Raw genomic sequence first — 288,358 nt, 5'->3', positions numbered from 1 at the left:
ATGTGTGTGTAAAGACAGGTGTCCCAATACTTTTAACAATATAGTGTAATATTCAAATCATCAAAATCATGAAGGTTCATACACAGATGAGAATAAAGTGTTATAAGGGCAAAAAAGGAAATTCATTCATATATAGATGTAAAGGTGTAAACATGTGCATTCATCAATAATAATATTCAATAAAGTGCCAGGTGAGATATACAGATTGAATATTTTCGATGAAAGCGCCAGTTATTCTGTGCAAAGCATAAAAATACTCAAATAATAATCATTCAAAATAACAAATCTTCAAATGTAGCATAAAATTGGTAAATCATATAGACAGAGGAATCCCAATTCCAGAAGTGCACCAAGTAATCCCTTGACCGTGCTCCACCATAGATAATGATGAATGGACGCTTACCAGATGAAGAGACCCCAAACGAGGTCTAGCCACGCATTAGTGGGCAACACCCCCCACTGTGGGTATGTAGGTAGCACTCCCTTCACAGGACCCGTATTATAGATGTGTCATCCAAAGATCACCGATAATGCGGCCTCGTAGTTGTAGTCATTCACAAATAAAATGAATACATCATGCATTCAGAAATGATCACCCGGCTTCCCGGCGGGCACGCTGGCATCACTGCTATATCCTCCAACCCAGGGTTGTGAAGGAAGGGTTACCTGCATACCTACAGTGCTGGGGGGTGTTGCCCACTAATGTGTGGCTAGACCTCATTCGGGGTCTCCTCATCTGGTAAGCCTCCATTCATTATTATATATGGTGGAGCACAGACAAGGGATCACCGTGAGAACTTTTGGACGGTAATTAAGCCGGTGTGGAGCACCTGTGTCACCACCAGTATTTGGATTTGGGATTCCTCTGTCTATATCATTCACCAATTTTATGCCACATTTGAAGATTTGGCACTTTGAACATTATTTGAGTTTTTTTTTCTTTGCACAGAATAATTGGCACTTTGACCACTTCACGCAAAGTCACGTACCTGCACATCATTTTGTTGAAGTGGTTGTACCGGGATGATATGCAGCTGCAGGCTCTTCACCCTTTTTACCATTATTTAGAGCGAGCGGTCGGCTATCTATTGATAACAACCGATGCGGCTCAGCCGTTATCACAAGGTGCGGTGAAGGGACAGCCTCCCGCCTCCTTCCGCTGCTCTGCCCGGGTCTCCTATTCCACCAGGAGGCCTGAGCGACCAACCGCAAATCCGCTGATCGGGTCTCCGATTTACTTGGCTGCAAATGGTGGCGATTTAAAAAAAAAAAATGACAGTATTCAGTGACGCAAATGTTGGCGTTTTGAATACTTTTAAGTGAAAAGGAGGAATTTGGTGTCTTTTAAAATTACCAAAACTGCAGTTTGGTTCGGGTACAATTATCTAAATTAGACTTCAGCATCAGTCTGACTGGACTGTGAGATGTTCAGCCTGGCGACAAGGGGCACTGTCTCTTCTGGCAGGCATGGATCTATGGTCTGGTTAGGTGCTTAAGTTACCCTCTCTCTGAGCCAGCCCAGTGGGAGGGGCTCTCTCGCTGTGCTTTCTGGGAGAGGGTACTTAAGATATGGACGTCACATGGTTTGGGGTTCCGGTCCAGAATGATGTACGGACTTCATGGTCCTGGTCCTCCTGACCAGCCCCCAGGAAGACTATGGCCTGGGGTGCCGATCCACCTGACTTTGATGTCTCGGGGCTGGCTATCCCGAGGCAAGGAAACAAAAAGAAGGATTCTGAGGTGGTTGGGTGCCGTCTCCGGTTCGGGAGAGACCCAGTGTACTTCAAGCATTCCAGGGGAGGACTCTTCAGAAGAAGACCATGTACGGGTTGGTTTCTTAGTAAGAGCCTGGAAGGGCTGAAGTAACCGAGAGAACACGGTCTTGTGGATATCGCCAAGCTGGCTGAAAGATCCAGATATCGTACAAGTGTTTTCAAGCTAAAGTTTCCCTACGTGTTCTACAACAACGTCTGTGGCAGAGACATTATCTTGTACGTTCTACAACAACGTCTATGGCAGAGACTTGTTCCTGAGGAAGCACCTTGTTGTCTGCTAGGCCTTGTGAGAGAGGGACTGTCCAACCTGAGTGATCATCCAGTTGGGAGTGGCTATTCTCTGGATTCAGTCAAAGTAAGCAAGTTCTTCAACATTTTGACTTTGACACTAATGCCCCGTACACACGACCAGACTTTTCAACATCAAAAGTCTGACGGAATGATTCCGGCAGACTATTCGAACGTGTGTGGGCTGCAGGGGACTTTTGATTTGCAAAAGTCTGACAGACTTTAGAAATGGAACATGTTTCCAATTTTTCCGCCAGAACTCTGCCGGACCCAGAAATCTGCTCGTGTGTGTGCTAGTCTGACGGACTAAAACCGACGCTAGGGTAGCTATTGGCTACTGGCTATGAACTTCCTTATTCTAGTCCAGTCATACGTCATCACGTTCGAATCCGTCGGACTTTGGTGTGATTGTGTGTGGCCAAGTCCGTTCATTCGGAAAGTCCGTCAGAACTCCGTCAAAAGTCTGCCGGACTTAAGTCCTGTCGTGAGTACGCGGCATAAGAGTACTTTGAATTTCCTTTCCAACCCTCTGATCCCAATTTAAGAGACTGTTCATTGTCTACGTTTTGCAAATAAAATCCATTCAATTGGATCTGTTGTCGGTCTCTCAAGTTACTGGGCCATTATCATGGGACACCCCTAGACGTACAACGAGGAGAGCAGAAGGTAACGGTAAGCCCAAATCTAACCAGCAGCACCTTCGGGGGTTGGGGCTACAACTGTCACATGGGATGTTTACATTCCTTGTGACAGCAATAAAAGTGATCAGATTATTATTTTTTTTTTAAAGGGACAATATTAAATAAAATAAATAAGAATAAAAAAAAATGTAAAGCGCCCCATCCCCGTGTTCTCAGACACCAAAGAAAATGGATATATAAATGTTAGCGGTCTTCAAATCACACATGTGAGGTATCGCTGCGATCGGTAGAGTGACAGAAATAATTCTCATAAAAGACCTCCTCTGTAACTCTAAATGGGTAACCATTAAAACTTTTCAAGCGGCACATATAGAGATTTTTACGTAGCGTCGTTTGTCGCCATTCCAGGAGCGGGCTCAGTTTAAAAGTGTAATATGTTGGGTATCTATTTACTATGCGTAACATCATCTTTCACATTATGCAAAAAAATAATTGGTCTAGCGTTACTGTTTTCTTTTATTTTAATTGAGTGACGTGTATTTTTTTCCAAACAAAATGTGTTTGAAAGACATGAAATACCGTGTGACAAAAAATATTACAACGACCTCCATGTTATTCTCTATGGTCTTTGCAAAAAAAGATATATAATGTTTGGGGGTTCTAAGTAATTTTCTAGTAAACAAAAAAAATGATTTTAACTTGTAAACAACAAAGGTCAAATATATGCTTGGTCCAGAAGTGGTTAATTGAAAATATTCAATCTGTATACCTCACCTGGCACTTTATTGAATATTATTATGGATGAATGCACATGTTTACACCTTTACATGTATATATGGATGAGTTTCCTTTTCTGAACTTATAGCACTTTTTTCTCATCAGTGTATGAGCACTATATGATTCTGATTATTTGAATACAGATACTCGTCATTTAACGACCATTCGGACTAACGACCAGCTCTCCCCACTCTAACATCACATATATACATCATTGTATTGTACAGCACAGAATTTTCCTGTTTGTTCTGTACTTATGAAAATTAAAACAACGTCATTGAGCTGCAGTTTTATGTTTAGACCTTTTTTTCACAATACAGTACAGTACAGTAGTTAATAAGTAGTTAAGAATACTAATAATTCCTCGTTTAACAACCAATTCATTTAACATCTAATTGATCATTAGAACAGAACCTGGTCGTTAAGTGAGGAGTACCTGTATATGCCTGTTTGAGTATATTCACAGGCAACACCATTTTATTTTTTGATGGTTATGTTTTAGTATCGGGATGTACAATGCAGCGAGTGCAGCTGTTTATTAATTTTAATCACTGATTTTACATCACAACACACAGCGCAGATTATTTTCGTTGTTTAGTAGTATTTGTATATTGGTGGCATAAAGACTTGAGTCTGATAATGAGAAATATAAAACAACAGTAGAAACATTTTCAAACTTTCATAAAATATTACAGTAAAAATGAAGATAAACTGTTATATTTTCTCTTTGTTGGGTTATACAGAGAGAGCAAAGATGATAAAACAAAACTTACAGATCACAAAAAGAATACATTCTATATGAGCCAAACACATCAAAAATGGCACTGAACGAAGCTGTCAGATGCAAGCTCTTCAAGTGAGCAGAAATTAATCCTCCAATAATGAAATCTCCCTCCTGGTAATATTTATACTCAAATACTGGCTTTATCATATTCATTCTACAACCAGGCACTGAGCTCCGGGTCGGTACTACTCCATAGTAGGTGATGGAAAAGAGGATTATCAGCAGATAACAGGCACAGAACACTGGGGAACAATTCATGTCACACATCTTCTCAGTCACCGGCAGCTCTGCTCAGAAAGAGACGCAATCACCGGAGCTTTATACACACCGACTGCAACTGATTTACACTACAGAACACAGAAAGGAATATTATAAAAGTAACTTCCATCTGAAAATATAAAATATGTATTATAAAGTGTAACTGAGCTAATAAAGATGGTTTATTCTTTTATTTCATATTCAGCACACTTTTAGTTGTTCAGAATTATATTTCTTAATTTCCAAAATATACTTCCTAAAAAATATATATTTTTCAGAGTGTGGCCTGACCGAAGACCCAAATGGCCACTTAGACCGGGAGCTCCGGCCAACAGAGGGATTGTCTTCTACTCCAGCCGAGACTCAGCCAGGCATACATATGTAGGAATCATCCCGCAGCAGCTGGGGGTACCAGGGCATGAAGCTTAGCCACCAGAATCCAGAGATCTTCCCCACCCAGCCCTCTAACATGGTGGCATCCTCTGTAACTTCCACATATGCAGACCGTACACAGAGCTAGCATACAGCTGTGCCAGCTAGAGGCATACCTCCTCCATCGTACCTTGCCTCCAAGCACTCTCCTAGCCTGAGGGACCTGCACAGCATGGCGAATGACATAAAGAACACCCTATCTCAGCAGCTATTGTGGACCTCGGCCTTGATATACAAGCCATAGCAGATAGGGTACATTAAGTTTTTATGATGACCATACACCAGGAAGCTCACATACATAAGCTCTTTACTGTCCAGGATGCTCATACCCTGCAAATGTCATAGACATCTAGAAGACCTGGATAACTGTGGGCATTGCAACAATCTGCGAGTCCTAGAAACAGTGGAACAAGATCAACTGCAGCAAGCTATCATGGCCTTCTTCAGTAATCTTTTAGACCAGGGGTCTCAAACTGGCGGCCCTCCAACTGTTGCGAAACTACAATTCCCATGAGGCATTGCAAGGCTGACAGTTACAAACATAACTCCCACAGGCAAAGGCATGATGGGACTTGTAGTTTTGCAACAGCTGGAGGGCCACCAGTTTGAGACCCCTGCTTTAGACAGACTGTGCTGCTTGACCAGCTTTCACTTAAAAGAAGATATCCTCAGGAAGGCACGTAATCAGATCCAACACTCTTATGAGAATGCTGACATCAAGATCTACCTGAATTTGTCCCCCATTACTTTGCAACACCAATACGATCTCTGGCCCCTGCTGGATATTCTACAGATTTGAAGAATCCATTACACATGGAAATTACCCTTTGGCCTTTCTGCCTCTTTAGCAGGCTGCACAGCCCTCTTGAGAGTGCTGGAGGACCTTTCACATTTCTGCAAATGCCTTGACATTCCTCTAAACCAGGTTCAATAGGTACAGTGAATTCTACTCAGTCCCATTCACAAGATCTCTTTGTCTTGATGACCAGGTGGATGTGCAATTCCCCAAACAACAATGCTGTAGGTCTTCTCACCCCAGCTCACCACCCCCAGATCCACACAGAGTATACCAGGGTCAAAGTCCTACTGCTTCTACAGTCCACCAGTCACCAAGAAAGGACTCTTAAGACTCTCAAATACAGGAGGAATCTGAGAACAGTTAGGTTTGTCTAACTCTGGGACACACGTTTTCTGCTATATTGCTAACCCTTCTTTTATTTGTTGATGATTTTAATGAATTATTTGATGAAGTCAAGTTTCTTATACTTCCTCGGCCTCTAATTCCCTTACTGTTGTGTCTCATAGATGTATTCTGTTGCAGGAGGGCTTTTTACTGGGCATTCAATCTCCTTACTGTTGCTATAACTTTATCTTTTTACCTAACTGTCAGATTCCTAGATTACCCACTTGCATACTTGGCACTTTTACCCCCTTCCTACCCAGAGTTGAGCCCTCCGGGGGCCAGTCTGGAGTTACTTGATCACTGCATGGTAGGCCGCAGTCCTCTCTCTCAGCAGCAGAGAAGTGGTCACACAATCAGACCCAGGGAAGAGAGAGCATGGGTGGATCTGCCAGGCTTTTTGTAATCCCAGAGGTTCATTCATGTTGCAGTATGATCTATGGGATGTGTAGTCCAAGGGTAATATCACAACATGCAAATAGCTAATCCAAAAGACTACTAATACCACAATCCTTCCTGTTTGACTCACTGATATGATGACAATTACTAGGAACACTGGAATAGATGGAGAATACAGGGGGTTGTCTCCATAGTAAAGTAACAGTAATCCACTGTTGTTACATCCTCCTCCAACTTAAAAGTCTTTGGTCCCCGAAGATAGAACACAACCTGTGAAATCACTTTATTGTACCACAAGAAAGTAAACAGTTATTTTACAAACCAAAAGCTGTAACAGTCAACAATTGACCTAGAAAAGGGTTTTCTAACAATAAACTATATACATTATCAGGCAGGGTAATATCATTTTGGTGGCAGGCCAGTAGTAAATTAGTGGCCCACCCAGTAGTGTCAGGAGGCGGATCAAGGTCATTCTCTATCAAAGGTTCAATAAAGGAGGCAAGTGCTTGACTAGAACATTGAGCGGTAGTAATAAGTTCATCAGAATTTTCCCCAAAGGTATCATAATTAAGTCTTTTAGGAGGGCGGATCTTCTGTCTCAACTTAGAATAGATACTTTCCAATGGCTCCGGCTCACGATTTGTTCCCCAAAAACGACATCTGGTTTTTGGCTCAGGTTCTGGCTCTTCCAGTAGGGTCGTCCTCAGATGCAGGAACCTATAGCCAATCAAGGGTTAGTTCTTCCTCATCACTCTCCTCCTCTTGAGGTATGGGTTCACTACCCCAACAAATCCTCGATCTTAGAGTAGAAGACTGATTATCGGTTTCTAGTTTCTGAGCAAGGAGGTGGGAGTACTTAGATAGCTTCAGATATAGGCAAAAAAGTCCAATCTTTCCTTCAGGGAAGATCTGAAACACGAGAAGCCCAAGTAAGCGTTTGCAAATAATATAGGGCTGTGAGCGCTATTGCTCAGCCAGCTTATGCTTTGCCGCCACCCCTAGGTTGTGCAACAGTACCTGATCTCCAGGTTGCAGGTCTTGAACCCTTGCTTTAAGATCAAAGTTTTTCTTGTTTCTCTGTTCCCTGGCAGTAGATGCTTCCTTAGCTTTCTCATAAGCAGTCTTTTAGTTTTTTCAAACTCTGCCGATGTACCCTCGGTAAGAGATGTGTTCCAAAAGCCAGATCCACAGCAAGAGAGCTTCCCTTCCAAACATCAACCAATAAGGGGAGTGCTCAGTACAGTAGAGTCATTCACTGTGCTATTGTAAACATGAACCACTGCAGTGATGTAGCAATGCTGTTTTTTCTCCAAAAGGAAGGGTTCCTAGCATGTTCAACAGAGTACGGAAAAAATGCTCAGGTTGTGGGTCCCTTTGAGGATAGTAAAGTGTGGTTCTTGATTTTTTTTTTTTTTTTTTCCATTTAAAATTTTTATTAGAAATATATAATGGTTACAGTAACAGAGCACGTAACGTGCGTGCAAAAACAGTACAGTCCAGTACATAGCATATATCGAAACAAAGCACTCTCATTATGCATCCAACTACATCTTGTTTTTTGTGGTTGAGTTTCTGGAACAGAACCAACTCACACAGTTGGAAGGTTGAACATTCTGCTATCATGTATAATGCATCCTTTCCCTTTCCATCCAATCAGCTGTCATAAGTATCTTTGACATGCCTCGCTGGAATAGGCTCAAGTAGAAAATCCTCTGTCATGTCTAGTCAGTAAGATGGAGTTCCGTCTTAAAGTAAATCAGTCATCACGTGTGCAATTGTTTGTGGGCAAGTTGTTAGACCGTCCGAATTATTATAGTCTACTGGAAGTGAGAAATGAGTGGTTGTGTATGAAAGGAGGGTTATCTGCGTAGGTAAAAAAAAGGAAGGGAGGGAGGGGGGAGGTAAAGGGAAGGGGGGGGGGGTAAAAAGAAAGAAGAGATGTAGAGGAGGGAAGGATATAAAGGATATGATTGCCTCTCCGGCCTCCGCCGTTCATGGCACTTGGGCCCAGCCTGTCTGGGTCTCTGCATTTCTTGCATTGCGGAGGGAACAGTGTAGTTCCGAGTCTGTCCTAGACTAGGAGGAGGAGGGATATTGTCTACGTGGTCACCCAAATGTAGCGTGCGGGTGTCAGTATACTAATCCTCAATATGGCACTATTTTCGCTACTTAATTTGTGGATCTCAGGATCAACTTGTAACTCTCTGAGTTTTTAAAGTCGTTCCATTGTCCCCATGTTCTGGCAAACTTATGTGGGATATCTTTCGCAATGTGGATTAGTTCTTCCATTTCTGCTATCTTTTCGATACGTTTAAACCACTCTGAAATAGAAGGGATATCCTGGGATCCCCAGTGAGCTGGTACGCATAATTTGGCTGTGTTAAGCATGTGCAGAGACAGTGATTTTTTGTAAACTAGAGCAGGTATATCGGAGTGGTGGAGTAGAAAGATCGCAGGCGAGTAGTCTAGCTGGGCACTCGTGACTTGGGATATGGTGTTGTGAACTAGCATCCAAAAGGTCTGTATTCTAGGGCATGACCACCAGACATGAAGGAATGTGCCTATTTCAATGTTGCATCTCCAGCACCTGTCTGTGATCTCTTTGTTGTATTTGTTAATCAGTGCTGGTGTCCTGTACCACCTTGAGATTGTCTTATAGTTGTTTTCCTGTGTTGTGACGTTGAGTGATGCTTTGTGAGCAAGTATGAATATCTTCTCCCAGTTTTCCTCTGTTAAATCTACCTGCAAGTCCCTCTCCCAAGCCCTGCATGCTGTCCCCTCTTTCGGTGAGATCGAGGAAAAAAGAAGTGAGTATGTGTTTGAGATTACATGCTGTTGCGGTGTGGTTTGGGAGCAAAGACTCTCAAATGGGGTGAGTGAGCATCCGAGTGAATTGTCTGTTTGTTTGTTTTCTGGAGGAAGTGTCGAATTTGGAAGTAAACCCAATAGGGGAGGGGATCTGCTTCGGGGGTCTTGGGTATTGCATCGCACTCTAATAATTCACCTCTTTGGAAAAATTGATGGGCTTGTAAGTCAGTAAACGGCCATCTATTCCTGAGAAAGTGGGTAGACATTCCCGGTTGAAAGTCCGGGTTCAGCCTTACCGGGGTGAGAGGTCCCGGGTTTGAGGAGATCTTACCCCCTTTGACTGCTTCTCGGAAACTGGATAACGTTGCACTGATAAGTGGGTGTTCTTTCAGTGTCTTTGGGATACAGTGCGGGGCTATCCAAGGGGTGCTTTTGATTTGGAGCTCCGTTAGGGAGTCTTCTAGTTTCACCCAGTCTTTAGTGTTATCGTGAGCCGCCCAATCCACTACTCTACACAGGTGGCTGGCCTGTGCGTATTTTGTGAGGTCTGGTAGACCGATGCCCCCCTTTGGTTTTGGTTTAGTAAGTTGAGAATAACTAATTCTGGGGCGTTTGTGATTCCAGAGAAATTTTTGGGTCAACCTCCTCATTACTTGGAAAAAGGAACGAGGAAGTTTGATGGGTATTGTTTGGAATAAGTATAGAACGCGAGGAAGGACATTCATTTGCAATATAGCTGCACGACCAAACCATGAGAAATGTGATTTGTCCCAATTGCGTAAGTCTGATGCAATTGCCTGAGTAAGCGAGCCGAAGTTCTTCGCATAAAGGTCGGACAGGTGTGAAGGGAGCTGTATCCCTAGGTACTTAATTGAATCGTGTTTCCAGATGAATGGGAAGTTATTTTGGCATAGTGTGACGACATCTTGCGGGAGGGATATATTAAGGGCATGGGATTTGGAAAGATTGATTTTTAAATTAGAAATATGATGGAATAGGTCGAATTCTTTCAGTAGATTGGGAATTGAGGTTAGGGGGTGTCTGAGGAACAGCAATATGTCGTCCGCAAAAGCCGCTAACTTGTATGAGTGGTCAGCGATGGGTTTCCCTTTGATGTTGTCGTTCGCCCTTATGCTATTTAGGAGGGGCTCAAGCGTGAGGATGAACAGTATAGGGGATAGGGGGCACCCCTGTCTCGTTCCGTTTCGGATGGGGAAGGCGTCTGACAGGTGGCCGTTGACTCTAATTCTCGCCGTTGGAGAGGAGTATAAAGATAAGATGTAGTTCAACATGTGAGTAGGAATACCCAGGTGACGTAATGTCATTTCCAGATAGTCCCAGGCCAGCCTGTCAAATGCCTTCTCCGCGTCCAAGGAAAGGAAAAAGCCTTTCATCTTGTTAGAGGATAGCCAGTGGTGAATGTTAATTGCCTTGATAGTGTTGTCTCTGGCCTCACGACCAGGGACAAATCCTACTTGGCCCTTCTCAATCCATGAGGGTAGGAAGGGGAGGAGGCGGTTAGCTAGAATTTTTGAGAATAGCTTCAGGTCTACATTTAGTAGCGAGATTGGCCTATAATTTGTGACTGAGGTGGCATCTTTACCTTCCTTGTGTATGACCGTTATGTGTGCTGCAAGCGTGTCAGTGGGTGGGGTGGGAGAGATGGCTAGTGAATTGAGGGCTGCCATAAGCGGGGCATTGAGTATATCAGAGAAAGTACTATAATATGGGGCTGACAGACCATCTGGGCCAGGGCTTTTGCCCGGTTTCAGTTGTTTGATTGCCCTTTTCAGTTCCTCCTCTGTTATATATCTGTTGAGATCACTGGCTGTCTCATCAGATATAGGAGAACGGCCGAATTTTCGTAAAAATTTCTTAATTAAGGCTTCTCTACCGTTGTTTCCTGATAGGGTGTCTTGTTGCCCAGAGATATGATAGAGCTTCCTATAGTATTTTTCAAATTGGGCCGCTATATCTACAGTCGACGTGTGGGAAACACCCGTATGATCCTTTATGGTGTGTACTATGGTGTTGGATTTCTTTGAATGGATAGCCCTAGCCAATAGCCTCCCGCTTTTATTTCCTTGCTCATAGAAGAGTTTCTGGGTCAAGATAAATTTGCGTCTGGTTTTGCAGTTAAGGAGTTCAAGGAGTTGTTTTCTAGTGTCCGTGAGGGCCATAAGAGTTTCCTGGGCATGCGATTGCTTATGTGCGTGCTCTAGTCTTTTAATTTTACTAATCAGGTCATTAATAGTCCCTGTGTGAGCTTTTTTCCGAATAGCTTTGAGAGTCATAAACTCGCCCCTGATCACACATTTATGTGCTTCCCAGATCGTAAAGGGGGAGAGATCCGGATCAGTGTCTTCTCTGAAGTAGTTGGTAAGGCTAGTTTTAATGTAATTTATGTCAGTCTCAGAGGACAGCAGGGTGGGGTCCAAGCGCCATATTTTAGTAATCGTTTTCGTTTGTGGGAGAGTCAGGGTAGTTGTGATCGGGTTGTGGTCCGAGTGTATCAGAGGTTCAATAGTTTCTGACTGTAAGAGTGGTAAGTCTTTTTGAGAGAGGAAAATATAATCCAAGCGTGAGTATTTAGTATGGGGGGCCGAGAAGAAAGTGAAATCCTTCTCGCTCGGATGTGCTATGCGCCATGAGTCGTGGAGACAAAGATCTTGCAACAGGGATTTAATCTTACTCAGAGATCTATATGGTAACGATGAGGTGCCTGAGGAAGAGTCTAACAGAGGCTGGAGTGCAACATTGAAATCTCCTCCCAGAATAGTAATACCCACCTGGAATCCCGTTAAAAGTTCTGTTATTGCGCGAAAGAAGCTAACCTGGGCTGTGTTTGGACTATAAATGTTCGCTAGTGTGCACCTATGGCCATTAATAAGACCTTTTATAAAAATGTATCTGCCTTCCGGGTCTGTCAGGGAATCTTCTAGCTGCCAATGAATGTTTCTGGACAAGAGAATGGACACCCCCTTCGTCTTGGCCAGTGGGTTCGTGGCATGGAAGGCAGTGGGAAATCTGTGGTTGGACAATTTAGGAATTTTTTTCGAGTGGAAGTGCGTTTCCTGAAGAAACGCCACATCCGATTTCAGTTTCGATAGCATGTTCAGGATTTGGGACCTTTTTCCGGGATATTTAGACCCTTAACATTCTGAGAGACTACCTTCAGTGTTACATCGTGGGTGTAGGAGCTATTAGTAGGCATGTTCGTGTAGTTTAGCTAAAGTGGTGTATGTGTGGAAAGAGCACGCTCTGACCTCCGTTGCGTGCAGGGTCGAGACTCCCAAGTTCTATGAGCGTGTATGGCCCTTTTCCGGTTGACAGACTATGGAAGTCTCCGTTAAAGAACCATGGTTCACACTCCGGCAAAAGCCGGAGAGGCAATGAAAAGGAATGTGGACTAGGTTATCTACAGGTAAAGGGAGGGGGGGTGGGGGGGGATGTCAGAAGGAAGGATCGGAGAGAAGGGAAAGAGGAATGGGGTGGTATGGGTTACTATACGACGCCGGGGGTGTGTAGACCTGCTACCTTACCCAAATGTACCTTGGCGTCCGCTTTAAGTCAACGAAAAGAAATTCTTTGTCGTTTTGTGGAGGAGTGGAAAGTCGTCCGATATGTGTTCTTGCGATGTCCAGTCAGTGTCGAGACCATGTGAAACATTTCACTTTCAAGAGCTAATTGCTTACTGTAGTAGGGGGAAAACAGAGAGTGAGAGAGAGTAGAGAGGAGAGGTTTGTTAAATATTTAGAGAGATTGACATATGGTAGGCCATGTATAAAACAAAAGAAACTTAGGCCAAACTGTAACAACATAGCACAAAATAAGAACTGGTAAGCTGCAAATACACGTTGCTAAGCATTGTGAAGATGCTAAGTGTAAAGATAATACTCAGTATAACCCATTTCGTCTAGAAAATAAGAAACAAATGGAGGAAGCGAGAGTGGTAGAGGGACGGGAGGAGGGTAGCGAGGTGTCTAATAAGCCTCCATTCCGGGTCACCCTAAGGCAGCAGGGATCCCGAGATTATCGAAGGAGTAGGTAACAGCAAGGTACACCGTTCCACCTTGGAGGAACGGAGTACTGGCATAGCGGAAAAGAGGCCAGTGCCTCACTAATGGGCCAGGCAACTTCCACAAAGGCATGACTGCCCTTCAAGACTCCAAGACAACAAAATGCGTCGAGGAGGCAAAGTTGTGAGGCAGTGACCTCAGGATCCAGACCTCTCCTCTCTATATATCAAGGCGACCCTCCTCCCGCACTCCTTCTCTCGACAAGCAAACATTAACAGAAATGATGAGGGAACCCTATTCATCAAGGAGGAGAACCCCTTGCGCACGTAAACAACCCCCCAAAACTGTTGGAAACAAACAATGCCCCAATTACATTCTGTCATTGTTCAGGAACGGGCTAAGGGGACATCTCTGGTCCCTAGAGGCGGCTCTGACTGAAACAAAAAAAAAAAACGTAGAGCCTCTGACCTGTGTGTCCATGCACCATCAATCAGAATCTGCTGCTGTATGCCAACAAGTTCGCAGGAGAGGTAGAGAGTCTGCCCTGGTTTGCATCAGCAGCAGTAACCGTCTCTCTCCGTCCAAAATGAACGGGCCATTTATACATTACCGTAGGCGGTTACCACTTAGTCAATCATCCTGTGAAGTCGAATGGCAGGTAGTGGGTGTCCGTGTTGCCCGTCCTGTGTTGAAAGTCCTGAGGAGGACATGGGGCCATTGGGTAAGAGCACAAGGGGTTGTTTTACGGAATTTCGCTGTTGAAGAAGCCAGGGGGGTGGTATGCATTGTTAACGGTGGTGGGTGGCATTCACAATGATTGGAACACGTTAGCTAAGTGCCCAGGCGGGCTCATGGAATGTGGAGTTGTTCAGGAGCTGTCCGGCCGTGCACGCCTGTGTGCAGGGAAGGATGTCGGGCTGAGATGTGGTCTTTCCCTACGCTCCCTCTGAGGCGGCGGTCTTGGGGAAGCGGATCTTCGTCTCCGAATTTGAAAATAATCTCTTTCTGGGATGGTATCCATGGAATTTGATCGCTGCATTCGCGGGGTACGGAACGCTTTATACCAGTCCGGTGAGTCAATCAGGGGTATTTGGAGCGTAGAGCAAAACTCTCTGAGATCTTCTGGGACCCTGAGATGTGCTGTGCGTCCCGCCGCTGTGGCTGATAGGCAAAATTGGTGACGCCAGCGGTATTGAATTTCCTTGCAGCGTAGGACCTCCAATAGAGGTCCCTTCTGTGCTGCAGGGTAATTGGGGAAAGGTCTTGGAAAAGCTTAATTTCTGCACCTTGAAAGATCAGGTTGCGCCTGTCCCTGGCCCTTTTCAGGATGTCTTCTTTCAATTTAAAGTTTACCACACAGCAGATTACATCCCTCGGGGGGTCTGAATCTCTACCCCTTGGTCTAAGGGCTCTATGCAGTCTTTCAAAATCAATCGGGGTCTCTGGAGGTCTCCCCAATAGGTCATTAAAGATATGGGTGGTGGCTTGGGTAATGTGCGGTTGTTCAATCGACTCAGGTATGCCCCTTACCCTGATGTTGTGGCGGCGTCCGCGATTGTCCAAGTCCTCCATGTGTCTGTGGAGTTCTCTGATGTGTGTAGTGTGCACCTGGGAGGCCTGCTGTAGGTGGTGGATGGCGGTATCATGGCGGGTTGCGGCCTCCTCTAATTCCGACGTGCGTATATGCATGGCTTGGACGTCCCTCCTCAGGTCAGCAATTACAGATGTGAGGGACTCTTTAATGTCATTAGCCACTGACCTGAGATCCGCCATCGTAATCGTGCATGCTGCGGGCGGGCTGTCCTGTCTCTGGGAGCCTCTCCTCTCTGAGGGACTTCTGCTGGGCGATCGTTCGTCCGAGTAGGCCGCAGACGGAGCCCCGGCCTCGCGTGAGTGCGCTCTAAACATATCCGGGATATTGCGCCCGGCGCCGGTTTCGGGTCCCCTCGGGGAACGGGAGCAGGATTGGGAGTTCTTCCCCTTCTGCTTCCCCATGTTTGCGGTGCTAATACCCTCGGCTAGCCTTCAATCTGGGTCTCTGGCTGCTGGAGCTCTGCAGTTAGGCGGCCATTCCGGATCGGCGCCAAGCCACGCCCCCCCTTGATTTTTTTTTTTTATTCAAATATTCACACAATCTTTGGATTAGCTTGTTCTCAAAGTCCCGACCTTGATCGGAATTTAAAAGCTGAGGCAGCCCATAAGGGATGAAGAAATTCTCCACTAGGGTCTTTGCTACAGTACTAGTTTGCTGGTCCCTGTTTGGGAAAGACTTAGCATAACGAGTAAAATGATCTGTCACAACCAAGACATTACTATGATCAGGTCAGGTTCCAAACACAAGAAATCAATGTTCATCAATTCTACTGGTCCCTGACTCTGTAGATGGCCCATTGGGGCTGTCCTGCCTTGTAAAGTCTTTATTTGAATGCACTAGATGCAAGAGTAACAGAAGCTTTCTACTTCGGTCCTCATGGACAGCCAATAAAAGCAGTCCCTAACCAGCTTGAGGGTTCTACCTGGACCTAAATGGCCATGGTCATCATGGAGAGCAGCCAACACTACTAGTCAGTATTTCTCAGGTAGGACTAGTCGGCGAACACCCTCTGGTTCCCCAGATGGGCCTTTTCGGTATCTTCCAACCGCATTTGTTCCCATTCTTTATGTACTAATTTAGCTCCCTCAATGGAACTATTAAACAGCATCTGAGGATCCCGAACTGACAAAGACTTTTTTATAAGGTTGCCCATTGGTTCTTCACATTAATCTCTTTTCACATCATCTCTAGTCATTTGAGGCAGTTCTTGACTATGCACTTGTGTAAAATGACAGTAGTATCTTGGTACTCCAGTGTGAGTATCCCCAACAGCTTCGGCCCCAGTTGCCCTCTTATGCCAATTGCCTATTCTCTACTCCTTGGCATACAGCGAGTACTCCCTCTAGAGGGAAAAAAATACAGCCAGTATCAGTGACATAAGGTCTTCGGGAATATCTTTTATTTATATTTATTAATAAACAAGTGGGATTTAAGTGTACTTCTGTCTCAGTCTGGTTCATGGTTTCTGACACCCACCCCTGGCCGGTATTTTTTAAACTGAATCGAAACTCAGACAAGGTGGCCAACCACCGATGTCCAGTGGCAACGGCAATTTGGCAGTAGACATCAATTAAGTCAGAGGATTATTATCAATTTTCACCATGAATGTGGCTCCATATAGGTAGTCTCGTAACTTGTGTAACACAGCCCACTTAAGAGCCAGGAACTGTAACTTGTTCACCGGATAATTCTGAGGGGAGTGAAGCTGAGACTCACATAGGCCACTGGGCGAAACATTCCTGCTGATTCCTGATATAACATTCCCCCTAGCCCAACTCTGCTAGCATCCACATGTAGTTTGTAAGATTTGGAGAGATCAGCATTAGCCAAAATGGGCGCATCAATAAGGCCCCCCTTCAAACGTTCAAAAGCCTTTTCACACTTCATTGTCCATTGCTCTCGAATAGACTCACAAGGCTTCCTTGAACCCCTGGCAAGGGTCTTCTGCAAGTTCTCATCTGTCTGCTTTTGCAATAAATCATTTAGATGTTTTGCAATCTGTGGAAAGTTATTTCCAAACCTTCTATAGTAGGAGCAGAACCCCAAATATGACCTCAATTCAGTGACAGTGCTTGGTCCAGGCCAGGAGGTAACAGCTTCCAACTTCTGAGGGTTCATGGCTACTCCCTCAGCTGAGACTACATGTCCAAGATAGGTGACTGAAGTCTGATAGAATTGACACTTCTCTAACGACAACTTGAGCCCTTCAGTGTGTAATCATTGAAAGACTTTCTCCAATTGAGCTTCATGCTCCTCCAATGTCTTGCCAAAAACAATGATGTCATCCAAGTATACAAGCACCTCTATCAAATTCATGTCACCCAATGAGTTCTCCATCAATCTCTGAAAGGTGGCGGGGGCCCCTGTTAACCCCTGTCGCATGTGGTCAAATTCAAAGAATCCTAAAGGACTGATAAAGGCTGTCTTCTCTCGGTCATCTGGATGCATGGGTATCTGATAGTATCCACTCTTCAGATCCAGAACACTGAACCATTTATCTCCTGATAGGCATTGCAGGGCCTCTTCTATTCGAGAAGTTGGATACTGATCTGGGATAGTCCTCCGATTCAAACTTCTGTAGTCAATACACATCCAGAGGAATCCATTTTTCTTTTGCAATACCACAATAGGGAATGCATAAGGGCTCCTGGATTCTCTAATAACCTCTGACTTCTTCAATTCTGCCAACTGTTCCTGAAGGTCTTTCAGGTCATACAGAGGGATTCATCTAGCTCTTTCTCTGAAAGGCTTGTCTTCACTCAGCCAACTTCGATGTTGGGCACTCTTGGAGCAACCCACATTGAAGTAATCTTTGGAGAACATCTTGTCCCATCAATCTAGCTGAGCTTTGATCCTCTCTTCTCACATGGACAGTGGTCTTTCTCCCATTTTCCCTCCGGAATAAGTTGTCCCCCATCACTGGGGTGGTGGCACTCACTTTTCCCATCATCATACAAGGCTTCAGGCAGATTGGATAGCTGGGAAGAGAGAGCGTTAGGCGGATCTGTCAGGCCTTTTATAGTCCCTCCCTGTGGTCTGTTCATGTTGCAGAAGGCTCTCTGGGATGTGTAGTCCAAGGGTAATATCACAACATGTGAATAGCTAATCCAAAAGACTACTAGTCCCACAATCATTCCTGTTTGGCTCACTGATATGATGACAATTACTAGCCAAACCATTTGAATGGACAAGAAAAGTACAGGGCAAAGCCTTAAGTATTCCCCAACTGTGCCCACCGGGCATATAAGTGAACCAGGAATCAGCAGCAACGCAACGTGCACCCCTTTTCTGGCCTGATCCATCTTGGATCGACAGATGAACAGCTGGGCAGAAACACCATTGCAGGAGACAGTGATAGGCTGGTGGCCATCCGGCTGCCGAGTCTCCCTTTAATTACCCCTCAAGGCCTGTCTCACCAAAATGTTTTTGGTGAAATCGGGCATGCCCCATAATTTAAACCAGAAGGCCAAGGTGGCTAAATTCTGGTTCATGGCAGCAATCAATATGCCAGCCGAAAAACAGAGACAAACCAAATAAATCACCAGATGGCTGACTTCAGAACTATACCTGTCAACCCCTGCCCGTTGAAGCAGACCCCCCCCCCCCCCCCATTCCCACCAGACCTTATTGTTGAAAGACCATCTCAAGCTTTGGATCAAATCGGAGGCAATACCAATGCAATCTGCCACAGCCAAAGAGAACAAGGGGTTCTGTGATGCTCCACGGCAGGTGCCAACTCCTGGAACGTTTCCAACTGAAAGCGGGAGAGAGCGTCAGCCACCGTGTTCTCCACTCCGGGAATATGCGAAGATAAACATTTTGTTGAAGACAACACAAAACCAAATATTGCAACAGATGTACCATCAGAGGTGAGGACCCAGACAGAGAGTTGATGACCTGCAACACCCCCAAGTTGTCGCAAGTGAAGGCAAACCTTTTTGTTGTTAAGTAGTTCACCCCAGAGTGACATGGCCACCACCACTGGAAAAAGTTCCATCAGCAATTTTTTTTAAGAATCCCGTCTCCCTCCATTCTGCGTGCTAGCGTTCTGCACTCTACCGACACCCCAGGAATGCACCGTAACCCGTGGATCCCGCTGCATCTGTGAACAGCTTAAGATCATAGTTGCTGACCGGCCCCTCTATCAGGATGGACCGACCATTGAAATTGCCAAAAATGTATGCCAAACCCTCAGGTCGGCTTTGTGTTCCCTATTCAGCCAAATGAAATGCCTAGGCGAAGTGATCCCAGCAGTGGCAGCAGACGGCCGTCGACAAAAGACTCATTGGCATGATAAAGCAAGCAAAATGATGCTTTTCAAGGAGCAACTGTAGCACTCGGAGCTGAATCTTGTGTTTACTAGAGGTCAGACGGACCTCCTCTTTCAGAGCATATCATTTGTTGTCTGGCAGACGACACTCCATTGCCCGAGAATCAATCTCTATACCCAGTTACTTGATAACTTCCATGGGGCCTTCGGTCTTACCTGAGGAAGGGAGCAAGAGATTGAAAAATCCTCTGTGAAACCTGCCTGTAACAGCCGAGCTGACGGCCGATCTGCATATCTATTTGGGAAGGGGGACATCGTGTCTATTCTCACCGGAGTCCACCGTTTTTCCTGCAGCATCGGTGGGACAAGCCTTGATGTCTTTAAAGCAACGTGACAGAGGGTAAGCCTCCAGTGAGAGTGGCGCATGTTTCCCATGTTTATAACAGTCCAAGAGCAAAATTACATTTCTAAAGGAAAAAAAGTCATTTAAAAGTACTAGTGCTAGAGCCGGCTATTAATGAATTGTCGGGTCTCTACAATAAACATAAAAGTCATTGAAAATAACTGCCTGGGATTCCCCTACAGTGCATTACCAGGCCCTTTGGGTCTGGTATGAATATTAAGGGGGAACCCAGACTAAAATGTAAAAAAAATGGTGTGTGGGTCCCCCCAAATTCCATACCAGGTCCTTCAGGTCTGGTATGGATATTAAGGGGAACCCTGCGCCAATTTTTTTTTTTAAATGGTGTGAGGATCAAAATCCATACCAGACCCTGCCCCCCTCTGACATCATATGGAAAGCCATAAGGAAGGCTCCGTGAAGTCCCCGTGTGTCAGAGGGGGCGGGGTCATCGGAACAGAACGTCACACATCGGGAACCTCCCATGGATGCGGATCGTCCGGAGAACAAAGCTGGAAAGAAGAAGCCGGAGGAAGATGCGGACGAGAAGACTGACGGAAGAAAGCAGAGGATCGGAGGAAGAAGCAAAGGAAGAAGCAGGGGAAGAACAAGATGGAGAAAGAAAACCCAAATTCGAACCAGAAGAAGATGGAAGAAGAAGCGGGGAAAGAAGAAGACATTAATAAAGAAATTGTCAAAAACCATCTCTCATTTTTGACACTTTTTTTGTGAAATGGTAGGGGTACATTTGTACCCCATTACCAATTCACATGGGGGTGGGATCTGGGGGCCCCCTTGTTAAAGGGGGCTTCCAGATTCTGATAAGCCCCCCGCCCACATACCCCCACAACCACTGGGCAAGGGTAGTGGGAACGTGGCCCTTGTCCCCATCAACATGGGGACATCCTCCCCATGTTGAGGGCATGAGGCCTGGTACGGTTCAGGAGGGGGGCACTCTCTTGTCCCCCTCTTTTCCTATGGCCTGCCAGGTTGTGTGCTCGGATAAGGGTCTGGTATGGATTTTTAGGGGGACCCCACGCCATTTAAAAAAATAAATAAATTGGCGTGAGCTTCCCCTTCCCCAAACACTTTCAATGACAATACCATGCATGTAACCCTTTAAAATGATCACTTTTGATCATTCATGTTCGTGTCCCATAGTCTTTAACAGTGTTCGCGTGCTAGAACTAATTTTTTTTGCCTGTTCGCATGTTCTGCTTCAAACCGAACAGGGGGTGTTCGGCCCATCCTTAATCTCCACTGGACAGCTCACCCACAGATCAGGAGGAATCCTGGCATCCCTCCAGAGACTGGACTGGCAAAGATATGCCGCCCGTGTAAGGCACCGGCTGCTCGCAGTCTCTTCTGCGCCTCTGTCCCCCAGGATGGCTGTGCCCGACCGTGACTGTGTGGCATCTCTTTACCCCCCTGCTGGTGGGAGGAGCCCTGCTATTCTGACCCACAGTGGTTGCCCTCAGACCTCAACAGGATCCGGTGTGATGGGGTCTCCAGCCGCTCCACTCGACTGGCCGTGACCCATAATGTGACTCCTCCCCTGCTGAGCCGCCATTCCCAGCGCTATTCCCACCAGGAATAGGGCCGCACCCACATGGGTCTCCTTTCTCCCCAGGACGGGGGGATGGGTAGGGCTGCGACCCCATCCCTCCAAGCTCCGCCCCGATGGAGATTCCGCCCAGCACCCGTGCCTGCTCTAGCCAGGGGAGGCTGAGCCAGCTGGGCTGGAGGGTGTGAGGCCAGGCTCCCTGCATGGCGCTGGTCTTGGGGGGAGTGTGAGGGGCTGAAGCACTCCAGGGCGTGCCCGCCGAGCATGTCCAACCTGTGTGCTGGTCAGAGCTGTATCGATCGTCCCCTGAACGGATGAGATCTGGCTCTGTAGCCAATCGGTCCCCATCAGCTCTGACATAGATCGGAGTTGTTCCACCAGGCACTGGGAATCAGCCATCAGGAGCGCAGAGGAAGACACAACACTTCACAACGTTTCTCCTCCTTGTGTGTGCTGGCCGGATGTTCGGTCACCCCTGACCTCACTCACTCAGCTTGTAGTACCTCCCCCTTCCTTGCTCCCCACAGCCTCTAGCTTCCTGCATAAACTTTTTACCCCCACTAGCCCTTTTCCCCTGTGCACCTATTCATGCAGTCCTGTACTTCTTTTTTATTTTTTTTTTGCCTCGGGCTGTGCTTTCTGCTGAGCAAAGGGTAAACAAAAGATTACCTGTAGTTTTAGTAGTGCAGTTGTCCACAGAGGAGAGAATTGGTCATAGCAGCAGGCAGGGACGTGGTCAGTGACAGCAAGGCAGAGCTATTGTCCATAGTCAGTATAGGCAGCAGGCAGAGATAATGTCCATAGTCAGTATAGGCAGCAGGCAGAGCTATTGTCCATAGTCAGTATAGGCACCAGGCAGAGATACTGTCCATAGTCAGTACAGGCAGCAGGCAGAGCTATTGTCCATAGTCAGTACAGGCAGCAGGCAGAGCTATTGTCCATAGTCAGTATAGGCAGCAGGCAGAACTATTGTCCATAGTCAGTATAGGCAGCAGGCAGAACTATTTTCCATAGTCAGTATAGGCAGCAGGCAGAGCTATTGTCCATAGTCAGTATAGGCAGCAGGCAGAACTATTTTCCATAGTCAGTAAAGGCAGCAGGCAGAACTATTGTCCATAGTCAGTATAGGCGGCAGGCAGATCTATTGTCCATAGTCAGTATAGGCAGCACAGGCAGAACTATTGTCAATAGTCAGTATAGGCAGCAGGCAGAACTATTGTCCATAGTCAGTATAGGCGGCAGGCAGATCTATTGTCCATAGTCAGTATAGGCAGCAGGCAGAACTATTGTCCATAGTCAGTATAGGCAGCAGGCAGAACTATTGTCCATAGTCATTATAGGCAGCAGGCAGAGCTATTGTCCATAGTCAGTATAGGCAGCAGGCAGAGCTATTGTCCATAGTCAGTATAGGCAGCAGGCAGAACTATTGTCCATAGTCATTATAGGCAGCAGGCAGAGCTATTGTCCATAGTCAGTATAGGCAGCAGGCAGAGCTATTGTCCATAGTCAGTATAGGCAGCAGGCAGAACTATTGTCCATAGTCAGTATAGGCAGCAGGCAGAGCTATTGTCCATAGTCAGTATAGGCAGCAGGCAGAGCTATTGTCCATAGTCAGTACAGGCAGCAGGCAGAGATACTGTCAGCACAGCCAAAGCATTGGTCCAGGCAGAAGACAGTGATGTGGTCAGCAACAGCCAAAGGATTTGTCCAAGCAGAGACATGGCTGGCACAGCCAAAATATTGGCCCTTATAGTAGGCAGAAACATGGTCCAGTTGTGGTCAGTGCATGCGACAGGCAGAGGTATGATGGCAGTAAGTCGGCAGCAGGCAGAAATATAAAGTTTAGGGCCTCGGTCAGGTAAGACCTGGGCACAGGTGTAGAGACTTCTTCCACCCAAATCTCTGGTCTCCAGACCCTAGTCTGGGAATTACAAAACTCTGAGAAAAACAAAAATGTTTTATTTTCTATCCAGAAAAAAACTATTCTGGAGCCCCTCACATATGTAAGACCCAAGTGTTATTATGAATCCCGCTACTACAGTAGCAGAGCAAAAGATCAGTCCAAGCGGCAGGCAAAAAACACATTTTATTATCAGGCTGAGGTCAGTTCACATGAAAGAAATGTGGTGGATAAACAGTCGGGAGGATGATTGAAGCACTGGGAACTCTGTAGCTGGGCAGGAGCACCTCTAACAGGGGATACAAAAGTGGGTACATTAAAAGCAATGAACCAATAGGCGAGGGACAGGGGCCAGGGCCGTCTTACTGAGCGGGCACCCCTGGGCACTGCCCATGGGCCCTAGGTTCACCTGGGGCCCCATCAGAGCCAGACAAATAGAAGAAACAGTGGGGCAAGGGAGTCAGGCTTAGCGGGCACAGGCAGTCTGGTGAGCGGGGCAGCCATCAGGGGGGTACAGCCCATACACTAAGGGCTTGAGCATCTAGCAGGGCTTGAGCGTCTAGAAGGGCCCGGCTCTCTGGCGGGGATGGGAGAAGGCAGGGGCGGGTGCAGGAGAGCTCTGTGGCTGTGCTGGATTTTGGACTGTGTGAGAGTGTCATTGAGCTGACATCGGGCTCTTTGCTGCCCCCTCTGGTAAATTTCGGCATGTGCATCCCTCGTGTGTCCTGCACAAGAGCTGGGACAAGGAACACCACCTAACAAGTAATGCACCGTACACACGATTGGACTTTCTGACAACAAAACCGTGGATTTTTTTCTGAAGGATGTTGGCTCAAACTTGTCTTGCATACACACGGTGACACAAATGTTGGCCAACAATTCTGAACATGGGAACGTGGTGACGTACAAGACGTACCACTAGCTGAGAAAAAAGGAAGTTCAATAGCCAGTGCAGCTCCTTCTGCTTGATTCTGAGCATGCATTAACTTTTTTGCGACGGACTTGTGTACACACGATCGGACTTTATGACAACAAAGTTCTGTTGGCGGAAAATTTGAGAACCTGCTAGCCAACATTTGTTGGCGGAAAGTCTGACAGTAAATGTTTGATGGAGCGTGCACATGGTCGGACTTTCCGACAACAAGCTCACATCCAACATTTCCCATCGGGAAATCCGACCGTATGTACGTGGCATTAGGGCTGTTCTACAAGTAAGGGGGTTGTGTGTTTGTGTACATGTGTGTGTGTGCCTGTGTGTGTCTATGTACATGTGTGTGTGTCTATGTTCATCTGTACACCTGTGTACATTTGTGTGTGTGTGTGCCTGTGTACACGTGTCTGTCTGTGTACATGTGTGTGTGTGTGTGTCTGTGTACATGTTTGTGTGTGTGTGCCTGTGTACATGTGTGTGTGTCTGTGTACATGTGTGTGTCTGTGTATATCTGTGTGTGTCTATGTACATCTGTGCGCCTGAGTACGAGTGTACATGAGTGTGTGTCTGTGTACATGTGTGTGTGTGTGTATGTACATCTGTGCACCTCTGTACGTGTGTGTATGTGTGTGTACATGTGTGTGTGCCTGTGTGTGTGTCTGTTTACATGTGTGTGTCTATGTACATCTGTATGCCTGTGTACATGTGTGTGTGCGCGCGCCTGTGTACAGTGTACATTTGTGTGTGTCTGTGTACATGTGTGTGTGTGTGTGTGCATATATGTGTGTGCGTCTATGTACATCTGTATGCCTGTGTACATGTGTGTGTGTGTGTCTGTGTACATGTGAACGTGTGTGTGTCATATATACACATGTGAGGGGGCTGAGAACGTACAAGTGTGAGGTGTGTAAATTAGGCAGGCTTGTAGGGGCCCCATAGCATTACTTTGCCCAGGGGCCCATGATGTTATTAAGATGGCCCTTACAGGGGATAGTCCTTACAGGATGGAGTGGTCCATTAGTTCTGGGTAATACCAACAGGGGGGGACAAACCCCTTGTCGCATACTTAGGCAGCCCGCTGGAGAGTAGAAGAGACTCTGTATATGTGGAGAGAGGAGCAGTGCCAATCTAAGTGTAGCAATGATACAATTGTCTTTTATTGAAGGTAATACACTCACTGGGTGGTGGATAAGTATAGGCACATCAATGGTTAGCAGCCATATTGGGTGCAGAGATCGGTGACTGCAGCTGGGAAGCGTGGTGTCATCACTCCCGGCGGTGACGGTGGTTTCCAGAGTCTCGGGATAGATGGAGGAGGCACAGAAGGAAGCCGTCATGATGTCATCTGGTGTCGGTGTGACGCAGTCTTTTAGGCCGTGTTAGGGGGGACACTGGGGACACTTTGTCTTTCGGCTGCTTCTGTGGGTGGAATGGCGCTCAAGAAGTCTGATAACAGCATCAGAGTGAAGGTTTTGCCGGAAGATGAGGGATGTGACGGGTTCTTCTATGAATTTGGGTAAGGCGGGGGGTCTTTCTGTGGATTTGGTGAAGGTGACATTATAAATGCCGAAATTAATAAGATAAATTGTAAATTTTTCTACCAGCCATATAGGGCTGTAGCATTTGATCATTGAAACCTCCCCTCCCCCCCTCCTATGTAAAGATTATAATCTTGGATGCATACAGGCTTTTGAATGGGACCGTGTCTTCCGGGTGTCATTGTGGACGGTGGACAGGATGTAGACATAGTTACATAGTAGGTGAGGGTGAAAAAAGACACAAGTCCATCAAGTCCAACCCATGTGTGTGATTATATGTCAGTATTACATTGTATATCTCTGTATGTTGTGGTCATTCAGGTGATTATCTAATAGTTTTTTGATGCCCCCCGCTGAGACCACTGCCTGTGGAAGGGAATTCCACATCCTTGCCGCTCTTACAGTAAAGAACTCTCTACGTAGTTTAAGGTTAAACCTCTTTTCTTCTGATTTTAATGAGTGTCCACGAGTCTTGTTATATACACAAAAGGAGATTGTGCCAAAAAACAACCACAACAATATATATATATATATATATATGAAAATGTGCAACACGATTATCAGTGTTAGTGAATAGATGTGTTATGCCGCGTACACACGACCGGACTTTTTCACAGCAAAGGTCTGACGGAACAAATCCGTCGGACAATTCGATGGTGTGTGGGCTCCATCAGACCTTTGCTTGCCAAAAGCCCGACGGACTTTAGAAACAGAACATGTTTTACATTTTCCCACCAGAACTCTGCCGGACCCAGTTCCCAGCGGGAAACCCATTCTTCTGTATGCTGGTCCGTCGGACCAAATATGATGCAAGGGCAGCTACAGCACCTGCCCACGAGAATGTTTCCAGTGCGATCCTATGGACAGGGTGCTGGACATCTGGCCCTGGCTGCAATAGGAAAAACACATTTTATTATCGCAGAGAGTGTGAGAGGGAATGATCTCCAAGGGCATTCCAGGCCCTTAGGTCTGGTATGGATTTTAAGGGAAACCCCCATACACCGAAAAAAGGTGTGGGGGTCCCCCCAAGGTCCATACCAGACCCTTATCCGAGCACGCAGTCAGGAAAGGGGGTGGGGACAAGCGAGCACCCCCTCAGCCGTACCAGGCCACATGCCCTCAACATGGGGGTGGGTGCTTTGATGAAGGGGCGCCCCCCACCTCAAAGCATGTTGATGAGGACAAGGGCCTCTTCCTGACAACCCTGGCCATTGGTTTTGAGGTCTGTGGGCGGGGGGCCCTCAGATCCCGGCCCCCCACCCTATGTGAATAAGTATGGGGTACATCGTACCCCTACCCATTCACCTGGGGGAAAAAGTATCAATAAAAAAACACACTACACAGGTTTTTAAAGTCATTTATTAGGCTGCTCCGGGGGTCTTCTTCCGACTTCGTCAGAATGGCTCCCCTGAGCAAATCGCCGTAGCTGCACGGTGGGCGCTTTAAGAGGTATAGGGCACGCCCGCTGGGTCACTGAGGAGCCAATGCGTGTGCCCGGCGTACGCTCGTGACAGAGGAGGAACAAGGCTCTGTGTGTGTAAACACATAGATTCACGTCCTGTCAGGGGAGAGGAGACAGATCGTATGTTCCTAGTATATAGGAAAACCGATCGGTCTCCTCCCCCAGTCAGTCCCCTCCCCCCACAGTTAGAACACACAGTGAGGGAACACATTTAACCCCTTGATAGCCCCCCTAGTGTTAACCCCTTCCCTGCCAGGGACATTTATACAGTAATCAGTGACTATTTATGGCTCTGATCGCTGTATAATTGTCAATGGTTTCAAAAAAGTGTCAACAGTGTCCAAACTGCATTGACTGCAATGTCGCAGTTACGATAAAAATCGCAGCTCAACGCCATTACTAGTAAAAAAAAAATTAAAAAGCCATAAATCAATAACCTATTTTGTAGACGCTATAACTTGCGCAAACCAATCAATATACGCTTATTGTGATTTTTTTTACTAAAAATATGTAGAAGAATACGTATCGGCCTAAACTGAGGGAAAAAAGTGTTTTTATTTTTTTTAAATTTGAATATTTATTATAGAAAAAAGTAAAAAAATATTGTTTTTTTTCAAAATGTACGCTCTTTTTTTGTTTATAGCACAAAAAATAAAAAACGCAGAGGTGATCAAATACCACCAAAAGAAATCTCTATTTGTGGGAAAAAAAGGACGTCAATTTTGTTTGGGTACAACGTCGCACGAACGCCAAATTGTCAGTTAAAGCGACGTATCACTAAAAATGGCCAGATCAAGAAGGGGGTAAATCTTTCCCAGGCTGAAGTGGTTAAGACTCTCCCACTGGCCATGTCCATTGTCCTCCATGGTGCACTATGTATGACGCAGGTCATCATCTCCCTGGTAGTGCCCCCAGTGCAGTATTTTGCCCAGGTGCCCATGATGCTGTTATGGTGGCACTGCCCATGAGAGGCTCCTGGTGCCTTTACTGGGTCACCAGCTCTAAGTCTCCTGCCACTCTGCATGTCGCCGAGCTTGGTGCCCCTCCCCTTCACATTGGGTATGCCAACATTTATGTTGCATAAAAAAGATGGCTGCCTGGGGGCCCTATTATCTTCTATTGCCCGGGGGCCCCCAGGAGTTGTCAGTCCACCCCTGGTCTGGAGGGTTCAATATTGAATTGGCCCCACCCTTTGCAGCTATAACAGCTTCAGCTCTTCCAGGAAGGCCGTCCAACAAGGTTTAGGAGGGTGTCTATGGGAATGTTTGACCATTCTTCCAGAAGCACATTTGTGAAGTCAGGCTCTGATGTTGGATGAGAAGGCCTGGCTCGCAGTCTACACTCTAATTCATCCCAAAGGTGTTCTATCGGGTTGAGATCAAGACTCTGTGTTGGCCAATCAAGTTCCTCCGTCCCAAACTCATCCATGTCTTGCTTTGTGCACTGATGTGCAGTCATGTTGGAACAGGAAGGGGCCGTCCCCAAACTGTTCCCACAAAGTTGGGAGCATAAAAATTGTCCAAAATGTCTTGGTATGCCGACACCTTAAGTGTTCCCTTCACTGGAACTAAGGCCAAGTCCAAACCCTGAAAAACAACCCCCACACCATAATCCCCCCTCCACCAAATGATTTGGACCAGTGCACAAATCAAGGTCCATAAAGACATGGATGAGCAAGTTTGAGGTGGAAGAACTTTACTGGCCTGAACTGAGTCCTGACCTCAACCCCGTAGAATACCTTTGGGATGAATTAGAGTGGAGACTGCGAGCCAGGCCTGACCTCACAAATGCGCTTCTGGAAGAATGGTCAAACACTCCCATAGACGCCCTCCATACCTTGTGGACGGCCTTCCCAGAAGAGTTACATAGTTAGTAAGGTTGAATAAAGACACCAGTCCATCCAGTTCAACCTGAGTGAGTGTCTACAATTGTCCCTATCCCCGTACATTGCACACTCACACCAGTCCCTACCCTCAAGGAGCCCACAATCCAAGGTCCCCATTCATGTACTAGGGGCCAATTTTGGACAGAAACCAATTAATCTACCCGCATGTAGTTGAAGCTGTTATAGCTGCAAAGGGCGGGACCAACTCAATATTGAACCCTCCGGACTAAGACTGGGATGTCATTAAAGGCCGGTGTCCCAATACATTTGGTAATATAGGTGTATATAGAAGTGATATTTCTACTGCCTCTGTAAATTTATGCTGGAGTTGGGCTTTAAGTTTGGCTATTTTTTTTAATGAATTGCAATAAAATAAAATCCTTTTGCAAGGCAATATTAACAAAAAAAGTTTATTTTTTTGTTTTTTGTCCTCCAAACAAGTATTTGTATTACTTTTATTACAAAGTTATTGGTGAATGAGAAGGGTGATAGAGAAATGTGAGCATTGCTCGGGGCCATAGGAGGTGTACAGGGGGGGGACTGCAGAGGATAAGAAGATAATAGCAACAAAACTTCCATATATATTACATCACATTTCACACATCACAAGTCCGTTATTTACTTTATGTATTGTATTTATTATTATTATTATTATTATTATTATTATTATTATTATTATTATTATTATCATTATTATTATTATATTTTTATTATTATTATTATTATTATTATTATTATTATTATTATTATCATTGGTATTTTTATTATTATTTTATTGAACAGAACATTTTATCTTTGATTATCATATATAGTTTCTTAACATTTTACATACTAATAACAATTATATTATTTTTTAATTTTTGTATCTACAATATATTCAGAATATATATATATAAAAAAACAAAAAAAAAAAAAACTTTATATTGATTATTTCTCTGGGCATTGCTGATACTGGAAAGCGTTTCTTTAGAAAATTATTATTATATTATTGTATTTCTTGTGTGTTATACAGTAATATCTTTATTCTCGGTGTTGTGTTGGATTCCCCTGATAGGTGATATTCCGGAGGCCGGTCACCATATGCTGCTGATATTTCTAACATTGCAGAGAATAGTAAATCCGGAGACATCGATCTCCATTATTAGAGCGATTGTAAACCTTCTGTGTGCCGTTCTCCCAGGACTACCGACACCTGAGCTGAGCGCCCCCTAGAGACCCCACAAGACTGGCACATAATTACAGTGGTGGGACCGCTCCATTCACAATACAACAAAACAAGAACTAAGTCACCAAAGAACAAAATGTGATATTTTACTGGATGAAAGTTTCTGCCGGATTCCCCAGGAAACAGACGCCGAATTTACTCCTCACTATTCCAATACAAACTCCCATCATACAAGTCTTACTATGTCTCCTTCACTTCACCTATTCATTCACCACCTAGTTTATGTGAATAGGAATTAGATACAAATAATAATAATAATAATAATAATAATAATAATAATAATAATATTAACATTAACAATAATAATAATAATAATAATAATAATAATAATAATAATAATAATAATATTATTATTATTATTAATAATAATAATAATAATAATAATAATAATAATAATAATAATATAAACATTAATAATAATAATAATATTTTTTATAACTAGAATTATTAAATAATTGTAAAGTTATATTCAATGTGTACATTGTGCTCTTAGTTTGCTGTTGGTGTTGAACATACAAATATTGCTGCTTTTGTGTCTTTTGCCCCTATAAGGTGCAGTACATAATGCAGATTCGAGGAGCAGGGTATTGTGTTTTATGAGGGGAAGCCTTCCCTGCCATCAGACCACATTGATCAGTATTGATAAGTGTCTCCTCCATCCAACATAACAGGTTCAACACATTCAATACTTTCCTCCTTCAATCCTCTTACCCGGAGGAAGTTGCCAAACTCCTCTCTGAGGCTCATCTCTCTACCTGTCTCCTGGACTCTCTCCCCTCACAACTACGACATCCCCTTTCCTGTTCTTTCCCACTCTTTGTAACTCACATCTTCAATCTCTCCCCCTTTCTTACCTCGCTCAAACATGCAATGGTAACCCCCATACTTTGGAAAACCCTCACTGGACCCCACCTGTTTGAATAACTTAAGACCCCCTCTCTGCTCCTGGTGCCTCCAAGCTTCTTGAATGCCTTGTCCACAGCCAAATAAGTTGCTGCCTCAATGACAACTACCTTCTCGACACCCTACAGTCTGGCTTCCACCCACAACATTCCACTGAAACCGATCTACTAAAACTCATGAAATACCTACTAACTGCTAAAACCAACGGATGTTACTCCATACTCATACCCTTAGACCTTTCTGCTGCCTTTGACACAGTCGACCACCCACTCAATAAACTCTACTTGCTTAGCCTCCACGACTCTGCTCTTTCCTGGTTCTCCTTCTATCTATCTCAGCGTACCTTCATAGTCACCTGCAACTCTATCTCCTTCAATCCTCTTTCTGTTGGGGTACCAGGCTCTGTCAATGGACCCCTCCTATTCAACATTGAATCCCCTTACCTGGGCCAGTTGATGAATCCTCTTCCCTGAAGTCTCCCACAGCTTCCAATTCCACCTCTACACCAACGAAACCCAAATCTATTTTTATACTCCCCAGCTCACCACCTTGATCTCCTCACGTATAATACATTTACTGAGCGACAAATCAGTACGAATGTCGTGCTAAAACTGATCTTGTAATTTCCCCCCTCCCCAATCCTCCCCTCATGACTTTACTATTAGGATCAACAGCAAAACCATTGGTCCCTCCACACATGCCAGGGTGCTGGGTGTAATCCTAGACTCTAGCTTCTCTTTTTGGCCCCACATCCAACCACTGGCTAAATCTTGCCACTGGGGATGAGCTTTGAGTTCGATTCAAACTCATGTTCGACTCGAACATTGTCTGTTCGACGAACAGTAAACAATTTGGGGTGTTTGCGGCAAATTCAAAAAGCCACGGAACACCCTGTAAAAGTCTATGAGAGAAATCTAAAGTGTCAATTTTAAAGGTTTATATGCAAGTTATTGTCATAAAAAGTGTTTGGGGACCTGGGCCCTGCCCCAGGGGACATGTATCAATGCAAAAAAAAGTTTTAAAAATAGACATTGTTTTGGGAGCAGTGATTTTAATAATGCTTAAAGTGAAACAATAAAAGTGTAATATTCCTTTAAATTTTGTACCTGGGGGTGTGTATAGTATGCCTGTAAAGGGGCTCTTGTTTCCCATTCTTGAACTGTCCCTGCACAAAGTGTCATTTCTGCAGGAAAAAAAAGTGATTTAAAATCACTCGCAGCTATAATGAATTGTCGGCTCCCCGTAATACAGAGAACAGTCATTGAAAAAAAATGCGTGGGGTTCCCCAATTCAATTATCAGGCCCTTCAGGTCTGGTATGAATATTAAGGGGAACCCTGCATCAAATATAAAAAAAATGATGTGGGGTTCCCCCCAAATATCCATACCAGACCCTTTATCCAAGCACGCAACCTGGCAGGCCGCAGAAAAAGATGGGGGGACGAGAGAGCGCCTCCCCTCCTGAACTGTACCTGAACCATTCCAGGTCACATGCCCTCAACATTGGGAGGATGTTTTGAGGGTCTGTGACCCCTCAAAGCACCATGTCCCCATGTTGATAGGAACAAGGGCCTCATCCCCACAACCCTGGCCAGTGGTTGTGGGGGACTGCGGGTGGGAGGTTTATCAGAATCTGGAAGCCCCCTTTAACAAGGGGACCCCCAGATCCCAGCCCTCCCTGTTTGAAATGGTAAGGGGGTACAAAAGTACCCCTACCATTTCATAAAGAAAGTGTAAAAGAATAAAAAAAAACACACACACACACCATTGGGAAAAGTCCTTTATTAAAAATAAAAAAATAAATAAAAGATTCCAGAGGTGTTAATCCACTCTTGCTATACAGCGATGGGTGATCTCTTCTCCGGGGTCCAACGATGGGTGATCTCTCCCGATGGTCCAGTGCAGTGCATCCTGTCTCCACAGAGACATTGCCTGAATCCCAGCAGACTGACGCGTCTTAGCTGAGGAGGACTGGACCACCCATCACCTGACCCCACCCCCCTCTGACGTAAGGGGAAAGCCGGGCTTCACCAGTGACATGCGGGTGACCCCGCCCCCCTCTGATGTAATGCAGGTTTCCATTTTTTTTATTTGGCGTGGAGTTTTCCCTGAAGGCTCTGGTATGGATTTTTGGGGGAACATTTTTTTACACTTTCTTTATGAAATGGTAGGGGTACTTTTGTACCCCCTTATAATTTCAAACAGGGGGGTTTGGGATCTGGGGGTCCCCTTGTTAAAGGGGGCTTCCAAATTCTGATGAGCCTCCCCCCGCAGACCCCCACAACCACCAGCCAGGGTTGTGGGGATGAGGCCCTTGTTCCCATCAACATGGGGACATGGTGCTTTGTGGGGTCACAGACCCCCAAAACATCCTCCCAATGTTGAGGACATGTGACCTGGTATGGTTCAGGAGGGGAGTCGCTCTCTCATCACCCCTCTTTTTCTGCTGCCTGCCAGGTTGCATGCTTGGATAAAGGGTCTGGTATGGATATTTGGGGGGAACCCCACGTAATTGTTTTATATTTGATGCAGGGTTCCCCTTAATATCCATACCAGACCTGAAGGGCCTGGTAATTGAATTTGAGGGAACCCCACGCTTTTTTTTTTTTCAATGACTGTTCTCTGTATTACAGGGAGCCGACAATTCATTATAGCCGTGAGTGATTTTAAATGACTTTTTTTCCTGCAGAAATTACACTTTGTGCAGGGACAGTTCTAAGCACAGGAAACATGCGCCCCTTCACAGGCATACTATACACACCCCCCCAGGTAGGAAATTTAAAGGAATATTACACTTTTATTGTTTCACTTTAAGCATTATTAAAATCACCGCTCCCAAAAAATTGCCTTTTTAAAAAAAATTGCATTGATCCATGTCCCCTGGGGCAGGACCCGGGTCCCCAAACACTTTTTATGATAATAACTTGCATATTAGCCTTTAAAATTAGCACTTTTGATTTTGAAAGTTCAAGTCCCATAGACTTTAATAGGGTTCTAAAGTTCACACGAAGTTTAGGTCTGTTCGCAGGTTCTGGTGCGAACCGAACAGGGGGGGTGTTCAGCTCATCCTTACTTGCCACCTTTAAGTGGTGTAAACTTGATTTATGAAATTTGAGCTGGGCACATATATCTGCAGTGTTTTCTCATCTCTCTTCAAAGCACTACTTATCAGCATGAAAACTTCTGACAAGTTCTCCGTCAACTGAAATAAATCCAGTCTCAAATTAGTGTCAGGGAAGTTACTATAAATAGATTACCAGAGATCTTGCTGTGTCACAGCACAGCTCTGAAAGTCTCTGTCTATGTGGAGTGGGGGTGTGTGCTTTTCCTCCAATCAGCTGAAGACAGCAGATATACAAGTAAAACTTATGTAGGGAGATTTGATTAATCTCTGTGTATCATAGTTACATAGTAGGTGAAGTTGAAAAAAGACACAAGTCCATCAAGTCCAACCTATGTGTGTGATTATATGTCAGTATTACATTGTATATCCCTGTATTGCTGTCGTTCAAGTGATTATCTAATAGTTTTTTTAAACTTTCGATGCCCCCTGCTGACACCACCGCCTGTGGAAGGAAATTCCCCATCCTTGCTGCTCTTAAGGTTAAACCTCTTTTCCACTAATTTTAATGAGTGGCCACAAGTCTTGTTAAACTCCCGGTACGGTATTTATAAATTGAAATCATATTCCCTCTCAAGCGTCTCTTCTCCATAGAGAATAAGTTCAGTGCATGCAACCTTTCCCCATAACTAGGGACGAGCTTTCTGTTCAAGTCGAACATGAGTTTGATTCGAACATCAGCTGTTTGATTGTTCGACAAAGATCGAACATTATGGGGCATTTGCGCCAAATTCAAGTGGCGAGTCATGCCCCATAATGCATCATTGCAGTGCATTGCTGGCTGAAGATTGGCCAAGCATGCACTATGACCCGCATGCTTTGGCCAATCACAGCACTGTCACCAAACAGAGCCATAATTGGCCAAAGACAGGGTACCTTTGGACAATAATGGCTCAGGGGGTTAAGTCCATGCCCCACACTATATAGGGCCACCTGCACGTCGGCCTTGTGTAGTGTGTTGCTCGCGGAGAGAGAGTGAAAGATTGTTTCATTTAATTTACTTTTGAGCAGGTAGTTGATTCAGTTACCTGCAGTGTATTTAGTATATATATATATATATATATATATATATATATATATATATATATAAACACTGTACCCTGTGAAGCTAGATCTGACTGCAGGCCATTCCTGGTGTCCGTATTAACATACACTTTCAGGCCATCAGGCAGGCCAGGCAGGTTATTCAGTGATCCGCAATGCATTTTATATATATATATATATACATATATATATATATATATATATATATATATATATATATATATATATATATATATATATATATATATATATATACAGTCTCCAACATGTATATATATCCACTGCATTCCAGTCTAGCCAAGCCTATATCTGACTGCAGGCCATTGATTGTGTACGTTCTCAAATACACTTTGAGACAGGCAGATGATTCAGTGATCTATATTGCATAAAGATATATATACAGTCTCCTACATATATATCCACTGCATTCTATTCTAGCCAAGCCTATATCTGACTGCAGGCCATTGCTGGAGTCATTGTTCTAGTAAAATTCAGGTGGTGTTTTGCTAATTACATTTTACAGCATGTCTGGAAGGCCACCAAGGAAAGGCAGACGCTCATAGGCCACTAAAAGAGGGCAAGCCGGCTCTGTGCCTAAAGCCAACAGTGCTGGTCGTGGATATGGTGCATTCTCAGCACGTGGCCGTCGGGCACGCTTGTCCTTTTTTTCTTCAACTGGCCATGTTGATCCACAACATGCAGAAGAGTTGTTAGAGTGGATAACTAAGCCGTCCTAGGCCTTTTCATCCTCTATCACCCAGTAGGGATGAGCCGAACACCCCCCGGTTCATTTTGTATCCAGAACATGCGAACGGACCGAAAGTTTGCGTGAACATTCAAACACCATTAAAGTCTATGAGACTCGAATGTGAGAAATCAAAAATGCTAATTTTAAAGGCTAATATACAAGTTATTGTCGTAAATAGTGTTTGGGGACCCGGGTCCCGCCCCAGGGGACATGCATCAATGCAAAAGAGAGTTTTAAAAACTGATGTTTTTTCGGGAGCAGTGATTTTAATGATGCTTAAAGTGAAAAAATAAAAGTGAAATATTCCTTTAAATATCATACCTGGGGGTGTGTATAGTATGCCTGTAAAGTGGCACATTTTTCCAGTGATTAGAACAGTTTGAGAGCAAAATCACATTTCTAAAGGAATAAAAGTCATTTAAAACTGCTTGCGGCTGTAATGTAATGTTGGGTCCCGGCAATATGAATGAAAATTATTGAGAAAAATGGCTTGGTCCCCCCCAGCCCATTACCAGGCCCTCCTCCAGCCCATTAGCAGGCCCTTTGGGTCTTGTATGGATATTAAGGGGAACCCTGCACCTAAATCTTTGTTTTGCTGCCTGTTCCCCTGTTCAGAAGATTTCCCCTCACTTTATGTCCCAATGACAATTGGATTTGGAAAATTCTGGGTTATTAGGGAAACAGGGATTGGTGATAAAATATCAGTGAAGACACCTTTTTCCCATATTAACTCATAGATGAGAGAATTCCCTTCCTAGGGGTAGATTTCCTCTCACTTTCTGTTGTCTCCCTCTGTTTGTAAGTAGGGTGGGTTCACACTGTCCCTTGCGAATTTGAGCCGTTGCAATCTGTCAAATTCACAAGTCACTCTAATAATATTGTATTCTATCAGTCCTGTGCACATCACTGTGTTGCAAATTTAACCTGCGTGAAAAAAAGGTCCTGTGTGAGTTTTATGCATGTACGATGTGATGTGAATTCAGACCCATAGCTCCCTCAATTGAATTCACAATACAAATGCAATAAGTCATTCACAGCACTGTGATATGTTTTCTAGCTTCCCCCACCAGCTCCTCCCATCCATTTTCCCTCACAGCCCCACCCTTCCCCTCACCAAGCCACTTCCTGTTTCTCTCCATGAGCTGTGGTGATCAGTGACTGACTCCTACTAAAATGGAAAGCAGGCGCATAAAGACTGGCATAGAAAATGAGGATCTCATCAGGCTGGTCCAACAAAGGCAGTACCTCTGGAACAGCCGGGACCCACGTCACAAAGACACTGGGAAGAATAACTCAGGATGGCAGGAGATTGTCAAGATCCTGTTTCCAGAGTGGGACAGCACGACACCTAATGTCCAGAAAGACCTGCGTAGGTATAACTGTCCCAATGCACTTTGGGCTTAGCTTGATTCTAAATAGGTTTAGGGTCAGTGTACAGATTATGTTTCAGATTAGGGTTAGAGTTCAGATTAGGTTTAAGGTTCAGAATAGGGTTATGGTTCATATTAGGGTTAAGATTATGGTTAAGGTTTAGATTAGGGTTCAGATTAGGTTTAGGGTTCAGATTAGGGTTCAGATTAGGGTTAGGGTTCAGATAAAGGGTTCAGATTAGGGTCCATATAAGGGTTCAGATTAGGATTAGGGTTCAGATTAGGGTTCAGATTAAGGTTAAGATTAGGGTTCAGATTAGGGTTATGGTTCAGATTATGGTTCAGATTAGGGTTAGGAATGCTAACCCTAACTGGAATGGAAACACTAACCCGAAGTGGAATAGGGACTCTAACCATAATCCTAACCCTAATTGGAATGCTACCCTAACCCTAACAGGAATGAGAACCCTAACCCTAACTGTAATTGAAATCCTAACCCTAACCATAATCCTAACCCTAATTTGAATGCCAACCCTAACCCTAACAGGAATGGGAACACTAACCCTAACTGGAATGCTAATCCTAAACCTAATAGGAATGGGAACTCTAACCCTAACTGGAATGGGAATCCTAACCAGAATCCTAACCTTAATTGGAATGCTAACCCTAACCCTAACAGGAATGTGAACCCTAACCCTAACAGGAATGGAATCCCTGAACCAAACTGGAATGGGAACCCTAACCCTAACCAGAATCCTAACCCTAATTGGAATGCTAACCCTAAACCTAACAGGAATGGGAACCCTAACCCTAACTGGAATGGGAACCCTAACCAGAATCCTAACCTTAATTGGAATGCTAACCCTAACCCTAACAGGAATGCGAACCCTAACAGGAATGGAATCCCTGAACCAAACTGGAATGGGAACCCTAACCAGAATCCTAACCCTAATTGGAATGCTAACCCTAAACCTAACAGGAATGGGAACCCTAACCATAATCCTAACCCTAATTGGAATGCTAACCCTAACAGGAATGGGAACCCTAACTGGAATTAAAAACCCTAACCCTAACTGGAATGGGAACCCTAACCCTAACCAGAACCCTAACCCTAATTGGAATGCTAACCCTAACCCTAACAGGAATTGGAACCCTAACCCAAAGAGCAATAGGAACCCTAACCCTAACCAGAATGCTAACCCTAACTGGAATGGGAACCCTAACTTAAATGCTAACCCTAAATCTAATAGGAATGGGAACCCTAACCCTAACTGGAATATGAACCCTAACCAGAATCCTAACCCTAATAGGAATGCTAACCCTAACAGGAATGGGAACCCTAACAATAACTGGAATTGAAACCCTAACCCTAACCATAATGCTAACCCTAACTGGAATGCTAACCCTAATCTAATAGGAATGTGAGCTCTAACCCTAAGTGGAATGGGAACCTTAACCAAAGCAGAATCCTAACCCTACTTGGAATGCTAACCGTAACCCTAATAGGAATGTGAACCCTAACAGGAATGGGAACCCTAAACCTAACTGGTTTCAACCTAACTAGAATGGGAACCCTAACCATAATCCTAACCCTAATTGGAATGCTAACCCTAACCCTAATTGGAATTCTAACCCTAACTGGAATGGGAACCCTAACCCTAATTGGAATGGGAACCCTAACCAGAATCATAACCCTAATTGGAATGCTAACCCTAACAGGAATGGGAACCCTAACCCTAACTGGAATGGGAACCCTAACCCTAACTAAAATACTAACCCTAAACCTAATAGGAATGGGAACCCTAACCAGAATCCTAACCCTATTTGGAATGCTAACCCTAACAGGAATGGAAACCGTAACCCTAACTGGAATGGGAACCCTATACCTAACTGGAATGGGAACCCTAACCTTAACTGGAATGCTAACACTAAACCTAATAGGAATGGGATCCCTAAACCTAGCAGGAATGGGAACCCTAACTGGAATGGGAACCCTAACCATAATCCTAACCCTAATTGGAATGCTAACCCTTACCCTAACTGGAATGGGAACCCTAACCATAATCCTAAACCTAATTGGAATGCTAACGCTAACCCCAACAGAAATTGGAACTCTAACCCTAATTAGAATGCTAACCCTAACCCTAACAGGAATGGGAACAATAACCCTAACTGGAATGTGAACCCTAACCCTAACTGTAATATGAACCCAACCAGAATCCTAACCCTAATTGGAATGCTAACCCTAACAGGAAGGGGAACCCTGACCCTAACTGGTATGGGAAGCCTAACTGGAATGCAAACCCTAAACCTTATAGGAATGGGAACCCTAAACCTAGCAGGAATGGGAGCCCTAACCCTAACCATAATCCTAACTCTAATTGTAATGCTAACCCTCACCCTAACTGGAATGGAACCCTAAACCTAACTGGAATGGGAACCCTAAACATAATCCTAAACCTAATTGGAATGCTGACCCTAACCCTGACAGCAATGGGAACGCTAACCCTAACCATAATCCTAACTCTAATTGGAATGCTACCCCTCATCCTAACTGGAATGGGAACCCTATCCCTAACTGGAATGGGAACCCTAACCTTAACTTGAATGCTAATCCTAAACCTAATAGGAATGGGAACTCTAACCCTAACTGGAATGGGAACCCTAACCAGAATCCTAAACCTAATTGGAATGCTAACCCTAACCCTAACAGCAATGGGAACGCTAACCCTAACCATAATCCTAACTCTAATTGGAATGCTACCCCTCACCCTAACTGGAATGGGAACCCTATCCCTAACTGGAATGGGAACCCTAACCTTAACTTGAATGCTAATCCTAAACCTAATAGGAATGGGAACCCTATCCCTAACTGGAATGGGAACCCTAACCTTAACTTGAATGCTAATCCTAAACCTAATAGGAATGGGAACTCTAACTCTAACAGGAATGGGAACCCTAACTGGAATGGGAACCCTAACTCTAACTTTAATGTGAACCCTATACAGAATCCTAACCCTAATTGGAATGCTAACCCTAAACCTAATAATAATGCTAACCCTAAACTTAATAGGAATGGGAACCCTAAACCTAACTGGAATGGGAACCCTAACCCTAACTGAAATGCTAACCCTAAACCTAATAGGAATGCTAACCCTAAACCTAATAGGAATGGGAACCCTAAACCTAACAGGAATGGAAACCCTAACCCTAACCAGAATCCTAACCCTAATTGGAATGCTAACCCTAACCCTAACTGGAATGGGAACCTAACCCTTACTGGAATGGGAACCCTAACCCTAACTGAAATGCTTACCCTAAACCTAATAGGAATGTGAACCCTAACCCTAACTTGAATGTGAACCCTATTCAGAATCCTAACCCTAATTGTAATGCTAACCCTAATAGGAATGGGAACCCTGAACCTAACAGGAATGGGAACCCTAACCCTAACCATAATCCTAACCCTAATTGGAATGCTAACCCTAACCCTAACTGGAATGGGAACCTAACCCTAACTGGAATGGGAAAACTAACCTTATCTGGAATGCTAACCCTGAACCTAATAGGAACCCTAACCTAAACTGGAATGTGAACCCTAACCCTAACCAGAATCCAATCCCTATTTGGAATGCTAACCCTAACCCCAACTGGAATGGCAACCCTAACCCTAACTGGAATGCTAACCCTAACCCTAACTGGAATGGGAACCCTAACCCTAACCAGAATCCTAACCCTATTTGGAATGCTAACCCTAACCCTAACTGGAATGGGAACCCTAACCTTAACTGGAATGCTAATCCTAAACCTAATAGGAATGGGAACTCTAATGCCGCGTACACATGGACGGACTGTATGGCCTACTTAGTCCGCCGAAACACATTTCAGCGGACAGTCCACTTGTGTGTGGGCTTCAGCGGACTTTTTCAGCATGCAGTCCGGCGTACTCGCATTTCGGCGGACAATCCGGCCGTGTGTATGTCAGTCCGCCGTACTTTTGAAATGAGCAGACTTTTCCCATGCGGAGAAAAGTCCGCTCCTTTCGAGCAGGTCTCCAGGTAGGCGGGGCCCACGAAGGAGACGTCGCTGGCCCAGCCGCCTGGTATGGACTTAAAGGGGAACCCCCACGCCGAAAAAAATCGGCGTGGGGGTCCCCCCAAGTCCACAACAGACCCTTGTCCGAGCATGCTACCCGGCCGGCCAGGAAAGGGGGGCGAGCGAGCGACCCCCCTCCTGAGCCGTACCAGGCCACGTGCCCTCAACATGGGGGGTACCTTGTCCCCATGTTGATGAGGACAAGGGCCTCTTCCCGACAACCCTGGCCGTTGGTTGTCAGGGTCTGCGGGCGGGGGCTTATCGGAATCCGGGAGCCCCCTTTAATAAGGGGGCCCCCGGATACCGGCCCCCCACCCTATGTGAATGAGTATGGGGTTCTTCTTCTTCTTCTTCTCCTTCTTCTCCAGGAGATGTTGACTCGATGATCTCTCCGGCCACAATGCCAGGGCCGCGCTGCACGGCCACTTATATAGGGACAAGGGGCGGTGTCACATGGCTTTATGTCACATGGGTTGGTGTCACATGGTGACCCCGCCCCCTTACGATGTCATAGTCCCCATGTGACATCAACCCATGTGACCAACCCATGTGACATAAAGCCATGTGACACCGCCCCATTGTCCCTATATAAGTGGCAGCGCAGCGCGGCCCTGGCATTGTGGCCGGAGAGAGCGTTGAGTCAACATCTCCTGGAGAAGAAGGAGAAGAAGAAGAAGAACGGAAGGCGGCGGCGGCGACAGAAGACCGGGCCACCACCTGTAAAAGAGCTATAAGAAGGCGCGGTGGCCCGGCAGAAGAACCGAAGAGGGGGACAAGACCCCCGAAGTCGGGAGAAGAGGCCGGCGGCGAGTAAGAAAGCCGGACTCCTCCGCTAGCAGAAGAGCTACAAGAAGATAGCGGAGGAGTCCGGCGAGAAGACCCCCGAAGACAGAAGACCCACGGAGCTGTGCAATAAAGTATGTGTTTTTTTTGTACTTTTATTTTACAGGTGAATGTGTAGGGGTACATTGTACCCCATACTCATTCACATAGGGTGGGGGGCCGGTATCCGAGGGCCCCCTTATTAAAGGGGGCTCCCGGATTCCGATAAGCCCCCTGCCTGCAGACTCCGACAACCAACGGCCAGGGTTGTCGGGAAGAGGCCCTTGTCCTCATAAACATGGGGACAAGGTGCTTTGGGGTGGGGGGGCCGCACGCCCCCCCTTCCCCAAGGCACCCCCCCATGTTGAGGGCACGTGGCCTGGTACGGCTCAGGAGGGGGGGGCGCTCGCTTGCCCCCCTTTCCTGGCCGGCCGGGTAGCGTGCTCGGACAAGGGTCTGTTGTGGACTTGGGGGGGACCCCACGCCAATTTTTTTCGGCGTTGGGGTTACCCTTTAAGTCCATACCAGGCGGCGAGGTCAGCGATGTCTCCTTCGTGGGCCCTGCCTACCTCGAGACGCACTCGAAATGAGCGGACTTTCCTCCACGTGTGTGGGCGAGTCCGTTCATTTCAAAAGTAGGGCAGATAGTACGGCGGACTTAGTACGCCGTATTAGTCCGCTCAAAAAGTGGTGTGTGTGGGCAAGTAGCCCGTTCGGAAAGTCTGACGGACAGTCTGGCGTACTTTTCCGCCAGACTAAGTACGTCATATAGTCTGCTCGTGTGTACGCGGCATAACCCTAACTGGAATGGAAACCCTAAACCTAACCATAATCCTAATCCTATTTGGAATGCTAACCCTAACCCTAACAGGAATGGGAATCCTAACTGGAATGGGAACCCTAACCCTAACTGGAATGCTGACCCTTAACCTAATGGGAATGGGAACTCTAACCCTAACTGGAATGGGAACCCTAACCCTAACCAGAATCCTAACCCTTATTGGAATGCTAACCCTAACCCTAACTGGAAAGTGATCCCAAACCCTAACTGGAATGATAACACTAACCCTAATTGGAATGCTAACCCTAACAGAATGAGAACCCTAACCCTAACTGGAATGGGAACTCTAACCCTAACTGGAATGCTAACCCTAAACCTAACAGGAATGGGAACCCTAACCCTAACAGGAATGGGATCCCTAACTGGAATGGGAACCCTAACCCTAACTGGAATGTGAACCTTAACCCTAACCAGAGTCCAATCCCTAATTGGAATTCTAACTTAAATGTGAACCTTATTCAGAATCCTAACCCTAATTGGAATGCTCACCCTAACAGAAATGGGAACCCTAACCCTAACTGGAGTGGGAACCCTAACCCTAACTGGAATGCTAACCCTAAACCTAATAGGAATGGGAACCCCAAACCTAATAGGAATGGGAACCATAACCGCACCTGGAATGTGAACCCTAACCAGAATCCTAACCTAATTGGAATGCTAACCCTAACAGGAATGGGAACCCTAGCCCTAACTGGAATGGGGACCCTAACCCTAACCGGAATGCTAACCCTAAACCTAATAGGAATGGGAGCCCTAAATCTAACTGGAATGGGAACCCTAACCCTAACCAGAATCCTAACCCTTATTGGAATGCTAACCCTAACCCTAACTGGAATGTGATCCCAAACCCTAACTGGAATGATAACACTAAACCTAATAGGTATGGGAACCCTAACCCTAACCATAATCCTGACTCTAATTGGAATGCTAACCCTAACAGAATGAGAACCCTAACCCTAACAGGAATGGGAACTCTAACCCTAACTGGAATGCTAACCCTAAACCTAACAGGAATGGGAACCCTAACCCTAACAGGAATGGGATCCCTAACTGGAATGGGAACCCTAACCCTAACCAGAATCCTAACCCTAATTGGAAGGCTAACCCTAAACCTAACAGGAATGGGAACCCTAACCAGAATCCTAACCTTAATTGGAATGCTAACCCTAACCCTAACAGGAATGGGAACCCTAACAGGAATGGAATCCCTGAACCAAACTGGAATGGGAACCCTAACCAGAATCCTAACCCTAATTGGAATGCTAACCCTAACAGGAATGGGAACCCTAACCCTAACTGGAATTAAAAACCCTAACCCTAACTGGAATGGGAACCCTAACCCTAACCAGAATCCTAACCCTTATTGGAATGCTAACCCTAACCCTAACAGGAATTGGAACCCTAACCCTAACAGCAATAGGAACCTTAACCCTAACTGGAATGCTAACCCTAACCCTAACCAGAATGCTAACCCTAACTGGAATGGGAACCCTAACTGAAATGCTAACCCTAAATCTAATAGGAATGGGAACCCTAATCCTAACTGGAATATGAACCCTAACCAGAATCCTAACCCTAATAGGAATGCTAACCCTAACAAGAATGGGAACCCTAACAATAACTGGAATTGAAACCCTAACCATAATGCTAACCCTAACTGGAATGCTAACCCTAATCTAACAGGAATGGGAGCTCTAACCCTAAGTGGAATGGGAACCTTAACCAAAGCAGAATCCTAACCCTACTTGGAATGCTAACCGTAACCCTAATAGGATTGTGAACCCTAACAGGAATGGGAACCCTAAACCTAACTGGTTTCAACCTAACTAGAATGGGAACCCTAACCATAATCCTAACCTTAATTGGAATGCTAACCCTAACCCTAATTGGAATTCTAACCCTAACTGGAATGGGAATCCTAACCCTAACTGGAATGGGAACCCTAACCCTAACTGACAGACTAACCCTAAACCTTATAGGAATGGGAATCCTAACCCTATTTGGAATGCTAACCCTAACAGGATTGGAAACTGTAACCCTAACTGGAATGGGAACCCTATACCTAACTGGAATGGGAACCCTAACCTTAACTGGAATGCTAACACTAAACCTAATAGGAATGGGAACCCTAAACCTAGCAGGAATGGGAACCCTAACTGGAATGGGAACCCTAACCATAATCCTAACCCTAATTGGAATGCTAACCCTTACCCTAACTGGAATGGGAACCCTAACCATAATCCTAAACCTAATTGGAATGCTAACGCTAACCCCAACAGAAATTGGAACTCTAACCCTTATTAGAATGCTAACCCTAATCTAACAGGAATGGGAACAATAACCATAACTGGAATATGAACCCTAACCATAATCCTAACCCTAATTTGAATGCTAACCCAAACCCTAACAGGAATGGGAACCCTAACCCTAACTGGAATGTGAACCCTAACCCTAACTGTAATATGAACCCAACCAGAATCCTAACCCTAATTGGAATGCTAACCCTAACAGGAAGGGGAACCCTAACCCTAACTGGTATGGGAAGCCTAACTGGAATGCAAACCCTAAACCTTATAGGAATGGGAACCCTAAACCTAGCAGGAATGGGAGCCCTAACCCTAACCATAATCCTAACTCTAATTGTAATGCTAACCCTCACCCTAACTGGAATGGGAACCCTAACCATAATCCTAAACCTAATTGGAATGCTAACCCTAACCCTAACAGCAATGGGAACGCTAACCCTAACCATAAACCTAACTCTAATTGGAATGCTACCCCTCACCCTAACTGGAATGGGAACCCTATCCCTAACTGGAATGGGAACCCTAACCTTAACTTGAATGCTAATCCTAAACCTAATAGGAATGGGAACCCTATCCCTAACTGGAATGGGAACCCTAACCTTAACTTGAATGCTAATCCTAAACCTAATAGGAATGGGAACTCTAACTCTAACAGGAATGGGAACCCTAACTGGAATGGGAACCCTAACTCTAACTTTAATGTGAACCCTATTCAGAATCCTAACCCTAATTGTAATGCTAACCCTAATAGGAATGGGAACCCTAACTGGAATGGGAACCCTAACCCTAACTGGAATGCTGACCCTAAACCTAATAGGAATGCTAACCCTAAACCTAATAGGAATGGGAACCCTAAACCTAACAGGAATCGGATCCCTAACCCTAACCATAATCCTAACCCTAATTGGAATGCTAACCCTAACCCTAACTGGAATGGGAACCTAACCCTAACAGGAATGGAAACCGTAACCCTAACTGGAATGGGAACCCTATACCTAACTGGAATGGGAACCCTAACCTTAACTGGAATGCTAACACTAAACCTAATAGGAATGGGAACCCTAAACCTAGCAGGAATGGGAACCCTAACTGGAATGGGAACCCTAACCATAATCCTAACCCTAATTGGAATGCTAACCCTTACCCTAACTGGAATGGGAACCCTAACCATAATCCTAAACCTAATTGGAATGCTAACGCTAACCCCAACAGAAATTGGAACTCTAACCCTAATTAGAATGCTAACCCTAACCCTAACAGGAATGGGAACAATAAACCTAACTGGAATATGAACCCTAACCATAATCCTAACCCTAATTTGAATGCTAACCCAAACCCTAACAGGAATGGGAACCCTAACCCTAACTGTAATATGAACCCAACCAGAATCCTAACCCTAATTGGAATGCTAACCCTAACAGGAAAGGGAACCCTAACCCTAACTGGTATGGGAAGCCTAACTGGAATGCAAACCCTAAACCTTATAGGAATGGGAACCCTAAACCTAGCAGGAATGGGAGCCCTAACCCTAACCATAATCCTAACTCTAATTGTAATGCTAACCCTCACCCTAACTGGAATGGAACCCTAAACCTAACTGGAATGGGAACCCTAAACATAATCCTAAACCTAATTGGAATGCTGACCCTAACCCTAACAGCAAAGGGAACGCTAACCCTAACCATAATCCTAACTCTAATTGGAATGCTACCCCTCACCCTAACTGGAATGGGAACCCTATCCCTAACTGGAATGGGAACCCTAACCTTAACTTGAATGCTAATCCTAAACCTAATAGGAATGGGAACCCTATCCCTAACTGGAATGGGAACCCTAACCTTAACTTGAATGCTAATCCTAAACCTAATAGGAATGGGAACTCTAACTCTAACAGGAATGGGAACCCTAACTGGAATGGGAACCCTAACTCTAACTTTAATGTGAACCCTATTCAGAATCCTAACCCTAATTGTAATGCTAACCCTAATAGGAATGGGAACCCTAACTGGAATGGGAACCCTAACCCTAACTGGAATGCTAACCCTAACTGGAATGCTAACCCTAAACCTAACAGGAATGGGAACCCTAACCCTAACAGGAATGGGATCCCTAACTGGAATGGGAACCCTAACCCTAACTGGAATGTGAACCATAACCCTAACTGGAATGCTAACCCTAAACCTAATAGGAATGGGAACCCTAACCTAAAATGGAATGTGAACCTTAACCCTAACCAGAGTCCAATCCCTAATTGGAATGCTAACCCTAACCCTAACTTGAATGTGAACCTTATTCAGAATCCTAACCCTAATTGGAATGCTCACCCTAACAGAAATGGGAACCCTAACCCTAACTGGAGTGGGAACCCTAACCCTAACTGGAATGCTAACCCTAAACCTAATAGGAATGGGAACCCCAAACCTAATAGGAATGGGAACCATAACTGCACCTGGAATGTGAACCCTAACTGGAATATGAACCCTAACCAGAATCCTAACCCTAATTGGAATGCTAACCCTAACAGGAATGGGAACCCTAGCCCTAACTGGAATGGGGACCCTAAACCTAATAGGAATGGGAACCCTAAATCTAACTGAAATGGGAACCCAAAACCTAACTATAATCCTAACCCTAATTGGAATGCTAACTCTAACCCTAACCGGAATGGGAACCCTAACCCTAACTGGAATGAGAACCCTAACTGGAATGCTAACCCTAAACCTAATAGGAATGATAAATCTAACCGTAACTGGAATGGTAACCCTAATCAGAATCCTAACCCTAATTGCAATGCTAACCCTAACCCTAACAGGAATGTGAACCCTAACTGGAATGGGAACCCTAGCCCTAACTGGAATGCTAACCCTAATCAGAATGGGAACCCTAACCCTAACCAGAATCCTAACCCTAACTGGAATGGGAACCCTAATTGGAATGCAAACCCTACCCCTAACAGGAATGGAAACCCTAACCCTGACTGGCATATGAACCCTAACCAGAATCCTAACCCTAATTAGAATTCTAACCCTAACAGGAATGGGAATACTAACACTAACTGGAATGGGAACCCTAACCATAATCCTAACCCTAATTGGAATGCTTACTCTAACAGGAATGGGAACCCTAACCCTAACTGGAATGGGCACCCTAACTGGAATGCTAACCCTAAACCTAATAGGAATGGGAACTCTAACCATAACTGGAATGGGAACCCTAACCCTAACCATAATCCTAAGCCTAAATGGAATGCTAACCCTAACCCTAACTGGAATGGGAACCTAACCCTAACTGGAATGGGAACCCTAACCCTAACTGAAATGCTTACCCTAAACCTAATAGGAATGTGAACCCTAACCCTAACTTGAATGTGAACCCTATTCAGAATCCTAACCCTAATTGGAATGCTAACCCTAACAGGAATGGGAACCCTAACCCAAATAGGAATTGGAACCCTAACCCTAACTGGAATGTGAAACCTAAACCTAACTGGAATGCTAACCCTAAACCTAATAGGAATGGAAACCCTAACCTAAACTGGATTGTGAACCCTAACCCTAACCAGAATCCTATCCCTAATTGAAATGCTAACCCTAACCCTAACAACAAAGTGAACCCTAACCCTAACTGGAATGGGAACTCTAACCCTATCTTGAATGATAACCCTAACCCTAACCAGAACCCTAACCTTAACCCTAACCGGAAAGGGGTACAATTGGAGTAAGTATTAGGGTTAGTGTTTGGATTAAGGATAGGGTTTTATTAGGTTTAGGCTTGGGATTAGAGTTAGGCTTAGATATCGTGTAACATTTGGCTTATGTTTGGAATTAGGGTTAGGGTTGTTGTTAAGGTTTTGAACTGCAGGTAGGGTTATTTCTCTCTCTCCAATACATTATGTAGCGTTGAGATTAGGGTTGGGATTAGGGTTCAGATTTGGGTAATCTGTAGTGTTGTGTTTACATAAGATCCATATGTACACAAATACGCACACTCACACTATGTAAAATAATGACAAGACACACATGTTAACTGTAGCAAATGTAATCGTTTATTTTAACAAATGAAATCTACCACCATGTAATATGTTCAACAGAGTGCAGTGTTTTATATTTTTTAGCCTCAATTGCATCTAGCTGCCATGATAGCTGCCCATTTTCTGACATAAAATACTCAGTCCTGGCGAACATTTTGCCCACAGTAGTTTCCATAGGTTCTTATCCAGGTTGGCTCTTCAAGCTCATGCATCAGTATGTCATCAGATAGGCAGCCATCTCTAGCTCTGACAAAATTGCACAATACACAGGCTGCTCGCACTGCACCAATTGCATGATCCGTGCTCAGGCAGATGGGAGAGTGCAGGAAACGCCACTTATTAGCAAGTATGCCAAAAGCACACTGCACTACACATCTTGCCCTGGTCAATCGATAACTGAACACCCTCTTTTTAACTGTAAGTCTCCTTCTGGCTTATGGCCGTAGAAGTCACTCAGAGATGGGAAATGCTTCATCTCCTACAAACACATAAGGCTCCAGCGGTTCAGTAGTTCCGGGAAGTGCTTGACTATCTGGAAGGTTTAATGTGTTCTCACGAAGCATCTTGCCAAAGGATGAATTAAAAAATTAAAAACTGTGATTTCCCCCCTGTCAGACAATACAATAACACACCACCAATGCCCCCCTCCAATTCAGAATTCACCAGACCAACCAATATACCTATGGTACAGATTTTAAGTCAATCACGGAGCGGCAACTACTATGCCACCCAAAATCATCAAGTGGTCTCTAAAATGCCTCGAATGGAACCCACTTTACCTCATTATAAGTCCCATTATGGCACCCAAACCAGGCCCCAAACTTACGTGAGTGCTCCAATAACAAATTATTCGGAGGTTCCTGGGCCGATTCCTTACAACATGACAAACATTTTAGAAAAGGGTTCACAGAGTTTTTATAATCTGTGGATAAAATACTGTTGTACTTTTTGGTTGGTTATTTATGTTAATATTTCGTTACCAATGTTATATCTTATTTTTGATGTTTTTTTTCCATAAGTTATTGTTAGTAGACTGTTTGAAAGACTATTTTGGATTAATTTGATTTGTCTTAAAAAATAAATGAAAAATAACTTAACAGTGGTTTCCTTTTTACTCTAATATTATAAACTATATCTGTAATATGACATATAATATCCAAAATTAAGTTACCTTAAGGTGACCAGTAATCTCTGTGCTGGTTCAACACTCATCCTGAAGTTGGTATTCTGGTGTTCTAAATAGCTGTTGGTCAGCCGTAGCAATTCATCAAAGCTGATAAAGTTACATATGCAAAAAAGGGTTGTGAGTACATAAATGCTGGAAGATTAATCATATAAAAAAATAGAGTGAAAGGGATGATAGATAGGATATATGTAAATAATGTATTGGGGAGAGAGAAATAACCCTAACTGCAATTCCAAACCTTAACACCAACCCTAACCCTAATCCTAACCAGAACCCTAATGTTACCCTAACTCTAATCCCAAGCCTAACCCTATTGATACCCTAATCCAAACACTAACCCTAATCCCTACTCCAACTGTAACCCTATCCGGTTAGGGTTCCGGTTGGGTTAGCATTCAAGCTAGGGTTAGGATTCCAGTTAGGTTTAGCATTCCAGTTAGGCTTAGGGTTCCCATTGCAGTTAGAGTTAGGGTTAGCATTCCAGTTAGGGTTCCCATTTCAGTTAGGGTTAGGGTTCCCATTGATGTTAGGGTTCCCATTCCAGTTAGGGGTAGGGTTAGCATTCCAGTTAGGGTTAGGGTTCCCATTCCTGTTATTGTTAGGGTTCCCATTCCAGTTAGGGTTAGGGTTCCCATTTCAGTTAGGGTTAGGGTTAGCATTCAGGGTTAGGGTTAGCATTCCAGTTAGGGTTAGGGCTCTGGTTAGGGTTAGGTTTAGCATTCCAGTTAGGGTTAAGATTCCAGTTAGGGTTAGGGTTCTGGTTAGGATTAGGGTTAGCATTCCAGTTAGGCTTAGGGTTCCCATTCCAGTTAGGGTTAAGGTTAGCATTCCAGTTAGGGTTAGGATTCCAGTTAGGGTTAGGGTTCTGGTTAGGATTAGGGTTAGCATTCCAGTTAGAGTTAGGGTTCCCATTCCAGTTAGGGTTAGGATTCCAGTTACGGTTAGAGTTGGCATTCCAGTTAGGGTTGGGATTCTGGTTAGGGTTGGCATTTCAGTTAGGGTTAGGGTTAGCATTCCAGTTAGTGTTAGGGTTCACATTCCAGTTAGGGTTAGAGTTAGCATCCCTGAACCCTAATCCTAATCTGAACCCTAATATGAACCCTAATATGAACCCCAATCCTAATCTGAACCCTAATCTGAACCCTAACCCTAATCTGAACCCTAATCTGAACCCTAACCCTATTTTGAACCTTATTCTGGACCCTAACCCTTATCATAATCTGAACCCTAACCCTAATCTGAACCCTAATCTGGACACTAACCCTAATCCTAACCCTATCCCTAATATGAACCCTAAACTGAACCCTAATCTGAACCCTAATCTGAACTCTAACCCTAATCTGAACCCTAACACTAATCTGAACCTTAATCCTAATCTGAACCCTAACCCTAATCTGAACCCTAATCTTAATCTGAACCCTAATCTGAACCCTAATCTGGACCCTAACCCTAATCTGAACCTTAATCTGAACCCTAATCCTAAAATGAACCCTAATCTGAACCCTAATCCTAATCTGTACCCTAATCTGAACCCTAACCTGGACCCTAATCCTAATCTGAACCCTAATCTGAACCATAACCCTAATCTGAACCCTTCCAGTTATTGATCAGATTAGGGTTAGTGTTAGGGTTAGGGTTAGCATTCCTGTTAAGGTTAGGGTTAGGATTCTGGTTAGGGTTAGTGTTTTGGTTAGGGATAGTGGGGGAGGGAAACAGAGGGGAGGTAGGTAGGTTGGTAGAAGGAATTTTATCCCCCTGCTCACAGACATATGGGTGTAGTTTAAAAAAACTAGTCATTATGCGCACGTAGATCATTGTAGATGAGATGGAACTGGCCTGTCTCCTCCCTATTTGCAATTACAGGGTGAACCCAGAATCGTCGACGTGTCAGCATCATCCTCCTCCTCCACCTGTCTTTTTTCTTTAACATGACAGCAGCAGTAGCAGATACTACTGCTGCCATAAATAAAGGTAATGACTGCTGATACATGCTGACACACTACACAAACACTCTTCTCCACTCTTCTGCACACACTACACAAAAACCAGGAAGAGAACAGGAAGTGACACAGCTCTTTTTTATGTCAGCATAATTACTTGACACTATTGGACAGTCATATAATCACATTCCACTCCCACTTCCTTTCCCAATTCGCAATGTATTTTGTAATTCGCATGATATTCGCACTAAATTCGCAAGGACACATGAAGAATTCACAAGGCAAATTTTTAAATGCAATTGCGGTAAATTTGTGGTAAATTCGCAATGCAGCAGTGTGAACCCAGCCTCAGTCAGATTTTTAGAAAGTAGTGGACCGCTTGAATATACTATATGGCCTGCCCTATATATTCTGCATAAATTTGTGCCTTAGTTGTTGGTGGTATCAGAACACTGTAAGCCCTCACAGTTACTCTTGGTGGGTTCTGGAACGGGCCCTGTTGTGAAATATTATATCAAGAATTGTAATCACACGCCCCTGTTAAACAGAGACAGAAAAATTGGGCTTTAGGCACTGGTGCTGGTGCCACAAAACTGCAATCCCTCACAGATACTCTAGTTGAGAGCAGGAACGAGCCCTGCTGCAAAAAATTACAGCTAAAAATTGTAATTACATGCCGCTGTTAAACAGAGGCAGAAGAAAAATTGGGTTTTAGGCACTGGTGCCCAGAACCAAAAATGTTCTTAGAAGCTATCAGCATGAACATTGAGGAGGAATAGGATAGTCACTCAGCATAACAGGATAGTCACTTAGCATCAGCATAGGCAGTCTTCAAGGGATCTCACATTCATAAAAAAATAATCTGTTACATCAGCATCAGGTGCATGGTAGCTGGTGATCCAAGAATGATTCATTTTTATGAAGGAAAGCCGATCAACTGAGTCTGTGGACAGGCGCACTCTGTGATCGGTTACAAAGCCTCCAGCAGCACGGAATGTGTTTAGATAGAACACTGGATGCAGGACAGGACAGTAGCTCAATTGCATACTGTGCAAGCTCTGGCCAGTGATCCATCCTCAAGACCCAGTAACCCAATGGAATGTTGGTTGAAAATGTCTCCAAGTCTGATCTTGCCCCAAGGTATTCCTGCACCATGTAAATCAGACGCTGGTGATGGTTGCTGGAATTGATCAGACCTTGGGGCTGCGGATTAAAAAATTGTCTGAACGCATCAGTCAGATGGCCACCTTTTCCACCCTTGCTTCTGTGACTGACCGAAGCCTCAGCAACATGTTGTCCTGAAGGACCAGGAAATTGCAACCTCCCAGGCTCTGGAAATGCATTGCACAAACCTTTCTGCAAGGCCTCCTGAAGATGTTTCATCCTCTGCTTCCTCTGCGAAGGCTAGATAAATTCCGCAACCTTACCTTTGTAACGTGGATCAAGAAGGGTTGCCAGCCAGTACTGATCCCTCTCCTTGAAACCACAAATCCAAGGGTACTTTTGCAGGCTTTGCAGGATCAGGGAGGCCATGCAGTGTAGGTTAGCTGAGGCATTCGGTCCGGAGTCCTCTGGGTCACTAAGGATGACATGATCCACAGTCACCTCCTCCCAGCCACGTACAAGTCCATGGGTTTCTGGGGACTGAAAATTATCCCTTGAAGACTGCTGCTGATGCTGAGTGTCAGGCTCCACCTCCATGCTGACCAAATCCTCCTATTCCTCTTCCTGTGTGATAGGTGGGCCTGCAGGAATACTGTCTGGATAAAGGGGCCTTGAGAGGTAAGGAAGTCCTCCTATTCCTCTGTTCTGCCTCAAGTGCCCCATACATTATTCCACGCAACATGTGCTCCAACAGGAAGACAAGAGGGAAAGTATCACTGATGCATGCACTGTCACTGCTCACCATCCTCATGGCCTCCTCAAATGGTGACAGGACAGTGCATGCATCCTTGATCATTAGCCACTGGTGTGGTGAAAAGAAGCCAAGCTCCCCTGACACTATCCTGGTGCCATACTCGCACAGGTACTCATTGATGGCCCTCTGCTGCATGTGCAGCCATTACAGCATTGCCAATGTTGAGTTCCACCTGGTGGGCATGTCACAGATGAGGCGATTCTTGGGCAGGTTGCATTCTTTTTGAAGTTCAGCCAGCCGAGCATTGGCATTATATGACCGGTGGAAATGCCCACAGACTTTCCTGGCCTGCCTCAGGAGATCCTGTAAGCCCAGGGACCTGCACAAGAAGTGCTGCACCACCAAATTAAGGACATGAGCCAAACATGAGTCTGCCCTTGCAGAGCTGCCAGAATTTCTGTCCCAGTGTGGCTCCTGTCCCCTAAGCAGACCAACTCCAGCACCACGTGGCATCTTTTTGCCTGAGTGCTTGCATAGCCCCTAGAACGCCTATGGAGCACCGCTGGTTTCTGAGGAAAAATCTGCACAGGAAGAGGCCATAGAGGAAGAAGAAGAGGAGGGGTGGAGTAGAGAGGTTTGGCAGAATCACCACTACCAGCATTTTGGAGGCATGGTGGTCGGAAAAAGCTCCAACATTACTGCACCCTGCCCTGCATCCTTCCCAGCTGCCAGCAGGGTTACCCAGTGAGCTGTGAAAGAAAGGTAATGTCCCTGTCTATGCCTGCTGGACCATGAGTCAGCGGTAATATGCACCTTCCACAAATTCTGGAACAGGGCAGAGTCTACTAGAGTCTACCAGCTGAAAAGGCAGCAGTTGGAGTGCTAGCAATTTAATCAAACAAACATTCAGCCTCTGAGCATGTGGATGGCTGGGGCCAAATTTATTTTGACAGTTTAGCAACTGGGGTAGGGGAATAGCAGATTGCCCGCAATTGCTTGAAACACCTAATTCTACACCTTAATTTCTCTCAGTGCAAGTCTCTAAGAGGACTGAAGGTATAGTGGGATTGGAGATCCCAGCTGATGAGGAGCAAGGAGACGTCTGCCTTGTTTTTTGGTGTGGGTCTTTTAAGTACTGTTGCCAATGGAATACATAGGAGCTTGACATATGTCTGGTCAAGCATGTGGTGCCCAAGTGGCTGCTGTTTTGGCCACACTTGATACGCTTCAGACATATGTTGCAAACAGCAACGGTGCGATCTGTTACACGCATCTCAAAAAAGGCCCACACCAATGAACTTTTGAAAAAACGTGGAATCAGCAGCTCCCTGTACCTGCTGTGCTCTGCTGTGTGATGTAGTCAGTTGGTTGTCCTTAAGCTGGCCCCTGGAGGGCATCCTGCCTTGTTGGAGATGTGCTGCCTCCTCCTCTCTTATATCAGGCACCCACATAGAGTCAGTGACCTCATCATCCCCTCCGTTCTCGCCACTGCAGCAAACCTGGCAGTATGCTGCAGCTTGGGGAACAGGACTGCCAGTTTCTTGTCCTTCTTGGGCACTCCCTACTCAACCTGGGTACCATCATCCAAGCCTTCAAAACTCTGCGCATCCTCCTGCAGCATGTACCCCACACTGTGGTCAAACAGTTTGGGGGACTCCTCGTGACATGATGGTGGTGACTGATGCCATTGAGCTGATGGAATAGGCTGCCTTGGCAGCCAAACTTGTCTTAGCCTGGGGAACAGAGGATGAGGAGGATGAGGACGGGTTTGTGATCCACTGTATCAACTCTTCTGCATGTTGTGGCTCCACATGGCCAGCTGTCGAAAAAAGGACAAGCATGCCCTGCAGTCACGTGCTGAGGATGCCCCGTGTCTATAACCAGCACTGTTGGCTGTAGACACAGAGCCTGCTTGCCCTCTTTTAGTGGCCTGTGAGCGCCTGCCTTTCCTTGGTGGCCCTTCAGACATGCTGCAAAAATGGATTAGTAAAACACCACCTGAAGTTTACTAGAAAAATTACACCAGGAATGGCTTGCAGTCTGGTATAGGCTTGGCTAGACTAGAATGCAGTGGATATATGTAGGAGACTGGTTATATATATTTTATGCACTGCAGATCACTGAATTGCCTGCCTGAAAGTGTCATTGAAAACGTACACCAGGAATGGCCTGTAGTCAGGTATAGGCTTGGCTAGACTAGTATGCAGTGAATATATATATATATATATATATATATATATATATATATATATATATATATATATATATTTATATATATCTTTATACACTGCAGATCACTGAATCACCTTTCTGGCCTGCCTGCCTGAAAGTGTCTTTGAATAGGTACATCAGGAATGGCCTATAGACTGGTATAGGCTTGGCTAGACTAGAATGCAGTGAACATATCTGTAGGAGACAGTATATATATTTTATGCACTGCAGATCACTGAATCACTTGCCTGCCTGCCTGCCTGCCTGAAAGTGTATTTGAAAACGTACACCAGGAACTACCTGCAGTCGGATATAGGCTTGGCTAGATTGATTAGAATGCAGTGGATATGCATATGTTGGAGACTGTATATATATTTAATGCACTGCAGATCACCAAATCACTTGCCTGCCTGAAAGTGTATTTTAAAAACATACACCAGCAATGGCCAGCAGTCAGATATAGGCTTGGCTAGACTGGAATGCAGTGGATATATATATATATATAGGTTGGAGACTGTATATATATATATATATATATATATATATATATATATATATATATATTATGAACTGCAGATCACTGAATCACCTGCCTTCCTGCCTGTCTGACTGAAAGTGTATTTGAAAACGTACACCAGGAATTACTTGCAGTCAGATATGGGCTTGGCTAGACTAGAATGCATTGGATATATATATATGTAGGAGACTATATATATATTTTATGCAATGCAGATCACTGCATCGCCTGCCTGCCTGAAAATTTATTTGAAAATGTACACCAGGAACTACCTGCAGTCAGATATAGGCTTGGCTAGACTAGAATGCAGTGGCTATATATATATATATATATATATATATATATTGGAGACTGTATATATATATATATATATATATATATATATATATATATATATTTAATGCACTGTACATCACTTAATCACTTGCCTGCCCGAAAGTATATTTGAAAACATACGCCAGAAATGGCCTGCTGTCAGATATAGATGTGGCTAGACTGGAATGCAGTGGATATATGTATATGTGGGAGACTGTATATATATTTTTTGCACTGCAGATCACTGAATCGCCTGCCTGCCTGAAAGTGTATTTGAAAACGTACACCAGGAACTACCTGCAGTCATATTTAGGCTTGGCTAGACTAGCATGTAGTGGATATATATGTAGGAGACAGTATATGCATTTTATGAACTGCAGATCACTGAATAACCTGCCTGGCCTAACTGCCTGAAACTGTATTTGATTATGTACACCAGGAACAGTCCGCAGTGAGATCTAGCTAAACTGGATACAGTATATATATATATATATATATATATATATATATATATATATACATACAAAGCCGGGATGTATATTTATACGAAATACATTGCAGCTAACTGAATAAACTGCCTGCCTGAAATATATTAGAAACAGTACACCAGGAACGGTCTGCAGTGAGATCTAGCTAAACTGGATACAGTGGATATATATAAATACGCTGCAGCTAACTGAATCAACTGACTGCCTGAAGTATATTAGAAACAGTACAGCAGGGACTGTCAAACCGAACTGGGGGTTGTTCAAAGTAAAAATGACAGGAGACAGTTTTGGACAGTTTTGGACAAAACCTTTATTTAAAAAAAATAAATAAAAGTGTCCCACAATGTCTATTCATCTTTAATCACAGCACCAACTGTCGTGAGAAAAAAAAAACTCAAAACAGAAAAACTGCCTCCATGGGAAGCTTCCCGTCCACTGCAGGCTCTTCGCAATGACAGCTGTTATATAGCTGAGGGTGGGGCCACCCGGTGACATAAATGGTTGCCCCCGCCCCTCTGATGACACATGATGTCAGAAGGGGGCGAGGCCACTCAGTTACATCAGCAGGTGGCCCCGCCCTTGCCTATATAATAGCTGTCATAGCAAAAATACGGCAGTCGTGGGGACGCCTCCCATGGAGACAGAGTTTTTCTTCTTTTTTTTCCTCAGGGCCATCGGTGCTGTGATTGAAGATGAATGGACATTGCGGGACACTTTTTTAATTTATTTTTTTATTAATAAAGGAATTGTCAAACTGTCTCCTGTCATTTTTAATTTTTTGACACTTTTTTTGGGTAAATGAGTAGGAGTACAATATACTCGATACCCATTCACATAGCAGGGGGCGGGATCTTGGGGTCCCCTTGTTAAACAGGGCTTCCAGATTCCAGTTAGCCCCCCCTGGCCGCAGACCCCCACAACCATTGGAGAAGGGTTGTGAGGATGAGGCCCTTTTCCCTATCAGCATGGGGACAAGGTACTTTGGGGGATCCATGTTGAGGGCATTTGGCCTGGTATGGTTCACTTTCACATCCTCCCCCTTTTCCTGCGTGCTCGGATAAGGGTCTGGTATGGATTTTGGGGATCCCACACTACTTTTTTTAATTTTGGCGTAGGGTTCCCCTTAATAATCATACTAGACCCAAAGGGTCTGGTAATGGACTGGGGGCGAACCCATGATGTTTTCTTTAGCAATTTTTATCTATATTGACGGGATCCGACAATACATTACACCCGCAAGCAATTTTATTTCCCTTTAGAATTTTTTTTTTGCTGTGGTACTGTTGAGAACATGGAAAAGATGCGCTACTTTACAGGCAGACTAAGGAGGCAAAATATTTAAAGGAATATTTCATTTTTACTGTTTCACTTTACCCATTAATAAAATCATTGCTCCCAAAAAAACGTCAGTTTTTAAATACTGTTTTTGCATTGATATATATCCCCTGGGTGCAGGACCCGGGTCCCCAAACATTTTTTATGGCAATAACTTGCATATAAGCCTTTAAAATTAGCACTTTTGATTTTTCACATTCATCTAGTTCAGTGATGGCGAACCTCGTCACCCCAGATGTTTTGGAACTACATTTCCCATGATGCTCATGCACTCTGCAGTATAGTTGAGCATCATGGAAAATGTAGTTCCAAAACATCTGGGGTGCCAAGGTTCTCCATCACTGATCTAGTTCAACAACGAAAAAAAAATAATATCATACAATCCCCTATACCCAATTCTATATCCACAATTGATTCAGAGGAAGGCAAAAAAAACAACAGAGCATGATCTAATTTGCTAAAGGAGGGGAAAAAATTCCTTCCTGATCCTCCAAGAGGCAATCAGATTTTCCCCGGATCAACTTTACCTATAAATGTCAGTGCCCAGTTATATTCTGTACACTTAGGAAATAATCCAGGGCTGTCTTAAAGCAATCCACTAAACAGGCCAGAACCACCTCTGCAGGGAGTCTATTCCACATTTTCACAGCTCATAGCCCCCGTACACACGGTCGGAGAATCTGTCAGAATGTGTCCTATCGGACCGTGTTGTCGGATAATCCGACTGTGTGTGGTATGCATCGGACTGTTTCCGTCGGAATATCCGTCGGACCAAATTTTCCAACTTGTTGAAAATATTTTCCGACAAACTGGTCCGATAGGACATACTCCGATCATGTGTAGAGAATTCCGATCGGACAAAGTGCCACGCATGCTCAGATCAAATTCCTACATCAAAGCTATTGGCTACTAGCCTGAACGTAGTCCCATCGTAACGAAATTACATCATCACGTTCTGAAAGATCGGATTTTTCGACAACTTTGTCCGACCGTGTGTATGCAACAGTTTTGGACACAATCCGACGGACAAAATCGACGGATTTGGTTGGCAGAATGTCCGACCGTGTGTACGGGGGCTTACTGTGACGAAACCTTTCTGTATTTGGAGATTAAATCTCTTTTCCTCTAGATGTAAAGAGTGCCCCCTTGTCCTCTTTGTTGACTGTAAAGTGAATAACTCGACACCAAGTTCACTATATGGACCCCTTACATATTTGTACATGGTGATCATATCCCCCCTTAATATCCTCTTATCAAGAGTGAATAAATTCAGTTCCTCTAATCTTTTCTCATAGCTGAGCACCCCCATGCCTCTTATCAGTTTGGTTGCCCTTCTCTGCACTTTTTCCAGATATCCTTTTTGAGAACTGGTGCTCAAAACTGAACTGCATATTCCATATGAGGTCTTACTAATGATTTGAACAGGGGCAAAATGCTATCTCTCTCTCTCTGGAGTCCATACCTCTCTTAATACAAGAAAGGACTTTGCCCGCTTTGGAAACCCCAGCTTGGCATTACATGCTATTATTGAGCTTATGATCTATCAAAACCCCCAGATCCTTCTCCACTATGGATCCCCCAGTTGTACTCCCCCTAAAATGTATGATGCATGCATATTCTTAGCCCCCAAGTGCAGAACTTTACATTTCTCAACATTAAACCTCATCTACCACATAGTCGCCCAATTAGACAGAGCATTGAGGTTGGCTTGTAAATTGGAGACATCCTGTAAGGACGTTATTCCACTACATAGCTTGGTGTCATCTGCAAAGACGGAAATGTTACTTTTGATCCCAGACCCAATATCATTTATAGAGATAGTAAAAAGTAAGGGTCCCAGCACTGAACCTTGGGGTACACCACTGATAACCTTAGACCATTCAGAGTAAGAATCATTAATCATGACTCTCTGAATTTTGTCTTTTAGCCAGTTTTCTATCCATTTACAAACTGATATTTCCAAACCTGTAGACTTTACCTTACACATGAGCCGTGTGTGCGGGACTGTATCGACTGCTTTCGCAAAATCCAAGTATACCACGTCCACCGCCACCCCTCTGTCCAAGTATACCACGGCCACCGCCACCCCTCTGTCCAAGTATACCACATCCACCGCCACCCCTCTGTCCAAGTATACCATGTCCACCACCACCCCTCTGTCCAAGTATGTTGCTGACATTCAGCGACGACATAATCTGCCGGTCAGATGTCTTATTTGCGATTGCCCGACGCGATGGAACTCAACCTTCTATATGCTTGATAGGCTGCTCCAGCAGAAACGGGCAGTTAATGTCTACCTGTATGAACTCTGTGGCAGAAAAGGTTCTGGGGAGCTGGTGTTTTTTTCACCGCGCCAGTGGCTGCTCATGCGCGACACATGCAGACTTCTGTGGATATTTCATGAGATCACCAAACTGGTCAGTCGCAGCCATGGCCCCATCAGTGACATGGTACCTTATGCCTTCTTTATGGAGCTTGCATTGTGTCATGTCATTGATCAAGCCATGGAGGAGCAGGAGCAGGAAGTCGCAATGCTGGATGAATTCCCAGGAGGGGCTACTCTATCTGAGACAAGTCAACAACAGGAATCTGAAGAGGAGACAGAGGAGGATGGTGCCGGGGCAGATGAGGAGGAGCAAGAAGAGCATGCTTTAAACCTTTCTGGGATCCCTGTTGTTGTGCGTAGATGGGGAGAGGAAAACGAGGAGGATGACATTATCCTGGATGATGAGCAGGAGCCAGGCCACCACACCGGTTCCAGTTTAGTGCAAATGGGGGCCTTCATGCTCCAGTGTTTTAATAGGGACCCCCATATAAAAAGCATAAGGGGCAAGGGCCAGTACTGGGTGACAACGTACTTAGACCCTGGTACAAACACAAAATGGTGGAAATGTTACCACCATCACAGAGGGCTGTCAGAATGGAGCACTTCCAGGCCTTGCTTCGAGAAATGCTGCATTCTGCTTTTGCATGCACTGGCAGAGGAGGAATTCCCACTCCCAGAGAAAGAGTTGCGGGTACCAATCCAACAGCGCCTGCAAAAAGAGGATGGTTTGAAGATGTGTTGGTGACTTTGCATATGAGGTCATTCTTTCAGCCGACCCATCGACAGGTGTCATCCGGATCCAGCATCAGGGAATGCCTAGACCGACAGGTGTCTGACTACATCAGGTTAACGGCCGGTGTGGAGGCTCTGAGGAGTGATGAACCCCTGGACTACCGAGTGGGCAGGCTTGACCTCTGGCCAGAGCTTGCCCAATTTTCAATGGAACTGTTGGCTTGCCCCTCGTCCAGTGTCCTGTCCGAAAGGACATTCAGCGCAGCAGGGGGGATCGTGACCGAAAAGTGCACTCGCCTAGCTCACAAACGGAAACCTGCGTTACATCAGAGGGGGCAGGGTCATCCATACGTCATTGGGGAACCCCTGGCTTCCCTCACTAGCGCCAGGGGGGTGGGGTCAGGCAACGGGTGTCCCCGCCCTCCTAATATAAGAAACGTCAGTGCTGGGATCCCTGCAGTGTCTCCTCAGTGGAGACAGAAGACGGATGCATGGATGGACTGCGCTGGACTGAAATCACCCATCGCTGGATCAGATCAGCCATCGCCGCACCCTGGAGAGATGATCATCCATCGCTGGATAGCAAGAGTGGATTACCACCGCTGGAATCTTTTTTTTTTTTTTTTTTTTAAAGGAATTTTTTAAAAGTGTGTTTGTCTTATTTAACCATTTTTTACACTTTCTTTGTGAAATGATAGGGGTAATTTTGTACCCCCTTACCATTTCAAACAGGGGGGGCTGGGATCTGGGGGTACCCTTGTTAAAGGGTGCTTCCAGATTATGATAAGCCCCCTGCCCGCAGACCCCACAACCACCTGCCAGGGTTGCGGGGATGAGGCCCTTGTCCCCATCAACATGGGGACACGGTGCTTTGAGGGGTCGCAGACCCCCAAAGCATTCTCCCAATGTTGAGGGCATGTGGCCTGGTATGGTTCAGGAGGGGGGGGCACTCTCTCGTCCCCCCTCTTTTCCTGCAGCCTGTCAGGTTGTGTGCTCGGATAAAGGGTCTGGTATGGATTTTTAGGGGGACCCCACGTCAATTTTTTTTAATTTGACGCAGGGTTCCCCTTAATATCCATACCAGACCTGAAGGGTCTGGTAATTGAATTTAGGGGAACCCCATGCTTTTTTTTTTATCGGTGAATAAATTGTCGGCTCCGTAATACAGAGAACACTCATTTGAGTGTTCTCTGCATTACGGCAGCCAACAATTCAAAGTGATTTTAAAATACTTTTTTCCTTCCAAAATGACACTTTGTGCAGGGACAGTTCTAAGCACGGGAAACATGCGCCCCTTCACAGCCATACTATAGACACCCCCCAGGTTTGAAATTTAAAGGAATATTACACTTTTATTATTTCACTTTAATCATTATTAAAATCACTGCTCCTGAAAAAATACCCTTGGGGACCCAGGTCCCCAAACACTTTTTAGGACATTAACTTGCATATTAGCCTTTAAAATTAGCACTTTAGATTTTGAACGGTCGAGTCCCATAGACTTTAATAGGGTTCTAAAGTTCACACGAAGTTTAGGTCTGTTCCCACGTTCTGGTGCAAACCGAACAGGGGGGTGTTTCGACTCATCCTTAATCAGGATCTGGTAAGGTGTGAGGTCGGAGTGTTGTCTCTGCAGCATTGTATGGGGAAGCGGAATACTCCCTTGTTGTAGCAGTTTACAAGGAAATTTATACAAGGAGAAAGATTTTTTTTTTTTTAATTAGGTTCTATGAAGAAAATATGCTTTAAAATGAAGTCAACCTATCACTTAAAATGTGAACTTGGAAGTGCCCTGTGCCACCTTCTCATCATAAGGCATTCTGGGTAAGTTGCTCCTTCCTTTCCGGCTGACGAGCTATCAGCTTAAGCCAGAATGGGTGCCTAAAAGTACATGCAAGTGCTATGGAGGAAGAAGCAGTCAGCTATGATGCGATTTCTCCTGCATGTCCGCTGCTGCAGTATCGCCAACCGTCTTCTCTCCATCGCGCACCACATCCTACTCTCACAGACAAAGCTCGTAGAATAGGCTACAAGGCCAAGCAAGGGTATGTCGTCTACCATGTCAGAGTTTGCAGTGGTGGATGTAAGAACACCGTGCCCAAGGGTGCAACCTATGGTAAACCTGTGCACCATGGTGCTAATCAGATCAAGTTTGCAGGCAGCCTGTAGTCTGTTGCTGAGGAGTGTGCTGTCCATCACCGTGAAGGACTAAAGCCCCGTACACACGAGAGGACTTATGTCCGACAGACTTCCAAAGGAGTTCCGTCGGAGTTCTGCTGGAATTCCGACGGAGTTCTGACAGACTTTTCGGCCGAACGGACTTGGCCACACACGATCACACTAAACTCCGACGGATTCGAACGTGATGACGTACGACCCGACTCGAATAAGGAAGTTCATAGCCAGTAGCCAATAGCTGCCCTAGCGTCGGTTTTAGTCCGTCGGAGTAGCATACGCACAAGCGGATTTTTCGAAGGGGACCGGGTCCGGCGGAGTTCCGTCTGGAAAATTTGAAGCATGTTCCATATTCTAAAGTCCTTCGGACTTTGGTGAGTCAAAAGTCCGTTGCAGCTCACACACGATCGGATAGTCTGACGGACTCAGTCCTTCGGACTTTGGATGTTGAAAAGTCCGCTCGTGTGTACGCGGCATTAGAGTCATTAACTCCTATGGAGTTGGTGAAGACTAAACTTATAAGTTCTTTGAGATCGTTCTCATTGACAATTTCCACAAGGCCATCAAATGCAATCCAGGTACCCAATGGATCACAAAAAGCTGTGCACAGACACAGGGAGACGGGTGGGCTGACATCCACTGGCAAAAAGAGTCATGGTCTTGGCAAAGGTCACAAGTTCCATCTTACCATTTGTGGCTCTCGTTGTGCTGCCTGGAGAAGACACAACTCTTCAGCTCCACCGTTACCACTAACTGGGATCATACTTGTAAATTTGACATTAAAATAAAGTTGTTTTTGGACAAAAAAAAAATGTACATGCTTCCATCAACTTTAATATTAAAAATTATTTTTGAAGGCACCAACAAATGTATTTATTAATATAGCTGGACACATCTACATACAATATAATTAAAGTGACCCCAACACTAAAATAATAATATTACAATCAGCCTATAAAAGAACGTGTTTAATATTTATCCTCTGGGAAGGCGGTGGGTGAAATCTGTGATGGTGATAGGTATCTCGGGTATCTGACACTTTAGGATGTTTTGGATGGTTTGTCCCCCTCTGGTCACTGTGGTTTCTCCTCACTAAGTGACTACATTGTTCTGTAGTGATGGAACGGCTGGTGGGAAGAACCACTACACCCAGCAGGGAACAAGGTTTCCAATAAACCCAAAGTGTCTGATACCAGCGGTGTCCAGAGCAAAAATAAAACTCACCATCCTCCGGAGAGGTAAGTATCAAATATTTATATATAACAGTGTCCATTCTCAATACATTAGCAAAATACTAAGATTAACAAAAATAGAGATAATGCTCTAACCACGTGTAACCCAGTGTTGCTCCATACTTATTAGTGGATAAATGTTTTTGTATTCAGGTCAGGTCTGAACAGAATTATATAACATTTTGGGAAAAATATACAACCAAGAAGTCCAGAACTTGAGGCTATTAGAGCAAAAACCTCCACAGCCACCATGTATTTCCCTCTGGTGCTCAGATAGGCCGGGATCATGGCGATCCAGACACTGCAGAACACCAGCATGCTGAAGGTGATGAACTTGGCCTCATTAAAACTGTCTGGTAATGTCCTGGCTAAGAAAGCGATAATAAAACTCACAGCTGCCAGAAGCCCCATATATCCCAGGACAGAGTAGAAGCCGATAACTGAACCCTCATTACACTGAATGATGACCTTCCCCTGATAAGAGTGAGTGTCCCGATCCTGGAAGGGAGGAGAAATAGACAACCAAGTGACACAGATTAAGACTTGAACCAGTGATAAGACACAAATGATAAAAGTCGGTAGTTTGGCTCCCATCCATTTCCTCCAGGGGCTCCCAGGTTTGGTGGCTTTAAAAGCAATACACACCATGATACTTTTGGCAAGTAGAGAAGAGACGGCAACTGAGAAGATGACACCAAAAGAGGAGACACGGAGCATGCAGGTCACATCTACTGGATGGCCGAGGAACAAGAAGACACAGAGGAAGCTCAGCATGATGGAGACCAGGAGAAGATAGCTCAGGTTCCGGTTATTGGCTTTAACAATGGGGGTGCCCTGGTAATGTATAAATATCCCCAATATTAAACCAGTCAGAAGACAACAGAGGATGGAGACAGCCGAAAATACTACAACATCAGTGTAGGAGAGAAATTCCACCAGTCTTGGAACACACCGATCCTTCTTCTCATTTGGCCATTCTTCATCAGGACATTTCATGCAGTTTTCACTGTCTGCAAGAAGAACAATACAAACACAATGAACAGAGATAGCAATGGGGATTCCATCAGAGCATTGTGGGAGAGATAAACAAAATATCTATCGATCGACTGAATTCCTATAGGTAGAGACTGCCTATTGGCAAGTGGAAGAAAAGTTGTCGTTGCCATAAGGACATGGTAAAGAATATAAAAAGGAATGCATGCAACGGGGTGTATTTACTAAAACTGGTGCACTTAAAATATTTTACAGCTGTACATGGTAGCCAATCAGCTTCTAACTTCAGCATTGACAATTAAACCTCAAAGCTGATTGGTTTCTAAGCAGAGCTGCACCAGATTTCGCACTCTCCAGCTTTAGTAAATAAACCCCAATGTGTTAAAACCACTTGCCGACCGATTCCTGTACATATACATCGGCACTTTGAAGATGGATATCTCGGTAATGGCAGCAGTTGCTGTCACAACCGAGGTATCCATCTTTGGAGCTGGCAATTCTGTTTACTATAATGGTGGTTTCTGCAGCAGATTCGCCGCAAGATCACCCTTATCGGCGGTGGGAGAGAAGCCACCCCCCTTTCCCGCCGCTCTCCCGCATCCTTGGACCACTTACCGGAGCTGTCGGCAGTGGCGGAGGCGATCGGGACCTGTCCCTGGCTGGGTATGGAGACAAGTGAGGCTAAGATGGCCCCCCACCCGTCTCCATACCATAGCAGGGCGGATGCAACATCAAAACGTCTTTTCCGCCCATACATCTTAAAGGGACATTTTTCTGTTGTCATTTTTTTAAATGGCAACATTTTTTTAATTTATTTTTTTGCATTTAGGCCCCTTTCACAATGAGGCACTTCTAAACTGCCAGTAAAACATTTGGGCGCTTTTGAAGAGCTTTCCATTAATTTCAATGGAGGGGGGCATTTTTTCACCTCCCTGCCAGCCCACTGCCCCAGTGGGAAAGCATTCATTGATTTTAATGGAAATAGATTTTCGTGAGCTTTTCAGGTGCTGTTTATAACGTGAAATTGCCTGAAAAGCGCCTCAGTGTGAAAGGGGTCTTAAGTCCAAATATGAGATGTGAGGACTCTTTGGCCCCAGATCTCATATATAAGAGGACCTGTCATGCTTTTTTCTATTACAAGGGATGTTTACATTCCTTGTAATAGGGATAAAAGTGACCGTTTTTTTTTTAAACAGTGTAAAAAGAAATAAAAATCAAACAAAAAAAAAGAAAAAAAAACGTGCAAAAAAGGTATCGCCACAATCGGTAGAGCGAGAGCAATAATTCTAGCCCTAGACCTCCTCTGCAACTCAAAACATGCAACCTGTAGAATTTTTTAAATCTCGCCTATGGAGATTTTTAAGGGTAAAAGTTTGATGCCATTCCACGAGCGGGCGCAATTTTGAAGTGTGAGGCCGCGTACACACGCGGGGACTGTTCGCCCAACTTTGTCCGCTGAACAGTGCTTGGGCGGACAGTCCGCTCGTGTGTGGGCTTTCAGCGGACAGTTTCAGCGGACAGTTTGACGAACAAGGTTTTTCGGAATTTCCGAAAAACTGTCCGCTGAAACCTTGTTTCAGCGAACAGTCCGCTCGTGTGTAGGCTTGTTCGTCAAACAAAGTTGCGCGCATGCCCAGAAAGGATTTTCACGCCGAAAGTTATAATGCAGTGTATAGGACGTCGTATTTTTCGTCACGTCGTACGTGCCGTTCACGTCATCGCGCACAGTTTCAGCAAACTGTTCGTCCGTCGTGTGTGGCCATGTCCGTCCATGCTAATTTTGAGCGGACTGTTTGCCGAAACTGTTTGACGGACAAAGTTGGGCGAACAGTCCCCGCGTGTGTACGCGGCCTGACATGTTGGGGATCAATTTACTTGGCATAACATCATCTTTCACAATATAAAAAAAATTGAGCTTACTTTATTGTTGTCTTATTTTTTATTCAAAAAAGTGAATTTTTTTGAAAAAAGTGCGCTTGTAAGACCGCTGCACAAATACGGTATGACAAAAAGTATTGCAATGACAGCCATTTTATTCTCTAGGGCAATGATGGCGAACCTTGGCACCCCAGATGTTTTGGAACTACATTTCCCATGATGCTCAAGTACACTGCAGAGTGCATGAGCAGAAATGGAGTTTCAAAACATCTGGGTGCCAAGGTTCTCCATCACTGCTCCAGGGTGTTATTAAAAAAATGTATAATGTTTGGGGGTTCTCCTTAATCTTTAGCAAAAAAATGTGTTTTTAACTTGTAAACACCAAGTGTGAAAATAAGGCCTGGTCTTTAAGTGGTTAAGGGCAGCAAAGTGATGATAATGGGGGAGTTTCAATTTCAATTGTCTGAAAACCCTGAAAATGAACTTCTCTTATTTGCGTCCATGGAGTGATTAGTCTCTATGTTGTGGAGAACAGGATGGGGGAGGGTTTGAGTCATTTTTTTTTTAAACAGAAATTATTGTTATCGAAGTACCAACAAATCAACAGAAAAGAGAAAACCATAGGTACATAGTACAAGTGTTCAAGGGAACAGACATACATTGTATACTGACATAGGGATGAAAATCCCAAACATAGTCGCTAATATTCATTGACATCTATGAGGGGGGGAGGGCAGAAGAAGGGGAGAGTAAAGGAATGGGAGGAAAGAGAGGAAGGGATTAGGAAAGGAGGAGGTAGTAAGGAAGGAGCAAGGTGGTGGGGGGGTAAGGGGAGGGAACCAAAGAAGGGAACCAACACAACAATTATCAAATACCCAACATAGGGAATAAGTATTTAACATTAGCAGCTTAAAAAGGCTAGAGCCATTAGTCTGCCCCTGTACCCCAAGAATCAATCCAGGCAGACCAAATTTGATCAAACTTCCTAGGGTACTTTCGGTTAAGGAAGGTAAGCTTGTACTGATTCACAGTAGAGCACCAGGAAGTGGCCGTTGGAGGCTGAGAGGACTTCCAGCATAGGAGTATCTACCTGCATGCTTAAATTGAAGTATAGCAAACAAAAAGTTTCAGATATCTACTCATATGAGAGTCATTAAAAACATTTAACAAGAAAACTTTGGGGTCCAGTCCGAGAGTCAAACCACACGCGGAGTTACCATCAGACACCACCGGCGTCCAGAACAACTGTAAGGATGCACGAGACCATACCATAGGAAGAAACTAGGCCTCCGAGGCCTGAAACTGTGGACAAGCCAAAGAAACAGATGGATAAATGGTTGGTAGGTGCTGGGGGGGTATAATAAACCCTATGCAGGAATTTGAGTTAGGTAAATCTATCCCTGGCTAAGAACATAGTGGTGATATACTGTAAGATTCATCCTCCTCCAAAGTAGGGATATTAGCGTGCCCTCTGAAATATAATCGACTCTCTTTGGCTACATAAGCCATAGACAAGCGTAGTTAGGGAGCAGAAAGCGATATATCCATCACACTGGAGGTCAACATCCTCTCTATAGGGTCAGACTCTAGAGTCATGCATAAGCTGCAGGTACCTAAAAAAACATCCAGTTAGGTAAGTGATAAGCTGCCTTAGGTTCAGGGAATGACCTCAGATGACCCTACTATACTATATGTTGAAGACCCACTACCCCTAGAGGCCCATACACTAAGATCCGGAATGTGCGGGAGGGATGGGTTACCCCACAGAGGGATATGAGGGGAGAAGGACTCCGGGCTATGATATGTGGCCCACGCTTTATACCAGACCATGACAGTGGTGCATGTGACGGATCCTATCCCACACTCCGCTGAGTGCTTCTGTCAGTAATACCACTTCCTCCAGTCTGACCATCAGAGAGATATATTATTATAGCTGCATTGAATACAAGTCTAGCCGAAAATAGCTTGTAGAATCTTGAATGATTTATTGGACAGAATACAGCCTTTTTATACATGTTTAACACAAGGGGTTAGATAACGAGGTAGGGCTGGCTCATGGATACTCCCCCTCCCCCCTAGCAACAACTTAAAAGACAATTATATAATTAACATGTCAATTAACACAGCACTTAAAGGGGCGTTCCGGCCAACATTTTTTTTTTTAAAGTCAGAAGCTACAAACACTGTAGCTGCTGACTTTTAATAAGGACACTTACCTGTCCAGTGAGCCCACGATGTCGACAGCCCAAGGCCGATCCGTCCATCGGATCGGCTGTCGGCGCCTCCATCTTAGACCCCTTTCACACCAGGGCATTTTGCAGGCGCTATAGCGTTAGAAATAGCGCCTACAAAATGCCCTAAAGAAGCTGTACCATTGTTTGTAGTGTGAAAGCCCCGAGGGCTTTCACACTACAGCGGTGCGCTGGCAGGACGTCAGAAAAAAGTCCTGCCAGCAGCTTCTTTGGAGTGGTGAAGGAGCGGTGTGTTTACCGCTCCTCCACCGCTGCTCCCCATTGAAATCAATGGGGCAGCGCTGTAATCCCGCCAGCAAAACACCGCTATTGCGGCGTATTTCCAGCGGTTTTAACTCTTTCGCAGCCGCCAGCGGGGGGTAAAAGCACCCTGCTAGTGGCCGAAATGTGCCGCAAATCTGGCGGTAAAACGCCGCTAAAAATAGCGGCGTTTTACCGCCCACGCTATCAGCGGTGTGGTGTGAAAGGGGTCTTAACGAAGGGAAACAAGCCGTGGAACCTTGCGACTTCACTGCCTGTTTCCTACTGCGCATGTGGGAGTCACGCGGCGCTTTGTGAATGGCCCCGTTGTTTTACACATGTCCATACACATGTCCCAGAAAGCAACACGGCTGCTCGCCAAAGAGGGGGAAGCGCCGCGGAATAGGAAGAGGCAGATTAGGAAGATTGCCTAGCAACAGCGGTTTCAGGTAAGTTAAACATTTTTATTTTTTTTTACTTTCAAAATATTTTATTTTCAATAAAATAAAAACAATGGAAAACAGAATTGAAATAACAATGCATACACTTATTCCTACACTACAGCATTTGACAAGTGCAGAATGCATTTAGGAGGTGTATAAGGACATAGGTTAGACCCACTGAGTGGTCCAACTACAAAAAACCCTTGTGATGCTCCTGTTTTTGGAGGACCCACTGAGGGGAACATGAGGATACTCTGGGCACCCCTTAGGAGGATCATGCTGTGCCCATGGAATATCTCCAAAATACCTCCCCAGGAGAGTCTGGTTGGAGGTTTCCGACAACCAAGGCTGCCGGGATTTAATCTTCGGAGCTGAGGCCTATAGCCCCTTCTAGATGGGGGATTGTTATAGAGTCTTCTCTGAGGCGGATGTACCATAGGTGCCCTCGGTGTGAGGAGAAGGTGTTAAGAGTATGGTGTGAGAGGAGAGGAGAGGAGTATCAGAAAGCAGGAGAAGGGGGGGTGAGGCAGAGAAAAGAAGGAAAAAGCCAAACAGCAGAGCGGGAGCGGTGGTGCTTCGTTAGACTTGTTTTCCAGCTATAAGAGATATGCCCATATATTTGGCCCAGAGTTCCCAGGTTGCTTCAAACTCCTTGGTTTTGTCTAATAGGATGCTTGTGAGTTTTTCTTGGAACATAATCCATGAGATTTTTCTTTTGGTGGCAGGGAGAGAAACCTATGGTTGTTTCCATGCCTTAGCTATTGTCAGCGTCACACCTAGTAAAATGAAGTGTATTAGTTTGCGTGTGGCTTTAGAAGTCCTGGGAAGATTAGCATTCAGAAGAGCAACTGTCTGGGTTTTTGGAATCAGGTGATTTTTAACTCTTTAGATCAAGGCAAACAACCTGTTCCAGAATGACCTTATTCTGGGGCATTCCCACCATGTGTGAGCCATAGTGCCTGAAAGTTGGCACCCTCTGAAGCATTGAGGGTTAGCTGTAGGGTACATGGAGGCCAACTTAGCTGGAGTGAGGGACCATCTGGTCATCACTTTTAAATTGGATTAGATCAGAGATGTATTTTGTATCCCTTTAAAGGCTCTAGAAAAGGACGTCTGCCATTTTTCCAAGGTCCAGTTTATTTGCAGGTCATCCTCCCAAGACGTCATGTAAGGGGCTTTAGTGGGCATTTGGGCAAGCGACTGGTAGACAATGGAGATTCCACCCCTCTGTTCCGTGGACTGTCTGCACCAGATTTCATATGGAGTGAATCGGGGGGGGGGGGGTGGTTTAGATTTCCAGACTTTATGAAGGAAGTGTTATATTTGCTGAAATCTGAAGTGTTCAGAGAATGGGATTTCCAGCTGTTACCTGCAGAATTTCATGGTGATTGGTCCTGTGGCGGTAAAAAACTGTCCTATCCAGTAGGGCCCCTTTCCCAACCACCATTTAAACTCTTTAATGTCTTGGCCTGGGATGAAGTTTGGCTTATTAAAGATATGGGAAAGGGGTTGACATTCAGAGACCAAGGAGGGATTCATTCTCATCTTGTCTCAAAGAGACAGAGATTGGGAGAGAATGGGCAAGAGAATTGGGGTTCTTTCCCTGGGTGAGACCCCTAAGAGGAAATCAAGAGTATACAAGGAAGCCACCTGTCTTTCTATTTGAATCCAATCCGGCTTTTCGGTTTTGGAGTGCACGTTTGAGAGTTGAGAGATTCTGGCTGCTTGGTAGTACCAAAACAGCCGAGGCAGTCCCAGACCCCCCTTAGTCCTGAGTCTGTATAGAGTATTTTTTGGCAGTATGTGGCCTGACCCTCTTCAAATAAATGTGTTTACTTTTTGTTGAAAAGATTTCAAATGGTCTTTTCTTATATTAATCGGTAAGGCTCTGAAGAGGTACAGCAGTCTGGGAAGGAGTGTCATCTTTATGGCGTGTATTCTACATAGCCAGGAAAATTCCCCTTTGGCCCAATTTTTCATGTCAGACTCGAGCTTCCTGTATGTGGGAATAAAGTTAGTAGTATATAATTGTTCAATTTTTGCTGTAAGGGTGATCCCAGGTATTCTCTTGAGGAGTTGCTCCATTTGAAATCAAAGGAGCTTTGTAGTGATGTTACTAAATCTCGTTTCAGGGATATGTTGAGGGCGTGGGATTTGGCATTGTTTACCTTAAGACCTGAGATCACTGAGAAGTCAGAGAGTAGTTTGCATAGATTGGGGAGGGAAGTGATCGGGGATGTGATGAATACAAGCATGTCGTCGGCGAATAGGCCGCATTTATGTGTTTGAGGGCCGCATGATACTCCTCGAATATTGTGGTTAGAACGTATTGCAATTTCTAGAGTTTCAATGGCAATAGCGAATATTAGCGGGGATAGGGGGCAACCTTGCCTAGTGCCTTTCTCGATGTTGAAGGGTAGCGAATATTGCCCCTGTAGGTGAATCAAAGCTTTCGGGGAAGAGTAAAGGGAGTGAAGCAGTCCCTTTAAGCGTTGGTCAAAACCCCAGCGCTCCCTGATAGCAAAGAGGTATGCCTATTCCACTGAGTCGAACGCTTTGTGTAGGTCTAAGGACAAAAGCATCCCCTCATGTTTGGGGCCGCTGTTCCAGTGAGACTGCAGGGTGGAAATAATGTCAATTAGGGATGAGCTTCGAGTTCGAGTTGAACTCATGTTCGACTCGAACATTGCTTGTTCGCCTGTTCGCCAAACAGTGAACAATTTGAAAAGCCACGGAACACCCTGTAAAAGTCTATGGGAGAAATTTAAATTGCTAAATGCTAATTTTAAAGGCTTATATGCAAGTTATTGTCCTAAAAAGTGTTTGGGGACCTGGGTCCTGCCCCAGGGGACATGTATCAATGCAAAAACGTCCGGAGATACTGCAGGAATCCCGGCAGCCTGACAGGTCTTAGCTGAGGAGGACGGGGCCACCCGTCACCTGACCCCGCCCCCCTGAAGCAAGGGGACAGCCGGACTTCCCCAGTGACGTGTGGATGACCCCGCCTCCCTGTGATGTAATGGAAACCTGTGTTACTTCAGAGGGGGGCGGGGTCACCTGTACATCACTGGGGAAGCCTGGCTTTCCCCTTGCATCAGAGGGGGGCGGGGTCAGGTGATGGATGGCCCTGTCCTCCTCAGCTAAGATCTGTCAGGCTGACGAGATTCCCGCAGTGTCTCCGGTGGAGACAGGATGTGCTGCGCTGGACCATCGGAAGAGATCACCCATCGCTGGATCCCAGAGAAGAGATCAGATCACCCATCGCTGGACCCCGGAGAAGAGATCAGCCATCGCTGGATAGGAAGAGTGGATTACCACACCTGGAATCTTTTTTTTTTTAATAAAATACTTTTCCCAACGGTGTCTGAGTGTTTTTTAACAATTTTTTTACACTTTCTTTGTGAAATTGTAGGGGTACTTTTGTACCCCCTTACCATTTCAAACAGGGGGGCCGGGATCTGGGCATCCCCTTGTTAAAGGGGGCTTCCAGATACTGATAAGCCCCCCACCCACAGACCCCCACAATCACCAGCCAGGGTTGTGGGGATGAGGCCCTTGTCCCCATCAACATGGGGACATGGTGCTTTGAGGGGTCACAGAACCCCAAAGCATCCTCCCAATGTTGAGGGCATTTGGCCTGGTACGGTTCAGGAGGGGGGACACTCTCTCATCCCCCCTCTTTTCCTGTGGCCTGCCAGGTTGCAAGCTTGGATAAAGGGTCTGGTATGGATTTTTGGGGGGAACTCCACGCCATTGTTTTTTTTAAATTTGGCGTGGATTTCCCCTTAATATCCATATCAGACCTGCAGGGGGTAACCCCACGTCATTTTTTTTTTTATTTGATGCGGGGTTCCCCTTAATATCCATACCAGAACTGAAGGGCCTGGTAATTGAATTTGCGGGAACCCCACAGTTTTTTTACTTCAATAACTGTTCTCTGTATTACGGGGAAACTCAGACGGAAAAAAATTGAGAGCAGGATCTTAAAATTTTCCGACAAAAAATCCGATCAGACTCTTTCCAATCGATTGTAGAGAATTACGATTGGACAAAGTGCCACGCATGCTCAATTCAAATTATGAGACCAAATCTATTGGCTACTAGCCTCAATGTAGTCCCGTCGTAAACGAACGATTTTCCCACAACTTTGTCCGACCGTGTGTATGCAACACCAGTCTAGGACAAAATCCGTAGGAAAAAAATCAGACCGTAAGAAATGTGGATTCAACTGGTGTCCATACAGCTCAGCATCCAGGCTCTTACCGAGCAGCCAGCCTCGTGCGTGGCCCCCTTCTGAAGAGTCCTTATCCTGGTTGCATGACGAGTTGCTGGACCTCTCCAAAACCCGAGACGGCACCGGAGCACTTTAGAATCCTCCTTCCAGTTACTGCGCCACGGAATAGCCAGTTCCGAGACTCAGAAACAGATGGATTCGCACCCCAGGCCACGAGGGCCTCTGGGGGCTGGTCAGGAGGACCAGGACCATGGAGTCAGAACATACTTCTGGACCGGAACCCGAAAACCACGTGACTTCAGCACCTTAAGTCCCCTCTCCCGGAATACACAGCGAGGCAAAGCGCCCACTGATTGGCTCCGAGAGAGAGATTGGTACCCAATGCGTCCAACCAGACTGCGTTACAATGCCTGTCAAAGGTGTTACCTGCACCTATGACCAGGCAGAACATTAGTACAGTCCAGCCAGACTGATGCCAAAACCACAATTTAGAACAATTAACCCCAAGACTCAACTATAGTCTTGGGAAAAAACTAAATTTACAGACCTATCGCGTACTCTTCAGGAGTACCGGCGCTACAGTTTTATTTTATTTTTGGAGCTCAATGATACAGTTTTTTTATCATAAATGTGGAACTTTAGAATAAACGTAAATGTTGCTGTGCATTGTGACAGATCAGGAATTGAATAATGCAGGTTTGTACTGCCAGAGTTGACACTGTTATTTTTTTTCAGTCCACAAACTCCCGTGTGTTGTCAACCCAGTGGCGGCCCATAATACAGTTCCTTAAGTGCACTGTGTTCGGACGCCGGACACAGTCCGATGCTGGACACAGTGCCCTTATGGGAAGTGCCACATCTATGCAATCACGAGATTGCAGACATGGTGCTGCATTTGCGGGCATTTAGCCCGCCTTGCGGCATTTTCTGAAGCGCCGAGTAGCATCCACCCGGCCATAGTAACATATACTACAGGCACCTGGCGGAAGCTACTTTGGCTCTTCAGATTTGATTGACATCTGACCTCAGTTAGATGTCACTTCCTGTCTCTCTCTGCCATTGTTCCCGGGAGAGGAACCAGGAAGCATGTCGCTCCATCAGCGCTGCCAGTGGAAGGACACAGGCTGAATTTGGGGGGGACACAGGCTGCATTGGGGGGCAGAGGCTGCATTTAATGGGACACAAGCAGGCTGCATTGGGGGCAGAGGCTGCATTTGGGGGGACAGAGGCTACATTTGAGGGGACAGAGGCTGCATTTGGGGGGAGCACAGGCTGCATTTAATGGGACAAAGGCAGGCTGCATTTGGGGGGCAGAGGCTGCAGTTGGGGGGACAGAGGCTGTATTTGGGGAGACACAGGCTGCATGGGGGGCACAGGCTGCAATAGGGGGAGCACAAGCTGCATTTAATAGGACACAGGCAGGCTGCATTGGGGGGGCAGAGGCTACATTGGGGGGACACAGTCTGCATTGGGGAGCACAGGCTGCATTGGGGGAGCACAGGCTGCATTTAATGGGGCAAAGGCAGGCTGAATTTGGGGGGGACAGACTGCATTTAATGGGAAACAGGCAGGCTGCATTGGGGGGGACACAAGCTGCATTTGGGGGGGCACAGGCTGCATTTGGGGGGACACAGGCTGCATTTAATGGGACACAGGCAGGCTGCATTTGCGGGGGCAGAGACTGCGTTTTGTGGGACAGAGGCTGCATTTGATGTGACACAGGCTGCATGTAAGGAGGGACTCCACTGGGGGCACCTGATGTAAGGATGGGCTCTGCTGGGGACACCTGATAGCATTTGGTTGTAGGCGACGTGGATAGTGACACGCTCAGGGCTCCCACTGATTCTGCACTATGGTGAGTTGAATGATTTTATTTTATATTACAATACAATAATATAAATGATGTGCTTCAATCATCTTCAAGTGCTAACACCAGGTGTTTGGAATATCTTTATCTGCTGATTGTTAAACTTTCTAAAATACACATTTCTATTGTTGTGTAGGATCTGGGCCTGCTGTCCCTTCATTCATCTCGTCCCTCTCCCTCCACCCCTCGTTCAACTCAGACGCTAACCACGCCACCTAGGAGCCACACCCACTATTTCGCTCAAACCATGCCCATTTTAACCAAGTGGGAGGGGTCAAAAAGGAAGGGCGGTTGTGGCACACCCCCATCCTAAAATTTCACCAGCCGCCACTGTGTCAACCCACAACCTGCTTTAGAGGCTGAGTGCATTTCTGGCAGGATCAACAGGTATATTTTTGTATTTGCAGGAGACTTTAAAAGGATACAGACTGAGGAAATGATGCACACACTGTAGAGATGTACTTCCTATGTTTTCTTTCCGGACATACACTTTACCCACAGCCGTATCTTCTGCCCAGTCCAACAATAACTTGGTAACAAATAGAAACTCCACCTGAAATGTTGGAGATCTCTCCTTCTGGACACAAGACACACTCATAGCAACATTTATGAATTGAAGATCCAAACTTTTTTCTGTTACCGGGAATACAGGAATCCGAGCATCGAGATACCGGAACCTGAAATCAGATATTTTCATCATTTCTAGGTGCATCATATCTCATGAGGCTATACAATTTAAGTGTTACAAATAGAAATGAGGTTTGGGTTTGTCTCTACCCAGGGCCAGATTAAGAGCATCGTGGGCCTGATGCTGAGGATTTTGGTGGCCTTTTTCTCTGCTGGGCCATGGATTATGAAGCCCCTTGCCCTGTATGCTACATTAACATTTTCTCTACAGCACTGACTTCCTTAACTACCACTTATGCGGTCGGATTTTCGGCCATCAAAAGACCGATGAGAGATTTTTCGTCTGAAAAAAGCGACCGTGTGTAGGCTCCATCGGGAATTTTGCTGGCTGAATTTCCGCCACAAATACTACACACATCAAACACCGCCACCCAGTGTGTCAACACTGCGCCAGTAGTCAACCTACCCCCCCCCCAGCTGCCACTTGTATATATATAAATTAAATAATTAGAAGGTAAAAATAACCACACACCTACACTGTGTTAAATCACTATCACCTTGTGGCGCTAAATAGGTAAGATCAATCCCCCTGTAAAACCACCAAACCTAAATAATGGGAGTGTACAGAGTGGATTCTCCAACCCTTATTGCATACACCTAAAATAAAGTGTATATAAGCAAAATCAACAAGTCAAGTGTATAAAAAATATTATCAAATGACCTAGTTCATTCAATAATTATAAGTGCACGAGTAAACAGAAATTTTCATATCCATTAAAATATGTGCATATCCCTCAACAAAAAACAATATAATCAAAAATAAACAAATAAATAAAAATATATATATGCAATAGTGTATACCGATTCCACAAGTGTTTATATCAAGCAGAAAAAACAAGTCATTTTCTTAAGTGAGACAAAACAATTTCTTAGCACATAAAAAAAGGAAAAAAGTGCTCAGTAGAAATGTCCCAAAGTAGAGCGACAGGTAGTGATAAAATAAAAAATCAGCAAAAACTTCTTATGTATGCTTTCTTATCAGTGTCCCCAATCGATGAAAAACTCCTTCACCACACCACCAGTGACCCCCTATGGATGGAGCACTCACCAGACAGGTTGCCTAGCACTCTCGCACCAGGCTCAACAGGCGTTTTAAATTGTTTAAATTAGGAATCACAGATGTCCAGCACAGAATATCCAGAGAGTATTAATTCCCCTTTGCAGATTCCAATAGGATTATCTCCCCAAGTTCCTCAAAAAGAAAAACAAAGGCTTCCCATGGTGTAATACTATAAAACAACTTTAATAGCACACTTAAAAGCCACTTGGTAATGCACTCACATGTAAAAAACTTGTAAAAAGCACTTCAAAATCACTGCAATACTTCACATCAGCAAAACTTCACTCTAAGGCATTGGTGGTTACAGTGGATACTGGTCGCAGTTAGCAGTGTCAGTGATATCTCTCACCCCTCCTTTTGCTGTATGGTACCTTACAGCCAGACTCTCAATGACACTCTCTCTCCAGTCCTGTTCCTCGTGTAAGAGGCACACACACTTCCGCCTTGTTTGCAGAGTTTGATTCAATCAATGGTTGCCAGATAGCCACGCCCCCGACATGTTTCGTCACTAGGACTTATTCATGGGATTGAATAAGTCCTAGTGACGAAACATGTCGGGGGCGTGGCTATCTGGCAACCATTGATTGAATCAAACTCTGCAAACAAGGCGGAAGTGTGTGTGCCTCTTACACGAGGAACAGGACTGGAGAGAGAGTGTCATTGAGAGTCTGGCTGTAAGGTACCATACAGCAAAAGGAGGGGTGAGAGATATCACTGACACTGCTAACTGCGACCAGTATCCACTGTAACCACCAATGCCTTAGAGTGAAGTTTTGCTGATGTGAAGTATTGCAGTGATTTTGAAGTGCTTTTTACAAGTTTTTTACATGTGAGTGCATTACCAAGTGGCTTTTAAGTGTGCTATTAAAGTTGTTTTATAGTATTACACCATGGGAAGCCTTTGTTTTTCTTTTTGAGGAACTTGGGGAGATAATCCTATTGGAATCTGCAAAGGGGAATTAATACTCTCTGGATATTCTGTGCTGGACATCTGTGATTCCTAATTTAAACAATTTAAAACGCCTGTTGAGCCTGGTGCGAGAGTGCTAGGCAACCTGTCTGGTGAGTGCTCCATCCATAGGGGGTCACTGGTGGTGTGGTGAAGGAGTTTTTCATCGATTGGGGACACTGATAAGAAAGCATACATAAGAAGTTTTTGCTGATTTTTTATTTTATCACTACCTGTCGCTCTACTTTGGGACATTTCTACTGAGCACTTTTTTCCTTTTTTTATGTGCTAAGAAATTGTTTTGTCTCACTTAAGAAAATGACTTGTTTTTTCTGCTTGATATAAACACTTGTGGAATCGGTATACACTATTGCATATATATATTTTTATTTATTTGTTTATTTTTGATTATATTGTTTTTTGTTGAGGGATATGCACATATTTTAATGGATATGAAAATTTCTGTTTACTCGTGCACTTATAATTATTGAATGAACTAGGTCATTTGATAATATTTTTTATACACTTGACTTGTTGATTTTGCTTATATACACTTTATTTTAGGTGTATGCAATAAGGGTTGGAGAATCCACTCTGTACACTCCCATTATTTAGGTTTGGTGAATTTCCGCCAGCAAAAGATTGAGAGCAGGATCTCAATTTTTCAGACGGAAAAGGTTTCTATGGGAAACTCCGATCGTGTGTACGCAATTCCGCCACAGAAAAACTCACGCATGTTCAGATTCAACTACGAGACGGAAGCTATTGGCTACTGGCTATTGGACTTACTTTTTCTAGTCCCGTCGTAAGTGTTGTTTTATTTCAGGCTTCTCAGCCTAGAGGTGTGATCTGGGGAATTATTGGACCAGATCTCACTGCAAAGAGGACCTGTCAATTATATCAATAAAAGTAAAATTAACAATAAAAAAAATGTAAATCGCCACTGTTCCCACGTGCTTGCTCGCAAAAGCGAACGTAAGTCACACCCACATATGTAAACGGTGTTTAAACCACACATGTGAGGTATCACCATGAACATTAGAGCGAGAGCAATCATTTGAGAACTAGACCACCTCTGTAACTCAAAACATGTAACCTGTAAAAAAAAGGTAAGTACCGAAGTTGACGCCATTCCACGAGCGTGTGCAGTTTTGAAGTGTGACATGTTAGGTATCCATTTACTAACACATGGTTCTAAACACTAGACACTAGACATGGTTCACAGCACAACCCCATTTCTTTTACTTCCTGGATCTCTGGGTATTGAAGGGTGAGTTTCACGGGTGGGGAGCGATTGGCTCTCAGAGGGGGGTGTGATTAATGTTAATCATGAGTCGTTTTCCCTCCTATCCAGGAACATTTTATTACCATATGTTGATTGTGATCAGGGATTGGTGTTTGGTTTTCTACAGTTATTTATATATATATGAGCAATATGGGGGAACAGTTAGATGCCCCAGTAGAAGTCCCTTGGGACAAAACGCATAGGGCTGGTTTCTATTTTCCCTTTTAAACATTGTGATCACTTTTTATTTTACTATTTTTATATCTTGTGTATGCCAATAAACAGCATAAGTGCTTTTTTGAACTACACTATGGAAGGCTGTTGTCCTTTTTTGTTTTATATATGACCCATCCTGTGAGCCTCTTCTACTTTCATGGGAAACCCATTGCTTGGCGGTTGCTCCCCAATCTTTGGACTTCATTGAGAGAAGGATCCCTGAGGACATCAGCTCCCAACTGAAGGATCAACTGCGATCAGCTGGATTGTTCCTGAGAGATCGAGGACTCACCTGTTCATGCTTGGTAGACCTGGTGTTACCCACATGCAAGTCCACAGACTCTGGTAAGAGTACCCATTCTTTATTTATCTGCCTGGTGTCATTGCCACTTCATAAATCCAGCTGACAGACATGACTCTGAGCTTCTTCCTACCCCCAAATGAGGGACATCATTCCATAGTCACTTATCTTCCCAACATCACTCCCTGGTCACCCCATAGACACTGCAAGAAACCCCTCTTCATTCTGACCCCATCATCCCCTCCACACTCCTCCTCCCCTATACACACAGCCCCTGTCATCTCCTCCACACACTGCCTGTCAGGGCTGGCTTAGCCCTTCCTCCTCCGGGCTGGCCGCTCAGCTGTCAGCCAGCTCTCTTCTCTTCCCACAGTTACCAGCTGTTCCCGATGATGCTCGTCTGACCTGCCTATTTAAAGCCTTCCTGCTCACTTTTTCATTTGCCTTATCACAGGGAACCTTATAGTTTCATAGTTTCCTAGTTAGTAAGGTTGAATAAAGACACCAGTCCATCCAGTTCAACCTGAGTGAGTGTCTACAATTGTTCCTATCCCTGTACATTGCACACTCACATCAGTCCCTACCCTCAAGTAGCCCACTATCCTAGGTCCCCATTCATTTACTAGGCCAATTAACCTACCTGCATGTCTTTGGAGTGTGGGAGGAAACTGGAGTACCCGGAGGAAACCCACACAGGCACAGGGAGAACATGCAAACTCCAGGCAGGTAGTGTCATGGTTGGGATTTGAACCAGTGACCCTTCTTACTGCTAGGTGAGAGTGCTAACCACTACACCACTGTGCTGCCCATGACCTTCTCCTGCTGTTTGATTCAAGATTGGCTTGCTGACATCCCACCTGGCTTCTTATCCTGCTTGCGGTTGCTCTCCTTGGAGCCCCAACTTCCCGGCCTGGCTGATTACCTGATCTGGTTAATGAACTTTGGACTGGCTGACTACCCGATCTGGCTACAGGCCTGTTCATTGATGCTTCATTTGTTTCGCAGCACTTGATTCCGCTGCAGCTGCGTGACACTCCACTTGCCATTGAGGCCCTTGACGGGAGACCTTTACAACCTGCCCATGTGACTCATGAGATGGTTCCATTGTCCATGGCCATAGGGGCTCTTCACCATGAGATAATCCAATTCCAATTTATTTCCTCACCCAGATTTCCGCTGGTTATTGGTCATCCTTGGTTACAGAGGCACTGGTCCTCCTGGTCACCACAATGCAGTGAGACATGCTTCCTGAAGGTATCCAAGGTCCTGTGCACCGCTTCACTCTCCTCCTTGCGGGAGGAGTACCGTGATTTTGGCGAGGTCTTTGATAAAGGTCAAGCTGGTAGTTTTCCTCCACACCAGCCTTATGATTGTGCAATTGACCTTCAACCTGGTGCCATACCCCCTCGTAGCTGGGTTTACCCTTTGTCGGTCTTGGAGGATAAGGCCATGGAGGAGTATGTTGCTGATGCACTTTCTCGAGGTTTCATCTACAAATCCACGTCTCCTGCTGGTGCTGGTTTCTTCTTTGTGAAAAAGAAGAGCGGTGAACTGAGACCTTGTATAGATTATAGGGGTCTCAATCATGTGACGATTAAGAATGCCTACCCGATTCCATTGATAACAGAGTTATTTGACCGACTCAAGGGAGCAACGGTTTTCACAAAGCTTGACCTGAGAGGGACATACAATCTTGTGCGCATTAAGGAGGGTGACAAGTGGAAAACTGCGTTTAATACCAGAACAGGCCATTATGAATACCTGGTAATGCATTTTGGCCTTTGTAACGCCCCGGCAGTTTTCCAGGAATTTATTGACGAAGTCCTCCGAGATTTGTTGCAATTGTGTGTGGTGGTTTATCTCGATGATATCCTCATATTTTCCAAGTCTATGGAGAGCCACCACACAGATGTCTGTTGTGTACTTCAGAAACTATGAGAGAACAATCTCTATTGTAAACTGGAGAAGTGCGAGTTCCATCGTGAACAGGTTACATTCCTGGGCTATGTCATTTCCACTGCTGGTTTTTCGAGGGACCCAGAGAAACTGTCGGCAGTCCTACAGTGGCCTCGACCCGTGTGTTTACGTCCTCTGCAGCGTTTCCTGGGCTTTGCCAACTACTATCGGAAGTTTATTCGTAACTTCTTGTCTTTGGTCAAGCCTCTGGACTGACATGACCAGAAAGAACGGTAACCCACAGAGTTGGTCTCCGGAGTCCATTAAGGCCTTTGAGACTCTCAAGGCTGCCTTTGTTTCTGCTCCTGTGTTGGCACATCCTGATTCTACGTTGCCTTTTATTCTAGAAGTTGATGCTTCTGAGACAGGAGTTGGCACCCTTCTGTCTCAACGTCCTAACTCTGAGAGCGCTATGCATCCGTGTGGCTACTTCTCCAAGAAATTGTCACCTGCTGAGTGCAATTATGAGATTGGTGACAGAGAGCTGTTGGCGATCAATTTAGCCCTGAAAGAATGGAGACATCTCCTTGAAGGTACTACTGTGCCCGTTCTTATTCTTACTGACCATAAGAATCTTACATTCTTGTCTGAGTCTAAAGCCCCATACACACTATCAGATTATCTGCTGAGTTTTTCCTTCAGATTTACCAAAACCATATAATATGAGGACAAACCTTAGGAGTTTCAATGTGTATGCAATCAGGCAGGCCCTTCTACTACATGGTTTTGGTAAATCTGAAGGAAAAACTCAGCAGATAATCTGATAGTGTGTATGGGGCTTAAGCGACTCTCTCCCAGAAGGGTGCAATGGGCTCTTTTCTTGTTAAGCTTTAATTACATTGTCTCATTCTTACCCGATACTAAGAATGTAAGGGCTGATGCCTTGTCACGACAATTTTCCTCCACTTCCAAGTCAGAGTTGGTTCCTATGATTCCTCCTGATTATATCTTGGCTATGATTCACACCAGTCTCACTTCTCCTTTGGGTGACAAAATTGTTGCTGCTCAGGTCCATGCTCCTTCTGATAAACCTTGTGATCGCTGCTTTGTCCCAGAGAGTCTCTGTACTGCAGTTCTCCAGACTTACCATTCTCCCAAGGCAGCTGGCCATCCTGGGAAGAATCAACTCATTTGGGCAACTCCCAACAATTCTGGTGGCCTAGTCTACGGGCTGATGTTACCGCCTTCATAGCTGCCTGTCCCATGTGTGCTCAGAGTAAGACTCCCCGACACCTTCCAGTGAGCCTCCTACAACCCATACCCAATGGAAAGAGGCCCTGGACTCACTTGTCTATGGATTTCATTGTGGAATTGCCCAACTCCCAAGGCAACACTGTTATCCCTATGGTGGTTGACCGGTTCTCAAAGATGAGTCATTGTATTGCACTTAAGAAGTTGCCCACCTCTAAGGAACTGGCTTCCATTTTTGCTTGGGAGAACTTTCACTTACATGGGCTACCCAAGGTAATTGTCTCAGATAGGGGCAGTCAGTTTGTCTCCCAGTTCTGGCGAGCCTTTTGTGCAGAGTTGGGAATCCAGCTTGCGTTCTCTTCTGTGTATCACCCACAGTCTAATGGGGCCGCAGAACGACCCAATCAGTCCTTGGAGCAATTCCTATGTTGCTTTATTTCTGACCATCATAACAACTGGTCTGACCTATTACCTTGGGCAGAGTTTGCTCATAACAGTGCCTTGAATTCTGCCTCCCGATTGTCTCCATTTATGGCGAATTATGGTTTCCAACCTTCCATGTTGCCTGACTCGTTTGTTTCACAGAGTATTCCTGCATTAGAGGAGCATCTCCGTGGTCTTCGTTCCACTTGGGTACAAGTCCAGGAGGATTTGCGTCATGCTAATGATAGGTACAGACTCCATGCTGACCGCAGACGCCTGCCTGCGCCTTCCTACCAGGTTGGGGACAGGGTCTGGCTGTCATCTCGCAAACTTCCGGCTTCATGTTCCCTCACTGAAGTTTGCACCTCGGTTTATTGGGCTGTTCCGTATCCTTCGCAGGATTAACCCAGTAGCTTACTCGTTGGACCTTCTTCCTGGTATGCGCATCTCAAATGTGTTTCATGTCTCCTTATTGAAACCGTTGGTCTGTAACCGATTTACCACCTCAATGCCACGTCCTCACCCTATTCTGGTTGAGAACCATGAGGAGTATGAGGTACAATCCATTGTTGACTGCCGTAGGTTCCGTGGGCGCATACAGTACCTGGTGCATTGGAAGGGGTACGGTCTGGAGGAATGCTCCTGGGTTTCACCCTCTGACGTACATGCCCCTGTTCTCCTCTGCGAGTTCCATAGACGGTTTCCCCTCAAGCCTGGTGGCCCTCCGAGGGAAAGGGGTCATTGAGGGGGGTACTGTAAGGGCTGGCTTAGCCCTTCCTCCTCTGGGCTGGCCGCTCAGCTGTCGGCTAATTGCCAGCTCTCTTCTCTTCCCACAGTTACCAGCTGTTCCCAATGATGCTCATCTGTCCTGCCTATTTAAAGCCTTCCTGCTCACTTTTCCATTTGCCTTCGCATTGGTCACATCACAGGGAACCATCTCCTGCTGTTTGTTTCAAGACTGGCTTGCTGACATCCCACCTGGCTTCTTATCCTGCTTGCGGTTGCTCTCCTTGGATCCCTGACTTCCGACCTGGCTGATTACCCGATCTGGTTAATGAACTTTGGACTGGCTGACTACCCAATCTGGTTACAGGACTCTGGCTATGCTTGACTATGCTTTTTTCTATTTACCTTTTATTTTTATTAATAAACAAGTTTGATTTGATTGTACTTCTGTCTCAGTCTGTTTCATGGTTCCTGACACTGCCCCCACCCATCCCCTCCACACTCCTCCCCTATACATACTGCCCCCATCATCCCCTCCACACTTCTCTCCTATGCATACTGCCCCCATCATCCCCTCCACACTCCTCCCCTATACATACTGTCCCCATCATCCCCTCCACACTCCTCTACTCTACATACTGCCCCCATCATCCCCTCTACACTCCTCTCCTATACATACTGCCCCATTATCCCCTCCACTCTCCTCCTCTACACATACTGCCCCATCATCCCCTCCACACTCCTCCCCTATACATACTGCCCCCATCATCCCCTCCACACTCCTCTACTCTACATACTGCCCCCATCATCCCCTCCACACTCCCCCCTATACATACTGCCCCATCATACCCTCCACACTCCTCCCCTATACATACTGCCCCCATCATCCGCTCCATACTCCTCTCCTGTACATACTGCCCCGATCACCCCCTCTACCATCCTTCCCTATACATACTGCCCCCATCTTCCCATCCACAGTCCTCTCCTGTACATACTGCCCCCATCATCCCTTCCACACTCCTCTACTGACAATTTATATGGAAAGGGGAACAAAACCTGTGCATTGAGATGTAAAGGGGAACTCTGTTGAATCTGATGCAAAGGGGGACTCTTGTGATAAACTCCATATGATTAGAAATGTTATATAAACACAAAATATATATAGTGTATACTACATAAACAATTGTGGTGCATTGCTTTGTACAGGGATAATGAATTTAATGATAAATGTTGGCGTGCGCTGCTAAAGTGTTCAGGTTTGGCTTGGTGAGAAGGTGGCGGCCCTCGTCCCATTGGATGGACAGGCGGTCCCCGGGTTACAAACAAGGCTCTGAAGGTTTGTTCTTAAGTTTACATGTAAGTTGGATCAGGTAGATTTTCAGTTGTTTTCCTTTATAATTATATCCCATGTCACATATGTCAGAGATTTACACCCTCCATCATCTTCTATGACAACTTTATTCAATAACTTATATACAGTATCTCTCAAAAGTAAGTACACCCACTCAGTCACATTTTTGCAAATCTTTTCTTCTCTCTTTTCATGTGACAACACTGAAGAAATGACACTTGGCTACAAAAAATGAAAATGTCCAAATTGGGCCCAAAGTGTCAATATTTTGTGTGGCCGCCATTATTTTCCAGCAATGCCGTAACCCTGTTTGGCATGAAGTTCAGAGCTTCACAGTTTGCCACTGGAGTCCTCTTCCCCTCCTCCATGATGACATCACGGAGCTGGTGGATGTTGGAGACCTTCCCCTCCTCCACCTTCCATTTGAGTATGCTCCACAGATGATCAATAGGGTTTAGGTCTGGAGACATGCTTGGCCAGTCCATCACCTTTAACCTCAGCTTCTTTAGCAAGGCAGTGGTGGTCTTGGAGGTGTGTTTGGGGAGGTTATCATGTTGGAATACTGCCCTGCGGCCCAGTCTCTGAAGGGAGGGGATCATGCTCTGCTTCAGTATGTCACAGTACATGTTGGCATTCATGGTCCCCTTAATGATCTGTAGCCCCCAGTGCCGGCAGCAGTCATGCAGCACCAGACCATGACACTCCCACCACCATGCCTGACTGTAGACAAGACACACTTGTCTTTGTCCTCCTCACCTGGTTGCCCCCACACACGCTTGCCACCATCTGACCCAAATACGTTTATCTTGGTTTCATCAGACCACAGGACATGGTTCCAGTAATCCATGTCCTTAGTCTGCTTGTCTTCAGCAAACTGTTTGCAGGCTTTTTTGTGCATCATCTTTAGAAGAGGCTTCCCTCTGGGATGACAGCCATGCAGACCAATTTGATGCAGTGTGCAGCGTATGGTCTGAGCACTGACAGGCTGACCCCCCACCCCTACAACCTCTGCAGCAATGCTGGCAGCACTAAAACGTCTATTTCCCAAAGAAAACCTCTGGATATGACGCTGAGCACGTGACCTCAACTTCTGTGGTGGACCATGGCGAGGCCTGTTCGGAGTGGAACCTGTCCTGTTATACTGCTGTATGGTCTTGGCCACTGTGCTGCAGCTCAGTTGCAGGGTCTTGGCAATCTTCTTATAGCCTAGGCCATCTTTATGTTTTTTCAGATCCTCAGAGAATTCTTTTCCATGAGGTGCCATGTTGTACTTCCAGTGACTAGTATGAGAGAGTGAGAGCGATAACACCAAATTTAACACACCTGCTCCCCATTCACACCTGAGACCTTGTAACACTAACGAGTCACATGACACCAGGGGAGGGAAATTTTCACTTAGGGGTGTACTGACTTTTGTTGACAGCGGTTTAGACATTAATGGCTGTGTGTTGAGTTATTTTGAGGCAACGGCAAACTTACACTATTATACAAGCTGTACACTCACTACTTCACATTGTAGACAAGTGTAATTTTTTTCAGTGTTGTCACATGAAAAGATAGAAGAAAAGATTTACACAAATGTGAGGGGTGTACTTACTTTTGTGAGATGCTGTATTCCCAAAATCAAAAATAAATATCCTATAAAGAAACATTCCACGTGAATAAATTTACAGCAATCAGCAACCTTCACCGACTCCAAGAATGACCCCATTCATGAACAGGCACATTGGCCGGTATATCTTCCAATAAGGATAACGATCCCTATAAATCCTAATTATGACCCTCCTCCTCAGCATATGATAGAAACACAAAACAACCAAAAAATCTCTTACTTTGCCTCTTTTCCAGAAGATGGGATCAGTGATATTCATTAATACTCCCGGCACAAATTCTTGGCCTTTAATATAGGAAATTATCATAGTGAGAAAACGTGAGTTGTTCGCCGTCATCCAGCTTTGTAAAGCAAGTTCGGTTGGAACTTCTCACCTCTCATTAAAGTAGATCTCGCCATCGTCCGGGTCGGTGTAATGAACATTTCTCACATATTTGTGCAGCTGTTAATGGAAGACAGAAATCCACACATTACCATCTACAGCTATAAGAGTTCTGGAATTAACCACCTCAATACCGGGGACCTTCACCCCCTTCCTGTCCCTGCCAATTTTCAGCTATCAGCGCTGTCACACTTTGAATAACAATTGCGCGGTCATGTGACACTGTACACACAGGACATTTTTAGCATTTGTTTTCACACAAATAGAGCTTTCTTTTGGTGCTGTTTTTTTTTTTTGCTACTGAGAGGTGGCACTGATAGGCAGCAGTAGGTGGCACTGGTAGGCACAGATAGGCGGCACTGATATACACCTGTAGGGGGCACTGGTGAGCACTGCATAGCAGCAGTGGCTCTCCCTGTAGCGTGAGTAAAGCAAAAGCCGATTACTGAACTTCTGTTTACATCACGTGATCAGCTGTCATTGGCTGGCAGCTGATCACATGGTATTGGTCCGGTATCGGCCCCGGAAATCCGATCTATGATCAGCCAAATCTTATTGACTTGCTGATCACAGAGCGTGCCACGTGCACCCTGCAGGGGGTGCGATCTCAGGAGGATGTACATGGACGCTGTCCCAATTGAGGCCTGCGCTATAGCGGTCTTTCCCCCTATACGGCGGGCAGGAGGTGGTTAAGGTCTGCTTAACCACTTTAGCTTTGGAAGATCCCCCCCCCCCTATGACCAGGCCGCCATTTTTTCTATTCAGCACTGCACTAAATTTACCTGGCAATTGCACAGTCATGTAACACTGTGTCCAAATGACATTTTTATCCTTTTTTTCACACAAATAGAGCTTAGTTTTGGTGCTATTTAATCACTGCTGTTTTGCTTTATTTTGTTTTTTGCTATAAAACACATCCAGCTAAATTGAAAACAAAAAAAAACAAATTTCTTTTTAAATCTTGGCCAAAATGTATTCTGCTACATGTCTATCCCAGTTATGCCGCGTACACACGTCGGATTTTTTTTTTTTTTAAAAGATACATTTTTATTGAGTTTACAAACAATACAAGAATCACATGAAATGCATTAACATATAGTTACACAACGGTCTTGACATACAGAAAATCTCTGAAGTATTGCAGCGGAATAAGCATTATGCGTAGGTCGGTGGAGGCAACCTTATGTCGCCATCCTGTGTGATCCTCTCTTGGAGATGGAGCTTGATAGCTCCATTTAAGTTGGGCAGGGTTCTCCTCTCCACCCAGACACCCCTTACGGGATCCGTTCTGTGTCTGGGAGGAGAGCAGCCCCCCGAGAGGTGGTTTGTGACCCCACTATGTGCGAGAAACATCATGTTTTCAAACCATTTTACGGAAGTAACATAAGTACAACAACTTAACATACTGTAAGTGGGGAGGATATCAACTATCAAGTTGTCTATCAGCAATTAAACAAACAAACAAAGGCGAGGGAGGCTAATTCTCTAATGGTAGATTATTGGTGTTTGCGACCCATGATGCCCATGGGCTCCATGTTTGGATAGCATGGGATCTCTTGGTATTGCTACGTGCAATTGTTAGTTCATATACATGGTGTAGATGAGTGGTGCTCACTACTTCTGTCAGGGTTGGTGGAGAGGGGTTTTTCCACCTTCTGGTTATGCACAATCTAGCTGCCATCAGAATATGGGATATAGTGTGTCTCAGTGTTTTCGGATATTGGTCTAGGTTCAGGGATAGGAGTGCTAATTCGGAATGCGGAGTTATTACAATGTGGGATATTGCAGATGATAGCTGAAATGTTGATTCCCAGAAGGATGTCAGGGTGGGTCAGCTCCAGAAGATGTGGAGCATGTCTCCTTTTTTCCCGCACTGCCTCCAGATGTTATGTTGCGTTATGCTGTTCAGAGAACTTTGACATCCTGTCTGGGGCCAAGTACCACCGTTGAACTAGTTTAACAGTCAATTCCCATAAAGTAGAGCAATTGGTGTTCTGGTAGGTGGCCTTGATAGCGTTAGACCATTGTTCAGGTATGTATGTGTGGCCAAGATCCTTTTCCCATTTAAGCATAGGAGCGGATTTGACAAATATGTTTTTTTTATTGGAGCAGGGTATAGAAGAGGGAGATGCCTTTATGTTTGCATAAAGGGATTGTAAGAAATATCCAAGCTGGGTGGGGGATTTTGCATGACCAGTTAGGGGAGGCATGAAGGTAATGTTTGGTCCTAAGATATAGATAGAGGTCTGAGTCGGGTAATTGGTATTCTCTTTGAAGGTCGGGGAAGGATTTAAATTGATCTAATTTGAATAGATCGTCAACATGCGATATACCCTTATCCTGCCATTTTTTAAAGGAAACTAGATCTATTTGCTTTTGAAGAACGAGCAGTGGTGTTTTAAGTGTGGCCCTGTTGTTGTATTTGTTGGTGAGGTGTAGGAATCTGTGCCAGACCCGGATTGTGGCTGTCATCGTAGGGGGGAATTGTGGATTTTTGGTGGGAGGACGAGTAGTGGAAAGTAGCCAGACATGTAAGTGTTTCTCTGGGGTAAGTGATGCTTCTAACTGTCCCCACAAAGTGTTTTGTGCGGGAACAATCCATTCTCGCATTTGTGTCAGTATGGAGGTCATGTAATAGTCTTGGAAGTCAATATAACCCACCCCGCCAGCTAGACGAAGTTTGATAAGATGCTTATGCGCACTTCTAGCCTTTTTACCTTGCCATATAAAGGCGGAAAGGATAGTTTGTAATGATCTGAAATAATTGTTGGGTATGATGATTGGCAGGGTTCTAAAAAGGTACAGTACCTGGGGTAGGTGGAGCATTTTGAAGGCTGCAAGGCTGCCCATTCGCGAAAGTTCAAAGGTCGCTAGCTTGCGGAGGTCAGATTGTAGCTTATTGCAAAGGGGTATGTAGTTGTGGTAGAATAGATCAGCTGTGTTTTTGGTTAGTTAAACCCCTAGGTAAGTAATGCTCTCCTCTGCCCATGGATACAGGAGATGACTTTGTAGCATGGAGCTGGTGGGGGCATCAAGGCCCAGGTTCAAAATGTATGATTTTGAATCATTTACTTTGTAGTATGACACTCTGCTGAATCTCGCAAGGGTCCTCTGAACTGCCGGGAGGGAGGTGGTAGGATTAGTTAGCATAAGAATGACGTCATCCGCAAATAAGCTTATCTTATGTACGCTCTTACCTATGGGTATGCCCGTAATTAGATCATTCATTCGGATAGACTGTGCGAGAGGCTCCATTACTAGATTAAAGATTAGGGGGGATAGGGGACATCCCTGCCTAATGCCATTGGAGATGTCAAATGGAGATGAGAGCTGCCGAGTACACTCAGGCGGAGGGGGAAGAGTATAGGGCCACGATAGCACTGTAAATGGGACCCGCAAAACCGAATTTTCCCAGTACTGCTGAGAGAGGTACCCCCAATGTACTCTGTCAAATGCTTTTTCAGCATCTAGGGACAGAAGTACAGAGGGGGTACTGGTGTGCGTTGTATGGTGAATGATGTCCACCATACGCCTGGTGGCATCAGAGGTTTGACGGCCTTTTGTGAACCCTGATTGGTCTTTATGTACAAGGTCTGGGATAATATCCAATAATCTATTGGCGATCAGTTTTGCATAGATTTTGATGTCAACATTGAGTAAGGAAATGGGGCGGAAGTTTTGGGGTGAGTTTGGCTCTTTACCGGGTTTTGGCAGAGTTATTACTATTGCGCTAAGCATTTCTTGGGAGAATGTGGAGGACTTCGCTGCCGAATTGTAAACATTGCATAGTGCAGGGGCTAATAGTTTATGGAATTTTTTGTAATATTCCCCATTGAATCCATCTGGGCCTGGGGATTTAGCGCTCGGGAGTTTATTTATCGTGTATTCTATTTCAGGGACCGTGAAGGGCTCGTTGAGGCTTTCTAGTTGTGTAGGGGATAGGGCGGGAAGGTCTATTTGAGTAAGGAACTCAAGTATGTCTGCTTGGGGAGGTTGGATGGAGTCATTGTCTTTCCTTAAGTTGTAAAGGTCGCTATAGTACGCGCTAAATGCATCTGCAATTTCATTAGGCTTTAGAACTTTCTCCTTAGTGTGAGGGTGGTATATAAAGGGTATTTTGGATTTTGTTCTGTGGCCTTTTACTCTCAAGGCCATAAGTCTACCTACCTTGTTACTTGTAAGTGGTCGCTTTTAATTTAGTGTATGATTTTTCGAATGACTCTACAAACAAAGAACGTAGCTCGTGGCGGAGTTTAGTCGGAAATTTTTTTGATGGGAGCTATTTGTCGGAAATTCCGACCATTTGTGGGCTCCATCGGACATTTTCCATCAGAAATTCCGACACACAAACTTTGAGATCTGGCTCTCAAATTTTCCGACAACAAAATCCGTTTTGGTAAATCCCAATCGTGTGTACACAATTCCGATGCACAAAATTCCATGCATGCTCAGAATAAAGTACGAGGCGTAAGCGCTCGGTCTGGTAAAACTAGCGTTCGTAATGGAGATAGCACATTCATAATGCTGCAAATTCTGAAATCTTTTAATGCAGCACATTCTCTTCTTCTTTATAATGCTAGAAGAATGAATTTGTTTTGGTGCTGATATTCATACAAAGTTCTGACAACCTGATTTCTTTATTATATATATATATATATTCTCGTGATCTCTTGAATAATATATATTTTTTTCTTTTGTCAGATCTTCATAATAATGTTTAGAATTTTTGGTTATAGTGTTTTTTTTTATATATAGTGATCTCCATAATTTTTTATTTTGTTTTGTGTCAAGTTACCACAACACCATTGTTATCTTGTATTTTTTAACCTCAAAGAGATTGGTTGGTGTTGGTGTCCCTTCTTAATTTGACCTTTTATTTTTGAAATGTACCTGCCTACTTACAAACAAACTGTCCTTTTTGAAGTAAAACACATAGGCAAGTATTTGTGAAAAATAAATAGCTATTTATTCTGGGTCATAACAAAATAAAGAGGAAGGCAATGCTGGAGAAAATGGTGAAATTTAAGAAGCCTTTGTACCCCAGGGCACATATCAGTTATTTTACAGTCAAAATGGGTGGCCCCAAGAGTCCGTTCCAGGGCTCCAAGAAATCAGGCACAGCAGCAGATGACATATATGTTCCCAGGCTGTGGTCTTACAACAGCCTGCGTCTTTTGTCAGACCAGACCGAACCCAGGCCATTACTCTCTTGTCTTCCTTACATGCTTGCTTCCAGGCTGTGGCTCTGGTGTTGTAGTTGTGGCAGGAGGTGGGGAAGACCATGGTTGAACTCACGAACATGGCTTTGGCTTGTGAGTTCGCCCCCCCCCCCCTTATTCAGGGCTTGTAACATAATTGCCTCACATAAGAGGCATTGGCCCTCCTCCATTTCCTGCATTTTGCAGGATGCCATGTAGGCATAGTCTTGATTATTGAGGGGGTACTGAGGGCCACAGTAGCCTTCCAAAATAGGCCAAGTGCTGTTTCCTCCAGGTTACTCCTCTTCCTGGAACTTTTTTGTGGAAGGCGGAGTGGAGTGACCTGGGATTCGGGCAGGCTACTGGGCCCAGCCACCTCCTGGCTGCCACTTACCCCCACCACTAGGGATGAGCTTCATGTTCGAGTCGAACATACGTTCAACTCGAACATCGGCTGTTCGTCTGTTCGGCGAATACCGAACGTTATGGGCCGTTCTTGCCAAATTTGTGTGGCGCTCATAGCCCACAATGCACTGCGCCATCGCAGTGCATTGCTGGCTCATGATTGGCCAAGCATGCACTGTGACCCCGCATGCTTGGCCAATCACAGCGCCGGAAGTGAGGAGAGCCATGATTGGCCACAGGCAGGATGCCTGTGGCCAATCATAGCTCAGGCTGTGTAGTACACGCCCCACACTATATAAGGCCGCCAGCGTGGCAGCCTCGTGTAGTGTGTTGGTGTCTGTAGGAGTTATTGGGTGTACTGTGTACCTTCAACACAGTATACACCGTTCGTTATCGGCCGATTTTGCGTTCTTGCTCTTCTGTAGTGCAGTATACACCGCTATATCCACCTATATAGCTAGCTATATTGCTCTTTTTAAATAGAGCTTGCAGTCAGCTGTAGGAGATTGTGCGTGCTGTCTGCGTGCCCTGACCGCAGAAAACACCGTTATATCCACCTACATAGCTCTTCTCTAATTGAGCCATCTGCCATCTGCAGGAGTGGGTGTTGTGTGTGCCTCCAGCACAATATACACTACCCAATTGCTGGTTTTTCCATCTCCCTTCAGACCATTACCATGTCTGGAAGGCCAGTAAGGAGAGGCAGACAGGCGCGAGCCGATAAAAGATGGCAAGCAGGCTCTGTGTCTAGAGACAACAGTGCTGTCGTGGACGCGGTGCATCGTCATCATCAGCACGTGGCCATGGGACACGCTTGTCCTTCTTTTCAGCAGCTGGACATGTTGAGCCACAACATGCCGAAGACTTGGTATAGTGGATGACCAAGCCCTCTTCATCCTCCTCATCCTCTCTCACCCAGGCTCAGGGAACTAGCAAAGCAGCTGCCAACGCATCGTCTTCCCTCCTCTCAATGTCATCATCAGTGACTCCTTCCCTAGACCCACCACGTCCTCCTGAGGAGTCTCCTGAACTCTTTGAGCACAGTGTTGAGTACATGCTCCAGGAGGATGCCCAGTGTTTTGTAGGCTCTGATGATGATACTCAGCTAGAGGAAGGCAGTAGCGTGAGCACAGAGAGAGGGAATGCTCAAGAAGGACAGCAATCTGGCAGTCGTGTTCCACAAGCTGCAGCATACTGCCAGGTTTGCTCCAGCGATGAAGAGGGAGGGGATGATGAGGGCACTGACTCCATGTGGGTGCCTGGTAGGAGAGAGGAGGAGGCACATGTCCAACGAGGCAGGATGCCCTCCGGGGGCCAGCTTAGGGGCAGAACACCGACTGAATCACATCGCAGAGCTCCGCCTGTGCAGGGCGCTGCCTTTGCGTGTTATTCTAAAAGTTCTTTGGTGTGGGCCTTTTTTGAGATTAGTGCATCAGATCGCATCGCTGCTATTTGCAACATATGTCTCAAGCGTATCTCACGTGGCCAAAACATCAGCCGCTTGGGCACCACATGCTTGACCAGACATATGTTGACCTGCCATGCAGCTCGTTGGCAAGCGTACCTCAAAGACCCACACCAAAGAACAAAGCGGACCTCTCCTTGCTCCTCATCAGCTGGGATGTCCAACCCCACTAGACCTTTAGTCCTCTCTGAAACCTGCTCTGAGAGGAATGAAGGTTTAGAATTAGGTGTGTCACAGCCAAGTGCTTCCGGGCACTCTGCTAGCAGTACACCCACATCTGATTATAGCAGGCAAATGTCCCTGCCCCAGCTGCTGGACCGTCGAAAGAAGTTCACTCCCAGCCATCCACATGCCCAGCGGTTGAATGCTAGCTTGGCTAAATTGCAAGCACTTCAGCTGCTGCCTTTTCAGTTGGTAGACTCGGCCCCCTTGAATTTGTACAATGTGCGGTTACTCAGTGGCAGGTCCCCAAACTCCGATTCCGGCTCTCTACCGGTATGTGGAAGGCAATGTCCTTGCCTCGCTGGACAGAGCAGTCAGTGGTAAGGTGCATATTACCACTGACTCACGGTCCAGCAGGCATGGACAGGGACGTTACCTGTCTTTCACGGCCCATTGGGTCACTCTTCTGGCAGCTGGGAAGGATGCAGGACAAGGTGCAGTAGTGTTGGAGGTTATTCTGCTACCACGCCTCCAAAATGCTACTATTGGTTGTGACACACCCCTCTCCTCCACCCCTCCTCTTCTTCTTCCTCCATGGCCTCTTCCAGTGCTCTGTCCTCATAACCAGCGGTGCTCCGTAGGCGTTTCAGGGGCTACGCAAGTACGCAGGCAAAACTATGCCATGCTTGCCCTGGTTTGTTTGGGGGACAGGAGCCACAATGGGGCAGATGTTTTGTCAGCTCTGCAGGGGCAGGCCAAGAGGTGGTTGACACCACGCCAGCTTAAGCCAGGAATGGTGGTTTGCGACAATGGCACCAACCTCCTCTCCGCCCTCCGACAGGGACAACTGACCCATGTGCCCTGTGTGGCTCATGTCCTTAACCTGGTGGTGCAGCGGTTCTTGGGCAAGTACCCAGGCTTACAGGATGTCCTGAAGCAGGCCAGGAAAGTCTGTGTGCATTTCCGCCGATCATATAATGCCAGTGCTCAGCTGGCTGAGCTCCAAAAGGAGTTAAAACTGCCCAAGAACCGCTTTATATGTGATATGCCCCCCAGGTTGAACTAAACGTTGGCCATGCTGCAGCGGCCATCAATGAGTACCTGTGCAACTACGGCACCAGGACAGGGTCTTGGGAGCTCTGTTTTTTTTCACAAAGCCAGTGGGGCATGATCAGGGATGCATGCACTGTCCTGTCACCATTTGAGGAGGCCACAAGGATGGTGAGCAGTGACAGTGCATGCATCAGTGACACTGTACCACTTGTCTACCTGTTGGAGCATATACTGCGTGGAATAATGGACAGGGCACTTGAGGCAGAACAGAGGCAGGAAGAGGAGGACTTCCTTGCCTCTCAAGGCCCCCTTTATCCAGACAGTGTCCCTGCTGTCCCACCCATCACACAGGAAGAGGAGGAGGAGGAGGAGGAGGAGAAGGATTGTGTCAGCATGGAGGTGGAGCCTGGCACTCAGCATCAGCAGCAGCAGCAGCAGCAGCAGCAGCAGCAGTAGAAGCAGCAGCAGCAGCAGCAGCAGCAGCAGAAGCAGTCTTTTAGGGATGATTTACAGTCCCAAGAAACCCATGGACTTGTACGTGGCTGGGAGGAGGTGGCTGTGGATCATGTCATCCTTAGTGACCCAGAGGACTCTGGACCGTATGCCTCAGCTAACCTATGCTGCGTGGCCTCCCTGATCCTGTAAAGCCTGTGGAAGGATCCTCATATTCTTCGTATCAAACAGTACAAGGGTAAGGTTGCGGACCTTATCTTGCCATTGCAGAGGGAGCAGAGGATGAGACATCTCTGGGAGGCCTTGCAGAAAAGTCTGTGCAATGCATTCCCAGAGACTCAGAGGTTACAAACTCCTGGTCCTGGACAACATGTTTTATGATCAGGTCCAGCAACCATCGCCAGCATCTGATTTACATGGTGCAGGAATACCTAGGGGCAAGGTCAGACTTGGACACCTTTCCCACCGAAAATCCTCTGGCTTACTGGGTCTTGAGGATGGATCACTGGCCAGAGCTTGCACAGTATGCAATTGAGCTACTAGCCTGTCCTGCATCCAGCGTTCTTTCGGAACACACATTTAGCGTTGCTGAAGGCTTTGTAACCGATCACAGGGTGCGCCTGTCCACCGACTTGGTTGATCGACTAACCTTCATAAAGATGAATCAGCCTTGGATCACCACCAGCTACCAAGCACCTGAAGCTGATGTAACCGAATATTTTTTTTGAAATGTGACATCCCTTCAAGACTGCCTATGCTGATGCTGAGTGACTGTCCTGTTATGTTGACTGTCTATCCTCTTCCTCCTCAATGATCCTGCTGATACCTTGGAAGAACATTTTTGGTTCTGGGTGATGCCACCAGTGGCTAAGGCCCAATTTTTCAGTCCCTGTTTAACAGGGGTGTGTTCTTACAATTTTAGATGCAATACTTTGCAGCTGGGCTCATTCCTGCAGTCCAACTCAAGTATCTGGGAAAGGTTGCAGTGTTGTGGCACCAGCACCAGTGCCTAAGGACCAATTTTCCAGCCCCTGTTTAACAGGGGCATGTAATTAAAATTTTTGATGCAATGCTTTGCAGCAGGGCTCATTCCTGCACTTCAACTAGAGTATCTGTGAGGGGTTGCAGTGTCGAGGCGCCAGTGCCTAAGGCCCAATTTTTCAGCCCCTGTTTAACAGGGGCATGTAATTACAATTGTTGACGCAGTACTTTGCAGCAGGGCTCATTCCTGTGCTCCAACTAGAGTATCTGTGAGGTGTTGCAGTGTTGTGGCACCAGTGCCTAAGGCCCAATTTCTCAGCCCCTGTTTAACAGGTTTAATTACAATTCTTGATATAATATTTCACTGCAGGGCCCGTTCCTGAGGGTAAAGGTGATGGACTGGCCAAGCATGTCTCCCAACCTAAACCCTATTCAGCATCTGTGGGGCATCCTCAAATGAAAGATGGAGGAGCACAAGGTCTCTAACATCCACCAGCTCCATGATGTTTTCATGGAGGAATGGAAGAGGACTCCAGTGGTAACCTGTGAAGCTCTGGTGAACTCCATGCCCAAGAGGTAAAGGCAGTGCTGGCCACACAAAATATTGACACTTGGGCCCAATTTGGACACTTCACTTAGGGGTGTACTGACTTTTGTTGCCAGCGGTTTAGACATTAATGGCTGTGTGTTGAGTTGTTTTGAGGGGACAGCAAATTTACACTGTTATACAAGCTGTACACTCACTACTTTACATTGTAGCAAAGTGTAATCTCTTCAGTGTTGTCACATGAAATGATAGAAGAAAATATTTACAAAAATGTGAGGGGTGTACTCACTTTTGTGAGATACTGTATATATATATATATATATATATATATATATATATATATACAGTGGGGAGAACAAGTATTTGATACACTGTGGATTTTTGCAGGTTTTCCTACTTACAAAGCATGTAGAGGTCTGCAATTTTTATCATAGGTTTTCTTCAACTGTGAGAGACGGAATCTAAAAGAAAAATCCAGAAAATCACATTGTATGATTTTTAATATTAATTTACATCTTATGACATCACATAAGTGATCACCTACCGACCAGTAAGAATTCCGGCTCTCACAGACATGTTATTTTTCCTTTAAGTAGCCCTCCTGTTCTCCACTCATTACCTTTATTAACTGCACCTGTTTGAACTCGCTACCTGTATAAAAGACACCTGTCCACAAACTGAGTCAAACAGACTCTAACCTCTCCACAATGGCCAAGACCAGAGAGCTGTGTAAGGACATCAGGGATAAGATTGTAGACCTGCACAAGGCTTGGATAGGCTACAGGGCAATATGCAAGCAGCTTGGTGAGAAGGCAACAACTGTTGGCACAATTATTATAAAATGGAAGAAGTTCAAGATGACGGTCAATCTCCCTCGATCTGGGGCTCCATGCAAGATCTCACCTTGGGGGCATCAATGATCATTAGGAAGATGAATGATCAGCCCGGAACTACATGGCAGGGCCTGGTCAATGACCTGAAGGGAGCTGGGACCACAGTCTCAAAGAAAACCATTAGTAACACACTACGCAGAAGATGGGTCGTGGGAATAAAAAGATGGAATTCTTGGGTGGGTGATCATTAAAGCTTCAAATCTGTCTTTATTAATAATCCCATTATTATAGGCTTCAGTAATGATTATTTCATAATCATTGCTGAAGGTCTGTATGTTCTCCCTAGAGATGAGACAATACCATTCCTTATTTGACAATACAATATATCAAGAGACATTTGTCTATATTTTTCAGTGTCCATCACCACCACATTTCCCTCCTTATCTGCCATCTTGATGGCAATTTCTCTATTATTCTGTAATTGTGTAATGGCCTGGTATTGTTGAAATGTAATATTTTTTTCCCTATTGGATTTGAAATCCAATTTTTTTTTACATCACTCGTTACCTGCTGCATAAATGTCCATACATTTGGATTGGTTTTTAATGGGGGGAAATTGGTCGATTTCTTGAGAAATTTAGATATTTCCTTGGGAGGAATTGCTTGAGGAGGGGGAACCCTCTTCAGCAGGACCACCCAAGGATTCCTCACTTTCATCCAGTAGATCCATCAAATCTTTAATAGCTAAAAAAAAAACTCTGACTGTAAATTCCTTCCATTGTTCCCGCTCCAAAATTGCCTGTTTTTTCTTTATTTATTTTTTATTTTTTCACAAAGGTTTTTATTGGTTGAACAGCAAATACAAATTCGATGAAACATTACAGTAAATAAGTCGCACATATTTGTTACATAAGGTGTTTTCGTACAATACAAAATTTGATGTGGTCAGATAAAATTGGGGAGGTATACAGGATTACCGTTGTACATTACTAAATTTTTTCAGTAGAAGGATACTCACTCTCCAAGGGAAAAGAAAAGAAAAAAAAAAAAACAACACAAAACAAAGGGATTTAATCTGGAATGGAGGGGTGACAGAATACATTGTTTATTCAGTCTCACATCTCTTGTACCTTATCATAAAGGAGTAGACCGTGAAGGAAGTATTTAGTTACCCTATGGAGGACTTATAAGCCTGAGAGATTTTATAGTCGATCCAGTTGGACCACGTTGCAGTAAAGTTAGAGATTTTCTCTTGTGAGATGCTTATGAGTTCCTCTATAGATTCAATATTGTTGATCCTATGAAACCATTCTTTTTTCAATGGTGTTATATGTTCACGCCAGTGGCATGGAATACAGTGTCTTGCAGCGTTTATCATAAACATCGTCAATGATTTTAGGTAACGTTTTTTGGGGGTTGTGGTGTGATGTAAAAGGTAATGCGCCGCTTTAAATTGTATGATTTCTGAAGTTACCAAGGTGATGGTTTCGTGAACCATCTTCCAAAAGTCCTGAATTAGTGGACAGGACCACCAAATGTGTATAATCGAGCCTTCTTCAGTATGACATCTCCAGCATCTGTCAGGACCCAAAATCTCAAAAAGCCATAGCCCAACAGCTAGAAGAATTTTTTTGTTTTAATAATCCCAATGTCACAAAATCCTTCAACAACTGGAATGCCCATAAGGCATATATCCGTGGTATCCTTATCCAAATGAACTCCAGATTATTCAAGGAGAGTGCAGCTAAGGTCACGGATCTTATTGCAGAAATCCGTAAACTAGAGAAGGAAAACCAAACCATTCCTACAGCAGCTTTAGCCTCGAAGTTATCTAATGCACGCTTCCAACTCAGGGAACTATTTAGCATACAACACGATCAGTACATGACCAAACTCAAATTAAATTACTATGCGACTAATAATAAAGCAGGCAAATTTTTAGCCAACCGACTTAAAGAACGTAGATCCAAAACTGTAATCCCACATTTGTACTACCCTGACACCTCTAAAAAAGTAGCAAACCCACAGGAAATCGCAAATGCCTTTGCGGATTATTTTTCGTCACTATACAATTTAAGGGACGACCCCAAAATTATTCAACCATGTGGAACAGATATTGATAACTTTATATCTAAATTGGAACTACCCTCACTCTCGGAATCCCAACTTCAAACATTAAATGACCCCTTCTCCATGGCAGAATTAGAGAAAGCTGTAAAATCCCTCCCCCTCAACAAAGCCCCAGGGCCAGATGGTCTATCCAACGGATATTACAAAGCTTTCAACCATGTATTATCACCGAACCTTTTATCAGTATTTAATGAGGCCCGGACGGCAGGATTTTTCCCACCAGAAATGCTCCAAGCATAGGTGATCACCCTACCAAAACCAGGTAAACCCCCAGATGTTCCAGCTAATTTCCGCCCCATATCTCTATTAAATGGAGATATCAAGATTTATGCGAAATTATTAGCTAACAGATTATATGACCTTATACCGGATCTGGTGAAACCGGACCAAACGGGTTTCACCAAAGGTCGCCAGGCATCAGATGCCACCAGACGGCTTCTAAATATCATCCACCAGGCGGAAACTAGGAAAACGCCTTCTCTCTTTCTATCTGCAGATGCAGAGAAGGCGTTTGACAGAGTTCATTGAGGGTATATGGAGGCGGTCCTAAGGAAATTTGGGTTCCAGGGTGAGTCATTATCTGCTATACTAGCCTTATATTACAGCCCATCAGCACGAGTTTACACGTCAGGACTATTGTCGAAGGAATTCAAGATCACGAATGGGACCCGCCAGGGGTGTCCGTTATCACCATTTATTTTCAACCTAATGATGGAACCCCTGGTGGAGACCATTCGAACCCACCCCCACATCTCAGGATTCAGATACCATAAGACCACCCATGTTATCAATCTATTTGCGGACGACGTGATCCTCCTTCTTACTAACCCTACTGTTTCATTACCATTCACACATGATATTCTAAATCGGTTTGGCACCTTGTCTTATTATAAAGTCAACTTCAACAAGTCATTAATACTAGATCTGGGCGTTAACCATCATGCTAGAGAACATCTAAAACAAACCCTCCCATATGTATGGGCAAAGGAAACTATACCCTATCTGGGCATTCACCTATCGGCCAACCTATCACAAATCGCTGAGACGAATATTAAACATTTACGTTTAGACATACGGAAAACAATGAACAATATAGCCAAAACCGACCTATCCTGGGCAGGCAGAATAGCTTCCTTCAAAATGGTTATTCTTCCCAAAATACTATATGTATTCAGAACGCTCCCCATCCCTTTTAAAGCATTCCACTTTTATGAATTAAATATATCCCTTAAATTGTATATTTGGCAAGGGAAAAAAGCCCGCTGCTCTCACAGGATCCTTATACAACACAGAAAGGTAGGAGGGATGGGTCTTCCGGACATAAAGGATTATTATTGGGCTTCCATCCTAGCTCAAGCTAAATACTGGTTCAATACACATCCCCCACCTCTATGGGTTAATATAGAAGCAACTGTTAACAAAATATACCCGTTAAGTCTATTACTGATTGCAGACTCCTGGAAACCGTTAACCTTAACGTCCCTTTCCCCGACAACCAAAGTCATGTTACTAGCGTGGAGACACTTATTGAGTCAACCAAAAAATGATAACTCATTCACTACTATAAAAACTCCGCTGCAAACACTTGGAGTACTACTTCCATACAGCCATATCACAAAATGGTTGGACCAAGGTATAGCATGGGTAGAAGAGCTCCTGGATAGAAACACTCCCTTAGCGTTTCAAACCTTACAAGACAAATATGAACTGCCTGCTTCACACAAAATGCTATATAGACAAATATCCTCATTCTTGGTCAAAAACCCCTTGCCGAAAATTGAAATTAACACTCTTGCGTGGCGTTTCTATACAACTACTCAGAACAAATGTAAAGGCATATCTCTTATATACAATTTACTTCAATCTAAACAAGATTTTATTAAATCCCCAGTGATATTATCATGGGAAAAAGACTTAGGTACAACCTATGAGACAGACCACTGGCGTGAAGTATTTCGATATAATTACAAAGCCACAAGCTGCATTAACCATAGAGAACTAACTCAGAAAATACTAACAAAATGGTACAGAACTCCCTTCCAACTCGCCAGAATGTTCTCCACACACTCCATACTATGTTGGAGAAATTGCGGTAACCCAGGGACGATCCTACACATATTCTGGCAATGTAAGAACCTAACCAGTTACTGGAGGAAAATATTTACAGTTCTCGCTGACATCACAGGGATATTACAAACACCAGACCCGGCACTAGCAATCCTCCACTTAGGAATAAGTAATTACCCTACCCAATTTAGAATAGTAGTTATCCACATTTTAATCACTGCAAAACTAGTAATAGCCAGACACTGGAAAAATACGCTCTCTCTAAATCCCTCGGAAGTAATGGCTCAAGTGAACCTTAACTATAACTACGAAAGACTATTAGCACTCAGAAAAGCATCTTGCATAACTTTTGACAACAATTGGAAATGTTGGAAAGAATGGTACGGGCGTTGAAGATATCCCACTTTCCTTTCCCTTTATCTTTCCCCCTCCCCCCCACCCTTTCCCCCACCTGATACCCTTGCATCTGTTCCACTTACAACCATACTAAGTACAAGAATAGAATGAATGTAAAGAATTAAAACAAAAGGTTAGGCTGCCGAGACTTTATTAGGATCTGACGTATAAGCTGTATCCCAGTTTATTTCACTTTCCTTTCCCATGTCGGACCCCCTCCTGAGCAGTGTGATCCCGAAGGGTCACAGGAAGAGGCCAGATAGGGTTGTACGATGGAAGGTTCAGCTGGTTTCAGTCGCTGCTATTAGCCATAATTGTTCTTAGGAGATTACCTCAACAAGAATGTTAACTGCCAAATATTGTATGATGTTGATCGTTATACTGCAATAACTGTTCATGTCTGTATTCAGCATTATTGGATTGTATATGTTAAAATTCCAATAAAAATTATATTTAAAAAAAGAAGTGTTTGACAAGCACTTCTTTGTGAGGCCACAAACCTTTGAGAAATTTCCCCTCAGTGCTTGGGGGGAAATCCTGGTTATTTCTTAAAGGTGTGAGAGGACTTATCCATGGGGAAGGGATACTTTTTTTCTAGGCATCATGGAATATTTCCAGAGTAGGTCCTATGAGAGGATGGGATTTAATGTATTTTGGGTGGTGCGTTGGGTTTATCCAAGGTAAGTCCTTAATTGGCCTAGTAAATTGTAATTGTTCTAACGTCACCCAGTCTTTAGTCCTTTGATGAATGTTCCAATCGACTATACGCGTCAGTAGGGCTGCCTGATGATATTTTCTTAGATCGGGGAGTGCTATTCCCCCTCTGTTTTTAGGTAAGTTTAGTCTTGTGAATTTAATTCTGGGGGGTTTACCCCTCCAGATGAAGGTTGAGCAGGCTTTACGGAAGGAAGCAAAAAGAGATGATGGTAGTCTGATGGGTATTGTTTGCATTGCATATAAAAATATAGGTAAGATTGTCATTTTTATTAGTGAAGCTCTGTCGAACCATGATATATTAAGAGAGTTCCATCTTTTTAGATCTTCTCGGGTGTCTTTTAAGATGGGCAGAAAATTCAATTTGAAGAGGTCGTTTAGGTTTGTTGGGATTTCAATTCCGAGGTAAGTTATACTTTGTTTGGCCCAAGAGAATGAGAAGTTCCGTTTGCATAGGTCAACTGTATTTGGGGGTAGTGATATATTGAGGGCTATAGATTTAGTGTGATTTATTTTTAAATTGGATATAAGTTGAAAATATTCGAGATCTTGAATGATGTTGGGCAGTGAGATATGGGGCTGCGAGAGGAAAAGGAGCATATCGTCCGCAAAGGCAGCGACTTTGTATGTATGATTATTGATTTCTATGCCTTTAATGTCAGGATTGGATCTAATTTTGTTTAGGAGGGGTTCTAGTGTAAGAACAAACAGTAATGGCGAAAGGGGGCAGCCCTGTCTTGTTCCGTTTCTTAACTTGAAGGCGTTCGACAGGTGGCCGTTAACTCGTACACGTGCTGTAGGGTTGGAATAGAGCACTTTGAAATAGGCTCTCATCTGGGGTAAAAAACCTATGCGCATTAGAACTGCATCCATAAAGTCCCAGGCCACTCTGTCGAATGCCTTCTCTGCATCAAGAGATAAGAAAAAACCTTGTTTGTTTTTGGAGGTTAACCAATGATTAATGTTTAGGGCTTTGGTTGTATTATCTCTTCCCTCTCTTCCAGGGATAAATCCTACTTGGTCAAGTGAGATGGGAGCAGGGGAATGATTCTATTGGCTAAGATTTTTGCGTATATTTTGACATCAACATTTATTAAAGAAATTGGCCTGTAATTTGTGACTAGAGTCAAATCTTTCCTTCCTTAGGTATAACAGATATATGTGCTTCAAGTAATTGTTTTGGGGGATGTTGTTCATAGTGGAGTGATTGGAATGTTTTCAGGAACCTTGGTTTCAATATATTGGTGAATGTTTTATAGTATTGTAGGGGTAGACCATCGGGACCTGGTGCCTTGCTCACTTTCATATCTTTAATAGCTTTATCAAATTCCCTACCGGAGATGGGGGCTTCTAGTTCTTGGGCCGTGTTCTCATCTATTTGAGGTGAGCTGTATTTTTCAAGGAAGTCTTGGATGAGTTTTGTTCTCTTGTCGGAGTTATGGGGACATTGGGGGTTAGAGGGAATATTGTATAGAGATTAATAATAAGCTTCGAATTGTTTGGCAATTTATTTTCTTCTTTCTTTCATCATCAAACGTATACTTTTAACTAAGACATCTGGCAAATAAATTTAGATCTTTGACCGCTTCAAAGCTATCGGTATGGGTGGAAGGACAAATGATTTTGTTTTTTTTTACATGTACTGTAACTATAACTGTTAAATCTGAAGAGAACATTTTTCATGATTTTATAACATTTGCATATATATTCTATTTTTGTTAATAAATTTATTAGAAAGTATTTTCGTATGAATTCCTCAATGGTACCGCAATAGTCCGTCATGTTGGTCTTTTTGTGTAAACACAGCCAGGGCAACTAAGGTGTGGCTCCGTAAGAAGCATCTCAAGGTCCTGGAGTGGCCTAGCCAATCTCCAGACCTGAACCCAATAGAAAATCTATGGAGAGAGCTGAAAGTCTACATTGCCCAACGGCAGCCCCGAAAACCTGAAGGATCTGAAGAAGGTCTGTATGGAGGAGTGGAACCTGGTTAAGAACTACAGGAAACGTATCATCTCTGCCATTGCAAACAAAGGTCTCTGTACCAAATATTATGTTCTGCTTTTCTGATGTATCAAATTCTTATGTCATGCAATATGCAATAAAATGCAAATGAATTACTTAAAAATCATACAATGTGATTTTCTGGATTTTTGTTTTAGATTCCGTCCTTCACAGTTGAAGAATACCTATGGTAAAAATTACAGACCTCTGCAATGTATTAAAATACTTGTTCTCCCCACTATACAGTTATCTATCTAACGCTTTTTTTTTATCCCTGAGGACACATATGACGTTAGGATACAGATACAATATTAGGAACATAATTTATTATACATAGATAGGGGTTCAGCACCATCCATTTTGAGTTTGATTATTTTTGATGTTTAATAGTGGAACAGTTCCCCAACCTGTTGATAGGGATTAGTGGTTTGAACCTTGTAGGACTCTACAGTTTGGTTGGGTTGTAACCTTTTGTACCACCTGCCCCACTCTATTAGATTGTAAGCTCTTCTGAGCAGGGCCCTCTTAATCCTCTTGTATTTTATTGTATTGTAACTGTATTGTCTCCCTTTTTTTTATTTTGTAAAGCACTGCATAAACTGTTGGCGCTATATAAATCCTGTACAATAATAATAAAAAATAATAATGATTAAAAAAAATCAGCTTGCAGGTTTTTTTGTCAAAGGTAAGTTGACCAAGCTGAAGTTAGAAGCTGATTGGCTGCCATACACAGCAGTACCACATTTTGCACTTTTATTAAATCACTCTTACTGTGTCCAAACAAAGATCGGTGTACCTTGCTGCGGTGCACAGTCCTGGTACCATGTGCTCTCTGTAACCAATTACAGTGATCACATGTCAGTTGTAAAGAACGATGGCCATTCATAGGCATTGTGTACTATTGCAATCTCTGTGATTGGTCACAGTGATCACATGGTATAGGGTCAATCACAGCAGTCTTGTACCATGTGATAGCTGTGGACAATCACAGCTATCACAATAGTACACAATGACACATTAATGAATGTCATTCACAGTAAAAAATGATTGATTATCACTGTTTAAGCAATCCTGATCACCTCCTAATAAATCCTGATTAAAAAAAAAATCCTGATCACTTCTCCAGAGCAGTACAGTGTCACTATGTTGACACTGTAATGGAAATTTGTAAGTTCTGTATATAATTGTATTCTATTTTATATGTATTGCTCAATGCCCTCACTGTGCACACGGCACTAATAATGTTTTCAGTACATGTTTTGCATTCTTTCGAGTTCTGATTAGAATTAACCTGCCTATGTTATGCCCTTTGTTACCATAAGCGTGCAATTGTAATATTAATGTGATACCTACGTAATCGTGTGTATAAAAACCTTCAAATGCGTCATAATAAAGGAGAACAGTTTATTATCTGTTCCCTACTGCAGTAGTTATTATTAATTTGAAACCACTAATCAATTTGAGGAGTTGCCTATCTATAGAATATCCATCTCAACAATGACTGTACTCCTTCAGTGACAATGTGTAAAAAAAGAACAAACAAAAAAAAACATTTTATTTAATTTCTTAATTTTCTAAAAAAAAGTTTTACAAAAAATAATGACAACTTCAAAAAATTCACCATGCCTCCTACTAAATCCCTTGGACTGAAGGGGTATTTGTACTGGCCTGCCATTTTTAGATCTCAAGAAATAAGATCGGCTGTCAGTGCATCAGGGTTGTTCGATTTTTCAAGCATATCCCATAGTTTGGAAACTCTATAACTTTCACACACACTAAATAAAAGAAACTGATTTGGGTTATTTCTTACCAAGAAAATGTAGCAGAATACATTTTGACCTAAAGGTATGAAGAAAGGATATTTATTAGAAAAGTTTTGTAAGATAAAGTCTTTAAGCCTTTAAGAAGCAGATCTGTGGGCACATGGGTGCACCACGTTCTCCATGACGCGGGTCCCATGGACTCGATGTCCGCCGGGTGCCCGCGATCGTGTCATGGAGTGGAAGAACAGGGAGATGCCTTTGTAAACAAGGCATTTCCCTGTTCTGCCTAGTGTCATGACAGAGATCACTGTCATCGGGAACAGTGATTGATGTCATTTGAGTCGAAGCCCCTCCTCCCCAAAGTTAGAATCACTCCCTAGAACACACTTAACCCCTTCATCGCCCCCCCCCCCAGTTGTTAACCCCTTCCCTGCCAGTGTCATTTACACAGTAATCAGTGCATTTTTATAGCACTGATCACAGTATAAATGACTATGGTCCCAAAATAGTGTCAAAAGTGTCCCATGTGTTCGTCATAATGTCACAGTCACGATTGAAATTGCAGATCACCACTATGACAGAACCGATCCCACACTCCGATTGTGTGCTTCCGTCAGTATACCGCTTCCTAAGTCTGAATATATAGATCAGATATTCCAACCGCTCACAAGCACAAAGCAAGACGACACTCGCTTAGTTGCTCAACATGGACTCATTTATTAGAACCAAAATGCCAAGTATTTATAATACAGTAGAAGACTAAAACCTAACCTAATTAGCATGAGCTAATTATCTAAATCAACACTCAGACTAGTTGACTGAGGGATAAGACTTTTCGGCTCCTAGCTCACTAACAATTCAATTGCAGGTTAATTAGCACAAACAACAACACAACAATAGGTGAAATACTCTTTAGAATCTGTGCCATGCCAGACTAGACTCATTTACATTATAAAAGACACAGACAGGCAGCTGGAGGTGATGATATTAGAATCTAAGAGTTTGTGTCCCAATAGTGTGATTCAGTCTATTGCTAACATGCTATTTACATATCCAGAGTCTGTGTGTCTTGGAAGGGGGGCACGAACCTGAATCCAAGTAACACCCCCTCAGGGGTCCCCAGGCATACAGCTCACAAAGAACACCATTCCCCAAATGCGAGGGCCCATAATCACAAGGCAAGAGGCTCGCATTCAGTCCCCTCCAAGAGCCTCAGTCCCAGCTAGGTCTGTCACAACCGTTACTATTACTAATTACTAATAATAAAAAAATAATAATAATGAAAATGCCATAAATCTATCCCTTATTTTGTAGACACTATAACTTTTGCGCAAATCAATCAATATTTGCTTAGTGCGATTTTTTTTCTTTTTTACCAAAAATATGTACAAGAATACATATCGGCCTAAACTGAGGAAAAACATGTTTTTTTATATACTTTTAGGGGTATTTATTATAGCAAAAAGTAAAAAATTATGTTTTTTTTGCAAAATTGACGCTCTTTTTTTGTTTATAAAATATAAAAACCGTATCAAATACCACCAAAAGAAAGCTCTATTTGTGGGAAAAAAAGGATGTCAATTTAGTTTGGTTACAACGTCACACGACCACGCAATTGTCAGTTAAATCGACGCAGTAAAATCTTCCGGGGGCTGAATCGGTTAAAGGAATTTTTCATTTTTATTGTTGCATTTTAAGCATCATTAAGATCACCGCTCCTGAAAAAAAAAGATAATTTTAAAGAAAAACTTTTTTATTGATACATGATTCCCAGGGCAGTGCCAGGACCCCCACACCTCTTTTATGGCCAATAACTTGTATATAAGCCTTCAAAAAGGGCCCTTTCAATTATTATTATTATTTTTTTTTTTAATGGGGTTTGCCGTTTGGGTTAGGACGTTTCCCCTGTTCGGGAGTTCTGCTGTGAAACCCAACAGATGGGTGTGTGGCCCATCTCTAATAGCGTGCTCATCAGTGCCCTTGCAGTTTATTAACCGGTTCCCGACCAGCGCACGCCGATGTATGTCGGCAGAATGGTACAGGCAGGCATATTGGCGTACAGGTACGTCCAATCTTCAATGCCGCCCTGCCATCGTGAGCGCGCCGCCGGCGGTGTGCTCTTGTGCCGGTCGGGAAACCCATGAGTCCGGTCGCAGGACCCGCGGACTCGATTGCCGCGGGTATACCCGCGAACGTCTCACGGGACAGATGAATGGAGGAAATGCCGTGTAAACAGCATTTCTCCATTCTGCCTAGCAACTAGTGACGCTGATCTCTGCTCCATGTGATTGGAGCAGAGATCAGTGTTCACTAAATGAAAGCCCAACCCCCCCACAGTTAGCAACACACCCCTAGGAACACTTAACCCCTACACTGCCACCCACTGGTTAACCCTTTCACTGCCAGTGTCATTTACACAGGAATCACTGCATTTATATAGCATTACTGTAGTGATTACTGTATAAATGACAATGGTCCCAAAAATGTGTCAAAAATGTCCGATGTGTCCGCCGCAATGTCACAGTCACAATAAAAATCGCTGATCACCGCCATTACTAGTAAAAAAAAAATATATATATTATTAATAAAAATGCCATAAAACTATCCCTATTTTGTAAAACGCTATAACTTTTCTGCAAACCAATCAATAATTGCTTATTGCAATTTTTTTACCAAAAATATGTAGAAGAATACTTTTCAGCCTAAACTGAGGGAAAAAAATGTTTTTTTTTATATATTTTTGGGGGATATTTATTATAACAAAAACTAAAAAAATAATGCGTTTTTTTCAAAATTGTCGCTCTATTTTTGTTTATAGCGCAAAAAATAAAAACCGCAGAGGTGATCAAATACCACCAAAAGAAAGCTCTATTTTTGGGAAAAAAAGGACGTCAATTTTGTTTGGGAGCCACGTCGCACGACTGCGCAATTGTCAGTTAAAGCGACGCAGTGCCGAATCGCAAAAAGGGGTCTGGTCTTTGACCAGAAAAATGGTCCGGTCTGTAAGTGGTTAAGAACTACAAGGTTTTCTGTGGTGACCGATGGGACTTGTAATTCTCTATTCCTGTATTATGAATGATGCAACTGTGTGGGTGGAGCTCCGTACAGACACAATGTTTTCAAAATGTGACAGCAGATGCGGGAGAGAATCACCTGCCTGCTGTCAAAGGGAGGAGGATTGGAGGGGAGGGGTGAGGACATATACCGCGGCATGTTACATGTTATACTCTAAATATGGGTGTGACGTGTAACATGCTCCAGAGGGTGACGCCAATATTCCTGATTGCCCAGGTAGGGAGATGGAGGGCAGAGATTGCTGCCCATCTTACTTCAGTCACATCATTATTATATAATCTAGGATCGGATCCTAGTAATATAAACACTTATTATCCACTTACTCTGTGCTGGAGTCCATTGTGTTCAGATGTCTTTTTCTTCATGTACATTCCATGTAGAGCATGGGCCAGAACATATACAGCCCTGTATACATAGGAAGGTATGGATGTAAAAGTATTAAGACTGACTGAAATATTTTTTACATCTGTACACATTTCTGCAGAAAAACCATAGAGGTTTTGAAAAAAGTAATTTTTGACTCGGTTTGGGGAAAGGCAATGATACCAAAAAATCCAAAAATCTTCCATTATTGGGTCTTGTAGGCAGCTGTAGAAGCTGAAACCATCATTATAGACTTCAATGTCTAGGTGGATTTTTTCTGGCCATAGAAATATGAAGCTGCAGTTGATTGAATTACGGGTCCGAGTTAGTGCAGAAGTTATTTTACTCCATTGTGGTGGGAATATAAATGTGATATTTTCTATAACAGAGGGCATATCATTAATTATATAAAAAAATACATTTGTGAAAGTCCCAAAGACTATGATGACCTCAGCTGCTGATTTACCGATAATCATCTCCCATTTATCAATTACACCTGTAGCGATCTGAATGATATAATCTGTACAGATCCCGTGTTGTCTCATCATCTTACTCAGTTCTTGGGACTCCTCATCACCGCTGCCATCACCCGCTTTCATTATCCCAACCCAGTTCCACCCCATACGCTGCAAAAATGTAATAATAGCTGAAAAACGGGCCCGATCGTCTGGTGTCATATGGAATAAAGATGGATACGTTCTTCCTTCACTCAGGCGAGGATCAGCGACTCGATAATTGATCTGGAGAAGATGTTGGGAAATATTTTAATGGGATGTTATTATTTTTTTTAAAATATAATTTTTATTAAAGGTTCACAGTTACAAAGTGGATTATCAAACGTAGTCATATGAATAATACATTGTAACATTCAAAATAATATACAATTCTAGATTGATTAAGAGCATTACCGTTGGAACATATAATTAATATTTGCATGTGAACAATACTGCTGCGCTCACTCCAACTGGAAGTCACGTCTAAGGGTCATGCCCAGACTCCTCTAGTGCCCCAATTGGGATCACACTTCGCCAGAGGAGGTCCGTTGCTTGGATGTAAATGAGACATAATATTCCACTTGGAAGATCGCTTTATAAAAAGGACTTAACAATGACTTGTCTTCCTAAACAGTTAACTTGCTTCAACTACCTAGTAGGTGATGTGAACGATATAGTTATAGGGGTGTCAGGAGGGGATAAAGGGCAATTAGGGGGAAGGGATTGTGTCGTCAATGTCCATACCATTCTTTCCAACATTTCCAGTTTTTGTCAAAAGTCATGCAAGAATTTCTTCTAATCGATAATAATCTTTCATAATGGTAGTTAAGATTTACTTGTACCATTACCTCAGAGGGGTTCAGAGAGAGGGTATTTTTCCAGTGTCTGGCAATTATCAGTTTTGCTGTGGTTAAAATATGTGTCACGACCAACCGGAATTGATAAGGGTAGTTGTGTATACCTATATGGAGAATTGCCAGTGCTGGGTTTGAAGTTTGTAATATGCCAGTAATTTCGGCAAGGACTGTGAATATTTTTCTCCAGAAACTGGTTAAGTTTTTGCAATGCCAGAAAATATGTAGTATTGTTCCGGGTGAGTCGCAGTTCCTCCAGCATAGCTTGGAATGCGTAGGGAACATTCTAGCTAATTGAAAGGGTGTCCTGTACCATTTAGTTAGAATTTTTGGGGTCAGTTCCCAGTGATTAATGCAGTTCGTGGCCTTGTAATTGTATCTCAGTGCTACTCGCCAATGGTCAGGGTCAAATGTTGTATCCAGATCTTTCTCCCAGGACAGTATATTTGGAGTTTTGATGAACTCTTGTTTGGATTGAAGTAGATTGTAGATAAGGGATATGCCTCTACGTTTATTGTGTTGTGACGTAAGGAACTGCCATACCTGGGTGTTTATTTCGATATCCGGAAGGGGATTTTTAGTTAAGAATGATGAAATTTGCTTATATAACATGATATGTGAGGCAGGTAGATTGTATTTACTTTGTAAAGTGTGAAATGGCATCAGAGTGCCGTTGTCTAGAAGTTCTTCCACTGTTTCTATTCCTAATTCTATCCACTTGTGAATATGGCTATAGGGAAGAATTATTCCGAGCGTCTGCAGTGGTATTCTTATGGTGGTGAGTTTTTGTTCTTTTTTGGGTTGTGACAAAAGGTGTCTCCACGCAAGAAGTGTGGCCTTGGTAGTTGGGGACAGGGATGTAAGCGACAACTGTTTCCAGGAGTCTGCTATCAGTAGTAGACTTAAAGGGTACGCCTTGTTGACAGATGCTTCTATAGTCACCCATAATGGGAATGAAGATGCCTGGAACCAGCTTTTGGACTGGGCTAGAAGAGATGCCCAGTAGTAGTCTTTTAGATCCGGGAGCCCCATCCCCCCTCCTTTCCTATGCCGTGTAAGAATGTCGTGTGAGCATCGAGCTCTTTTCCCTTGCCAGATAAACAACTTAAGAGATTTGTTTAGTCCACTGAAATAGGAGGCTTTAAATGGGATGGGAAGGGTTCTGAACACGTACAATATTTTAGGGAGAATGATCATTTTGTAGGATGCAATTCTACCCGCCCAGGAAAGTTCAATTTTGGCCACGTTATCCAATAGTTTTCGAATGTCCAAAAGTAACAATTTGATGTTTATCTCGGCTATCTGTGAAATTTTGGCCGCTAGCTGAATGCCCAAATAGGGTATGGATTTCTCTGCCCATATATATGGGAAGGCATTTTTTAAGTGGGTTTTAGTAAGGTGGTAAACGCCCAAATCTAATATTAGGGACTTATTGAAGTTGACTTTATAGTAAGATAGTTTACCGAATTCATTGAGGACGTCATGGGCGAATTGGAGTGAAAGAGAGGGGTTGGTAAGTAGGAGTATTACGTCATCCGCAAAGAGATTTATGACGTGGTTAACCTTATGGTGTTTAAAGCCTGAGATATGGGGGTGAGTACGAATGGCCTCCGCCAGGGGCTCCATCATTAGGTTAAAAATTGATGGCGATAACGGGCACCCCTGGCGGGTTCCATTCGTAATGTGAAATTCTTTCGATAGAAGTCCTGATGTATAAACCTGTGCTACTGGGTTTGAGTATAGGGCCATAATAGCTGATAGGGACTCACCCTGGAAACCAAATTTTTGTAAAACTGCCTCCATATAACCCCAGTGGACCCTGTCAAACGCCTTCTCTGCATCCACTGATAGAAGCAGAGAAGGCGTTCTCCGGGTCTCTGCCTGGTGAATGACATTCAAAAGGCGTCTTGTGGCATCTGATGCCTGACGGCCTTTGGTGAAGCCCGTCTGGTCTGGTTTTACCAGGTCTGGGATAAGATCATATAATCTGTTAGCGAGCATTTTTGCGTAGAGTTTTATGTCCCCATTGAGAAGAGAGATGGGGCGGAAGTTAGCTGGCGTATCAGGAGTTTTACCCGGTTTTGGTAGTGTGATCACATAAGCTTTGAGCATTTCTGGCGGGAAAGAACCTTTTGTCCTGGCCTCATTGAATAGTGATATGAGATTTGGGGACAATATCTTGGTAAAGGCTTTGTAGTATCCATTGGATAAGCCATCTGGGCCGGGAGCTTTATTAAGGGGGAGGGACTGTATGGCTTTTTCTAATTCTGGAACTGAGAAAGGGTCGTTCAATGTTTGAAGCTGGGATTCTGACAGTGAAGGCATTTTAATTGTAGATAAAAAGTTGGCTATATCCGTTCAATTTGGTTGGGTGACATTGGGATCGTCTTTTAAGTTATATAGTGTCGAGTAGCAGTCCACGAAGGCGTTAGCAATTTCCTGTGGATTTTCTATTTTCTTGGAGACGTCGGGATAGTGTAGATGGGGAATTACCGTTTTGGATCTTCTTTGTTTGAGTCTGTTCGCTAGGAATTTACCTGCCTTGTTGTTATTAGCACAGTAGTTTAATTTTAGTCTGTTCATATATTGGTCGTGTTGTGTACTAAATAATTCCCTGAGTTGTGAACGTGTATTGGCTAGTTTCGAGGCTGTGGCAGCTGTAGGTGTGAGTTGGTTCTCTCTCTCTCAATCTTACGGAGTACAGTTATGAGTTCCGTAATCTTAGCCGAGCGTGCCTTATGGGCTACTGTGTTCAGTTTGATAAGGATACCCCGGATATATGCTTTGTGGGCATTCCAATTTGTAAAGGTATTTGTGTCAGTGGGGGTGTTAAAATGAAAGAATTCTGTCAACTGTTTGGCGATATCTTTTTGTAGCTTAGGGTCCTGTATTATGTAGTAATTGCAACACCATAAGCGAGCTGCGGCAAATGCACTCCCACCCTCTATCTGAATAAGTACAGGGGCATGGTCTGACCACGTTATATCATATATAGTAGAGTGGGAGATTCTCTGCAGCAGCAACTTATCTACTAGAAACATATCCAATCTGGAGTATGAATTGTGTCTGGGGGAGTGGTATGTGTACGTTCTATCATTTGCATTTAGACAACGCCACGCATCATACAAATCTTCTTTGATAAGAAGGTCCCGAAAATTCGGGTTACGATTTTTAGTTCGGGAGGAAGAGTCTAGGTTGTCATCTACTACCATATTGAAGTCACCACAAATTAATATGCTCCCCGCTCGCATTTCTGATATTTTTTTGGTGACACGTTTTACAAGTTGGAGTTGACGCGAGTTGGGAGCATATATACAAGATAATGTGATAGGGAGCTTATTTATGGTACAAACCAGAATGATGTAACGACCATCTGGGTCGCAAAAAGAGTCCTTCAATTCAAACGTCACCGTGTCTCTCACAGCTAACATCACTCCTCTCTTCTTCGCTGTAGCAGATGACAGGAAAATATGCGGGAAGTTCGGGTGGGAACATCTAGGTGTGGCTGAGCCATGAAAATGAGTCTCTTGAACTGCTAGAATGTCTGCGTTCTGCTGGATAGTCTCTTTCCACAGGGATCTTCTTTTGGCCGGATGGTTAAGGCCCCTCGCATTGATCAATAAGATCTTAACGGACATTCAGGGTTGTGGGGCGATAAGTCAGTCGGTAACTTCTTCGTCCATGGGGTATATGGCACAGTGTCTTCTGTAGTGGAAAGGTTTTAGATGTAACGGTCAATAGGTCCTTCGATAAGTGTTCAGTTGAATAGGGATCGATGTTAAAGCATAGTTGGTACTTCACGACAGACAATATCCAGGATGACTGCCAGGAGTAATGGTAAGGAAGGCATACAATCGGAAAAACGGTAATGCCCAGATCCATATATGGAGATATTCGAAAAGTTTCAGCTGTGAGCATAGCAGTCGAGTATAAACTCCAAAGATCAAAAAAAAGAAAACAAAAGGAAAAACAAAAAGGAAAACTCTCAAAAACATACGTACAAAGTCCAAACGGACCAGGCAGTCTAACTGCCCAACTGGAGGGTGCTACGGTATGGTGTGCGGTACCATAGGCCTTCGGGGAACCCTACTGTGCTTAGCAGGTCGAGTCATACTAGTCGGTTCAGATGCGCCTAGAATTGGATCTTCTGCGATGCTGAATTTGCCACTCTGGTTGTACTTTGCCAGGTGGGGGCTTATGCAGTGGAGGAGGCTCATCGTTGCTATCTGGCGGTAAGATTTGCCAATGACGGATGAGATGTAATCCATCTTCTAGTGAGGTAATCAAGTGAGTGGTGCCCTGATGTGAGACGACAAGTTTAACTGGGTATTTCCATTTGTACATTATCTTGTGGTTTCGTAGCACTTTAGTGACTGTCGCCATGTTGCGTCGCAATTGCAGTGTGTATTGCGAAAGGTCCGGGAGCACTTGTAAGTTTGCGGCCTGTTCTGGAATGTTCTCCGCTTTGCAGAAGGCATCTAAAAGTAGCTCCTTGGTCTGGAAGAAATGGACTCGAAGGAGCACATCTCTCGGAACTTCTTGTGGTAAGAAGGAAGGTTTGGGTACTCTATGAATCCTGTCTATCTTCAGATCCATTGGGGACAATGATGGCGCTACTGCGTGAAATAGATCTGTGGCATAGGACTAAAGCTGTTGCGTTGTGACGCTTTCCGGTATGCCCCTTATTTTCAAATTGTTCCTACGGGAGCGGTCCTCGAGGTCTGCCAATTTCGATTGTATTTTAGATATAGAGTCTTGCTGGGACATATGGGAATCAACAAGTGCGTTGAAGGATATAGTAACATCACTCATCTGCGTTTCAACTTGGTGCACCCTGTCCCCCAAATCAGTGATCTCTGCTCTGCATTGTTGGAGGCATGTCATCATGTCTGACTGCAGCGATGATCTAAGCGCCATAAGCATATCTTTCAGTGTGATGTCTGAGATCGATTGCCCTGTGTTTGGAAACATGGCGATCGGGTCTGCTGGAGTATGTGTGTCTGAGTCTTTGTTATGTGCACCACTCACCTCCATGTCCAGGGCTGAGTATTTGTTATGGTGTGCGGGGATTTCCGGATCCAGCCTGGGCTTGGATTTCGCCGGGCTTCTAGTTGTGGGTGAGTCACACGGAGAGGTATTTCCACTGTTCCGTGCAGCGAACATGGTGTGTTCAGTATCTGCATTCCTCTCCTTCTCTGTTCTCAGCGCTTCCGATCCGGATGCTGGCACTAGAGCACCTGAGGCTTGCCTGTGATTCTGTCTTTCGCCGCCATTTTCTTGTGGTCCGCGGGAGACGGCCAGAAAAAAGGCCGGTAATTTCTGCATTTTCTCCGCCGCGCGGAGCTTCTTCTTCGTGTCCCCGGGACTCCTCGTGTCAGAGGTACTTCGTCGAGCCGCGGCGGCGATCTTAGCTTTCGACCGAGCGGCGGTATGCCGGTGGTTCCCTGTCAGCCGAGCGGAGCTCTATTCACTTGCGGCCATCACGGTCGGCGGTCGCCACGCCCCCCCATGGGATGTTATTATTCAGACAAAGAAATATACAGTTCCTTGAAAAAGTATTCATACCCCTTGACATTCCCCACATTTTGTCGCCTTACAACCAAAAAAACTTAAATGTATTTTATTGGGATTTTATGTGATAGACCAACACAAAGTGGCACGTGTAGCTCTAACCCTCGAAGGAGCGGCTGATTTTATTGGGCTTACCGGAACCTTCTTCACCTCGTATGCGTCTAGGGGTTTCCCGTGGTAGATGGCCCAAAAACTGCAGAGATTGACGACAGATCCGCTTGAAGGGATTTTTATTTGCAAAAAGTAGTTAGACAGTTTCCCAGTATAGGATCAGAGGGTTTAGGTGAAAAGTCCAGGTACTCTTAGTATCAAAGTCAGAATGAAGAATAACTCTCTTACTTTGAATAAATCCAGAGAATAGCCATTCACAGCTGGATGTTCACTCTAGTTGGATAGTCCTTCTCTCACCAGGCCTAGCAGCCAACAGGGTGCTTGAGTCAGGAACAAGTCTCTGCCACAGACTTTGTTATAGAACAGGTAAAGGAAACTTGAAAACTTGTAGAACACTCGTGTGGTACCAGTATCTTGCAGCCGGTCTGGCAATACCACACGAGATGGGATTCGCTTAGGTCCTTCAGCTTTTCCAGGCTCTTATTAAGAAGCCAACCCTTACGTGGCCCTCTCCCTCCCTTGGATAAATTCACAGTTGCTGGGCCTCTCCACTAGCCGAGACGGCACCGGACCACCTCCGAATCCTCCTTTCAGTTCCCTCGCCTCGGGCTAGCCAACCCCCAAGACCTAAAGTCGGGTGGATCCGCACCCTAGGCCATTTAAGTCCTGGGGGCTGGTCAGGAGGACCAGGACCATGCAGTCATAACATACTTCTGGACCGAACCACGTGACATCTACATCTTAAGTACCCCCTCCCAGAAGGCACAGCAAGAGTGACACTCCCACTGGGTTGGTTCCGAGAGAAAGTAACTAGACTGTGTTTCCATACATGTCAGAAGTGATAGTGCCACCTGTGGCTAGGCAGAACACCCTTCAGTCCAATCAGACTGATGCTGAGGTCAAAATTTAGAGTAGTCAAACCCAAACCAAACTGCTGTTTAAGGGTAACGTTAAATTTCAAAAACACATAGCGCGTGCTCTTCAGGAGTCTGCGCTACACATATAATTGTGAAGTGGAAGGAAAATGATGAATGGTTTTCAATTTTTTTTTTTTACAAATAAATGTGAAAAGTGTGGGGGGGGCATTTGTGTTCAGCCCCCCAAGTCAATACTTTGTAGAACCCCCTTTCTCTGCAGTTTTTTTTGGGGATGTCTCTACCAGCTTTGCACATCTAGAGAGGGACATTTTTGCCCATTCTTCTTTGCAAAATATTTTAAGCTCTGTCAGATTGGATGGAGAGCGTCTCTGAACAGCAATTTTCAAGTCTTGTTACAGATTCTCAATGGGATTTAGGTCTGGACTGTGACTGGGCCATTCTAACACATGAATATGCTTTGATCTAAACCATTCCGTTGTAGCTCTGGCTGTATGTTTAGAGTCGTTGTCCTGTTGGAAGGCGAACCTCCGCCCAAGTCTCAAGTCTTTTGCAGACTCTAATGCCCTGTACACATGACCGGTTTTGCCGTTGGAATAAACTCTGAAGGTTTTTCCGACAGAGTTCCGACGGATTTCAGCTCAAGCTGTCTTGCATACACACAGTCACACCAAAGTCCGACCGTCAAGAACGTGGTGACGTGACTATAAAAGGGAAGTTCAATAGCCACTGCTCCACCCTTTGGGCTCCTTTTGCTAATCTCGTGTTTATCTCATGTTAGTAGAAGTTTGGTGAGAGACAATTCACACTTTTCAGCCTTGTGCTTTTCAGTTCATTTCTGAAAAGCACGAGGCTGAAAAGCGCGAATCGTCTCTTACCAAACTTCTACTAACATGAGATAAACACGAGATTAGATGCTTTTCAGACTCATGCTTTTCAGATCGTTTTATGTCCGCTCATTTCTGATTTTCAGCTCACTCTTCACAGGCCTTGCTGTTCTTCAGTGCGTTCTGTTTGTTTGTTCTGGCCAGACAACCGTTTTGAAGCCATGTTGTGGGTACGTACTTATCGTAGAGTTTGTGCCGTGTGGGGGCTTGGTGTTGGGGTCCATACTTGTACCCAAGCCCAGTCCATGAACAGGGTGGGGAGGAGTTCATGGACCAAGAATTGGTTACTCCAGTGTGACCAATTCTCTCATATGCCTTTGCTGCATGAGATCCAGGAGAATAATCCTGATGATTTCGGGAACTTTCTCCAGACAACGGATCCAGTTTTTCACTGTCTGTTGGCTTTGCTCACCCCTTATTTTAGTATTTTAGCAGGCAGGACACCTGCATGTGGCAAGCCATCACTCCCAAGCAGAGGCTCATCACCACATTGCGGTACTTGGCGACGGGGAGAAGGCTACAGGACCTTAAGTTCTCAACAGGCATCTCTCCCATGCTCTTTGAATAATTATCCCAGAGACCTGTTCTGACATAATTTAGGACTATATTAGGGTAAGTTTTCTACTTTAACATCACATTCTATGTATTTAATGTTTGCTAATGTATTGTATTTATTTCATCATTCCCTAATTACCATGACTGTAATATTCTGCGAATGTCCCCTTTATCCTCATGCATGCTGTAAGCTTTCAATGCTCCTTTTTTGTCCTTCATTCATATTTGCATTCACTAACCTTCCCAGCATGCTATCCTGGGCCCATATACACATAGCCTAGTCATTTAATGTATTTTGTCAGCACCATTGTAGTTCTTTACCCTAAACACCCCCTAAAATGTGACCAAATGTTATTGCTGGCCTTAAATTCAGGCAGAGTGCCAGAGGCTTTTTTTGGGTCCCAAACTCAGCTCGAAACCCCCCCTAAAAATTTTACAATGGACCATGGGGGTGAGGAATATAATAAGTGGGCCTTATATTTTTGTATTTAAATACTCCTTAAAATAAATGTTATACTGATGTTGGCCAAGAATGTTTTTGTGTAATCTGCTTGCAGTGTTTTGTGCAAAAATACTATTTTTTTTTGTCTGGTTTGACTGGTTTGACTCCACAGTTTCCTTTAATGCCACAGGAATGGCAGACTGTGGCCTCCCATTTTGCCGACCGTTGGGACTTTCCCAACTGTGGAGGGGCTATAGATGGGAAGCACTTGCCCAATCATGCCTCCACCCCATTCGGGGGTCTTACTATTACAATTATAAGGGTTTTAATAGTATAGTGTTGATGGCGGTGGTGCCGGTGGTGTCAGCACAACAGGAATGGCAGAATGTGGCCTCCCATTTTGCGACCGTTGGGACTTTCCCAACTGTGGAGGGGCTATAGATGGGAAGCACTTGCCCAATCATGCCACCGCCCCATTCGGGGGTCTTACTATTACAATTATAAGGGTTTTAATAGTATAGTGTTGATGGCGGTGGTGTCGGCACAATATAAGTTCCTCTATGTGGACGTCGGGAAGAATGGCCTGATGTCGGATGGAGGAGTCTTTGCCCAGACCGAGTTCTAACAACATCTCCAGACTGGTGGCCTGGCATTGACACCTTCTGCGGACAACGTTGAAAGGACTCCCATTCGTTTTTATTGCTGATGAAGTTTTCGGGCTGGGCAAGAACCTGATGAGGCCATTGATGCACAAACATGCACACAATTTGGGAGTCAAAATGGGTAATGTCAACATGTGCTATCTCCCATCATGAGGGATCAATGGATGTGTTTTGGGGGTGCAACCACTTCCTCTCACCTACTAGAGTTTCAAGGAAGGGGTTGCACCCACAAAATGCGTACATTGAAATCCCGTGATGGCAGATAGCACATGTTGACACATTGTGTGCATCTTTAAAATGTGGCTTTTAAAAAGTAAAAAAAAACGTTTGTCTCATACAACAAATGGTAAAATGGTGGTATTTGGAAGATATGTAGACCCTCCCCAACATATAAATCACGTTCTTCATTTGTTTTTTCATAACATTAAGTTTATTCCTTATGATATCAATTTCACGATTACACACCATGATGTCCTGGATTAGCCTTTGTGCACTGTCACTTGTGAAATGTTCAGCTTGCTTTTCCACAAGGTAACAACAAGGTCTGGGGAATGCCCAGGGAAAAACCAAAGCCTACTTACCACCAGCTCGCAGACAACCAAATTAACCTGTCTAACAGTATGCGTTAAAAACAGGGGTTTAGTCCGCACGCATTTGCAAACGCATGCGTGAGCCACAGAGCCACGTCAAGGCACCCCGGTATCTGTGGTCCTAACACTAACATGGTGTCCCCGCAGTGGAGGCACATGCATTCTGATGGTTAGATGAGGGCAGGTGGACTGAAGGGGAGCCACCCCTCCTTAAAGGTACAGGAACACACCAAACACCCAGCAAGAGCACAATGGCATTTTCCACAACCAGCACATCACCTAAAAATTTGAGTAAAAACATGTATTATAAATATGCAGACATACATATATTACCCGAAGCTGGGGTGTCAGACACTCACCTGCTGTGGTGACAAGTTCGCCAACTTCCTCCACATATCCTTTCTCCAGATCCTCGGGGTGTGGTGTTGTGCTGAGATCCCCTTCTTTGTGAGGCGGGGTTCCTGGTGTCCTCTGAGTGGCGTCCTCCAAGTTTTTTTTCTCCCCTATGAGAATGAAACAAAAGATATACTTAGCACACAGATATTTGAGTCCAGAAATAGGAATATGAAACATTGCTGGTAAGTGGGGTACAATTTGTTTGTTTTGGCAGAGTTCCAAGCTGAAGACATGATTTTTTACCTTAACAAAGCAGGAATACTTACCTTTTTGTGCCAGTTTTCACACATGGAGACACCCCAAGTATCCACTGAAGCACCTGTGTGGGACACCCTAAAAAGATTGTTCTTGTGGCCCACACTAGTGTTCCTGAGTCCAGATGTGTATGCAGCTGCTTAGTTCCCTCGCCTTACATTACACTGAATCAAGCTCGTGTTTCATTCTAGTTACAAACACATCTAGATAGCAATGTACAAAACATATTTTTGTACAAATAGGCATGACCAAATGTATTTAACCTGTATCTGCCCAAAACATTGTATTTAATGAGCGAACAATGTTTCCTAATGTGCCCATGAATGAAAGTCGCAACTTTAAACTTATAACAGTAAAGAAGAGCACATGGAGCAGCATGCAAGTATAATACTAATGATAGGAACACACGACAAGTACTTACTTTTTAGAAGCACTCTCTTGATTCTTCGATACTGATCCTGCTCCCTCAGTTTCAGGCCTGACCAATATTTCCTCAATTGCTCCTTGGATCGTCGTACCCCAAGGCCTTAAATCTTCTCCTCCAGGATCGGGACGTTTCTGGCTCCGGGCTTTCCTCCTCCTCCTCGTTACTGCTATTATCACACACCTGCTGTGTCTCCGCCATGTCACTCCTACTGCATGCCAAAAGGGAAGGGGCAGGGAATATTGACGAAAGAACGTTGGGGCGGGTGATGTGGGCGGAGTTTCACACATGTGCAGTGTATATCAAGCTAACACGCATGTGTCGTACGTACGATCTGTGTGCGGAGGAAGGAGGACCCGAATTGGCGAGCATCCTAAACAAAGGTAAAATTTTAAATTGGGCCATCAGTGGCCTATACTGATTCAAGATTGAGGCCTATGTTGGGATAAGATTATGAGAGTGTAGGCTGACATTAGTGTTTTTGTCTGGTGTATTGTCTTACAGCAAATATGAATCACTTTAAGGACCCAGAATTCATGGCCAGTTTCATAGACAGGTACAGGGAGATGCAGAATTTGTGGGAGGTGAAACACAGCTTATATTATAATAAACCAGCTACGACATCAATGCTGGAGAAACTTCTGGAATTTGTGAAGACTTGGGTCCCTGATGCAACCATCATGTTCTTGGAAAATAAAATTGGGATCTTGAGGAACATGTATAAGAAGGAGCATAATAAGATCCAGAAATCACTGAGATCAGGTGCAGCAGCAGCACAAGTGTATGTACCCAGGCTGTGGTACTTCAACAAACTGTGGTTTCTGGGTGACCAGACTGAAGCCAGGAAATCACTTTTGACCCTTCTCTGCAGCTTTCCCTCCACCCTTCCCTCAACTCCAGCAAAGGCTGATGAAGAACAACCTGATCCTTCATCCTGGAAGAAGTGGATGCGCCCAGCTGGAGTCAGGTATATTATTTTTATACATATTTATTGTCCTAATATTAATGATGTTAACTAGATATTATTATTGATAACAAATAATGATTTAAAAAAAAGTGATTTCCATATCAATAGACAGTAGTGGCCAAAGATGTTTGGGACAAGAATGAAAAGTGCTGGGCTCAGAATACTAGTCATTTCTATTTATTACAATTCAATTTGCAAGTCATGAGCTGAAAATTGTGTGTGATTGGTGAACCAAAAGCTAAAACTATGTCCCTTTTTTATATACAGGATGTGCTCAGCCAGGAGGAGGGTCTGTAAAGTGGCAGGCAGGAAGAGGCTGTGCCCAGTGTTAGCCAGGAGGTGGGTGGGCCCAGTGTCAGCCAGGATGTGGACAGGTCCAGTGGCCTTACCCAATCACAGGAGGAGGCAGCACTGGGCCTCATTAGGGAAGCCAGTGATTTCCTCAAAAGCCCCCCCATGCTGTAGAAGCCTATGGCTGCTATCTTGCCACTAGAGTGCAGAAGTTGGAGGAGGTTCAGCGCTTTTTCTGTAAGGGAATTTTTGCTCAGGCCCTTCAGAAGGGGTTGAGGGGCCAACTGACTGAGTCCAGTCACGTATGTGAGCTAGCCCATCCTCCTCCTTCTCCTACCACAAGTCCACCACCAGAGCCACAGCCTCCAAGGAAGGCTGCAGGAAAGGCTGAAGGGAAGGCTGCAGGGAAGCATGGAGGGAAGGCTGCAGTGAAGAGAAGAAAATGATGGCTCTGGGTTCAGTCTGGTCTGACAGAAGAGGCAGGCTGTTGTAGTACCACAGCCTGGGAGCATATATGTCATCTGCTGCTGCTCCTGATCTCTGGGAGTCCTGGACCAGATTGGGCTCCAAATTATATGGACTCCTCAAGCTAACAATTTTATTTTTCACAGACTTGATATCTGCCCTGGGGGCCAAAAGGCTTTGTAAATTCCAAAAGTTTCTCCAGCATTGCATTCCTCTTTATTTTGTTACCCAGAATATATGGAGATTTTATTTTTAACAAATACTTGCCTATGTGTCTTTCTACAAAAATGACAGTTTTTTTGTGAGTAGGTAGGTACATTTGAAAAATACAAGGTCAGATTAACAAGCAACATCAACACCGACCTCCTTGAGGTTAAAAAATACAAGATAATAATCTTATTGTGGAAACTTGACACACAAAAATAAAAAATAAAATATTGAGATTCAAAAAAAGGAGATTGTGATGAAAAAAAAAATAAAAAAAAAAGATGACTATAAAACATAATTCTAAACATTATTCTGGAGATCTGGCTTTAAAAAAATAAAAGTTAATTCAGGAGATCACAAGAAATAATAAATAATACGTTTGTGAGTAGGGATGAGATTCGAGTTCGAGTCAAACTCAAGCCGCGTACACACGTTGCGGATTGTCTGGCCAACTTAGTCCGTCAGACAATCCGACGGACAGTCCGTCATACTTTCGAATGAACGGACTTGACCACACACACCACTTTTTGAGCGGACTAATACGGCGTACTAAGCCCGCCATACTATCCGCCCTACTTTTGAAATGAACGGACTCGCCCACACACGTGGAGGAAAGTCTGCTCATTTCGAGTGCGTCTCCAGGTAGGCGGGGCCCGCGAAGGAGACGTCGCTGGCCCCGCCGCCTGGTATGGACTTAAAGGGGAACCCCAACGCCGAAAAAAATCGGCGTGGGGGTCCCCCCCAAGTCCACAACAGACCCTTGTCCGAGCACGCTACCCGGCCGGCCAGGAAAGGGGGGCGAGCGAGCGCCCCCCCTCCTAAACCGTACCAGGCCACGTGCCCTCAACATGGGGCGGTGCCTTGGGGAAGGGGGGGCCGCACGGCCCCCCCACCCCAAAGCACCTTGTCCCCATGTTGATGAGGACAAGGGCCTCTTCCTGACAACCCTGGCCGCTGGTTGTCGGGGTCTGCGGGCGGGGGGCTTATCGGAATCCAGGAGCCCCCTTTAATAAGCCGGCCGGAGAGATCGTCGAGGCAACATCTCCTGGAGAAGAAGAAGAAGAAGAACGGAAGGCGACGGCGGCGACAGAAGACCGGGCCACCGCCTGTAAAAGAGCTATAAGAAGGCGCGGTGGCCCGGCAGAAGAACCGAAGAGGGGAACAAGACCCCCGAAGTCGGGAGAAGAGGCCGGCGGCGAGGAAGAAAGCCGGACTCCTCCGCTAGCAAAAGAGCTACAAGAAGATAGTGGAGGAGTCCGGCGAGAAGACCCCCGAAGACGGAAGACCCCCGGAGCTGTGCAATAAAGTATTTTATCTCGTGTGTTGTGTTTTTTTTGGTACTTTTATTTTACAGGTGAATGGGTAGGGGTACATTGTACCCCATACTCATTCACATAGGGTGGGGGGCCGGTATCCGGGGGCCCCCTTATTAAAGGGGGCTCCCGGATTCCGATAAGCCCCCACCCGCAGACCCCGACAACCAACGGCCAGGGTTGTCGGGAAGAGGCCTTTGTCCTCATCAACATGGGGACAAGGTGCTTTGGGGTGGGGGGGCCGCGCGGCCCCCCCTTCCCCAAGGCACCCCCCCATGTTGAGGGCACGCGGCCTGGTACGGTTTAGGAGGGGGGCGCTCGCTCGCCCCCCTTTCCTGGCCGGCCGGGTAGCGTGCTCGGACAAGGGTCTGTTGTGGACTTGGGGGGGACCCTCACGCCGATTTTTTTCAGCGTTGGGGTTCCCCTTTAAGTCCATACCAGGCGGCGGGGCCAGCGACGTCTCCTTCGCGGGCCCCGCCTACCTGGATACCCGCTCGAAATGAGCGGACTTTTCTCCGGGCGGGAAAAGTCCGCTCATTTCAAAAGTACGGCGGACTGGCATACACACGGGCGGATTGTCCGCCGAAATGCGAGTACGACGGACAGTATTTCGAACATTCCGAAATACTTAGTCCGCCGTACTGCACGCTGAAAAAGTCAGTTGAAGCCCACACACGAGCAGACTGTCTGCTGAAATGTGTTTCGGCGGACTAAGTAGGCCATACAGTCCACCCGTGTGTACGCGGCATCATGTTCGACTCGAACATTGCCTGTTCGCCTGTTCAGCGAACAGTGAACAATTTGGGCTGTTCGCAGCAAATTCGAAAAGCCGGAACACCCTATACAAGTCTATGGGAGAAATCGAAAGTGCTAATTTTAAAGGGTAATATGCAGGTTACTGTCCTAAAAAGTGTTTGGGGACCCGGGTCCTGCCCCAGGGGACATGATGTTTTTTCAGGAGCAGTGATTTTAATAATGATTAAAGTGAAACAATAAAAGTGTAATATTCCTTTAAATTTCGTACCTGGGGGGTATCTATAGTATGCCTGTGAAGGGGCGCATGTTTCCCATGCTTAGAACTGTCCCTGCACAAAGTGTCATTTCGCAAGGAAAAAAATCTTTTAAAATCACTTTCCATTGTCGGCTCCCGCAATACAGAGAACACTCAATGAGTGTTCTCTGTATTAGCCGACAATTCATTCATTGATAAAAAAAAAATGGGGGTTCCCCTAAATTCAATTATCAGGCCCTTCAGGTCTGGTATGGATATTAAGGGGAACCTCGTATCAAATAAAAAAAAAGTAGGGATCCCCCTAAATATTCATACCTGACCCTTCAGGTATGGTATGGATATTAAGGGGAACCCCGCATCAAAAAAAAAAAAAATTGACGTGGGGGTCCCCCTAAAAATCCATACCAGACCCTTTATACGAGCATGCAACCTGGCAGGCCGCAGGAAAAGAGGGAGGGCGAGAGATCGCCCCCCTTCCTGAACCCTACCAGCCCACATGCCCTCAACATTGGGAGGATGCTTTGGGGGTCTGTGACCCCCTCAAAGCACCATGTCCAGATGATGATGGGGACAAGGGCCTCATCCCCACAACCCTGGCTGGTTGTTGTGGGGGTCTGTGGGCAGGGGGCTTATCAGAATCTGGAAGCCCCCTTTAACAAGGGGACCCCCAGATCCTGCCCCCCCTGTTTGAAATGGTAAGGGGGTACAAAAGTACCCCTACCATTTCACAAAGAAAGTGTAAAAATTGTTAAATAATACAAACACACTTTTGAAAAATTCCTTTATTAAAAATAAAAAAAGTAAAAAAAAGATTCCAGTGGTGGTAATCCACTCTTGCTATCCAGCGACGGATGATCATCTCTCTCGGGGGTCCAGCGATGGCTGATCTGATCCAGCGACGGGGGATCTCTCAGTCCAGCGCTGTCCATACATCCATCCGTATTTTGTCTCCACTGCGGAGACACTGCGGGGATCCCAGTGCTGACGTTTCTTATATTAGGAGGGCCACCGTCACCTGACCCCACCCCTCTGACGCTGGTGAGGGAAGCCATGGGGTTCCCCAGTGACATATGGGTGACCCCGCCCCCTCTGATGTAACGCAGGGGATGGTGTGTTCAGGGTTATCTGCAGTGTTAGTTTTTCTGCCACACATAGCGTTTTGCTTTTAGGTTAAAAAGTAGAATTTTGGTCTCATCTGACCAGAGCACCTTCTTCCACATGTTTGCTGTGTCCCCCACATGGTTTCTCACAAACTGCAAACAGGACTTCTTATGACTTTCTTTCACCATGCAGAAGAGTTGGTGGAGTGGATAACAAAGCCGTCCTCATCCTCTGTCACCCAGATTCAGAGTAGTTTGCCCTCCAACTCAGCTGCCAAAGTGGCCTTTTCCACCGGCTCTTTGTCCACAGTAACTACTTCCATAGCCCCACCACCATGGCATGCACAGAGGAGTCCCCAGAACTATTCAACCAGTGTAGGGTACATGCTACTGGAGAATGTGCAGCAATTTGAAGGCTCCAATGTTGGTTCCCAGGTTGAGGAAGGGAGTAATGTGAGCCTAGAGAGAGAGGAGGTGCCCAAGAAGGACAAAAAACAGGTAAACTGCCAAGTTTGCTTCAGTGACGAGAAGGGAGGGAATGATCAGGTCCCTGGCTGTACGTGGGTGCCTGAGAGGAGGAGGCACAACTCAAACAAGGCAAGATGTCCTCTAGGGGGCAGATTAAGGGCAGCCACCCTATTGCATCACACCATAGAGCTCCGCAGGTGCAGGCCGCGCTGCTGACTCCCCACTAAAAGTTTCTTGGTGGGGGCCTTTTTTAACACGTGTGCAGCAGATTGCACCTTTGCTGTTTGCAACCCATGTCTGAAGTGGATCAAGTGTGGTCAGAACAGAAGCAGCTTGGGCACCACATGCTTGACCAGACATATGATGACCTGCCATGTAGTCCATTGGCAACAGCACTTGAAAGACCCACATCAAAGAAAAAGGCTGCTCCTTGCTCCTCATCTGGGATCTAAAACCCTACTATACCTCCCGTTCTCTCAAAAACCTGCACTGAGAGGAATGAAGGTATAGCAATAGGTGTCCCAAGAACTTGCAGCCAACCTGCTAGCAGTACACCACCATATGATTTTAGCAGGCAAATCTCCCTATCCCAGTTTCTAAACCATAAAAAGAAATTTGGTCCCAGCCATCCACATGCTCAGTGTCTAAATACTAGCTTGGCCAAATTTCTAGCACTGCAACTGATGTCTTTTCAGCTGGTAGACCCTGCCCCCTTTTGTGGAATATGCTGTACCTCAGTGGTAGGTCTCAAAACACCATTTCTTTTCACAGAAGGCCATTCCGGCTCTCTACCGGCATGTGGAAGTCCATGTTTTGGCCTCGATGGACAGGGCGGTCAGCAGTAAGGTTCATATTACCGCTGACTCATGGTCCAGCAGGCATGGGCAGGGACAATACCTTTCCTTCATGGCACACTGAGTAACTCTGCTGGCAGCTGGGAATGATGCAATACAGGGTTCAGTGCTGTTGGAGCTTTTTCTACCACCATGCCTCCAAAATTCTAGTAGTGATCCTGCTACAGCTCTCTCCTCCATCCCCTCTTCATCTTCCTCTATGGCCTCTTCTGCAAATGTATCCTTTGAACCAGCGGGGCTCTGTAAGCATTAAAAGGGCTATGCAAGCAGTCAGGCTAAAAGATGCCATGGGGTGCTTGAGTTGTTCTGCCTAGGGGTCAGGAGCCACACCAGAGCAGAGATTCTGTCAACTCTTCAGAGGCAGGCTTGGAGGTGGTTGATGCCACACCAGCTTCAGCCAGGAATGGTTGTATGTGACCCAGCCTTACAGGATCTCCTGAGGCAGGCCAGAAATGTCTGTGGTCATTTCCTCTGGTCATACAATGCCAGTGCTTGGCTGGCTGACATTCAAAGGGAATGCAACCTGCCCACCAACCGCCTCATTTGTGACATGCCCATCAGGTGGAACTCAACCTTGGCAATACTGCAGCAGCTGCAAACACAGTAGAGGGCCATCAATGAGTACCTGTGTGAGTATGGCACCAGGACAGGGTCAGAAGAGGTTGGCTTTTTTTCATTACGCCAGTGGCTACTGATCAAGGATACATGCACTGTCCTGTCACCATTTGAGAAGGCCACAAGGATTGTGATCTGCAACAATGCATGCATCAGTGACACTGTCTCTCTAGTCTTCCTGTTGGAGCACACACTTCCTGGAATCATGGACAGGGCACTCGAGGCTGAAAAGCGGGAGGAAGAGGAGGACTTCCTTACCTCTCAAGGCCCCCTTTATCCAGATAGCATTTCTGTGGGCCCGCAAAACACACAAGAAGAAGAGGAGGAGGAGGCGGAGGAGGATTGTGTCAGCATGGATGTAGAGGATAACATTCAGCAGCAGGCTTCAATGGATGATTTTCAGTCCTGCGAAACCCAAAGAGTTGTATGTGGCTGGGAATAGATAGTTACATATCATGTGCTCCTTAGTAACCCAGAGGAATCAGATGCCTCTGCAAACGTATGCTGCATGGCCCCCTTGATTCTGCAAAGCCTGCAAAAGGACCCTAGGATTTGTGGTATCAAGGAGAAGGATCATTACTGGCTGACAACCCTCCTTGATCCATGTTACAAGGGTAAGGTTGCAGAACTCATCCTTCCTGTCAGGGCTGAGCTCAGCCCTTCCTTCTCAAAGCTGGCTGCTCAGCTGTCAGCTAATTGTCAGCTCCTATATCTCCACTGTGACTCACTTGCTGATGATATCCTGCTCGTCAGTCCTACCTACTTAAGATGTCCAGTCCAGATGATCTCTGCATTCACCTTGGTCACATCTCTAGAGACGCTCTCATCTGTTCCTGTTAAAGACTTGCTTGGCTGACATTCCTTCTGGCTCCAGATCCTGTTTGCTGTTCTACTACGCTCATCTCTGGCTCCCTGATGCCTTTGCTTGTCTGACTATCCATGCTGGTTCCTGAACTCTGGCTATGTTTTGACTATATTTACTTTTTTTTTATCATTATTCAACTCAAGTGTGATTGAACTGTACTTCTGTCTCAGTCTGATTCATGGTTTCTGACAGTAGGTGAAGGCCATGAATTCAGAAGATGCAGTCAATCCACTTGTTGGTAATATTTTTTCCAGATTGGATGAGCAGGATCACCGCATGGATCCGTTTTCCATGGCGTTACAAATGCTCCTGAGTCACATAGGTTAACCTGGAATCTTCCACTATGGCTGCTCCTGTACAACCTGTGTTGCAGGCCATCCCTGCTACTGCTCTAGTCTCTGTGCAGGCACCCGCCTTGAGTCTACCTCTATAAGAGGTATGTCTGGTTCCGCTCCTCTTCCCCAGCAATATGGGGGCGATCCAGTCCAATGCAGAGGGTTTTTCAACCAGGTTGAGATATACTTTGAGATTCTTCCACAGGCGTTTCCCACGGACAGAAGCAAAGTAAGTGTCATGATATCTTTGCTTTCTGAGAGAGGCTTGGCTGGGGCAAACCCTCTATGGGAGACACAAAAACAGGTTGTCTTGAGTTACCCTGAGTTTGTGGCCTCCTTTAAAAGGGTCTCATCTGCATAAAACAGAGTACGAGAACTGTTGCCGATTACGCCAATGAATTCTGTACTCTGGCAGCAGAGGTTGCTTAAAACAAAGAGGCACTCGTGGCTGCTTTTTTTCATGGTCTCTCGGATACCATCAAGGATGAGATAGCAGCCCGAGATATAACCACTGAGCTGGAGAAGTTGATCATGTTTGCCATTCTCATTGACTCCAGACTCAGAGAAAGACTCCCTTTTAGGGAGCGCTTGCGGAAGCCTCCTATACATTTGTCTCCAAACTTTGCAGTCCCACCCTTGCCCCCCTCACCTCCCATGCCTCCTGGTACTGAGTCGGTCTGTGAAGATGAACCTATGCACTTGGGCTTCACGCATATCTCTGCGGATAAGAGAACCATTAGGAGGAGGGAGAGATTGTGTCTTTATTGTGGCCAGGCAGGGTATTTTTTGAAGTCTTGTGCTACCCATCAAGGGAACACCAGAACCTTAAGGTCCTGTCATGGACAGACCTTAGGTGGTGTTGTTTTCGTCCCCAGTTATCCAGAAGGATAAGCTTCTGGTTTTGGTTACCCTTTCATGGACTGAGTTGTCCATCGAGATACAAGCTCTAATTAACTCATTGACTCTGGGGCTGCAAGCCTGTTCATTGATGCTGCCTTTGTAGTGCAGCACGTGATTCCGATGCAGCTTTGTGACACTCCACTTGCCATTGAGGCTCTTGATGGGAGACATCTACAGCCTGCCCATGATGACTCATGAGACTGTTCTATTGTCCATGGCAGTAAGGGCTCTTCACCATGAGATAATCCAATTCCAAGTTATTTCCTCACCTAAGTTTTCACTGGTTATTGGTTATCCCGGTTACAGAGGCACAACCCCTCTTTTGACTGGATCCATGCTGAGGTTCTCTCCAGATCACCACGATGCAGTAAGACATGCTTCCAGAAGGTAGTCAAGGTCCTGTGCACTTCTTCACTCTCCTCACTGCTGGAGGACTACTGCAGTTTTAGCGATGTCTTTGACAAAGGTCAAGCCAGTAGTTTGCCTCCACAATGGTCGTATGATTACACAATTGACCTTCAGCCTGTGGCATACCCCCTTGTGGCCGGGTTTACCCTTTGTTGGTCTTTGAGAATAATGCCATGGGGGAGAATGTTTCATAGGCAAATCCTTGTCTCCTGTTTGATGCTGGTTTCTTCTTTGTGAAGACGAAGAGTGGTGAACTAAGACCTTGCATTGATTATAGGGGTCTCAATCATTTCACGATTAAAAATGCCTATCCGATTCCATTGATTATGGAGTTCTTTGACCGCCACAAGGGAGCAACGGTTTTCCCGAACCTTGCTTTGAGAGGGGCATGCCATCTCGTGAGGATTAAGGAGGGCGATGACCGATGAGTGGAAAATTGCGTTTAATACCAGAAGAGGCCATTATGAGTAGCTCCTAATGCCTTTTGACATTTGTAATGCCCCAGAAGTTTTCCAGGAATTTATTAACAATGTCCTCTGAGATTTGTTGCAGTTATGCGTGGTGGTTTATCTCGACAATATCCTCATATTTTTCGAATCTCTGGAGAGCCACCACACAGATTTCTGTTGTGTGCTTCAGAAACTAAGAGAGAACAATCTCTATTGTAAATTGGAGAAGTGCGAATTCCATCCTGAACAGGTTAAATTCCTAGGTTATGTCATTTCCACTGCTGGTTTTGCAATGGACCCAAATAAACTTTCATCAGTCCTACAGTGGCCCCTACCCATGGGTTTACATCCTCTGCAGAGTTTTCTTGGCTTTACCAACTATTATCGGACGTTTATTTGTAACTTCTTGTCTCTGGTCAAGCCCCTGACTAATATTACCAGAAAGGACGGTAACCCACAGAGTTGGTCTTCAGAGTTAATTAAGGCCTTTGAGAGTCTCAAGGCTGCCTTTGTTTCTGCTCCTGGCACATCCTGATCCTATGCTACCTTTTTATCCTTGAGCTTGATGCTTCTGAGATTGGAGTTGTCGCCCTTCTGTCTCAACCTCTGAGAGCACTATGTGTCCTTGTGGCTACTTTCCCAAGAAATTTTCACCTGCAGAGTACAATTATGAGATTGGTGAGAGCTGTTGTTGGCGATCATTTTAGCCCTGAAAGAATGAAGACGTCTCCTCCAAGGTACCACTGTGCCGGTCCTCATTCTTACTGACCAGAAGGGCGCAATTGGCTCTTTTCTTGTCTAGTTTCAATTACAGTGTCTCATTCTTACCCAGTACTAAGAATGTAAGGGCTGACGCTTTGTCACAACACTTTTATTCTACTTCCAAGATAGAGTCGGTTCCGGTTTCTGTGGTTCCTCCTGATCATATTCTAGCTAAAGTTCGCACCAGTCTCACTTCTCCTTTGGGTGCCAAAATTCTTGCTGTTAAGGTCCATGCTCCTCCTGAGAAAACTTGTAACTGCTGCTTTGTCCCAGAGAGTCTCTGTATTGCTGTGTTCCAGACAATTCTCCCAAGGCTGCTGGCCACCCTGGGAAGAATCAACTCTTTTGGGCCATTTACCAATAATTCTGGGGGCCTAGTCTACATGCTTATGTAACCACCTTCATAGCCACCTGTTCCATGTGTGCCCAGAGTAAGACTCCACAACACCTTCCAGTGGGCCTCCTACAACCCATACCCAATGGAGAGAGGCTCTGGATCCACCTGTCTATGGATTATATTGTGGCGTTACCCAACACCCGGGGTGTGACGGGAGGGCACATGGAACCCAGAATCCCTTGAAAAGGTTGGGAAACCCACATTTCAGCTCCCCATACAACTCTCATGTCTAAGTCACCCTGTGCCATCCTGAGAAAATATATCTTGGATTACTTAAAATGTAAGTAAGTAATATTTTTCCACAGTATCTCCCAGGATATATGTGAAGACTATTCTTAGGTTGTTAATTCTGAACAATACACAATCCTTGAAAGAGCTGATTACATTGACCTCCAGAGATAGACTGTCTGCTCACCTAGGCTGCCTTAAGTGCTGTGTTAATTGACATGTTAATTAAGTAATTGTATTTTAAGTTATTGGTATAGGGGAGGGGGGAGTATCCATGAGCAGCACTACCTCATTATCTAACCCCTTGTGTTAAAAGTGTATAAAAAGGCTGTATTCTGTTCAATAAAGGTTTTCAAGATTCTACAAGCTATTTTTGGCTAGACATGTATTCAATGCAGCTAAGAGAATATATCTCTCTGATAGTCAGATTGGAGGAAGTGGGATATACTGATGGAAGTACTCAATTGGAGTGTGGGATCAGATCCGTCACATGGGGCAACACAGTTATCCTTATGATGGTTCTCGAAAATGTACCATTGTATTCCACTTAAGAAGTTACCCACTTCTAAGGAATTGGCTTCCATTTTTGCTTTGGAGATCTTTCGCTTACCTGGGCTACCCAAGGTGATTGTCTCGAACAGGGGTAGTCAGTTTGTGTCCCGGTTCTAGCAAGCCTTTTGTGCCAGTTGGGAATTCAGCTTGCTTTCTCCTCTGCATATCACCCACAGTCTAATGGGGCCACAGAATGAGCCAATCAGTCCTTGGAGCAATTCCTAGTTGCTATATTTCTGACCATCATAACAACTGGTCAGACCTTTTACCGTGGGTGGAGTTTGCTCACAACAGTGCCTTGAATTCTGCTTCCCGATTGTCCCTGTTTATGGCGAATTATGGTTTCCAACCTTCCACGTTGCCTGAATAATTTTGTTCCACAGAGTATTCCTGCATTAATGGAGCATCTCTGTGGTCCATTTGGTCCATTTGGGCACAAGTCCATGAGGCTTTGCAACATGCTAATGATAGGTACAGACTCCATACTGACAGACCTGCCTCTCTGAAGTTTCCCGCCACGGTTTATTGGATGTTTTCATATTCTTTGCAGGATTAACACAGTGGGCTTACGCATTAGACCTTCCTTCTAATATGTGTATCTCAAAATGTATTTCATGTCTCCTTATTAAAACCTTTGGTCTGCAACCGCTTTACCACCTTGGAACTCCCCTCACAGTGTACAGGTTGAGAACCATGAGGAGTATGAAGTACTGTCCATTGTTGACTCCCATAGGTTCCATGGGCGCATATGGTACCTGGTGCATTGGAAAGGGTACAGTCCAGAGAAATGCTCTTGGTTCTCATCCTCATATGTACATGCCCCTGATTTCCATATACGTTTTCCCCTCAAGCCTGGTGGTCCTCCAAGGGGAAGGGGTCATTAAGAAGGGCTGGGCCTAGCTCTTCCTTCACAAAGCTGGCCGCTCAGGTGTCAGCTAATTGCCAGCTCCCATCTCTCCACAGTGACTCACTTGTTGATGATATCCTGCTCGTCCATCCTGCCTACTTATGTCATCCAGTCCAGATAATCTCTGCCTTCACCTTGGTCACATCTCTAGGTTCGCTCTGCTGTGTTCCTGTTAAGACTTGCTTGGCTGACATTCCTTCTGGCTCCAGATCCGGCTTGCTGTTCTACTACGCTCCTCTCTGGCCCCCAGATGTTTTGGCTTGTCTGACTATCCATTCCGGTTCCTGAAATCTGCCTATGTTTTGACTAAGTTTACTCGGCTTACTTTTTTTTGTTATTATTATTATTCAACAAGTGTGATTTAACAGTACTTCTGTCTCAGTCTGATTCATGATTTCTGACACTGCCTTTACAGAGGGAGCAGAGGATGAAACATCTTCAGGGGGCCTTGAAGAAAGGTTTATGCAATTCATTTCCAGACCCTGGGAGGTTACAATTTCCTGGTGATGGACAATGTGTTGGTCAGGATTCGTGCAATCAGAGGAAGAGCGCTGGAAAGGTGGCCGGCTGACTGATGCCTTTAAACAATTTTTCAGTCCTCAACACCAAGGTCTGTTCAGTTCTAGAAACCATTGCCATAATCTGCATTAAACGTAAGAATATCTAGGGGCAAGAGCAGACTTGTAGACCTTTCCAACAGAGCATCCACTGGGTTACTGGGTCTTGAGGATGGACCACTGGCCAGAACTTGCTCAATATGCAATTGAGCTACTGGCTTGTCCTGCATCCATCATGCTTTCTAAACACACATTCAGTGCTATTGGAGGGTTTGTAATGGATCAAAGAATGTGCCTGTCCACAGACTCCATTGATAGGCTCACATTCATAAAAATAATCTGTCTTGAATCAACATCTATCAAGCAACTGATGCTGATGTAACTGAATTTGCTATGGATGTGGGATCCCTTGAAGAGCTGCCTATGCTGATGCTAGGGGAAAACCCATAACTTAAGGGCTTTCAGTAACGTTGATTGCTGAAGCCGAATTCAAGATGATGTGTTTTAATATACAAGCCTATGGTTTTAGCCATAGGCAGGGAGAACAACTTTGTATCAGTACATGGTATACATTCAAATATATTGTTCTACCTAAAGCTACAAAGCTGACTACATTTATACACTCTAAAAGGGGGTGGAGGTCTTGTGAGTCTTTTTGAAGGTCTAATCAAGTTGTAATTGTATTTATATTCACAAAGGGATGGTCACTTCGCACCTAGGTGTCACTTCCAGATTCTCTGGGAAAATGCCCGTTCACAACTGGAGGTGTGAATGGCATTTGGACACTATCAAGACAGTTATAAACACATCCTGTGTATTTGAAACAAATACACTTGCTTAATCAGAATACATGTTTTTGATAATCATGACAAAATTGTTTATAAATAAATGGCAATTCCATTTACCCGCTCAATCCCATCTTTTGGTCAAATTAAAAATTGACCACATAACTAACAAAACATAAGATAACAGTACTAAACCAAACAATTCACATAGTGGTTGTGGACAGTTGGGTTCTTGACTATTCAGTATAGAGATTCTTTTGGTGACAGTTAAAGCTGTGTAGGGCCTAACTAGATGTGAATATTAATTGTCAAGATAATGGGGAAGATGGAAAAAACAAAGTCTCATAACACTTATAAAACCTAACACAAATGGCATTTTAAATAAAAGCAGATACAACTACAATTCCTATCAATCGCTCCAACATCTCTCTAACTGCCTAATATTAGTTGAAATATATATTTTTCTAGTTCATATTCCTCCTAATTTATGTTCACGCAATTTACTTCTGCAGAAAAACCTCATTTTGCTTTTTTGAAGGCTAAACAAAAATGAAAAAAAATACAAAAAAATGACTAAAATAAAAATTACACGTTGATCTAACAATGTATGAAGAAAACCAAGTCTTTTGTTGATTCCTCCGCTGTAACTTTGACAGCTAGTCTATAAGACTCCACTGCAACACCTTAAGAACGCATACAATGTTCATACATAATCTTCTTTTCTTCAGGACTATCGCAGTCCACATGACAGGAAACTTCCGGTAGGTGTGCAGATCTTTTTGCGTTTTTGATTTTCTTTTTAGACAGCTGACATGATAAGTATCAAAGTTCTTCAGACATTTACAAAGCTTTTGAAAGCACTCTTCTCCATCAATGCTGTTTGTGGCTGATGTCATAAAGCCACAAAATCAGGGAGGAAATTTATGAAGATGGCGTCACTCAGATTGTTAGTCCAACATTTGATCATTAACAAAAATGCCCATAAAGCCGTTGAGTTTTTTTTTACTGCTGAAGTAAATCTATGTTCTAGAGGCAAATACGATCTAGAAAAAAAGAAAAACGTAAACCATTATCATTCAGTATAAAATATTATTCAACTGTCATTTAATCTAGACTATCCTGAATTCAATGAAACATTTACTTCACATTCATACATACACTAGGGACAATTTAGACAGTATACAATTAACCTACCAGCATTTCCCCGGAGTATGGGAGGAGACTGGAGTACCCGGAGGAAACCCATGCAGGCACAGGGAGAACACGCAAACTCCATGTAGGTAAAGTTGTGGTTTGAATCAACTGTTTTGCTGATACAGAACTTTGGGCATGTTAATACAACTAACATGACATAACAATTCATGGATCTCACACACATATATACAACAAACATAACCCTCACACTTAACCAACTACACCCTGTAGACAAAAATATTATGCAGGACAATAAGTTTCTTTCATTTCCTCTCTCTTTTTTTTTCAACACTTTTTTAGCCTTTTAGTGGTACAAAACCCCTGTGTGCTTTTGTTCCATTCCTTGAGGGACTCAGCCACTCCTGTTCCCAAGGTGAATCTTTGGCAATCCAGGAGAAGCTCCCGGTGGGATCACACAGACCCCAATCTGGGGTGTACTCGGTGGTACAATTCCCCATCTCACACGGTGGTGAGACTTCCTCAAGAATTCATCTATTATTAAATCCAATGGTCACACAGACACAATTTTACTTAATAATAGCAGGAACTGTATATCTGGCCTCCAATCCTGGCCAAGGATCTGTACCAGACTATACACTGTACTAATCGGTCACACAGACCGACAGGCACACAACTGAGGGGGTTGTTAGTCACAGAAGCTGCTGAAAAAAGAAGGAAGATGTAAGAACACACTCCTTTCTAAAAAGGAAACAGTCCACTTATATGCTAGATACATGGCAGCACATATGACAGGCACACAACTGAATAGGGTCACACAGACAGATTAAAACAGTTCACAAATGTAACAAGCACTCCTTTAGACAAGTCACTCATGCAGGACACACAGCATCACATATTCCAACAAATGGGGCAGTACAGTAACAAAAACATGTCAATAGGAGAAAATTCTAGAGTATAGAATCTGATAGTTTATAGGCACTGTGCAGAATAGGAGAGATAGTACATCTGCTCATGGTGTAGTTTTATGGAGAACTACGCAGACGCGAAACGAAAAATAGAATTTCATTCAAAACTGGTACTACGGTTTCAAGCGGCGCTGTTTTTTAAGCAGGCCATCACCCTCAGCAATAAACCAGGGCCTCACCACACATAGTACCTTATCAGCCACAACCTATGAATGATCCCTTGAGTCCGAAGACCCGATTCTTGACCTGGCTGGTCACCCAGACGCAGGAAATGCAAAAATCCTAGCTAAGCACACATTGCACCTGAAATAGGGCAAGTCATTCACACAGAACACACACTTGCAAGGACAGTAATAAGTACAGATAGTATGGAAAGTAAAAAAAAAAACGTAAAAATAACAAAATTCAACAGTCAAGCTTCTTGGAAAGAGTACTTCTACGTGACACCGACTTACAAAAATCAGTACAGCACAAGGGGAAGTCACAGTAAGCAGAAATTTAGCTTACCTTAGCCAGCAGAAGTGAATTCCCAGCTTGTGTTGTCCTGTTCCGTGTCTCAGCGGTGTCTGTAGAGTATCTTTTCCGGCATTCGAAGGACCAATTGATAGGGGAAAACCCATAACTTAAGGGCTTTCAGTAATTCTGATTCATGATTTCTGACACTGCCTTTAGAGAGGGAGCAGAGGATGAAACATCTTCAGGGGGCCTTGAAGAAAGGTTTATGCAATTAATTTCCAGACCCTGGGAGGTTACAATTTCCTGGTGATGGACAACGTGTTGGTCAGGATTCGTGCAATCAGAGGAAGAGCGCTGGAAAAGTGGCTGGCTGACTGATGCCTTTAAACAATTTTTCAGTCCTCAACACCAAGGTCTGTTCAGTTCTAGAAACCATTGCCATAATCTGCATTAAACGCAAGAATATCTAGGGGCAAGAGCAGACTTGTAGACCTTTCCAACAGAGCATCCACTGGGTTACTGGGTCTTGAGGATGGACCACTGGCCAGAACTTGCTCAATATGCAATTGAGCTACTGGCTTGTCCTGCATCCATCATGCTTTCTAAACACACATTCAGTGCTATTGGAAGGTTTGTAATGGATCAAAGAATGTGCCTGTCCACAGACTCCATTGATAGGCTCACATTCATAAAAATAATCTGTCTTGAATCAACATCTATCAAGCAACTGATGCTGATGTAACTGAATTTGCTATGGATGTGGGATCCCTTGAAGAGCTGCCTATGCTGATGCTAGGGGAAAACCCATAACTTAAGGGCTTTCAGTAACATTGACTGCTGAAGCCGAATTCAAGATGATGTGTTTTAATAAACAAGCCTATGGTTTTAGCCATAGGCAGGGAGAACAACTTTGTATCAGTACATGGTATACATTCAAATATATTGTTCTACCTAAAGCTACAAAGCTGACTACATTTATACACTCTAAAAGGGGGTGGAGGTCTTGTGAGTCTTTTTGAAGGTCTAATCAAGTTGTAATTGTATTTATATTCACAAAGGGATGGTCACTTCGCACCTAGGTGTCACTTCCAGATTCTCTGGGAAAATGCCCCCTCACAGCTGGAGGTGTGAATGGCATTTGGTCACTATCAAGACAGTTGTAAACACATCCTGTGTATTTGAAACAAATGCGCTTGCTTAATCAGAATACATGTTTTTGATAATCATGACAAAATTGTTTATAAATAAATGGCGATTCCATTTACCCGCTCACTGACTATCCTGTTCCTCCTCAATCTTGTTGATGTTAGCTTCCAACAATATTTTTGGTGCAGAGCACCACCAAAGGCCCAATTTTTCTGCCCCTGTTCAACCACTTCAATACAAGGTATTTATACACCCTTCCTTCCCAGACCAATGTTTAGCTTTCAGTGCTCACATTTTGAATGCCAATTACTCAGTCATTCAACACTGTACCCAAACAACATTTTTATAATTTTTTTCTTTCAAATAGAGCTTTCTTTTGGTGGTATTTAATCACCACTGGGTTTTTTTTTTGTTTTTTTTTTAGACAAAAGTGAAAAAATAGCAAACATTTTGAAAAAAAACAAAACACTTTTTCTTTAGTTTCTGTGATAAAATTTTGCAAATAAGTCATTTTTGTTCATAAATTTGAGCCACAATGTATACGGCTACATCTCTTTGGTAAAAATAACCCAAATTAGTGGATATTATTGGATATTATTTACTCTCTGTAACTCTCTACAACCTATGGTGCAAATCATTGAAAATTGATCACATCTGATTACATCTGATGCATTGCCTATCTCATTGAAAAGTAGACAGTCAAAGGTATTTAGCAAGAGGCATGGTGAATTTTTGAAGTTGTAATTTTTTCCCACAATTCTTGGGAAATTTAAGATTTTTTTTTTTTAATCCCAAAATTGTCATAATAACAAGTTATTTCTCACACACAGCATATGCATACTTCCAATTACACCCCAAAATACATTCTTCTACTCCTCTTGAGTATGATGATACCACATGTGTGTGACTTTTTCACAGCCTGGCCATACAGAGAGGTCCAACATGCAGGGAGCACCTTCAGGGGTTCTAGGAGCATAAAATTACACCTCTAATTTCCTAACCACCTATTACATTTGTGAAGGCCCTGGAGCCCCAGGACAGAGGAATTACCTACAAAATGACCCTATTTTGTAAAGTAGACACCCAAACATCTATTCTATGAGGCATACTGAGTCTTTTTAATGGTTCATTTTTTTCCACAAGTCTTAGGAAAATGTGGAAAGAAAATTAAAACTTTTTTTTACACAAAGTGGTCAGTTTATAATATATGTCTAACTCAAATCCTGTATATAGTAAAAATGACACCTCAAAATACATTATGCTACTCCTTCTGAGTATGGCAATATCACATGTGTGAGACTTTTACACAGTCTCGCCACATACAGAGGCCCAACATGCAGGGAGCACCATCAGGTGTTCTAGGAGTATAAATTACACATCTAATTTCCTAAAGACCTATTACACTTTTGAAGGCCCTGGCGCACCAGAACAATGGAATTATCCACAAAATGACATTTTGGAAAGCAAACACCCCAACGTCTATTCTATGAGGCATAATGGGTCTTTTAAAAGAGAAAGGGGGGGGGGGGGGTAAGGTGCGCTATGGGGACAGGAAATGCTGCTAAGAGTTTAAATAAACAGGCAGAACCTATGTATAAATATATAAAGAAATATATGAAAAATGTATAGAAAATGTGTACAAAATATATGGAAAAAAGGAGGCTGCCACTACCAGATATAACCAGCCTGATAGGTTGGAGGAAAATGCAAATACTGAAGTGGTAGCTACGGCGCTCTCCTACTATTAATTGAACACATATGACATATGGAAACCAGTATTTAAAATAAATAAATGACTAAATAGTTTTCTTAAGTGTTAGTGCCACCCAAATTTCTAAATGATTACTTTACAAATTGCATGTGAAATAATCAGCATAAAAAATACAATAATAAAAAAAAATATATATATATACTCGCTATAAAATTACAATATTAGAAAAATCATATATGCATTCTAAAATCCACACCTTAGTGCTATAAAAAGTGCTGTGTTCTTTTTAGTGCAAAAGTGCTAAGAAAGTTGCTATAATATATAATCCTAATGCATTAAAATCCATTAAAGAACCATCCAAGAATGTGAAATCGCAAAAAAAAAACAAAAAAACACAAAAAAATACACAAAATAGTAAAAAAAAAAGCAAAAATCCAAGAAAAAATCTAAATGAAAAAATAACTTCAAAAGATTCCTCAATAATCCAATCAAAGTGACATTGCTCTCAGTGTCTAATGTATCCTGAATTGCAACCGGTGTGTTTTCCATGCATAGGACATTTTTTTAATAAAAGATGACGTCCAATGATGAAACGCGTAGGGCGTGGCCTAATGTGAACGTACTCTCTCTCACAAGGCAGCGGTGAATACACTACACATCTTAAAGGCATATCTTAAAGGCGCTTTTTTTTTTCTTATCTATGTGAGTAACCTCTTTGCACAACAATAAAAATTGTATTTTAAACTGTATTACACTATGGATATTTTATTTTTATTTAAAATGAGGAAATGAGAAGTAACTGAATGGTAACCAGCTCCATACAGCGACACAGGGGCTCACACTGTGGAGGCGATTCAACCCCTGCAGGGGCAGAGGAGCTGGTGAGTGCGGAAGTTTGTCCTATGCACAGAAAACGCACCGGTTGCAATTCAGGATACATTAGACACTGAGCACAATGTCACTTTGATTGGATTATTGAGAAATCTTCTGAAGTTATTTTTTCCTTTGGATTTTTTCCTTTGGATTTTTTCTCTGATTTTTTTCTTTTTTTTGACTTTTTTGTGTTTTTTTTGTGTTTTTTGTGCTTTTTTTGTTTTTTGTTTTTTGCGATTTCACATTCTTGGATGGTTCTTTAATGGATTTTAATGCATTAGGATTATATAGCAACTTTATTAGCACGTTTTGCACTAATAAGCACACAGCACTTTTTATAGCACTAAGGTGTGGATTTTAGAATGCATATATGATTTTTCTAATATTGTAATTTTATAGCGAGTATATATATATATTTTTTTTTATTATTGTATTTTTTATGCTGATTATTTCACATGCAATTTGTAAAGTAATAATTTAGCAATTTGGGTTGCACTAACACTTAAGAAAACTATTTAGTCATTTATTTATTTTCAATACTGGTTTCCATATGTCATATGTGTTCAATTAATAGTAGGAGAGTGCCGTAGCTACCACTTCAGTATTTGCATAATGAGTCTTTTGAACAGTTAATTTTTTTTACACAAGTCTTCAGAAAAAGTGGAAAGGGAATGAAAATCTTTGATGGGCTGGTGACTGGTACTCGGGTACTCTGATGGGTGCTGACAGGTACTTAGATGGGCAGTGACAGGTACTCAGATGGGCTGTGACAGGTACTCAAATGGGTAGTGACAGGTACTTAGATGGGCAGTGTCAGGTACTCAGATGGTCTGTGATAGGTACTCAGGTACTCATGTACTCAGATGAACTGTGACAGGTAATCTGGTATTTGGGTACTCAGATGAACTGTGACAGGTTCTTGGGTACACAGATGGACTGTGACAGGTACTTGGGTACTCAGATGGACTGTGACAGGGACCTGGGTACTCAGATGGACTTCGACAGGTACTCAGGTACTCAGATGGGCTGTGACAGGTACTCAGGTACTCAGATATACTATGGCGGGTACTCAGGTACTAGGATACTCAGATGGGCTGTGACAGGTACTCAGGTACTCAGAAGTACTGTCACGGGTACTCAGGCACTCAGATATACTTTGACAGGTATTCAGGTACTCTGATGGCTTGGTGACAGATACTCAGGCAATCTTAAGGCCTGGTGACAGGTACTTGGGTACTGTGATGGGCTGGTGACTGGTACTTGGGAACTCTGATGGCCTGGTGAAATGAACTTAGATGGGCAGTGACAGGTACTCAGATGGGTAGTGACAGGTACTTAGATGGGCTGTGACAGGTACTCAGATGGACTGTGACAGGTACTCAGGTACTCAGATGGACTGTGACAGGTACTTAGGTACTTGGTTACTCAGATGAACTGTGACAGGTACTCGGGTACTCAGATGGACTGTGACAGGTACTCAGGTACTTTTGTACTCAGATGGACTGTGACAGGTATTCAGATACTCAGATAGACTGTGTCAGGTACTCTGGAACTCGGACTGTGACAGGTATCCAGGTACTCAGAGGGACTGTGACAGGTACTCGGTTACTTGTTTACTCAGATGAACTGTGGCAGGTTCTTGGGTACACAGATGGACTGTGCAGGTACTTAGGTACTCAGATGGACTGTGACAGGTACCTGGGTACTTGGGTACTCAGATGGACTTCGACAGGTACTCAGGTACTCAGATGGGCTGTGACAGATACTCAGGTACTCAGATATACTATGGTGGGTACTCAGGTAATCAGATACTCAGATGGGCTGTGACAGGTACTCAGGTACTCAGAAGCGCTGTCACAGGTACTCAGGCACTCAGATATACTTTGACAGGTATTCGGGTACTCTGATGGCCTGGTGACAGGTACTCAGGTGATCTTATGGCCTGGTGACAGGTACTTGGGTACTGTGATGGGCTGGTGACTGGTACTTGGGTACTCTGATGGCCTGGTGAAAGGAACTTAGATGGGCAGTGACAGGTACTCAGATGGGCTGTGACAGGTACTCAGATGGGCTGTGACAGGTACTCAGGTACTCAGATGGGCTGTGACAGGTACTTAGGTACTTGTGTACTCAGATGGATTGTGACAGGTACTCAGGTACTTCGGTACTCAGATGGACTGTGACAGGTATTCAGATACTCAGATAGACTGTGTCACGTACTCTGAAACTCGGACTGTGACAGGTACCCAGGTACTCAGATGGACTGTGACAGGTACTCAGGTACTCGTGGACTCAGATGAACTGTGACAGGTATTCAGATACTCATATGGACTGTGCCAGGTACTTGGGTACTCTGATGGCCTGGTGACAGGTACTTGGGTAATCTGATGGCCTGGTGAAAGGTACTTGGGTAATCTGATAGGCTACAGATAAGTACTCGGGTACTGTGATGGGCTGGTGACTGGTACTCGGGTACTCTGATGGGCGCTGACAGGTACTTAGATGGTCTGTGATAGGTACTCAGATGAACTGTTACAGGTACTCGTGTACTCAGATGAACTGTGACAGGTACTCGGGTATTTGGGTACTCAGATGAACTGTGACAGGTTCTTGGGTACACAGATGGACTGTGACAGGTACTTGGGTACTCAGATGAACTGTGACAGGGACCTGGGTACTCAGATGGACTGTGACAGGTACTCAGGTACTTGGGTACTCAGATGGACTTCGACAGGTACTCAGGTACTCAGATGGGCTGTTACAGGTACTCAGGTACTCAGATATACTATGGCGGGTACTCAGGTACTCGGATACTCAGATGGGCTGTGACAGGTACTCAGGTACTCAGAAGCGCTGTCACAGGTACTCAGGCACTCAGATATACTTTGACAGGTATTCAGGTACTCTGATGGCTTGGTGACAGATACTCAGGCAATCTTAAGGCCTGGTGACAGGTACTTGGGTACTGTGATGGGCTGGTGACTGGTACTTGGGTACTCTGATGGCCTGGTGAAATGAACTTAGATGGGCAGTGACAGGTACTCAGATGGGCTGCGACAGGTACTCAGATGGACTGTGACAGGTACTCAGGTACTCAGATGGGCTGTGACAGGTACTTAGGTACTTGTGTACTCAGATGAACTGTGACAGGTACTCGGGTACTCAGATGGACTGTGACAGGTACTCAGGTACTTTGTACTCAGATGGACTGTGACAGGTATTCAGATACTCAGATAGACTGTGTCAGGTACTCTGGAACTCGGACTGTGACAGGTACCCAGGTACTCAGAGGGACTGTGACAGGTACTTGGGTACTTATTTACTCAGATGAACTGTGACAGGTTCTTGGGTACACAGAAGGACTGTGGCAGGTACTTAGGTACTCAGATGGACTGTGACAGGTACCTGGGTACTCAGATGGACTGTGACAGGTACTCAGGTACTTGGGTACTCAGATGGACTTTGACAGATACTCAGGTACTCAGACATACTATGGTGGGTACTCAGGTAATCAGATACTCAGATGGGCTGTGACAGGTACTCTGAAACTCGGACTGTGACAGGTACCCAGGTACTCAGATGGACTGTGACAGGTACTCAGGTACTCGTGGACTCCGATGAACTGTGACAGGTATTCAGATACTCATATGGACTGTGCCAGGTACTTGGGTACTCTGATGGCCTGGTGACAGGTACTCGGGTACTCTGATGGCCTGGTGACAGGTACTTGGGTAATCTGATGGCCTGGTGAAAGGTACTTGGGTAATCTGATAGGCTACAGATAAGTACTCGGGTACTGTGATGGGCTGGTGACTGGTACTCGGGTACTCTGATGGGCACTGACAGGTACTTAGATGGGTTATGTCAGGTACTCAGATGGTCTGTGATAGGTATTCAGGTACTCGTGTACTCAGATGAACTGTGACAGGTACTCATGTACTCAGATGAACTGTGACAGGTACTCGGGTACTTGGGTACTCAGATGAACTGTGACAGGTACTCAGGTACTCAGATGGACTGTGACAGGTACCTTGGTACTCAGATGGACTGTGACAGGTACTCAGGTACTTGGGTACTCAGATGGACTTCAACAGGTACTCAGGTACTCAGACGGGCTGTGACAGGTACTCAGGCACAACAACACGTAACAACACGTACGTCCGGACTATAAAAGGGAAGTTCAATAGCCAGTGCACCACCCTTTGGGCTCCTTCTGCTAATCTTGTGTTTATCTCGTTTTAGTAGAAGTTTGGTAAGAGACGATTCACACTTTTCAGCCTTGTGCTTTTCAGTTCATTTCTGAAAAGCACGAGGCTGAAAAGCGCGAATCGTCTCTTACCAAACTTCTACTAACATGAGATAAACACGAGATTAGATGAGATTCTTGTGCTTGTGGGTTCGTATCTGTAACCGTAACTAGAACGAATGGAGGAGGGCCAGTGCCTCATCTGTGAGGAGATAATACTTTGGGCCCTAAACAAGGGAATGAGGGGCCAACTCACAACAAAAAGCCACGTGTGTGAGTTGGACCATATTACTCCTCCACCACCTCCAGCAACACCACCACCTCCAGCAACACCACCAGCCACACCCAACCCACCACAGCAGCCTGGAATGAAACGTGGAAGGAAGAGTTGAGAGTGATGGCCTGGGTTTTGTGTGGTCTGGCAAAAGACACAGGCTGTTTTAAGACTATAGCTTTGGGACATATATGTCATCTGCTGCTGCTCCCGATCTCTTGGAGTCCAGGACCGGATTGTGCTCCCTATTAAATGGACTCTTCAGGTTACCAATTTTGCCTGTCAAATAATTGATGTCTGCCCTGGGGTACAAAGGCTTCACCAATCCCAACTGTTTCACCAGCATTGCCTTCCTCTTTATTTTGTTATGACCCCTATTACATTTATAATTTTGAATTTGACAAATACTTGCCTATGTGTTTTACTTCAAAAAGGACAATTTGTTTGTGAGTAGGCAAGTACAATTAAAAAATACAAGCAACACCAACTCTTGTATCTCTTTAAGGTTAAAAAATACAAGGTAATAATGGTGTTGTGGTAACTTGACACACAAAACGACAAGAAATATTATGGAGATCACTATAAAGAAATGATTCTGGAGATCTGGAGAAAAAAAAGGAGATTACTAGAAAAAAAAAATATTATATTCTGGAGATCTGGAGAAAAAAAAAGAAAAAGATTATTCTGGAGATCACGAGAAATAATAAAAAGTCAGTTTGTCAGAACTGTGTGTGAATATCAGCAGCAAAACAACGTAATTCTTCTAGCATTATAAAAAAGAACAGAATGTGCTGCATTGAAAGATTTCAAAATTTGCTGCGAGATGAATGTGCTATCTCCATTACGAATGCTAGTTTTACCAGACCGAGCGAATCCACCTCGTACTTGATTCTGAGCATGCGTGGACTTTGGTGCGAGGACTTGTGTACACACGCCCGGACTTTCCAACAACAAAGTGAAGTTGGCAGAAAATTTGAGAACCTGCTGTCAAACATTTGTGGGGCGAAAATTCTGACAGCATACACACAGTCGGACTTTTCCGACAACAGGCTCACATTGAACATTTCCCATCGGAAAGCCTGACCGTGTATAAGCAGCATAAGAACCTACCAAAGGGACACAGTGGGATTGAACCCCCTGGATTGCTCTCTCATCCAAGCAAATTAAACTGTTAATTAAAGTGGTGGGACTGAGTGGACTGTGTGGATAATAAGCATTGGATAATATCCCCAAGTTACAAAATTCTGTGTACCTGAAATACTCACATTTCTGGTAATTCTGATCTGCACACATTCTAGAAAAGTAAAACTATGAAAATACCACTTAGACTAGACATGTGCACTTTGTTTAGTTTCAAATTCGTTTTTTAACTGGTTGCCGACCGCCGGCCATCAAATGACGGCCAGGCGGCGCACCTATTGTGGTGGGAGGACGTCATATGACGTCCTCCCGTTTAAACAGGGAATGCGCGCGATCGTGCGCGCGCATCCCTGTTTCTTCGGTGGCGGCGTGTCACAGAGACACCGCTCGCCACCGAAGGGGGTGAACAGCCATTCGTTATGGCTGCTTACCACGTGATCGGCCGTGATGAAGTCACGGCCAATCACAGATGGTCACACCCCGAACGTGCACGACGCATGCGCGCGATCGCGAGCGCGCTGCGCGTGCACGTCGGTGGCGGCGTGTTCCCCGCGAACACTGCTCGTCACCGACGCTGGTAAACAGCCATTGGCCGGCTGTTTACCCACGTGATCGGCTGTGATCTTTTCACAGCCGATCACCAAAATGTAAACAAACCGCGGTAATGGGATGTTACCGGGTTCTCCTCCTCACATACCGATCATGTGTGAGGAGGAGATTGCGGTAACATCTCGTTACCGCATACAGTGTACACCAATCACACTGATTGCCCCCCCCCCCAATAAAGAGGACCTGTCACCACCCCTCATAGTACCTGTCAATCACAGTCCATCAGAGTATTTGAGTACCTGTCCCAGCCCATCAGAGTACCCGAGTACCTGTCCCAGCCCATCTGAGTACCCGAGTACCTGTCCCAGCCCATCTGAGTACCCGAGTACCTGTCCCAGCCCATCAGAGTACCCGAGTACCTGTCCCAGCCCATCAGAGTACCTGAGTACCTGTCACAGTTCATCAGAGTACCCGAGTACCTGTCCCAGCCCATCTGAGTACCCGAGTACCTGTCCCAGCCCATCTGAGTACCCGAGTACCTGTCCCAGCCCATCAGAGTACCCGAGTACCTGTCCCAGCCCATCAGAGTACCCGAGTACCTGTCACAGTTCATCAGAGTACCCGAGTACCTGTCCCAGCCCATCAGAGTACCTGAGTACCTGTCCCAGCCTATCTGAGTACCCGAGTACCTGTCCCAGCCCATCTGAGTACCCGAGTACCTGTCCCGGCCCATCTGAGTACCCGAGTACCTGTCCCGGCCCATCTGAGTACCCGAGTACCAGTCCCGGCCCGACTGAGTACCCGAGTACCTGTCACCGCCCAGAGTACCCAAATACCAGTCACCAAACCATCAGAGTATCTGTCACCAGGCCATCAGAGTACCTGAGTACTTGTCACCATGCCATCAGAGTACCCGAGTACCTGTCACATCCATCAGAGTACCCGAGTACCTGTCACATCCATCAGAGTACCCGAGTACCTGTCACATCCATCAGAGTACCCGAGTACCTGTCACAGTCCATTAGAGTACCGAGTACCTGTCACAGTCCATCAGGGTACCCGAGTACCTGTCACAGTCCATTAGAGTACCGAGTACCTGTCACAGTCCATTAGAGTACCGAGTACCTGTCACAGTCCATTAGAGTATCGAGTACCTGTCACAGTCCATCCTGGTACCCAAGTACCTGTCACAGTCCATCAGGGTACCCGAGTACCTGTCACAGTCCATCTGAGTACCCGAGTACCTGTCACGGCAGATCAGGGTACCCGAGTACCTGTCACGGCACATCAGGGTACCCGAATACCTGTCACGGCACATCAGGGTACCCGAGTACCTGTCACAGCACATCAGGGTACCCGAGTACCTGTCACGGCCCATCAGGGTACCCGAGTACCTGTCACAGACCATCTGAGTACCCGAGTACCTGTCACAGTCCATCTGAGTACCCGAGTACCTGTCACAGTCCATATGAGTACCTGTCACCGCCCTTCAGAGTACCCAAATACCAGTCACCAAACCATCAGAGTATCTGTCACCAGGCCATCAGAGTACCTGAGTACTTGTCACCATGCCATCAGAGTACCCGAGTACCTGTCACATCCATCAGAGTACCCGAGTACCTGTCACAGTCCATTAGAGTACCGAGTACCTGTCACAGTCCATCAGGGTACCCGAGTACCTGTCACAGTCCATTAGAGTACCGAGTACCTGTCACAGTCCATTAGAGTACCGAGTACCTGTCACAGTCCATTAGAGTACCGAGTACCTGTCACAGTCCATCCTGGTACCCAAGTACCTGTCACAGTCCATCAGGGTACCCGAGTACCTGTCACAGTCCATCTGTGTACCCGAGTACCTGTCCCGGCCCATCTGAGTACCTGAGTACCGGTCCCGGCCCATCTGAGTACCCGAGTACCTGTCCCGGCCCATCTGAGTACCCGAGTACCTGTCACGGCAGATCAGGGTACCCGAGTACCTGTCACGGCACATCAGGGTACCCGAGTACCTGTCACGGCACATCAGGGTACCCGAGTACCTGTCACAGCACATCAGGGTACCCGAGTACCTGTCACAGCCCATCTGAGTACCCGAGTACCTGTCACAGTCCATCTGAGTACCCGAGTACCTGTCACAGTCCATATGAGTACCTGTCACCGCCCTTCAGAGTACCCAAATACCAGTCACCAAACCATCAGAGTACCTGTCACCAGGCCATCAGAGTTCCTGAGTACTTGTCACCAGGCCATCAGAGTACCTGAGTACTTGTCACCATGCCATCAGAGTACCCGAGTACCTGTCACATCCATCAGAGTACCCGAGTACCTGTCACAGTCCATTAGAGTACCGAGTACCTGTCACAGTCCATCAGGGTACCCGAGTACCTGTCACAGTCCATTAGAGTACCGAGTACCTGTCACAGTCCATTAGAGTACCGAGTACCTGTCACAGTCCATTAGAGTACCGAGTACCTGTCACAGTCCATCCTGGTACCCGAGTACCTGTCACAGTCCATCAGGGTACCCGAGTACCTGTCACAGTCCATCTGTGTACCCGAGTACCTGTCACAGTCCATCTGAGTACCCGAGTACCTGTCACAGTTCATCTGAGTACCCGAGTACCTGTCACAGTCCATATGAGTACCTGTCACCGCCCTTCAGAGTACCCAAATACCAGTCACCAAACCATCAGAGTACCTGTCACCAGGCCATCAGAGTACCTGAGTACTTGTCACCAGGCCATCAGAGTACCTGAGTACTTGCCACCAGGCCATCAGAGTACCAGAGTACCTGTCACCAGGCCATCACAGTACCCGAGTACCTGTCACCAGGCCATCAGAGTACCCGAGTACCTGTCACCAGGCCATCAGAGTACCCGAGTACCTGTCACCAGGCCATCAGAGTACCCGAGTACCTGTCACCAGGCCATCAGAGTATCCGAGTACCTATCTCCAGGCCATCAGAGTACCCGAGTACCTGCCACCAGGCCATCAGAGTACTCGAGTACCTGTCTCCAGGCCATCAGAGTACCCGAGTACCTGTTACCAGGCCATCAGAGTACCGGAGTACCTGTCACCAGGCCATCAGAGTACCCGAGTACCTATCTCCAGCCCATCAGAGTACCCAAGTACCTATTTGCAGCCCATGTCTCATAGAATATACGTTGGGGTGTTTGCTTTCCAAAATGGGGTCATTTTGTGGGTAATTTCACTGTCCTGGTGGTCCAGGACCTTCAAAAGTGTGATGGGTAGGAATGAAATGAGATGTGTCATTTATGCTCCTAGAACGCCTGAACGTACTACTTCAATGTTCGGCCTCTGTATGTGGCCAGGCTGTGCAAAAGTCCTACACATGTGGTATCACCATACTCAGGAGGAGTAGCAGAATGTATTTTGGGGTGTAATTTTTGCTATATACATGCTATGTGTTAGAAATATCTTATAACTTGACAATTTTGTGTAAAAAAAAAAATGCGTTTTAATTTTTTTACACATATTCCAAAAACTTCTGGAAAAAAATGAACCGTTCAAAAGACTCATTATGCCTCACAGATGATACGTTGGGGTGTTTGCTTTCCAAAATGGGGTCATTTTATGGGAAATTCCATTGTCCTGGTACTCCAGGGCCTTCAAAAGTGTAATAGGTGGTTGAGAAACGAGATGCGTAATTTTTGCTCGTAGAACGTCTGAAGGTACTACATCAATGTTAGTGCTCTGTATGTGGCCAGGCTGCGTAATAGTCTCACACACGTGGTATCACCATACTCGGGAGGAGTAGCAGAATGTATTTTGGGGTGTAATTTTTGCTATATACATGCTATGTGTTAGAAATATCTTATAAATTGACAATTTTGTGTAAAAATAAAATGTGTATTAATTTTTTTCCACATATTCCAAAAACTTCTGGAAAAAAATTAACCATTCAAAAGACTCATTATGCCTCACAGATTATACGTTGGGGTGTCTGCTTTCCAAAATGGGGTCATTTTATGGGAAATTCCATTGTCCTGGTACTCCAGGGACTTCAAAATTGTAATAGGTGGTTGAGAAATGAGATGCGTCATTTTTGCTCGTAGAACGTCTGAAGGTACTACATCAATGTTGGTGCTCTGTATGTGGCCAGGCTGTGTAAAAGTCTCACACATGTGGTATTACCGTACTCGGAATAAGTAGCAGAATGTATTTTGGGGTGTAATTTGTTGTATGCATATGCTGTGTGTGAGAAATAACCTGATAATATGACAATTTAGTAAAAAAAAAAAAAAAAAAAAAAAAAAAATCTTCATTTTGCAAAGAATTGTGGGAAAAAAATGACAACTTAAAAAAAACTCACCATGCTACTTACTTAATACCTTGGGATGTCTACTTTGTAAAAAGGGGTCATTTGGGGGGGATTTGTACTTTCCTGACTTGTTAGTGTCTCAAGAAATGAGGTACACCTGATGTACTGAAGGCCTCATCAGAAGTGATCAATTTTCAGCGATTGGCACCATAGTTTGTAGACTCTATAACTTTCACAAAGACCAAATAATATATACTAATGTGGGTTATTTTTTACCAAAGATATGTAGCACTATAAATTTTAGCCAAAATTTATGAAGAAAAATTACTAATTAGCAAAAATTTATGACAGAAACCAAGAAAAATGCATTTTTTTCACAAAATTTCCGTTTTATTTTATTAATAGCACAAAAAAATAAAAAACCCACTAGTGATTAAATACCACTAAAAGAAAGCTCTATTTGTGTGGAAAAAAGGACGCAAGTTTCATATGGATACAGTGTTGGATGACTGAGTAATTGTCATTCAAACTGTGAGAGCGCTGAAAGCTGAAAATTGGTCTGGTCAGGAAGGGGGTGTAACTGCACTGTATTGAGGTGGTTAATGAATTTAGACATATTTGTTAATTCGTAAATATTTGAATTTCCAAAGTTTTCGTTAATTCGGAAATCCAAAAATAAGAACAGAAATCCGAAAATTCAAAAATCCGAAAATTAGAAAATCTGAAATAATAACTAACTAATTATAACTTAACTATTACTGACTATTAAATTATAGGTATTGTAATTTCCTTTCAAATTTGGCTGTTAGTGAACGTAACAAATACAAATTTATCTGAAGTTACAAATTATCCATAAAAATGAAGTCCGCATCTAAAGTAATGGAACTTAACAAATTAATAATAATAAAAATTATAAAAATGTATTATTATTATTATGTATTATTATAGCATTCCGTTCCCTTTGTTTGGATGCGGCATTCTTTATTTCGGATAATTCGTAACTTCAGATCAATTTGTTACGTTCATTAACAGCCAAATTTGAAAGGAAATTACAATACCTATAATTTAATAGTTAGTTATTATTTCGAATTTTTGTATTTTCGGATTTTCCTTTCTTATTTTCGGAATTTTAGAATTTTAGTAAAAAAATAAAAACAAATGAAACAAAAATGAATGCCACGTGCACCCACGACAGGACTTTCCAGCAGACTAGGTCTGGTGGAATCAGTCCGATCGTGGGTGGGCTAATCCGATCGTTTTTCGTTATAAAAATCAGACGGACCTAGAAATAGAACATGTTTCAAATCATCTGTCCGACAGACTCAATTCCTATTGGGAAAACTGACCATATACGGCGCAAGTGAAGCTATTGACTACTGGCTATTGAACTTCCTTTTCTAGTCCCGTCGTACGTCATCACGTACAAAAACAAACTGACTTAATCTGTTCATGTGGGGCCAAGTCCGTTCGTTCGGAAGGTCCGTCTGAACTCCGCTGAAAAGTCGGTCGGGAAGACCGTCGGACCTAGTCTGCCGGAAAGTCCGGTCGTGTGTACGGGGCATAATAAATTTTTCGGCAGTGCACGTGTCTAACTTAGACTGGACTGAGCCATCTATTGAACACAACCTATTATTACATAAATAATATATTGCAGTGATCACTTACCTGTGTATACCGATACAGACTAAGGAGCTGGGCCAGCGCATGATTTGTAGGTAAAGAACTGTCACCAATAAAAGCGGCCACTTCTCCATCCCCCTTACAATAATAGTTAGGCGCTTCCTTTTCTCCAGACAATATCTTTATGGCATATCCCAAAGTCTTCATTGGATCATTACAAGTACTGAATATACGATAGCCCAGGGTCACATTGGGCAGAAGATCGGGGTTATTGTTAATCTCCTTGATTGTAAACATCATCACTATCATGCTTCTGTACTCTTCAAGGTCAACACTGAAGGATATTGAGAGGATTTAATACTACATAAAAAATGGTTACTTCTAAGATTACCACAGCCTGAAAAATGAAAACACTTTCATAAAAAAATAATTATTTAAATCTAAAAGGCAAATTCAGATTAAAGTAGAACTCTAAGCAAAACTTTTTCTTTCACTTTGGATAGAGCAATGGAGGGTTATAACCCCGGTCAGATTTTTTTTTTTCAGCATTTGTGTGCCATTGAGGAGCTTTCCCTACATTCCCTGCTCCACAGCCAAACAGGAAGTGAGAGGAAATCCCGGACAATAAAGGGAATTCCCCAGGTCACCATTGGAAGTCTATCCTTCCATTACTATCTGGGGACAAAATGTGGGATTTTCTTTTACTTTTAATGCTAATGGTAAAAATGACAAATAGAGGCAGGTATCTCTGTGGTTGGCATTTGAACCAGCGATGCTTTTGTATATTTATAGATTATCATTTCCAATTGATCTCACCTGTGACTAACGATACAACGTCCAGCCATTCTAATGCTGCATACACAAGTAGCAGACTATCTGGCAGACTTAGTCTGCCGGACTTTCCGAACTAGCTACTTGTCCACACACAGCACTTTTTCAGTGGACTAATATGGCTTACTAAGTCCGCCTGACTATCTGCCGTACTTTTGAAATGAACGGAATCTCGCCCACACACACGGAGGAAAGTCCGCTCATTTTGAGTGCATCTCCAGGTAGCCGGGGCCGGCGATGCCTCCTTCGCCTGGTATGGACTTAAAGGGGAATCCTTATGCAGAGAAATCGGCATGGGGGTCCCCCCTAGGTCCATATCAGACACTTATCCGAGCACCCTACCAGGAAAGGGGGTGGGGACGAACGAGCGCCCCTCCTCCTGAGCCGTACCAGGCATCGTGCCCTCAACATGGGGGGTGCCTTGGGGAAGAGGGGCGCGCGGCCCCCCACCCCAAAGCACCTTGTCCCCTTGTTGATGAGGACAAGGGCCTCTTTCCGACAACCCTGGCCATTGGTTGTCGGGGTCTGCGGGTGGGGGGCTTATCGGAATCCGGGAGCCCCCTTTAATAAGGGGGCCCCCGGATACCGGCCCCCCACCCTATGTGAATGAGTATGGGGTACAATGTACCCCTACCCATTCGCCTGTGAAAAAAAAGTAAAAAAAAAAAACACACAAGGGTTAAAATAGTTTATTGCACAGCTCCGGGGGTCTTCTTCCATCTTCAGAGGGTCTTCTCACCGGACTCCTCTGCTATCTTCTGCTCTTTTGCTAGCTCTTTCACTAGTGGAGGAGCCCGGCTTTCTTCTTTGCCGCCGCCCTCTTCTTCCGACTTCGGGGGTCTTGTTCCCCTCTTCGGTTCTTCTTGCCGGGCCACCGTGCCTTCTTCTAGCTCTATTACAAGCGATGGCCCGATCTTCTGTCGCTGCTGTCTTCTGGCCTTCTGTTCTTCTCTTCTGTTCTTCTCTTCTGGAGATGTTGCCCCGTCACTCGCTCCGGTCACAATGGCAGGGACGCGGTGTGCGGCGACTTATATAGGAACATCCCGGATGATGTCCCCGCCCATTATGATGTCACAATCCCAGAGGATGCTGGGACTGTGACATCATAATGGGCGGGGACATCATCCGGTGATGTCCCTATATAAGTCGCTGCACGCCGCATCCCTGCCATTGTGACCGGAGGCAGCGACGAGGCAACATCTCCAGAAGAGAAGAAGAGAAGAACAGAAGACGGTAATGGCGACAGAAGAACCACTGTTTGTAAAAGAGCTAGAAGAAGGCGCGGTGGCCCGGAAAGGAGAACCGAAGAGGGGGACAAGACCCCCGAATAGGGGGACAAGATTCCCGAAGTCGGAAGAAGAGGGCTGCGGGGAAGAAGAAAGCCAGGTTCCTCCGCTAGGGAAAGAGCTAGCAAAAGAGCAGAAGATAGCGGAGGAGTCAGACGAGAAGACCCCCGAAGACGGAAGAAGACCCCCGTAGCTGTGCAATAAACTATTTTAACCCTTGTGTGTTGTGTTTTTTTTTTTACATTTTTTCACAGATGAATGGGTAGGGGTACATTGTACCCCATACTCATTCACATAGGGTGGGGGGCCGGTATCCGGGGGCGTCCCGTCATATGCAGCGAATGTCACTTTGTTCCTAATAAATCGGATTTTCCAACAACTTTGTCCGACCATGTGTATGCAACACAAGATTCGGCCAAAATCCGTCTGAAAACATCCGATGGATTTTGTGGTCGGAATGTCCGACCGTGTGTACAGGGCATAACAATCAACCAGGATAATTACTCCTGGCAAGCCAATTTGTGATTTGTGGTCAATGATCACAGATCAGAGCAAGGGGCCGATTCCAGTCCCTTACCACGTGATCAGCTGTCAGCCAATGACAGCTGATCACGTGATGCAAACAGAAGATCGGTAATCGTTTTTTTTTTCTCCTCACGCTGACAGCTTGAGGAGAAAAAAAAGCCAATCCCCAGCTTTTGTTTAAGGGACATTGGTCCTGAAGAGCAAGAGGCACAGCCACCTCATCTGTACCCACCAGTGCCGCCTGCCAGTGCCTACAGCGCATATCAGTTCCCAACAGTGTATATTAGTGCCACCAATCAATGCCATATATCAATGCCCATGAGTGTCACCTATCAATGCCCACTAGTGGTGCCAATCAATGCCTCATCAGTGCCACCTAGGAGTGCTGCCTATCAGTTTCACCTACCAGTGCCCATCCCTGTCCATCAGTGCCCATCACTGTCACCTATCAGTGCCCATCAGTGACACCTATTTGTGCCCTTCAGTGCCCCTATCAATGGCCTTCAGTGCTGCCCATCAGTGCCACCTCTCAGTGCCCACCAGTGCCACCTCATCAGTGCCCACCAGCGCCGCCTTATCAGTGCCCATCAGTGCACCCTATCAGCGCCCATCAGTGCAGCCTCATCAACGTATATCAATGAAGGAGAAAAATAACCTGTTTACAACATTCTATAACAAAATATAAAACTTTTGTATTTTTTCAAAATTTTTGGTCTTTTTAAAAATAAATTTAACAAAAAATAAAAACCAAGAGATGATCAAATACCACCAAAAGAAAGCTCTATTTGTGGGGGAAAAAATTATAAAAATTTCATTTGGGTACAATGTTGTATGACCGCTCAATTGTCATTCAAAGTGCAACAGCGCTGAAAGCTGAAAATTGGTCTGGGCATGAGAGGGGTTTAAGTGCCTGGTAAGTAAGTGGTTAACCACTTCAATACCAGGCACTTATGCCGTGTACACACAATCATACTATCCAGCGGACTTAGTCTGGCATATAATCCACCGGACTTTGCAGCGGAGATCCGCCGGACTTTCCACCTGCCCACACATGCCCACACAACCCAGCAGACTATGGCGGGGGTCTGCCGGACTTTTGAAATGAACAGATTTGCCCACACACAGATTAAAGTCCATTCATTTTGAACGTGGCTCCAGGTAGATGGGAGTAGCGAAGGAGGTCTTTGTCGCCGCCTCTATTGGCTAGATTGACACCTCGCTAGCCCCATCACTTGATATGGATTTAAAAGGGAACCCCATATGCCAAAAAAATGGTGTGGGGGTCCCCCCAAAGTCCATACCGGACCCTTACCCGGTCAGGAAAGGGGGTGGGGATGAACGAGCACCCCAAAGCACCTTGTCCCCATGTTGATGAGGACAAGGGCTTCTTCCCGTCAACCCTGGCTGTTGGTTGTCAGGGTCTGCGGGCAGGGGGCTTATCAGAATCCGGGAGCCCCCTTTAATAAGGACCACCCAGATTCCGGCCCCCCACCCTACAATGTACCCCTACCCATTCACCTGGGGAGGGGGGAAGTGTTAATAAAAACACTGCCGGGCCTCCGCTTTCTTCTTCTAGCTCTTTTACTAGCATTCGCCTGGTCTTCTGTCGCTGTCGCTGCCGACGCCTTCTGCTTCTTTTTCTTCTTCCTGGTTCTTCTTCTTCTTGTTCTCTTCTTCTGATGTTGACACAACACTCTCTCTGGCCGTAATGGCAGGGACGCTTTGTGTGGCGACTTATATAGGGATAAGGAGTAGGGTCACGTGGTGACCCTGCCCCTTATGATGTCACAGTCCCGGAGCATGCTGTGCAAGAAGAACCGAAGAGCGGGACAAGGCCCCTGAAGTCTGAAGAAGACCCCCAGATGTCGGCCGCGACGAATGAGAAAGCCGGGCTCCTCCGCTAGTAAAAGAGCTAGCAAAAGAGCAGAAGATAGCGGAGGAGTCCGGCAAGAAGACCCCCGAAGATGGAAGAAGACCACCAGAGCTGTCTAATAAAGTATTTTAAAAACCTGTGTTGTGTTTTTTTAGTAACACTTTTTCCCCAGGTGAATAGGTAGGGGTACATCATACCCTATACTCATTCACATAGGGTGGGAGGCTGAAATCTGGGGGCCCCTTATTAAAGGGGGCTCCCATATTTTGATAAGCCCCCCACCCACAGACCCCGACAACCAATGGCCAGGGTTGTCGGGAAGAGGCCCTTGTCCTCGTCAACATGGGAATGAGGTGCTTTGGGGTGGGGGGGCCACAGGTCCCCCTTCCCCAAAGCACCCCCCATGTTGAGGTCACACGGCCTGGTACGGCTCAGGAGGGGGGAGCTCTCGCTCGTCCCCACCCCCTTTCCTGACCGGCTGGGCTGTGTGCTCGGATAAGGGTCTGCTATGGACTTTGGGGGGCACCCCCACGCCGTTTTTTCAGCGTAGGGGTTCCCCTTTAAATTCATACCAGGTGAGAGGGCTAGCAAGGTGTCAATCTCACCGATGGAGGCGGCGACATTCACTTTCTTCACTAGTTCCGTGTGTGGGCAAGTCCATTCATTTCAAAGTCCGGCGGACTAGCACACAGACGGGCGGATTGTCCGCCGGACTGCCGAATACGGCAGACAATTTTGAGTCAAGACTTCTTTCTAAGTCCGCTGGAACCCTCACACAGGCGGATTGTCCCATGTGTATGCGGCACTAGACGCCTTCCTGCCCAGGCCAATTTTCAGCTTTCAGCACTGTCGCAATTTGAATGACAATTGCATGGTCATGCTACACTCTACCCAAACACTTTTTTTATCATTTTGTCCCCACAGATAGAGCTTTCTTTTGGTGGTATTTGATCATGTGGTATTTGCGATTTTTATTTTTTGCATAACAAATAAAAAAAGATCATAAATTTTGAAAAATAACACGTTTTTGTTTGTTTTAGTAAATTTTTTGTAAATAAGTAAGTTTTTTTCTTCATTGACGGTCACTGATATGGCTGCACTGATGGGCACTGATAAAATGGCACTGATGAGGTGGGCACCAATGAGGTGGCATCAATGAGGTGGCACTGATGAGGTGGCACTGACAGGCCCTGATGATGGGCACTGATAGGCGGCACTGATAGGTGGCACTGGTTTTCGGCACTGATGGGAACTCATAGATGGCACTGATGGGCACTCATAGGCGGCACTGATGGGCAATCGTAGGCAGCGCTGATGGGTACTTATGGGTGGCATTGATGCGTACTTATGGGTGACACTGATAGGTGGTATGGATGGTCACTGATGAGTACTGATAGGTGGGCGCTGATGGGCATGGATGGGCACTGATAGGTGGCATTGATGGGTAGCATTGCTGGGCATCACTGATGTCATGTCACATAATGCTGCCAGTCAGTGCCCATTTGTGGGCACTGATTGGCACAGATTGGGCAGAATTTGCACATGTGGATGGCCATGGGTTACATACCTGGCCATCCACATGTTGCCTCCTTCCCTGGTGGTCCTGTCTGCTTCCCTGGTGGTCGGTGGTCCAGTGTGGGCATCTGAGGGGGGCTGCACTGATAAACAATTAGCACAGACCCCCCTGTCAGGAGAGTGGCCGATCGGCTCGCCTCTACTCGTGATTGGACACAGCTGATCACATGGTAAAGAGCCTCTGTCGGAGGCTCTTTACCAAGATTGGTGTAGCGGTGTGTCAGACTGACACAGCGCATCACCGATCACCGTGATGCCCACCCCCATGTTCAAGCGGCGGCTGTTATGCTGAAGGACATCATATGACGCCCAGTCAGGATAACAGAACCACCGCCGGGCGGGAAGTGGTTAACGACCAAATTCACCATTTAAAACAAAAAAATAATAAATGTACATGAGTTTGTGGTAAAAAAGTGCAGAAATTATTGTTTTATAGGAGCCTGCAGAGCATTTCACCCATGACCAGCAGATTACAGATGCAATGTCAGGCTCTTACACAGTCTTCTAGTTTTGCGCTCATATCCCCGGACGGGTTTTCTGTTACAAAGGTAGAGGAAGAATGAATGAAGTATGAGCATGCTGATCAGTACATTCACAGCCTATTCCGACTACAAGTCATCTGCCGTGGTGACGGTCAGTTTTTTAAAAGAGATGTATGGGGTTTTTTTGTTTTTTCAGATTCATACTTACCTAGGTGGATGCTGCATCTGTCCCCCCGTCTGCCTCTATCACTGAGAATCGAGCGATCGAACACCGCCCGTCACTCCATTCTCACAGCTCCCTGAGCAGAGAACTGAAGACTTTCAGTCAATGGCTCTCTGCTCTGCCCCCTCCTCACTCACTGGAGCACTGGGCTGTGGAGGGGGTGGGAGTGGTTCTGGCTCAGGCTCTCAGTTGCTTGCTGAGAGGCTGAACCGAGTGCTGGTCCAGGGATTTGGGCGGATCCCGAGTCTGGTTGTGATGACACCCGAGCCTGGCCAACAATGGGTCATAGGAGTGCAAGACGAGCTGCACTCCTGTGATCCACACAAGCTTTGGCCTTACTTCTCCTTTAATTCTGCCCTCTGATTCCCCCTGTATTGTATTGTAATTGTACTGTCTGCCCTAATGTTGTAAAGCGCTGTGTAAATTGTCGGTGCCAGGGGCGTTGCTAGGTCTGCAAAAGATCTGGGGCTAGAGCTCATAGCAGTGTAGTAAAGAAAGTCATACGCTTGGGCAGGTATACACATGTATATACAGTAATAGATGTGTGTGTGCATGTACAGTATATATCCCCAGAGAGCCCCCCACTTGCATAAAGGTCCCCAGAGAGCCCCCTTTACATCAGAGAACCCAGAGAGCCTCCCTTACATCAGAGACCCCAGAGAGCTTCCCCCTTACATCAGAGTCCCCAGAAAGCTCCCCTTGCATCAGGGTACCCAGAGAGTCTCCCCACTTACATCAGGGTTCCCAGAGAGCCCCCTTATGTTAGGGCCCCCAGAGAGCCTCTCCCTTAAATCAGGGTACCCAGAAAGCCTCTCCCTTAAAATCAAGGTCCCCAGAGTTTCTCCCCCTTGCATCAGGGTCCGCCTAGGGCCCCCCACTTACACCAGGGTCCCCAGAGAGCCTCCCCTCCCCTCCCCTTAACCTCTGTGGAGTAACAGGGCAATGAAGATAATGCTCTTTATTTGGTTAATGTGTGTAGCACTTATCTACCTGTTTGCCCTTGTACACACGGTAGGAGATTCCGAAAACCAAATCCGTCGAAGTAATTCCGACGGATTAATTCCGGAAGCGGTCCGGAATTGATGTTGCATACACACGGTCGGACTAAGTTGTCGGAAAATCCGATTGTACATAACGTGATGACGTTATTTCGTTATGATGGGACTACGTTCAGGCTAATAGCCAAGAGCTTTGGTCTAGGAATTTGATCTGAGCATGTGTGGCACTTTGTCCGTCGGAGTAGGCTACATATGATCGGAGTATGTCCGATCAGAGCATTTTGTCGGAAAATTTTACCGCCAAGTTGGAAAACTTGGTCCGTCGGATATTCCGACGGAAACAGTCCGATGCAGACCACACAAAGTTGGAATATCCGACAAAACGGTCCGATAGGAAACATTCCTTCGGAATCTCCGTTCGTGTGTACAAGGGCTTTCACTTACGATAAGTTTGGTAGACTTGTGCAATTAGTGGATTTATTTCAGCACTAGAAAAGAGCTTTGAGTTCGACTCGAACATTGTCTGTTCAGCGAACAGTGAACAATTTGGGGTGTTTGCGGCAAATTCGAAAAGCCGGGACACCCTGTACAAGTCTATGGGAGAAATCTAAAGTGCTAATTTTAAAGGCTAATATGCAAGTTACTGTCCTAAAAAGTGTTTGGGGACCCAGGTCCTGCCCCAGGGGACATGGATCAATGCAAATAAAAGTTTTAAAAACGGACGTTTTTTCGGGAGCAGTGATTTTAATAATGGTTAAAGTTAAACAATAAAAGTGTAATATTAAATTTAAATTTCGTACCTGGGGGGTGTCTATAGTATGCCTGTGAAGGGGCGCATGTTTCCCGTGCTTAGAACTGTCCCTGCACAAAGTGTCATTTTGCAAGGAAAAAAAGTCTTTTAAAATCACTTTGAATTGTCAGCTCCCGTAATACAGAGAACACTCAATGAGTGTTCTCTGTATTACGGAGCCGACAATTCATTCATTGATAAAAAAAAAAAAAAAAAAAAAGCGTGGGGTTCCCCTAAATTCAATTACCAGGCTCTTCAGGTCTGGTATGGATATTAAGGGGAACCCCGCATCAAATTAAAAAGAAAATTGTCGTGGGGGTCCCCCTAAATATCCATACCAGACCCTTCAGGTCTGGTATGGATATTAAGGGGAACCCCGCATCAAATTTTAAAAAAAATTACATGGGGTCCCCCTAAAAATCCATACCAGACCCTTTATTCGAGCATGCAACCTGGCAGGCCACAGGAAAAGAGGGGGGGCGAGAGAGCCCCCCTCCTGAACTGTACCAGGCCACATGCCCTCAACATTGGGAGGATGCTTTGGGGGTCTGTGACCCCTCAAAGCACCATGTCCCCATGTTGATGGGGACAAGGGCCTCATCCCCACAACCCTGGCCGGTGGTTGTGGTGGTCTGCGGGCAGGGGCTTATCAGAATCTGGAAGCTCTCTTTAACAAGGGGACCCCCAGATCCCAGCCCCCCCATTTTGAAATGGTGGTAATCCACTCTTGCTTTCCAGCGATGGATGATCATCTCTCCGGGGTCCAGCGATGGCTGATCTGATCCAGCGACGGGTGATTTTCAGTCCAGCGATGTCCATCCATCCATCTTCTGTCTCCACGGAGGAGACACTGCGGGATCCCAGTGCTGACGTTTCTTATATTAGGAGGGCTGGGCCACCCGTCACCTGATCCCACCCCCTCTGATGCTGGTGAGGGAAGTCAGGAGTTCCCTAATGACGTATGGGTGACCCCACCCCCTCTGAGGTAACGGAAACCTGCGTTACATCAGAGGGGGGCGGGATCACCAATACGTCATTGGGGAACCCCTGGCTTCCCTCACCAGCGTCAGAGGGGGTGGGGTCAGGTGATGGGTGGCCCCGCCCTCCTAATATAAGAAACGTTAGCGCTGGGATCCCCGCAGTGTCTCCTCAGTGGAGACAGAAGATGCATGGATGGATTGCACTGGACTGAAAATCACCCATCGCTGGATAGCAAGAGTGAATTAGCACCGCTGGAATCTTTTTATTTATTTATTTTTTTTAATAAAGGAATTTTTCAAAAGTGTGTTTGTCTTATTTAACCATTTTTTACACTTTCTTTGTGAAATGGCAGGAATACCCCCTTACCATTTCAAACAGGGGGGCCGGGATCTGGGGGTCCCCTTGATAAAGGGGGCTTACAGATTCTGATAAGCCCCCCGCCCTCAGACCCCCACAACCACCGGCCAGGGTTGCGGGGATGAGGCCCTTTTCCCCATCAACATGGGGACATGGTGCTTTGAGGGGGTCACAGACCCCCAAAGCATCCTCCCAATGTTGAGGGCACGTGGCCTGATACGCTTTAGGAGGGGGGGCACTCTCTCGTCCCCCCCTCTTTTCCTGCGGCCTGCCAGGTTGCGTGATCGGATGAAGGGTCTGGTATGGATTTTTAGGGGGACCTCCACGTCGATTTTTTTAAAAATTTGACACAGGGTTCCCCTTAATATCCATACCAGACCTGAAGACCCTGCTACTTGAATTTAGGGGAACCCCACGCTTTTTTTTTTTTTTTTATCAAGGAATGGATTGTCAGCGCCGTAATACAGAGAACACTGATTGAGTGTTCTCTGTATTATGAGAGCCAACAATTCAAAGTGATTTTAAAAGACTTTTTTTCCTTGCAAAATTATACTTTGTGCAGGGACAGTTCTAAGTACGGGAAACATGTGCCCCTTCACAAGCATACTATAGACACCCCCCAGGTACGAAATTTAAAGCAATATTACATACATATTACATTTATGGTTTCAATTTAATCATTATTAAAATCACTGCTCCTGAAAAAACTGCCGTTTTTAAAACTTTTATTTGCATTGATCCATGTCCCCTGGGGCAGGACCCGGGTCCCAAAACACTTTTTAGGACAGTAACTTGCATATTAGCCTTTAAAATTAGCACTTTAGATTTTGAACATTCGAGTCCCATAGACTTTAATAGGGTTCTAAAGTTCATACGAAATTTCGGTCTGTTCGCAGGTTCTGGTGCGAACCGAACAGGGGGGTGTTCGGCTCATCCTTATTCAGCACTTTCCACTTTAACCACCTCAATACTGGGCACTTAACCCCCTTCCTGACCAGACCAATTTTCAGCTTTCAGCGCTCTCACAGTTTGAATAGACAATTACTCAGTCATGCAACACTGTACCCGTATGAAACTTGAATCCTTTTTTTTCACACAAATGGAGCTTTCTTTTAGTGATATTTAATCACTAGTGGGTTTTTTTATTTTTTGTGCTATAAAAAAACAGACCGTAAATGTTGTGAAAAAAATGCCCTTTTCTGTCATAAAATTTTGATAATTAGTAATTTTTCTTCATACATTTTTCCCAAAATTTATACTGCTACATATCTTTGGTAAAAAATAACCCAAAATAGTGGATATCATTTAGTTTTTGTGAAAGTTATAGAGTCTACAAACTATGGTGCCAATCACTGAAAATTGATCACATCTGATCAGGCCTTCAGTACATGCATACAACAAATTACACCCCAAAATACATTCTGCTACTCCTCCCGAGTATGGAGATACCACATGTGTGAGACTTTTACACAGCCTGGCCACATACAGAGGACCAACATTGAAGTAGTACCTTCAAGCATTCTACAAGCATAAATGACACATCTCATCTCTCAACCACCTATTACACTTTTGAAGGTCCTGGAGCACCAGGACAATGGAATTGCCCACAAAATTACCCCATTTTGGAAAGCAAACACCCCAACGTACAGAGGTAGCTCTCCAATTAGGCAAAGTAGGTGGTGGCCTAAGGCCTCTCAGTCACAGAGGCCTCGCACGACTCGCCTACTTTGTATGTAATGTATGAGAACTTTGTTTGTTTGTAATGTATGTGAGAGGGAAATGTCCCTGGTCAGCGGGTAAAGCCATGAAGCAGGTTCCAGCTGTGCCAGCTGTCACACGGATCTCATGATCTCTACTGCCTTCTCAGAAAGCCGACACTAGAGCTGGAAGGGGGGCACTGTATTGTGAGCTGCACTATGCTCATTCAGTGCAGGAGAAAAGGCCTGAGCTGAGGTTGTATACACTCTGCTAGTAAGATGAGGTACTAATGTATTTGCCGGATTACTAGTGTCAGCAATGCCATTGCCATACATTGGACATTGCAGACTGACACAGCCAGGACATTTTACAATCAGTGCTTGCAGATTGCTGTTAAATTATCAGTATCCTGTAACTCTGAGGAGATCACAGACCAGCAAAACTTCACTACTTCTCAGGCTCAGAAAACTTTACTGGACATTTACTAAAGCCTATGTGTTTTGCTTGCAAAGGGGGTGAGGGTCTACTAGAATTAAGCCCCAAGCCTGTGATCAGTGACATATGCAGTTATAAATGTAAAAAAAAAACCTCTCTGCAGTGACTCATTATCAATCATTTTGGGTTATCATGTCTGCATGGTCTCTGGCCATCTCCTGTATCATATCTGCAGTCTCTCACCATCTCCTGTATCATGTCTGCAGTCTCTGACCATCTCCTGTATCATGTCCACACAGTCTCTGACCATCTCCTGTATCATGTCTGCAGTCTCTGACCATCTCCTGTATCATGTCTGCAGTCTCTGACCATCTCCTGTATCATGTCTACACAGTCTCTGACCATCTCCTGTATCATGTCTGCACAATATCTGACCATCTCCTGTATCATGTCCGCACAGTCTTTGACCATCTCCTGTATCATGTCTGCACAGTCTCTGACCATCTCCTGTATCATGTCTGCAGTCTCTGACCATCTCCTGTATCATGTCCACACAGTCTCTGACCATCTCCTGTATCATGTCTGCAGTCTCTGACCATCTCCTGTATCATGTCTGCAGTCTCTGACCATCTCCTGTATCATGTCCACACAGTCTCTGACCATCTCCTGTATCATGTCCACACAGTCTCTGACCATCTCCTGTATCATGTCTGCACAATCTCTGACCATCTCCTGTATCATGTCCGCACAGTCTTTGACCATCTCCTGTATCATGTCTGCACAGTCTCTGACCATCTCCTGTATCATGTCTGCAGTCTCTGACCATCTCCTGTATCATGTCCACACAGTCTCTGACCATCTCCTGTATAATGTCTGCACAATCTCTGACTATCTCCTGTATCATGTCCGCACAGTCTCTGACCATCTCATGTATCATGTCTGCACAGTCTCTGACCATCTCCTGTATCATATCTACAGTCTCTGACCATCTCCTGTATCATGTCCATACAGTCTCTGACTATTTCTTGTATCATGTCTGCAGTCTCTGACCATCTCTTGTATCATGTCTGCAGTCGCTGGGGGGTCTACAGAGGAATCAAGAGTCGGAGCTCTGCCAGGACGGGGGTCACGTGAGGAGTCAGATGTGTGCAGAATGTGCAGATGATAATATAGGTTGAAACTAGAGCCACCAAGCTGGAGCCTAGAGAGGATCATCTGACTGAGGCATGCAAGGTGCACCTGAGAGGTCAGTCTGAGAGGGGTCACTGATGTAAGGGGGGGTGAATACAGTAAGGTAAGGGGCCACTGATATAAAAGTTCCCCCCTTACCTTAGTGCATTCACTCTGTGGAAGGTGGTCTGTGGTCACCATAGTCCCCTCCATATCAGAGTTCCTGTTTTAGATGCAAGTTGGAACTCTGCGGACCCTGATGTAAAGGGGAATACTGTGCACTCTGATATAAGGTGTTATCTGGTCATCAGAGCCCCCTTACATCAGAGTTCCCCTTTACATCAGTCTGCAGCATTCCCCTTTACATAAAATTTTCCCTTTCACTTTAAGGGGGAATCCTGAAGACTCTGATGTAAGGGGGAACGCTGTGTTGGGTTATATTACCCTGACCTTCATGTAAATGGAGAAATATGTTATTTGACTTTTGTTATAACCTAAACACATTTGTTTGTACCAGCTACACAAATTGTATCTATATTTGTGTGGGTGTAAAAGAATATATACATACATACCCTATGTTGAATGATATTTGATTAAAGAATAATTGGTTAGAGAACATTTTAGAAACTGTGAATTCATAGTTCATAGGATTTAAGTCTCTTAATATAGGTGATGTATACCATTCATTTTTTATCGTTTTCATTATTTTTCTTATTATGGGCGTGACTAAGGCCTCACAAAACCCAGAGCCGCCTCTGTCAGTGTACAATCTATGAGGAATAATGAGTCTTTTGAATGGCTCATTTTTTTCCAGAAGTTTTTGGAAAATGTGGGGAAGAAAATGAAACCACTTTTTTTTTTACACAAGTTGTCAATTTATAAGATATTTCTAACACATAGCATGTACATAGCAAAAATTACACCCCAAAATACATTCTGCTACTCTTCCCGAGTATGGTGATATCACATGTGTGAGACTTTTACACAGCCTGGCCACATACAGAGGCCCAACATTGAAGTAGAACCTTCAGGCGATCTAGGAGCATAAATTACACATCTCATTTCTTTCCTACCTATCACACTTTTGAAGGTCCTTGAGCACCAGGACAATAAAATTACCCACAAAATTTTGGAAAGCAAACACCCCAACATATATTCTATGAGGCATGAGCTGCAAATAAGTACTTGTGTACTCTGATGGGCTGGTGACAGGTACTCAGGTACTCTGATGGGCTGGTGACAGGTACTCGGGTAACTTGATGAGCTGCAGACAGTTACTCGGGTACTCTAATGAACTGTGACAGGTAGGGATGGGCCGAACACCCCCCGGTTCAGTTTGCACTAGAACTTTCGAACGGACCAAAAATTCGTACAAACTTTAGAACCCCATTGAAGTCTATGGGACTCAAACGTTCGGAATTAAAAGTGCTAATTTTAATGGCTAATATGCAAGATACTGTCCTAAAAAGGGTTTAGGGACCTGGCTCCTGCCCCAGGGGACATGGATCAATGCTTAAAATGTTTTTAAAAATGGCCGTTTTGGCGGGAGCACTGATTTTAATGACGATTAAAGTGAAAAAAAAAGTGAAATATTCCATTAAATATCGTGCCTGGGGGTGTCTATAGTATGCCTGTCTCTCCTAAAACTGACTGCAAGCACTATTAAAAAGTAGTGGGGAAGGGGGTACCTGTTCTTGATAGTGAATTTTTGAGCTCCCTTGGTTGATGCATGGCCAGAGGGAGTGGTCCATTTTTTTTTTTTTTTTGATGAAGAAGATGCCTGCTCCGAGAGGAGGGATAGATGAAGTCCTTGGCTAGATTGTCATCAATGTATTGCCTTAATACCTTCAATTCAACCTCGAACAATGGGAAGATGCGCCCAAAGGAATCCTTGCTCCAGGGGTCAACTCAATGGGACAGTCATAAGACCAGTGCAGAGGCAGGTTATTGGCTTTTCTTTTATCAGACACGTCAAGGAAGTAGACTAAAAGGGATGATCTGACTAATGTCTGTTTAGGGTTGGATAGTTAGGCACATAGGACAAACGACTTGTGTGGGGATGCCACAATGTTGATAGCAGTAACTGGATGAGAAGATGACTTCCCCTTTAGACCAGGTGATCAATGGGTTTTGTTCCTGCAACTAAGGGATTCCAAAGATGGCTGGAAATATGGGAGATCAGATGATATCAAAGCGGAAGAGTTCCTGATGACCTGTATCTGTGGTTGCGAGGATAGGTATAGTCTCTTGGGTAAAAGGCCCTGAGCTAGGTGAAGTGCCATCAGCAAGATGTATGTCCAGCCTTTGTTCTTGATATGGAGAGGAATATGTAAGTCCCTGACAAGACTAATATCCAGGAAACAGCTGCAAGCTCCCAAATAAATGATTGCCCGCAGCTTGAACTCCCTTCCAGCCACCTGCAAAGGGATATGAAGAATGATGTGAAGGCCCTGAACCTCCATCAGTCCCTTGCAAAATGCTCAGGAGTGGGGGCTCTGGGTTCTGGAAAAGGCAGTAATACAGCAGATGGAGCAGCAGCGGCAGCCAGACTGGAGGGTGTCATCATAGGGGAGGAACTTGTGGTTGGGTTTGGTTTAGCAGAAGTCATTGAAGTAGAGAGGTTATGGAGATGCCCCTCAAGCTGGAAGTAGCCATCTTGCAGGTTCTTGACTGCTTGTGTCAATGCTGTCATTTTTTAACATAGAGCTTCCAGTCCAGAAGCACCACTCTCGGCCTCAGACATAGTGGCTGTTTGATACTAGCAGGTACCGGGTGCTGGAGGCCCATGGAAAGAGGGCTTCCCTTGTGGCTTTGTTCTGGACTTCCCTGGAGGTGAGACAGGAGAAGTCAGGCACAAAGTAGCCGGGTCAGAAACTGGGGATTGCAGGAGCAAGGAATCACATGAACACAGGTAGCAAGCTGAAGATCAATCAGCAAATTCCACCACTCACAGGCTTCCATATGAAGTCCCATGTGAAGTGCTGGTGGAGGTGCTGGGTCCTAGAGTCCTTCTCCTGCTTTTGGTGCCCTGACAGATGCTGGGTCCTAGAGTTCTTCTCCTGCCATTGGTGCCCTGAGAACAGGCTTGGTGGATCATTTCTGCAATCTTTCTAGCTATTTAAAGATGTCACCCCCAATTTTCTTATACTACCAATGCCAATTAATTAACAATACATGATATAATATGATGTGGGGGGAAATTTTCAAAACAGACAAAGCACTAAAATATTGGACTATTGACTATAATGCACAAAAATGGGTTTTCCTGGTTGTCTATGCCCCTGCCAGAGTGATTACCTCTCACTTTGTTTCCCAGAGAGCATTATCACCAAGGGATATGTGACCCATCACCTTGATCTCCCTCTACACAAAGCAATAGAGATCCAAGAAATTCTGAAGGTAATCAAATTGCTGCCTCTGGATCTCCCTTTTAGGTCTCCTATGTTGTACAACCACCACAGCCTGAATATTCAGGAGATCCTGTCATTTGGGTTAGATTCTTTGCTGTGCTGGAACAGGGTCTAGACAAAACAAACCATCTTTGTGTGATGGTTAATCAAGGGCCTGTATAGGGTTCATCACTTTATTAACAAGATGAGGGGCATGGCTTGACAATGGCACTGTGAGGTTGCAATTTCAGGAGCTCCGTGCTACGATTGGGCGAGGGGCCTTCTACAGTGCACAGACCTCGAGTTTTTTACATGTCAGCGACGGACAGAGTGCCCGGGACACCCGCTGCACATAGGGGTACAGACATTTCTGCTTACTTCCTTCGGAACTCGGCAACCCCAGTGCAGGCTGCAGAGCCTAACATGGCACTGGTGCGCACTAAAACCGCTGGCACGGGCAATGCAAAGAAAATGAGCAAAGGACTTCACAACCTGCCACAAGAGGTGCAGGTGCCCAGCGACCAAGTGGACTCCCCAATCCCTTCCCAGAGATGCCAGGGGTTGATGAAGCCCCCATATTGCCGGAGACTGGCCCGCAGGGACAGCCACCCACCGAAACTAGGAAGAAAATAATGGCTCTCCTCCCCATGAAGCAGGACATCGCAGAAACTGTGGCAACAATTGTGAGTACTTTATCCAGGGAGATTCATGATTTTAAACAAAAGATCGACTCTGTGGACACACAGGTGGTGGCAGTGGAGACCTCCTTATGTGCCATGGAAGCCAGAATGGCAACACTGGAGGAGGCACAGATTAACTACAGGCGTCATCTGATTATGCTACAGCTATCAGTCGATGGTGGGGAAAACCGTAGCTGCAGAAACAACGTTAGGCTGCGCGGTCTCCCCAAAACCACCTTGGGCGGGGACCTCAAGGCCAAGGCCATGTCACTGTCATCTTTAACAGACTATTGGAGAAACAACCAAGAGCGGAGCTAGAACTGGACCGGGTACATAGAGTACAGGGCCTCAGAGGTGGAGATATTACTGCACCGAGAGACGTTTTGGCCCGGGTACACTTCTATGCAATTAAGGAGGAATTAATGCATGGGCAAAAGGCCCGGTAGACTTTGATGGAGCCTCCAAACATTTTTTTCCGGACCTATCGCGACTCACACTGAGGATGAGAGACATGATGCGCTCATTACTAGACACCATCAGAAAAGCAGGAGCCACATACAAATGGGGCCACCCCTTTCATCTCACAGTCCTCAAAGGTGACTGCTCCTTCACCCTGAGATGGCCGGATCAGCCTGCGGATCTATTTTCGTTTCTGAATGTACCAGAGATACCCATCCCTGATTTTCTGGACTTTCCAGTCTCCCTGGATATTGCAAGGCCATCACTACCAAGATCCTAAAGACCCAGCCGACGTCATCAACTATCCAAACCAAGGCGACAATCCAGAGATGGTCTTACATCCCCTGAACCCTAACAGGGACAATCATAGGAAGCAACACCCACAATAAGTAGACTTTAAATATGAGTATTTCTGCAATATAAACAGGCTACGGACAGTTCATAGTTAATTTGAGTTTACAGAGGTTCAATGGGACAGTTTACCGCAAACCGCCCTAAACCTATACCTAATACCTGCCTATTAGAATGTTGGTCACTACTATGGGTGCTTGTTATGTAGAGTCAGGATCTGGAGCTGGATGGGGGTGCCCCAATGGTGCCCACCTCCGTTGCTATTCCATCGGCTGGATGATCCTTTTTTTGATTTCAGCCTGCCTTTTGTTGGTGGACGGTGGGGGTGTGGCAGGTCACAGGTGTGGTGGGTGAAGGCATAAACACTGGTTGTCTTAAAGGTTAGAGTTCACATAGTTAGTTATGTTATGCCTGACTCCCACAATTTAGCAGGGAATGTATAGACTATAGACTTGGGAAGTAAACTGCCACCAAGATCACTGGTAAAATATATATGCTGGGGAGAGTGAAGCATTCCCCCTATAGGAGCAGTCATTCCCAAATCGTGGCCGTAGTATACCACCTTTTTTTCCTAGATGGGGACCCCTACCCGAGTGCACATCTCCTATTGGTCTGACTGAAGCAATCTTCAACTCCAAACATATAGGTTGCGCATCTGTGCGCAAGGCTTGATTAACACCTTGTAGGGCACCCTAATACTCCCCTTCCCTTCTATACCTTTCTACCCCGGGTGCCTATCTTCTTCCCGCTCATCTTATTACCCTACCTTTTTCTCCACCCCTGTTTCTTTTCCTCACCCTTCCGTACTGACCCTGCCCTTCCACAAGAGAGTAGAGGGGGGTTTGTTCCTACCCCCTCAGTACGACATCCCATGCGAGGTCCACCCCAGGCCGCCCGAGCCAAGGGATCAAATTTAACTCACTAAACACACGTGGCTTGTTCACCCTGGAAAAACGCTCCAGACTCCTCTCAGACCTCAAAAATTCCACACTCAGATAGCGTTCTTGCAAGGGACGCACTTCAAACAGCAAGCTGTTCCAAAGCTTAGCAACAGAAACTTCCCCTACATATACCATGCGCCCTCTCCTCTACCAAAATCTAAGGGAGATAGTATCCTGATTGTAAATAAATACCATGGACCCCACTAGAGGAGCGGGCTGACCCACAGGGCTGCTATTTACTCATAAAAGGGGAAAATCAAGAGTACCACGGTGACCCTGATGAATGTTCACTTCCCAAACACAGACCACCTCACTTTTATGATGTCCCTAACCCCAATAATCTTGGATAGTGATGGACGAAATTCTGATGGGACGTTTCACGAACGTGAACCGTGAACGCGGCCAAAAGTTTGCGACGGACCCCATTAACTTTAATGGCAGGCGAACCTTAAAAACCTACAGGTCATATTTTTCAGCCACAAAATACTTACTAACTGTGCACACATAGTCCCACAACACGGACACTGACATACCAGAAGTATTAAGTGAATCTGGGATCGACAACGACAAGCATTTTTTTTTTATCTGTGAAATTTTGACAATTCAGGAGCGCGTGAAGGCCATGAAGGAGAGGCAAGGTCAGGGCAAGCTATGAAGGGAGTGCAGGAGATGATCGGTGCAACAGTCAGGGCAGCACAGTCTTGTGCCAGTGTCTCAGTGTGCCAACCTGTGCTTGAGCCCCTCCCTCTGCCCGGCCCTTACCCCCACCTATGCAGGGCTTCAATGCAGTGGTCTGGAGGTGCCAGTCCAGTGCTGATCCTCAGCCATTGTGCTGGCACTGCCTGCTGATTGGCTTCTCCGCTGTTATCTCCCTCACTGTCTGAAACCAGCGCCGCAATAGAGACTGAGCACTAACACCAGCACCATAATAGAGAGCACTGACACCAGCACAGAGATAGAGAGCACTGACACCAGCACAGAGATAGAGAACACTGACACCAGCACCGAGATAGAGAGCACTGATACCAGCACCGTGATAGAGAGTACTGACACCAGCACCCTGATAGAGAGCACTGACACCAGCACCGAGATAGAGATAACTGACATCAGCACCGTGATAGAGAGCACTTACACCAGCACCGTGAAAGCACTGACACCAGCAACGTGATAGAGAGCACTGACACCAGCACCGTGATAGAGAGCACTGACACCAGCACCGTGAGAGCACTGACACCAGCACCATGATAGAGAGCACTGACACCAGCACTGAGATAGAGAGCACTGACACCACACCAGCACCGAGATAGAGAGAGAGCACTGACACCAGCACCGCGATAGAGAGCACTGACACCACACCAGCACCGCGATAGAGAGCACTGAAACCAGCACTGATACCAGCAACTCACTGCGGGACCCAAAAATATGACACCGCTCAACCTCTTCAAACAGGAGGGTATGGGCATATAGTACGGTGTGTTTTTTTTGTACAAGGAAGTGAGCCAAAGGTAGAAAAAAGGTCCGAGTGCTCGATTAAATAAATCATTTATAGAGTTATGCATATACATGGTCTACTGATTTGTTGAATTTCTCAGAGATCCATGCCTCATTCATTTTTATAAATGTGAGGTAGTCAACACTGTCGTGAGCTAGGTGAGTTCGCTTATCGGCCACAATCCCCTCTGCAGTGCTGAACGTCCTTTCAGAAAGGACACTGGATGAGGGGCAAGCCAACAGTTCCATTGTAAATTGTGCAAGCTCTGGTCAGAGGTCAAGCCTGCCCACCCAGTAGTCCAGGGGTTCATCACTTCTCAGAGCGTCCACATCGGCCGTTAACCCGATGTAGTCGGACACCTGTCGGTCTAGGCATTACCTGATGCTGGATCCGGATGAGACCTGTCGATGGGTCGGCTGAAAGAATGATCTCATATCAGAAGTGACCAACACATCTTCAAACTGCCCTCTTCTTGCAGGCGCTGTTGGATTGGTACCCAAAACTCTTTTTCTGGGAGTGGGAATTCCTCTGCCAGCGCACACAAACGCAGAATGCAGCATTTCTCTAAGCAAGGCCTGTAAGTGCTCCATTCTGACAGACCTCTGTGATGGTGGTAAGATTTCCACCATTTTGTGTTTGTAACGGGGGTCTAAATACGTTGCCACCCAGTACTGGTCCTTGACCTTTATGCTTTTTATATGGGGGTCCCTGTTAAAACACTGGAGCATGAAGGCCTCCATTTGCACTAAACTGGAAGCGGTGTGGTAGCCTGGCTCCTGCTCATCATCGAGGATATTGTCATCCTCCTCATTCTCCTCTCCTCATTCATGGACAACGACAGGGATCCCAGAAAGGTTTAAAGCATGCTCTTCTTGCTCCTCCTCATCCGCCCTGGCACCATCCTCCTCTGACTCGTCTTCAGACTCCAGTTGTTGACTTGTCTCAGATAGAGTAGCCCCCCCTGGGAATTCATCCAGCATTGCGACTTCCTCATATTCCTGCTCCTCCATGGCTTTATCAATGACACAACGCAATGCATGCTCCATAAAGAAGGCATAAAGTATGATGTCACTGATGGCACCATGGCTGCAACTGACCAGTTTGGTGATCTCATCAAATGGCCGCAGAAGTCTGCATACGTGGCGCATGAGCAGCCACTGGCACGGTGAAGAAAAACCCAGCTCCCCAGAACCTGTTCTGCCGCAGAGTTCATACAGGTAGTCGTTAACTGTAGTGATGGCCGAACGGTTCACGCCGGTGGTCGTTTCGCGGCAAATTTCGGCTGTTCGCGGTCCGCCCGTTCGGCGGACTATTGGCGCCGTTCACCCAGCGGACTTCCGTGTTTACTGTGTAAAATAACTTTGACCTATGATGACACATACATCATGGGGTACAGGACAGCCAATTGAGACATTACAGCACATGGACACTTGGACATCCCCTCTAACTTATAAATAAACCCGATCCGGCGGCCATTTTACATTCTTTCTTCTGTCACTATAGGGAGAGGTTGCTGTGTGGAGCAGGTAGAGATTGCAGTGACCCAAATCGCTAGCTATTTGGTACACAAAAGTTCTTTTCAGGACTGGTATAGGTGTTAGGTGTAGTTCAGGATAGGCAGTGTTGTGCTAGTGATTGTTGCAGCAGCCTGAGTGTCTTTTGTCAGATTAGAGAAAGGGACAGGACGGTGTGTCCTGCAGGGACAGCCAGTTTAGTCATTAGCTGTTACTATCAGGTCCACAAAAGTGCTATTCCAGTTATTGTTCCAGTAGCCTCTGTTTTGTCAGTTTATATAGGGACAGGCAGGAAGCAGTGTGTGAGGCAGTGAGGGTCAGTTAAATCAGAAGCTGTTACTATTAGTTCCACAAAGGTTCTTTTCAGGACTGGTATGGTAATAGGCTTGTACACGTATAATATTCTTTCTTCCAAATATAGAAAGAATATTCTACTTGATTGCTGCCCATCTGCTGCAGTCTGCTAATCACTCACACACAACCTAATTGTTCCATAAAGGTCCTTATAAGGACTGGTAATAACCTGGTGTAGGGTGCTATAGTACATAGGGTTGAGTGAGATACAGTCTGCTATTCTATAAGGACTGGTATAGGTCCACAATACATAGGGTTGAGGTGCACTACTGCTGACCACTGCCCTATACTGCAGCAGTCCTTCATCGGTATAGGGACTGACGTACAGTCTGCTAATCACTCACACACAACCTACTTGTTCCATAAAGGTCCTTATAAGGACTGGTAACTTGGTCTGTCTAGGGTGCTACAGTACATAGGGTTCAGTGAGGTACAGTCTGCTATTCTATAAGGACTGGTATAGGTCCACAATACATAGGGTTGAGGTGCACTACTGCTGACCGCTGCCCTATACTGCAGCAGTCCTTCATCGGTATAGGGACTGACGTACAGTCTGCTAATCACTCACACACAACCTACTTGTTCCACAAAGGTCCTTTTAAGGACTGGTAATAACCTGGTGTAGGGTGTTATAGTACATAGGGTTGAGTGAGGTACAGTCTGCTATTCTATAAGGACTGGTATAGGTCCACAATACATAGGATTGAGGTGCACTACTGCAGACCGCTGCCCTATACTGCAGCAGTCCTTCATCGGTATAGGGACTGACGTACAGTCTGCTAATCACTCACTCACAAACTACTTAGTCCACAAAGGTCCTTATAAGGACTGGTAATAACCTGGTGTAGAGTGCTATAGTACATAGGGTTAAGTGAGGTACAGTCTGCTATTCTATAAGGACTGGTATAGGTCCACAATACATAGGGTTGAGGTGCACTACTGTTGACCGCTGCCCTATACTGCAGCAGTCCTTCATCGGTATAGGGACTGAGAGTTTTGTCACAGGGTCATTTAAAAAATGACAGGCAGAGGAAGAGGCAGGCCCTTCCGCAGGGGTGCTAGGGGTAGGGCAGGAGCAACAGGCTTGAGCCAAAGTGGGAAGTTGCAGAAGGTGCGTTCAATTACTTTAAAGGACGCACCAGACTTGGTTGAGTGGCTCGCTCAGCCTTACTCTTCTGCACCCTCCTCATCCTCTCGATCTGCACCCTCTTCTTCACTTTCTGCTATGTGCACCCCCAAAGACACTACCACCAACAACACCACCACCACATACCTTCCGCTTGAGTCACAGGAATTATTTTCCGATCCATATCAAGAAGAGGTAGCAACAACCGTTACTCAGCAGTCTGACGACAGTACCCAGATCAGCCCAAGGAGGAGGTTGGTCCCCGGTGTTGCTGCCTACTCCGAGATCTTTACTTATAGCGGTGGGGAAGGTGACGTTGATGATGACGTGTCTAGTGATGTCACGTGGGTGCCCAAAAGAGAGGAAGAGGAGGGGAGTTCAGAGGCAGATATGGACCAGCAGATAGGGAGGAGAAGCAGGAATAACTTACATTACACAGGAGGGACAAAGCAGACTGCAAATGTATCAGGAGCGAGTCATCGATCATTTACGGTCACATCTGGTGCTCCCAGGACACCGGCATATGGCTCCGCAATGTGGGCTCTTTTTAACGTGTCCGCTGCTGACAATAGCATTGCCATCTGCAATCTTTGCAGTCAACGCATTAGTCACGGTAAGCCCAACACTCACCTAGGAACGACCGCCTTAAGAAGGCACATTAGCAGCCATCACCGAGCTGAGTGGGAGCAAGGAACACACAAAGCCACACTCCAGGCTCTCACCATCCAGCCTCGTCTTCTACTTCTCCTTCTCCTCTCTCCTCACAATTGTCCCCCACTCCACCTTCCATCACACCAAGCTCACGTTTTTCTGCAAAAAGGCAGGCTTCCGTGGGCCTAATGTTCGAGCGTAAAAAAATGATGATGCTGGATAACCCTCTTGCCCAACGGTTGATGGCTGGCTTGTCAGAACTCATAGCCCGCCAACTACTGCCATATAAATTGGTGGACTCGGAGGCCTTTCGAAAATTTGTGGCCATTGGAACACCACAATGGAAGGTCCCAGGAAGGAAGTATTTCTCAGAGAAGGGCATCCCAGAGCTATATGGCCATGTTCAGCGGCAAGTGAATGTATCTCTGGCACACAGTGTCGGTGCCAAGATACATCTGACCACAGACACATGGTCTATCAAACACGGGCAGGGAAGGTATATCACTTTTACTGCCCACTGGGTGAACCTTCTGACAGCCGTCAAGCATGTAACCGGTGGCACCCGTGTAGATTTGGTTTTACCGCCACAGATTGCATGCAGGCCTGATTCTTTTTCTCCTCCTCCTCCTCCCTCTCCTCCTTGGCTGACTCCTCCTTTTCCGCTGCTAGCGTCTCTTCCACTGCGCCGCCCAAGCTCCCCAGAATCTATTCGACATGCCAGGTGAGACGTTGCCATGCCGTGCTGCGTCTGTTGTGCCTGGTAGCCAAGAGCCACACTGTCCCGGCACTCCTTTCAGCTTTGCGTTCACAGGCAGATCAGTGGCTAACACTGCTCAATTTGACAGTTGGTAAAGTGGTGTGTGACAACGGTGCCAATCTGCTTTGCGCATTGAAACAGGGCAAAATCACGCACGTGCCATGCATGGCACACGTCTTAAACTTGGTTGTGCAGCGATTCCTTGTCAAATACCCTGGGGTCCAGGACATCTTGTGGCAGGCAAGGAAAATCTTAGCCCATTTCAGAAGATCTTACACGGCCATGGCTCGCCTTGCTGACATTCAGCAGCGACACAATCTGCCGGTCAGACGTCTTATTTGAGATTGCCCAACGCGATGGAACTCAACCTTCTATATGCTTGATAGGCTACTCCAGCAGAAACGTGCAGTTAACGTCTACCTGTATGAACTCTGTGGCAGAACAGGTTCTGGGGAGCTGGCTTTTTATTCACCGTGCCAGTGGCTGCTCATGTGCGACGCATGCAGACTTCAGCGGCCATTTGAGGAGATCACCAAACTGGTCAGTCGCAGCCATGGCACCATCAGTGACATGGTACCTTATGCCTTCTTTATGGAGCGTGCATTGCGCGTGTCATTGATCAAGTTGTGGAGGAGCAGGAGCGGGAAGATGAGGAAGTCGCAATGCTGGATGAATTCCCAGGGGGGGCTACTCTATCTGAGACAAGTCAACAACAGGAGTCTGAAGAGGAGTCAGAGGAGGATGGTGCCAGGGCGGATGAGGAGGAGCAAGAAGAGCATGCTTTGAACCTTTGCGGGACCCCTGTTGTTGTGCGTGGATGGGGAGAGGAGAATGAAGAGGACGACATTATCCTGGATGATGAGCAGGAGCCAGGCCACCACACCGCTTCCAGTTTAGTGCAAATGGGGGCCTTCATGCTCCAGTGTTTTAATAGGAACCCCGTATAAAAAGCATAAGGGTCAAGGACCAGTACTGGGTGGCAACGTACTTAGACCCCCGGTACAAACACAAAATGGTGGAAATGCTACCGCCGTCACAGAGGGCTGTCAGAATGCAGCACTTCCAGGCCTTGCTTCGAGAAATGCTGCATTCTGCTTTTGCGTGCGCTGGCAGAGGAGCAATTCCCACTCCCAGAGAAGGAGTTGCGGGTACCAATCCAACAGCGCCTGCAAGAAGAGGCCGGTTTGAAGATGTGTTGGTGACTTCGGATATGAGGTCATTCTTTCAGCCGACCCATGGACAGGTGTCATCCGGATCCAGCATCAAGGAACGCCTAGACCGTCAGGTGTCTGATTACATCGGGTTAACGGCCGATGTGGACGCTCTGAGGAGTGATGAACCCCTGGACTACTGGGTGGGCAGGCTTGACCTCTGGCCAGAGCTTGCCCAATTTGCAATCGAACTGTTGGCTTGCCCCTCGTCCAGTGTCCTGTCCGAAAGGACGTTCAGCGCAGCAGGGGGGATCGTGACCGATAAGCTTACTCGCCTAGCTCACGACAGTTTTAACTACCTCACATTTCTAAAAATGAATGAGGCATGGATCTCAGAGGAATTCAACACATGTGACCAGTAGACCATGTGTATCTCTATAAACAATTTTTTAAATCGAGCACACAGACCTTCTATCTTCATTTTGCTCACTTCCTTGTCCAAAAAAAGCAGACCGTACTATATACCCGTACCCTCCTCTTTGAAGAGGTTGAGCGGTGTCATATTTCTACTGGGGCTGCTTATTATGAGGGGCTCCCACCATCCCTGTGCTGTGCTGACTTCCTTCTGGGGCTGTACTTCTGCTGTGCATATTATGAGGGGCTCCCACCATCCCTGTGTTATGCTTATTATGAGGGGCTCCCACCATCCCTGTGCTGTGCTGACTTCCTCCTGTGGCTACTTATTATGAGGGGCTCCCGCCATCCCTGTGCTATGCTGACATCCTCCTGGGGCTGCTTATTATGAGGGGCACCCACCATCCCTGTGCTGTGCTGACATCCTCCTGGGGCTGTACCTCTGCTGTGCATATTATGAGGGGCTCCCACCATCCCTGTGCTATGCTCATTATGAGGGGCTCCCACCATCCCTGTGCTGTGCTGACTTCCTCCTGTGGCTACTTATTATGAGGGGCTCCCGCCATCCCTGTGCTATGCTGACATCCTCCTGGGGCTGCTTATTATGAGGGGCTCCCACCATCCCTGTGCTGTGCTGACCTCCTCCTGGGGCTGTACCTCTGCTGTGCATATTATGAGGGGCTCCCACCATCCCTGTGCTATGCTCATTATGAGGGGCTCCCACCATCCTTGTACTATGTGGACTTCCTCCTGGGGCTGCTTACGGTGCAGGTGTCAGTGCTGTATATCACGGTGCTGATGTCAGTACTCTCTATTACGGTGCTGCTGTCAGTGCTGTATATCACGGTGCTGGCGTTAGTGCTTTATGTCACGCTGCTGATGTCAGTGCTCTCTATCATGGTGCTGTTGTCAGATCACTCTATCACGGTGCAGGTGTCATTGCTGTATGTCGCGCTTCTGATGTCAGTGCTCTCTACCACGATGCTGCTGTCAGTGCTGTATATCATAGTGCTGGATTTAGTGCTTTATGTCACGCTGCTGATGTCAGTGCTCTCTATCTTGGTGCTGTTGTCAGATGACTCTATCACGGTGCAGGTGTCATTGCTGTATGTCACGCTGCTGATGTCAGTGCTCTCTATCACGGTGCTGCTGTCAGTGCTGTATATCACGGTGCTGGTGTGAGTGATTTATGTCACGCTGCTGATGTCAGTGCTCTCTATCACGGTGCTGCTGTCAGTGCTGTATATCACGGTGCTGGTGTGAGTGATTTATGTCACGCTGCTGATGTCAGTGCTCTCTATCACGGTGCTGCTGTCAGTGCTGTATATCACGGTGCTGGTGTTAGTGCTTTATGTCACGCTGCTGATGTCAGTGCTCTCTATCACGGTGCTGTTGTCTGGTGACTCTATCACGGTGCAGGTGTCATTGCTGTATGTCACGCTGCTGGTGATCATCTCCTGCACCCTCTTCTTTGCCTACCCTGGTCCCTGACCTTCCCTCTCCTCCATTGCCTTCATGCGCTCCACAGTCCTGAATTGTCACAACAATTTCCTATATAAAAAAAGAATGCTTGTAGTTGTCGATCCCAAATTCACCTCATACATGTGTTATGTCATTGGCCATGTGGTGGGACTATGTTTGCACAGCTAATAATTATTTTGTGGCTGCAAATTTGACCTGTAGGTTTGCGAAGTTCACCTCTCATTGAAGTCAATGGGGCCCGCCGCGAACGTTACGGTTCGCGAACTATCGGCCGTGTTCGCGGTTCGCGAAGCGTCCCGTCGGAAGTTCGTCCATCACTACTGTTCAACTCCAACAGAAAACTAGGACCACAATGTACACATTGAACATCACTTTACAATTATCTAATAATTCTAGTTATAAAAAAATATTATTATTATTATTATTATTATTATTATTATTATTATTATTGTTAATGTTAATATTATTATGCTATTTTTTTTTAATTTGTATCTAATTCCAATTCACATAAACTAGGTGGTGAATGAATAGCTGAAGTGAAGGAGACATAGTAAGACTTGTATGATGGGAGTTTGTATTGGAATAGTGAGGAGTAAATTCGGCGTCTGTTTCCTGGGGAATCCGGCAGAAACTTTCATCCAGTAAAATATCACATTTTGTTCTTTGGTGACTTAGTTCTTGTTTTGTTGTATTGTGAATGGAGCGGTCCCACCACTGTAATCATGTGGGGGTCTTGTGGGGTCTCTAGGGGGCGCTCAGCTCAGGTGTCGGTAGTCCTGGGAGAACGACACACAGAAGGTTTACAATCGCTCTAATAATGGAGATCAATGTCTCCGCATTTAAGACACAAGAAATACAATAATATAATAATAATTTACTAAAGAAACGCTTTCCAGTATCAGCAATGCCCAGAGAAATAATTGCTATAAAGTTTTGTCGTTTTTTTTTTATATATATATATATATTCTGAATATATTGTAGATACAAAAATTACAAAATAATCTAATTGTTATTAGTATGTAAAATATTAAGAGAATGTATATGATAATTATACATAAAATGTTCTGTTCAATAAACGAATAATACAAATACTACTACTACTACTACTACTACTACTAATAATAATAATAATAATAATAAAATATTAATAATAATAATAATAATAATAATATTAATAATAATAATAAATACATAAAGTAAATAACGGACTTGTGATGTGTGAAATGTGATGTAATATATATGGAAGTTTTGTTGCTATTATCTTCTTATCCTCTGCAGTCCCCCCCCTGTACACCTCCTATGGCCCCGAGCAATGCTCACATTTCTCTATCACCCTTCTCATTCACCAATAACTTTGTAATAAAAGTAATACAAATACTTGTTTGTAGGATAAAAAAAATAAAAAAATAAAATGTTGTTGATATTGCCTGGCAAAATGATTTTATTGCAATTCATTAAAAAAAAGTAGCCAAACTTAAAGCCCAACTCCAGGATAAATTTACAGAGGCAGTAGAAATATCACTTCTATATACACCTATATTACCAAAAGTATTGGGACGCCGGCCTTTGCACAAACATGAACTTTAATGACATCCCAGTCTTAGTCCGTAGGGTTCAATATTGAGTTGGTTCCGCCCTTTGCAGCTATAACAGCTTCACCTCTTCTGGGAAGGCCGTCCACAAGGTTTAGGAGGGTGTCTATGGGAATGTTTGACCGTTCTTCCAGAAGAGCATTTGTGAGGTCAGGCACTGATGTTGGATGAGTAGGCCTGGCTTGTGGTCTCCACTCTGATTTATCCCAAAGGTGTTCTATCAGGTTGAGGCCAGTCAAGTTCCTCCACCCCAATCTCGCTCATCCATGTCTTTATGGACCTTGCTTTGTGCTGTGGTCCATATCATTTGGGGGAGGGGGATTATGGTGTGGGGGGAGGAGGGATTATGGTGCAGGGTTTTTTCAGGGGTTGGGTTTTGCCCCTTAGTTCCAGTGAAGGGATCTCTTAACGTGTCGGCATACCAAGACATTTTCGACAATTTCATGCTCCCAACTTTGTGGGAACAGTTTGGGGACGGTCCCTTCCTGTTCCAACATGACTGCACACCAGTGCACAAAGCAAGGTCCATAAAGACATGGATGAGCGAGTTTGGGGTAGAGGAACTTGACTGGCCTGCACAGAGTCCTGATCTCAACCCCATAGAACACCTTTGGAATGAATTAGAGTGGAGACTGCGAGCCAGGCTTTCTCACCCAACATCAATTGATATTTTTGACTTACTGAGGTTACCTTACAGAAGAACTTAATTAAAACCAGCAACTGTTGAGACAATGAACACCTTGGTCATGTCTATGTACAATACAGTATAATGTACAGAGTGCGGGGGTCAGGTCTATGTACAATACAGTATAATGTACAGAGTGCGGGGGTCAGGTCTATGTACAATACAGTATAATGTACAGAGTGCGGGGGTCATGTCTATGTACAATACAGTATAATGTACAGAGTGCGGGGGTCAGGAGTAAGTAACAAGTAAACAACATATAGAGTACAGCAGTCAGTATGAGTGCTACGCAGAGTCCTCCCTTACACCAAAGTCCCAAAATTCTCCCTATATATCACAGTTCACCTTATGGCAGAGCCCCCCATGTGCCACCCTCTGGCAGAGCCCCGCAGTGTGCCACCCTATGGAAGAGCCCCCACTATGGGAAATCCCCCAGTGTGCCACCCTATGGCACAGTCCCCCAGAGTGCCACCCTAAGAAAGAGCCCCCGGAGTGCCACCCTATGGCAAATCCCCCAGAGTTCCATCCTATGGCAGAGCCCCCCAATGTGCCATCCTAAGGAAGAGCCCCCAGAGTGCCACCCTACAGAAAAGCCACCCATTGTGCCACCCTAAGGAAGAGCCCCAGAGTGCCACCCTACAGCAGAGCCCCCCAGTGTCCCACCCTATGGCAAAGCCACCCCCCCAGTGTGCCACCCTATGGCAAAGCCCCCCAGTGTGCCACCCTACAGCAGAGCCCCCCAGTGTCCCACCCTATGGCAAAGCCACTCCCCCAGTGTGCCATCCTATGGCAAAGCCCCCCAGTGTGCCACCCTATGGCAGAGCCCACAATGTGTCACCCTATGGCAGAGCCCAAAGTGTGCCACTCGTTGGCAAATCCCCCAGTGTGCCACCCTATGGCAGAGCCCTCCAGTGTGCCACCCTATGGCAGAGCCCACAATGTGCCACCCTGTGGCATAGCCCCCAGTGTGCCACCCTATGGAAAATCCCCCAGAGTGCCACCCTATATCAGAGCCCCCCAGTGTGCCCCCCTAAGGAAGAATCCCAGAGTGCCACTTTACAGTAGAGCACCCCACTGTGCCACCCTACGGCAGAGCCCCCAATGTGTCACCCTATGGCAAATCCTCCAGAGTGCCACCCTATGGCAGAGCCCCCCAGTGTGCCACCCTAAAGAAGAGCCCCCAGAGTGCCACCCTACAGCAGAGCCCCCCAATGTGCTACCCTAAGCAAGAATCCCAGAGTGCCACCTTACAACAGAGCACTCACTGTGCCACCCTACGGCAGAGCCCCCACTATGGCAAATCCCCCAGAGTGCCACCCAATGGCAGAGCCCACAGTGTGCCACCCAATGGCAGAGCCCCCCAGTGTGCCACCCTTATGGCAGAGCCCCCCAGTGTGCCACCCTATGGAAGAGCCCCCAGTGTGCAAGGCTGATAACAGGAAAAAAACCCTGGGAATCCATTTCTCCTTCACTGAGGAGCTTACATTGGCTAACCGTAAAAAATCGGATCACGTTCAAGACCCTTTGCCTCACCCACAAATGCGTGCATAGAGAAGCTCCGCAATACCTAATGGAGAAAATAAATCATTACACACCAAACCGCAGTCTTCGATCAGCCAACAAAAACCTCCTCCTCGTGCCCAAAGCCCGGTATAAATCCAAGGGTGATCGGAGATTCGCTGTCCAAGGGCCTCGGCTATGGAATGCTCTACCAATCAACATCCGCCTGGAAGAAAATCACCTGGCTTTTAGGAAAAAACTCAAGACCTTCCTCTTTTAGCTGATGATCAAAGCTCACCACAGCGCCTAGAGGCGATTCAGTTCGCATTGTGCGCTATACAAGTATTTCATTCATTCATTCATTCAGTGTGCCACCCTATGGCAAAACCCCAGAGTGCCACCCTATGCCAGAGCACCTCAGTGTGCCACCCTAAGAAGAGCACCCCATAGTGCCACCCTATAGCAGAGCACCCCACTGTGCTACCCTACAGCAGAGCCCCCACTATGGCAAATCCCCCAGAGTGCCACCCTATGGCAGAGCCCCCCAGTGTGCCACCCAATGGCAGAGCCCCCAGAGTGCCACCTTATGGCAGAGCCCCCCAGTTTTCCACCCTAAGGAAGACCCCCCAGAGTGCTACCCTATGGCAGAGCCCCCAATGTGCCACCCTATAGCAGAGCCCCAAATGTGCCACCCTATGGCAGAGCATTCCAGTCTGCCACCCTATGGCAGAGCCCCACAGTGTGTCACCCTACGGCAAACTCCCCAGACTGCCACACTATGGCAGAGTCTCCCAGTGTGCCACCCTATGGCAGAGCCCACAATGTGCTACCCTATGGCAGAGCCCACAATGTGCCACCCTATGGAAGAGCCTCCAATGTGCCACTCTATGGCAAATCCCCCAGAGTGCCACCCTATGTCAGAGCCCCCCAGTGTGCCACCCTAAGGAAGAGCCCCAGAGTGCCACCCTACAGCAGAACCCCCAAGTGTGCCACCCTACGGAAGAATCCCAGAGTGCCACTCTACAACAGAGCACCCCACTGTGCCACCCTACGGCAGAGCCCCCCAGTGTGTCACAATACTTCAAATCCCCCAGAGTTCCACCCTATGGCAGAACCCCCCAGTGTGGCACCCTAAGGAAGAGCCCCCAGAGTGCCATCCTACAGCAGAGCCCCCAGTGTGCTACCCTAAGGAAGAATCCCAGAGTGCCACCCTACAGCAGAGCACCCCCCTGTGCCACCCTATGGCAGAGCCCCCACTATGGCAAATCCCCCAGAGTGCCACCCAATGGCACAGCCCCCAGTGTGCCACCCTAAGGAAGAGCCCCAGAGTGCCACCCTTACGGCAGAGCCCCCCAGTGTGCCACCCTATGGAAGAGCCCCCAGTTTTCCACCCTACAGCAAATCCCCAGTCTGCCACCTTATGGCAGAGCCCAACAGTGTGCCACCCTATGGCAAATTCCCCAGAGTGCCACACTATGGCAGAGTCCCCCAGTGTGCCACACTATGGCAAAGTCCCCCAGTATGCCACCCTATGGCAGAGCCCACAATGTGCTACCCTATGGCAGAGCCCACAATGTGCCACCCTATGGAAGAGCCTCCAATCTGCCACTGTACGGCAAATCCCCCAGAGTGCCACCCTATGTCAGAGCCCCCCAGTGTGCCACCCTAAGGAAGAGCCCCAGAGTGCCACCCTACAGCAGAGCCCCCAAGTGTGCCACCCTACGGATAAATCCCAGTGTGCCACTCTACAACAGAGCACCCCACTGTGCCACCCTACGGCAGAGCCTCCAGTGTGTCACCCAACGGCAAATCCCCCAGAGTTCCACCCTATGGCAGAACCCCCCAGTGTGCCCCCCTATGGCAGAACCCCCCAGTGTGCCACCCTAAGGAAGAGCCCCCAGAGTGCCACCCTACAGCAGAGCACCCCACTGTGCCACCCTATGGCAGAGCCCCCACTATGGCAAATCCCCCAGAGTGCCACCCAATGGCACAGCCCCCAGTGTGCCACCCTAAGGAAGAGCCCCAGAGTGCCACCCTTACAGCAGAGCCCCCCAGTGTGCCACCCTATGGAAGAGCCCCCAGTGTGCCACCCTACAGCAAATCCCCCAGTGTGCCACCCTATGGCAGAGCCCAACAGTGTGCCACCCTATGGCAAATTCCCCAGAGTGCCACACTATGGCAGAGTCCCCCAGTGTGCCACACTATGGCAGAGTCCCCCAGTGTGCCACCCTATGGCAGAGCCCACAATGTGCCACCCCATGGAAGAGCCTCCAATCTGCCAATGTACGGCAAATCCCCCAGAGTGCCACCCTATGTCAGAGCCCCCCAGTGTGCCACCCTAAGGAAGAGCCCCCAGAGTGCCACCCTACAGCAGAGCCCCCAAGTGTGCCACCCTACGGAAGAATCCCAGAGTGCCACTCTACAACAGAGCACCCCACTGTGCCACCCTACAGCAGAGCCCCCAGTGTGCCACCCTCCGGCAAATCCCCCAGAGTGCCAGCCTATGGCAGAACCCCCCAGTGTGCCACCCTATGGCAGAACCCCCCAGTGTGCCACCCTAAGGAAAAGCCCCCAGAGTGCCACCCTACAGCAGAGCCCCCAGTGTGCTACCCTAAGGAAGAATCCCAGAGTGCCACCCTACAGCAGAGCACCCCACTGTGCCACCCTACGGCAAAGCCCCCACTATGGCAAATCCCCCAGTGTGCCACCCAATGGCACAGCCCCCAGTGTGCCACCCTAAGGAAGAGCCCCAGAGTGCCACCCTTATGGCAGAGCCCCCCAGTGTGCCACCCTATGGAAGAGCCCCCCGTGTCCCACCCTACAGCAAATCCCCCAGAATGCCACCCTATGGCAGAGCCCCCCAGTGTTCCACCCTATGGCAGAGCCCCCCAGTGTTCCACCCTAAGGAAGAGCCCCCATAGTGCCACCCTAATGCAGAGCCCCCCAAAGTGCCACCCTACAGCAGAGCACCCCACTGTGCTACCCTATGGCAGAGCCCCCACTATGGCAAATCCCCCAGAGTGCCCACCTATGGCAGAGCCCCCCCAGTGTGCTACCCTACGGCAGAGCCCCCAGAGTGCCACCCTACAGCAGAGCCCCCCATTGTTCCACCCTAAGGAAGACCCCCCAGAGTGCTACTGTACGGCAGAGCCCCCAATGTACCACCCTATAGCAGAGCCCCCAATGTGCCACCCTATGGCAGAGCATCCCAGTGTGCCACCCTACGGCAAATCCCCCAGAGTGCCACACTATGGCAGAGTCCCCCAGTGTGTGACCATAAGGAAGGGTCCCAGAGTGCCACCCTACAGCAGAACAACCCACTGTGCTACCCTATGGCAGAGCCCCCACTCTGGCAAATCCCCCCAGGATGCCACCCTACTGCAGAGTCCCCCAGTGTGCCACCCTATGAAAGAGCCCCCAGAGTCCCACCCTATGGCAGAGCCCCCCAGTGTGCCACCCTATAGAAGAGCCCCAATGTGCCACCCTATGACACAGCCCCCCAGTGTGCCACCCTATGGCAAATCCCCCAGAGTGCCACCCTATGGCAGAGACCCCCAGTGTGCTACCCTAAGAAAGAGCCCCCAGAGTGCCACTCTACAGTAGAACCCCCCCAGTGTGCCACCCTAAGGAAGAGCCCCAGAGTGCCACCCAACAGCAGAGGCCCCCAGTGTCCCACCATAAGGAAGAGCCCCCAGAGTGCCCCCCTATGGCAGGGTCCCCCTGTGTGTCACCCTATGGCAGAGCCCACAATGTGCCACCCTATGGCAAGGCCCCCAGTGTGCCACCCTATAGCAAATCCCCCAGAATGCCACCCTAAGGAAGAGCCCCCAGAGTGCCACCCTACGGTAGAGCCCTCCAGTGTGTCATCCTAAGGAAGAGCCCCAGTGTGCCACCCTACAGCAGAGCCACAGTGTCCCACCAAAAGGAAGAGCCCCCAGAGTGCCACCCTACAGTAGAGCCCTCCAGTGTCCCACCCCAAGGAAGAGCCCCAGAGTGCCACCCTACAGCAGATCCCCCCAGTGTCCCACCATAAGGAAAAGCCCGCAGAGTGCCACCCTATGTTAGAGTACCCCAGTGTGCCACCCTATGGCAGAGCCCACAATTTGCTACCCTATGGCAGAGCCCCCACTGTGCCACTCTATGGCAAATCCCCCAGAGTGCCACCCTATAGCAAAGCCCCCAATGTGCCACCCTAAGAAAGAGCCCCCAGAGTGCCACCCTACAGCAGAGACCCCCAGTGTGCCACCCTAAGGAAGAATCCTAAAGAAGAGTGCCACTCTACAGCACAGCACCCCACTGTGCCACCCTACGGCAGAGCCTCCAGTGTGTCACCCTATGGCAAATCCCCCAGAGTGCCACACTATAGCAGCGACCCCCAGTGTGCCACCCTAAGGAAGAGCCCCAGAGTGCCACCCTACAGAAGAGCCCCACAGTGTCCCACCATAAGGAAGAGCCCCCAGAGTGCCACCCTATGGTAGAGAACCCCGGTGTGCCACCCTGTGGCAGAGCCCACAATTTTCTACCCTATAGCAGAGCCCCCAGTGTGCCACTCTACGGCATAGCACCCCACTGTGCCACCCTACGGCAGAGCCTCCAGTGTGTCACCCAATGGCAAATCCCCCAGAGTGCCACACTATAGCAGCGACCCCCCGTGTGCCACCCTAAGGAAGAGCCCCAGAGTGCCACCCTACAGCAGAGCCCCCCAGTGTCTCACCTTAAGGAAGAGCCCCCAGAGTGCCACCCTACGGTAGAGCCCTCCAGTGTGCCACCCTAAGGAAGAGCCCCAGAGTGCCACCCTACAGAAGATCCCCCCAGTGTTCCACCATAAGGAAGAGCCCCCAGAGTGCCACCCTATGGTAGAGTACCCCAGTGTTCCACCCTGTAGCAGAGCCCACATTTTGCTACCCTCTGGCAGAGCCCCCAGTGTGCCACCCTAAGGAAGAGCCCCCAGAGTGCCACTGTACGGTAGAGTGCTCCAGTGTGCCACCCTAAGGAAGAGCCCCCAGAGTGCCACTCTACGGTAGAGTGCTCCAGTGTGCCACCCTAAGGAAGAGCCCCCAGAGTGCCACCCTACAGCAGAGACCCCAGTGTGCCACCCTAAGGAAGAATCCTAAAGAAGAGTGCCACTCTACAGTATAGCATCCCACTGTGCCACCCTACAGCAGAGCCTCCAGTGTGTCACCCTACGGCAAAGCCCCCAGAGTGGCACACTATAGCAGTGACCCCCAGTGTGCCACCCTAAGGAAGAGCCCCAGAGTGCCACCCTACAGCAGAGCCCCCCAGTGTCCCATCGTAAGGAAGAGCCCACAGAGCGCCACCCTACAGCAGAGCCCCCCAGTGTGCCACCCTATGGCATTGCCCCAATGTGCCACCCTATGGCAGAGCCTCCAGTATGGTTAGGGTTCCCATTCCAGTTAGGGTTAGGGTTCCAATTCCTATTAGGTTTAGGGTTAGCATTCCAGTTAGGGTTATGGTTCCCATTCCTGTTAGGGTTAGCATTACAATTAGGGTTAGGATTCTAGTTAGGGTTCACATTCCAGTTAGGGTTAACATTCTTGTTAGGTTTAGGGTTAGCATTCCAGTTAGGGTTCCCATTCCAGTTAGGGTTAGGAATATGGTTAGGGTTAGCATTCCAGTTAGGGTTAGGGTTACAATTCCAGTTAGGGTTCCCATTCCCGTTAGGGTTAGCATTCCAATTAGGGATTGGATTCTGGTTAGGGTTAGGGTTCACATTCCAGTTAGTGTTAGGGCTCCAATTCCTATTAGGTTTAGGGTTAGCATTCCAGTTAGGGTTGGGGTTCACATTCCAGTTAGGGTTAGGGCTCCAATTCCTATTAGGTTTAGGGTTAGCATTCCAGTTAGGGTTCACATTCCTGTTAGGGTTAGCATTCCAATTAGGGTTATGATTATGGTTAGGGATAGGGTTCCCATTCCTGTTAGGGTTAGCATTCCAATTAGGGTTAGGATTCTGGTTAGGGTTCATATTTCAGTTAGGTTTGGGGCTCACATTCCAGTTAAAGTTAGGGATCCCATTCCTGTTAGGTTTAGGGTTCCCATTCCAGTTAGGGTTAGGGTTACCATTCCTGTTAGGTTTAGGGTTAGCATTCCAGTTCTGGTTAGGGTTCAAATTCCAGTTAGGGTTAGCGTTCACATTCCAGTTAGGGTTAGGGTTCCCATTCCAGTTAGGGTTCCCATTCCTGTTAGGGTTAGGGTTAGCATTCCAATTAGGGTTAGGATTCTGGTTAGGGTTAGGGTTCCCATTCCAGTTAGGGTTAGGGTTCCAATTCCTATTAGGTTTAGGGTTAGCATTCCAGTTAGGGTTAGGGTTCCCATTCCAGTTAGGGGTAGGGTTTCCATTCCTGTTAGGGTTAGCATTCCAATTAGGGTTAGGGTTCGCATTCCAGTTAGGGTTAGGGTTTCCATTCCTATTAGGTTAAGGGTTAGCATTCCAGTTATGGTTAGGGTTCCCATTCCAGTTAGGGTTAGGGTTCAAATTCCTGTTAGGTTTAGATTTAGCATTCCCATTAGGGATAGGATTCTGGTGAGGATTAGGGTTCACATTCCAGTTTAGGTTAGGGTTCTCATTCCAATTAGGTTCAGGGTTAGCATTCCAGTTAGGTATAGGGTTCACATTCCAGTTAGGGTTAGGATTCCCATTCCAGTTAGGGTTAGGGTTAGCATTCCAGTTAAGGTTAGGGTTCCCATTCCAGTTAGGGTTAGTGTTCCCATTCCAGTTAGGGTCAGGGTTAGCATTCCAATTAGGGTTAGGATTTTTGTTAGGGTTCCCATCCCAGTTAAGAATAGGGTTAGCATTCCAATTAGGGTATGGATTCTGATTAGGGTTCACATTCCAGTTAAGGTTAGGTTTTCTATTCCTATTAGGTTAAGGGTTAGCATTCCAGTTATGGTTAGGGTTCCAGTTCCTATTAGGTTTAGGGTTAGCATTCCAGTTAGGGTTAGGGTTCCCATTCCAGTTAGGGTTTCCATTCCTGTTAGGGTTAGCATTCCAATTAGGGTTAGGATTCTGGTTAGGGTTCCCATTCCAGTTAGGGTTAGGGTTAGGGTTAGGGTTATGTTCCCATTCCAGTTAGGGTGAGGGTTAGCATTCCAATTAGGGTTAGGATTTTTGTTAGGGTTCCCATCCCAGTTAGGGTTAGAGCTCCCATTCCTATTAGGTTTAGGATTAGCAATCAAGTTAAGATTAAAGGTTCCCATTCCAGTTAAGGTTAGGGTTAGCATTCCAATTAGGGTATGAATTCTGATTAGGGTTCACATTCCAGTTAGGGTTAGGGTTTCCATTTCTATTAGGTTTAGGGTTAGCATTCCAGTTAGGGTTAGGGTTCCCATCATAGTTAGGGTTAGGGTTCCCATTCCTGTTAGGGTTGGCATTCCAATTAGGGTTAGGATTATGGTTAGGGTTACCATTCCTGTTAGGTTTAGGGTTAGCATTCCAGTTCTGGTTAGGGTTAGGGTTAGGGTTTCGGTTCCCATTCCAGTTAGGGTTAGGGTTCCAATTCCTATTAGGTTTAGGGTTAGCATTCCAGTTAGGGTTAGGGTTCCCATTCCAGTTAGGGTTAGGGTTTCCATTCCTGTTAAGGTTAGCATTCCAATTAGGGTTAGGATTCTGGTTAGGGTTCCCATTCCAGTTAGGGTGAGGGTTAGCATTCCTATTAGGTTTAGGATTAGCATTCAAGTTAACGTTAGGGTTCCCATTCCAGTTAAGGTTAGGGTTAGCATTCCAATTAGGGTATGGATTCTGATTAGTGTTCACATTCCAGTTAGGGTTAGGGTTTCCATTCCTATTAGGTTAAGGGTTAGCATTCCAGTTATGGTTAGGGTTCCAGTTCCTATTAGGTTTAGGGTTAGCATTCCAGTTAGGGTTAGTGTTCCCATTCCAGTTAGGGTTAGTGTTCCCATTCCAGTTAGGGTTAACATTCCTGTTAGGGTTAGCATTCCAATTAGGGTTATGATTATGGTTAGAGTTAGGGTTCCCATTCCTGTTAGGGTTAGCATTCCAATTAGGGTTAGGATTCTGGTTAGGGTTCATATTTCAGTTAGGTTTGTGGTTCACATTCCAGTTAGAGTTAGGGATCCCATTCCTATTAGGTTTAGGGTTCCCATTCCAGTTAGGTTTAGGGTTCCCATTCCTGCTAAGTTTAGGGTTCCCATTCTTATTAGGTTTAGGGTTAGCATTCCAGTTAGGGTTAGGGTTCCCATCCCAGTTAGGGTTAGGGTTCCCATCCCAGTTAGGGTTAGGGTTCCCATTTCTGTTAGGGTTGGCATTCCAATTAGGGTTAGGATTATGGTTAGGGTTCCCATTCCAGTTAGAGTTAGGGTTCCCATTCCTATTAGGTTTAGGGTTAGCATTCCAGTTCTGGTTAGGGTTCAAATTCCAGTTAGGGTTAGGGTTACCATTCCTGTTAGGTTTAGGGTTAGCATTCCAGTACTGGTTAGGGTTCAAATTCCAGTTAGGGTTAGCGTTCACATTCCAGTTAGGGTTCCCATTCCTGTTAGGGTTAGCATTCCAATTAGGTTTAGGATTCTGGTTAGGGTTAGGGTTCCCATTCCTGTTAGAAATAGGGTTCCGATTCCTATTAGGTTTAGGGTTAGCATTCCAATTAGGGTTAGGATTCTGGTTAGGGTTATGTTCCCATTCCAGTTAGGGTGAGGGTTAGCATTCCAATTAGGGTTAGGATTCTGGTTAGGGTTAGGGTTCCCATTCCTGTTAGGGTTAGCATTCCAATTAGGGTTAGGATTCTGGTTAGGGTTAGGGTTCCCATTCCTGTTAGAAATAGGGTTCCAATTCCTATTAGGTTTATGGTTAGCATTCCAGTTAGGGTTAGGGTTCCCATTCCAGTTAGGGTTAGGGTTTCCATTCCTGTTAGGGTTAGCATTCCAATTAGGGTTAGGATTCTGGTTAGGGTTCCCATTCCAGTTAGGGTTAGTGTTCCCATTCCAGTTAGGGTGAGGGTTAGCATTCCAATTAAGGTTAGGATTTTTGTTAGGGTTCCCATCCCAGTTAGGGTTAGAGTTCCCATTCCTATTAGGTTTAGGATTAGCAATCAAGTTAAGGTTAAAGGTTCCCATTCCAGTTAAGGTTAGGGTTAGCATTCCAATAAGGGTATGGATTCTGATTAGGGTTCACATTCCAGTTAGGGTTAGGGTTTCCATTTCTATTAGGTTAAGGGTTAGCATTCCAGTTATGGTTAGGGTTCAAATTAGGGATAGGATTCTGGTTGGGGTTAGGGTTTACATTCCAGTTTAGGTTAGGGTTCTCATTCCAATTAGGTTTAGGGTTAGCATTCCAGTTAGGGATAGGGTTCACATTCCAGTTAGGGTTAGGGTTCCAGTTCCTATTAGGTTTAGGGTTAGCATTCCAGTTAAGGTTAGGGTTCCCATTCCAGTTAGGGGTAGGGTTCCCATTCCTGCTAGGTTTAGGGTTCCCATTCCTATTAGGTTTAGGGTTAGCATTCCAGTTAGGGTTAGGGTTTCCATTCAAGTTAGGGTTAGAGTTCCCATTCCTGTTAGAATTAGCATTCCAATTTGGGTTAGGATTATGGTTAGGGTTCCCATTCCTGTTAGGTTTAGGGTTAGCATTCCAATTAGGGTTTGGATTCTGGTTAGTTTTCATATTCCAGTTTGGATTAGGGTTCCCATTCCAGTTAGGGTTAGGGTTCTGGTTAGGGTTAGGGTTAGGGTTAGCATTCCAGTTAGGGTTCACATACCTGTTAGGGTTAGAATTCCAATTAGGGATTGGATTCTAGTTAGGGTTAGGATTCACATTCCAGTTAGGGTTAGGGTTCCCATTCCAGTTAGGGTTCCCTTTCCTGTTAGGGTTAGGGTTAGCATTCCAATTAAAGGTTAGGATTCTGGTTAGGGTTTGGGTTCCCATTCCAGTTAGGGTTAGGGTTCCAATTCCTATTAGGTTTAGGGTTAGCATTCCAGTTAGGGTTAGGGTTCCCATTCCAGTTAGGGTTAGGGTTTCCATTCCTGTTAGGGTTAGCATTCCAATTAGGGTTAGGGTTCCCATTCCAGTTAGGGTTAGGGTTTCCATTCCTATTAGGTTAAGGGTTAGCATTCCAGTTATGGTTAGGGTTCCCATTCCAGTTAGGGTCCCCATTCCAGTTAGGGTTAGGGTTCCCATTCCTGTTAGGTTTAGGGTTAGCATTCCAATTAGGGTTAGGATTCTGGTTAGGGTTAGGGTTCCCATTCCAGTTAGAGTTAAAGTTCCCATTCCTATTTGGGTTAGCAATCCAATTATGGTTAGGATTATGGTTAGGGTTCCCATAAGTGTTAGGTTTAGGGTTAGCATTCCAATTAGGGTTAGGATTCTGGTTAGGGTTCATATTCCAGTTAGGGTTAGGGTTCACATTCCAGTTAGGGTTAGGATTCCCATTCCAGTTAGGGTTCCCATTCCTGTTAGGGTTAAGGTTAGCATTCCAATTATGGTTAGGATTATAGTTAGGGTTCCCATTCCAGTTAGGGTTAGGGTTACTATTCCAGTTAGGGTTAGGGTTCTAATTCCTATTAGTTTTAGGGTTAGCATTCCAGTTAGGGTTAGGTTTCCCATTCTAGTTAGGGTTAAGGTTTCCATTCCTGTTAGGGTTCCCATTCCAATTATTGTTAGGATTCTGGTTAGGGTTCCCATTCCAGTTAGGGTTAGTGTTCCCATTCCAGTTAGGGTGAGGGTTAGCATTCCAATTAGGGTTAGGATTTTGGTTAGGGTTCCCATTCCAGTTAGGGTTAGAGTTCCCATTCCTATTAGGGTTAGCATTCCAATTAAGGTTAGGATTATGGTTAGGGTTCCCATTCCTGTTAAGGTTAGGGTTCCCATTTAATTTACGGTTAGGGTTCCCATTCCAGTTAGGGTTAGGGTTCCCTTTCCTATTAAGTTTAGAATTGGCATTCCAGTTAGGGTAAGGGTTCCCATTACAGTTAGGGTTAGGGTTCAAATTCCTGTTGGGGTTAGCATTCCAATTAGGGTTAGGATTATGGTTAGGGTTCCCATTCCTGTAAGGTTTAGGGTTAGCATTCCAATTAGGTTTAGGATTCTGGTAAGTTTTCATATTCCAGTTAGGGTTAGGGTTCCCATTCCAGTTAGGGTTAGGGTTCCCATTCCAGTTAGGGTTAGGTTTCCCATTCCAGTTAGGGTTAGGGTTCCCATTCCAGGTAGGGTTAGGGTTCCCATTTCTGTTAGGGTTAGCATTCCAATTAGGGTTAGGATTATGGTTAGGGTTACCATTCCTGTCAGGTTTAGGGTTAGCATTCCAGTTCTGGTTAGGGTTCAAATTCCAGTTAGGGTTAGCATTCACATTCCAGTTAGGGTTCCCATTCCTGTTAGGGTTAGGGTTAGCATTCCAATTAGGGTTAGGATTCTGGTTAGGGTTAGGGTTCCCATTCCAGTTAGGGTTTGCATTCCAATTAGGGTTAGTATTCTGGTTAGGGTTCCCATTCCAGTTAGGGTTAGTGTTCCCATTCCAGTTAGGGTGAGGGTTAGCATTCCAATTAGGGTTAGGATTTTGGTTAGGGTTAGGGTTCCCATTCCAGTTAGGGTTAGAGTTCCTATTCCTATTAGGGTTAGCATTCCAATTAGGGTTAGGATTACTGTTAGGGTTCCCATTCCTGTTAGGTTTAGGGTTAGCATTCCAATTAGGGTTAGGATTCTGGTTAGGGTTCATATTCCAGTTAGGGTTAGGGTTCACATTACAGTTAGGGTTAGGGTTCCCATTCCTGTTAGGGTTAAGGTTAGCATTCCAATTATGGTTAGGATTACAGTTAGGGTTAGGGTTCCCATTCCAGTTAGGGTTAGGGTTCTAATTCCTATTAATTTTAGGGTTAGCATTCCAGTTAGGGTTAGGGTTCCCATTCTAGTTAGGGTTAAGGTTTCCATTCCTGTTAGGGTTCCGATTCTAATTAGGGTTAGGATTCTGGTTAGGGTTCCCACTCCAGTTAGGGTTAGTGTTCCCATTCCAATTAGGGTGAGGGTTAGCATTCCAATTACGGTTAGAATTTTGGTTAGGGTTAGGGTTCCCATTCCAGTTAGTGTTAGAGTTTCCATTCCTATTAGGGTTAGCATTCCAATTAGGGTTAGGATTATGGTTAGGGTTCCCATTCCTGTTAGGTTTAGGGTTAGCATTCCAATTAGGGTTAGGATTATGGTTAGGGTTCCCATTCCTGTTAAGGTTAGGGTTCCCATTCAATTTAGGGCTAGGGTTCCAATTCCAGTTAGGGTTAGGGTTCCAATTCCAGTTAGGGTTAGGGTTCGTTTTCCTATTAAGTTTAGAATTAGCATTCCAGTTAGGGTTAGGGTTCCCATTCCAGTTAGGGTTAGGGTTCAAATTACTGTTAGGGTTAGCATTCCAATTAGGGTTAGGATTATGGTTAGGGTTCCCATTCCTGTTAGGTTTAGGGTTAGCATTCCAATCAGGGTTAGGATTCTGGTAAGTTTTCATATTCCAGTTAGGGTTAGGGTTACCATGCCAGTTAGGGTTAGGTTTCCCATTCCAGTTAGGGTTAGGTTTCCCATTCCAGTTAGGGTTAGGGTTCCCATTTCTGTTAGGGTTAGCATTCCAATTAGGGTTAGGATTATGGTTAGGGTTAGGGTTCCCATTCCAGTAAGCTTGAAACCAGTTAGGTTTAGGGTTCCCATTCCTTTTAGGGTTAGGGTTCACATTCCTTTTAGGTTTACAGTTAGCATTCCAATTATGGTTAGGATTCTGGTTTGGGTTAAGGTTCCCATTTCAGTTAGGGTTAGAGTTCCCATTCCTATTAGGGTTAGCATTCCAATTAAGGTTAGGATTATGGTTAGGGTTCCCATTCCTGTTAAGGTTAGGGTTCCCATTTAATTTAGGGTTAGGGTTCCCATTCCAGTTAGGGTTAGGGTTCCCTTTCCTATTAAGTTTAGAATTGGCATTCCAGTTAGGGTAAGGGTTCCCATTACAGTTAGGGTTAGGGTTCAAATTCCTGTTGGGGTTAGCATTCCAATTAGGGTTAGGATTATGGTTAGGGTTCCCATTCCTGTAAGGTTTAGGGTTAGCATTCCAATTAGGTTTAGGATTCTGGTAAGTTTTCATATTCCAGTTAGGGTTAGGGTTCCCATTCCAGTTAGGGTTAGGGTTCCCATTCCAGTTAGGGTTAGGTTTCCCATTCCAGTTAGGGTTAGGGTTCCCATTCCAGGTAGGGTTAGGGTTCCCATTTCTGTTAGGGTTAGCATTCCAATTAGGGTTAGGATTATGGTTAGGGTTACCATTCCTGTCAGGTTTAGGGTTAGCATTCCAGTTCTGGTTAGGGTTCAAATTCCAGTTAGGGTTAGCATTCACATTCCAGTTAGGGTTCCCATTCCTGTTAGGGTTAGGGTTAGCATTCCAATTAGGGTTAGGATTCTGGTTAGGGTTAGGGTTCCCATTCCAGTTAGGGTTTGCATTCCAATTAGGGTTAGTATTCTGGTTAGGGTTCCCATTCCAGTTAGGGTTAGTGTTCCCATTCCAGTTAGGGTGAGGGTTAGCATTCCAATTAGGGTTAGGATTTTGGTTAGGGTTAGGGTTCCCATTCCAGTTAGGGTTAGAGTTCCTATTCCTATTAGGGTTAGCATTCCAATTAGGGTTAGGATTACTGTTAGGGTTCCCATTCCTGTTAGGTTTAGGGTTAGCATTCCAATTAGGGTTAGGATTCTGGTTAGGGTTCATATTCCAGTTAGGGTTAGGGTTCACATTTCAGTTAGGGTTAGGGTTCCCATTCCTGTTAGGGTTAAGGTTAGCATTCCAATTATGGTTAGGATTACAGTTAGGGTTAGGGTTCCCATTCCAGTTAGGGTTAGGGTTCTAATTCCTATTAATTTTAGGGTTAGCATTCCAGTTAGGGTTAGGGTTCCCATTCTAGTTAGGGTTAAGGTTTCCATTCCTGTTAGGGTTCCGATTCTAATTAGGGTTAGGATTCTGGTTAGGGTTCCCACTCCAGTTAGGGTTAGTGTTCCCATTCCAATTAGGGTGAGGGTTAGCATTCCAATTACGGTTAGAATTTTGGTTAGGGTTAGGGTTCCCATTCCAGTTAGTGTTAGAGTTTCCATTCCTATTAGGGTTAGCATTCCAATTAGGGTTAGGATTATGGTTAGGGTTCCCATTCCTGTTAGGTTTAGGGTTAGCATTCCAATTAGGGTTAGGATTATGGTTAGGGTTCCCATTCCTGTTAAGGTTAGGGTTCCCATTCAATTTAGGGCTAGGGTTCCAATTCCAGTTAGGGTTAGGGTTCGTTTTCCTATTAAGTTTAGAATTAGCATTCCAGTTAGGGTTAGGGTTCCCATTACAGTTAGGGTTAGGGTTCAAATTACTGTTAGGGTTAGCATTCCAATTAGGGTTAGGATTATGGTTAGGGTTCCCATTCCTGTTAGGTTTAGGGTTAGCATTCCAATCAGGGTTAGGATTCTGGTAAGTTTTCATATTCCAGTTAGGGTTAGGGTTCCCATGCCAGTTAGGGTTAGGTTTCCCATTCCAGTTAGGGTTAGGTTTCCCATTCCAGTTAGGGTTAGGGTTCCCATTTCTGTTAGGGTTAGCATTCCAATTAGGGTTAGGATTATGGTTAGGGTTAGGGTTCCCATTCCAGTAAGCTTGAAACCAGTTAGGTTTAGGGTTCCCATTCCTTTTAGGGTTAGGGTTCACATTCCTTTTAGGTTTACAGTTAGCATTCCAATTATGGTTAGGATTCTGGTTTGGGTTAAGGTTCCCATTCCACTTCGGGTTAGAGTTCCCATTTCTAACAGGTTTATGGCTAGCATTCCAGTTAGGTTTAGGGCTTCCATTCCTATTAGGTTTATGGTTAGCATTCCTGTTAGGGTTAGGGTTAGCATTCCAGTTAGGGCTAGGATTATGGTTAGGGTTAGCATTCCAATTAGGGTTGGGATTCTGGTTAGGGTTCATATTCCAGTTAGGGTTAGGGTTCACATTCCAGTTAGGGTTAGGGTTCCCATTCCAGTTAGGGTTAGGGTTCACATTCCATTTAGGGTTAGTGTTCCCATTTCTATTAGGTTTAGGGTTAGCATTTCAGTTAGGGTTAGGGTTCCCATTCTACTGGGATTAGTGATGGACGAACTTCCGACGGGATGTTTCGCAAACGCGGCCGATAGTTTGTGAACCGAAACGTTCGCAGCGGGCCCCATTGACTTCAATGGGAGGCAAACTTTGCAAACCTGCAGGTCAACTTTGCAGCCACAAAATAAATAAAAGCTGTGCAAACATAGTCCCACCACATGGCCAATGACATAACATATGTATGAGGTGAATCTGGGATCGACAACAACAAGCATTCTTTTTTATATGGGAAATTGTTGTGACAATCCAGGACTGTGGAGCGCATGAAGGCAATGGAGGAGAGGGAAGGTCAGGGACCAGGGTAGGCAAAGAAGAGGGTGCAGGAGATGATCACCAGCAGCGTGACATACAGCAATGACACCTGCACCGTGATAGAGTCATCTGACAGCAGCACCATGATAGAAAGCACTGACATCAGCAGCGTGACATACAGCAATGACACCTGCACTGTGATAGAGTGATCTGACAACAGCACCGTGATAGAGAGCACTGACATCAGCAGCGTGACATAAAGCACTCACACCAGCACCGTGATATACAGCACTGACAGCAGCAGCGTGACATAAAGCACTGACACCTGCACCGTAAGCAGCCCCAGGAGGAAGTGAGCATAGCACAGGGATGGTGGGAGCCCCTCATAATGAGCATAGCATAGGGATGGTGTGAGCCCCTCATAATAAGCAGCCCCAGGAGGATGTCAGCATAGCACAGGGATGGTGGGAGCCCCTCATAATAAGCAGCCCCAGGAGGATGTCAGCATAGCACAGGGATGGTGGGAGCCCCTCATAATGAGCATAGCATAGGGATGGTGTGAGCCCCTCATAATAAGCAGCCCCAGGAGGATGTCAGCATAGCACAGGGATGGTGGGAGCCCCCCATAATAAGCAGCCCAGGAGTAAGTCAGCGCAGCACAGGGATGGTGGGAGCCCCTCATAATGAGCATAGAACAGGTATGGTGGGAGCACCTCAAAATATGCACAGCAGAGGTACAGCCCCAGGAGGAAGTCAGCACAGCACAGGGATGGTGGGAGCCCCTCATAATATGCACAGCAGAGGTACAGCCCCAGGAGGATGTCAGCACAGCACAGGGATGGTGGGAGCCCCTCATAATAAGCAGCCCCAGAAGAAATATGACACTGCTCAACCTCTTCAAAGAGAAGGGTATGAGCATATAGTACGGTGTGCTTTTTTGGACAAGGAAGTGAGCCAAAGAAAGAAAGAAGGTCTCTGTGCTCGATTAAAAAAATTGTTTATAGACATATACATGGTCTACTGGTCACATGTGTTGAATTCCTCCGAGATCCATGCCTCATTCATGTTTAGAAATGTGAGGTAGTTAACACTGTCAAGAGCTAGGTGAGTATGCTTATCGGTCACGATCCCCCCTGCTGCGCTGAACATCCTTTCGGACAGGACACTGGATGAGGGGCAAGCCAACAGTTTCTTTTGCAAATTGGGCAAGCTCTGGCCAGAGGTCAAGCCTGCCCACCCAGTAGTCCAGGGGTTCATCACTCCTCAGAGGGTCCACATCGGCCGTTAACCCGATGTAGTCGGACACCTGACGGTCTAGGCATTCCCTGATGCTGGATCCGGATGACACCTGTCGATGGTTCGGCTGAAAGAATGACCTCATATCTGAAGTCACCAACACATCTTCAAACCGGCCTCTTGTTGCAGGCGCTGTTGGATTGATACCCGCAACTCCTTCTCTGGGAGTGGCAATTGCTCTTCTGCCAGGGCACGCAAAAGCAGAATGCAGCATTTCTCGAAGAAAGGCCTGGAAGTGCTGCATTCTGACAGCCCTCTGTGACGGCGGTAACATTTCCACCATTTTGTGTTTGTACCGGGGGTCTAAGTACGTTGCCACCCAGTACTGGTCCTTGACCCTTATGCTTTTTATACGGGGGTCCCTATTAAAACACTGGAGCATGAAGGCCCCCATTTGCACTAAAGTGGAAGCGGTGTGCTGGCCTGGCTCCTGCGCATCATCCAGGATAATGTCGTCCTCTTCATTCTCCTCTCCCCATCCACGCACAACAGGGATCCCAGAAAGAGACAGAAGAGACACTAGCAGCAGAAAAGGAGGAGTCAGCTGAGGAGGAGAGGGAGGAGGATGGAGTAGGAGGAGGAGAAGAAGAGTCAGCCCTGCATGCAATCTGTGGCGGTAAAACCAAATCTACACAGGTGCCACGGTTACATGCTTGACGGCCGTTAGAAGGTTCACCCAGTGGGCAGTAAAAGTGATATACCTTCCCTGCCCGTGTTTGCTAGACCACGTGTCGGTGGTCAGATGTATCTTGGCACCGACACTGTGTGCCAGAGATACATTCACTTGCCGCTGAACATGGCCATATAGCTCTGGGATGCCCTTCTCTGAGAAATACTTCCTTCCTGGGACCTTCCATTGTGGTGTTCCAATGGCCACAAATTTGCCAAAGGCCTCCGAGTCCACCAGTTTATATGGCAGTAGTTGGCGGGCTATGAGTTCTGACAAGCCAGCCATCAACCGTTGGGCAAGAGGGTTATTCGGCGTCATCATTTTTTTACGCTCGAACATTAGGCCCACAGAAGCCTGCCTTTTTTGCAGAAAAATGTGAGCTTGGTTTGATGGAAGGTGCAGTGGAGGACAATTGTGATGAGAGAGGAGAAGGAGAAGTAGAAGACGAGGCTGGACGCTGAGAGCCTGCAGTGGGGCCTTGTGTGTTCCGTTGCTCCCACTCGGCTCGGTGATGGCTGCTCATGTGCCTTCTTAAGGCGGTTGTCCCTAGGTGAGTGTTGGGCTTACCGCGACTAACGCGTTGACCTCAAAGATTGCAGATGGCAACGCTATTGTCAGCAGCGGACACGTTAAAAAAAGCCCACACTGCGGAGCCATGTGCCGGTGTCCTGGGAGCGCCAGATGTGATCGTACATGGTCGATGACTCGCTCCTGATACATTTGCAGTCTGCTTTGTCCCTCCTGTGCAATGTAAGTTATTCCTGCTTCTCCTCCCTATCTGCTGGTCCATATCTCCCTCTGAACTCCCCTCCTCTTCCTCTCTTGTGGGCACCCACGTGAAATCACTAGACACGTCATCATCAACGTCACCTTCCCCACCAGAATAAGTGGAGATCTCGGAGTAGGCAGCAACACCGGGGACCAACCTCCTCCTTGGGCTGATCTGGGAACTGTCTGTATTGTGGACCAATACCAGTCCTTATAGAGTGGCAGACTGTACCTCACTCAACCCTATGTACTGTAGTACCCTATACCTTACCAGTCCTTCTAAGGACCTTTGTGGACCAAGTAGGTTGTGTGTGAGTGATTAGCAGACTGTACGTCAGTCCCTATACTGATGAAGGACTGCTGCAGTATAGGGCAGCGGTCAGCAGTAGTGCACCTCAACCCTATGTACTGTGGATCTATACCAGTCCTTATAGAATGGCAGACTGTACCTCACTCAACCCTATGTACTGTAGCACCCTAGAAAGACCAAGTTACCAGTCCTTATAAGGACTTTTGTGGACCAAGTAGGTTGTGTGTGAGTGATTAGCAGACTGTATGTCAGTCCCTATACTGATGAAGGACTGCTGCCATATAGGGCAGCGGTCAGCAGTAGTGCACCTCAACCCTATGTATTGTGGACTGATATGAGTCCTTATAGAATGGCAGACTGTACCTCACTCAACCCTATGTACTGTAGCACCCTAGACAGACCAAGTTACCAGTCCTTATAGGGACTTTTGTGGACCAAGTAGGTTGTGTGTGAGTGATTAGCAGGCTGTACGTCAGTCCTTATACCAATGAAGGACTGCTGCAGTATAGGGCAGCAGTCAGCAGTAGTGCACCTCAACCCTATGTACTGTGGACCTATACCAGTCCTTATAGAATGGCAGACTGTACCTCACTCAACCCTATGTACTGTAGCACCCTAGACAGATCAAGTTCCCAGTCCTTATAATGACTTTTGTGGAGCAAGTAGGTTGTGTGTGAGTGATTAGCAGACTGCATGTCAGTCCCTACAACGATGAAGGACTGCTGCAGTATAGGGCAGCAGTGAGCAGTAGTGCACCTCAACCCCATGTATTGTGGACCGATACCAGTCCTTATAGAATGGTAGACTGTACTTCACTCAACCCTATGTACTGTAGTACCCTATACCTTACCAGTCCATATAAGGACCTTTGTGGACCAAGTAGATTGTGTGCGAGTGATTTGCAGACTGTACGTTAGTCCCTAAATCGATGAAGGACTGCTGCAGTATAGGGCAGCGGTCAGCAGTAGTGCACCTCAACCCTATGTATTGTGGACCGATACCAGTCCTTATAGAATGGCAGACTGGAGCTTACTCAACCCTATAAACTGTAGTACCTTATACCTTACCAGTCCTTATAAGGACCTTTGTGTACCAAGTAGGTTGTGTGTGAGTGATTAGCAGACTGTACGTCAGTCCCTATACCGATGAAGGACTGCTGTAGTATAGGGCAGCGGTCAGCAGTAGTGCACCTCAACCCTATGTATTGTGGAATGATACCAGTCCTTATAGAATGGCAGACTGTACCTCACTCAACCCTATGTACTGTAATACCCTATACCTTACCAGTCCTTATAAGGACTTTTGTGGACCAAGTAGGTTGTGTGTGAGTGATTAGCAGACTGTACGTCAGTTCCTATACTGATGAAGGACTGCTGCAGTATAGGGCAGCATTCAGCAGGAGTGCACCTCAACCCTATGTATTGTGGACCGATACCAGTCCTTATAGAATGGCAGATTTTACTTCACTCAACCCTATGTACTGTAATACCCTATACCTTACCAGTCCTTATAAGGACCTTTGTGGACCAAGTAGGATGTGTGTGAGTGATTAGCAGACTGTACGTCAGTCCCTATACTGATGAAGGACTGCTGCAGTATAGGGCAGCGGTCAGCAGTAATGCACCTCAACCCTATGTACTGTGGACCTATACCAGTCCTTACAGAACGGCAGACTGTACCTCACTCAACCCTATGTACTGTAGCACCCTAGACAGACCAAGTTACCAGTCCTTATAAGGACTTTTGTCGACCAAGTAGGTTGTGTGTTAGTGATTAGCTGACTGTACGTCAGTCCTTATACCGATGAAGGACTGATGCAGTATAGGGCAGCGGTCAGCAGTAGAGCACCTCAACCCTATGTATTGTAGACCGATATGAGTCCTTATAGAATGGCAGACTGAACCTCACTCAACCCTATGTACTGTAGTACCCTATACCTTACCAGTCCTTATAAGGACCTTTGTGGACCAAGTAGGTTGTGTGTGAGTGATTAGCAGGCTGTACATCAGTCCCTATACCGATGAAGGACTGCTGCAGTATAGGGCAGCAGTCAGCAGTAGTGCATCTCTACCCATTGTACTGTGGACCTATACCAGTCCTTATAGAATGGCAGACTGTACCTCACTCAACCCTATGTACTGTAGCACCCTAGACAGACCAAGTTTCCAGTCCTTATAATGACTTTTGTGGACCAAGAAGGTTGTGTGTGAGTGATTAGTAGACTGTACGTCAGTCCCTATACAGATGAAGGACTGCTGCAGTATAGGGCAGCAGTAGAGCACCTCAACCCTATGTATTGTGGACCGATACCAGTCCCTATAGAATGGCAGACTGTACTTCACTCAACCCTATGTACTGTAGTACCTTATACCTTACGAGTCCATATAAGGACCTTTGTTGACCAAGTAGATTGTGTGTGAGTGATGAGCAGACTGTACGTCAGTCCCTATACCGATGAAGGACTGCTGCAGTATAGGGCAGCAGTAGTGCACCTCAACCCTATGTATTGTGGACCGATACCAGTCCTTATAGAATGGCAGACTGTACCTCACTCAACCCTATTTACTGTAATACCCTATACCTTACCAGTCCTTATAAGGACTTTTGTGGACCAAGTAGGTTGTGTGTGAGTGATTAGCAGACTGTACGTCAGTTCCTATACTCATGAAGGACTGCTGCAGTATAGGGCAGCGTTCAGCAGTAGTACACCTCATCCCTATGTATTGTGGACTGATACCAGTCCTTATAGAATGGCAGACTGTACCTCACTCAACCTTATGTACTGTAATACCCTATACCTTACCAGTCCTTATAAGGACCTTTGTGGACCAAGTAGGACGTGTGTGAGTGATTAGCAGACTGTACGTCAGTCCCTATTCTGATGAAGGACTGCTGCCGTATAGGGCAGCGGTCAGCAGTAGTGCACCTCAACCCTATGTATTGTGGACCTATACCAGTCCTTATAGAATGGCAGACTGTACCTCACTCAACCCTATGTACTGTAGCACCCTAGACAGACCAAGTTCCCAGTCCTTATAAGGACTTTTGTAGACCAAGAAGGTTCTGTGTGAGTGATTAGCAGACTGTACGTCAGTCCTTATACTCATGAAGGACTGCTGCAGTATGGGCAGCGGTCAGCAGTAGTGCACCTCAACCCTATGTATTGTGGACTGATACAAGTCCTTATAGAATGGCAGACTGTACCTCACTCAACCCTATGTACTTTAGTACCCCATACCTTACCAGTCCTTATAAGGACCTTTGTGGACCTAGTAGGTTGTGTGTGAGTGATTAGCAGACTGTACGTCAGTCCCTATACTGATGAAGGACTGCTGCCGTATAGGGCAGCGGTCAGCAGTAGTGCACCTCAACCCTATGTATTGTGGACCTATACCAGTCCTTAAAGAATGGCAGACTGTACCTCACTCAACCCTATGTACTGTAGCACCCTAGACAGACCAAGTTCCCAGTCCTTATAAGGACTTTTGTGGACCCAGAAGGTTGTGTGTGAGTGATTAGCAGACTGTACGTCAGTCCTTATACCGATGAAGGACTGCTGCAGTATAGGACAGCGGTCAGCAGTAGTGCACCTCAACCCTATGTATTGTGGACCGATACCAGTCCTTATAGAATGGAAGACTGTACCTCACTCAACCCTATATAATGTAGTAACCTATACCATACCAGTCCTTATAAGGACCTTTGTGGACCAAGTAGGTTGTGTGTGAGTGATTAGCAGACTGTACATCAGTCCTTATACTGATGAAGGACTGATGCAGCATAGGGCAGCGGTCAGCAGTAGTGCACCTCAACCCTATGTATTGTGGGCCGATATCAGTCCTTATAGAATGGCAGACTGCACCTCACTCAACCCTATGTACTGTAGTACCCTAGACAGACCAAGTTACCAGTCCTTATAAGGACCTTTGTGGACCAAGTAGGTTGTGTGTGAGTGATTAGCAGACTGTACGTCAGTCCCTATTCCGATGAAAGGCTGCTGCAGTATAAGGCAGCGGTCAGCAGTAGTGCACCTCAACCCTATGTATTGTGGACCGATACCAGTCCTTATAGAATGGCAGACTGTACCTCACTCAACCCTATGCACTATAGTACCCTATACCTTAACAGTCCTTATAAGGACCTTTGTGGACCAAGTAGGTTGTGTGTGAGTGATTAGCAGACTGTAAGTCAGTCCATATACCGATGAAGGACTGCTGCAGTATAGGGCAGCGGTCAGCAGTAGTGCACCTCAACCATATGTACTATGGACCTATTCCAGTCCTTATAGAATGGCAAACTGTACGTCACTCAACCCTATGTACTGTAGCACCTTAGACAGACTAAGTTACCAGTCCTTATAAGGACTTTTGTGGACCAAGTAGGTTGTGTGTGAGTGATTAGCAGACTGTACGTCAGTCCCCATACCGATGAAGGACTGCTGCAGTATAGGGCAGCGGTCAGCAGTAGTAAACCACAACCCTATGTATTGTAGACAATACCAGTCCTTATAGAATGGCAGACTGTACTTCACTCAACCCTATCTACTGTAGTACCCTATACCTTACCAGTCATTATAAGGACCTTTGTGGACCAAGTAGGTTCTGTGTGAGTGATTAGCAAACTGTAAGTCAGTCCCTATACCGATGAAGGACTGCTGCAGTATAGGGCAGCGGTAAGCAGTAGTGCACCTCAAGCCTATGTATTGTGGACCGATTCCAGTCCTTATTGAATGGCAGACTGTACCTCACTCAATCCTATACCTTACCAGTCCTTATAAGGATATTTGTGGACCAAGTAGGTTGTGTGTGAGTGATTAGCAGACTGTACCTCAGTCCCTATACTGATGAAGGACTGCTGCAGTATAGGGCAGCGGTCAGCAGTAGTGCACCTCAACCCTATGTACTGTGGACCTATACCAGTCCTTATAGAATGGCAGACTGTACCTCACTCAACCCTATGTACTGTAGCACCCTAGACAGATCAAGTTCCCAGTCCTTATAATGACTTTTGTGGAGCAAGTAGGTTGTGTGTGAGTGATTAGCAGACTGCATGTCAGTCCCTACAACGATGAAGGACTGCTGCAGTATAGGGCAGCAGTGAGCAGTAGTGCACCTCAACCCCATGTATTGTGGACCGATACCAGTCCTTATAGAATGGTAGACTGTACTTCACTCAACCCTATGTACTGTAGTACCCTATACCTTACCAGTCCATATAAGGACCTTTGTGGACCAAGTAGATTGTGTGCGAGTGATTTGCAGACTGTACGTTAGTCCCTAAATCGATGAAGGACTGCTGCAGTATAGGGCAGCGGTCAGCAGTAGTGCACCTCAACCTTATGTACTGTGGACCTATACCAGTCCTTATAGAATGGCAGACTGTACATCACTCAACCCTATGTACTGTAGTACCCTATACCTTACCAATCCTTATAAAGACCTTTGTGGACCAAGTAGGTTGTGTGTGAGTGATTAGCAGACTGTACGTCAGTCTCTATACCGATGAAGGACTGCTGCAGTATAGGGCAGCGGTCAGCAGTAGTGCACCTCAACCTTATGTACTGTGGACCTATACCAGTCCTTATAGAATGGCAGACTGTACATCACTCAACCCTATGTACTGTAGCACCCTAGACAGACAAGGTTACCAGTCCTTATAAGGACCTTTGTGGACCAAGTAGGTTGTGTGTGAGTGATTAGCAGACTATACGTCAGTCCCTATACCGATGAAGGACTGCTGCAGTATAGGGCAGCGGTCAGCAGTAGTGCACCACAACCTCTATGTATTGTGGACTGATACAAGTCCTTAAAGAATGGCAGACTGTACCTTACTCAACCCTATGTACTGTAGTACCCTATAACTTACCAGTCCTTAAAAGGACCTTTGTGGACCAAGTAGGTTGTGTGTGAGTGATTATCAGACTGTATGTCAGTCCCTATACTGATGAAGGACTGCTGCTGTATAGGGCAGCGGTCAGCAGTAGTGCACCTCAACCCTATGTATTGTGGACCGATACCAGGCCTTATAGAATGGCAGACTGTACCTCACTCAACCCTATGTACTGTAGTACCCTATACCTTACCATTCCTTATAAGAACCTTTATGGACCAAGTAGGTTGTGTGTGAGTGATTAGCAGACTGTACGTCAGTCCCTATACCGATGAAGAACTGCTTCAGTATAGGGCAGCGGTCAGCAGTAGTGCACCTCAACCCTATGTATTGTGGACCGATACCAGTCCTTATAGAATGGCAGACTGTACATCACTCAACTCTATGTACTGTAGTACCCTATACCTTACCAGTCCTTATAAGGACCTTTGTGGACCAAGTAGGTTGTGTGCGAGTGATTAGCAGACTGTACGTCAGTCCCTATACCGATGAAGGACTGCCGCAGTATGGGCAGCGGTCAGCAGTAGTGCACCGCAACCCTATGTATTGTGGACTGATACAAGTACTTATAGAATGGCAGACTGTACCTCACTCAACCCTATGTACTGTAGTACCCCATACCTTACCAGTCCTTATAAGGTTCTTTGTGGACCAAGTAGGTTGTGTGTGAGTGATTAGCAGACTGTACGTCAGTCTCTATACCGATGAAGGACTGCTGCAGTATAGGGCAGCGGTCAGCAGTAGTGCACCTCAACCGTATGTACTGTGGACCTATACCAGTCCTTATAGAATGGCAGACTGTACATCACTAAACCCTATGTACTGTAGCACCCTAGACAGACAAGGTTACCAGTCCTTATAAGGACTTTTGTGGACCAAGTAGGTTGTGTGTGAGTGATTAGCAGACTGTACGTCAGTCCCTATACCGATGAAGGACTGCTGCAGTATAGGGCAGCGTTCAGCAGTAGGGCACCTCAACCCTATGTATTGTGAACCGATACCAGTCCTTATAGAATGGCAGACTGTACCTCACTCAACCCTATGTACTGTAGTACCATATACCTTACCATTCCTTATAAGGACCTTTGTGGACCAAGTAGGTTGTGTGTGAGTGATTAGCAGACTGTACGTCAGTCCCTATACCGATGAAGGACTGCTGCAGTATAGGGCAGCGGTCAGAAGTAGTGCACCTCAACCCTATGTATTGTGGACCGATACCAGTCCTTATAGAATATCAGACGGTACCTCACTCAACCCTATGTACTGTAGCACCCTATACCTTACCAGTCCTTATAAGGACTTTTGTGGATCAAGTAGATTGTGTGTGAGTGATTAGCAGACTGTATGTCAGTCCCTATACCGATGAAGGACTGCTGCAGTATAGGGCAGCGGTCAGCAGTAGTGCACCTCAACCCTATGTATTGTGGACTGATACAAGTCCTTATAGAATGTCAGACTGTACCTCACTCAACCCTATGTACTGTAGTACCCTATACCTTACCAGTCCTTATAAGGACCTTTGTGGACCAAGTAGGTTGTGTGTGAGTGATTAGCAGACTGTACTTCAGTCCCTATACCGATGAAGGACTGCTGCAGTATAGGGCAGCGGTCAGCAGTAGTGCACCTCAACTCTATGTACTTTGGACCTATACCAGTCCTTATAGAATGGCAGACTGTACCTCACTCAACCTATGTACTGTAGCACCCTATACCTTACCAGTCCTTATAAGGACCTTTGTGGACCAAGTAGGTTGTGTGCGAGTGATTAGCAGACTGTACGTCAGTCCCTATACCGATGAAGGACTGCCGCAGTATGGGCAGCGGTCAGCAGTAGTGCACCGCAACCCTATGTATTGTGGACTGATACCAGTCCTTATAGAATTGCAGACTGTACCTCACTCAACCATATGTACTGTAGTACCCTATACCTTACCAGTCCTTATAAGGACCTTTGTGGACCAAGTAGGTTGTGTGCGAGTGATTAGCAGACTGTAAGTCAGTCCCTATACCGATGAAGGACTGCTGCAGTATAGGGCAGCGGTCAGCAGTAGTGCACCTCAACCCTATGTATTGTGGACTGATACAAGTCCTTATAGAATGTCAGACTGTACCTCACTCAACCCTATGTACTGTAGTACCCTATACCTTACCATTCCTTATAAGAACCTTTATGGACCAAGTAGGTTGTGTGTGAGTGATTAGCAGACTGTACGTCAGTCCCTATACCGATGAAGAACTGCTTCAGTATAGGGCAGCGGTCAGCAGTAGTGCACCTCAACCCTATGTATTGTGGACCGATACCAGTCCTTATAGAATGGCAGACTGTACATCACTCAACTCTATGTACTGTAGTACCCTATACCTTACCAGTCCTTATAAGGACCTTTGTGGACCAAGTAGGTTATGTGCGAGTGATTAGCAGACTGTACGTCAGTCCCTATACCGATGAAGGACTGCCGCAGTATGGGCAGCGGTCAGCAGTAGTGCACCGCAACCCTATGTATTGTGGACTGATACAAGTACTTATAGAATGGCAGACTGTACCTCACTCAACCCTATGTACTGTAGTACCCCATACCTTACCAGTCCTTATAAGGTCCTTTGTGGACCAAGTAGGTTGTGTGTGAGTGATTAGCAGACTGTACGTCAGTCTCTATACCGATGAAGGACTGCTGCAGTATAGGGCAGCGGTCAGCAGTAGTGCACCTCAACCGTATGTACTGTGGACCTATACCAGTCCTTATAGAATGGCAGACTGTACATCACTAAACCCTATGTACTGTAGCACCCTAGACAGACAAGGTTACCAGTCCTTATAAGGACTTTTGTGGACCAAGTAGGTTGTGTGTGAGTGATTAGCAGACTGTACGTCAGTCCCTATACCGATGAAGGACTGCTGCAGTATAGGTCAGCGGTCAGCAGTAGTGCACCTCAATCCTATGTATTGTGAACCGATACCAGTCCTTATAGAATGACAGACTGTACCTCACTCAAACCTATGTATTGTAGTACCCTATACCTTACCAGTCCTTATAAGGTCCTTTGTGGACCAAGTAGGTTGTGTGTGAGTGATTAGCAGACTATACGTCAGTCCCTATACCGATGAAGGACTCCTGCAGTATAGGGCAGCGGTCAGCAGTAGTGCACCTCAACCCCTATGTATTGTGGACTGATACAAGTCCTTATAGAATGGCAGACTGTACCTCACTCAACCCTATGTACTGTAGTACCCTATAACTTACCAGTCCTAATAGGGACCTTTGTGGACCAAGTAGGTTGTGTGTGAGTGATTATCAGACTGTACGTTAGTCCCTATACTGATGAAGGACTGCTGCTGTATAGGACAGCAGTCAGCAGTAGTGCACCTCCACCCTATGTATTGTGGACCGATACCAGGCCTTATAGAATGGCCGACTGTACCTCACTCAACCCTATGTACTGTAGTACCCTATACCTTACCATTCCTTATAAGGTCCTTTGTGGACCAAGTAGGTTGTGTGTGAGTGATTAGCAGACTATACGTCAGTCCCTATACCGATGAAGGACTGCTGCAGTATAGGGCAGCGGTCAGCAGTAGTGCACCTCAACCCCTATGTATTGTGGACTGATACAAGTCCGTATAGAATGGCAGACTGTACCTTACTCAACCCTACGTACTGTAGTACCCTTTAACTTACCAGTCCTAATAGGGACCTTAGTGGACCAAGTAGGTTGTGTGTGAGTGATTATCAGACTGTACGTTAGTCCCTATACTGATGAAGGACTGCTGCTGTATAGGGCAGCGGTCAGCAGTAGTGCACCTCAACCCTATGTATTGTGGACCGATACCAGGCCTTATAGAATGGCAGTCTGTACCTCACTCAACCCTATGTACTGTAGTACCCTATACCTTACCATTCCTTATAAGGACCTTTGTGGACCAAGTAGGTTGTGTGTGAGTGATTAGCAGACTATACGTCAGTCCCTATACCGATGAAGGACTGCTGCAGTATAGGGCAGCGGTCAGCAGTAGTGCACCTCAACCCCTATGTATTGTGGATCGATACCAGTCCTTATAGAATGGCAGTCTGTACCTCACTCAACCCTATGTATTAAGGATCGATACCAGTCCTTATAGAATGGCAGTCTGTACCTCACTCAACCCTATGTACTGTAGTACCCTATACCTTACCATTCCTTATAAGGACCTTTGTGGACCAAGTAGGTTGTGTGTGAGTGATTAGCAGACTATACGTCAGTCCCTATACCGATGAAGGACTCCTGCAGTATAGGGCAGCGGTCAGCAGTAGTGCACCTCAACCCCTATGTATTGTGGACTGATACAAGTCCTTATAGAATTGCAGACTGTACCTTACTCAACCCTATGTACTGTAGTACCCTATAACTTACCAGTCCTTATAAGGACCTTTGTGGACCAAGTAGGTTGTGTGCGAGTGATTAGCAGACTGTACGTCAGTCCCTATACCGATGAAGGACTGCTGCTGTATAGGGCAGTGGTCAGCAGTAGTGCACCTCCACCCTATGTATTGTGGACCGATACCAGGCCTTATAGAATGGCCGACTGTACCTCACTCAACCCTATGTACTGTAGTACCCTATACCTTACCATTCCTTATAAGGACCTTTGTGGACCAAGTAGGTTGTGTGTGAGTGATTAGCAGACTGTACGTCAGTCCCTATACCGATGAAGAACTGCTGCAGTATAGGGCAACGGTCAGCAGTAGTGCACCTCAACCCTATGTATTGTGGATCGATACCAGTCCTTATAGAATGGCAGACTGTACATCACTCAACCCTATGTACTGTAGTACCCTATACCTTAACAGTCATTATAAGGACCTTTGAGGACCAAGTAGGTTGTGTGTGAGTGATTAGCAGACTGTACGTCAGTCCCTATACAGATGAAGGACTGCTGCAGTATAGGGCAGCGGTCAGCAGTAGTGCACCTCAACCCTATGTATTATGGACCGATACCAGTCCATATAGAATGGCAGACTGTACCTCACTCAACCTTATGTACTGTAATACCCTATACCTTACCAGTCCTAATAAGGTCCTTTGTGGACCATGTAGGTTTTGTGTGAGTGATTAGCAGACTATACGTCAGTCCCTATACCGATGAAGGACTGCTGCAGTATAGGGCAGCGTTCAGCAGTAGTGCACCTCAACCCCTATGTATTGTGGACTGATACAAGTCCTTATAGAATGGCAGACTGTACCTTACTCAACCCTATGTACTGTAGTACCCTATAACTTACCAGTCCTAATAGGGACCTTTGTGGACCAAGTAGGTTGTGTGTGAGTGATTATCAGACTGTACGTTAGTCCCTATACTGATGAAGGACTGCTGCTGTATAGGGCAGCGGTCAGCAGTAGTGCACCTCAACCCTATGTATTGTGGACCGATACCAGGCCTTATAGAATGGCAGACTGTACCTCTCTCAACCCTATGTACTGTAGTACCCTATACCTTACCAGTCCTTATAAGAACCTTTGTGGACCAAGAAGGTTGTGTGTGAGTGATTAGCAGACTATACGTCAGTCCCTATACTGAAGAAGGACTCCTGCAGTATAGGGCAGCGGTCAGCAGTAGTGCACCTCAACCCCTATGTATTGTGGACTGATACAAGTCCTTATAGAATTGCAGACTGTAACTTACTCAACCCTATGTACTGTAGTACCCTATAACTTACCAGTCCTTATGAGGACCTTTGTGGACCAAGTAGGTTGTGTGTGAGAGATTATCAGACTGTACGTCAGTCCCTATACTGATGAAGGACTGCTGCTGTATAGGGCAGTGGTCAGCAGTAGTGCACCTCCACCCTATGTATTGTGGACCGATACCAGGCCTTATAGAATGGCCGACTGTACCTCACTCAACCCTATGTACTGTAGTACCCTATACCTTACCATTCCTTATAAGGACCTTTGTGGACCAAGTAGGTTGTGTGTGAGTGATTAGCAGACTGTACGTCAGTCCCTATACCGATGAAGAACTGCTGCAGTATAGGGCAGCGGTCAGCAGTAGTACACCTCAACCCTATGTATTGTGGACCGATACCAGTCCTTATAGAATAGCAGACTGTACCTCACTCAACCCTATGTACTGTAGTACCCTATACCTTACCAGTCCTTATAAGGACCTTCGAGGACCAAGTAGGTTGAGTGTGAGTGATTAGCAGACTGTACGTCAGTCCCGATACCGAGGAAGGACTGCTGCAGTATAGGGCAGCGGTCAGCAGTAGTGCAACTCAACCCTATGTACTGTGGACCTATACCAGTCCTTATAGAATGGCAGACTGTACATCACTCAACCCTATGTACTGTAGCACCCTAGACAGACAAGGTTACCAGTCCTTATAAGGACTTTTGTGGACCAAGTAGGTTGTGTGTGAGTGAATAGCAGACTTTACGTCAGTCCCTATACCGATGAAGGACTGCTGCAGTATAGGGCAGCGTTCAGCAGTAGGGCACCTCAACCCTATGTATTGTGAACCGATACCAGTCCTTATAGAATGGCAGACTGTACCTCACTCAACCCTATGTACTGTAGTACCATATACCTTACCATTCCTTATAAGGACCTTTGTGGACCAAGTAGGTTGTGTGTGAGTGATTAGCAGACTGTACGTCAGTCCCTATACCGATGAAGGACTGCTGCAGTATAGGGCAGCGGTCAGAAGTAGTGCACCTCAACCCTATGTACTGTGGACCTATACCAGTCCTTATAGAATGGCAGACTGTACATCACTCAACCCTATGTACTGTAGCACCCTAGACAGACAAGGTTACCAGTCCTTATAAGGACCTTTGTGGACCAAGTAGGTTGTGTGTGAGTGATTAGCAGACTGTACGTCAGTCCCTATACCGATGAAGGACTGCTGCAGTATAGGGCAGCGGTCAGAAGTAGTGCACCTCAACCCTATGTATTGTGGACCGATACCAGTCCTTATAGAATATCAGACGGTACCTCACTCAACCCTATGTACTGTAGCACCCTATACCTTACCAGTCCTTATAAGGACTTTTGTGGATCAAGTAGATTGTGTGTGAGTGATTAGCAGACTGTATGTCAGTCCCTATACCGATGAAGGACTGCTGCAGTATAGGGCAGCGGTCAGCAGTAGTGCACCTCAACCCTATGTATTGTGGACTGATACAAGTCCTTATAGAATGTCAGACTGTACCTCACTCAACCCTATGTACTGTAGTACCCTATACCTTACCAGTCCTTATAAGGACCTTTGTGGACCAAGTAGGTTGTGTGTGAGTGATTAGCAGACTGTACTTCAGTCCCTATACCGATGAAGGACTGCTGCAGTATAGGGCAGCGGTCAGCAGTAGTGCACCTCAACTCTATGTACTTTGGACCTATACCAGTCCTTATAGAATGGCAGACTGTACCTCACTCAACCTATGTACTGTAGCACCCTAGACAGGCCAAGTTAACAGTCCTTATAAGGACTTTTGTGGACCAAGTAGGTTGTGTGTGAGTGATTAGCAGACTGTACGTCAGTCCCTATACCGATGAAGGACTGCGGCAGTATAGGGCAGCGGTCAGCAGTAGTGCACCTCATCCCTATGTATTGTGGATCGATACCAGTCCTTATAGAATGGCAGACTGTACCTCACTCAACCCTATGTACTGTAGTACCCTATACCTTACCAGTCCATATAAGGACCTTTGTGGACCAAGTAGATTGTGTGTGAGTGATTTGCAGACTGTACGTTAGTCCCTAAATCGATGAAGGACTGCTGCAGTATAGGGCAGCGGTCAGCAGTAGTGCACCTCAACCCCATGTATGGTGGACCGATACCAGTCCTTATAGAATGGTAGACTGTACTTCACTCAACCCTATGTACTGTAGTACCCTATACCTTACCAGTCCATATAAGGACCTTTGTGGACCAAGTAGTTTGTGTGTGAGTGATTTGCAGACTGTACGTTAGTCCCTAAATCGATGAAGGACTGCTGCAGTATAGGGCAGCGGTCAGCAGTAGTGCACCTCAACCCTATGTATTGTGGACCGATACCAGTCCTTATAGAATGGCAGACTGGAGCTTACTCAACCCTATAAACTGTAGTACCTTATACCTTACCAGTCCTTATAAGGACCTTTGTGTACCAAGTAGGTTGTGTGTGAGTGATTATCAGACTGTACGTTAGTCCCTGTACCGATGAAGGACTGCTGCAGTATAGGGCAGCAGTCAGCAGTAGTGCACCTCAACCCTAAGTATTGTGGACTGATACAAGTCCTTATAGAATGGCAGACTGTACCTCACTCAACCCTATGTACTGTAGTACCCTATACCTTACCAGTCCTTATAAGGACCTTTGTGGAGCAAGTAGGTTGTGTGTGAGGGAATAGCAGACTGTATGTCAGTCCCTATACTGATGAAGGACTGCTGCAGTATAGGGCAGCAGTCAGCAGTAGTGCACCTCAACCCTATGTATTGTGGATCGATACCAGTCCTTATAGAATATCAGACTGTACCTCACTCAATCCTATGTACTGTAGTACCCTATACCTTACCAGTCCCTATAAGGACCTTTGTGGACCAAGTAGGTTGTGTGTGAGTGATTAGCAGACTGTACGTCAGTCTCTATACCGATGAAGGACTGCTGCAGTATAGGGCAGTGGTCAGCAGTAGTGCACCTCAACCCTATGTATTGTGGACCGATACCAGTCCTTATAGAATGGCAGACTGTACCTCACTCAACCCTATGTACTGTAGCACCCTAGACAGACAAGGTTACCAGTCCTCATAAGGACTTTTGTAGACCAAGTAGGTTGTGTGTGAGTGAATAGCAGACTGTACATCAGTCCCTATACCGATGAAGGACTGCTGCAGTATAGGGCAGCGGTCAGCAGTAGTGCACCTCATCCCTATGTATTGTGGATCGATACCAGTCCTTATAGAATGGCAGACTGTACCTCACTCAACCCTTGTACTGTAGTACCCTATACCTTACCAGTCCTTATAAGGACCTTTGTGGACCAAGTAGGTTGTGTGTGAGTGATTAGCAGACTGTACGTCAGTCTCTATACCGATGAAGGACTGCTGCAGTATAGGGCAGCGGTCAGCAGTAGTGCACCTCATCCCTATGTACTGTGGACCTCTACCAGTCCTTATAGAATGGCAGACTGTACCTCACTCAACCCTATGTACTGTAGTACCCTATACTTTACCAGTCCTTATAAGGACCTTTGTGGAGCAAGTAGGTTGTGTGTGAGTGAATAGCAGACTGTACGTCAGTTACTATGCCGATGAAGGACTGCTGCAGTATAGGGCAGCGGTCAGCAGTAGTGCACCTCAACCCTATGTATTGTGGACTGATACAAGTCCTTATAGAATGGCAAACTGTACCTCACTCAATCCTATGTACTGTAGTATCCTATACTTTACCAGTCATTATAAGGACCTTTGTGGAGCAAGTAGGTTGTGTGTGAGTGATTAGCAGACTGTACGTCAGTCCCTATACTGATGAAGGACTGCTGCAGTATAGGGCAGCTGTCAGCAGTAGTGCACCTCAACCCTATGTATTGTGGATCGATACCAGTCCTTATAGAATGGCAGACTGTACCTCACTCAACCCTATGTACTGTAGTACCCTATACCTTACCAGTCCTTATAAGGACCTTTGTGGAGCAAGTAGGTTGTGTGTGAGGGAATAGCAGACTGTATGTCAGTCCCTATACTGATGAAGGACTGCTGCAGTATAGGGCAGCGGTCAGCAGTAGTGCACCTCAACCCTATGTATTGTGGATCGATACCAGTCCTTATAGAATATCAGACTGTACCTCACTCAATCCTATGTTCTGTAGTACCCTATACCTTACCAGTCCCTATAAGGACCTTTGTGGACCAAGTAGGTTGTGTGTGAGTGAATAGCAGACTGTACATCAGTCCCTATACCGATGAAGGACTGCTGCAGTATAGGGCAGCGGTCAGCAATAGTGCACCTCAACCCTATGTATTGTGGATCGATACCAGTCCTTATAGAATGGCAGACTGTACCTCACTCAACCCTATGTACTGTAGCACCCTAGACTGACAAGGTTACCAGTCCTTATAAGGACTTTTGTAGACCAAGTAGGTTGTGTGTGAGTGAATAGCAGACTGTACATCAGTCCCTATACCGATGAAGGACTGCTGCAGTATAGGGCAGCGGTCAGCAGTAGTGCACCTCATCCCTATGTATTGTGGATCGATACCAGTCCTTATAGAATGGCAGACTGTACCTCACTCAACCCTTGTACTGTAGTACCCTATACCTTACCAGTCCTTATAAGGACCTTTGTGGACCAAGTAGGTTGTGTGTGAGTGAATAGTAGACTGTACGTAAGTCCCTATACCGATGAAGGACTGCTGCAGTATAGGGCAGCGGTCAGCAGTAGTGCACCTCAACCCTATGTATTGTGGACTGATACAAGTCCTTATAGAATGGCAGACTGTACCTCACTCAACCCTATGTACTGTAGCACCCTAGACAGAAAAGGTTACCAGTCTTTATAAGGACCTTTGTGGACCAAGTAGGTTGTGTGTGAGTGATTAGCAGACTGTACGTCAGTCCCTATACCGATGAAGGACTGCTGCAGTATAGGGCAGCGGTCAGCAGTAGTTCACCTCAACCCTATGTATTGTGGATCGATACCAGTCCTTATAGAATGGCAGACTGTACCTCACTCAACTATATGTACTGTAGTACCCTATACCTTACCAGTCCTTATAAGAACCTTTGTGGAGCAAGTAGGTTGTGTGTGAGTGAATAGCAGACTGTACGTCAGTCCCTATACCGATGAAGGACTGCTGCAGTATAGGGCAGCGGTCAGCAGTAGTGCACCTCAACCCTATGTATTGTGGATCGATACCAGTCCTTATAGAATGGCAAACTGTACCTCACTCAACCCTATGTACTGTAGTACCCTATACTTTACCAGTCCTTATAAGGACCTTTGTGGAGCAAGTAGGTTGTGTGTGAGTGATTATCAGACTGTACGTCAGTCCCTATACTGATGAAGGACTGCTGCAGTATAGGGCATCTGTCAGCAGTAGTGCACCTCAACCCTATGTATTGTGGACCGATACCAGGCCTTATAGAATGGCAGACTGTACCTCACTCAACCCTATGTACTGTAGTACCCTATACCTTACCAGTCCCTATAAGGACCTTTGTGGACCAAGTAGGTTGTGTGTGAGTGATTAGCAGACTGTACGTCAGTCCCTATACCAATGAAGGACTGCTGCAGTATAGGGCAGCGGTCAGCAGTAGTGCACCTCAACCCTATGTATTGTGGACTGATACAAGTCCTTATAGAATGGCAGACTGTACCTCACTCAGCCCTATGTACTGTAGTACCCTATACTTTACCAGTCCTTATAAGGACCTTTGTGGAGCAAGTAGGTTGTGTGTGAGTGAATAGCAGACTGTACGTCAGTCCCTATACCGATGAAGGACTGCTGCAGTATAGGGCAGCGGTCAGCAGTAGTGCACCTCAACCCTATGTATTGTGGATCGATACCAGTCCTTATAGAATGGCAGACTGTACCTCACTCAACCCTATGTACTGTAGTACCCTATACCTTACCAGTCCTTATAAGGACCTTTGTGGACCAAGTAGGTTGTGTGTGAGTGATTAGCAGACTGTACATCAGTCCCTATACCAATGAAGGACTGCTGCAGTATAGGGCAGCGGTCAGCAGTAGTGCACCTCAACCCTATGTATTGTGGACTGATACAAGTCCTTATAGAATGGCAGACTGTACCTCACTCAGCCCTATGTACTGTAGTACCCTATACTTTACCAGTCCTTATAAGGACCTTTGTGGACCAAGTAGGTTGTGTGTGAGTGATTAGCAGACTGTACGTCAGTCCCTATACCAATGAAGGACTGCTGCAGTATAGGGCAGCGGTCAGCAGTAGTGCACCTCAACCCTATGTATTGTGGACTGATACAAGTCCTTATAGAATGGCAGACTGTACCTCACTCAGCCCTATGTACTGTAGTACCCTATACTTTACCAGTCCTTATAAGGACCTTTGTGGCGCAAGTAGGTTGTGTGTGAGTGAATAGCAGACTGTACGTCAGTCCCTATACCGATGAAGGACTGCTGCAGCATAGGGCAGCGGTCAGCAGTAGTGCACCTCAACCCTATGTATTGTGGATCGATACCCGTCCTTATAGAATGGCAGACTGTACCTCACTCAACCCTATGTACTGTAGTACCCTATACTTTACCAGTCCTTATAAGGACCTTTGTGGAGCAAGTAGGTTGTGTGTGAGTGAATAGCAGACTGTACGTCAGTCCCTATACCGATGAAGGACTGCTGCAGTATAGGGCAGCGGTCCACAGTAGTGCACCTCAACCCTATGTATTGTGGACCGATACCAGTCCTTATAGAATATCAGACTGTACCTCACTACAACCCTATGCACTGTAGTACCCTCTACCTTACCAGTCCTTATAAGGACCTTTGTGGACCAAGTAGGTTGTGTGTAAGTGATTAGCAGACTGTACGTCAGTCCCTATACCGATGAAGGACTGCTGCAGTATAGGGCAGCGGTCAGCAGCAGTGCACCGCAAACCTATATATTGTGGACAGATACCAGTCCTTATAGAATGGCAGACTGTACCTCACTCAACCCTATGTACTGTAGTACCCTATACTTTACCAGTCCTTATAAGGACCTTTGTGGAGCAAGTAGGTTGTGTGTGAGTGAATAGCAGACTGTATGTCAGTCCCTATACCGATGAAGGACTGCTGCAGTATAGGGCAGCGGTCAGCAGTAGTGCACCTCAACCCTATGTATTGTGGATCGATACCAGTCCTTATAGAATGGCAGACTGTACCTCACTCAACCCTATGTACTGTAGTACCCTATACCTTACCAGTCCTTATAAGGACCTTTGTGGACCAGGTAGGTTGTGTGTGAGTGATTAGCAGACTGTACGTCAGTCCCTATACCGATGAAGGACTGCTGCAGTATAGGGCAGCGGTCAGCAGTAGTGCACCTCAACCCTATGTATTGTGGACTGATACAAGTCCTTATAGACTGGCAAACTGTACCTCACTCAACCCTATGTACTGTAGTACCCTATACTTTACCAGTCCTTATAAGGACCTTTGTGGAGCAAGTAGGTTGTGTGTGAGTGAATAGCAGACTGTACGTCAGTCCCTATACTGATGAAGGACTGCTGCAGTATAGGGCAGCGGTCAGCAGTAGTGCACCTCAACCCTATGTATTGTGGACTGATACCAGTCCTTATTGAATATCAGAATGTACCTCACTCAACCCTATGTACTGTAGCACCCTAGACAGACAAGGTTTCCAGTCCTTATAAGGACTTTTGTGGACCATGTAGGTTGTGTGTGAGTGAATAGCAGACTGTACGTCAGTCCCTATACCGATGAAGGACTGCTGCAGTATAGGGCAGCGGTCAGCAGTAGTGCACCTCAACCCTATGTATTGTGGACTGATACAAGTCCTTATAGAATGGCAGACTGTGCCTCACTCAACCCTATGTACTGTAGTACCCTATACCTTACCAGTCCTTATAAGGACCTTTGTGGAGCAAGTAGGTTGTGTGTGAGTGAATAGCAGACTGTACGTCAGTCCCTATACCGATGAAGGACTGCTGCAGTATAGGGCAGCGGTCCGCAGTAGTACACCTCAACCCTATGTATTGTGGACCGATACCAGTCCTTATAGAATATCAGACTGTACCTCACTCAACCCTATGCACTGTAGTACCCTATACCTTACCAGTCCTTATAAGGACCTTTGTGGACCAAGTAGGTTGTGTGTAAGTGATTAGCAGACTGTACGTCAGTCCCTATACCGATGAAGGACTGCTGCAGTATAGGGCAGTGGTCAGCAGCAGTGCACCGCAACCCTATGTATTGTGGACTGATACAAGTCCTTATAGAATGGCAGACTGTACCTCACTCAACCCTATGTACTGTAGTACCCTATACCTTACCAGTCCTTATAAGGACCTTTGTGGACCAAGTCTGTTGTGTGTGAGTGATTAGCAGACTGTACTTCAGTCCCTATACCGATGAAGGACTGCTGCAGTATAGGGCAGCGGTCAGCAGTAGTGCACCTCAACCCTATGTATTGTGGACTGATACAAGTCCTTATAGAATGGCAGACTGTACCTCACTCAACCCTATGTACTGTAGTACCCTATACTTTACCAGTCCTTATAAGGACCTTTGTGGAGCAAGTAGGTTGTGTGTGAGTGAATAGCAGACTGTACGTCAGTCCCTATACCAATGAAGGACTGCTGCAGTATAGGGCATCGGTCAGAAGTAGTGCACCTCAACCGTATGTATTGTGGATCGATACCAGTCCTTATAGAATGGCAGACTGTACCTCACTCAACCCTATGTACTGTAGTACCCTATACCTTACCAGTCCTTATAAGGACCTTTGTGGACCAAGAAGGTTGTGTGTGAGTGATTAGCAGACTGTACGTCAGTCCCTATACCGATGAAGGACTGCGGCAGTATAGGGCAGCGGTCAGCAGTAGTGCACCTCATCCCTATGTATTGTGGATCGATACCAGTCCTTATAGAATAGCAGACTGTACCTCACTCAACCCTATGTACTGTAGTACCCTATACCTTACCAGTCCTTATAAGGACCTTTGTGGACCAAGTAGGTTGTGTGTGACTGATTAGCAGACTGTACGTCAGTCCCTATACCGATGAAGGACTGCTGCAGTATAGGGCAGCGGTCAGCAGTAGTGCACCTCAACCTTATGTATTGTGGACTGATACAAGTCCTTATAGACTGGCAAACTGTACCTCACTCAACCCTATGTACTGTAGTACCCTATACTTTACCAGTCCTTATAAGGACCTTTGTGGAGCAAGTAGGTTGTGTGTGAGTGAATAGCAGACTATACGTCAGTCCCTATACTGATGAAGGACTGCTGCAGTATAGGGCAGCGGTCAGCAGTAGTGCACCTCAACCCTATGTATTGTGGACCGATACCAGTCCTTATAGAATATCAGACTGTACCTCACTCAACCCTATGCACTGTAGTACCCTATACCTTACCAGTCCTTATAAGGACCTTTGTGGACCAAGTAGGTTGTGTGTAAGTGATTAGCAGACTGTACGTCAGTCCCTATACCGATGAAGGACTGCTGCAGTATAGGGCAGCGGTCAGCAGCAGTGCACCGCAACCCTATGTATTGTGGACAGATACCAGTCCTTATAGAATGGCAGACTGTACCTCACTCAACCCTATGTACTGTAGTTCCCTATACCTTACCAGTCCTTATAAGGACCTTTGTGGACCAAGTAGGTTGTGTGTAAGTGATTAGCAGACTGTACGTCAGTCCCTATACCGATGAAGGACTGCTGCAGTATAGGGCAGCGGTCAGCAGTAGTGCACCTCAACCCTATGTATTGTGGACCTATACCAGTCCTTATAGAATGGCAGACTGTACCTCACTCAACCCTATGTACTGTAGTACCCTATACTTTACCAGTCCTTATAAGGACCTTTGTGGAGCAAGTAGGTTGTGTGTGAGTGAATAGAAGACTGTACGTCAGTCCCTATACGGATGAAGGACTGCTGCAGTATAGGGCAGCGGTCAGCAGTAGTGCACCTCAACCCTATGTATTGTGGACCGATACCAGTCCTTATAGAATATCAGAATGTACCTCACTCAACCCTATGTACTGTAGCACCCTAGACAGACAAGGTTACCAGTCCTTATAAGGACTTTTGTGGACCAAGTAGGTTGTGTGTGAGTGAATAGCAGACTGTACGTCAGTCCCTATACCGATGAAGGACTGCTGCAGTATAGGGCAGCGGTCAGCAGTAGTGCACCTCAACCCTATGTATTGTGGACTGATACAAGTCCTTATAGAATGGCAGACTGTACCTCACTCAACCCTATGTACTGTAGTACCCTATACCTTACCAGTCCTTACAAGGACTTTTGTGGACCAAGTAGGTTATGTGTGAGTGATTAGCAGACTGTACGTCAGTCCCTATACCGATGAAGGACTGCCGCAGTATAGGGCAGCGGTCAGCAGTAGTGCACCTCAACCCTATGTATTGTGGACTGATACAAGTCCTTATAGAATGGCAGACTGTACCTCACTCAACCCTATGTACTGTAGTACCCTATACCTTACCAGTTCTTATAAGGACCTTTGTGGAGCAAGTAGGTTGTGTGTGAGTGAATAGCAGACTGTACGTCAGTCCCTATACCGATGAAGGACTGCTGCAGTATAGGGCAGCGGTCCGCAGTAGTGCACCTCAACCCTATGTATTGTGGACCGATACCAGTCCTTATAGAATATCAGACTGTACCTCACTCAACCCTATGCACTGTAGTACCCTCTACCTTACCAGTCCTTATAAGGACCTTTGTGGACCAAGTAGGTTGTGTGTAAGTTAATAGCAGACTGTACATCAGTCCCTATACCGATGAAGGACTGCTGCAGTATAGGGCAGCGGTCAGCAGCAGTGCACCGCAACCCTATATATTGTGGACAGATACCAGTCCTTATAGAATGGCAGACTGTACCTCACTCAACCCTATGTACTGTAGCACCCTAGACAGACCAAGTTACCAGTCCTTATAAGGACCTTTGTGGAACAAGTAGGTTGTGTGTGAGTGATTAGCAGACTGTACATCAGTCCCTATACCGATGAAGGACTTCTGCAGTATAGGCCAGCGGTCAGCAGTAGTGCACCTCAACCCTATGTATTGTGGACTGATACCAGTCCTTATAGAATGGCAGACTGTACCTCACTCAACCCTATGTACTGTAGTACCCTATACCTTACCAGTCCTTATAAGGACTTTTGTGGACCAAGTAGGTTGTGTGTGAGTGATTAGCAGACTGTACGTCAGTCCCTATACCGATGAAGGACTTCTGCAGTATAGGGCAGCGGTCAGCAGTAATGCACCTCAACCCTATGTACTGTGGACCTATACCAGTCCTTATAGAATGGCAGACTGTACCTCACTCAACCCTATGTACTGTAGCACCCTAGACAGACCAAGTTACCAGTCCTTATTTATAAGGAGCTTTGTGGAAAAAGTGGGTTGTGAATGATTAGCAGACTGCAGCAGAAGGGCAGCAGTCAAGTTTAACCCTTTGATGACTAAGCCTATTTTTGCCATTTGGTGTTTACAAGTTAAAATCCATATTTTTTGCTAGAAAATTACTTGGAACCCCCAAACATTATATATATATTTTTAGCAGAGACTCTAGAGAATAAAACGGCGATTGTTGCAATATTTTATGTCACACGGTATTTGCGCATCAGTGTTTTAAACGCAACTTTTTGGGAAAAGGGACACTTTCATGAATTAAAAAAAACTGTAAAATTAGCTCAATATTTTTGCGTAATGTGAAAGATAATTTTACGCCGAGTAAATAGATACCAAACATGTCACACTTTATAATCGCATGCACTTGTGGATTGACGACAAAATACGGTACCTAAAAATCTCAATAGGTGACGCTCTAAATTTTTTTTACTGTTACCAGGTTAGCGTTACAGAGTAGGTCTAGTGCTCGAATTATTGCTCTCGCTCTAACGATCGCGGCGATACCTCAAATGTGTGATTTGAACACCGTTTACATACGCGGGCGCGACTTCCGTATGCGTTTTCTTTGCTTTGCGAGCTCGCAGGGACGACAGGCGCTTTCCATTTTTTTTTATTTATTTTATTTATTTTAAAATGAATAAATTGTTTTAAAAAAAAAATTTGATCACTTTTAATGCTGTCACACGGAATGTAAACATCCCTTGTGACAGTAATAGGTGGTGACAGGTACTCTTTATGGAGGGATTGGGGGTCTAAAAGACCCCCACCCCTCCTTTTCACTTCAATGTATTCAGATCGCCGAATACAGCGATTCTGAATACCGTATATTTTTTTAAAACCGGCGCAATTGGCAGCCGAGTAAACGGGAAGTAACGTCATGATTTTGCTTCCGTGTTTACTATGAGGAGACTGGAACGAAGCCCATTACGGCTTCGTTCCAGTTCCTCCCCAGCGGCCGGAGGCATCACACATGGAATTGGTGCTCCCGATCGAACGAGAGCACCGGTAACAGCGGCGGGAGGTGGCGGAAGGGGGACGTCCCCTCCCGCTCCTTCAGCATAACAGCAAGCCAATCGCCTGCTGAAGAAAATGGTACCGGGATGATGCCTGCAGGTGCGGGCATCATCCTGGTATACCCCCCGGAAGCCGAGTACGCAGATCTGTGTACGCTCGGCGGGAAGGGGATAATATTCTTTCTATATTTGGAAGAAAGAATATTATACATGTACAAGCCTATTACCATACCACTGATACCGGTCCTGAAAAGAACCTTTGTGGACCTAATATAGTAACAGCTACTGATTAAACTGACCCTCACTGCCTCACACAGCTTCCTACCTGTCCCTATATAAACTGACAAAACAGAGTCTACTGGAACAATAACTGGAATAGCACTTTTGTGGACCTGATAGTAACAGCTAATGACTAATCTGGCTGTCCCTGCAGGACACAGCGTCCTGTCCCTTTCTCTAAACTGACAAAAGACACTCAGGCTGCTGCAACAATCACTAGCACAGCACTACCTATCCTGAACTACACCTAACACCTATACCAGTCCTGAAAAGAACTTTTATGTACCAAATAGCTAGCGATTTGGATCACTGTAATCTCTCCCTGCTCCACACAGCAACCTCTCCCTATAGTGACAGAAGAAAGAATGTAAAATGGCTGCCAGATCGGGTGTATTTATAAGTTAGGGGGAATGTCCAAGTGTCCATGTGCTGTAATGTCTCAATTGGCTGTCCTGTACCCCATGATGGATGTGTCATCATACGTCAAAGTTCTTTTACACAGTAAACACAGAAGTCCGCCGGGCGAACGGTGCCAATAGTCTGCCGAACGGACGGACCGCGAACAGCCGAAATTCACCGTGAAATGACCGCCGGGCGAACCGTTCGGCCATCACTACTTAGGATTAGCATTCTGGTTAGGGTTAGCATTCCAGTTAGGGTAAAGCCCCGTACACACGAGAGGACTTATGTCCGACAGACTTCCGAAGGAGTTCCGCCGGAGTTCTGCCGGAGTTCTGACAGAGTTCTGACGGACTTTTCGGCTAAGTGGACTTGGCCACACACAATCACACTAAACTCCGACGGATTTGAACGTGATGACGTACGACTGCATTCGAATAAGGAAGTTCATAGCCAGTAGCCAATAGCTGCCCTAGCGTCGGTTTTAGTCCGTCGGAATAGCATACACACGAGCGAATTTTTCGAAGGGACCGGGTCCGGCGGAGTTCCGTCTGAAAAATTTGAAGCATGTTCCATATTCTAAAGTCCGTCAGACTTTGGTGAATCAAAAGTCCATTGCAGCCCACTCACGATCGAATAGTCTGACGGAATCAGTCCATCGGATTTTGGATGTTGAAAAGTCCGCTCGTGTGTATGGGGCTCTAAAGTTCCTATTGTTGTTAGGGTTAGGGTTCCCATTCCTGTTAGGGTTAGGGTTAGCAGTCCAATTAGGGTTAGGATTCTGGTTAGGGTTCCCATTCCAGTTAGGGTTCCCATTCCAGTTAGGGTTAGGGTTCCATTTCCTGTTAGGGTTAGGGTTCCATTTCCTGTTAGGGTTCCCATTCCTGTTAGGGTTAGCATTCCAATGAGGGTTAGGAATATGGTTATGGTTAGGGTTCACATTCCATTTAGGGTTAGGGTTCCCATTCCTATTAGGTTTAGGGTTAGCATTCCAGTTAGGGTTAGGGTTCCCATTCCAGTTAGGGTTCCCATTCCTGTTAGGGTTAGCATTCCAAATAGGGTTAGGATTATGGTTAGGGTTAGGGTTCCCATTCCAGTTTGGTTCAGGGTTTCCATTCCTGTTAGGGTTAGGGTTCACATTCCTGTTAGGGTTAGGGTTAGCATTCCAATTAGGGTTAGGATTCTGGTTAGGGTTAGGGTTCCCATTCCTATTAGGTTTAGGGTTAGCATTCCAGTTAGGTTTAGGGTTCCTATTCCTGTTAGGGTTAAGGTTAGCTTTCCAATTAGGGTTAGGATTATGGTTAGGGTTCCCATTCCAGTTTGGTTCAGGGTTCCCATTGCAGTTAGGTTTAGAGTTCCCATTAGGTTTAGGGTTAGCATTCTAGTTAGGGTTAGGATTCCCATTCCTGTTAGAGTTAGGGTTAGCATTCAAATTAGGGTTAGGATTATGGTTAGGGTTAGGGTTCCAATTCTAGTTAGGGTTAGGGTTCTCATTCCTGTTAGGGTTAGCATTCCAATTCTGATTAGGATTATGGTTAGAGTTAGGGTTCCCATTCCACTTAGGGTTAGTGTTTCCATTCCAGTTAGGGTTAGCATTCCTAACCCTAATCTGAACCATAATCTGAACCATAATCTGAACCATAACCCTAATCTGAACCTTAATATGAACCCTAATCTGAACCCTAATCCTAATCTGAACCCTAATCTGAACCCTAATCTGGACCCTAACCCTAATCTGAATCCTAACCCTAATCTGAACCCTAATCTGAACCCTAATCTGGACCCTAACCCTAATCTGAACCCGAATCTGAACCCTAAACCTAATCTGAACCCTAATCTGAAAACTATTCCTAATCTGAACCCTTATCTGAACTCTAATCTAAACCCTAATCCTAATCTGAACCCTAATCTGAGCCCTTATCTGAACCATAACCCTAATCTTAACCCTAATCCTAATATGAACCCTAATCTGAACCCTAATCTGGACCCTAACCCTAATCTGAACCCTAATCTGAAACCTAATCTGAACATTAATCCTAATATCACCCCTAATATGAACCCTAATATGAACCCTCACCTTAATCTGAGCCCTAATCTGAACCCTAATGCTAATCTGAACCCTAATCTGAACCCTAATCTTAATCTGAACCCTAATCTGAACCCTAATCTGAACCCTAATCCTAATCTTAACCTAATCTGAACCCTAATCTGGACCCTAACCCTAATCTGAACCCTAATTCTAATCTGAACCCTAATCTGAACCCTAACCCTAATATGAACCCTAATCTAAACCCTAACCATAATCTTAACCCTTATATGAACTATAACCCTAATCTGAATCCTAAACCTAATCTGAACTCTAACCCTAATCTGAAACATAATCTGTACACTGACCCTGAACCTAATTAGAATCAAGCTAAGCCCAAAGTGCATTGGGACAGTTATACTTACGCAGGTCTTTCTGGACATTAGGTGTCATGCTGTCCCATTCTGGAAACAGGATCTTGACAATCTCCTGCCATCCTGAGTTTTTCTTCTCAGTGTCTTTGTGACGTGGGTCCCGGCTGTTCCAGAGGTACTGCCTTTGTTGAACCAGCCTGATGAGATCCTAATTTTGTATGCCAGTCTTTATGCGCCTGCTGGCCATTTTAGTAGGAGTCAGTCACTGATCACCACAGCACATGGAGAGAAACAGGAAGTGGCTTGGTGAGGGGAAGGGTGGGGCTGTGAGGGAAAATGGATGGGAGGAGCTGGTGGGGGAAGCTAGAAAACATATCACAGTGCTGTGAATGACCTTTTGCGTTTGTATTGCGAATTCAATTGAGGGGGCTATGGGGCTGAATTCGCATCACACACACATAAAACTCGCACAGGACCTTTTTTTCACGCAGGTTAAATTCGCAATGCAGTGATGTGCACAGGACTGATAGAATACAATATTATTAGAGTGACTTGTGAATTTGACAGATTGCAACGGCTCAAATTCGCAAGGGACAGTGTGAACCCACCCTACTTACAAACAGAGGGAGACAACAGAAAGTGAGAGGAAATCTACCCCTAGGAAGGGAATTCTCTCATCTATGAGTTAATATGGGAAAAAGGTGTCTTTACTGACGTTTTATCACCAATCCCCGTTTCCCTAATAACCCAAAATTTTCCGAAACCAATTGTCATTGGGACATAAGGTGAGGTGAAATCTGAACAGGGGCACAGGCAGCAAAAGAAAGATTTGGGTGCGGGGTTCCCCTTAATATCCATACAAGACCCAGAGGGCCTGGTAATGGGCTGGGGGAGGGCCTGGTAATGGGCTGGAGGGGACCATGCCATTTTTCTCAATAATTTTCATTCATATTGCCGGGACCCAACATTACATTACAGCCGCAAGCAGTTTTAAATGACTTTTATTCCTTTAGAAATGTGATTTTGCTCTCAAAATGTTCTAATCACTGGAAACATGTGCCACTTTACAGGCATACTATACACACACCCCAGGTATGATATTTAAAGGAATATTTCACTTTTATTTTTTCACTTTAAGCATCATTAAAATCACTGCTCCCGAAAAATCTCTCTTTTGCATTGATGCATGTCTCCTGGGGCGGGACCCGGGTCTCCAAACACTATTTACGACAATAACTTGTACATTAACTTTTAAAATTAGCATTTTTGATTTCTCACATTCGAGTCTCATAGACTTTAATGGTGTTTGAATGTTCACGCAAACTTTGGGTCCGTTCGCATGTTCTGAATACAAAATGAACCGGGGGGTGTTCGGCTCATCCCTACTGGGTGATAGAGGATGAGAAGGCTGAGGACGGCTTAGTTATCCACTCTACCAACTCTTCTGCGTGTTGTGGATCAACATGGCCAGTTGAAGAAAAAAAGGACAAGCGTGCCCCACGGCCACATGCTGAGAATGCACCATATCCACGACCAGCACTGTTGGCTTTAGACACAGAGCCGGCTTGCCCTCTTTTAGTGGCATTTGAGCATCTGCCTTTCCTTGGTGGCCTTCCAGACATGCTGTAAAATGTAATTAGCAAAACACCACCTGGACTTAACCCCCTGAGCCATTATTGTCCAAAGGTACCCTGTCTTTGGCCAATTATGGCTCTCTTTGGTGACAGCGCTGTGATTGGCCAAAGTATGCGGGTCATAGTGCATGCTTGGCCAATCTTCAGCCAGCAATACACTGCGATGATGCAGTGCATTATGGGGCATGACTCGCCGCTTGAATTTGGTGCAAACACCCCATAATGTTCGATCTTTGTCGAACAATCAAACAGCCGATGTTCGAATCATGTTCGACTTGAACAGAAAGCTCGTCCCTAGTTATGGGGAAAGGTTGCGAGCACTGAACTTATTCTCTCTGGAGAAGAGACGCTTGAGAGGGAATATGATTTCAATTTATAAATACCGTACCGGGAGTTTAACAAGACTCGTGGCCACTCATTAAAATTAGTGGAAAAGAGGTTTAACCTTAAGAGCAGCAAGGATGTGGAATTTCCTTCCACAGGTGGTGGTGTCAGCAGGGGGCATCGAAAGTTTAAAAAAAATTATTAGATAATCACCTGAACGACCGCAACATACAGGGATATACAATGTAATACTGACATATAATCAAACACATAGGTTGGCCTTGATGGACTTGTGTCTTTTTTCAACTTCACCTACTATGTAAGTATGATACACAGATATTAATCAAATCTCCCTACATAAGTTTTACTTGTATATCTGCCGTCTTCAGCTTTATATATTCTTTAAAACGTTCAGATCCAGATTCAGAACAGATTTTCTCTCTCTGTTCTGTGTGAAGTCTGGGCATACAGCCAAGACAGCTGATTGGAGGAAAAGCACACACCCCCACTCCACATAGACAGAGACTTTCAGAGCTGTGCTGTGACACACCAAGCTCTCTGGTAATCTATTTATAGCAACCTCCGCTACACTAATTTCAGGCTGGTTTTATTTCAGTTGACGGAGAACTTGTCAGAAGTTTTCACGCTGATAAGTAGTGCTTTGAAGAGAGATAAGAAAACACTGCAGATATATGTGCTCAGCTCAAATTTCTTGAATCAGGTTTACACCACTTTAAGGTGGCAAGTAAGGTTGAGCCAAACACCCCCCCCCCCCCCCCGGTTCGGTTCACACCAGAACCTGCAAACAGACCTAAACTTCGTGTGAACTTTAGAACCCTATTAAAGTCTATGGGACTTGAACGTTCAAAATCAAAAGCGCTAATTCTAAAGGCTAATATGCAAGTTATTATCATAAAAAGTGTTTGGGGACCGGGTCCTGCCCCAGGGGACATGGATCAATGCAAAAAAAGTTTTAAAAAAGGCAGATTTTTTGGGAGCGGTGATTTTAATAATGCTTAAAGTGAAACAATAAAAGTCTAATATTCCTTTAAATTTCCTACCTGGGGGGTGTCTATAGTATGCCTGTGAAAGGGGCGCATGTTTCCTGTGCTTAAAACTGTCCCTGCACAAAGTGTCATTTCTGCAGGAAAAAAAGTCATTTAAAAGCACTCGCGGCTATAATGAATTGTCAGTTCCCTGTAATACAGAGAACAGTCATTCAAAGTCATTGATAAAAAAAAAGCATGGGGTTCCCCCAAATTCAATTACCAGGCCCTCCAGGTCTGGTATGGATATTAAGGGGAACCCTGCATCAAATTGAAAAAAAAAAAAAATGATGTGGGGTTCCCCCCAAAACTCCATACCAGACCCTTCAGGTCTGGTATGGATTTTAAGGAAAACTCCACGCCAAATAATAAAAAAAATGGAAACCTGCATTACATCAGAGGGGGACGGGGTCACCTGTATGTCACTGGGGAAGCCCGGCTTTCCCCATTACATCAGAGGGGGTGGGGTCAGGTGATGGGTAGACCTGTCCTCCTCAGCTAAGATGCGTCAGCCTGCTTGGATTCAGGTAGTGTCTTCAGTGGAGACAGGATGCACTGCGCTGGACCATCGGGAGAGATCACCCATCACTGGACCCCGGAGAAGAGATCAGCCATCGCTGGATAGCAAGAGTGGATTACCACCGCTGGAATCTTTTATTTATTTTTTTATTTTTAATAAAATACTTTTCCCAATGGTGTGTGTGTGTTTTTTAACTTTTTTTACACTTTCTTTATGAAATGGTAGTACCCCTTACCATTTCAAACAGGGAGGGCTGGGATCTGGGGGTCCCCTTGTTAAAAGGGGCTTCCAGATTCTGATAAACTTACTGCCCGCAGACCCCCACAACCACCGGCCAGGGTAGTGGGGATGAGGCCCTTGTTCCCATCACAAACCCCCAAAACATCCTCCCAATGTTGAGGGCATGTGACCTGGTATGGTTCAGGAGGGGAGTCACTCTCTCGCCCCCCCTCTTTTTCTGCAGCCTGCCAGGTTGCGTGCTTGGATAAAGGGTCTGGTATGGATATTTGGGGGGAACCCCACATCATTTTTTTTTTATATTTGATGCAGGGTTCCCCTTAATATCCATACCAGACCTGAAGGGCCTGGTAATTGAATTTGGGGTGATTTTAACTTTTTTTCCTGCAGAAATGACACTTTGTGCAGGGACAGTTCCAAGAACGGGAAACATGCGCCCCTTTACAGGCATACTATACACACCCCCTGGTACAAAATATAAAGGAATATTACACTTTTATTGTTTCACTTTAAGCATTATTAAAATCACTGCTCCGAAAACAATGTCTATTTTTAAAACTTTTTTTTGCATTGATACATGTCCCCTGGGGCAGGGCCCAGGTCCCCAAACACTTTTTATGACAATAACTTGCATATAAACCTTTAAAATTAACACTTTAGATTTCTTCCATAGACTTGTACAGGGTGTTCCGTGGCTTTTTGAATTTGCCGCGAACACCCCAAATTGTTCACTGTTCGGCGAACAGACCATGTTCGAGTCGAACATGAGTTTAAATCGAACTCGAAGCTCATCCCTAGTGGCAAGATTTAGCCAGTGGTTGGATGTGGGGCCAAAAAGAGAAGCCAGAGTCTAGGATTGCACCCAGCACCCTGGCATGTGTGGAGGGACCAATGGCTTTGCTGTTGATCCTAATAGTAAAGTCATGAGGGGAGGATTGGGGAGGGGGGGAAATTACAAGATCAGTTTTAGCACGACATTCGTACTGATTTGTCGCTCAGTAAATGTATTATACGTGAGGAGATCAAGGTGGTGAGCTGGGGAGTATAAAAATAGATTTGGGTTTCGTTGGTGTAGAGGTGGAATTGGAAGCTGTGGGAGATTTCAGGGAAGAGGATTCATCAACTGGCCCAGGGAAGGGTATTCAATGTAGAATAGGAGGGGTCCATTGACAGAGCCTGGTACCCCAACAGAAAGAGAAGTGAAGGAGATAGAGTTGTAGGCGACTATGAAGGTACGCTGAGATAGGTAGAAGGAGAACCAGGAAAGAGCAGAGTCGTGGAGGTAAGCAAGTAGAGTTTATTGAGTGGGTGGTCAACTGTGTCAAAGGCAGCAGAAAGGTCTAAGGGTATGAGTATGGAGTAAATCCGTTGGTTTTAGCAGTTAGTAGGTATTTCATGAGTTTTAGTAGAGAGGTTTCAGTGGAATTTTGCGGGTGGAAGCCAGACTGTAGGGTGTCGAGAAGGTAGTTGTCATTGAGGCAGCAACTTATTTGGCTGTGGACAAGACATTCAAGAAGCTTGGAGGCACCAGGAGCAGAGAGGTGGGTCTTAAGTTATTCAAACAGGTGGGGTCCAGTGAGGGTTTTCCAAAGTATGGGGGTTACCATTGCATGTTTGAGCGAGGTAAGAAAGGGGGAGAGCTTGAAGATGTGAGTTACAAAGAGTGGGATAGAATAGGAAAGGGGATGTCGTAGTTGTGAGGGGAGAGACTCCAGGAGACAGGAGAGAGATGAGCCTCAGAGAGGAGTTTGGTAACTTCCTCCGGGTAAGAGGATTGAAGGAGGAAAGTATTGAATGTGTTGAACCTGTTATGTTGGATGAAGGAGACACTAATCAATACTGATCAATGTGGTCTGATGGCAGGGAGGCTTCCCCTCATAAAACACAATAGCACAGCGGGAGTGCCCCTCCCCCCCCCCCACTCCTCAAATCTGCATTATGTACTGTAACTTATAGGGGCAAAAGACACAAAAGCAGCAATATAGGAGCACAATGTACACATTGAACATCACTTCACAATTATTTGCAGAATTCTAGTTATGAAAAATATTATTATTATTAATGTTTATAGTATTATTATTATTAGTTGTAGTAGTAGTATTATTATGATTATTATTATCAGTGTTAATATAATTATTATTATTTATATTATTATTATCATTATTATTATTATTATTTATAATGTTATTGTTATTATAAATGTTAATATTATTATTATTATTATTATTATTATTATTATTATTATTATTATTAATGTTAATATAATTATTGTTAGTTTTTTTTTTTTTATTTATATCTAATTCCTAGTCACATAAACTAGGTGGTGAATGAATAGGTGAAGTGAAGGAGACATAGTAAGACTTGTATGATGGGAGTTTGTATTGGAATAGTGAGGAGTAAATTCGGCGTCTGTTTCCTGGGGAATCCGGCAGAAACTTTCATCCAGTAAAATATCACATTTTGTTCTTTGGTGACTTAGTTCTTGTTTTGTTGTATTGTGAATGGAGCGGTCCCACCACTGTAATCATGTGCCAGTCTTGTGGGGTCTCTAGGGGGCGCTCAGCTCAGGCGTCGGTAGTCCTGGGAGAACGGCACACAGAAGGTTTACAATCGCTCTAATAATGGAGATCGATGTCTCCGGATTTACTATTCTCTGCAATGTTAGAAATATCAGCAGCATATGGTGACCGGCCTCCGGAATATCACCTATCAGGGGAATCCAACACAACACCGAGAATAAAGATATTACTGTATAAGACACAAGAAATACAATAATATAATAATAATTTACTAAAGAATTGCTTTCCAGTATCAGCAATGCCCAGAGAAATAATCAATATAAAGTTTTTTCTTATATATATATATATTCTGAATATATTGTAGATACAAAAATTACAAAATAATATCATTGTTATTAGTATGTAAAATATTAAGAAACTATATATGATAATCAAAGATAAAATGTTCTGTTCAATAAAATAATAATACAAATACCAATAATAATAATAATAATAATAATAATAATAATAATAATAATAATAATAATAATAATAAAATATAATAATAATAATAATAATAATAATAATAATAATAATAATAATGATAATAATAATAAAATATAATAATAATAATAATAATAATAATAATAATAATAATAATAATAATAATAATAATGATAATAAAATATAATAATAATAATAATAATAATAATAATAATAATAATAATAATAATAATAATAATAACAATAACAATAATAATAATAAATGTAATACATAAAATAAATAACAGACTTGTGATGTGTGAAATGTGATGTAATATATATGGAAGTTTTGTTGCTATTATCTTCTTATCCTCTGCAGTCCCCCCCCCCCCGTACACCTCCTATGGCCCCGAGCAATGCTCACATTTCTCTATCAACCTTCTCATTCACCAATAACTTTGTAATAAAAGTAATACAAATACTTGTTTGGAGGACAAAAAAAAAAAAAAAAACTTTTTTGTTAATATTGCCTTGCAAAATGATTTTATTTTATTGCAATTCATTAAAAAAAAAAATAGCCAAACTTAAAGCCCAACTCCAGCATAAATTTACAGAGGCAGTAGAAATATCACTTCTATATACACCTATATTACCAAAAGTATTGGGACACCTGCCTTTAATGACATCCCAGTCTTAGTCCGGAGGGTTCAATATTGAGTTGGTCCCGCCCTTTGCAGCTATAACAGCTTCAACTACATGCGGGTAGATTAATTGGTTTCTGTCCAAAATTGGCCCCTAGTATATGAATGGGGACCTTGGATTGTGGGCTCCTTGAGGGTAGGGACTGATGAGACTGTGCAATGTACGGGGATAGAGACAATTGTAGACACTCACTCAGGTTGAACTGGATGGACTGGTGTCTTTATTCAACCTTACTAACTATGTAACTCTTCTGGGAAGGCCGTCCACAAGGTATGGAGGGCGTCTATGGGAGTGTTTGACCATTCTTCCAGAAGCGCATTTGTGAGGTCAGGCCTGGCTCGCAGTCTCCACTCTAATTCATCCCAAAAGTGTTCTACGGGGTTGAGGTCAGGACTCAGTTCAGGCCAGTAAAGTTCTTCCACCTCAAACTTGCTCATCCATGTCTTTATGGACCTTGATTTGTGCACTGGTCCAAATCATTTGGAGGAGGGGGGATTATGGTGTGGGGGTTGTTTTTCAGGGGTTGGGCTTGGCCCCTTAGTTCCAGTGAAGGGAACACTTAAGGTGTCGGCATACCAAGACATTTTGGACAATTTCATGCTCCCAACTTTGTGGGAACAGTTTGGGGATGGCCCCTTCCTGTTACAACATGACTGCCCACCAGTGCACAAAGCAAGACATGGATGAGTTTGGGACGGAGGAACTTGATTGGCCAACACAGAGTCTTGATCTCAACCCGATAGAACACCTTTGGGATGAATTAGAGTGTAGACTGCGAGCCAGGCCTTCTCATCCAACATCAGAGCCTGACTTCACAAATGTGCTTCTGGAAGAATGGTCAAACATTCCCATAGACACCCTCCTAAACCTTGTGGACGGCCTTCCTGGAAGAGCTGAAGCTGTTATAGCTGCAAAGGGCGGGGCCAATTCAATATTGAACCCTCCAGACCAGGGGTGGACTGACAACTCCTGGGGGCCCCCGGGCAATAGAAGATAATAGGGCCCCCAGGCAGCCATCTTTTTTATGCAACATAAATGTTGGCATACCCAATGTGAAGGGGAGGGGCACCAAGCTCGGCGACATGCAGAGTGGCGGGAGACTTAGAGCTGGTGACCCAGTAAAGGCACCAGGAGCCTCTCATGGGCAGTGCCACCACACTGCCAACAGCATCATGGGCACCTGGGCAAAATACTGCACTGGGGGCACTACCAGGGAGATGATGGCCTGCGTCATACATAGTGCACCATGGAGGACAATGGACATGGCCAGTGGGAGAGTCTTAACCACTTCAGCCCGGGAAGGATTTACCCCCTTCTTGATCTGGCCATTTTTAGTGATACGTCACTTTAACTGACAATTTGGCGGTCGTGCGACATTGTACCCAAACAAAATTGACGTCCTTTTTTTCCCACAAATAGAGATTTCTTTTGGTGGTATTTGATCACCTCTGCATTTTTTATTTTTTGCACTATAAACGAAAAAAGAGCGTACATTTAAAAAAAAAAATGTTTTTTTCTTTTTTCTATAATAAATATTCAAATTTAAAAAAATAAAAACACATTTTTCCCTCAGTTTAGGCCGATACGTATTCTTCTATATGTTTTTAGTAAAAAAAATCACAATAAGCGTATATTGATTGGTTTGCGCAAGTTATAGCGTCTACAAAATAGGTTATTGATTTATGGCTTTTTAATTTTTGTTTTACTAGTAATGGCGTTGAGCTGCAATTTTTATCGTAACTGCGACATTGCAGCCATTGCAGATCGGACACTGTTGACACTTTTTTGAAACCATTGACAATTATACAGCGATCAGAGCTATAAATAGTCACTGATTACTGTATAAATGTCCCTGGCAGGGAAGGGGTTAACACTAGGGGGGCGATCAAGGGGTTAAATGTGTTCCCTCACTGTGTGTTCTAACTGTGGGGGGAGGGGACTGACTGGGGGAGGAGACCTATCGGTGTTCCTATATACTAGGAACACACGATCTGCCTCCTCTCCCCTGACAGGATGTGAATCTATGTGTTTACACACACAGAGCCTTGTTCCTGCTCTGTCACGAGCGTATGCCGGGCACACGCATTGGCTCCTCAGTGACCCAGCGGGCGTGCCCTATACCTCTTAAAGCGCCCACCGTGCAGCTACGGCGATTTGCTCAGGGGAGCCATTCTGACGAAGTCGGAAGAAGACCCCCCGCCCCGCAGCCTAGTAAATGACTTTAAAAACCTGTGTAGTGTTTTTTTTTATTGACACTTTTTCCCCCAGGTGAATGGGTAGGGGTACGATGTACTCCATACTTATTCACATAGGGTGGGGGGCCGGGATCTGAGGGCGCCCCACCCACAGACCTTGAAACCAACGGCCAGGGTTGTCGGGAAGAGGCCCTTGTCCTCATCAACATGCTTTGGGGTGGGGGGCGCCCCTTCATCAAAGCACCCACCCCCCATGTTGAGGGCATGTGGCCTGGTAAGGCTGGGGGGGCGCTCGCTTGTCCCCACCCCCTTTCCTGACTGCGTGCTCAGATAAGGGTCTGGTATGGACCTTGGGGGGACCCCCACACTGTTTTTCAGTGTATGGGGGTTCCCCTTAAAATCCATACCAGACCTAAGGGCCTGGAATGCCCTTGGAGATCATTCCCTCTCGCACTCTCTGCGATAATAAAATGTGTTTTTCCTATTGCAGCCAGGGCTAGATGTCCAGTACCCTGTCCATAGGATCGCACTGGAAACATTCTCGTGGGCAGGTGCTGTAGTTGCCCTTGCGTCATATTTGGTCCGAGGGACCAGCATACAGAAGAACGGGTTTCCCGCTGGGAACTGGGTCCGGCGGAGTTCTGGTGGGAAAATTTAAAACATGTTCTATTTCTAAAGTCCGTCGGGCTTTTGGCAAGCAAAGGTCTGATGGAGCCCACACACCATCGAATTGTCCGACGGATTCGTTCCGTCAGACCTTTGCTGTCAAAAAGTCCGGTCGTGTGTACGCGGCATAACACATCTATTCACTAACACTGCTAATTGTGTTGCACGTTTTTATATATATATATATATATATATATATATTGTTGTGGTTGTTTTTTGGCGCAATCTCCTTTTGTGTATATAACAAGACTCGTGGACACTCATTAAAATCAGAAGAAAAGAGGTTTAACCTTAAACTACGTAGAGAGTTCTTTACTGTAAGAGCGGCAAGGATGTGGAATTCCCTTCCACAGGCGGTGGTCTCAGCGGGGGGCATCAAAAAACTATTAGATAATCACCTGAATGACCACAACATACAGAGATATACAATGTGATACTGACATATAATCACACACATGGGTTGGACTTGATGGACTTGTGTCTTTTTTCACCCTCACCTACTATGTAACTATGTCTACATCCTGTCCACCGTCCACAATGACACCCGGAAGACACGGTCCCATTCAAAAGCCTGTATGCATCCAAGATTATAATCTTTACATAGGAGGGGGGGAGGGGGGTTTCAATGATCAAATGCTACAGCCCTATATGGCTGGTAGAAAAATTTACAATTTATCTTATTAATTTTGGCGTTTATAATGTCACCTTCACCAATTCCACAGAAAGACCCCCCGCCTTACCCAAATTCATAGAGGAACCCGTCACATCCCTCATCTTCCGGCAAAACCTTCACTCTGATGCTGTTATCAGACTTCTTGAGCGCCATTCCACCCACAGAAGCAGCCGAAAGACAAAGTGTCCCCAGTGTCCCCCCTAACACGGCCTAAAAGACTGCGTCACACCGACACCAGATGACATCATGACGGCTTCCTTCTGTGCCTCCTCCATCTATCCCGAGACTCTGGAAACCACCGTCACCGCCGGGAGTGATGACACCACGCTTCCCAGCTGCAGTCACCGATCTCTGCACCCAATATGGCTGCTAACCATTGATGTGCCTATACTTATCCACCACCCAGTGAGTGTATTACCTTCAATAAAAGACAATTGTATCATTGCTACACTTAGATTGGCACTGCTCCTCTCTCCACATATACAGAGTCTCTTCTACTCTTCAGCGGGCTGCCTAAGTGTGCGACAAGGGGTTTGTCCCCCCTGTTGGTATTACCCAGAACTAATGGACCACTCCATCCTGTAAGGACTATCCCCTGTCAGGGCCATCTTAATAACATCATGGGCCCCTGGGCAAAGTAATGCTATGGGGCCCCTACAAGCCTGCCTAATCTACACACCTCACACTTGTACGCTCTCAGCCCCCCTCACATGTGTATGTATGACACACACACGTTCACATGTACACAGACACACACACATGTACACAGGCGTACAGCTATACATAGACGCACACACATATACGCACATACACACAGACACGCACAAATGTACACTGTACACAGGCACGCACACATGCACATAGGCGTACAGATGTACATAGACACACACATGTACACAGACACACACACAGGCACACACACATGTACACACATGTACACAGGCACACAGATGTACATAGACACACACAGATATACACAGACACACAAACACATGTACACAGACACACACACACACATGTACACAGGCACGCACATACACACATGTACACAGACACACACACATGTACACAGACAAACACACATGTACACAGGCACGCACACACACAAATGTACACAGACACACACACACATGTACACAGACAGACACATGTACACAGGCACACACACACAAACATGTACACAGGCGTACAGATGAACATAGACACACACATGTACACAGACACACACATGCACACACACATGTACACAAACACACAACCCCCCTTACTTGTAGAACAGCCCTAATGCCACGTACATACGGTCGGATTTTCCGATGGGAAATGTTGGATGTGAGCTTGTTGTCGGAAAGTCCGACCATGTGCACGCTCCATTGAACATTTGCTGTCAGACTTTCCGCCAACAAATGTTGGCTAGCAGGTTCTCAAATTTTCCGCCAACAGAACTTTGTTGTCATAAAGTCTAATCGTGTGTACACAAGTCCGTCGCAAAAAAGTTAATGCATGCTCAGAATCAAGCAGAAGGAGCTGCACTGGCTATTGATCTTCCTTTTTTCTCGGCTAGTGGTACGTCTTGTACGTCACCACGTTCCCATGTTCAGAATTGTTGGCCAACATTTGTGTGACCGTGTGTATGCAAGACAAGTTTGAGCCAACATCCTTCAGAAAAAAATCCACGGTTTTGTTGTCGGAAAGTCCGATCGTGTGTGTGGTGCATTACTTGTTAGGTGGTGTTCCTTGTCCCAGCTCTTGTGCAGGACACACGAGGGGTGCACATGCCGAAATTTACCAGAGGGGGCAGCAAAGAGCCCGATGTCAGCTCAATGACACTCACACGCAGTCCAAAATCCAGCACAGCCACAGAGCTCTCCTGCACCCGCCCCTGCCTTCTCCCATCCCCGCCAGACAGCCGGGCCCTTCTAGATGCTCAAACCCTTAGTGTATGGGCTGTACCCCCCTGATGGCTGCCCCGCTCACCAGACTGCCTGTGCCCGCTAAGCCTGACTCCTTTGCCCCACTGTTTCTTCTATTTGTCTGGCTCTGAATGGGCCCCAGGTGAACCTAGGGCCAATGGGCAGTGCCCAGGGATGCCCGCTCAGTAAGACGGTCCTGGCCCCTGTCCCTCACCTATTGGTTCATTGCTTTTAATGTACCCACTTTTGTATCCCCTGCTAGAGGTGCTCCTGCCCCAGCTACAGAGTTCCCAGTGCTTCAATCATCCTCCCGACTGTTTATCCACCACATTTCTTTCATGTGAACTGACCTCAGCCTGTTAATAAAATGTGTTTTTTGCCTGCCGCTTGGACTGATATTTTGCTCTGTTACTGTAGTAGCGGGATTCATAATAACACTTGGGTCTTACATATGTGAGGGGCTCCAGAATAGTTTTTTTCTGGATAAAAAAAACATTTTTTGGGGTTTTCTCTGAGTTTTGTAATTCCCAGATTAGGGTCTGGAGACCAGAGATTTGGGTGGAAGAAGTCTCTACACCTGTGCCCAGGTCTTACCTTACCGAGGCCCTAAACTTTATATTTCTGCCTGCTGCCGACTTCCTGCCATCATACCTCTGCCTGTCGCATGAACTGACCACAACTGGACCATGTTTCTGCCTACCATAAGGGCCAATATTTTGGCTGTGCCGGCCATGTCTCTGCTTGGACAATTCCTTTGGCTGTTGCTGACCACATCACTGTCTTCTGCCTGGACCAATGCTTTGGCTGTGCTGACAGTATCTCTGCCTGCTGCCTATACTGTCTATGGACAATAGCTCTGCCTGCTGCCTATACTGACTATTGACAATAGTTCTGCCTGCTACCTATACTGACTATGAATAATAGTTCTGCCTGCTGCCTATACTGACTATGGACAGTATCTCTGCCTGCTGCCTATAATGACTATGGACAATAGCTCTGCCTGCTACCTATACTGACTATAGACAATAGTTCTGCCTGCTACCTATACTGACTATGGACAATAGTTCTGCCTGCTGCCTATACTGACTATAGACAATAGTTCTGCCTGCTGCCTATACTGACTGTGAACAATAGCTCTGCCTGCTGCCTATACTGACTATGGACAATAGCTCTGCCTGCTGCCTATACTGACTATAGACAATAGTTCTGCCTGCTACCTATACTGACTATGGACAATAGTTCTGCCTGCTGCCTATACTGACTATAGACAATAGTTCTGCCTGCTGCCTATACTGACTGTGAACAATAGCTCTGCCTGCTGCCTATACTGACTATGGACAATAGCTCTGCCTGCTGCCTATACTGACTATAGACAATAGTTCTGCCTGCTGCCTGTACTGACTATGGACAATAGCTCTGCCTGCTGCCTGTACTGACTGTGAACAATAGCTCTGCCTGCTGCCTATACTGACTATGGACAATAGTTCTGCCTGCTGCCTGTACTGACTATGGACAATAGTTCTGCCTGCTGCCTGTACTGACTGTGAACAATAGCTCTGCCTGCTGCCTATACTGACTATGGACAATAGATCTGCCTGCCGCCTATACTGACTATGGACAATAGCTCTGCCTGCTGCCTATACTGACTATGGACAATAGCTCTGCCTGCTGCCTATACTGACTATGGACAATAGTTCTGCCTGCTGCCTATACTGACTATGGACAATAGCTCTGCCTGCTGCCTATGCTGACTATGGACAATAGCTCTGCCTGCTGCCTGTACTGACTATGGACAATAGCTCTGCCTGCTGCCTATACTGACTATGGACAATAGCTCTGCCTGCTGCCTATACTGACTATGGACAATAGTTCTCCCTGCAGCCTATGCTGACTATGGACAATAGCTCTGCCTGCTGCCTATACTGACTATGGACAATAGCTCTGCCTGCTGCCTATACTGACTATGGACAATAGCTCTGCCTGCTGCCTATACTGACTATGGACAATAGCTCTGCCTGCTGCCTATAATGACTATGGACAATAGTTCTGCCTGCTGCCTATACTGACTATGGACAATAGCTCTGCCTGCTGCCTGTACTGACTATGGACAATAGCTCTGCCTGCTGCCTATACTGACTATGGACAATAGCTCTGCCTGCTGCCTATACTGACTATGGACAATAGCTCTGCCTGCTGCCTATACTGACTATGGACAATAGCTCTGCATGCTGCCTATACTGACTATTGACAATAGTTCTGCCTGTGCTGCCTAAACTGACTATGGACAATAGTTCTGCCTGCTGCCTATACTGACTATGGACAATAGATCTGCCTGCTGCCTATACTGACTATGGACAATAGCTCTGCCTGCTGCCTATACTGACTATGGACAATAGCTCTGCCTGCTGCCTATACTGACTATGGACAATAGTTCTGCCTGCTGCCTATACTGACTATTGACAATAGTTCTGCCTGCTGCCTATACTGACTATGGACAAATGTTCTGCCTGCTGCCTATACTGACTATAGACAATAGCTCGGCCTGCTGCCTATACTGACTATTGACAATAGCTCTGCCTGCTGCCCAGGAGCGTAACTATAGGGGGTGCAGCAGTCGCGACCGCAACTGGGCCCTGTGATGCAGGGGGCCCATGCAGCCCCCTCTACATATGGCCGGCAGCAGCATAGGCAGCTAGGGGTACCAGTGCACCATGCACATGGGTGGCTGGAGGGTGACTAGCAGAGCTCCATGCTTGACTATCGCACTGGCTGCTCTTTAGTTGTGCATTCCCCGCATAACCCTGTGTCCTTGGCCGGCTCCTCAGAGTACCCCTCACCTGCTCCATGCATTGCCGCTCAGTCCGATGTCTGTTCTCCCCAGCCAGAGTCTCGCCACCCCCCCCCCGAGTCCGGCCCACACTGCACTGCATACCCGGGTAAACAAACTTTAGGCACACAGATGCAGTGCAGCCCTATGAGAGCCCCCCGGAGGACACTGCAGGCTTGTCTGCCAGCCCCCCTCCACTTCATCTGCCCTGGAGAAGTCCCCCAATGGGGCACCTAAAAATGTAAAAAAAAAAAAAAAACTACTGATACCAGTGGTGGAACTACAGGGCTCACAAAGGTCATACCTATGACCACGCCCTGGAGTTCCACCACCGGACTCGGAGGGAAGGGCCCTGGCTGGGGTTCAGGGGGGCCCTTCATGGTTTTTTGCATCGGGGCCCTGAAGGTTCTAGTTACACCACTGCTGCTGCCTATACTGACTATGGACAATAGATCTGACTGCTGCCTGTACTGACTATGGACAATAGCTCTGCCTGCTGCCTATACTGACTATAGACAATAGTTCTGCCTGCTGCCTATACTGACTATGGACAATAGTTCTGCCTGCTGCCTATACTGACTATGGACAATAGTTCTGCCTGCTGCCTATACTGACTATGGACAATAGCTCTGCCTGCTGCCTATACTGACTATGGACAATAGCTCTGCATGCTGCCTATACTGACTATTGACAATAGTTCTGCCTGTGCTGCCTAAACTGACTATGGACAATAGTTCTGCCTGCTGCCTATACTGACTATGGACAATAGATCTGCCTGCTGCCTATACTGACTATGGACAATAGCTCTGCCTGCTGCCTATACTGACTATGGACAATAGTTCTGCCTGCTGCCTATACTGACTATGGACAATAGTTCTGCCTGCTGCCTATACTGACTATTGACAATAGTTCTGCCTGCTGCCTATACTGACTATAGACAATAGCTCTGCCTGCTGCCTATACTGACTATTGACAATAGCTCTGCCTGCTGCCTATACTGACTATGGACAATAGATCTGACTGCTGCCTGTACTGACTATGGACAATAGTTCTGCCTGCTGCCTATACTGACTATGGACAATAATTCTGCCTGCTGCCTATACTGACTATAGACAATAGTTCTGCCTGCTGCCTATACTGACTATGGACAATAGTTCTGCCTGCTGCCTATACTGACTATGGACAATAGTTCTGCCTGCTGCCTATACTGACTATGGACAATAGCTCTGCCTGCTGCCTATACTGACTATGGACAATAGCTCTGCATGCTGCCTATACTGACTATTGACAATAGTTCTGCCTGTGCTGCCTAAACTGACTATGGACAATAGTTCTGCCTGCTGCCTATACTGACTATGGACAATAGATCTGCCTGCTGCCTATACTGACTATGGACAATAGCTCTGCCTGCTGCCTATACTGACTATGGACAATAGTTCTGCCTGCTGCCTATACTGACTATGGACAATAGTTCTGCCTGCTGCCTATACTGACTATTGACAATAGTTCTGCCTGCTGCCTATACTAACTATGGACAATAGTTCTGCCTGCTGCCTATACTGACTATAGACAATAGCTCTGCCTGCTGCCTATACTGACTATTGACAATAGCTCTGCCTGCTGCCTATACTGACTATGGACAATAGCTCTGCCTGCTGCCTATACTGACTATGGACAATAGTTCTGCCTGCTGCCTATACTGACTATGGACAATAATTCTGCCTGCTGCCTATACTAACTATGGACAATAGTTCTGCCTGCTGCCTATACTGACTATGGACAATAGCTCTGCCTGCTGCCTATACTGACTATTGACAATAGTTCTGCCTGTGCTGCCTAAACTGACTATGGACAATAGTTCTGCCTGCTGCCTATACTGACTATGGACAATAGATCTGCCTGCTGCCTATACTGACTATGGACAATAGCTCTGCCTGCTGCCTATACTGACTATGGACAATAGTTCTGCCTGCTGCCTATACTGACTATGGACAATAGTTCTGCCTGCTGCCTATACTGACTATTGACAATAGTTCTGCCTGCTGCCTATACTAACTATGGACAATAGTTCTGCCTGCTGCCTATACTGACTATAGACAATAGCTCTGCCTGCTGCCTATACTGACTATTGACAATAGCTCTGCCTGCTGCCTATACTGACTATGGACAATAGTTCTGCCTGCTGCCTATACTGACTATGGACAATAATTCTGCCTGCTGCCTATACTAACTATGGACAATAGTTCTGCCTGCTGCCTATACTGACTATGGACAATAGCTCTGCCTGCTGCCTATACTGACTATGGACAATAGTTCTGCCTGCTGCCTATACTGACTATGGACAATAGCTCTGCCTGCTGCCTATACTGACTGTGGGCAATAGCTCTGCCTGCCGCCTATACTGACTATGGACAATAGCTCTGCCTGCTGCCTATACTGACTATGGACAATAGTTCTGCCTGCCGCCTATACTGACTATGGACAATAGTTCTGCCTGCTGCCTATACTGACTATGGACAATAGTTCTGCCTGCTGCCTATACTGACTATGGACAATAGCTCTGCCTGCTGCCTATACTGACTATGGACAATAGCTCTACCTGCTGCCTATACTGACTATGGACAATAGTTCTGCCTGCTGCCTATACTGACTATGGACAATAGTTCTGCCTGCTGCCTATACTGACTATGGACAATAGCTCTGCATGCTGCCTATACTGACTATGGACAATAGCTCTACCTGCTGCCTATACTGACTATGGACAATAGTTCTGCCTGCTGCCTATACTGACTATGGACAATAGCTCTGCCTGCTGCCTATACTGACTATGGACAATAGCTCTACCTGCTGCCTATACTGACTATGGACAATAGTTCTGCCTGCTGCCTATACTGACTATGGACAATAGTTCTGCCTGCTGCCTATACTGACTATGGACAATAGCTCTGCATGCTGCCTATACTGACTATGGACAATAGCTCTACCTGCTGCCTATACTGACTATGGACAATAGTTCTGCCTGCTGCCTATACTGACTATGGACAATAGTTCTGCCTGCTGCCTATACTGACTATGGACAATAGCTCTGCCTGCTGCCTATACTGACTATGGACAATAGTTCTGCCTGCCGCCTATACTGACTATGGACAATAGTTCTGCCTGCTGCCTATACTGACTATGGACAATAGCTCTGCCTGCTGCCTATACTGACTATGGACAATAGCTCTGCCTGCTGCCTATACTGACTATGGACAATAGCTCTGCCTGCTGCCTGTACTGACTATGGACAGTATCTCTGCCTTCTGCCTATACTGACTATGGACAATCGCTCTGCCTGCTGCCTATACTGACTATGGACAGTATCTCTGCCTTCTGCCTATACTGACTATGGACAGTATCTCTGCCTGCTGCCTATACTGACTATGGACAATAGCTCTGCCTGCTGCCTATACTGACTATGGACAATAGCTCTGCCTTGCTGTCACTGACCACGTCCCTGCCTGCTGCTATGACCAATTCTCTCCTCTGTGGAAAACTGCACTACTAAAACTACAGGTAATCTTTTGTTTACCCTTTGCTCAGCAGAAAGCACAGCCCGAGGCAAAAAAAATAAAAAAGAAGTACAGGACTGCATGAATAGGTGCACAGGGGAAAAGGGCTAGTGGGGGTAAAAAGTTTATGCAGGAAGCTAGAGGCTGTGGGGAGCAAGGAAGGGGGAGGTACTACAAGCTGAGTGAGTGAGGTCAGGGGTGACCGAACATCCGGCCAGCACACACAAGGAGGAGAAACGTTGTGAAGTGTTGTGTCTTCCTCTGCGCTCCTGATGGCTGATTCCCAGTGCCTGGTGGAACAACTCCAATCTATGTCAGAGCTGATGGTAACCGATTGGCTACAGAGCCAGATCTCATCTGTTCAGAGGACGATCGATACAGCTCTGACCAGCACACAGGTAGGACATGCTCGGCGGGCACGCCCTGGAGTGCTTCAGCCCCTCACACTCCCCCCAAGACCAGTGCCATGCAGGGAGCCTGGCCTCAGACCCTCCAGCCCAGCTGGCTCAGCCTCCTCTGGCTAGAGCAGGCAAGGGTGCTGGGCGGAATACCCATTGGGGCGGAGCTTGGAGGGATGGGGTCGCAGCCCTACCCATCCCCCGGTCCTGGGGAGAAGGGAGACCCATGTGGGTGCGGCCCTATTCCTGGTGGGAATAGCGCTGGGAATGGCGGCTCAGCAGGGGAGGAGTCACATTATGGGTCACAGCCAGTCGAGTGGAGCGGCTGGAGACCCCATCACACCGGATCCTGTTGAGGTCTGAGGGCAACCACTATGGGTCAGAATAGCAGGGTTCCTCCCACCAGCAGGGGGGGTAAAGAGATGCCACACAGTCACGGTCGAGCACGCCCATCCTGCGGGACAGAGGCGCAGAAGAGACTGCGAGCAGCTGGTGCCTTACACGGGTGGCATATCTTCGCCAGTCTAGTCTCTGGAGGGATGCCAGGATTCCTCCTGATCTGTGGGTGAGATGTCCAGTGGAGATTAAGGATGGGCCGAACACCCCCTGTTCGGTTTGAAGCAGAACATGCGAACAGGCAAAAAAAAATAGTTCTAGCACACGAACACTGTTAAAGTCTATGGGACACGAACATGAATAATCAAAAGTGATCATTTTAAAGGGTTATATGCATGGTATTGTCATTGAAAGTGTTTGGGGAAGGGGAAGCTCACACCAATTTATTAATTTTTTTAAATGGCGTGGGGTCTCCCTAAAAATCCATACCAGGCCCTTATCCGAGCACACAACCTGGCAGGCCATAGGAAAAGAGGGGGGACAAGAGAGTGCCCCCCCTCCTGAACCGTACCAGGCCTCATGCCCTCAACATGGGGAGGATGTCCCCATGTTGATGGGGACAAGGGCCACATTCCCACTACCCTTGCCCAGTGGTTGTGGGGGTATGTGGGTGGGGGGCTTATCAGAATCTGGAAACCCCCTTTAACAAGGGGGCCCCCAGATCCCACCCCCATGTGAATTGGTAATGGGGTACAAATGTACCCCTACCATTTCACAAAAAAGTGTCAAAAATGAGAGATGTTTTTTGACAATTTCTTTATTAATGTCTTCTTCTTTCCCCGCTTCTTCTTCCATCTTCTTCTGGTTCGAATTTGGGTTTTCTTTCTCCATCTTGTTCTTCCCCCGCTTCTTCCTTTGCTTCTTCCTCCGATCCTCTGCTTTCTTCCTTCAGTCTTCTCGTCCGCATCTTCCTCCGGCTTCTTCTTTCCAGCTTTGTTCTCCGGACGATCCGCATCCATGGGAGGTTCTCGATGTGTGACGTTCTGTTCCGATGACGCCGCCCCCTCTGACACACGGGGACTTCACGGAGCCTTCCTTATGGCTTTCCACATGATGTCAGAGGGGAGCAGGGTCTGGTATGGATTTTGAGGAGGACCCCCACGCCATTTAAAAAAAAAAAAATTGGCGCAGGGTTCCCCTTAATATCCATACCAGACCTGAAGGGCCTGGTATGGAATTTGGGGGGACCCACACGCCATTTTTTTTCATTTTAGTCTGGGTTCCCCCTTAATATTCATACCAGACCCAAAGGGCCTGGTAATGCACTGTGGGGGAATCCCAGGCAGTTATTTTCAATGACTTTTATGTGTATTGTAGAGACCCGACAATTCATTAATAGCCGTCTCTAGCACTAGTACTTTTAAATGACTTTTTTTCCTTTAGAAATGTCATTTTGCTCTCGGACTGTTATAAACATGGGAAACATGCGCCACTCTCACTGGTGGCTTACCCTCTGTCACGTTGCTTTAAAGACAACAAGGTTTGTCCCACCGATGCTGCAGGAAAAACGGTGGACTCCGGTGAGAATAGACAGGATGTCCCCCTTCCCAAATAGATATGCGGATCGGCCGTCAGCTCGGCTGTTACAGGCGGGTTTCACAGAGGGTTTTTCAATCTCTTGCTCCCTTCCTCAGATAAGACTGAAGGCCCCATGGAAGTTAACAAGTAACCGGGTATAGAGATTGATTCTCGGGCAATGGAGTGTCGTCTGCCAGACAACAAATGATATGCTCTGAAAGAGGAGGTCCGTCTGACCTCTAGTAAACACAAGATTCAGCTCCGAGTGCTACAGTTGCTCCTTGGAAAGCTTTATTTTGCTTGCTTTATGATGCCAATGAGTCTTTTGTCAACGGCCGTCTGCTGCCACTGCTGGGATCACTTCGCCTAGGCATTTCATTTGGCTGAATAGGGAACACAAAGCCGACCTGAGGGTTTGGCATACATTTTTGGCAATTTCAATGGTCGGTCCATCCTGATAGAGGGGCCGATCAGCAACTATGATCTTGAGCTGTTCACAGATGCAGCGGGATCCACGGGTTATGGTGCATTCCTGGGGTGTCGGTAGAGTGCGGAACTCTAGCACGCAGAATGGAGGGAGACGGGATTCTTAAAAAAAATTGCTGATGGAACTTTTTCCAGTGGTGGTGGCCATGTCACTCTGGGGTGAAATACTTAACAATAAAAAGGTTTGCCTTCACTTGCGACAACTTGGGGGTGTTGCAGGTCATCAACTCTCTGTCTGGGTCCTCACCTCTGATGGTACATCTGTTGCAATATTTAGTTTTGTGTTGTCTTCAACAAAATGTTTATCTTCGCATATTCCCGGAGTGGAGAACACAGTGGCTGACGCTCTCTCCCGCTTTCAGTTGGACAGGTTCCAGGAGTTGGCACCTGGGGTGGAGCATCACAAAACCCCTTGTCCTCTTTGGCTGTGGCAGATTGCTTTGGTATTGCCTCCGATTTCCAAAGCTCGAGATGGTCTTTCAACAATAAAGTCTGGTGGGAATTGGGGGGGGTCTGCTTCAACAGGCAGGGGTTGACAGGTATAGTTCTGAAGTCAGCCATCTGGTGATTTATTTGGTTTGTCTCTGTTTTTCGGCTGGCATATTGATTGCTGCCATGAACCAGAATTTAGCCGCTTTAGCCTTCTGGTTTAAATTATGGGGCATGCCCGATTTCACCAAAAACATTTTGGTGAGACAGGCCTTGAGGGGTAATCAAAGGGAGACTCGGCAGCCGGATGGCCGCCAGCCTATCACTGTCTCCTGCAATGGTGTTTCTGTCCAGCTGTTCATCCGCCGATCCAAGATGGATCAGGCCAGAAAAGGGGTGCACGTTGCGTTGCTGCAGATTCCTGGTTCACTTATATGCCCGGTGGCCACAGTTGGGGAATACTTAAGGCTTTGCCCTGTACTTTTCTTGTCCATTCAAATGGTTTGGCTAGTAATTGTCATCATATCATTGAGCCAAACAGGAATGATTGTGGGACTAGTAGTCTTTTGGATTAGCTATTCACATGTTGTGATATTATCCTTGGACTACACATCCCAGAGAGCCTTCTGCAACACAAACAGACCACAGGGAGGGACTATAAAAGGCCTGACAGATCCGCCCCGCGCTCTCTCTTCCCAGCTATCCAATCTGCCTAAAGCCTTGTATGATGATGGGAAAAGTGAGTGCCACCACCCCAGTGATGGGGGACAACTTATTCCGGAGGGAAAATGGGAGAAAGACCACTGTCCATGTGAGAAGAGAGGATAAAAGCTCAGCTAGATTGATGGGACAAGATGTTCTCCAAAGATTACTTCAATGTGGGTTGCTCCAAAAGTGCCCAACATCGAAGTTGGCTGAGTGAAGACAAGCCTTTCAGAGAAAGAGCTAGATGAATCCCTCTGTATGACCTGAAAGACCTTCAGGAACAGTTGGCTGAATTGAAGAAGTCAGGGGTTATTAGAGAATCCAGGAGCCCTTATGCATTCCCTATTGTGGTAGTGCAAAAGAAAAATGGATTCCTCTGGATGTGTATTGACTACAGAAGTTTGAATCGGAGGACTATCCCAGATCAGTATCCAACTTCTTGAATAGAAGAGGCCCTGTAATGCCTATCAGGAGATAAATGGTTCAGTGTTCTGGATCTGAAGAGTGGATACTATCAGATACCCATGCATCCAGATGACCGAGAGAAGACAGCCTTTATCAGTCCTTTGGGATTCTTTGAATTTGACCACATGCGACAGGGGTTAACAGGGGCCCCCGCCACCTTTCAGAGATTGATGGAGAACACATTGGGTGACATGAATTTGATAGAGGTGCTTGTATACTTGGATGACATCATTGTTTTTGGCAAGACATTGGAGGAGCATGAAGCTCAATTGGAGAAAGTCTTTCAATGATTACACACTGAAGGGCTCAAGTTGTCATTAGAGAAGTTTGAATTCTATCAGCCTTCAGTCGCCTATCTTGGACATGTAGTCTCAGCTGAGGGAGTAGCCATGAACCCTCAGAAGTTGGAAGCTGTTACCTCCTGGCCTGGACCAAACACTGTCACTGAATTGAGGTCATATTTGGGGTTCTGCTCCTACTATAGAAGGTTTGGAAATAATTTTCCAAAGATTGCAAAACATCTAAATGAGTTATTGCAAAAGCAGACAGATGAGGACTTGCAGAAGACCCATGCCAGGGGTTCAAGGAAGCCTTGTGAGTCTATTCGAGAGCAATGGACAATGAAGTGTGAAAAGGCTTTTGAACGTTTGAAGGGGGGCCTTATTGATGCGCCCATTTTGGCCAATGCTGATCTCTCCAAATCTTACAAACTACATGTGGATGCTAGCAGAGTTGGGCTAGGGGGAATGTTATATCAGGAATCAGCAGGAAAGTTTCACCCAGTGGCCTATGTGAGTCTCAGGAATTATCCGGTGAACAAGTTGGAGTTCCTGGCTCTTAAGTGGGCCGTGGTACACAAGCTACGAGACTACCTATATGGAGCCACATTCATGGTGAAAATTGATAATAATCCTCTGACTTAATTGCTGTCTACTGCCAAACTGCCGTTGCCAATTGAAAATCGGTGGTTGGCCACCTTGTCTCAGTTTCGATTCAGTTTAAATAATACTGGCCGGGGTGGGTGTCAGAAACCATGAACCAGACTGAGACAGAAGTACAATTAAATCACACTTGTTTATTAATAAAAAATAAAAAGATAAATAGAGTAAGCGTAATCAAAGCATAGCCAGAGTCCAGTAACCGAATCGAGTAGTCAGCCAGCCCAGAGTTCAATAACCAGATCGGGTAATCAACCAGGCCAGAAGTCAGGGATCCAAGTGGAGCAACAGCAAGCAGGATAAGGAGCCAGAAGGGATGTCAGCAAGCCAGTCTTTAAGCAGAACCACAGGAGATGGTTTCTTGTGATGTGACCAAGGCGAAGGCAGAGATGAAGTGAACTGGACAGCTTTAAGTAGTCAGGTCAGACGAGCAGGATCAGGAACAGCTGGGTAACTGTTGAGAGAGATGACAGCTGGCAATTAGCCAACAGCTGAGCAGCCAGCGCAGAGAAGGAAGGGCTAAGCCAGCCCTGATAGTGGGTAACTGAGAGGCTGATGGCCTTTCCCGAAGACCTTACGCCACTGATACTGGCTGTATTCATTTCCCTCTAGAGGGAGTACTCGCTGTATGCCAAGGAGTAGAGAATAGGCAATAGGCATAAGAGGGCAACTGGGCCCGAAGCTGTTGGGGTCACCCACACTGGAGTACCAAGATACTACTGTCATTTTACACAAGTGCATAGTCAAGAACTGCCTCAAATGACTAGAGATGATGTGAAAAGAGATTAACGTGAAGAACCAATGGGCAACCTTATAAAGAAGTCCTTGTCAGTTCGGGATCCTCAGATGCTGTTAAATAGTTCCATTGAGAGAGCTAAATTAGTACATAAAGAATGGGAACAAATGCGATTGGAAGACAGAACAGACACAATACCGAAAAGGCCCATCTGAGAAACCAGAGGGTGTTCGCCGACTAGTCCTACCTGAGAAATACTGACTAGTAGCGTTGGCTGCTCTCCATGATGACCATGGCCATTTAGGTCCAGATAGAACCCTCAAGCTGGTTAGGGACTGCTTTTATTGGCTGTCCATGAGGACCGAAGTAGAAAGCTTCTGTTACTCTTGCATCCGGTGCATTCAAATAAAGACTTTACAAGGCAGGACAGCCCCAATGGGCCATCTACAGAGTTAGGGACCAATAGAATTGATGAACATTGATTTCTTGCATTTGGAACCTGACCTGATCATAGTAATGTCTTGGTTGTGACAGATCATTTTACTCATTATGCTAAGGCTTTCCCAAACAGGGACCAACAAGCTAGTACTGTAGCAAAGACCCTAGTGGAGAATTTCTTCAGCCCTTATGGGCTGCCTCAGCTTCTACATTCTGATCAAGGTCGGGACTTTGAAAACAAGCTAATCCAAAGATTGTGTGAATATTTGAATTTTAAAAAAATCAAGAACCACACTTTACTATCCCCAAAGGGACCCACAACCTGAGCATTTTATCCGTACTCTATTGAACATGCTAGGAACCCTTCCTTTTGGAGAAAAAACAGCATTGAGGAAAGATTGGACTCCTAAAAATGTGGCTTCATAACCATTTTTTGCCTATATCTGAAGCTATCCAAGTGCTCCCACCTCCTTGCTCAGAAACTAGAAACCAATAATCAGTCTCCTACTCTAAGATCGAGGATTTTTTGGGGTAGTGAACCCATACCTCAAGAGGAGGAGAGTGATGAGGAAGAACTAACCCTTGATTGGCTATAGGTTCCTGCATCTGAGGACGACCCTACTGGAAGAGCCAGAACCTGAGCCAAAATCCAGATGTAGTTTTTGGGGAACAAATCGTGAGCCAGAGCCACTGAAAAGTATCTATTCTAAGTTGAGACAGAAGATCCGCCCTCCTAAAAGACTTAATTATGATACCTTTGGGGAAAATTCTGATGAACTTATTACTACCGCTCAATGTTCTAGTCAAGCACTTGCCTCCTTTATTGAACCTTTGATAGAGAATGACCTTGATCCGCCTCCTGACACTACTGGGTGGGCCACTAATTTACTACTGGCCTGCCACCAAAATGATATTACCCTGCCTCATAATGTATATAGTTTATTGTTAGAAAACCCTTTTCTAGGTCAATTGTTGACTGTTACAGCTTTTGGTTTGTAAAATAACTGTTTAGTTTCTTGTGGTACAATAAAGTGATTTCACAGGTTGTGTTCTATCTTCGGGGACCAAAGACTTTTAAGTGGAAGGAGGATGTAACAACAGTGGATTACTGTTACTTTACTATGGAGACAACCCCTGTATTCTCAATCTATTCCAGTGTTCCTAGTAATTGTCATCATATCAGTGAGTCAAACAGGAAGGATTGTGGGATTAGTAGTCTTTTGAATTAGCTATTTGCATGTTGTGATATTACCCTTGGACTACACATCCCATAGATCATACTGCAACCTCTGGGATTACAAAAAGCCTGGCAGATCCACCCATGCTCTCTCTTCCCTGGGTCTGATTGTGTGAGCACTTCTCTGCTGCTGAGAGAGAGGACTGCGGCCTACCATGCAGTGATCAAGTGACTCCAGACTGGCCCCCGGAGGGCTCAACTCTGGGTAGGAAGGGGGTAAAAGTGCCAAGTATGCAAGTGGGTAATCTAGGAATCTGACAGTTAGGTAAAAAGATACATTTATAGCAACAGTAAGGAGATTGAATGCCCAGTAAAAAGCCCTCCTGCAACAGAATACATCTATGAGACACAACAGTAAGGGAATTAGAGGCCGAGGAAGTATAAGAAACTTGACTTCATCAAATAATTCATTAAAATCATCAACAAATAAAAGTTAGCAATATAGCAGAAAACGTGTGTCCCAGAGTTAGACAAACCTAACTGTTCTCAGATTCCTCCTGTATTTGGGAGTCTTAAGAGTCCTTTCTTGGTGACTGGTGGACTGTAGAAGCAGTAGGACTTTGACCCTGGTATACTCTGTGTGGATCTGGGGGTGGTGAGCTGGGGTGAGAAGACCTACTGCATTGTTGTTTGGGGAATTGCACATCCACCTGGTCATCAAGACAAAGAGATCTTGTGAATGGGACCGAGTAGAATTCACTGTACCTATTGAACCTGGTTTAGAGGAATGTCAAGGCATTTGCAGAAATGTGAAAGGTCCTCCAGGACTCTCAAGAGGGCCATGCAGCCTGCTATAGAGGCAGAAAGGCCAAAGGGTAATTTCCATGTGTAATGGATTCTTCAAATCTGTAGAATATCCAGCAGGGACCAGAGATCTTATTGGTGTTGCAAAGTAATGGGGGATAAAAATTCAGGTAGATCTTGATGTCAGCATTCTCATAAGAGAGTTGGATCTGATTACGTGCTTTCCTGAGGATATCTTCTTTTAAATGAAAGCTGGTCAAGCAGCACAGTCTGTCTAAAGCAGGGGTCTCAAACTGGTGGCCCTCCAGCTGTTGCAAAACGACAAGTCCCATCATGCCTTTGCCTGTGGGAGTTATGTTTGTAACTGTCAGCCTTGCAATGCCTCATGGGAATTGTAGTTTCGCAACAGCTGGAGGGCCGCCAGTTGGAGACCCCTGGTCTAAAAGATTACTGAAGAAGGCCATGATAGCTTGCTGCAGTTGATCTTGTTCTACCGTTTCTAGGACGCGCAGATTGTTGCAATGCCCACAGTTATCCAGGTCTTCTAGATGTCTATGAAGATCCCACAGTTGCAGGGTATGAGCATCCTGGACAGTAAAGAGCTTATATATGTGAGCTTCCTGGTGTATGGTCATCATAAAAACTTCATGTACCCTATCTGCTATGGCTTGTATATCATGGCCGAGGTCCACAATAGCTGCTGAGATAGGGTGTTCTTTATGTCATTCGCCATGCTGTGCAGGTCGCTCAGGCTAGGAGAGTGCTTGGAGGCAGGGTACGATGGAGGAGGTAAGCCTCTAGCTGGCACAGCTGTATGCTAGCTCTGTGTACGGTCTGCATATGTGGAAGTTACTGAGGATGCCACCATGTTAGAGGGCTGGGTGGGGAAGATCTCTGGATTCTGGTGGCTAAGCTTCATGCCCTGGTCCCCCCAGCTGCTGCGGGATGATTTCTACATATGTATGCCTGGCTGAGTCTCGGCTGGAGTAGAAGACAATCCCTCTGTTGGCCGGAGCTCCCGGTCTAAGTGGCCATTTGGGTCTTCGGTCAGGCCACACTCTGACTCATTCATTCCTATTGGATTTTCACTTTCTGTCCTGTAATGTAAAAATATAATTTTGTAAGAAAAATATATATTTTTTAGGACGTATATTTTGGAAATGAAGAAATATAATTCTGAACGACTAAAAGTGTGCTGAATATGAAATAAAAGAATAAACCAACTTTATTAGCTCAGTTACACTTTATAATATATATTTTATATTTTCAGATGAAAGTTACTATTATAATATTCCCTTCTTTGATCTGTAGTGTAAATCAGTTGCAGTCGGTGTGTATAAAGCTCCGGTGATTGCGTCTCTTTCTGAGCAGAGCTGCCGGTGACTGAGAAGATCTGCCGTGTGACATGGAATGTTCTCCGGTGTTCTGTGCCTGTTACCTGCTGATACTCCTCCTTCCCATCACCTACTATGGAGTAGTACTGACCCGGAGCTCAGCGCCTGGTTGTAGAATTAATATGTTAAAGCCAATGTCTGAGTATAAATATTACCAGGAGGGAGATTTCATTATCGGAGGATTAATTTCTGCTCACTTGAAGAGCTGGCATCTGACAGATTTGCGCAAACCCATTTTTGATGGCTCACATAAAATCCATTCTATTTGTGATCGGTAAGTTTTGTTTTATCATCTTTGCTCTCTCTGTATAACCCAACAAAGAGAAAATATAAGGGTTTATCTTCATTTTTACTGTAATATTTTATGAAAGTTTGCAAATGTTTCTACTGTTGTTTTATATTTCTCATTATCAGACTCAAGTCTTTATGCCACCAATATACAAATACTACTAAACAAAGAAAATAATCTGCGCTGTGTGTTGTGATGTAAAATCAGTGATGAATGATTAATAAACAGCTGCACTCACTGCATTGTACATCCCAATACTAAAACATAACCATCAAAAAATAAAATGGTGTTGCCTGTGAATATACTCAAACAAGCATATACAGGTACTCCTCACTTAACGACCAGGTTCTGTTCCAATGACCAATTAGATGTTAAACGAATTGGTTGTTAAACGCGGAATCATTAGTATTCTTAACTATTGTACTGTACTGTATTGTGAAAAAAAGGTCTAAAGATAAAACTGCAGCTCAATGACGTTGTTTTAATTTTCATAAGTACAGAACAAACAGGAAAATTCTGTGCTGTACAATACAATGATGTATATATGTGATGTTAGAGTGGGGAGAGCTGGTCGTTAGTCCGAATGGTCGTTAAATGACGAGTATCTGTATTCAAATAATCAGAATCATATAGTGCTCATACACTGATGAGAAAAAAGTGCTATAAGTTCAGAAAAGGAAACTCATCCATATATACATGTAAAGGTGTAAACATGTGCATTCATCCATAATAATATTCAATAAAGTGCCAGGTGAGGTATACAGATTGAATATTTTCGATTAACCACTTCTGGACCAAGCATATATTTGAACTTTGTTGTTTACAAGTTAAAATCATTTTTTTTTTTTTGTTTACTAGAAAATTACTTAGAACCCCCAAACGTTATATATCTTTTTTTTTTGCAAAGACCCTAGATAATAACATGGAGGTCGTTGTAATATTTTTTGTCACACGGTATTTCATGTCTTTCAAACCCATTTTGTTTGGAAAAAATACACTTCACTCAATTAAAATAAAAGAAAACAGTAACGCTAGACCAATTATTTTTTTTTGCATTATGTGAACGATGATGTTACGCAGAGTAAATAGATACCCAACATTTTTTTTTTTTCCCCGTAAATTTTATTGAAGTTTTACCAAGTATATACATACAGTGGTTACAAAGTAAATACACAGTAATCGTGCAAAGTACATAAACATAGTGAACAGGTAGACTGTAGAACATATGTATAACTTTACATAACATAATATAGAGCAGAAGAAGTAAATAGATGCTGATATATGTTTATATAGGCCGGCTAACTGTATAATTGGTCAGAACATCCATGTATGAGGGAAGAGATTATGGGGGCCGGTCAATATTCTCATGTTTATAGTAGCATGAGCAGTATGAAGCATAAATGTTAGTGAAAATATAAAGATATAGGCAGTACAGCGCTGAGTCAATATTTAAAATCCCAGCTCCGGTCACCCCTAATGGGCTCTGACTGTGACCGGCGATGGGAAATATCAGGGATTCCCAAAAGGATGATGGTCAGCGCTGCACTGCAATTGGGGGAGCACCATTCTCAAGTCTAGAGTTTTTAAGGACAGCAGTTCTCTGGATGGAAAGAGGCAGGAAAAATGTGAAATGTTCCCTATGGAGGGCATCGTAAATATGAGGTTGAGTGGCCCGAACGGTACCGGGTGAACAGTAGCTAAGGTTTGGACGACTGAGCTACTGGGCAGGTATGGGGAGGGCAAAACTAGCAACTATTAGGAAAGGTGTGTCTGCGATACACAATTAGATTCTGATGTCGTTGGAGGGTGTGTATCAAGGTGGGGGTTTTGTGTTGGGTTATGGTGAGTTTGTCCAGATAGCGTAGAAGATCTGAAGTGTTTCCAAACTGCCCAAGTTTGCCCGTAAATGTTCCGGGTGTCCTTGGCCTGGTGAATAAGTTCTTCCATCTCTGCTATAGTATCTACCCTTTTTTAGCCATTCTGATATTGTAGGGGGAGATGTAGATAGGTTGGCCGCGTTAATGAGGTGAATGGTCAGGGATTTGGTATATGCCCGGGTTGTAGTAGAACTGTGATGTAATAGGAATTGAGCAGGAGTCAGGTCAGGGGAATATGTCGTAATCGGAGAAATCAATCGGTGTATTTCAGTCCAGAACAGTTGCAAAAGGGGGCATTCCCACCAAATATGAAGCAAGGTGCCCAAGGCGTTATTGCATCTCCAGCAAGTCGGGGGGGGGGGGGGCGGCAGGAGAAAACTTATGGATTTTGTCAGGGGTCCTATACCATTTAGCATATATTTTGTATCTATTTTCCTGAGTTGAGACGTTCACAGAACCCTTGTGTATATTGTGATATATTATTTCCCAATCTGCCGTTGAGAGATCTAGGTGCAAATCAGATTCCCATCGTTGGACAATCTTGTCTGTTTTAATATCATGGGACGAGAAAGAAGCGAGTAAACTGCGGATATAACATGTCTTTGAGGTTCAGTACTAACACACATGGATTCAAAGGGTGTAAGGCCCCTGTGCCAGTGAGCACCAAGTTTTGGGTCTTGGAAGAAATGCCGCAATTGCAGGTATTTGAAAAAGGGGACTTGGTAGTCTGGGAAAGTGGAGGCTATAAGTTGATGAGACAGAAGTTTGCCATTGTGGAAGAAGTTATAGGCTCTTGGTTTAGGACCAGATAGCGTAGTGTGCGGTGAATGTAGAGTAAGGCCCGGTGGAAATTCTGGGTTGTGATTCAGTGGAGTCATTGGGCCGTGAGTGGGGACCAGCATCATGTGTGGGCAAGCTTCCCGGAAACGCAGGAGTGAGGCATGTATGAAAGGGTGTGTTTGAAGCTCGCGCGGAATATGGGACTTATGTATCCAGGGCCAATTTTCTAGAGGAAGGTGGGAGAAAGCTTTTCAAGTCCAATCCAATCTTTGTGAAGTGTATGGGAGTACCAGTCCAGAATTCTGTTTAGGTGACACGCAAGATTATATTTTTGGATGTCTGGAACCCCAAGGCCTCCAAGGTTTTTAGGTAGCGTGAGTTTTTGCCAGCTGATTCTAGGGGCTTTGGACTTCCATATAAAAAGTCTACATAGGCTTTTGTAAGAACAAAAAAAGGAAGGTGGTAAGTTAATAGGAATAGCTTGAAGCAAATAAAGTATCCTTGACAAAACATTCATTTTCAAAATGGCCATTCTGCCAAACCATGAGAAGGGACTTGTTTTCCATTTCTGCAGATCAGCTTGGATAGAATGAAGAATTGGTTGAAAATTTTTAGCATATAGGGAAGTCAAATTGGCAGGAATTTGTATGCCTAGGTAGGTAATGGCTTCTTTTTCCCAGCTAAAGGGGAAGTTGTGAGTACATTGATTTACTATTGAGGGTGGTAGGGAAATGTTGGGGGCTTTCGGTTTACTAAAATTAATTTTCAGATTAGAGAGGTCCTGGAAGAGCTTAAAATCTTTTAGTAAGTTGGGGATAGATGTAATGGGATCTGAGAGGAAGAGTAAAATGTCATCAGCATATGCTGCTATCTTATATGTCTTGATTGACAAGCCCTTCATGTCTGGGTTGTCCCTGAGTTTGCGGAGAAAAGGTTCCATAGTGAGTATAAAAATCAGAGGTGAAAGGGGGCATCCCTGGTTCTGATTTTAGCCGTGGGGGACGAATAGAGGACCATTATCATCTGCAGTAAATGGTGTGGGATTCCTATTGTCCGAAGGGTTTCCTCCAAGTAGTCCCAGGCTACCCTGTCGAACGCCTTCTCTGCATCAAGGGATAACAAAAAGCCAGGAGTGGCCGTGGTAGTGAGCCAGTGATGGATATTTAGCGCTTTGGTAGTATTGTCCCTTGCTTTCCTTCCAGGGACAAAACCAACCTGATCCAGGTCAATTAATTGAGGGAGGAGGGGCAAGATATGGTTGGCTAATATTTTGGCATAAATCTTGAGGTCTACGTTGAGCAACGAAATGGGGCAGTAGTTATTGACTAGCAGTGGGTCTTTATTAGGTTTAGGTATAAGGGTAACACGGGCTTCTAAAATATCTCTATGTAATTCTTTGGTTTTCGTAAGTTGGGGTAAAGGTATTAACCAAATGAGGGATCAAGAGATCCAGGAAAGTCTTATAGTAGCTTACAGTAAAGCCGTCAGGTCCCGGGCTTTTTCCAGGCTTCATTTGTTTCAGGGCAATCAGGGTTTCATCAACAGTAATTGGGGTGTTTAAAGCAGCGGACTCTTCGCATGTGAGGGGAGTGGGAGCATATTGTTGTAGGAATGTGCGGATAACGGTCGCACGATCTGTCTGAGAGGTAGATTGTTGTGGGGAGGGGAGGTTATATAATTCTGAGAAATAGTGGACAAATTTGTCCATTATGTCTTCCGTCTTGGAGAATTTTTCACCTGTATTATTTCTGAGCGCAACGTATGGTGTGCATCGCCTTCTTAGCCTGTAGGGCTCTAGCTAGCAGCTTTCCTGACTTGTTACTATGTTCATAGAAGACTTTCTGGGAGAGGGTGAAATTCCGTTTCATTTTTTTATGAAGCTCTGCCAGAAGTTCTTCTAGTGCATTCGTCAATTCTGCGAGTACATTAGCAGCTAAAGAGGCTTTGTGTTTCTTTTTCAAACTGTGTATGCGTCTAGTCAAAGCATCAATATGAGCTCTTCTAAGTTTGTTTCGTGAGGCCGACAGAGATATAAAATCCCCCCCTACGCATTTATGGGCTGCCCAAGGCGTAATTGGTGTGGATTCTTCCCGGGAATTTTCAGAAAAATAATTGGTGAGATTTTTGGAGATTTTTTGTACAGTCAGTGAGTAATGAATTGTCGAGACGCTAAATGCGCTTACGGGCCATAGTGTCCGGAATAGACAGGGTCATGGAGATTGGGTTGTGATCCGATATGATTTTGGGGTCAATGGTAGCTTTAGTTAGGAAGGATAATTCATTTTTTGAGAGAGAAAGAAATAATCAAGTCGCAAATATTTGTTGTGGGGGGGAGAGAAAAAGGTAAAGTCTTTTACGTTGGGGTGTAGTGTGCGCCATGAATCATGGAGCAACAGGTCATGGAATTGTAATTTGATCGCGCGGAGAGTCCTATACGCCATAGTGGAGGCGCCTGAAGAGGTGTCAAGGGAGGGGTTAAGGGCAACATTCAGGTCTCCGCCGACAATAAGGGCGCCAGATTGAAACAGGGTTAGGTGTTGGAAGGTATTGCGCAGGAAAGTGACTTGATGCGTGTTAGGCGCATTATCGCATATATATTCACCAGAGTTATGGGCTTGTTATATAGCGTACCTTTCAGAAATAGAAACCTGTCCTGGGTATCTTTCAGAGTGTCATCAACTTGGATTGGGCAGTGCCTTGAGATTAGAATAGACGCCCCCTTGGATTTAGCATCATTGTTAGGTGCGTGATAGACCGTGGGAAAGTGTTTGCTATATAGTTTTGGAACGCTGTCAGCCCTGAAGTGAGTTTCCTGGACAAGAACAATATGGGCTTTGGAGGGTTGTAATGCAGATAATAATTTTGTTCGCTTTTCGGGCGTGTTAAGTCCTTGGATGTTAATAGAGTATAGTTTGAGCTGTTGGTAGGGAGAAGTATCCTGTTGCGGTGCCAGTGTTGGATTCATAGTTGCCCGTTCGGGGGGGGGGAGTATGTAGATGAGAGTGCGAGACGATGTGTCCGTGTATACAGATGGGCTAGGGAACGGTGTCTACCGTCAGAAAACCGATGAGACAATAGGAGTGGGGGTAACACCCTGTCTCGGTAGTAGGAGGATCGGTAGATGTACATTGCGGGGACAGCAAACCTACCCTATATCGGGAGAACTTGCTGCTAGCCCCCACCGTGTGGGGGTCGGCTCTAGCTTGACCGTGAAGATGAATCGAAAAATAAAAAGAAGGTGTATCGCTATTATGCTGACTCACGACACTACAGGCTAAAGATGGAGGAGAAGGTGAAGTTTAATTGTATGGGGAATCAGGGGAACCTGCCGCTTGTCAATCGATTAAGTAGGTGCTTGTAAATATCTCGGGGAGATGCAGAACGATGCAGCTCAACAGTGCGAAATCAATCTGAAATGTGAAATGTGAACACTAGTGTACAAAACTAAAAACTATAGGCACAACCACGGGCTGAACCAGCCCCACAAAATAGAAAAATGTCTAATTCAACTGTAACCTGTAAAAGTGAGAAACATCTGATGCCTAGCAATAAGCAAACATATTTACCACTCAATTGGAAAGGGTGGAGTAGGCACCCCCTTCCACGGAATCCAAAATATTGATGCGCCCAGTATAGAGCGAGTAATCCGATTGAAAGGGGGAACCGCATAGGCTAAGCAATGCAGAAACATAGTGTTATTTCAAACTTGTCACATACAATCCGAAAAAGAAAAAGAGGAGCATACTTCCTGAACGAAACCGGTGGGTGTAGAGGGCACCCCAGAGTATGAGGATTACGGTATATCCCTCAGAAGTTACCATCTGGAACGGCAGTTATTGTAGCTTACCAGTTCTGTAAAGAGGTGAGAAGACAGTACCTCCGATGGCTAAACACAGAAAGCATCATCTTAGTTCCATAGGATCACCAGAAACATGCGGGGTGAAATAATAATGTGTACGGATGATCTTATAGGAAAGCTACACGAGTTCCAAAGCGTGTCCAGAGTGGGTATGTGTCATCAAGAGGAGCTGCCGCTGACATCATCCAGCATGGGCCGGTTGTCTTGCCGCAAGGAATTGTGGGGGTTGTAGTAGAAATCACTACAAGTCCGTGGTCATGCAGAATTGGAATGGACAGCGGGGATAGTGACACAGAACTGGGGAGGAGAAAAGCAGCGTGTATATCCGTAGAGCTAGCAGTTGACTGCGTGTTAGCATTGCGGGTATAGAAAGATTCGGTATAGATGAGAATGATAGTATAGACTTAAGAGACACTCAGCAGGGTATGCTCCAAATGTTCAACATGAAAACAGTGAATAAACTGTGTGGTTTCATTTTATTAGACAGGTAAAGTGACAGGTACCTGAGGGCGCAGTCAGTGATCTCTTCTAGCTCTCCGAGAGCTTGGTGTATAGGACGGGCTATGAGAGCGGTGAAGGCCCCTGGGCAAGCCTCGAGCATCGGAAGCTGACGGAGATCTGTGCCGCTGATAGCTGCTAGCTTGGGCATCCATTGGTTCAGCCAATGGCGGATCCTTTTTCACCGCAGAGCGTCGGAAGTCAGCAAACCAGTTGGGAACATCAACTAATGGAATGTTGAGGTTGCGACAGAAGTGAGGCAAGTCTTCAGGTACTCTTAAGTGCGCGGTGCGACCCTGGACGGAGGCCAAAAGACAAAATGGGAATTTCCATTTGTAGACGATACCGTTTGCGCGAAGCACGTCTAATAAAGGTCTCAGATCCCTTCGGTGTTGCAGCGTGATGCTTGAGAGATCTTGGTAAATTTGGATCGTAGAACCAGCATGGGTGATGTGTGGCGTACCCCTGGCCTGTTTGAGGATGTCTTCTTTCAGTTTGAAATCTGGGAGACAGCATACTATATCCCTCGGAGGGTCTGTGTCTCTACCCTTGTGTTTTAATGCACGGTGGATTCTGTCCATGGCTATGGGGGTTTGCGGCGGTCTGTTCAGCAGATTATTAAAAATGCTAGTTACAGAGGGTAAAAGTTGGTCACCTTCGATCGCTTCTGGAAGGCCTCGCACCCGTAAATTGTGGCGTCTCCCCCTGTTGTCAAGGTCTTCCATGCGGATATGAACCGCTCGTAATTGTAAGGTGTGTGTGTCCACATGATGCGTCGTCTTCCTCAGTTGGGAATCTTGTTTAGATAAGGCGTCCTCCATCACACCCACCCTATCAGTCAGGGAACGGATGTCCAAGCTGAGCTCAGAAATGGCTGCTGAGAGGGTATCCTTGATGTCCGCAGCAATGGCTCGCAGATCATGTATGCTGAGCTGCGGCTGTGAGGACAATATAGCAGGCTGTGAACTGCCAGACTCAACCCCTGGTATAGAGGGGGAAGATAGTGGCGCGTTATGCGGAGGAGACGTCCGGTCCTGTATGAGGCCTTGGTGAGCCATTGCCATGTTTCCCCTGTTCGCTCGGAACAAGTCCGGAATAGTGCTGTTGGAAGTGCGCGAGTTCCCCCGGGGAGAGCGGGAGCGCGATGCTGAGGAGTTCCTTGATGCAGTCCCCATTAGAGGATGTGTGAAAGACAGTTAAAACCTCCGATAGACAGATAGCACGTCGTGAGGCAGCGGGAGCTCAGGAACTAAGCGTCCATCTTCTAGTCAGGCCAGGCCATGCCCCGATACCCAACATGTTACACTTTTAAACTGAGCCCGCTCGTGGAATGGCGACAAACGACGGTACGTAAAAATCTCTATAGGTGCCGCTTAAAAAGGTTTAATGGTTGCCCATTTAGAGTTACAGAGGAGGTCTTTTATGAGAATTATTTCTGTCACTCTACCGATCGCAGCGATACCTCACATGTGTGATTTGAAGACCGTTAACATTTATATATGCATTTTCTTTGGTGTCTGAGAACACGGGGATGGGGCGCTTTACATTTTTTTTTTATTCTTATTTATTTTATTTAATATTGTCCCTTTAAAAAAAAAAAATCTGATCACTTTTATTGCTGTCACAAGGAATGTAAACATCCCATGTGACAGTTGTAGCCCTAACCCCCGAAGGTGCTGCTGGTTAGATTTTGGACTTACCGTCACCTTCTGCTTTCCTCGTTGCATGTCTAGGGGTTCCCGTGGTAGATGGCCCAGTAACTTGAGAGACCGACACTTGAATGGATTTTATTTGCAAAACGTAGACAATGAACAGTCTCTTAAATTGGGATCAGAGGGTTGGAAAGGAAATTCAAAGTACTCTTAGTGTCAAAGTCAAAAATGTTGAAGAACTTGCTTACTTTGACTGAATCCAGAGAATAGCCATTCCCAACTGGATGATCACTCAGGTTGGACAGTCCCTCTTTCACAAGGCCTAGCAGACAACAAGGTGCTTCCTCAGGAACAAGTCTCTGCCACAGACATTGTTGTAGAACGTACAAGATAATGTCTCTGCCATAGATGTTGTTTTAGAACGTACAAAATAATGTCTCTGCCATAGATGTTGTTGTAGAACGTACAAGATAATGTCTCTGCCATAGACGTTGTTGTAGAACGTACAAGATAATGTCTCTGCCATAGACGTTGTTGTAGAACGTACAAGATAATGTCTCTGCCACAGACGTTGTTGTAGAACGTACAAGATAATGTCTCTGCCACAGACGTTGTTGTAGAACGTACAAGATAATGTCTCTGCTATAGACGTTGTTGTAGAACGTACAAGATAATGTCTCTGCCATAGACGTTGTTGTAGAACACGTAGGGAAACTTTAGCTTGAAAACACTTGTATGATATCTGGATCTTTCAGCCAGCTTGGCCATATCCACAAGACCAGATTCTCTCGGGTACTTCAGCCCTTCCAGGCTCTTACTAAGAAATCAACCCGTACGTGGTCTTCTGAAGAGTCCTCCCCTGGAATGCTTGAAGTCACTGGGTCTCTCCCGAACCGGAGATGGCACCCAAACACCTCAGAATCCTTCTTTTTGTTTCCTTACCTCGGGATAGCCAGCCCTGAGACATCAAAGTCAGGTGGATCGGCACCCCAGGCCATAGCCTTCCTGGGGGCTGGTCAGGAGGACCAGGACCATGAAGTCCGTACATCATTCTGGACCGGAACCCCAAACCACGTGACGTCCGTATCTTAAGTACCCTCTCCCAGAAAGTACAGCGAGAGAGCCTCTCCCACTGGGCTGGCTCAGAGAGAACGTAACTTAAGCACCTAACCAGACCATAGATCCATGCCTGCCAGAAGAGACAGTGCCCCTTGTGGCCAGGCTGAACATCTCACAGTCCAGTCAGACTGATGCTGAAGTCTAATTTAGATAATTGTACCCGAACCAAACTGCAGTTTTGGCAATTTTAAAAGACACCAAATTCCTCCTTTTCACTTAAAAGTATTCAAAACGCCAAAATTTGCGTCACTGAATACTGTCTTTTTTTTAAATCGCCACCATTTGCAGCCAAGTAAATCGGAGACCCGATCAGCGGATTTGCGGTTGGTCGCTCAGGCCTCCTGGTGGAATGGGAGACCTGGGCAGAGCAGCGGAAGGAGGCGGGAGGCTGTCCCTTCACCGCACCTTGTTATGATGGCTGAGCCGCATCGGTTGTTATCAATAGATAGCCGACCGCTCGCTCTAAAAAGTGGTAAAAAGGGTGAAGAGCCTGCAGCTGCATATCATCCCGGTACAACCACTTCAACAAAATGATGTGCAGGTACGTGACTTTGCGTGAAGTGGTCAAAGTGCCAATTATTCTGTGCAAAGAAAAAAAAACCTCTAATAATGTTCAAAGTGCCAAATCTTCAAATGTGGCATAAAATTGGTGAATGATATAGACAGAGGAATCCCAAATCAAAATACTGGTGGTGACACAGGTGCTCCACACCGGCTTAATTACCGTCCAAAAGTTCTCACGGTGATCCCTTGTCTGTGCTCCACCATATATAATAATGGATGGAGGCTTACCAGATGAGGAGACCCCCAATGAGGTCTAGCCACACATTAGTGGGCAACACCCCCCACACTGTAGGTATGCAGGTAACCCTTCCTTCACAACCCTGGGTTGGAGGATATAGCAGTGATGCCAGCGTGCCCGCCGGGAAGGGTGATCATTTCTGAATGCATGATGTATTCATTTTATTTGTGAATGACTACAACTACGAGGCCGCATTATCGGTGATCTTTGGATGACACATCTATAATACGGGTCCTGTGAAGGGAGTGCTACCTACATACCCACAGTGGGGGGTGTTGCCCACTAATGCGTGGCTAGACCTCGTTTGGGGTCTCTTCATCTGGTAAGCATCCATTCATCATTATCTATGGTGGAGCACGGTCAAGGGATTACTTGGAGCACTTCTGGAATTGGGATTCCTCTGTCTATATGATTTACCAATTTTATGCTACATTTGAAGATTTGTTATTTTGAATGATCATTATTTGAGTATTTTTATGCTTTGCACAGAATAACTGGCACTTTCATCGAAAATATTCAATCTGTATATCTCACCTGGCACTTTATTGAATATTATTATTGATGAATGCACATGTTTACACCTTTACATCTATATATGAATGAATTTCCTTTTTTGCCCTTATAACACTTTATTCTCATCTGTGTATGAAACTTCATGATTTTGATGATTTGAATATTACACTATATTGTCAAAAGTATTGGGACACCTGTCTTTACACACACATAAATTATCCTGGTTTCCCAGTTCTAGTCCATAGGGTCCAATATTGAGTCGGCCCATCCTTTGCAGCTATAACAGCTTCAACTCTTCCGGGAAGGCCGTCTACAAGGTTTAGGAGTGTGTCTATCCAGAAGCATATTTGTGAGGTCAGGCACTGATTGATGAGAAGGCCTGGCTCACAGTCTCTGCTCTATTTTATCCCAAAGGTGTTCTATGGGGTTGAGGTTAGGACTCTATGCCAGTCAAGTTCCTCCACCCCAAACTCACTCATCCATGTCTTTATGGACCTTGCTTTGTGCACTGGTGTGCCTTAAGAGTTCCCTTCACTGGAACTAAGGCCAAGCCCAACCCCTGAAAAACAACCCCACACCATAATCCCCCCTCCTCCAAACGATTTGGACCAGTGCACAAAACAAGGTCCATAAAGTCATGGATGAGCGAGTTTGGGGCGGAGTAACTTGACTGGCCTGGAGAGAGTCCTGACCTCAACCTGATAGAACACCTTTGGGATGAATTTGAGAGGAGACTGTGAGCCAGGCCTTCTCCTCCAACATCAGTAACTGACCTCACAAATGTGCTTCTGAAAGAATGGTCAAACATTCCCATAGACACACTCCTAAACCTTGTGGACAGCCTTCCCAGAAGAGTTGAAGCTGTTATCGCTAAATAAAAAATGTAACGTCCTCTGAGCCACCACTATGAGATCAATAAGATCTCATAGTTAGTGCACATGTCTCATAAATCATGCAGAGGTAATCAAATCAAATATATAGTACACTGTGCTATCAAAATAAAAATCTAAATAATAGAATATAATATGCTATAAATCAACAGCAATAAAGTGGTATTCCTGCAGTACATAAACATACATGCAATATTGCATGTAGCGCTGGTATCCTTGCCTACTAAATTATATTATCATGTATAATGAAAGTGTATGGACATTTCTATGGCTTAGTGTTTGGCGCCATCTAGTGGCCAAACACTGATAGTGAACTTGAACAATATTTGCTTTCACAAAAGCACTGAGCTGATTACAGGGAGTGACTGTTATTTACCTTGGAGAGTTGACCTTTTTACACATGGACACCCTCTCTGACAGTGCATGCTGGGTAGGACATAAATGGAGCCCAGGTGGCTATCTTAGGTTTCTTGGCAACGCATGGCCTGGTGTGAGGATTTGTGAGGAGGCCTCCCGGAGGAAGCGACCTGCAGCCTGAGCAGAGATTGTGTGTGTGACCTGACGGTGCCAGAGACACAGTGACCAGATTGGGAAGATCCAGAGACACTCATTTGAGCATTGGAAGACTGGGTCCATTCATCTGAACGGAACGGAGTGATGGAGCCGACTGACCTAAAAGCAAGCTGCAAACACCGGACCAGAGCCACCGTACAGAGCTTCCGATCCAGTTGGTGAGCGGGTTGCGGCCCACAGTTTATTAACTTTTGCACCTAGTCAGACTTATATACTGGCCTCGCTGGGATCCATAGTCCTATGGAGGAGGAGTATAGCAACTGACACTAGGCAGGCATAAGGCCTATCTGCTACTGCAACTCAAGCCTTGTATCATAGTTATGGAAGCAACACCAGGATCATCTTTAACTCAACTTTAATTACTTAATGGATTACAAATTGTAAGAAATTATTATAGCTAGCAGAAGACAAGAAGACTAAAGACTGGATACTTTTGATGAGATCTCACAAATAGCTATAAAAGTAGGGGGAGCTCCCTTGTATTTATATTGTTCATAATTGTTTATCAAAATTCATTGTTATGCTGTTCTATTTTGGGATGACAGCACAATTATTGTAATTACCTGTTTGCTAATACATACAGTAAAACATACTTTGGTTAAGTACCCCATTGTGTGGAGTATTGTTTTCTCCCAGCATGTGGAGCCAGTGGATCCTGAGGTGACAATACAGGTATATTGTGTTATATTATATTGTACTGTATTGTATTGCATCACAGCTGTGTCAAGGGGACTGAGTCAAGTTAGTGGGGTTTATAAGCAGAGTGCAGGCCCAAATCAAACCAGCAGCTCCCTCGGGGGTCAGTGCTACATGCAAATAAAGTGAAAATGTAAATTCACGTGACAAATTCTGTAAATATAACATCCATAAGATGGATAAAAAAGCAATCAGAATCCTTAAGAAAAAAAAAAAATAATATATATATAATAATATTAACATATACATATATATAACACTACTCCCATATCACTAACTGCAAAGCTCTTCCCACAATGTTCCCCAGTGCACCCCTCTACCAACACTGCCCACCCCTTCCCCCTCTGCACCCCTCTTCCAGCACTGTTCATCTTTTGAACAGCACCCTACACCCAATCCTTACTGGTCATGGTTCCCTCTTTACAAGGGATCCTCTCAGTCAGATAATCAACATTGAATTTACCTCTTTTATATCATTGCCCTAATAACTGCTACACTTGTTCACAAGATTTATTTGAATTTGTCTTTTATCTCTTTTTTCTTTTTCCTTTTTTTTTATTTAACTAGTTGCTGACCGCCGGCCGTCAAATGACGGCCAGGCGGCGCAGCTATTGTGGCGGGAGGCCGTCACGATCGCGCGCATCCCTGTTTCTTCGGTGGCGGCGTGTCACGGAGACACCGCTCGCCACCGAAGGGGGTGAACAACCATTCGTTATGACTTCATCACGGCCGATCACAGATGGTCACACCCCCTACGTGCACGGCGCATGCGCGCGATCGCGAGCGCGCTGCGCGTGCACGTCGGTGGCGGCGTGTTCCCCGGGAACACTGCTCGTCACCGACACTGGTAAACAGCCATTAGCTGGCTGTTTACCCACGTGATCGGCTGTGATCCTTTCACAGCCGATCACTAAAATGTAAACAAACCGCGGTAACGGGATGTTACCGGGTTCTCCTCCTCACACACCGATCGTGTGTGAGGAGGAGATTGTGGTAACATCTCGTTACCGCAAACAGTGTACACCAAACATACTGATTGCCCCCCCCCCCAATAAAGAGGACCTGTCACCACCCCTCATAGTACCTGTCAATCACAGTCCATCAGAGTACCTGTCACAGTCCATCAGAGTACCTGTCACAGTCCATCAGAGTATTTGAGTACCTGTCCCAGCCCATCAGAGTACCCAAGTACCTGTCCCAGCCCATCAGAGTACCCGAGTACCTGTCCCAGCCCATCAGAGTACCCGAGTACCTGTCCCAGCCCATCAGAGTACCCGAGTACTTGTCCCAGCCCATCAGAGTACCCGAGTACCTGTCCCAGCCCATCAGAGTACCCGAGTACCTGTCCCAGCCCATCTGAGTAACCGAGTACCTGTCCCAGCCCATCTGAGTACCCGAGTACCTGTCCCAGCCCATCTGAGTACCCGAGTACCTGTCACAGTTCATCTGAGTACCCGAGTACCTGTCCCGGCCCATCAGAGTACCCGAGTACCTGTCCCGGCCCATCAGAGTACCCGAGTACCTGTCCCGGCCCATCAGAGTACCCGAGTACCTGTCACGGCCCATCAGAGTACCCGAGTACCTGTCACGGCACATCAGAGTACCGAGTACCTGTCACGGCACATCAGAGTACCCGAGTACTTGTCACGGCACATCAGAGTACCCGAGTACCTGTCATGGCCCATCAGGGTACCCAAGTACCTGTCACGGCCCATCAGGGTACCCGAGTACCTGTCACGGCCCATCAGGGTACCCGAGTACCTGTCACAGTCCATTAGAGTACCGAGTACCTGTCACAGTCCATTAGAGTACCGAGTACCTGTCACAGTCCATTAGAGTACCAAGTACCTGTCACAGCCCATCTGAGTACCCGAGTACCTGTCACAGTTCATCTGAGTACCTGTCACCGCCCTTCAGAGTACCCAAATACCAGTCACCAAACCATCAGAGTACCTGTCACCAGGCCATCAGAGTACCTGAGTACTTGTCACCAGGCCATCAGAGTACCCGAGTACCTGTCACCAGGCCATCAGAGTACCCGAGTACCTGTCACCAGGCCATCAGAGTACCCGAGTACCTGTCACCAGGCCATCAGAGTACCCGAGTACCTGTCACCAGGCCATCAGAGTACCCGAGTACCTGTCACCAGGCCATCAGAGTACCCGAGTACCTGTCACCAGGCCATCAGAGTACCCGAGTACCTGTCACCAGGCAATCAGAGTACCCGAGTACCTGTTCCAGTCCATCTGAGTACCCGAGTACCTGTCACAGTCCACCTGAGTACCCGAGTACCTATCTCCAGCCCATCAGAGTACCCCAGTACCTATTTGCAGCCAAAGTCTCATAGAATATACGTTGGGGTGTTTACTTTCCAAAATGGGGTCATTTTGTGGGTAATTTCACTGTCCTGGTGGTCCAGGACCTTCAAAAGTGTGATGGGTAGGAATTAGACATGTGCATTCGTTTTCGTCCGAATGCATTTTCGTCCGAATTTCAGCTATTTTCGTTTTCGTTTTAACAAACGATAACGAAAGCACAAAATCCGAAAAACGAAAGATCTGACATAAATAAATGCTTTATTTTCGTTTTCATTGTTACAACAGTTCGATATAGAATAGGAGATTCGACATGACTCTGACAACAATCTGTGTCTATAGAACCTGTGGTCGAATGTGCTTAACCTTACCTCTATTAGTCCAAGATTATATAGAGAAAATATTCGACAGAGAAAAAAGATTTGACAGAGAGAAAAGATTCTGCAAGATACTGTCCTAAAAAGTGTTTGGGGACCCGGGTCCTGCCCCAGGGGACATGGATCAATGCAAAAAAAAGATTTAAAAACGGCCGTTTTTTTGGGAGCAGTGATTTTAATAATGATTAAAGTGAAACAATAAAAGTGTAATATTCCTTTAAATTTCGTAGGGGGGGTTGTCTATAGTATGCCTGTGAAGGGGCTCATGTTTCTGGTGCTTAGAACTGTCCCTGCACAAAGTGTCATTTATGCAGGAAAAAAAGTCCTTTAAAATCACTCGCAGCTATTATGAATTGTCGGCTCCGTAATACAGAGAACACTCATTGAAAGTCATTGATAAAAAAATAAATAAATAAATAAATAAAAAAAAGCGTGGGGGTCCCCCAAATTCAATTACCAGGCCCTTCAGGTCTGGTATGGATATTAAGGGGAACCCTGCCTCAAATTTAAGAAAAAATTTGACGTGGGGTTCCCCCTAAATATCCATACCAGACCCTTTATCCGAGCACGCAACCTGGCAGGCCGCAGGAAAAGAGGGGGGGACGAGAGAGCGGCCCCCCCTCCCTCCTGAACCGTACCAGGCCACATGCCCTCAACATTGGGAGGATGCTTTGGGGGTCCGTGACACCTAGTAGGAATGAAATAAGATGTGTCATTTATGCTCCTAGAACGCCTGAACGTACTACTTCAATGTTTGGCCCATCTATGTGGCCAGGCTGTGTAAAAGTCCTACACATGTGGTATCGCCATACTCGGGAGGAGTAGCAGAATGTATTTTGGGGTGTAATTTTTGCTATATACATGTTATGTGTTAGAAATATCTTATAAATTGACAATTTTGTGTAAAAAAAAAATGCGTTTTAATTTTTTTCCACATATTCCAAAAACTTCTGGAAAAAAATGAACCGTTCAAAAGACTCATTATGCCTCGCAGATTATACGTTGGGGTGTTTGCTTTCCAAAATGGGGTAATTTTATGGGAAATTCCATTGTGCTGATACTCCAGGGCCTTCAAAAATGTAATAGGTGGTTGAGAAATGAGATGCGTAATTTTTGCTCATAGAACGTCTGAAGGTACTACATCAATGTTAGTGCTCTGTATGTGGCCAGGCTGTGTAAAAGTCTCACACACGTGGTATCGCCGTACTCGGGAAGAGTAGCAGAATGTATTTTGGGGTGTAATTTTTGCTATATACATGCTATGTGTTAGAAATATCTTATAAATTGACAATTTTGTGTAAAAAAAAATGCGTTTTAATTTTTTTCCACATATTCCAAAAACTTCTGGAAAAAAATTAACCATTCAAAAGACTCATTATGCCTCACAGATTATACGTTGGGGTGTTAGCTTTCCAAAATGGGGTGATTTTATGGGAAATTCCATTGTGCTGGTACTCCAGGGCCTTCAAAAGTGTAATAGGTGGTTGAGAAATGAGATGCGTCATTTTTGCTCGTAGAACGTCTGAAGGTACTACATCGATGTTAGTGCTCTGTATGTGGCCAGGCTGTGTAAAAGTCTCACACATGTGGTATCGCCGTACTCGGGAAGAGTAGCAGAATGTATTTTGGGGGGTAATTTGTTGTATACATATGCTGTGTGTGAGAAATAACCTGATAATATGACAATTTAGTAAAAAAAAATAAAAAAAAATAAAAAATCTTCATTTTGCAAAGAATTGTGGGAAAAAATGACAACTTAAAAAAACTCACCATGCTACTTACTTAATACCTTGGGATGTCTACTTTGTAAAAAGGGGTCATTTGGGGGGTATTTGTACTTTCCTGACTAGTTAGAGTCTCAAGAAATGAGATACACCTGATGTACTGAAGGCCTGATCAGAAGTGATGAATTTTCAGTGATTGGCACCATAGATTGTAGACTCTATAACTTTCACAAAGACCAAATAATATCCACTAATGTGGGTTATTTTACCAAAGATATGTAGCAGTATAAATTTTGGCCAAAATGTATGAAGAAAAATTACTAATTAGCAAAAATTTATGACAGAAACGAAGAAAAAGGCATTTTTTTCACAAAATTTACGTTTTATTTTATTTATAGCACAAAAAATAAAAAACCCACTAGTGATTAAATACCACTAAAAGAAAGCTCTATTTGTGTGGAAAAAAGGACGCAAGTTTCATATGGATACTGTGTTGGATGACTGAGTAATTTTCATTCAAAGTGTGAGAGCGCTGAAAGCTGAAAATTGGTCTGGTCAGGAAGGGGGTGTAACTGCACTGTACTGAGGTGGTTAATTTTCTTTTTCTTTATTTTCATTTGCCATTCAATGTATACCTTCCTTCTCACAGCATACATAGATTGTTGGATATATAGCTATTGTTTTTTTTCTGAAATTCTTTCAATAAAAATACAATTTATAAAAAAAAGAGAGAGGCCCATATAACCCCCAAGTCAATAAACGGAGGGCCGGCATGACAGGGGTTAATGGGGGCTTAAGGAACAGGGAGTTAATGGCAAGAGGGGGTGTTTCAGGGATTAGTTAGGGCTGTTCAGAGTGGGTATGGAGATGGGGGTGGAGCTTTGGGGGAAAGTGAGTTGGGGATGGAAAAGGGGTGGTCTTCAGCTAGAAGGGGATGAGTGTGGAACAACTTCCCACCCTCCTGTCCTACATTTTGGGGGGCATTTTTGTGTTTTGTTTTGGGGGACTAGAGCATCCTAGTGAGCAGGTTGTCTCACTTGGCGGGTTGCAAGGTCCTTGTAGGTCATATGGGCATATAAAAGGTATGGTGTAGGGACCCGTCTGAGGTACGGCTCCCAGTTGGTGTATGGGTACCTGCTAACTGTCTCAGAGTCGGTGGTTTTGAGACTGGAGACCTTAGAAGTGACTAGCAGGTACGGTTCTGGTTTTATGCCTATTGGGACCTTGGGCTCCATTTTCTTTAATAAACTGTATGTTATGTTTTGAAAGGTTATTGATATGTTATTGGATATTTATATTTGTAATTTACTCCAATTATGTGTGGTGTGGTCATTAGATGAAAGGGTGGGGATATTGGTATAGCAGGTAACAAGCCATAGTTGTTAATACCATAGAAAACAAAAATAGGGAAAGGGGCCTATGCGTGGAACACTCAAACCACGGACCAGCCAAACATCCCCCAGTGGAATAAAGGACTATCTTGATACCCAGAGAATATAACAAGTATAATTAAAACGGTTTTTATTTAAACAAAAAATATAAAGATTAAAAACTTTTGTTGGCACACAGCATAGTTACATCACACAGTCGTGTATTCAGATAGTATGATTAGTGTCCAAGTTGATCGTTTGTTTAGCTAGTTTCGCTACTGTTTGTCGCTTCTTCAGGAAAGTCTTGATACTATCTACAATTAAACATATAGCGTCAACATTGAAAATAAAGTGTACAGAGCACATTTCAAAATTCATAATATACAGTGTATTAATTGATCATAGACATTACAGAGTGAGTGGCTAACCGCTATGGGATACCGTGTTGCGGGCAAAAATTGGAGCACGGGTGGTCCCTACCCACTGGGCTTAACCACCCTTGGGGCGGACACGGAATGTTTAAATAGAGCCAGCTAAGAAAAAGAAAAAAAAAGAAAAGTAACACCGGTGCCGTCAGTCTTGGGCATTCTCACATTATTGGAACATTGATATTTTTAAACTCAGTAGCATTATCTACATACCAGTGTACTTATCAGCAATTATCATAATATGGTCCACATTGGAAATGGCTGCAGAAATCGCAGATAATCCCTAGAAGTATGGCTAGGTATGGTGATTGCATAGGGTTAATCCCCTGTCACCAGTACCCAGTTCCAGAGACACAAGAAGCCTTTGTTTTGTTCAAGCCAGTGGTGTTAATCCTGGTAAGGCAAATGTCTAATATGTTAGACCCCCCCAATGAAGAAAAAGATCAATGGAGGCCAAGTCTGTAAAAGGTAATTACCGGAAAATTGATCGCCGTCTGCTGCGCCAACCATCCATGTGGAGAAGCCGCTCTAGCAGGGGGCCATGATGGCTCCCCTTTTAACCTCCAACCCGGCGGCATCAAACAAACGGCGCTGGGCGCCGAGCGATGACGCTGCCGTGTCAGCCGTTCCATGTTCACATGCGCCTCTGATCACCATGGGGATTTCCATGTGATCAGACGCTAACAGACCGGGCCCTCTCCCGAACGGGGGAGGAGTCCAGGTCTGCTGGAGAGGCACATGCCCGCCCCTAGGAGCTTCCTCCTAATGCTCCACAGTCCGCATAGGGAAATCCCCAGCAATTCATCCCAGCGCACTGCATTACAATTTAAAAAAGAGAAAGGTAAACAAAATAACATAGAGAACAATTCAAAACATGTTTAAAGTGACCTTGTTTCATCTCACCAAGCTTTTAAAGATATCTAGGAAAAAGTAAAAAAATAATAATTAGGATAATTAAGGAAATATTCGCCCAAATTATGGAGGAATAAGCCATAAAGGAAAGAGGTGCCGCAACAGTACTCACAAAATTAGGAGATCAGGCAACGTGGCCCGTTTCCACAAGTGGTGGAGGGACAAGGCTCAGATGGGAAAGGTGGGAACCGGAAAAATCCACAAAGTGGGAGGAAGCAGGAAAAAAATAAAATAAATAAAAGTAATTGGAATTCTGTTAATTTAGGCACATTTATTTATTATCTCTGGTAGGGTGGATAACACACCCAGGACCGTTTAAGGTCTGATTTATCTTCTTTTTGCTCTTACAGTGCCTCATAATTATTTAATAGAACTAAAAGTGGCCTTCAGTAGACTATATACTCTACTGTTAATGTAATCTCATCTAGATGGTTAATTATACATTTCTAAGCACTGCCGCAACGAGTGCTGAAATGGGAGTTTAGGGCGTGGCCTATAAAGCCAGTGGAGTGATGGACATACTTGGCTCAGATTGGTCTGGATTTATGTTATCTATTAAGACAGGTTGTCTAACTAATTATAAGATTGAGGATGAAACCAAGTTGTTCTTGGAAAGGATGTTCGGTCTGCTTAAAAAGAAGTCACACCTGCATTGGCATACGCAATATTTTGAACAATATATTAAGGAAAAGGTAAAAAGGTAGTGGTGCGCGGTACTATGGTGAAGAATCTAGTTAAAACAGGTTTAATATATTCAATAGGTACTCAAAAGATTAAAAGATAAATGTAATATCGTCTCCACTACAGGTAATAAATGGAACGTAGAAAAAGAAAAGATAATATATGTATATAAAAAATATAAAAAATATATATATATATGTATATATAGTGAGGGACCCTCACTCCTATGCGTAGTAGTATTTTGAGTGGTGGACAAATGGATAAGAAAAACAATTAATGCTAAATAAGACTGGTGGTCCCAATGCGATTTTTTAGGTAGCAGAGTTGCATAAAGTGGCAGTGCTGAATATAAAGAAGGTCCGTGAAAATAACTACTACTGTATTTGTTTCAGTGACTAAAGTACTATACATAAAATAGTGGACGAAATAAAAAATATATAAAGTGAATCACCATGCGATTTGTTAAAAATGACGAAAACGCATACAAAGTGCTAGTGCTGAACAATAAATAGATCTGAAAAGAAAATCTGCTAAGTCAAAGTATATGTGTAACAGTGTACAAAAGTAATCATTAGCTAGATAAGGCAAAAGATGTAAGTAATGCTTGCCTTGTGACTAAAGAAATCGCATATGGTGTTAAAGCCAAGGGAGGGTTAAGCAAAGTGACTCTGTGCGGGTGTCTTTATACCATAGACTTAAATATCGGTGCAGTGCACTAAATTGAATCATACAATCAAAGAAAATAAATCAAATTGTTGAATCAAAACAAAAACGCATAAACGATCCAAGTGTTGGTGAGAGGGAAACAACCCTCTGGGAATAATCCAAAACAGAAGGAAAAAAGGTGCACAGTGTTTAAAGCTATAAAAAATATAAAAAACAACAATGGAACAGTAATCCTAGTTAAAATTGTCCATTCAGCTGGTGCGACAACAAGTGGCGATTAGCCCAAAATCGCATGTAACAAGACAGTCGCCTGCAATGCTGGTGCTTAAAATATATGTGCACTATAAGGTAGAGATTTAAACAGTGATAATGGTGATGGTGGATATCTCCCACGTGGTCCTGTGTAATCAGAATATGGGTGTCCCCTTACCTTACAGCTGTAAGGTAACAGCATATGGTATATGTGTCCTCAGGGTTCCTGGTGGTCCTTATCCCTCGAGGTCCTATTCACGTGTCCCCGGGTCCTGGCGTCTCCTGCCTGCTGTGCCGTATTGGGCTCTGTAAGTGGTCCCTCAGCGGTACTTCAGCGTGGGGGGGGGGAATTGGTGGTATACCTCGGCGGTTTTATGCAAGGGATTAAACAGATAAGGAGGAAGGGAGCCCCATAGTATAGTATTTTTCAACAGTATTGAAATTTATTTATAAAAACAGCTTTGGTACTCACAAACAGACAGAGTTTTTGTATGGTGTATAAACGAGCCTCGAGCTCGATTGCGTCACTTCCGGTAGCGTCCCGACTAGTGTTCGTCACGGTCACATGACTTCATCAGGGCCCTGATGAAGTCATGTGACCGTGACGAACACTAGTCGGGACGCTACCGGAAGTGACGCAATCGAGCTCGAGGCTCGTTTATACACCATACAAAAACTCTGTCTGTTTGTGAGTACCAAAGCTGTTTTTATAAATAAATTTCAATACTGTTGAAAAATACTATACTATGGGGCTCCCTTCCTCCTTATCTGTTTAATCCCTTGCATAAAACCGCCGAGGTATACCACCAATTCCCCCCCCCCACGCTGAAGTACCGCTGAGGGACCACTTACAGAGCCCAATACGGCACAGCAGGCAGGAGACGCCAGGACCCGGGGACACGTGAATAGGACCTCGAGGGATAAGGACCACCAGGAACCCTGAGGACACATATACCATATGCTGTTACCTTACAGCTGTAAGGTAAGGGGACACCCATATTCTGATTACACAGGACCACGTGGGAGATATCCACCATCACCATTATCACTGTTTAAATCTCTACCTTATAGTGCACATATATTTTAAGCACCAGCATTGCAGGCGACTGTCTTGTTACATGCGATTTTGGGCTAATCGCCACTTGTTGTCGCACCAGCTGAATGGACAATTTTAACTAGGATTACTGTTCCATTGTTGTTTTTTATATTTTTTATAGCTTTAAACACTGTGCACCTTTTTTCCTTCTGTTTTGGATTATTCCCAGAGGGTTGTTTCCCTCTCACCAACACTTGGATCGTTTATGCGTTTTTGTTTTGATTCAACAATTTGATTTATTTTCTTTGATTGTATGATTCAATTTAGTGCACTGCACCGATATT

General features: G+C 45.3%; 1 protein-coding gene and 1 pseudogene across 1 annotated transcript; one reads left to right on the top strand and one right to left on the bottom strand.

The window, feature by feature from the left end:
- Nucleotides 1-64,190: 64,190 nt before the first annotated feature.
- Nucleotides 64,191-65,298, top strand: LOC143956705 (large ribosomal subunit protein eL15-like; annotated as a pseudogene).
- Nucleotides 65,299-65,490: 192 nt separating this feature from the next.
- Nucleotides 65,491-246,686, bottom strand: LOC143956752 (vomeronasal type-2 receptor 26-like). Its single transcript, XM_077466939.1, has 8 exons — nt 246,601-246,686; nt 158,486-158,676; nt 124,777-124,920; nt 113,337-113,491; nt 89,763-89,830; nt 82,121-82,139; nt 78,185-78,308; nt 65,491-66,734 (listed from the first exon to the last, which is right to left on the bottom strand). The coding sequence occupies exons 1-8, from the start codon at nt 246,684-246,686 to the stop codon at nt 65,851-65,853; spliced, it is 1,671 nt and encodes a 556-aa protein (XP_077323065.1). The 3' UTR covers nt 65,491-65,850.
- Nucleotides 246,687-288,358: the final 41,672 nt, after the last annotated feature.

The sequence above is a fragment of the Lithobates pipiens genome, unplaced genomic scaffold (genome assembly GCF_037356315.1).
Source record: "Lithobates pipiens isolate NorthernLeopardFrog02 unplaced genomic scaffold, aLitPip1_a1.2 Scaffold_41, whole genome shotgun sequence".
Lineage (NCBI taxonomy): Eukaryota > Metazoa > Chordata > Amphibia > Anura > Ranidae > Lithobates > Lithobates pipiens.
The sequence above is the reverse complement of the archived record's forward strand: the minus strand, read 5'-3'. Positions and strand labels throughout refer to the sequence as shown.

What these genes read in the sequence shown, in the direction of transcription:
- LOC143956752 (XM_077466939.1), bottom strand. Translation starts at nt 246,686, where the DNA reads ATGGCGCTCAAGAAGTCTGATAACAGCATCAGAGTGAAGGTTTTGCCG. An exon ending in CGAACTTGTCACCACAGCAG is followed by an intron (nt 113,492 to 124,776) that starts GTGAGTGTCTGA and finishes GTTTTTCTGCAG; the next exon opens with AAATGTGTACAGATGTAAAA. An exon ending in AGAGATCTCCAACATTTCAG is followed by an intron (nt 66,735 to 78,184) that starts GTGGAGTTTCTA and finishes TTCTTCTTGCAG; the next exon opens with ACAGTGAAAACTGCATGAAA.